The 288,358-nt window shown below is 38.1% G+C and overlaps 6 protein-coding genes across 10 annotated transcripts; all 6 read left to right on the top strand.

The window, feature by feature from the left end:
- Positions 1-143,762: 143,762 nt before the first annotated feature.
- rpl38 (ribosomal protein L38) lies at positions 143,763-147,686 on the top strand. The gene is made up of 5 exons (XM_056245458.1): positions 143,763-143,876; positions 144,057-144,082; positions 144,414-144,474; positions 145,627-145,749; positions 147,616-147,686. Exons 2-5 carry the CDS (start codon positions 144,080-144,082, stop codon positions 147,639-147,641), a joined length of 213 nt encoding a protein of 70 aa, XP_056101433.1. The 5' UTR covers positions 143,763-143,876; positions 144,057-144,079; the 3' UTR covers positions 147,642-147,686.
- A 1,637-nt stretch (positions 147,687-149,323) lies between these two features.
- On the top strand, positions 149,324-203,237 carry ttyh2 (tweety family member 2). 5 transcript variants are annotated; one of them, XM_056245430.1, is made up of 15 exons: positions 149,324-149,784; positions 171,399-171,574; positions 181,681-181,792; positions 187,950-188,170; positions 189,614-189,709; positions 191,124-191,196; positions 193,893-193,962; positions 194,588-194,643; positions 196,547-196,651; positions 197,187-197,279; positions 197,398-197,540; positions 198,102-198,287; positions 198,579-198,657; positions 199,838-199,852; positions 201,205-203,237. In XM_056245430.1, the coding sequence occupies exons 1-15, from the start codon at positions 149,656-149,658 to the stop codon at positions 201,283-201,285; spliced, it is 1,635 nt and encodes a 544-aa protein (XP_056101405.1). In that variant the 5' UTR covers positions 149,324-149,655; the 3' UTR covers positions 201,286-203,237. The 5 variants fall into 5 exon arrangements, with proteins under 5 accessions (XP_056101405.1, XP_056101403.1, XP_056101404.1 ...); XM_056245428.1 differs by having other exon boundaries at positions 199,826-199,852; XM_056245429.1 differs by having other exon boundaries at positions 149,325-149,784; positions 196,559-196,651; positions 199,826-199,852.
- A 1,063-nt stretch (positions 203,238-204,300) lies between these two features.
- Positions 204,301-212,213, top strand: dnai2b (dynein, axonemal, intermediate chain 2b). Its single transcript, XM_056245427.1, has 13 exons — positions 204,301-204,379; positions 205,502-205,689; positions 205,864-206,025; positions 206,157-206,287; positions 206,987-207,129; positions 207,231-207,344; positions 207,728-207,867; positions 207,970-208,092; positions 208,192-208,415; positions 209,296-209,431; positions 209,524-209,670; positions 211,098-211,322; positions 211,921-212,213. Exons 2-13 carry the CDS (start codon positions 205,507-205,509, stop codon positions 212,008-212,010), a joined length of 1,818 nt encoding a protein of 605 aa, XP_056101402.1. The 5' UTR covers positions 204,301-204,379; positions 205,502-205,506; the 3' UTR covers positions 212,011-212,213.
- A 1,074-nt stretch (positions 212,214-213,287) lies between these two features.
- Positions 213,288-254,413, top strand: kif19 (kinesin family member 19). Its single transcript, XM_056245426.1, has 20 exons — positions 213,288-213,610; positions 215,961-216,041; positions 236,623-236,733; positions 236,928-237,015; positions 237,874-238,010; positions 241,094-241,219; positions 242,128-242,322; positions 243,088-243,234; positions 243,326-243,448; positions 244,224-244,380; positions 245,157-245,331; positions 245,563-245,761; positions 246,395-246,665; positions 246,951-247,072; positions 247,324-247,487; positions 247,728-247,821; positions 248,904-249,027; positions 250,298-250,683; positions 251,781-251,946; positions 253,322-254,413. Exons 1-20 carry the CDS (start codon positions 213,572-213,574, stop codon positions 253,453-253,455), a joined length of 3,039 nt encoding a protein of 1,012 aa, XP_056101401.1. The 5' UTR covers positions 213,288-213,571; the 3' UTR covers positions 253,456-254,413.
- A 693-nt stretch (positions 254,414-255,106) lies between these two features.
- abca5 (ATP-binding cassette, sub-family A (ABC1), member 5) lies at positions 255,107-276,005 on the top strand. Its single transcript, XM_056245425.1, has 39 exons — positions 255,107-255,269; positions 256,530-256,678; positions 258,733-258,922; positions 259,118-259,285; positions 259,475-259,572; positions 260,122-260,348; positions 260,455-260,596; positions 261,227-261,415; positions 262,055-262,202; positions 263,464-263,641; positions 264,869-264,927; positions 265,191-265,301; positions 265,438-265,613; positions 266,366-266,485; positions 266,579-266,717; positions 266,801-266,891; positions 266,981-267,120; positions 267,655-267,774; positions 267,928-268,129; positions 268,837-269,003; positions 269,120-269,247; positions 269,407-269,544; positions 269,638-269,751; positions 270,150-270,320; positions 270,440-270,553; positions 270,856-270,993; positions 271,107-271,175; positions 271,257-271,348; positions 272,120-272,243; positions 272,346-272,463; positions 272,549-272,640; positions 272,722-272,897; positions 273,767-273,842; positions 273,930-274,024; positions 274,165-274,284; positions 274,434-274,586; positions 274,743-274,822; positions 274,905-274,960; positions 275,555-276,005. Exons 1-39 carry the CDS (start codon positions 255,257-255,259, stop codon positions 275,693-275,695), a joined length of 5,022 nt encoding a protein of 1,673 aa, XP_056101400.1. The 5' UTR covers positions 255,107-255,256; the 3' UTR covers positions 275,696-276,005.
- Positions 276,006-284,855: 8,850 nt separating this feature from the next.
- Positions 284,856-288,222, top strand: LOC130080167 (pancreatic secretory granule membrane major glycoprotein GP2-like; the record flags this gene model as incomplete). Its single annotated transcript, XM_056245464.1, has 6 exons — positions 284,856-284,981; positions 285,096-285,250; positions 285,341-285,586; positions 287,417-287,534; positions 287,802-287,904; positions 288,119-288,222. Coding segments are annotated over 6 exons (852 nt in total), but the record flags the coding sequence as incomplete, so codon positions are not given.
- Positions 288,223-288,358: the final 136 nt, after the last annotated feature.

The following is a 288,358-nucleotide window of genomic DNA, read 5'->3' as shown; positions in this document are numbered from 1 at the left end:
TCTTCAGCTGTGTCTCTCTCTGTTGCAGACCTTTTTCAATGTGGCATGCAAATGAATTAACACTTTCCAATTTACTCGATTATGACAAATTACATTGAATTATTTCTTGTTGCTTGTGTACAGGCATGCGTGTGCATCTGTGCGGTCAATTGACATCAGTTTGTTGAATTTTTTATGCCACTGATTCTGGGAACTTTCAGTACGTTTCATTATATTTCGGCAGTCCTGATGTTGTTGCCATGGCACTAAGCATCCAATGGCGTCGATTTTGCAGCGCTAACTTGAAAGAGAATTTTTCGAGGGCTGTTTACCAAACAGGGAGGGGTGGATGACTCCCTCTCCTTGAGTCCGGTTCAGATCCAGCACTGTGACTAATTAAGGCTGATGCCCGTTTCTCACCTCAGAACAGACGTGGTTCACAAGATTTATTTCTGCATTTGTTTTGAAGAATTAAAGCCAGTGGAGAAGATGAAGTTTGTTTTGCTCCCAATGCAGATTTAAGGAAAGTCTGGAGTGGTTTTGGTTGTTCCCCGAAGCTATAACATTAACACAGTCTCATCCCAAGACGTCATATGACTGACGCTTTTGACCATACGTCAACATCCGACGTTTTAGGGTACCCTTTAACGTCAGTTAGATGACGATCCTAGGGCGTCTAGGATCGTCATTTGCCAAATAGGTAGAAAAACCCATAATGCACTGGGCATAATGCACTGGGCATGTTGCCATCTAAAGCCACTCCCAGTCTGATTTTATTGGATAGGCTTGACCAGAGTTAAATGCACATTTTGCATCATCCGACGGACTTTTCCTGACAAATCTAAATGTCCAAAAGAGTAAACATTGTTCATTTATATATTACCGACATTGTAACAATCCAAAGTAGGTTGAAAATCTGCAAACTTACACTTTAAGTTGCCACATCAAGAGGGTCTTTCCAACTGGTTAGCTCAGAAGTTTTGAGGGGCACAAGAATCATGGTTTTCTCTAGTGTCACTATTTATGACATATTGTGAGGGAATAGGTTTCCTCCCTTGGCTCCAATATGAAATAAAAAGGAAAGCCTTTTTTTGGTAATGGTGATTTATAACAGTTCAGCACTACTATAGCACTCTGACAAGTGTGTGTGTGTGTGTGTGTGTGTGTGTGCGTAGTGTTGAATGTGTATACCTGTAAAATGATTACCAAGAGGCATTATATATATATATATATACTGTATATAAAAGAAACATCTGGAATATGTCTTAATAATTTCAATTAAAAAAATAATTATGTCTTAATAATTTCCCCATTAAAAAAATAAAAAAATAATATGACATTCACACAATCCAAAGTAGTAAAATTATTTAAAATTCTTCCAAATGGACCCCATGTTTGGTCTTTGCAAAGGAAGTCATTAGAACACTCAAGATAACTGTAAAATTGTGTTTTATGCGTCACTCTGGAATTTTCTTGCAAAAAAGGTTTGGCAAATTACTGAATTCCACCCGATCTAACCTTCTTGTTCATCATTACTGTGGCTGCCTGCTATTTAAAGACATTACATGATGTAGCTCTAACACCTGAAGTGTTTCTCAGCCCAGAAACGCTGACGAACAGCTTATCATTTATTTCATCAAGTGAAAAGATCAAATGTATATCGGAAATTAACAGAACTGCAAAATTATGAATCTTGTGAATGTGAAAAGAGGTATTTTTAAGGATGGCACATAATAATCTATTACAATTCACCCACAGTATGAAGAAAAGCAAGGTATCCCCTTGAAGGTATCAAGGTATAAGCAAGATGGAACCTCATCCGATAGATTGTTTTTTTTATTACTCAGTTGTATCACCATTATTATTATTAATTTTGTTTTGTTTTTATGATATTTGGGCTGATATGTGTGTGTGTATATACTCACTGTAAGCATACAGTATAACTAAACTAGTTTCCTTTGGACAGAGGAAAGGATGTGGCATATGTGGTGTTTGCCTTCATGATTTTATTATTATTATTATTTGTAGCTATGACACAAAGCAAACTAATATTCAAATCTGGACTACTAAAAATGATTACGTTGTTCCAAGTGACTTATAATGTCATTTTTATAGACTAGAATACTTATGTGCCCTAATAAAGGGAAACTCCTTGTAAGACCCTGCCTTCCTTGACTTCACACTCATCTTGTGCTCTCATAGACAAAATACTCATGAGAAGATTTACAATAGTTGTGATTGTAAAACGAGGTCCAGAACCCATATAAAATAAAGGTACAGTGTAGTGTAAAACTTACTTACACAATAAATGTTATCTATCTATCTATGATTGTCGACTCTTATGGTCATCAGATGTTACATGTGTTTTTTACATACAATTAGGTAAATTTTATTGGACATTTGTTTATTAATTATATGTTCTTATATGGTCTTGTAATGTTCTTAAGTTGTATTTATTGTGTACTTTTGTGGATTGTGATGGTTCTTCTAAATTGAATACTAAATTTGTGCAAGTGCAAACTTATTGTTAAATTATGAAAATATGCAATTCACTGACACGCACATATGCAACGTATGCATTCAGTGTCCAGATATAGAAGTACAAACATTATAGTTGGGTTACATCTCTTTGAATTCTAAGCAAGTGGCCTTCTTTTTGAAAACATGGCCTTTGCTTTTAGGTGTGTATCATAAGTGGAGTATAGCCATCACAAATAAAAGCTTTTTTTATTTATTGCCTGAACTTTGAAGTTGCCTTGGATGTTTTCTTTTGTTATAGCCCGTGACTCTCCAAAGAAACTGACCTTCCTTTGTAAGCCTGCTACAAAAAAAAGAAGAAAAACATTAGTGCCTACACACGAGAGTAACTAAAGTTCTGTTTCAAAACCTGAGCTGCCTACCTAGACAGCATTTAAGCATTTCAAGGCATCAGACGACGTGCTCCCGATGTGAAGACTGATCCAAAAGGTAGGCAGTAACCTTATAATGTCGTCTATGATACCTTGTCCAGGCCTAAATCTATAAGGCACAGTAGTATGCAACTTATTTTGTATTCCCTTTTACGTTCACACTGTCAGTTTTTGGGATTGACAGTTGCATTTACTTACAGTCTTGGAATGTTCTGTTCACAGGGAAACTTACAGTAGCGTCCTGAATAACTGTCTGTATCAACTAGTGCCACGTTCACACAACAGCAGAATACGGTTGACAGTCCTGTATTTTAGTCGAGAAGTCACATTTATTTATATAGCGCTTTTTACAATACAGATTGTTTCAGGAAACAGGAAAATAATGCAAAAAAGTTTGTTTCCAGAAGAAAATAGCCTCACAGTTTCATTTTTGTTTTAAAAAAGTTATTAATTTAGTTAATTTATATATATATATATATATATATATATATATATATATATATATATATATATAGCCGCTCTGGAGTAAACCATGATGTCATCGTCTAGCTCAATGTAGGCAGATCAATATTATTGTTGAATATTAAATTAAATGTTAAATTTAATGTCCCCAACTAAGCAAGCCATGCCAATGGCAACAAAAACAATGGTTTGAAATGGTGGAAAAAGGCGAGTCCTTAATACGGTTATGTTCAGACACAGTTTGGTTATTTACAGGAGTGACAACCTCATTATATAACCGAACTTATCTGTACCTGTAAATTATCAGGACTCACAACCGCATTTTCGGGAAAACCTGCGCTGTGTGAACAGAACCGGAATGGAAAACTAGTTGTCCGTCACGTATTACAGTGCGAGAGAGCCGGTCTGCGCTGCACAAACGTGGTGGTCAATCCCAAAAACTGACAGTGTGAATGTTGCATAGTATTCCAGTCCAGTTCCGTTCACACCGCGCAGGTTTTCCGAAAATGTGGTTGTGATATCTGAAAATTTACAGGTGTGAGTTTGTTAATAATGCGGTTGTCACTCATGTACATAACCGTACTGTGTGTGAACGGACTTACTGTAAAAACAGGACTGACAACTGTATTCTGCTGCTGTTTAGACGTGGCCTCATTCACTTATGATGTTCCACTCCGGTTTGGATGTTCCCTCAGAAGACCGCTGTCTATATAGATAGTAGACAGCAAGGTAGATTACTAGGTTTTGGAACAGAACCAGACTATGTATGCACTTTACACTCTTGTAGTTCCATGCCAAATCTCCATTGTCTGTTGTACAAACTTATAGGGAGAAAGTCCTCATTAAATTACCAGAAAAAGCTGCAGGAAAGCTGGCGGTTCTGGTGATCCCATCAGGTTCAACTCTTCACTCTCCCCTTGTGCACGAAGCCTGAGGTTTGTCTTTGATTTGACGCTCCTGTGACGGTAGCGTCATCTGGGAGCCGTCCCCGGGGTGATGCTAGCAGGATGTAATGTGTTTTTTGCCAGGGTGAAAAATGGCATTGTCTCTTTTCAATTTGGGAGCCCAGTCCCTGGCGAGGGGGCTCGTGCCGGCTGTGAGAAATGAGTATCTCCGGGTGGTGTGTTTGGCCTTTGGAGGAACATCAGAGCAGGGAAAGCGGTGAGCTGAAGACATCTGCTTTACCTCTATCATGGATTATTTTGCTGACATTTCAAAATGTTGTGGATCAAATCATGTATTTACTTAATTTACTCTGAATTGTTGAGAAAACGTTTTAAAATCATGGCAGCATGATAAAGTTTACATTCTCTCATTAGAAAGATTTGTAATATTTATTTAAAGACGTCTCTTATGCTCACCAAGGCTGCATTTGTTTGATCAAAATTACTGTAAAACATTAATATTGGAAAATATTGTTACAATTTAAGATTTCTTTTCTATTTTAATATATATTAAAATGTAATTTATCATGTGATTGGCAAAGCTGAATTTTCAGTACACATTACGCCATGGGTACTGAATATGCTGTTTTTGTGCTTATCTTAGTATTATTGTTGAAAACGGTTGTACTGTTTATATATATAATTTATTTCTGTGATGCAGGCGTTACTCCAGTCTTCAGTGTCACATGATCCTTCAGAAATAGTTTGTAACAATATACACAACCATTCAAAAGTATTCAGTAATTCAAAAGTCACAAAAAAGTATATACAAAAGTAGCCCAAGTCCTACTGCAATGTCTTAAATCTACATCATTTTGCAAGGACATCTTTACAAGTGCTTGGTTTTTAAAGCTGTTTTATCACACTGCACACTGTGGGATATTGTGAAGAATGAGGTCTTTTTTTTTTTTTTTTTACCAATATTGTGGCTCTTTGGTTGACTCTGTGGAGAAAAGTTACAGACACAAAAACTTCAGAGTTGAAGCAAGAGCTATTAGTCACGAAGTTTACAGAAATGTCACTCTGACCATCTGTTTGTCCTTAAAGTCATTCATTCTACTCCTGCAGAAGGTAGATAAATTACATTTTACAGCTGCCTCTAGCTTCATGTTTACAGATTTTTAGGAAAGTAAATAAGTAATGAACATTTGTAATTTATTATGCTTAGAGGCACTTGGAGTGAAAACAAGTTTTTTTTTTAAACATAATGTCATCTCTCATTCTCCCACAAAAAAAAAAAACAAGTAAAAAAACCCACCAACTGTTATTTTTTATGCCTCATTACAGTGTGCAAACAAAAACGCTCAATATTGTTCCGTTGTTTCTGTTGAACTAAAGAGCTTTTGTTGCATGAATCAATATTTGTTTTGCAGTGAAGTGGTGCTCTAATTGAATGATTCATTATTTAATTAGTTAATTGACGTGATGCTAGCAAACGTGCATTTACTGTGATTAAAAGTGCATCTGGGTAATAGCGGATGTTATGGGAAGGTGACAGCATTGAAATTGCGATGAGCCCATTACAGCACAGGTGCTTTGGACTCATTTGATGCACTTGATGTCAGTCAGAATAACATGGTGACCGTGCTTCAAAATGTGTGGCCTGAAGGTGCAGACCCTGCAGTGAATATGGGCAACAGTATATGATGTCACAGTGTTGAAAAAGATTTCTATTTAGCTTTGATTTATTATTTATTTGAATTTTGATTTTCACCTACATTTATTTTAGTTCAGTTAGTTCAGTTTTTCGGTTAGTTCAGATAGTTTCAGAATTCTAAGTTTACATCTGATATTTACATTTTGTTTTATTTTAATTCATTTTAATAATAATTAGAGCTAAAAATATAGTATAGTAATATTTTAGCTAAAAAATAATATGTATAACATGTAAATAACAATAAAATGACAACACCTTGAAATGTTTATAATAGTATTACAGCTGCACGATTCGGGATAAATTGAGAATCATGCTTTTGTTTGTATGTTTAAAATAGAAATCATGATTCTCCTATGATTCTGAATAGCCAATTAAACAAATATTGCAATTTACTAAAGGTTCTGACAAAACGTTGTCTGTGTCTTAAAATGTTTAATTAATTTGAATGAATATTTGTAATTTTTCTTAATTCTGTTTGAATGAATGATTCAACGACTCATTCATAAAGACTTCACTTGTATCATTACTGAATAAATCAGCATTTATGAAAGAATCGCTTGAACGAATGATTCAATGAAACATTTTTTAACAGTCACTTGTCCTTTTATTTGAAGTGTCATGTTACTTTCAAAGGGTTACTTTCATGTGTATTAAAATCAACATATATGTGGCAAAGGAATCCATTGACGCCTATTCAAAAGTTTATTAATTTCAAAGTAAATAAAAGTTTTGTTTAGATAACATATATATTGCTGCTATTTCATTATAATGTAAATGTTTGGTTGTTGTTTAGGCTTTTAAAAGCATGACATTGATTTTCAGAATTGATTGGGCCCTATTTTAACGATCTGAAACGCAAGTGTCAAAGCGCAAAGCGCAAGTAACTTTGTGGGCGGATCCCGGCGCTGTTGCTATTTTCCCGGCGGGATAAATGCCTCTTGCACCTGGCGCAAATCTAAAAGGGGTTGGTCTGAAGTAGCTTCATTATTCATAGGTGTGGTTTGGGCGTAACGTCAAATAAACCAATCAGAGCGTCATCCAACATACCCTTTAAGAGCAGGTGTGCATGTTGCATGGCGGATTGCTCTTATAACGGCGGATTTACCAGGCGCGCGCCAGGAGCGGTTCACAGCCGAGGAGACCGACGCTCTTGTCAGGACCGTGAAAGACAGAGAAGTGACGTTGTATGGGGATGGGAGAAACCCACCCAAATCAGCGTCGGTTAAACAGGCGTGGGAGGAAAAAAACTAAAATTTTTACATCTTCATGGACACCACAATGATTTCCCTCATGTGTTAATATTTTCCTTGTTATAATGTATGATTTGCAAAAATAAAAACTGCTGCATCTGTGTTGATGAGAGAATCAAAGTGTATGCGCGTTGTGCACCCGCTACATTATGGCCAAGCATGCGCGCTTAAAATAGCATTATGAACAACGCGCAACGCGCCACTGACTTTAGACTAGGCTTTTTCTGGTCAGTGGCGCAATTGTTTTATAGAACAGCAAAATAGCATGAGGGAAAGTTTGCGCCGAAACACGCCTCTTCTTTGCGCTGAACCGCCCCGGGGAGCGCAAGTGTATTTCTTAGTTAACCGACGTGCGTCTGTGGAGGGAAAAGCCCGCTTTGCGCAGGTGCAAAATAGGAATGATACATGCGTCAGTGTACAAAGTCATTTGCGCCGGGTGCAAGATAGAGCCCATTATGTTAATTCATAGCTCATCATAGTTGCTAGTGAAGAGAATTCACATTGCAATCGCAGCACAGGTGATTGACTCATGGCAGATTTTAACATGTTTAAACCATTTAGCCTGAAGCAGCAGTTGTGGGATATTGTCTGATTGTTGTAGAGTCCTTGAAGTAATCATGCTTGGCAGGTTGAGAGTACAATCTTCAGTCATATGATTCATTCATTCATGTTCTGGTGTGGTCACTCAAGAGTGACCAGATCTTGTTTTGTCATCTGTCTGTCAATCTGCTTCAGCCTCCTCTGCAGCAGCGACAACAGAATATCGCCAAACATGGTCCATATTGTCAAAGTCCATCTGGCAGATATACATGTAGTCCATAATGTCAAATGCATGACATATATCTGTAATTTCTGACTGGTATAGTGACATGAAATGGATTTAAAACTAGTGTTTTTTTTTCTTGATATGACTCGAGCTTCGAATTAAGAATCCAGCCGTTTCTCTGGATTTTCGAATGCTCCCGCAGAGACCCACTGGGGCAAAACTGCAACACATGTTTACAGCAATTAAACTTACTGGCATCATAGCTGATTATTTTGGATCACATTTAGCAAACTTCCAAGTAACTTTTGACCTGTAATACTACCCTGGTTAAAACCAGACCATTCTCAGTTGTAACTGAGTTATGGTCTGGCAAAGCGTCATAGACAAATCATTTCCAGAGGGGCGTCACCAACGGACGTCGCGGATAGACCTAAACCCAATCAGAGCGATGAAGGAGATGACGTATGCAGAGCGGCGGAGAAACATTGTGAAACACTCCGAGTGTTGTTCTTTGCTCGGTTTTTAACAGAAAGGGAACGTTCAAATCGCTTAAAACAGACGCGATAGCTGATTCGAACGAGTGATGTTCGACGGCGGCATCCATCTTTGTAATGTAGGCTACAAAATCTGCTTCAAAATCCCAGCGCTGTCGTCATCGTGTAAAGCCCGCCCCAACGTTTCTGATTGGTGCCGCGATTTCGACGGATTGGAAATGGGCTTGAATGAGCTCTTTGCCAGACTAACTTTCAGAGCAAATCTAAATTTGCCGGAAGTTGTCTGGGTTTTCCCAGGCTACTGTAATACAGTATTTTAAAGAAAATGTACTGTATAGAAAATACTGTTTATTTGAATGTTGCAATAATGCAGCGGTGGGTCTTTGTGGTCAACAGTGTAAATGCACATAAAAGCCCATCCGATAATTCATAGAAAATGATTACAAATATTTCTTGATGTAGCCTGAGGAAATTTTAGACAGCTGGTCTGAGATGAACATGCCGAATGTTCAGCCTTGTTGCTCACAGGAAGCTATTTATAAAGGTCAAAGTAACTGCACATAGTGGAGAACATTTACCAGTACCAATGCTTGGGCCTCTCAGTGTTAAATAGGCTGAGAAGATGAACCCGCACTATTCAGGGCGTTCTTCTTTAAAAGGTGCATACAAATATTCATCATGCTGTGTCACAATTTAAAGTTGTCACTTATCACTCTGTTTGACTGATAACAGATAAGCAGTCGGCTACTACAACACAGCCTACAATATGCTACAGTTGAGCCTCTGGCAGACACGTTCTGAATAAAGTGTTACGTTTATATGCTTGCACAGGTGGAACATGATTTCAATGTACAGCATTGGTTTAAAAAGAAAACCTGTTAAGGCCGGCGTACACTGTGCAAGTTCGGACACTTGGGAGGTTGTGAGATATTGTACACATCAGTTAATCTGATAATCGTGTCAAAGCAGCTGGTACACGGCACGACTGTAGGCTACTGCACGGTGAGCTGGTGGCCATTCACAAGCTCTCGCTCTAAACATGGTGACCGAAGCTTTCAATGTTGCTGCTATAGCTTCGGATAGAAAAAAGAAAGAAAGAAAAAATTAGTTGTGTGCAAATTATTATTGTGTGTGTGTCTAAGTGCATGCTTTGGGTTTGCTGCCACTGGGCTATAGCCTAATATGCATAGATCTAGCCTATGTGACGTGGTTGTGTATGATTTGGCATTATGGGACAGCCTATACGCTGGTCAAAATTGGGCCCACTCACCGAATTTTTTAAACCTGTTTAAGAATTATCGGGAGGTCAGGAGGTGCTCATAACACTCGTCCCATAATTACTCTTACACACTGCGAGCCGCAACCATCAGATTCGCCTGCGAGCTCGTATGGCAGCAAACTTTTCAGTAAAAAAAAACAAAACAAAAAACTAACATATATAAATATGTTTTTTTTTGTGTGTGTTTGCCATCGTCTAAAGTTAAATAACGTAAATCTTTTTGGGAAAAAATGGTTACACTTTATTTTGATGGTTCTCTTTAGACATTCTAACTATAAATACATTTACAACTGTCATTAGAGTAGCTAGTAGACTTTAGTAGACTGTTAGGTTAGGGTTTGGGTTAGCAGAATAAGTTGACATGTAGCTGCAAAGTCAGTACAGTAGAATGTCTGTTGGGGGAGCATCACAATAAAGTGTTAGCAGATATTAAGTAGACAGTGTACTAATACTCTGAGAGTTTGTTGACATGTAATTGCAAAGTAAAAGACCAGAAGGCCTCTATCTGGTCTAGGCTGCTCATTAGCTGGTTAAAACAACACCCAGGTACCAAAAACTAGATTAACCACATTAAACTTGTTTGACAAGCCGGTAGCTGGTTTGTTGCTGCATGGTCCAAGATGGCCTAAGGACCACTGTGGACTAGCTAATGATCAACTTGGATGATCTGAAATCATCCAGCATGTTCCAAAACAAAGCTAGTGGCTTAGACTTTGACAGCATGTGAAATGAGGTTGGAGTTGTTTATGGGACCTGTCCAGTTATTTATTTAGTAATTCTGGGGGCCTTGCAGTTTTGAGAAATAAAGTGTAGACGTATATTTCAAGAACACCTTCTAAGGCTTAAAATCCTACCAGAACCAGATGGAGGGAACGGGTAAAATGAAAATAACAACATTTTAGTGCTACCTCACGCTGATATAAATGTCCCTTTAGGTGATGAAACTTCTGACTAAAACAAGACAAACTGTTCCATTGCCGTCTTAAAGAGTTTAGTGCCTTTTATCTGGAAATGAAACCGACTCAGGTCAGCTTTTATCAAGTTGTAAAATGGCTTTGACACTTTGGACTCAAGAGTCTGACCTTTTCTTAGAGGAAGCGTTCTTCACCGGTCTGGCTATTGGGCGGTCCGTGGGTGAGGGTCATCAGTCATTAGTCCGTGAGAGGTGGTCGACATGGCTTTCTGACTTCCTGTATGAAAGGTGGCGAGGCTGTGCGTATTGGATGAAATGTTGGCATAGTGATTCCAGACGTGATCCTTCAAAACATTATGAAAGTTCTATCCATCACTGCACCCTTTCGGCATTACCTAAGATTCAGTGCAGCCTGGGAAACCGAAATAAGGTTTCGTGAAGGATAAAACGGTATTATCTATATGCACTAACCACCTGACCCTTGCGTAGGAGCCATTACTCATTCCCTCCCTCTCCTTCCTGTTCTCCGAGCACAAACGAAGGCTCTTTGTGGAGCAGAACACTTTACTAAAGCACTGCAGCGCAATTATTGGAAGAGACTCTTTTATTCCCACCCTTTCAGTCTCATTATTCCTCAAACTAACAGAACACCCACCACTTCCACTCTCGTCTCGTCTACCTTCCTGTTCTTTGCACCAGCCGTTCTCCAGGGACACGAGGGACTTTGAAGGTGTCTCCTGGGATAAGCTTGATTTGAGGGAACGGGACTCATGGATTATCACACTTTGATCAGTGTTTCTTCTTTCTCATGTTCCTGCAAATACAAACGCACACTCATTCACACTAGTTTAGACACTTTACTGTGAATGTCCTCAGAAGGAGCAAAGAATTGTTGAACGGATGTTTTTTTTTCATGGTTATTGAGACTCTTCAGAATAGTTGGAAAATGGCTAAGTTCCTCAAGAATTTTTTTTTTTTTTTTTTTGCCATGCATTTGAGAATAACAACACAGTATATAATTGTACACTACCGTTTAAAAGTTTGGGGTCAGTAAGATGTTGCTTTTAGTATTTTATACAAACAATAATGTATTTATTCATGTGATAGCAAAGCTGAATTTCATTACTCCAGTCTTCAGTGTCACATGATCCTTCAGAAATCACTCTAATATGCTAATTTGGAGACTTTAAGAAGCATTTCTTATTATTCTCAGTGTTGAATAAAGCTTTGTGGAAAGAATTATTCTAGGATTATTTGATTAGAAAGATCAAAAGAACAGCATTTATTTGAAATAGAAATCTTTTGTAAGATTGTCTTTGTCACTTAATTAGTAATTCATTTGTAATCTTACTGACCCCAAACTTTTGAACTGTGTGTGTGTGTATTTTGGGTATATTTTTACTATAATATAACATAAAATTATATTTTGTATATTTACATTTTATTTGGTACAATATATTTTATATTTGTATTAACTAGCACAATTTTGGCAGAAAAGGGGTAAAGTAGACACGTGTGGTGGGACTGCTAGGGTCTTTCAGAAGGTTTGATCAAAATCTCATTTCTCTCTCCAATAATTTGGAGATTTTTGAGGAGATCTAAATCTTCCCTTCATGTGGACAATCCATAGAGAAGACACACCTCTTACCGTGTGGTAATTTCCTCACATTAGTGAGCTAATATTTAGTCCAAACACCCTGTGAAACAGGAATCAAGAGCTTCCTCTTTCTCTTTTTCTCTTTACTCTTTCTCTCTCAGTTCTTCGAGAATTGCTCTGAATGTCAGTGAAGTGATTATATGTAAATGCATGCTAACAGCTCGTTTTTTTTACTCCTTCTCCTTCGTGCTCCTACCCTTTACTTAGTGTCTCCTTTCTCTGCCACAGTGTCATAGTCGGCATGGGCAATACAGAGGTGACATTTCAGGCAGACAGATTATGCCCCACTCCAATTAATTTCTCCTCCCTTCCCACCGTTAAATACACAATCAGGCAAAGGCAAAATGTCAGCAAAACAAACGAGCAACTGCCACATGACTGACAATTACCGCAAAGCGGCTCAGAAATGCCAATATGTTGAAAGCGCCACCGCCTCCTGAGATGAATGAAGGGGCAAACATCCTTGTTTGGGGCTGTGAAGCGTGTGTGTGTGTGTGTGTGTGGTTTTGTCAAGTTCAAGCAATTACACAACACTGATCTTTTTGTACTCTGTCTTTATAGGATGTGTTGTAGAGCATATTTGCTAGAGGGAGAAAAGCTAAAAGCATCTCTTTTTTGTTTCATCAAACATCACATGCACTTGAACGTCTCTATTCCCTCCTCAATATGATGGCATATTTGCACAGGGATCTATTCTCTTTAATAATGTCATTCTTACTTCACAACTAACTCAACTGATGTTCCAATAGGGTCATTATTCATGCATGCTGGAGAACATGATCATCAGGTTTTGCACAAACTTGTGGAGTTCATGCAGTTCATTCGCTGTTGTCATTAAAGCAAAAGCGGGCCATATTAAATGCTAAAAATAGCATTTAGTGGGGCCAATACAATAACACAAACATCTTAAGAAATGATCCTGAACACATGGAGAGCAGGGTGTTGTGTCATAGACAACAAAAACCGCAACAAAAACTCTGTCACCGTGATTTCCCCAAGTAAGAAATGGTCATGGATCAATCTTTTGTTGATCCTGGAACAACATTTCTGCCCAAAAATGTAGTCCCTAATACCTATATCTAAACCTAACCCTAACTAATACCTGAAATCAGAGGGAAATGACAGGTGAATAACACTGAAACCTGTAGCTAAACCTGGTTGTATGCCTAAACTTTACATAAACTGTAAACAGGATCAACAAAGATGTTTATGAAATCACCTTCATCCAAAACTCACTGCAGATAACTTTAAAATGCTACATTTTTACATTTATATTTGAATGTTTGTTGATTTCTTGGACAAACATGGATAATGCAACATATTTTTAGTTGCTGTCACAATCTGCACTGCATAGTAACCTGGCAACAAGTCATCACAAAATGTATTAAATCAATCCGGACATCGCTGTGCAAATACTTTACCAGGTTTGAAATGAGAATTTGAATTTGAAATGAGAATTATAATTAATATCTAAAGGCCAGTTCTGCCCTAAAACACTGTAAAAAAATTAGTGTTACAATTAGCTTTCACAAGTTCCCTGGATTGAACTTTAGATAACTCAAATATCCAAATGTCATTCATTACAACTTCACATTACAAGTTGAGAAAACTATAAATATCGGTGCAGAACACTTTATTAAATTTGAAAAAAAAAAAATTAACAGTGACAGCCAAACACTGTTTTCACAGTAGTACTATTTATATAGGCCTAAAGATTTGTAATAATGTCCTAATATTTTACAGTGTAATTAAAAGTTTTTGGCACGGAAGTTTATATATAACTATATAACCAAAAATACCAGTTTTCCTACTTGTTTGACGGCTTCACATCTGACAGATGCCTGTTCTGCTTGGAGGTGTTTGAAAGGTGACGGTATCGCCAGAGATTGAGAGATGAACATCTGCAGTGGAGCTCCCTCCCTGTGTGGAGGTAAAACAGAACAAACCTACCATCAACACAACCACAGTTTCAAGCTGTTTCTCTTGGAAAACAATCCGAGCGGAACAACAGAACAGCATCTCTCCCTGCCAGGCCATCTGTTGCACCCTTAAAGCCTACAGCATGCCCTTAAATGAGAAACACACAGAGGCAGAGATGGAGAACTATCCCCCAGAATGAGTTTAAACATAGGGGACTGTACTACAAAATGACTTGAGGGAAGAGTAGTGGAAACAGAACCAGAGAGCGGATTTAGGAACAGGGAGAGCAAGACAGCAAGTTGTTTTTCAGTTACCAACCTTTGTTTTTTCACTTCTCATTTTCTTTATTTTGGCATGATATATTACATATTTATTTAGCCTATAAGGAAAATAAGAATGGTGCATAGCTCATGCCAAATGCTGTCTGTTCATGCTGCTTGCATATAGGGTCATTAACATAATTTTTCATTTAGCATTTATTCAAAAAGAGGTTTTAGACGATATCAGCATAAATCTTCATTACTTCTTGTTTTAAATGCATTAAAGTGGCGAGCAGTTATCATTATGATCAGCAATAGTTATTTATTTTTTATTATGGTTACATAATAATGTCAATCTATATTTATCATCACAGTCAGATGTTATATCTGAGTACTGATTTTTGAGTTAACAGCACAACTTTAAAGCTTTTACTTGATTTATTAATGACAACAACAGACCCATCAAACCAAACACAGTTTAGACATGCTTTATGAATGTTTATTAATAATAGTACAAATATAAAAATATATTATAAAATAAACTAGATATTTTGTTTTATAATAAAATACTAAATTAGATATAATTATGTATGCTGATATTGTCCAACACTCCACTTTACCTACGGCATTTCCAAACTTCTGAGGGCACTGTGTCTGGGTATGAGATGCACATATACTGTGAGATACTGTGTATATGTCGAAATAATAGTTCACACACATATTCAGTCTTTCATCATTTTGACACTTATTACTCTGGCGTTTTCTTCGCCAGGGTTTCACCTTTCAGAGCCGGCCTGCATTAACATCTGTTTTCAGCTCTGATAACAATGTCGGCCTTTTCAAAGCCCAGAAATATCAAGTCACTCAAAACACATTGTTTATGACTGACGAGGCTCAAGGCTGTGGCATGAAAGGTTATAAATAATTATTTCCCAAGTCAGATAATAAATCAAAGACTGAGGCATCTTGGAAACACAATGGGCTTCCCTCACTCTTATTTGTATACCAGTCTGTGTTGTAGAGAAGCATCTTTCTCTCTGTCTGCTTGGCTTTTTCCATTCTCTAACTAAAGGCCTTTACCTTTGCCTACAGGTGACAAAGACCAGGGGCCTCATGTATCAACACTGCGTACGCACAAAAACACGGCGTACGTCAGCTTTCACGTTCACGGCCAGATGTACTAACAGTAAAATTAACTTAAGAATGTGCGTTCCTCCAAGTAAACTTCATGTCTGGCGTACGTATATTTGTCGTGATTTTTGTCCGTTGGCGACTTAAAGAGGCAATAAAGTGAAGTGGCAAACATTATGAATTGTTCTATCGCACCACCAGCTGTCAGATATTGCTTATAATTTGTAATTGATTAATTATTTGACATATTGTCACACGAGTCTTATTAAAATATTCTATTATGCAATTAAGTAAGAACATATATAAAGCATGTGCAAATTGATACAACCCGTCTAGCAATGGCAGTGTTGGCTTAACTAGGAATAAAAAATAAACTTCATTAATTCGGTCAGTAAAGATAAAAAAGAAAGTAATATTTTTTTTTCAGCAAGGACACATTGAATTTGTTTAAAAGTGAGAGTAAATGCATTTATAATGTTACAAAAGATTATAAGATTTCTATATCTGTTTGATTTAAGTTTTTATTCATTAAAGAATCCTGAAAATACTATATCACGGTTTCCACGAAAATATGAAGCAGAAGCACACCTGTTTTCAACACTGATAATACTCAAAAATGTTTCTTGATCATCAAATCATCATATTAGAATGATTTCTGAAGGATCATGTGACACTGAAGACTGGAGAAATGATGCTGAAAATTCAGCTTTGATCACAGGAATACATTACACTTTCACACAGAATACATTTTCAGTGAAATTTCGTTTCTTGCTTGCTTTAGCCATGTTCTTGCAGGTTTCTTTTGCCAAATTGGACTAATTACCATATTTAAATTAATTTAATTGGGGGAGGAGACTGGGTGGGGCGTTGTGCTCGTGCATGTGCGCTCAATTTTACGTTAATTGGGATGTACAAAGAGAATATGCGTGGGATCCTTCGTACACAGAGATTCATCTGCTTTTTTTTGGTGCATACGCATATTTACAGCTTTGTCCGTACGCAATGTTTTAGTATGAATTCAACGCAAGTCTTTGTACATGAGGCCCCTGGTGTGTGGGGAAATCTCTTTGACTCTCTCAAGAGATACTGAAGGGAAAAGAAGAGAGACAGATACTGTATGTACTGAGAGATGAACCCTCATGCAAAGAGCAACTGGAAAGAAAAGATTAAAGAGTAAGTGTAAAGAAAAGCCTCCATCCAGATCACTGTCTTCAAGGCCAGTGGTTCACAACTGGTGGGTCATGACCCAAACGTGGCTTCCAGGTCTGCTAACACTGATGCTAAATGCAAATAATAATGATATTTTAAACAAATTAGAATATTTATATATATCATAATTATATAAATTGGTTCTAATTATTATTTTAATTATCATTTACTGTTTGTGTGTTATACATGTGTGTGTGTGTGTGATATAAATTGGTAATAATATATATATATATATATATATATATATATATATATATATATATATATATATATATATATATATATATATATAAAAATAGTATGGTATGATTATGGTAATTGTAGAATTATACAATATTATTAGACAATATAATTACTGCACTAAAGGTTTAGATTTGATTCTTGAAGCAAGACCAGTTGAGATCCACTGCTCTATCCCTCCGTTATTTCCTCTGTGATGTCTGAATTAGAGATGGACAGCTGGGAAGAGTCATAAACAGTCTGACACAGCTGTCTGCTTAAATGAGAGACAGAATTCTCTCTCTGTCTTCAGGCATCAGGGCTTATTAGACCTGTGGAGCTCAGAAAAGCATGTGAAATATGCAGCTCACTCCATCACCTCCAGGACCATAAACACACACAACATCACTGACACAGTCTAACTTCACAGTCAAAAAGAAATCGGCTCTATCCTGTATGCAGGATAGAGCTGATTTCTTTTTGACTGAACTGGGGTGAGGTGAGATATGAAACATCCATCTGAATATGAACCAGCTATAATCAATATCCTCGTCGTTCATGGTTATTGATAAGGAGAGGAATGTGTTATACCAATTTATGAAATACTGTCAGGGCTACTTTGATTTTGGAAAGACTGCTGTCCAAACTGAAGGTCTGGTATTCACCTTGAAAAATTGAAAACTGCAATAATCACAAAATATGTATTTTTGGTCTTCCTCAACCATTACATGGCCAATGAGCTAGTATGATCACAAACTGCTCCACTCAAAGCCTGATCACTGCCGGACATACTCATGTTTATATAAGTTTAGTACAGTTTATGTATTATTTTCTTAAGATTGCATTGTTCAGTCCCAATAGGCTTTTAAAGGGATAGTTCACCCAAAAATTTAAATTTACTCACCCTCATGTCGTTCCAAACCCGCAATACTTTCGTTCATCTTCGAAACTGAAGATATTTTAATGAAATCTGAGAGCTTTCTGTCCTTCCTTTGAGAGTCCACATGCAAATACCACTCAAAAAGTTCATAAAGAGATCGTAAATCTAATCTATATAAATTGAGCGGTTTAGTCCAATTTTTCTGAAGAGACACGATTGCTTTGAACAGATTTAAACATTCATCAACTCACACATCAGTTGTGGTAAACGGACACTCAAGCATGCTTGCTTGATGTGTGAGAACTAATGAGTTTCATTCTTGTGTTACGCAGCAATGAAGTTTGTTATCACTTGTTAAGAGTCTTTGTTTATATGTGAATAAATGCCTAAATTCAATCTGTTCATCATATAAAGTGATCGTTTCTCTTCAGAAAATTTGGACTAAACCCCTCAATTCATATGGACTAGTTTTATGATCTCTTTTCAAAGTTAAAATCAACTTTTTGAAGCGAAAAGTGGTAGTTGCGTTGCTGTATGGAGGGTCAGAAATCTCTCAGATTTCATCAAAAATATCTTAATTTGTGTTCCAAAGATGAATGAAATTCTTACGGGTTTGGAGCGACCTGAGGGTGAGTAATTGCTGACAGAATTTTCATTTTTGAGTGATTTAACCCTTTAACCTGCTGTTTGATATTTACACACATTACAGAGCCTCAAATGAGGTTCCGATGAGAAATGATCCGAATGGTTTCCTTGTTCACCCAAAAGTTCACCCCAAATTTAAAATATCATCCTCATGTCGTTCCAAATATGTATGCTGTGATTTTCTGAATTTTTGAATCGATGTTTTCCATAAGAATGTTTTAATCACTTGTCATTATCTAAAAAGAACAAAGACCTCATTAAAACGTAATACATGACTCCGTATATAAACACTGAACTAAATTATAAACGCAAAACTTTTGTTTTTGCACCCATTTTTCATGAGCTGGGCTCAAAGATCGAAGACTTTTTCTATGTACACAAAAGGCCTATTTCTCTCAAATATTGTTCACAAATCTGTCTAAATCTGTTAGTGAGCACTTCTCCTTTGCCGAGATAATCAGAAAAACAGTCAGTATCTGGTGTGACCACCATTTGCCTCACGCAGTGCAACACATCTCCTTCGCATAGAGTTGATCAGGTTGTTGATTGTGGCCTGTGAAATGTTGGTCCACTCCTCTTCAATGGCTGTGCGAAGTTGCTGGATATTGGCAGGACCTGGAACACACTGTCGTATACGCCGATCCAGAGAATCCCAAACATGCTCAATGGGTGACATGTCCGGTGAGTATGCTGGCCATGCAAGAACTGGGATGTTTTCAGCTTCCAGGAATTGTGTACAGATCCTTGCAACATGGGGCCGTGCATTATCATGCTGCAACATGAGCTGATGGTCGTGGATGAATGGCACAACAGTGGGCCTCAGTATCTCGTCACGGTATCTCTGTGCATTCAAAATGCCATCAATAAAATGCACCTGTGTCCGTTGTCCATAACATACGCCTGCCCATACCATAAACCCACCACCACCATGGGCCACTCGATCCACAACGTTGACATCAGCAAACCGCTCACCCACACGACGCCATACACGCTGTCTGCCATCTGCCCTCTACAGTGAAAACCGGGATTCATCCGTGAAGAGAACATCTCTCCAAAGTGCCAGACGCCATCGAATGTGAGCATTTGCCCATTCAAGTCGGTTACGACGACGAACTGCAGTCAGGTCGAGACCCCGATGAGGATGAAGAGCATGCAGATGAGCTTCCCTCAAAACTTGCGACATCTGTGGCATTGTGCTGTGTGATAAATCTGCACATTTTAGAGTGGCCTTTTATTGTGGCCAGCCTAAGGCACACCTGTGCAATAATCATGCTATCTAATCAGTATCTTGATATGCCACACCTGTGAGAGGAATGGATTATCTCGGCAAAGGAGAAGTGCTCACTAACACAGGTTTGGACAGATTTGTGAACAAGATTTGAGAGAAATAGGCATTTTGTGTACATTGAAAAAGTCTTAGATCTTTGAGTTCAGCTCATGAAATATGGGGGCAAAAACAAAAGTTTTCCATTTATAATTTTGTTCAGTGTATATATATATATATATATATATATATATATATAATCCAGAATAATCTCCCTTTAAGAGATCGTAATTCTGTCGGCAAACACAGATAATGCTTACGCTCCATTCTTCCACCTCATGTTCCCAGATACCTTAAACTTGACTGTCTTGTCACGGCTTATTTGATGAAGATTACCCTGTCAGTGTAATTCAGTGCCATTACAGCCAGGGCACACCTATAAGGGCACTTAAAAAGCCAGACAACTCATCATAGACTAATTCTGTCAGACAGAAGGGCTTTCTGACTGTCTCCTTCACAAACCCGAGATCAAACAGAGAAGCCAGGGGCTGCAGCTGCCGTTGCTCACGATTTCTCTTTTCTTCTCCCTCTTCTACCACCAAAGTGCTTTGTTCTCCAGAGAAAATGATTGTCACCGATGGGAGTAGTTCTCAGATTTTCTAAAGCATCTGGAGAGTGTCAAAAGAGGAGGTGCTGTCAAAGTGAATTATGGGATAAGGCTGCTGTTTTTTCTGACTTTTCGAGACAATGATGTGACACTTGGAGTTTCATATGTAGCAAATATTCAAAAACGTCTCACAAATTGATCCTTAACTTTATTTGGTGTGCTATGTGACGCAAAATCTGCCTTTTAGAAGCCATTAAAGGCAAAGTATTTGGGTCATATATCTTTCCTAATGTAATCTGTCACTTTTACTCTCTGGGTGGTATGAATGGCAATAGCAATAGCAAAGATCAGTTGGGTTTTGACTAGGGATGCACTGATATGAAAAATGTTGGCTGATACCGATAACCGATAATTCTTTATGTTTGAAAGCCGATAACTGATATATTGGCCGATAAATCTAAATCAACATTTTTCGATAATTTTTGAGAGCCTGATTACAAAAACAAAAGTCTCACCATTACAAGCCATGTCCCAAGTAATTCCAATTCAAAACCATCATGGCGACCAGTGCGTATCTAAAGTGTCTCAGCTGAAGGAAATAATCCATTATTTATCTTTAATATATCGGCCAAATTTTCTTTTTGGGGCTATAATTATAACATTAAAAATGAACATATATTGGCCAATACCGATAAGGTGGCCTATATATCGTGCATGCCTAGTTTTGACTATAAGGAGAATGTGTTTTGAGGGCAATGCCAATTATGCCGAAGACAGTTAGTTTATTCAAAGTCTAAGCGAAAACATCAGATTAGCCATAATAAATCTCTATAAACTTTTAATTGGGAAAGCGCTCTCTTTATAACTTTATCTCCCTGTCAAGCCTTTCTACAGTGCAAAATGTTGCTAAATAGCAGCATGGGTAATGAAATTCCACTGATTAAACACAGGGTAAAATTATGATGAACTCACCGTGTGAAAATGGGATGGGGGAAAGATGAGACTCATTCTGAACTCCCGTCTGCCATTTGTTTAGTCGCCTGAGTTAAAGCTGCATTTATGGCCACTCATTCCATTTGTTTGGAGAAGATAACGATGTGCCTGTGGTTCATTTAGGAGATGCACTGAGATTTAATTTACCTTATGGGAAAGTGAAAGCAATTAAACTGGGAAACATTTTATGTTGCAATTACTATAATTTCACGTTATTGCTCACACAAATTGGCAGATATTATAGCAGCGTTCATTTGTAATTGGAATTGGGAGTCTTTGCTTATTTAGACTCACCTTTTGTTTAAAGCAAGTGGAAGAGCTGGAGAGCTTAAAATTACCTGTGGGGGCAATGGTTTTTATTTCTGTTTTTTAACATTCAAATTTATTACAGAAAGCTAATAGTGTTTAGTTTACTTCACAACAATGAACTACAGTTCTCATTCTGGTTCTGGAGAGTATTTGATTGGGCAATCTCAATCACTTTTAGAGGCAGAAAAATTAAACTAATATCTTCTAAAATTGTACTTTTAGTCAGTATCTTTCAAGTGTCCTCTCTCTCTCTCTCTCTCTCTCTCTCTCTCTCTCTCTCTCTCTCTCTCTCTCTCTCTCTCTCTCTCTCTCTCTCTCTCTCTCTCTCTCTCTCTCTCTCTCTCTCTCTCTCTCTCTCTCTCTCTCTCTCTCTCTCTCTCTCTCTCTCTCTCTCTCTCCCTTACATACTGTACCAAGAAATAACAAACTTAGTTCAATATATATTCTCTGGAAACTGTTCTTATCTTGCAGAATTTGGTTTCTCAAGAATGTTTATGTTTTAAGGATATTTTTATTATTTATATTTTTTAATTGGAAGTCAAGACCCTTTTAATGATAGTAATGAAATGTTGTCTTCATAGCATTTTAAAGGACCAAGACTATCTAATAATTTAGTTTCAATTTAAGAAAATCATAACATCTCAATGCAGTAATCAGATCTCAGACAACAGCATGCATATGAAAGGAGATTGATGTTTCTTGTCTTGTTAATGGCGGTGCTCTCAGACTGATATGAGTTTACCAGAACAGCATAGATTCTCTTAAATAGTCAATAAAACACATGCTTTCTTCACAGTCTTCTTCTGACTGCTTTCCTCTGCGGATTGTGTGCTCTGAGAGACATCTGGAGTTGCTATTGATAGACAAATAGCGAGACAGATGTACTTTATTGATCCCCTTGAGGAAGTTATAGGCATAAGCATGGAGGCTTTTAGCCACTTAAAATTGTCATCGCAAGTTTGTCAACAAATAAATCTATGAGCAAATAAATGGTCGAGAGTCTGGGTTTTGTGGAATGGATTACAGACATCAAACTGTCTATCTGTTATGAAGACTTTGCCAATGTTAAGTGTTAACTGGAAGTAAATGCAGATATTGTTCATTGCTCGGATGAATAGATCCTCCTGGGTTAACAATCCACTGTCATTGAACCTTACAGTCACAGACACTGATGTGATGTAACAACGATGGCGTCTAATTAGAATAGCATTGGAGAGATATTGAGCGTTAAATGTGTCCTTACCGGATGAAGTGTTGTTTACCCACAGCTGGTCATGCATTTAAAATCATTATCATAATAATGTGCAGTGAACACTGTGTGGTCTGGGAAATGGCTTTGTACTCTGTTTATAATATTGCATACATTGGAAACAAATGTAACTGTTTTGGATTGTCACTCAATTCCAGCAATTGAATACAGTCTGTAAACAATATGAGCATCAGACAAATGTTCTATGGTGTATCTATGGTGGGCTTGATTAAATGTAGATTGTAAGCTTAGATGATCAGTACCTTGGTCAGCAGAACATTCAGCACCATGGACAAGGCCATATCTGCTAGGTACAGTAACAAGACCAGTTTTCTATCATTATTTTTATTATATATATATTTAAGTGAAGGGTGGATGAGTTGGACCATGCTATCTGAACTGGTGTATCCAAACTTTTGACTTGTAATGTATAAATACACAGATTTATGACAATAGGCATTCACCATCTTGAGTCAAACAAATCTTTCTGTATTATGAGCAGAGTGCTAACAGAAGTAAAGCCATACTAGAGACTTAATGCAGCAATGTGGATAACAATGAATCTCCCTGCAAGAGGCTTTTTAATAGGTGATGGGGAGAAGTCTGCCCTTTGAAGTTTAAGTTTTGGATGGCTAAGGATGTCAGGCTGAAGTTAACGAGCAGGATTTAGCTGCATGCTAAAACCGCTGAAGTAAAACTGCGTAGTTGAGAAGTACAATCAAAGCAGGCCCAATATATCCATGAGGGAGAAGATGAATGTTTTGTATTGGACAGTTGAAACGCATAAATATTGCATGCATAAATAGCCCATTAGTCTGGGCTTTAAAGAAATCAGATTATTTGCCTTTTGCAAATCCATTTAAAAGTGAGGTCAAAAGGAACTCATGTATGTAATGAACTGATAATTGTTCTCAGCAGGTACATTTAGGAGTCTCGTCAGGACACGGTTACTCTACATTGCAAATGTACCATAAATCCCAGCGGGGCAAGAGAGAAAATGGTAATAAAATCAGTGATCATTTGAAATAGGTGTTGAATAACCGCCCTCGTGATTGGAGGTTGAACCCAGTCAGTCAGTGGAAACTGGAAAGCAAAGGGCAATTTTCATGAGACTGAGAAATTACTTTTGTTCAATTAAATCTCTATGGAAATGATCTTCTGAGCTGTTACCCATGGCTTTTTGTTGTTCATCGGATGAATGGCGTTGTTTAACCCATGAAATTTCAGCAAACACTATAGAAATGAAGCAGCACGGATTGAAAGCAGTCTAAAAATGTACATATATGCGAGAGGATGTGCCATTAACATTAGACACCCATATTGATGTTGTTAAAGGGATAGTTTACCCAAAAATGAAAATTAAGTCATTAATTACTCACCCTCATGCTGTTCCAACCCCGTAAGACCTTCGTTCATTTCCACGACGCATGCGCGAGAACTGAGAAGAGGACGTTCTTCTTCTACTACTTCTTGTTCAGTTCTCGCGCATGTGTCGTGGAAATCTCTTGAACTCTCGTCTCAGGCCCCCAAGGAAGAAAAGGAATAGTCGAATAAAGTCGTTATTTTTGTTTTGTTTTCCGCACAAAAAGTATTCTCGTCACTTGATAAACTTATAGTTGAGCCACTGTAGTCTCATGGAATATTTAAACATTTTCTTCAATGACTTTCTGGGCCGTCAAGTTTCACTCCCTTAGGAAGCCTATGTAGCAGTGATCCAGCTCTCAAATTGAATCAAAAATATCTTCATTTGTGTTCCGAAGATGAACGAAGGTCTTACGGGGTTGGAACAGCATGAGGGTGAGTAATTAATGACTTAATTTTCATTTTTGGGTGAACTAACCCTTTAAGTGTGTTAAGAGCTACATCCTGTTTCTCAACCAATCGCAGTGTCCCTAAACACATCCAGAGTAAATTCTGGGCCTTGTGCCCATCATCGCAGAGAGGACAGAAGACTGGCTTCCACTTTTTTTTTTTTATCACTGGAGGAGGGAGAAAGGAATATGTCTAAAGCTGAATTTTTGGCATCACTGGCCCTTCTCTCAGACCATTTGCATCTATTACAAGTCTGGCATGGTTTTGCTCTTCCAGATCGCTTTTAATTGCTGGCCCAAGTGTTGCAGTTATTTGGAAACTCTTGTTCTCTTTGAGGAAAAACAAGTGTCATGTTGTCTCTTGGACTGTCTCACTGCTCAAGGTCTTTCAGAGGAAACCATTGCAGTGCAGTTATATTTCAAACGCCAGCTTTACTTGTATTGAATAACTTGAGAATCGAATGTCTCATCTCATTTATGATTTAAAAATATTCAAATATATAGCATCGTGATCACATTACATCAAACCTGCAACACCTTTTGAGTCACCATCTTTTATGGCATGAATGAGATTTGAGTGATAGAGTTATAATTTTTCATTGCGAGTGATCTGTTCCTTTAATTAACTCTTTCCTGCCCAGGTTTTTTTTTTTAAGTTACCAGCCACCGCCAGCATTTTTGATAATTTTCATGGCCCACAGAATATTTTGTTGTTGTCACATGTCTGTCCGGTCTTGTATTGCACATGGGTGTTTGTTATGTTGAGCCATGTGCTCTCGTCATTGTTTGACCCCTCCCTCTTGTTATCTGATTATTGGTTTATTTGCTCCACCTGTCTGTCTCGTTATCCTCCTTGTTTGCCTCCCTATTTAGTCTTCCTGTGTTTGCTGTCCTGTGCTCGTTCGTTGTTACGTTGTGTTTGTGCCGTGCTTGCCTTGCCTTACCTGCCTTGTTGGATGTAGTTTTTGGTTTGTTTGTTTTTATGTTTTGTCTTTATTAAACACTTTCTCGCTCTGCACCTGAATCCACGGAATTATTTCCACACGCACCGTGACAGAACGAACGAGCCACATGTGGATTCAGCGGAGCAAACTTTGTCCGGCTGAGAGGGAGGGGTCAAACAATGACGAGAGCACATGGCTCAACATAACAAACACCCATGTGCAATACAAGACCGGACAGACATGTGACAGTTGTATTAATATCTAAACATGCTATACATTAAAAGAACAGAGCCTCTTCTTTAAAAACAATTTTATCAACACTTGAATGTGGGTAAGTTGCATAAAAAAGCAACATTTTGAACAAACAGCTGAGAAAATCACTTTTTTTTTTTTTTCAAAGACTACAACTTGCATTAGCTAAATGCTTTTTTCGCTGGTTTCTGCTTCTTTTATGCATGTGTTTTGATCCGTAGATTCTGTACTCTTTCAGAAGTTGCGTAATATCGCTCCGTATAACAGTGAAAACACGGAAAGCTGGAAAATTCCATAAATGGCAGGGAAGTGTTGTCTCATAAATTATGGAAAATTCCGTCAATAGCGGTGAGAGTTAAACAAACCTGTTCTCTGTGAAGTATATATATGAGTTTATTTTTATGTATTTATCTATGTATTTTTGTTAGTCATATTCATGCTGTAGTTTAAAGATGTAAAGAAAAGTAAAGAGTCAAAGTTAATTTGTATGTGCGGTTTAGAGGTGTGTTCATATGATATAGATTATGCAGAAAAAAAAATACTGCGATGATATCTGATAAAATTTAAGCAACTGCCAACCAGATACTGGCGCTGGATTAATTATGTGTCATATTGTCATACGTGTACTGCTCATTTTAAATACACGGTTATTGCCAAAAACCGCTATATTGCGACACCCCTAATTAACACAATAACGATATTTCATTTTTTAAATATCACGATTATCGCCAATACCGACAGGGGTGCCTTAAGATAACCAGAGCCCCGGGGCCACAACATTACGGTAGCAACCCCCTCAAAAAAAAAAAAAATTATAATGTCAATAATTTTTTTTGTCAATATGGGTCAAGTATAGATGAATATGTAAATTCACTCTCCGCCAGTAAGTGGCTCTATGGAACAGCAGAATTATTGCTCAAAAGCCCATATCAACCCAGTAACTTTGTAAACACTGCATTTGTTTCCAAGTAGACGGAAAACACTATGTGCCTTTTAGCTGCATAAAGCCATCCAATTAGCTATTTCAGCCAATTTTAAACATTTTTGTATGCATCAGACAGCAGTGAACGAAATCAGTCTTCCCTGAAGAACAGGCTCGTGAAAAGCAGAGTTACTTTGTGAACACTCTCTATTGATCTTTACCTGTAATTGCATAACTCTATAATCAATCAGAGAAATACCCAAACTTTTAATTCACTGTGGTCCCCAAAGTGTTCTTCACTCCTCCCCTCATATTGACTTTCTCCTCCTCTGTGCTCTCTCATATAACTGGTAGTCCTTGAGTCTAAAAATAGTCTCAAATTATAGGTCTTTGGCTGGTTTGAGTTCTGAATTAATAGCTCCAGTCAATCACTGTCCCTGCCACCACATGCTGCCTTAGAGCTGGAAAAGGTAAAGTTATTTGAGGACAGCAGCACAGTAAAGAGTCAAACTTACACACCCCTGTCGGCGGAGATCATCCAGACTGGCACTGATTTTGAATGTTTTCCAGGGTTAGTTTGTGGAGATGTTTGACCCAGCTGAGAGCAGACGTCATTGGCTGCAGCGAGGTGTAATTATGGCGCCCAGCCGCCCACCTCCCGTAGAGCCACACAGATGCTCCTTCCTGCTAAACGCCATTAAGAACACGGATGACATACTGAGGGCTATTTTAGGTAAAAAATGAAGACCACAGCAAGCAGTGGAAAAGTAAGACATCCCTGCGTGGGACAGACGGCAGACAGTAAGGAATTGAGCTTAGCTGATCAGAGAACCAGCGAGACTTGCTCTGGCAGACAGGAAGATTCATTCGAATGTATCAGCATTAGAGTCGTTCGCAGTTTGGAGGCTTTCCAAAGTTAAATATCGCCGCTCTGGAGCCGAACGCTGTGTAGAGGTCATTTGAAATCAATTAAAATTGACTTAATGGAGGGAAAGGCAACGATCAAGTGAGATTAGAATTATTACGTTGGCTATGTTTGTTTTTGAGCACAGCACATGCTTAATTATCAATAAGGCCAGGCACAGCACGTGGTCTTTGGATGAAAAACAGAATTGCTCATCAAAACTGGTCATTCATCAAACAGTAAGTGGATTTTTAGGGGTAAAATGGTTGCAGCGGTGAGGAGCAATCAGGGGAACATTTGAATATTCAACCCCTGGGCCCCGACATCTAATTCCTTCTCTGGTTGGCGCCTCTCATGAGAGGGAATGTGACAAAATAGCAGTGAGCTGGGAAGCGGGAATTTGCATTTTAATGTGCCTGTCGGAATCACTTTGGTGGGAAACATTGGTAGGCAGGGATTCGGCAACCCCAAGGGTCAACAGCAAACAAGCAGGATAAGCAGCCCACTGGAAACGGAAACGGAAACTGGGAGAGGTGGAGTTAGGCTTAGAGATAGGTATGAATTATAAAGGAACGAGGAGATTTCCAAATGACACCTGTGATCATTAAGAAGACAATGGTTGGGAGATGAATACATTTGGCTGTTATTGGGGGCGACAAATAAATAGCTAAACGAAATTAGCTATAATTGAAAAATAAAAAAGTCCAATATTCATCATCTGTCACCAAGTAAATAGCCCCTTGTGCTATAGTCTTTATGTCATATTCATAATATTATGTGATGGGCATCTTATGGAGTCTGGAAGCTGAAATGCACATCCTGATTGAATCAGTTCAGGTTTCATATGCCTTATATTGCTCATGTGAATAACAATATCTCTGTTCCATAACCTAGTGAGCTGCTCCCCTAGACAGCATTTTAAGGCATCATATGCACACTTAAAGCAAAGGCTGTTCCAGAAAAATGCAATCTAATTCTGCCTCTTAAGATATCTTCATGTGGCCTGATTCGAGTGGTAATCTATCATTTACTGGAAAGCAATCCCAGAATGCATTGTAATCAGCTAAGTGGGAAAATGAGTCCAATGAATGAGGGAGAAACGTTGATTGTAAGTATACTCAAATTAAGTATTGATAAATATTGTCAAAATAGTAAAAAATGCACTGCTTTATTCAATTTTTTATGTTAGAATATATATTATATTATAACAATTAAAAAAAGCAAAAATTTCAGCAAAAATTACTCCAGTATTCATTGTCACATGATCCTTCAGAAATCATTCTAATATGCTGATTTGCTGGTCAAGTGACACTTTCATTTATTATTATCAATGTTGTGATGCTTAATATGTTTGTGGAAACAGTTATAATAAAAATCTTGATTATTTGATTAATAGAAAGTTCTTGTAACAATGTAAAATACTTTTATTAAAATATTATAAAATATTATAAAATATTATGAAAATACAAATGTCTTTCAGAGCAAAGAATATTACGGACCACAAACGTTTGAATGGTTGTGTATTTGCATCAGCCATTATTGAGTAATTAATTATGCATGCTCATATTCCTCTATTTTTACATTACTTTAGGTCACCTAACACTCAACTAAAGAAAAAACTATATATACACTCACCTAAAGGATTAGGTGACCTGTTCAATTTCTCATTAATGCAATTATCTAATCAACCAATCACATGGCAGTTGCTTCAATGCATCTAGGGGTGTGGTCCTGGTTAAGACAATCTCCTGAACTCCAAACTGAATGTCAGAATGGGAACGAAAGGTGATTTAAGCAATTTTGAGGGTGGCATGGTTGTTGGTGCCAGATGGGCCGGTCTGAGTATTTCACAATCTGCTCAGTTACTGGGATTTTCACGCACAACCATTTCTAGGGTTTACAAAGAATGGTGTGAAAAGGGAAAAACATCCAGTATGCGGCAGTCCTGTGGGCGAAAATGCCTTGTTGATGCTAGAGGTCAGAGGAGAATGGGCCGACTGATTCAAGCTGATAGAAGAGCAACTTTGTCTGAAATAACAACGCATTCTCATCCTTTGGCGTCTTATAGGTGACGCCATATGACATTTCGTCGAAATCTTATGCACATGGCATCCTTTAGCATCAATATAACACGCACTGTTATGGGTAGGTTTAGGTCTGGGGTAGGGTACGGTTATGACGCCTTGGGATCTGCATCTCATATTGACACTAAACGATGCCATGTGCCTAAGATTTCAATGAAATGTCCAAAGTGTCACATGTATGACGCCTTGGGATGAGAACGGGCTGGAAATAACCACTCGTTACAACCGAGGTATGCAGCAAAGCATTTGTGAAGCCACAACACGCACAACCTTGAGGCGGATGGGCTACAACAGCAGAAGACCCCACCGGGTACCACTCATCTCCACTACAAATAGGAAAAAGAGGCTACAATTGGCAAGAGCTCACCAAAATTGGACAGTTGAAGACTGGAAAAATGTTGCCTGGTCTGATGAGTCTCGATTTCTGTTGAGACATTCAGATGGTAGAGTCAGAATTTGGCGTAAACAGAATGAGAACATGGATCCATCATGCCTTGTTACCACTGTGCAGGCTGGTGATGGTGGTGTAATGGTGTGGGGGATGTTTTCTTGGCACACTTTAGGCCCCTTAGTGCCAATTGGGCATCGTTTAAATGCCACGGCCTACCTGAGCATTGTTTCTGACCACTGATGTGCAGTAACGCGTTAGAAGTAACGCGTTACTGTAATCCAATTACTTTTTTCAAGTAACGAGTAAAGTAAGGGATTACAATTGCAAAGACAGTAATTAGATTACTGTTACTTCCCCGTAAGCAGGCTGCGTTACTGCGTTAGTTAACCGTCATTTTGTTTTGTGAGACTGTCTCGTGCCATGAGTCGTGCGTGAGTGACAATGATGTATGAGCGCCGCGACGTCAGTGGTTAACACCGAAATGTGTAGTGTTGAACAAGAGACAACATGGAGCGCGGGAGAGAGACATGCATTTGATTGGTCTCACACGCCACACCCCCGATTTCTCACGCTGAAGTGTCAACCCGGTCGGTAAAATGCCTGAAAGATGAGTTTATCTATAGATCTACCTGTTGAGCCACTCGTGATCGACTAGTTATACCGAAAATTAGTTAAAATCTCCCGGAATCTAGAGCGAGCGTGCATGCGAGACAGAGACCGCGTAGCGCGCGCACCCGCAGAGAGGGAGAGCGAGCGAGAGACCTTGCGTGTGCAGAGAGCATCCTGATCTAGAAACAGGACCCCCCGTAGGAGAATGTCAAAATTCTACCTCAAATCTGAACAAGCACCTGCAAGCCGGCACAGGGATGTGAAACTTACTGAAAGAAACCCTGAACCCCCAACTGACATGACATGGCTGTTTTGGTAAACTAATTTTGACTCCTCTCTGCACTTTACTGTTAAAAGACGTAAGTGTTAATAATTTGGAATACAGTCAGGAGAGACTTTCATTTTAATTATTTTATTGCTGTATTTTATTTATATCTATTCGAATGAAGGATTTTACAAAAAATATATTTATTTTATATGCTGGTATATGCAGAAATATAAGTTAACAGAAGAAGGACTTTCTTTATTTCATTAAAATATGGTGGAATGTGCAGAACATAGGTTTAAATGTACATCAAAGTCTGAGACTGTCGCATTTAATTAAAATTTTGCTTGATGCAATGTGCATAAAGTTTAAATATTGAAACTAATAAAACAAGTTTAAAAAAAGAGAGTGTTTCATTTGATTAAATTTTAGATGTTGGAATATGCAGAAAGAATAGAATTAGGCTGAAAGGTCTATTGCTTTATAGCGTATTCCAACGCATTCTCATCCTTTGGCGTCATATAGGTGACGCCATATGACATTTAGTCGAAATCTTACGCACATGGCATCCTTTAGCGTCAATATAACACGCACTGTTATGGGTAGGTTTAGGTCTGGGGTAGGGTACGGTTATGACGCCTTGGGTTCTGCGTCTCATATTGACGCTAAAGGATGCCATGTGCGTTGGATTTAGACGAGCGTCACCTGTATGACGCCTTGGGTTCTGCGTCTCATATTGATGCTAAAGGATGCCATGTGCGTAAGATTTCAACGAAATGTACAAAGCGTAACATGTATGACGCCAAAGGATGAGAACGGGCTGCGTATTCAGGTCGTGCATCATGTTTTTGAAAAGTAACTTAGTAAAGTAAAGTAACTAATTACTTTTTAAAATAAGTAATCAGTAAAGTAACTGGATTACTTTCTTGGAGAAGTAATCAGTAATCAGTAACTAATTACTATTTCCAAGTAACTTGACCAACACTGTTTCTGACCATGTCCATCCCTTTATGGCCACCATGTACCCATCCTCTGAATTAAGGCAGTTCTGAAGGCGAAAGGGGGTCCAACACAGTATTAGTATGGTGTTCCTAATAATCCTTTAGGTGAGTGTATATATATATACAAGGTGCTGAAAGCATTCTTTAGAAATGTTGACCCATATTAATAGGATAGCATCTTGCAGTTGATGGAGATTTGTGGGATGCACATCCAGGGCACGAAGCTCCCGTTCCACCACATCCCAAAGATGCTCTATTGGGTTGAGATCTGGAGACTGTGGGGGCCATTTTAGTACAGTGAACTCATTGTCATGTTCAAGAAACCAATTTGAAATCATTCGAGCTTTGTGACATGGTGCATTATCCTGCTGGAAGTAGCCATCAGAGGATGGGTATATGGTGGCCATAAAGGGATGGACATGGTCAGAAACAATGCTCAGGTAGGCCGTGGCATTTAAACGATGCCCAATTGGCACTAAAGGGCCTAAAGTGTGCCAAGAAAACATCCCCCACACCATTACACCACCACCACCAGCCTGCACAGTGGTAACAAGGCATGATGGATCCATGTTCTCATTCTGTTTACGCCAAATTCTGACTCTACCATCTGAATGTCTCAACAGAAATCGAGACTCATCAGACCAGGCAACATTTTTTCAGTCTTCAACTGTCCAATTTTGATGAGCTCTTGCAAATTGTAGCCTCTTTTTCCTATTTGTAGTGGAGATGAGTGGTACCCGGTGGGGTCTTCTGCTGTTGTAGCCCATCCGCCTCAAGGTTGTGCGTGTTGTGGCTTCACAAATGCTTTGCTGCATACCTCGGTTGTAACGAGTGGTTATTTCAGTCAAAGTTGCTCTTCTATCAGCTTGAATCAGTCGGCCCATTCTCTAGGCTTGCTACGGTAGTCGGTGTTACCGGTGTTACCTGTGTTCAGGCGCAACACCGGTTTCATCACTTGTCCACCGCGACACCGAAAAAAAAATATATATATAGGCATATATTTATATATTTAACGCAATTACGCAGTATCCGTTTTTTTCTGTCACCCGTTGACTACCGTTGTATGATCACGCTCTTATTAATGTGAATGATATGAAGCGCAACAAGACTAAAGAGACCGCGCTGTCCTGCCTACACACACACGCGCGCGACCCACCCACAGAAAAGACGCGCGTCAGTATCGAGTTCTCTTTCGGGCTTGAACAAACCATAACACACAAAAATTATGCCAAAATGTCAGTTTTGTCGAGTGTCCTCATAAGAGCAGTTTTTAATGATTTAAATAAAGTCTTAAATTAACTTAGAGATTTGTGAGAAAATGGGACGCGTGTCGATCGCGTCTCTGTCAGCAGCTGGTCTTAAAGTGTCATTAAAGTTAATCAAAGAACAAAGGTAAGAGAGATAAATGACTCACTCAGACCCGGAGCCAGGAGGATTATTACACCGGCAGCCTAATAATCATGAATGCACACTGCTATCTTTAACACATCTCCGGCGAACGGCTTCTTCACGCAAAAGAAAAACTCTTCATGAAGCGCAGTGAAATTCAGCGACCTGGCGTTTCCTGATGGATCGAGGTTGTTCGTTAACTTAATTTTATACGTGCAACTCACGTAGCCATTTGACACTGACAACGTGCTGACAGACAGGACTGAGCAGGTAATATTTAATATGAAACAAAGTCTCAACTTTCAAATTTGGTCAGTCAAAGAAAATTAAACAATAGGCCTACCGTTTTGTGGCTCTAATGTGTCGTGAGAGATTGCCTCAGTTAAAGACAAGTTCAAATCCACCGACGCTAATGTATATAAGTGAAAGTGAAGTGCACACTGCTGCACCAGCTTTTTATAAGCGATGTAAAAAAAAATTTGTTTCGTTTTCAAATGAGCGGCAATTCAGCGCACAGTAACAAAACAGTGTTGCTCCGCACGACCACCATTATGCATGCATGCCCGTGCAAACGCGCGCATTTTACATGTGCCTTTAAATGAGCGATTTAAAAGCCCCCGCCGGTGATACCGGTATTACCGGTGTTGTAACACGTCGATTAACCGGTGTGAAAAAATCCTCACCGTCACATCCCTACCATTCTCCTCTGACCTCTAGCATCAACAAGGCATTTTCGCCCACAGGACTGTCGCATATTGGATGTTTTTCCCTTTTCACACCATTCTTTGTAAACACTAGAAATGGTTGTGCGTGAAAATCCCAGTAACTCAGCAGATTGTGAAATTCTCAGACCGGCCCGTCTGCCACCAACAACCATGCCACCCTCAAAATTGCTTAAATCACCTTCCTTTCCCATTCTGACATTCAGTTTGGAGTTCAGGAGATTGTCTTAACCAGGACCACACCCCTAAATGCATTGAAGCAACTGCCATGTGATTGGTTGATTAGATAATTGCATTAATGAGAAATTGAACAGGTGTTACTAATAATCCTTTAGGTGAGTGTGTATATATATATATATATATATATATATATATATAATAAAATAAAATTTTTAAATATAATCTCAAAGTGAAGAATCATTTTTCATAATGTACATTATAATGTTGTGATGCCTAAATACAGATGTATTATTTATTTAGACAAAATTATATACAATTTTTATAATTACAATTTGTTGTTTATTGGCCATAACATGACAATTTGTTGCAAACATGCATCCCTATGTTGAGCTGACTAGGTTTTGAAACGGAGCTAATGTTGGAGGTCAAACAGACAGTAAAACACACCAGCACACACACACACACACACACACACACCCTCTTAGAGCTGCGGGACACAGGGGCGCAGACACACTGGAGGCAAAGGAGGAACTGAAGATGCCCCTAAAGACAGCTGAAATGATAAACGTCCAATCGCTGCCCCTCTTCACTTTCAGAGTCTTTTCTAGTTCACTTTGTTTTCTTCTCTCCGGACCTCCCCGCCGTTTAACCTTGTTAGCGTCCTCGATACGTCTGACCTTAGCTTCCGTCTGTTATTACAGTTACATGGCTAAATCCATGTTTAATTCGATTGGGCCATCATCGGTGTGCTCACAAATCCCATTCCCAGTTAATAAAACCCGTCTCATTGTGTTGGACCCCAAACAGATTTTGCCATAAATCCAATTTCAACCCACTATTCTCCACTCAGACTCACACTCAACCTCGATTTGCTTTCTTTCTCCATCCTTTCTCTGAAGTCATGTGTCATAATTCCATTACGCTTGACATGGAACCAAAGACGGAAGACTGAAAGATAACCGATAACGTTAGCCATGCAAAAAATATTGGGATTCCGTTGCCTTGTTATTTACACATTATTTCCCCTGATCTCTTGCAGGCTTTATCCTGTGTATGGAGATATGGAGAGAGAGACTGGGAAAGAGGATAGACAGATCAGCTGTCTCCCGGTAGCAGGATGGATGGATGTTCTGCTCTCTGGGCTCTGGGTATACAGAATTAAATTGGGCGGAGATGAGGCCTTGTTTTCCTTTGCATTGAGGGAAACTCATTTCCTCTGGGGAACGTTGGACTGTTTGAGTGCTACGCATGAGGTAGGCGAGGGATTTACGGATTCTTTCGGTCTTCACAGTCGTATAGCTTCCCTATTCCAAATCGAAACTCTACGCCTCCCCACCGGCGGAACACAACTACATCTCTTGTTTATGTCTCGCCGTAATCTGTTGTGGAAGTGTGACCCTGTGTCCTTCTGATGAAGTGAGGCCGTCTGCAATAACAGGATGAATAGTGGAGCAATTGTCTTAAAATTGCCTCCGCTTGCCCAGATGCATCTCTCTCACTCTTGCTTTCAATCCAGAACCTCTTCCTTTTTTATGTGTACGTTTATGTGTGTTCTTGAAAAGTCATTCCATCAGTAATCCAGGGCTGATGGCTACTGTGAGTGGATGCTGTGACAACATGCTGTTCTTGATTGCAATGAAAGCTAAAAAGTGTCATTAATTTTCTGTTCATTTGATTTTTTTCTCCATAAACATTTCAGAAGATTCTTCAATAAAGTAGCCATGAACCAATACATACACAAACAATACTATATATATATATATATATATATATATATATATATATATATATATATATATATATATTGTGCTTGTATGTATGCATTAAATTAATCAAAAGTCGCAGTGAATATTTTAATAATGTTACAAAAGATGTAAATTTCAAATAAATGCTCTTCTATTCAGCAAAAAATAGTGAAAAAATGAAAAAAAAACGCAAAAAAAAGTTTTTTTTTTTTTGTAGTTTCCACGCAAAAAAAGTATCACAACTGTTTTCAACTATATTAATAAGAAATGCATCAAATCAGCATATCATAATGATTTCAGCATATTAGAACGGAAGACTGGAGTAATGATGCTGAATTTTTTTTTTTTTTACCTTTTTTTTACTCAGTTTTACCATCACTGGAACAAATTCCATTGTAAAATGCATTAAAAAGAAAACAGTTATTTTACATTGTAATAATATTTCACAATATTACCATTTTACTGTATTTTCGGTCAAATAAATGAGCATAAAAGACTTTGAATCGTAGTGTGTATGTACACTGAAGACAATTCTCTTCACAAACTTGTCTCCTTTTCAGGCCATAAAACTTCAGCATGTGTCATATAAAAGGAAAAAAAAAAATATCCTGGGATGTAATTTAATACTTTTGACTTCTGATACAATTAAGAATTGCAGGAATATTCCCTCTGTGTCTCTTTGAGTGAGGTAATACGATTTACGGAACATTGGAGGGGGGGAAACTAATTTTGAAGATCACTTTGTAATTGGGGTGGAGGAAATGAAGATTCCAAGTGCAGGAAAACAAATTACCTTGTTGCACGATGATTCACTGAGCAAGAATTTCAAATTGGTGTCCGTCCAGCCACCTGCCAGACAGGCTGTAATTTATATGACAATGTGAGTACCTGAGCTGTCTTTTCCATATCTAAAGGTTGGCGGAACTAAAACTAATCACACGGAAGCATCTGTGCTGAAAATCGACGTGAGACCTCTCATTGAAGTCAGCACAGCAATCCAAATTTACCTGCCTGCTCGCAAAACTTCAAATTGCTTCCTTTACTTCTCTTCCTCTCTATCTTGGCCACTCTTTCTAGCTGTCTGTCTTCCTTTTTTCCCCCCACTCACTCTAACACATTTCACCACTAATGCTGTATCTCCTTACGCTTACTTCTTCCTTCCTGTTGATGAGTTGCTCATGGTTACTCAAGTGCTGCCAAACTGCCTTCAAAGTCCGACAACATCAAGAAATCAATGCATTTTGTTTTCCTAACTGCAAATAAACATTGATCTACGATAAGGAACAACGTTAAAAACAGTCATTAAATACCGTGCCACCACCTGGCACGCAGCATTGGCAAGCGCTACTCTCATTATGCGTTCACTTCATTCCAAGTGATTACAGGAGTATCATTTATTTGATTTCTGAGGCAGCTTAACATAGGAATAGGGCGAAATTAAAACGGACATTTTGGTGAATGATGCTACCCACGTTCTCTACTTTCTGAAAACTCTCCTGTAATTAGTTCAGCCTGGCATTCTTGAGGATGCTCTGACATCCAAGCTGTGCAAATGTGACATAAGAGTGTGGCAGTTCATTTAAAGCCCTCTCAGTGTAGACAAGCGCTCTCAAGACTGTAGCTCACGTCGTCTTTTGCAAAGGTCACTGCAACACAACTAACCAAGGACTGTAGACATACAGTAACTGGAAAAGTTGTCATTGATTGGTGTATTCATAGTAGGGGTTGAACGACTTCCGATTTTTTAAAGTTGACATGTCTGTCATGAAAGTCGAGTTGACCTCGACTAGTCGCTGATGACATCATTAATGAACAAATAAGCCTGAACCTCGAGCTGAGAGTCAAACGGTTGCCTTGTGCACAGCTATGGCATATGACTCAGCGCTCCATCATAACAGCTTATTTACTTTGGGTCGTTATATTTCTCACAGATTTCTGCTCGTTCTAAATCAGATATAGAGAAAGTAGCACAGTTAACGTTACATCTTTATGAATGCGTTTTAGTGTGAGAGAGAGCGATTGCGTGTTAATTGTACCTGACAGCGTCTCTCTATTAATAGTGGAGCTGTGTGTTTTAGGCCTTGTCCACACGGACACGGATATTTTTATAACCGGAGTTTTTCCTACAGCGTTTTAAAAAAAAATCCCGTCCACACATGCTCGGTCTCCGTCTACATGAAAACGCAAAAACACGCTATCAAGCGCGGTCAAGAGCATGCCACGCCAGCAGGCGGCGATATAACCCTTAACCGTAAAGCCACGTTGGCCAATCAGAAGCGCAAATCTGACGTCAAACACAGCGGATACCGGCGCACACTCTGACGTCGCAAGGCAAAAACCCCGGTTTCACTGTCTACACGACAACACTGTAACCGGCGTTTCTAAAAAATCCTCACCCTGGCAGGGGTTTTCAAAAATGTTCGGTTTCAGTGCGTTTTCGTGTGGACGAACGGCCGAACCGCGTAAAAAAAGTCACGGTTATAAAAATACCTGTGTCCGTGTGGACAGGGCCTTAGTTACTAAGAAATATATGCTAGAACTTTTCAGTTTCTAATTTTATTGAAAAATCACAGAACAGAGTTTCCAATATATTTCTGCGCAACTGAATGATTCTGTGCGTGCGATCTTCACGTGATATGCGCACTACTGTCTGTGTGTGTGTGTGCGTAATGCAGCAGCAGTTTAGAACGACGATTAACTTACGTGTACAATAAACTGTGTAAAACGAGCATTCACACGATCAATTTTGAGCATCCATATGGTCTACTCAAAGATATCTTGTGGAGTGCTCTCCGAGTATGAATTTATTTGTCATTTTAACTGAAACAGAGTGTAAAAGTGGACTTCAAAGATTTCTTATCCTGTTGCGCCCTCTATAGGCCATGAGTCGACATCAAGCTTAAAGCGTCATGGCAGAGCATTGGAGTCGACTAGGCTGTTCAAGCCCTAATTCATAGTAATGCTTTGCCTGACTTAAAAGTACTGTGTTAAGAAGGCCAAATGCGCCTCAACTTTTGGAATTTTTTCATTATTGGCATTGATCGATAAGTTTTTCTGTTTGGTGTTTTCGTAAGGAGAGTGTCTGAGCTTGTATGTTCTGTCGTAGGGTCAGAACTTCCCCTCTCTCTTACAGCAAAATCTCTTCTCTTATGATGTTTACTGGTGCAAAGGCGGGACAACCTGTTACTCACATGACCAATAGCAAAACCACAACTATTCAACCATCTAATCGATTCCCAATGGACAAAATCAAGTCCCGTCCTGTTTTTCTTGATATACGGATACACGTGCCAATAGGGAAGCAAAGACTATTGCAATTTCTGTTTCATGCCGACCTTAACCACAAACACTTCAATTGAATCGAACATTGGCCATCACCCATTCTGCTCTTTAAGATATCAGCATCAGCTATCAAAAAATCAATATCAGTCGACCACTACTCAACTTATTCAGCTATTCACCACAGCTCACATACACTGCCAAGACTAATCATTTCACTGTCAAGACTAGTGTATGTCACTGTCAGCAATTACATGCATAATAGCCATAACAGTTTCCCGCTCGACTTTTTAATGGGATTTAGCCCGTCGAAAAAGTGTTTGCTTTATCAGTTTATTGCGTTTTTTTTCCACCTGCAAGAAAATGGCCTTGTTAAACAAAATGTAATAGCTTTTTGCTCCAGATTGCGTATATATGCACTCATTTGCACTCACAGTAAGCGATCGTCTGCTATGATCAATCCAGACATGTCTGCTCCATCAGTGCTGACCACATAAGTTAATAATGTCCGACTGGCCTGAGTGATGGAGGGTATTAGACGTGTTTGGGAGAGCCTGGCCGGCAACACAAACACTGGAGGGACTCGCCGCGGAGCTTCTATATGCAGCACCATCTGCTGAACGCCAGAACAGGTGCAGCGTTGCGTCCTGTAGTGAGTTAATGACTGTAATCGCAGGCAGGATCCAGACTGAGATTCTAATCTACGCCACATGGCGGATCTGTCTCCGCTCAGACAACAGGGTCACTTTGTGATGTCATTACGGGGTCTACTGTGGACTACCTCACACTGAGAGCTGCGATTCTGCTTCCCTCAACTTTAACGTCACAGATGCTCCGAGAACAAATCATCCTGAGAGACTTTTTTAAATGCTTAAGCAGGACAAATATTTTGGTTATTAGGAGAAATGCCAAGCGTAGAAGTCCATTAACTTCAAGATGAAGTAAGAGGATGTGGGAGAGTGTGAAACGGCAGCTTGGGAATTATTTGCATGAAGATAAAGGATTTTAGCATTTTGTTTTCTCAAGTTTCCAAACAAACTTGTGTATGCTAATTACCAGGCCTGTTTATAGAATATGTTTTTATGGAGGGTTTGTGTACCCTCCATGCTAACAAGAAAAATCAATGGCGAGCAAGCGCAGCCAGGAAAACAGCTTTTTCAGAGGAACCCTTAAAAGGCCCTCAGAAAGAACTTGAGATTCGAAGCATTTATGTGGCACTTGAAATAAGTATGCATGGACTCTTGTAGGGATTGATTAGAGCACAAAGAAAATCACAAGTGCAACAACATATGATACAGTGCTCAATATGTAAAGGAGGTTGTGATGCAACAAACAATTAACAGGTGTGTTCCATTAATTACATTTAATTCTATAATATTTTTTAATTGCCTTCCAGTAAATTTGCATGAAGAAGCTTATGCCCAATCTGTTCAGTTTTGGCATCTAATCAGATGTTTGTGCCTTAAGAGTCCTTGAGAGAAGTGTTTGGGTGCCGGGATTCTGTGTAAAAATGCTTTTTATTTTTTATCAAAAACATATAAGAATGTCCGGAATTATAAAAAAGAAGAAATCTGTTAAAAATCGTTTTTTTTTTTTTTATGACTTTACGACTCTAAAATTTTTAGTGCTGTAGCCATCAAGTAAATCACATTCCTTGCACGTATACTTTTTCAAAACTCAACTTTTTCAAAAAGTTTTCTAATTATATTTTCTATTATTATTATTTTTTTCAATATCATATTATTTGGTTTGTGAATTTCAAGATGTTTTCTTCAGGTTACATCCATTCAACCTTAACAAAATTTACCTTTTCACAAAATGGTCAAAATATGTAATAAATAAATTATCAAATTAAAGCTGCAAGCAGCATTTATCGGGGTTCAAGCATTTAAGGCCTTTAAGCACAAAAGCATCAAAAGACATTAAGTTTTATTTAGTAAGACAATACAGGCAATTTACCATAGGAAATATATGGTTTACAAAGATTTTTAACAGTTATAGCGCCACCTATGGATATACATTTTGTCCATCTTGAGTCAAGGATCACAGTGGTATAAAAACCTTGATTCTAAGTCAAACGGTCTAGGAGTTATGAGAAATTTAGTACTTGTGGTTGCTGTAGCGCCACCTATGGGCCAATCGGGGTCATACTCTGATAGGTTCTCCCCAAATTGAGGAAAAATTATTATTTTTCTTCTTCTTCTTCTTCTTGAGACATCTCTTGTTTCATACTGTCCCCTTCACACAAATCCCCCCCCCCCCCCCCCCCCCCTCTCTCTCTCATCTCATTTATTCTCCTCTCATTTATTCTCTATCTGCTCCCTTTTCTATTTTCTGTAATCTTGAGAAAGGTGTCAGCATCTGTCGTCAGGCAGTGTTGCCAGCCGACATCTGACACGGCCCCAGGAACATAGTCAATAAAGCTATCTAATTGAGTGCCACTGGCTGCTGTTTATTGACAAAATAAGACCTGGGAATTACGTGCGTCTCCGCCGCGTGCCCCATGCAGCCACCTTCCCATCTTCCCGACAGCTGTCCACTTTCAATCCATCAAAAGCCCATCCCGATTCTCCAGGTCTCAAAGGACAGTCATCTGGCTACAACTGAAATTAACACACACTAATTTTTTTCATTTTACTTACAGCATGCTAAAGCCAAACTTTTACAGTCCAATGTGGGTCAAGACTTCTACACGATTCATTATTTGTTTGACACAAAAGTTGCGCATTCCAAATCTGTCACCAGCCGCGTTTCCATTATTGAAATTGCGAATTGAAAATACGCCCAATGGAAACACGTCAATTTCGCAAAAGTTCCCATATATCGCAAAAAAAAAATTACGCTCACATGAGGTAGTTTTTCAGACAATTCGAAAAAGGAATATTTGGAACTGCAATGGAAACAGTTTTTGCGCAATTACAGGTCACCTGACGTAGATGGCGCGGTATGTTTGGACAGAAGATGAGACAGAGTTCTTCATTAAACTCATAAAAGGCTAAGGGATTACGGGAATACTGGATTCTGAACCACAAAGAAATGCCACAATTTATCAAGACCTTGAAGCAGATGTGAGGGAGAAACACCCAACATTTGGTTAACACGCCTACTTCTCCTTCCATTAAAAGTTATAGCTAGTACAGTGGCTGCGATATACTGTACATAAACCTACCAACATCCATAACCATGATTTTTGGAATGACTTATCGCGAGAGGGAAAAAAATCATTTTTTATCGACATTTAGAAATTATATCACAAAAGTTTTGCACAAATCTGTAATGGAAATCCGACTGCTTATAAGGTTCCATTTCAGTTCGTATGCTGCCTTAGTAGGTGACTCCCTAGGTTTTGGAAGAGAGCCATTGAGTGAGAGTGAGCAAGTGAATGTCTGTTTCTGTTTTCATGTATGTGGACTGGCCCTCGTTTCCTGCTGACTTGACAGCTAAGCAGCTCTTCAGAACCAGAGGCAACATTGCATCCTCTCCCAGAGTTGTGGCAGCTAATTGATTAACGCTGCCACTTATAAACACAATCTCGGCATGCCGAAAGTGATAAGATTCCCTTGGCTCCATCCCACAGCACCTGCCTAATGAGGGGACAAGAAAAACCACGGCCCAAACGAGGACGAGACGAGACGGCACCATCCCCTATCTGTCACCCTGGAAGGCTCTTATCAGCTCTCTTTTATTATCCCAAATTAACTTTAATGCTGAGATAAGCAGAGGAGCTTCACATCTGCATTGGCACTGTTAATTGACTGTTATCACCTCACTGGAGTTGAGGAACAAAGCAGCAGAGGCGCGAAAATCTCCTCTTTTTCCCCCCTTTAACTCTGCACTGCTCTGCCATTTCATCACTCTTTTCACTTCTCCAGCCCTGTCTTCTTCCTGGCTCTTCATGCAGAGGGCAGTCAGAGATGGCAGGAATGATTGGGAATGGTCTTGGCGACAGGGAGACGACGTGGTAGCCATGTGAGCGTTGTGACAGTGATGTACGAGCAAGTCTAGCTTCTGATAATTCGTCACTCACAGACACAGAGAGCTCCATTAATCAAACGCAGCACAGTCAAGCTGCCGTCTACACTAAAAAGCCTCAGAGCAGAGGTTTAGAAGTGTTTGCAGATACCTATAGATTAGTGTCTTTGTGGTGAGTTTCTACTGGATGTTGAGCAGTGGAAACAAATGTAGTTCTGCTAGCTGAGCACAGAGCCCTCGGTTAAAAGTTAGTGGTAAGTGATTACAGGAGAATAATAGCTATACATATTACCCCATACCTAAACTCACTACTTCAGACCTATGTGCCCTCCAGAAGCTTGCGTTCTGCAAGTGAACCGTGCCTTGTGGTGTCATCCCAAAGAGGCACAAAATCTCTTTCATGGACCTTTACCTTGACTGTTCTAAACTGGTAAAATGATCTGCCCATCTCAACCCAAGCTGCAAGAAACGGCTGAAGACGCATCTTTTTCGTCAACAGTTGATCCATTAATAGTAACAATATTCTATATCTATTACAGTTTTTCTCAGTTGCTTTGGTACATTTCTCGAATCGTCCTCGACATTTGCAAAACAGTAAGTGCATTTCTCAAAACAATTTGTACAAATAGCAAAACACCATGGATTTCCTGCAAAAGCCAGTCTCTTGCTCGAAATCTTCAGTTCATCTCTCAAAAGTAAATATCTGTGTCAACGAACATGTCAGTGCCATCAGAATGACAAGTCCTTGTGTCATTGTGTACGGATAAGACAGTCAAATTGCTTAGTCATGTTGTCAATATAACAGTGTACTCTGGAGGGATGTTCTGATGTAAACTATGGCTAACGTTTTGATGACAATTACTGTATTGTAAATTGTAGGTTACACACCTTAGTGTATGTGGGAGTTTGATTGCAAGAGACTGGACAAGATTCACATACGCTTTTACTGTTTGTACTGTAATTTGTTGACAGACCATGTCATTGCAATACAGAAATGTGGACAGGACAAATTTAGAAAAAAAAAAGTCTAATGGAAATGTATATAAATATGCTTGACATATTACGACAACTTGTTCAACCATTTTGCATGTAAAGACTTATGCTATGAACTAATGCCTAAATGTTGTGGGGGGTGAGACCATTCAACAGAGACCCATTGTAATACAGTAAATTTTGATCAACATGACATAAGCAATTGATGATGTAGGAAACAGCAGAGAATTGTACATATTCATTTGCATGGATGTACCAAAGCATTTGAACCTTGTTCAAAGAAATGAGAAACTGCTTTTTTGATGTGCACAAATGACACAATGATGTGACGATTGAGCAGGTAGTTTTGAGAATTTGAATTCTGATCTGAGAAATGTACCAAAGCGACTGAGTCTACTGTAAATAAAATAAAATAAAACTGTAATAAAAAATAAAAATAAAAACTTGCTATGTGTACTGTGCTAGACTAACTGGGACTAGTCACAGCACTTGCATATTGTTCCCGTATTGCTGGCGTGATTGCTTCTATTGCTCTCCTCATTCGTAAGTCGCTTACAAGTCAGGCCATCCAATCAAGTGTGTTTACAGGCTTGCTACAAATAAAGTTTAGAGAAGTTTTCACGCATAAAAAAAAGCTCTTCGAAGAAAAAGTTATATATAGAACTTTAAAGGGTTCTGTCAGGTGCTTCATGAACCTTTTAGGGGTTTCTATCATGGAATCATTTTAAAGATTTGGTTTTAATTCATTAATTTTGTTTGAATTCACTTTATTAATTTATAAATACATTTTATTAATTAAACAGCCCGTAAACATGCTTTATCAATAGAAAAAAAATTATTGGCATAAAGGGTTACTTAAAATTGAGTCATAAACCCTCTATATTGAACCCCATCTAAACTTTTTTTCTAAGAGTGTAGACTAAAATGTTGTATTTGGAATTTACAAATCAATATTGGATCTTCAAAATTAATTAAACTATATCAATATTTTCCCTACTAGCCTTTTGCAGCATTCATTCACACAATCATTCTCAAGTTTTTCTGCTGTTTTCTCTTTCTCCAATCCAAAAAAAATGGATTGAATTTCCTTAAGGAAGGTTTTGTTTTCTTTGTCTGTGGCATCTGCACTGTTTCACAGATCAGCCCCTCGTTGAACTCACTGAAGAGTTTGTGTTGCAAATACTGTTGTGTGTAATCTGTTTAGTGAAGACTAATAAAGAGAAATATAAGCAGTAAGACAATACGCCAAAGGATGCTGAGTGCCTCATCTTTGGCAGGAAGAAACTCACTTCACATCAGATCTCTCTCTTTATTTGAATAGAGAAGATCTGATCCAATATAGTCCATATAATTATGTTAATATCATTGCACTGGTAATTCCAGGTCATATTTCATGCAACCAGCTCTAGGGTCGTTTTCTGTAATTAAATGTGATAAATGATCAGTGGAATGTGTTAAGAGACAAACAAGCATATTTTGCACTTACAGTTCTAAATGCTGAATGGCAGATTCCGCTGCCATATGTTCACACAACTGTCTGGTACCACAGAGAAAAATATGTTTCCAGAGTCATTATTACTGAAGTAGTGATGATATACTGTAAGCAGACATGCATTTGAACATATTGGGTGTTTCAAACTATAGGATTGTGCACAATTCAGAACTGTGCTGAGAATGCATTTTAAATTCATTTCCGCAACTGAAGGTAGCGAACTGGCTGAGGGATTAGTAAAATTAGTGAAATTCTTACGACTGCAGTTTTAAACTAGAAAAGTCAAGGTTGTTGGCTTGCTTGAAAGTTTTGAGAAAAGTTGGATGGAGGGATAGATGGATGGATGACAGGAAGTAAAGAATTTAAAAGCTTAAAATTAGAAGGTTTATAGGCCGGATGGATGGATGGATGGATAGATGTTAAGCTCAAGATTTTGAAAACTAGCTAAGCGAAGTTCCAAACTGAACTTTCTGCTGTACAACAACAACTCATTATCAGAACTCCCCTAAGAACCACCCCAACTCTTTTCCCCTACACAAGATGCTGTGCTCTTTACCGTAGAGGATGATTTAGCCTTAAAGAGCACTGGAAATTTCTTCAGAGGCCTTGGGAGTGACTCGATCAGTCTGCTTCCGTCTCATTGAGAATGCCAGCTCATTTCTCAGCCTCGGCTCCGCGGTTGGAGCCTGCGTGTCGCTCCTGGTTCATTCTTATGCATTTCCGCTGCCAAAGTGCTCGTCAGCTGTGATGAGGTAGAGCCTGAAGTATTCCTGGCCTCCATTTTTGCTCAGAAATTTCTCATGGTAGTTGGCAAATGGTGGCAGGGAGAGAAGGAGGCAGGCATGATTTGACGGGCTCCAGTCTCTGAAGAACTAAATTATACAGCGCAAATGAACAGTGACGGCCACTTGGTTTCTCTGGGGCATCTGAGTGCTCTTTATTGCACGAGGGGCTAGCTGAGCGAAATGCAAGGATGACTGCAGATGTTTGGAGACAAATGAAAATCACTGTTTTCAGGGCAAGTTGCCCAACCCTTCAGCTTATACTACTCTCCACTGTGTTAAAACTTCAGTTTCTTCATAAAGTATGGTTAACATTCTGGTCTCTTCCCTTCAATCATCAGCTGCCCGCCCATGCCATCTGCATGGAAAATGACTGCTGGCAACTTCTAACTGTCCAACTAGCCACAGCCTGACTAATCTGCCCATTCCCACTGTCATGATCCGGTCTTCTTGTCCTTGATTTCCTCTGGTCTTGAGGCTGGATCATGACAGACCCGTGTTTTGTGTACAAGCGCATGGCCAATTGCTTGGGCCATGTGCTTGTGTTGTCTCCGTTACGTGACCCTGCCCCCTTGTTGTCCTCATCTCGTCATTATTGTCTAGTCAGTTTCACCTGTCCTTGTCTAGTCAGCTTCACCTGTCTTTGTCATTAGTGTCTCCCTATTTAATCCCGTTGTGTTTGCTGTCCTGTGTCGGTACATTGTCAACCTGTGCGTGTTACTCTTTGTGAGAGTCCTGTGAGTACTTAGTCTGAATATTGTATTAAGAATTGTGAGTTTATGTAGCTGTTTGTTTTCTTCATCTTGTCTTTATCAGTCAGTATCTAGTCCTAGTTTATTTCCTGTTTTAGTCTAGTTGTACTGCCCCATCTGTCCTGTTTTGCCCCCTCGTGGGTTTTTGTTTTCTGTTTTGTGCCTCAATAAATCCCTGTTAGTCTGCATATCGTCTGTGTTTGGGTTCGCTCTTCAACCACATAACACCCACATCCACGGTTAGACTGACCCTCCCAAGGAAAAGGAAATCAAAGGTATGCTTTAACCATCATTGTCCTTCCCAGGTTGCAAGAAATCGTCCTTGTCCTTGTTCTTTAAAGTCAGTTCATGATTCATTTATTGTTACCACCTTGTTTGTGTGGTATTGTTTTGATAGGCTTTATGAAATACAGAAAACTCTGAGCATGTACTATTTGTCCTTGGTTTGATGGGAAAATCATGGCTGGCAATGAAGGACAGTTACTGTTGGAACTTATCGCCATTTGCCGTTGTTGTTTTGGATCAGATCTCAAACTGCTGGATGTGGATTAAAGCCGTCTGCACAGGAGACAGATTCTTAACACATGCAATCTCCTGATTCACTCTTAAAGCTGCCATTTTGTTCTGATTAGCAGATAAAAGCATTTCTGGAAGGAGATGGAGCTTTAGATGGAACAAGAAATACCGAGCACAGGCTAGTTGAAGTGACAGAAATAGCTTTTCGCTTTCCTTTTCAGTTATCAGGGCTGGAAGACAGTCATATATATAAAATACATTATTTTTAATGTTTAAAGCTGCAGTCCGTAGTTTTTCCTCGTTGTCACCATCTCTGTTCGAAATCTGCAATTGCAGTTATTCGCGGAATTATCAACTTCACGTGGGTTGTGCCTCGGCACGGCACAGCGCGGATTAATCCAATGTTTTGAGGAGAATGTGCGGCTGTCAGTCACCGCGCCGGTGTGGATACTGTCATTTGGAATCACAGATTCGACTTTTTGGAAGTATGACCAACATAAGAATTTTCACTGGAAAATGTCATCTGAACAAGTAAGTAACATCCACACACAGTTGTCACTGGTGATTGTCGTTTGAACCTTCTGGATCCGCCATCAAATTAATAAGTTGAATTATATCAAGTGCTGTGAGAAAGGCTATAAATCTCCACCTCCAACATATTGCTCATACGCAATATAGCCTACTAGCCGAGACTCTTCTTTATGTGTACAGATGTGACGTAATGACATCCACCAGTACCACTGGAATTAAAAACTTTATTACGAGCTTACCATTTTTAATCGACCAAATGCAAGCAGATAGTTTTGAAAACTGGCTGGTTATGTACTTGCTCAAATTTATTTTGGATAATTTTTAACCCAAAAATGTTACGGACTGCAGCTGTAAATAATTATTAATTATTTTATTGTTTGTTTTTTTCTTTTTCCCTCACATTCATTCTCCGTCCGATCACCGGAATTATTAAACTGAGTGTTTTGATCTTGATCCATCTGTCTTCGTCTTCCTGCTTGAACACGAGTGTGACACTTTATGCATTCTAGGGAATTCCAAGTGAATTACAAAGAACATCTTTTCAATTATAGGTATGACTATGAAGTCATTTCCCATCAAATTTTGCCTTATCTTGTCAACTTGTGGTGGAGGACTTTCATTTTCCATGAATCAAATGATCGCAAACTCTCTGGTGCTTTGCGAAAACAACCCCATTAACTTAAAATGCTCAGCAGATGTACTTTTCCACTGTACGTAGGATTCAGAGCGAAGGTCTTTTAAACACTACGCAGCTGAGACTACAGCGCTGGCATTTTAAAAGTAGGGCTGGAGCTGCGCTGGTATTTGTACATGAGTTAACATACTGAGTAGGCACTGCGGTAGCTGAGCTGTGAATATTCATGGCTGGCTCTTTGCCATGGTGATGGCTCTAAAATCCCATTTTCTGAAGCATCATTTCATTAAGAGAGCAAATAGCTGCTCTAAAAAACCAAAATTATTTGTAATTTCCTCGCTCTTTTTAAACTAATTCTCATTGACAGTGAAGAGACAGACTGGTGCATCTGCCACGGGCAATCACAGACGGAGAGGAGTGTACAATGGGAAATGTGCACACTTCTGTGTAAGTATGTGTGATTCTACATGTTTTAGCAGCCAATCTCATCATCACAGCACAGTCTCGCCTGATTGGGCAAGGAGATGGTGACTTGAATAAGTAATCAGGCTTTAAGTGCATGTGGTGGCATGTCTGTTTTTTATTTTGTAGAACTTGACTATTCTTTGTATAATATTCTTCTCATTTTGCATTTGGTTAGCTTATATGACAGTCACTTTTCTGACGAATAATGATCATATTGTTAAAGTTTTGTTTGGCTGCAGTTTGAAAAATAAAATTAGTCTGCTGGTCAAAACTACGATTTTAAGACCAAGCCGAAGACCAACAAGAACATGAGCGTTAATTCAACTAATGGCGAGCGCTTTGCCTTCCAGTAAATTTGTTGGTCAACATTACTGAATTAATATTCATGAGCCAGGCTGATAAGGTTAATAAAGGAGGTCTATAAAACCTGGAGAAAGGTATCTATTCGCATTTCCATTCATTTAATTAAATATGCATGTAACCCTATGCATGCTGTGCTTCATGTTGCTCATCAGGTTTATTAAACTTTAGAATTTTAAATGTAGTTGTACAGTAAAACTGCACATTTTAGTTTGACCTGTGCAATAATCATGCTGTCTAATCAGCATCTTGATATTCCACACCTGTGAGGTGGGTTGATTATCTCGGCAAAAGAGAAGTGCTCACTAACACAGATTTGTGAACAATATTTGAGAGAAATAGGCCTTTTGTGTACATAGAAAAAGTCTGAGATCTTTGAGTTCAGCTCATGAAAAATGGGGGCAAAAACAAAAGTGTTGTGTATATATATATATATATATATATATATATATATATATATATATATATATATATATATATACAGTATGTCATGACAATGAATGACCATGGTTACCCAACAATGATCAGCCTTAATTTTCAAGATCCAGTGAAATCTCCATGCAAATATACCAAAAAGGGCTTTGTTTTTAATTTTGGCATTGGTTGTGACATTTACAGCAGTACCTTGTGTTCTGACAGACAATTTGTGTCAACACTGTTCACTGTGACTTTCAGTTTGGTGCATCAGTCGCTTTGACACTTGGGAGAGATTAGAGGGTGTTCACACAGGACGTGTTCTCCCTTTCAAACAGCTAGACGGAGCGCAACTGAACAGAACAGAGCTCTGGGGTCTTGAGACGCGTTTTTAAAAGTTGAATATGTTTAACTTGACACTTGCCAAAACATGGGCCTCAGGCCGAACATATCCGTCTGAAACAAATATAAAAATAGCACTGATTAAATTAAGGGGAAAAAAATGTCACTACACGTTCATATAACTCTGACCTTAAATTGTGATGTTAAAATAAAGCTAATGTCCAGTGTAGTGAGTTTCATGAGAATGTGTGAATGTTTTCGACCATAACCAGCTGTGTCATTTTGCTGTCTTTAAAAACAAACCTCTTCTTCTCAGCACTAGACCCGCTAGATGAAACCAATCTCTTTTTTCTCACCTTCCATGACTCAAGATGGATGTACCGGTGCAAAACAGCAGCTCACTTGTCAACTTATGGACTCAAGGTATACCTCAAGATCCAGTTCCCTGTTTCTATCATTAAATCTGTCCTGTTTTACACTCCATCTCTGCAACTTCCTCCCACAAACCTATAGTAATTGACACAGCCAAATCTCTTGTCTTCCACTTTCCTGGAGGTTCCCTGTTTTTCCATTTCCTCCCTCTGTGCTGTAGTAACCATTGATATTTCCCATAGTTTGACAAGTGGGGCTGTTTTAAAATTCAGACTGGATTCATTGGTGAGCCGGGCGATGACACCTTTTAATATCTGACTGGAGGTTGTGCGGGAAATGTGAAGCAGACGGCCGGGGTGAGAATTCATTACCAAACCCCTTCTCCCACCAGTGCCAGCTGCTGCTTCACACATTCCATCTTAAACCCGAAATTGACCGCCCATCCTCTGCATATATTCCAGCCCCATTACAATGTCAGCTATCCAGTCCTGAGATGGTGCCGGCTGCTTATGCGATGTCAGTCAGTAGACAACTTGCTTCAACAACTTGACCCCCATCTGCTCCCTCTTACCTTTTTATTCCCTTCCCAGGATTCATTGCTCATGCAGAGCAAGCTCTCGGCTACATATTTATTTGCAGATAGGCTGGTGTGTAAAGCTGCCGGGTCTCGACGGAGGTGTGCACCTCCTCGACTTAAATGTCTCAGAGGCCCAAGGAGATGACACGGAAATGTAGATATGTGATTGTCTGGTGCCCCACTGAGTGATCAGCACTGTGGGAAAGTTGTTAGACACACTGTCATTCATGTATTGTCCCAGTATCCCCCTCTTATCATGGTTCTTCCCTCTCCAATTGCCACAGAGTCTTTCTTCAAAATACATTCAATCTTTATTCAATCAGTGGCACATAGATGAATGAGCCATATAGATTATAATATGGATAATTTACTAGTAGGAAGAATAACACTAGAAGGCATAAAGGGGGCCAATGGACAAACATTCAATTGTTTAAATTGCTCAGTATTTCTTTGTAATATGTCTTTGATTTTTTTTGCTGCTTAATATTTGTGTGGAAACTGATTTTTTGTATGATTCTTTGATAAATAGAAAGTTTAAAAGAACCTCATATATTTGAAATAGAAATATTTTATAACATTATAAAAGCCTTTACTGTCAATTTTGATCAAGTTAATGCTTTCTTTGCTGAATAAAAGTATTAATTTCTTTCCAAAAAAAAATCTCACAGACAACAAACTTTTGAACTGTAGTGTATATTATATAAAGATAAAAATGTGATTACTTTTCTTTGAAGAAAGGAATTAAATCTTTGCTACCCTTTTTATGTATTTGTTGTTATAATGCATTGTAGGGTTAAGTGTTAATTTGTTTCTTTTATCACAATGCGGTTATCACCATTTTATAAGGCCATGTGTTTAAGTGATCTTTTAAGGAGGTTTGTGATCTACGGCCCATTGTGTCTTATTGCTTTAATATACATAGAACAAACACAAAATCCTTTGCTGTGATGATGACAGAGCGAAACAGTAGCATGTGGCCTTTGATAATGAGCAATAATATAGACACCAGGGTCATTAAAAAAAGTGTGAAACAGAGTCTTTTCAGTTCCATAAAGCTCAGTACATACATGTTCTCCTAGTCTCATTACTGTTTTACATTGCTTCCTCAATTATTATTATTTTTTTCTTTTACCAATTTTGACTTTTATAGGGATAAGACCTCTTTTGACCAGTTTTGCTTTTATTCAGGGCTTAGACCAAAAATTTAATGAGTTTCCATAGTTGTTTTGAAAAGTAATCTTAGTGTAATTATGAAAGAAGAAAAAATGACTCAGATCCTATTGCAAAACATTCTGTTCCTTATAATATGTAAAAGCTATAGCAAAAGTTTTTTTTTTTTTTTTTTACTTTACTTGTACTGCAAAGACATTTTGTTCTGTTAAAAGATCTTGTTCCAAAAAAAATATGTGGATGAAGAGTTTAAAAGTTCTGGTAAGTATTCTGGAGTTCTAATTGAAAAATAGTGAAGGGCAGAAAGGCTATATAGAATTTAGAAGGTCTGTTGCTCACAAAAAATATAATGGCCTATATCATATTGGGCAAGGGGGAAAACTTTATAATAGTTCAACAATACCACTGTGCTGTTGTTCTGAAAGTAATATTTCTAAATGTCAAAGTCAACGCAAAATCAAAATGCCTTCATTTCTTCAAGCAACATGCAGTACACCTGTTTCTTTACTAAATGAATCCATGTTTTTGAACAAATCGATTGAGTGAATGACTGTAAATGACCAACACATTCTCATCCTTTGGCGTCATATAGGTGACGCCATATGACATTTCGTCGAAATCTTACGCACATGGCATCCTTTAGCGTCAATATAACACGCACTGTTATGGGTAGGTTTAGGTCTGGGGTAGGGTACGGTTATTACGCCTTGGGATCTTTTTTTTTTTTTAAATCCTTTTCCAGTGCTCTTGGACAACTGAAAAAGCCATGGAAATTCACTGGTCAAAAGCAGTGAGAACCCTAACTATAGTTTTGGTAAGTTTGTTTAAAATATCTTTGGTGTTTTTGTTGCTGACTCTTTGGTTATGTTTGTGTTTCTCCATTATTGTGTAATAAAGAGCTGCAAATTGGGTTCATCCTCGCTCTGAGCCTTTTGTTGCACCTGCATTATGATGCATTGCTATATTTACCGTGCAACACAAGAGCAATAATCACCCCGGCCCACACACCCCAACGAGAGGTGTTGCTCCTTATGGGTTCTCCTCCATCAATTCTTTCAGTCCTCTAATTTTGGCTCTTTTCTATTAAGTAAGATTGCACAAAACAATTACGGCTGCCAGTGTTTTAATCCACTCCATGCTCAGGCCGTGTTAATTTGGTTCTCAGCACGAATTCCTCGTATTTGAAGAACTCCTTCCATTATCAGTTTCCGACACCTTTTTGTCTAAGGAATGTGGCTTAAACCCTTTAAGTGTCACCCCCCTTTTTTTGAATATACATGAAAATGCACATTTCGAACTTAAATGGTTGTAATTCAAGAATGCTTTGGAATATAGACGTAAGATTGGTCTTGTTTTAAAGAAGACATTTGGCAGATTTTTGTAGAAGTGAAATAAATTAAGAAAGTGAAACAGAAAAAAAGTTATAGAAGTTTGAGTTTATGAAAATGTACAATGTAAAAAATTTAATTATTCATATTTTATATAAAATACATATTTTTAAAACCTGGGCGACTGTAAAACGGCAAAAAAATCAAAGCCAAAAATCTGAACAAGTTGTGTTTCAAATTTTAGGTTGATATCTCAAAAAATGAGCTTTCAGTAAGATTTTGTTTGGGCGCAGTACCAAACTTTTTCACTAGGTCACAACCAGACTCCATTACTGCCCATATAAGGGCGCCTCCATTTCCATATGTGTTTTGAGTGAAAGGAACCATTATTTCCACAATTTTCATACAATTTATGAAGTAGACATCCTATTCAGAAGTAATATGAGAAATTTGGCAGATTTTGATATGATTTCAACCTCTAAGAAACATAAAAAGAACACGCATGTGCATTTTAGCTTCCTGCCACATCATATAATTTTTTTCTTTATATAAAAAAAAAAATTCAGACCTTTTTTTTTTAAATAATTGAATTGATGCTATCTTTTGAACTCTTGGCATGAAAACAAACTGAGGTTTCTACCCTTCTTTCATGATTTTTCATGTTCATCACTATTTCAAAATAAAGGTCTAAGAGTATGAAAATATTATTGTTGCAAATTGATAAATTACGGCTCCTCTGTAATTTATTTTAAAAATATATCACCAAATATGGAAACTAGAGATTGTAAGCTTTCAAATGATATATAGTTTGTCAAGATTAGTTTAGGTTTAGTATGGGATATTACTGTTTTAAAAATGTAAAGGATTTGGGCCCACCGGTGGGCCCGTGACACTTAAGGGGTTAATGGTATGTTGTGATAGAGCAGTTTCTCTTGACTCTTAAACAGTGCCGGTATGTCTTCTTCAGCCCCCTTAAGCTGTGGTTTTACCACTTGTTAAAACACTGTGTACTTTTTGTCTCTATTTTTGTAAGCCGAGGACGGTCTTTTCCTCTTGACCTGTCACGTACGGGCCTCTAAACCCTAATTAATGTGAGAAGCCCAGCTGCTTTGTCACTTATCAGGTCTTTACTTATAAACTGAGACTGTGTGCCACCCGCTCATGTTCTGATTCACACGCAAAGGACCCACACACACAATTACTTTCCATGTAGGCCTGATCTGCACTGTTTAGTTAGGGAATGTGCAGTAGAGATGGGAATAATTTTGGTTCTGATTCCTCTTAATAAATAATTATATAACCTTTAAAATTTTATTAAGAATTCTTTTTTTGTAGGAAATATTTGTAAATAAGCCATTCTTTTTGACATTTTAGGTCTGTTTTCACTTCCGATTGCACCAAACAAACTTTACATTTCTTTTTTCAATGCGTGTTTATACAGACTTTTTAAGGTGGCACATAAAATCAAGTAATTGGTCATGACTCCATATTGAATGAAAATTCAGACCCATGACCAGCTTCAAGCAAAAGAAACTGGATGAAATATTTGAATGATATGGATCCACAATCTGATTTCTGAAGATTTCTGAAGCCTGAATCTTAGGCCCTATTTACACCTGATTTTATGAAGCGTTTTGGTCAAATGGATGACACATACTTGTTTGCACCTGGTGTTTTAATCTGTCTCTTTTGTCCACTTTCAATCACTTCTGTCCCAGGGGCGGATCTACCGGGGTGGCATAGGGTGGCAAATGCCACCCTAAAAGAAAGCCTTGCCACCCCTGCTGCCACCCCAGTTGGCAGCAACGAATTAAAAGTTATCGCCAATTTGACAATTTACGAACGCGAATCTCCAATGTCCGACTGCAGTGAATTTGCTCCGTGCATAATATGACGACCGTTGACGTTCGTACTCTATTGTGTGGGCAAATATTTCCGGCGAAAACTTCCGGTGATCTGACCGCGAGAGTGGGAGACAGCGAGAGCAAGAGACAACAGCGACCGAGTTCCATTACCAGAGAGATAAGTTTTCAACCCGACCAAATTTTTAAATGCATATCATTTTCAGTGTATTTCACCTGTGTGTTTCTATGCTTTATATTACTGCATTTATTTTGTGCAAGTGAGATGAGTAAAGAACATCTGTTTCATATATCATTATCTGTCTGGTGTTTATAAGTAGTAGCCTACAGTATTTTACTACGTGTAAAATATACACAAACTTAGCTATATTAAGTTGTTTGTGTACAGTTAAAAATATAAATGTAAAATATGTGATAATAATATTGATCGAGCAATTGATGTAAGTAAGTAAAAATACATGCGCAGAATTAAGAAAATATTTAATATTTATGGAGATACATTTTAGCCTATCATAAAGCAAACGTGTGAATGTTCACAGGGTATTTTATTTAAAAACTCTAATCGTAGTTGTAACTCTATATTTACAGTAGGCATAATTGTCATTGCGTATGTATGCAGCATGAGTCCAATACAATCTTCAGTTCGTGAACAGTTGTATTTCATTCATTAATCTGACTAACGTTATGCATCCGTGCATTTAATTGCCATTGGCTCGTGTGATAGTAATATGGATCTTAGCAGTATTTAAATGATATAATTGATTCTATAAATTGATTCTTGTTGGGTGCTCAACAAAATAATATATATAAAAAAGGGAAAAAAGGTCGGCACACCTTGACTCCAAAAGTTGGCTCCCTGCCTTTATACTCACACAGGGCTGGACTGGCCATAATATTATAATTATTATTATATAGTAGTGTAATGTAGACAGACACTCTATCACAACTAAAAAGAGTTTTGAGTTTTTCTTTGTTCAATTTGCACACTGAATATGGGTTGGAGCTCTTTATTTTGAACTCTCAAAGTGCACCAGAATGATGAATTTAACATTAAAAAGCACAACATTTTCTTACGGGGGAGCATGCCCCCGAACCCCCCTAGACGGACAGAGGTGCACTCTGCACTCACCACAGATTTCCCAAAATCCTATGGGAAAAACCGGTATTGCTATCCCAATGCAGCTTATAGCTTGTTTTAGGATTCATCACTGTGGAGTATAGTTCAACTTAGTAGTTATTTCATCTGTTAACTCTTACTCAGTGGTTTTTATAGGAGTTGGTATACATATTCAAGGGAGCGCAAAGTTCGGTTGTGTTTATGAGTATATGTTGTGGGCCAGTCTGGGCCAAAATGCCCGGGCCGATTTTTTGTCCCAGTCCAGCCCTGTACTCACAGGTGACCACAACCCCCCCCCCACAAAACAGATACAAATAATGCCCTTTTGTAGTGTGTATACATACGATTTCTCATCAAACTGTGTTAACTGTGATTAAATTCAGTATATATACGTCTGCCATGTTGCCACCCCTCAAAAATTCCTGCCCCCCTCTTGCCACCCCATAAATATTTTTCTAGATCCGCCCCTGTTCTGTCCTGATTTCTTCAAGGGGAGGGTCTATGGGCGGGTAAATGTATGGGGTTTTTTTTTTCAGAGCTTTCTATCTAATGGACAAAATAAGCTTGAGTAATTTACATATGAACGTGCCCGGAGAAGACCGAAAATGTTTAGGCTTTATGCCTGTAGACGGTGAGTAGGCGGTCTTTTGTGGCTGTTCGAACGCAAGTGTTAACACTACGAAAGCAATCCGGTGGAATCTAGAAGTAGTCGAAAGTGGATAAGCTCAAAATGTTTTAGACCCCGTTTCCGCCTTTATTTAGCATTGTCCACTTGTGATCCGATCGACCAAAACGCATCTCAATACCAGGTGCAATCAGGGCCATAATCACACTGTGTTCGTTCGTCGCCTAGAAGATGACTGGTCCCTCCCACTGAGCCTGGTTTCTCCCAAGGTTTTTTTCTCCATTCTGTCACAGATGGAGTTTGGGTTCCTTGCCACTGTCGCTTCTGGCTTGCTTAGTTGGGGACACTTAATATTCAACAATATTACTGATTTGATATTACTGATACTATTGAATGAGAACTGAACTGAGCTGGCCGATGACATCACTGTTCTGCAGAACTGCTTTATAGATTAAATTGATGATCTCAAAAATTGATGATCTTTACAACAGAACTGAATCAACACTGAACCGACTTGAACAGCTGAACAATGACACTATTTCATTTTAGAGCTGCTTTACAGCCAACATAAACTCTGTTTTCAACATTGAATAATCTTCCTGTTACCACTGCAAAGCTGCTTTGAAACAATCTGTATTGTATAAAGCGCTATATATATATATAAAGGTGACTTGACTTGACTTGACTTTGTGGAAGAGTGCATGTACAAGAACCGTTATTGGAACTGAAAGTCATGACAATAATTAGATTCTAGTATTTTTCATAAAGGGAACTCATTCGGGAAAGAAACCAATCCTCAGTAACATGTATCATAACACTGGGGTTCTGGTTGGTCGCCAGTCCAAATTCACTTATACAAGGCTCCCATCCACACAATCAAACACACATACATAGATAGACATACACATTTTGTGCACATTCAACACACAGACACCCTCAATATGATGCAGTGCAAGAGTCTTGCTCTGCTGGTCACAGTTTAATGAACACCGACACTACATTGAGATGGATACAGGCCAGGCCTACTGGTGTTTTATGCATGAAACACACTGCAGAAGGCCACAAGGAAACCCAGAAGCTCCTTACCGTCCTGAAGAAACTGTTAATATGACTGCTGAAATATACAACTGCTTTATTGCTTAAGCACATTGAAAACTGTAAGTACTGTGACATGAGTGATGTTTGTATCAATATTTATGTTACTGTCAATAGTTTCTACAGTTTAAACAGATTGCAGATTGAATTTACAATAAATAGAAGCCATTAATTTCCACTTGGCAAATGGGTAATTCTGCCACTACAACTGGTGGTATATCTACCTGATAGACAGACTGTCAACGATTGTGTTAATAGAAAGGAACAACAATGCAACTTTAACATTTCACAAGCTGAAACTTTTAAATAGCCATGAATGTCACTATAATTCAAACTTGACTGGAAATGTATTCCTCGTGGGAACTTATAAAAACTCAAAAATGATGACTTAAAGCAAACACATTAGGGTGCAAAAAGACGACCCAGTTGGTCTATTGTCAGTACGTGCTCATAAAAGCCTCTGACAGCAGCTCTAATGTTAATTCCCAAATCAGAAATCTGCCGAATTGGAAGCGTTTGGGGAGCCTTGCTGTAATTTGGCCAGAATGTTTGGATGAAATAAACAGTGTGCCATTGCATCAAGGGCAACCGGAATTACTACACGGTTGTCCAGGTGGGAAATAACCTCAGGCACACAATTCAAATTTAAAACTCAGCGTGTTCGCAGAGATGAAGCTGGAAATCTGACAGTAAATCTGCCCTGCTTTGGGCCGCAGCCAGAGATCAATATGTGCAGTGGGAAGGGGGATGCTCGGGGGGGAGGTGGGATTATTCAGTATAGTTGATGGCTTTTCAGCTTGGCGATGGCAAGTAATTTGTGGTGCTTCATTGTGTAACCTGCTGCCCATTAGAAATGACCGGATAACGGCTTAGATGCAGTTTAGTCCACTATGAGTGTGGTATGGTTTAATACGCAATAGACAATGTCTTTGATTGATCAAATCATTTTCAGAAATCCAATATGCACAAATTTAGTGCTCAGGGACAGGGATTGGTTGGGGGCATGACTGCATTGATCTAAAAGAACATATCATTTGTATCAATTGGTGCAAGAGTCGATGGTTTCCACTACTGTCCATGTAAGTCATTTGTATCCATACTTATTTTGCCCGTTTAACTATACAGCTATTTTCTCCTGTACCTCGGCTTGCATTTATTTATAAAAAATACTGCAACGAATGATGTTCAGATTCATCTGATTCCAGAAATGAATACTCTTATTTTTTGTGAAGCAAAATCATACACATGGCCGGTCTAATATTATTCCAGAAAGACACTGAGTTGGTTAATTTTCTGGAATTGACTGACTGGTTTATCATATGATGTGGAATTAAGGATGCATATTAACTGTAGAAAATTCTGCTTTGCCTTCACAGGAATAAATTACAATTTAAAATATATTAAAATAGAAAACAGTTATTATTTGTAACATATTGTAATATTTCTCAGTAATGGTGTTTTTACTGTATTTTTGATCAAATAAATGCAGCTTTGGTGAGCACGATATATTTAAAAAACATAAAACCAAACTTTTGAATGGTAATTTAAAAAGAATAGTCAAATATGTTTCCAATTGTATTCCTTTTTTTCCCAAATATTATAAAAGAACCATTAGAGAACTGTAAACTTTAAGAGAGCTATTAAATTCTTTAAGATTCCCATCCTTTTTCAAGATACATCTTTGTTGTATTTGTCTTACCTTGTTTGTCTAATATGTCCATTACAGGTAAAACTTCCCAGGACAACTTCTGTTGTTGACAGACTTGCAATCAAGAGAGTTCGATTTTACTCACGTTCAATGTCCTATTCTGGAAGCCATTACAACAGTTGTCTGTCACGTTGAAATTGCGATATCTGACGGCATCTCACCGTTTTGTTCCTCCGTTATATTCTGCAACGTCAGAGTTATGGAACATCTACAGACAAACCTAACAAGATTTCTCACTACCACAACTTCTTGTGTTTAGGTTCACAGCCACAGGAGAAATAGGAGCCAAAGCTCAGCCCGGTGTGAGAAGGTCGCCCTTAGGCAAGCGTGAGACTGGCCTTGATAATTGGCACCAGTGAATTCGAAGGTCCTGGCATGAAATCCAAAACCAGAGGTGAGACTAACCCCTGTGGATCTCAAGAGTGCCCTTGAGAGGTTTTTCCTACAGTCATTATTAACCACCTCCATGAGACTGCAAAGGCTTGGAATACTGTTAAAAATGCACTGTGTAGCATGGCATGTTTCAGCTCTTGTGTGATTTTAGTAACTGGTGAAAGTGTACTAAGAAGCTAATTCAACCTGATTTAAGGTATGTGGTAGACTGCATGCTGGAGCGACACTTGATTATGTCAATTACATGGTTTATATTTCTGCATTGCATGCTGGGTAACTCCATCCACACCACAGACCCACCAAAGTCCTGCACAAAAATGAGTTTAAGGTGGCCACGATTTACTAAAACGAGGTAATGAATTAATAAATCATGGAAACAAATTCTTGTGGGGACTCCCCAAAATATATTTTTGTTCCACATGTCTTGTGCGTTTCTCCGTATATTTTTCACATTCACCATGGTCAAACATTTACATTACTGTAACACAGTTCGTTGTTATGGGAAGGAGGAGGCGGGAACCGGCAAACATTTAACAACTTTAATAAATAAACCAATACAACATGAAAGTAAAGACAGCAGCCCCTCACGGACGACTGCTGTCACATATAATAAAACAAGACACACCATAAGTTCAGGCCTGGTCCTCTCTCGATCTTCACTGTCGTCGCTCCTCCTTTTATGCTTCTGCTCCTCCATGAGAGATACGAGACCGGTGCGTCAATTATCAATCACGCCTCCGGCCTCGCGCCGTTCACTCACGGCCCTCAGCCTCGTCCTGCTCGCCACAATTACATTTATGCATTTAGCATATGCTTTGATCCAAAGCAACTTACAAATGAGGAACAAAATCAATTTGTCAAGGAGCCAACAATATTCGTAATATGCAAGCTGGAACAAACAAACAAATTGGTTGTTGCTGGAATCTTGGTCAGGAGATGGTGTGCATTTACCCAACACTTTTATCCAAAATATTCAAGACATGTTCAGTTTGTTTGCTCCTTGGGAATCAAGCGCATTGTCTGGACGCTGCTAGCGCCATGCTCTACTAGTTGAGCTACAGGAACAGAAATTGAAATGTCATGCCTGCAACCAGCTCATTCCATTAAGACTTGCTAGTAAACAGATCTATAACCAAGTCCCCAGTCGCACTTGTGTATACAGTAGTTTTCATTTGCACGATATCACTCAGGGTTTTAAAAAAGACTCTGACACGTCTCTAGAGCTTGTATGAGGTATTGTATTCATGCAAATCCATCTGTATTTGCTTTTAAGAAAATATGTGATGTGTCACAGATGTGTCTCTACAGGGAACGTGCCACAATCTGATTTTTTTTTTATCTCTCCCCTGGGGTCTGGAAAAGTCTTGCTGTATTCACTCTGCTATAGCTTCAGGCAGAGGTGTTATTAGAACCTCTTGTGAATCTCAAGTCTACTCTATCATTAGCCCTGGGGTGGAGGGAAAGCGAGGGACCGAGGCGCATCTCTTCTCGTTAAGCTTGCTTTTTTTGTTTGTTTTTTTCCTATGCCGCATCCACTCACTCTTCACGAGTCATTATTCCCCATCTGCAGACACATAGCTGTTGTACTGTAGGGTATGCAAGGAAAGTGATCAATACAATATTGTCACCCAACACATCATTCTTCAATTGTTCGCTCAAGCCAACCTCTCTCTCTCTCTCTCTCTCTCCCTCTCTCTCTCTATCACACACACACACACACACTTCTCGGTTTCCCGTTTTCTCTACTTCCTCCATTTGCATTTGTTCACCTCTCTCTTTCTTTATATTAAAGATGCCTTTGGTAGATTTACTGTATTTTTCCTTTTCACTGCCATGTTTAGTCAGGGGCAATATGTGAAGGAGACTGACAACTCGTAGAAAAAATGAATGGGAGAATACTGCGCTTGTAAAAATGAAGCTCCTGACTTTCAGGTAAAATTGCCTTTTGCAAGAAGGAGAGATGGGTGGTATGACCAAAATCTTAAACCATGTTATGAGTAGCTATATATATATATATTGTATGCATATACATTCATACAGAGACACACACATTTATATATATTACCATTAAACAATTTGGTGTTGGTTTTTTAATGTTTGAAAAGTATCTTATACTCACCAAAGCTGTATTTAATTGAACAAAAATACAGTAAAAATATATATTTTTTGAAAAAGAAAATTACAATTTGATATAATTGTTTTATAATTCGTTTTTTTGTTTGTTTTTTACTGAAATTGATGGATTCAAGCCATCTGTATATACAACACAAAAATGTATTTTTTTTTAAATCCACACTTTGATGATGTAATGATAGAAACTCCGAAGCAAGATGCAAGTAAAAACTCAGTATTTAATATAAAGCAATGATGAAGCAAGAAAGAGTCCAGTGGTAACAGGCTAGCGGCGCAGGGACTCCAATGGTCAGATGAATCCAGTGAGTGAGGTGACGGAGAGTGCTGAACAAACAAGACGAATCCAGATAACGACCACAGGAACACGAACAGGAACAACGAAGGCACGGGACTGGAACGCAGAGGGATCAACACAACCGGACATCACAAAACAACGATCTGACAATGGAGATGAGAAGTTGATGAGATATATACACAGGAATGGATAGACTGCAGCTGGTGATGAGGTAATGAGTGATTGCTGAACGAGCGCTGATGAGCGGCCACGCCCCTCTGATCAGCGCACACACATACAACAACAGAGACACGAGACAAGAAGAAGACATAGGATTTACCAACCGTGACAGTACCCCCTTCCCTAGGAACGCCTCCTGGCGTTCCCAGACTCCCTTACCTGCCGATTGTAATCCTCGATAAGGGAGTGATCCAGGATGTCTCTAGCCGGTACCCAACTTTTCTCCTCCGGACCGTAACCTTCCCAGTCCACCAAGTACTGGAATCCGCACCCCCTCCGCCTCGAGTCCAGAACACGATTGACCGAATAAGTGGGTTCCCCGTCTACGAGACGCGGCGGGGGGGGGAACCGGGACTGGCGGATTAATGCGAGCAAAAAAAACGGGCTTAATTTTAGATACATGAAAGACGGGATGAATCCTCCTGTACACTGGAGGAAGATTCAGGCGGACTGTCACCGGACTAATGATTTTGGTGACAGAAAACGGGCCAATGAATTTAGGTGCGAGCTTATTTGAAACGGAGCGGAGAGGAATGTCCTTGGTAGAAAGCCACACTTTAGAACCGACGACGTACACGGGAGGCCTCCGCCGGTGGCGATCGGCTTTGGCCTTGGTGCGCGCCCCCACTTGGAGTAGAGTCTCACGGGCTCTAGTCCAAGTGCGGTGACACCTCTGGACGAAGGCGTGGGCGGAGGGGACCGCGACTTCGGATTCCAGACTAGGAAAAATAGGTGGCTGGTAACCTACGCTACACTCAAATGGTGATAGGCCCGTGGATGACACTGGCAATGTGTTGTGGGCGTACTCCACCATAGACAGTTGCTGACTCCAAGAGGAAGGATTCTTGGACACTAAACATGATAAAATCTAGTGCGATATGGGACCAGGGTCTCGAAGGTACCGGCAGCGGTTGGAGTAACCCATCTGGAGGTCGATTGGAAGTTTTACCCGTGGCACAAACTGAGCAGGCCAATACAAAATTGTGAACATCACGAGCCATGAGAGGCCACCAGAATCGTTGCTTGACTAAAAACATAGTACGATTAACTCCCGGATGACAAGCCACATTGGAACAGTGTCCCCACTGAATAACGCTGGACCGTAAACTCTCCGGCACAAACAACCGGTTCGGTGGGCAACGAGTCGGAGGCGTTACCCCTTCTAAGGCCTTCTTGACCTTCGATTCGACCTCCCATGTGATTGTAGAGATAAATAGGGTCTCTGGTAAAATGCACTCGGGAGTAGACGGGCGATCGGAACGGTCAAAAATGCGCGATGAAGAATCGGGTTTGATGTTTTTAGAACCCGGGCGGTACGAGAGAGTAAAGTCAAAACGTCCGAAAAAAAGAGCCCACCGAGCCTGCCTGGAATTAAGTCTTTTAGCCGTACGAATGTATTCCAAATTTTTGTGATCGGTCCAGACGATAAAAGGTACCCCCGACCCTTCTAACCAGTGGCGCCACTCCTCCAATGCTAGCTTGACCGCCAACAACTCTCTGTTGCCAATGTCATAATTGCTTTCGGCAGGGGATAAACGATGAGACAAAAACGCGCAAGGGTGCATCTTGTCGTCTGAAGGAGAGCGCTGGGATAACACTGCACCTACCCCCACCTCTGACGCATCGACCTCCACCACGAACTGACGTGATGGATCAGGGGTTATCAGGATGGGGGCTGAAACAAAGCAACCCTTCAGTTTGGCAAACGCAGCTTCTGCTGCGTTTGACCACCTGAACGTCGTTCTGGGGGAGGTCAAGGCGGTCAGAGGCGCGGCTAGTCGGCTGAAATTGCGAATAAAACGCCGGTAAAAATTGGCAAACCCCAGAAACCTCAGTAGGGCCTTACGGGAATCTGGACTTGGCCAATTTACCACAGCCTTAACTTTGTCAGGATCCATGCGCATTCCCTCAACCGAGATGTGACCTAGAAAAGGAACAGACTGTGCATGAAACACGCATTTCTCCGCCTTGACAAAAAGCCCATTCTCTAGCAACCTCTGAAGCACTTGTCAGACGTGTTGCACGTGTTCCTGGAGAGACGATGAAAAAATCAATATATCATCCAGGTAGACATATATTAATTGATCGACCATGTCTCGCAAAACGTCATTGACAAGTGCTTGGAAGACCGCTGGGGAGTTGGAAAGGCCGAACGGCATAACCAAATATTCAAAGTGCCCCCTAGGGGTGTTAAAAGCGGTTTTCCACTCATCCCCCTCCCTGATGCGGACCAAATGATATGCATTTCTTAAATCCAATTTCGTGAAGATAGATGCTCCTTGCAACCTCTCGAAGGCTGAAGACATCAACGGCAAAGGATAAGTATTCTTTACCGTGATGTTGTTCAACCCCCGGTAATCAATACAAGGTCGCAACGATCCATCTTTCTTCCCCACAAAAAAGAACCCCGCCCCCGCTGGAGAAGAGGAAGGGCGGATGAATCCCGTTGCTAGAGAATCAGAAATGTATTTCTCCATGACCTCTCTCTCTGGGACAGAGAGTGAATATAATTTGCCCTTAGGCGGAGATGTACCTGGCAATAACTCTATAGCACAGTCATAGGGACGGTGTGGAGGAAGAGAATCAGCCCGAGACTTACTGAACACCTCCTTCAGGTCCCGATACTCCGTGGGCACGTTAGATAAATCCACTGTCTCCTCCTGCAACACATGAACAGAAACAGACGGACAGGCAGACACAAGACAGGACTTATGACAAAAACTGCTCCACGCCACTACTGATTTGAGCTGCCAGTCTATTTTGGGGTTGTGATGAGTGAGCCATGGGTGGCCAAGAACAATGGGTGCAAGCGGAGTGTCCAGGATATAAAAGGAGATGGTTTCTGAGTGGTTGCCTGACGTGATGAGGGTGATGTCTTCAGTGACCAGAGATATAGTGGGGAGTTCTTGGCCATTGAGGGCGTGTACTGCAATCTGATGGGTGAGGGGTTTGAGGGGAACTTGGTGGTTGAGTGCAAAGGTGTGGTCCATGAAGTTACCTTCGGCGCCCGAGTCCAGAAGTGCGTGACAGTCGTGACGGTGGTTGGACCATCGGAGTCTAACCGGAAGGAGAGTCGATGTTGATGAGGTCTTCTCGGCGGACCTCATCAACATCGGACCTCTCGGATGTCGGGCTGGGCCTTTTAAAGGACAGTTGTAGGCGAAGTGTCCAGCTCCTCCACAGTACATGCAGAGGCCCTGGGATCTCCGCCTTTCCTTCTCCTCCCGGGAAAGCCGGGCTCGACCCACCTGCATGGGCTCGGGATCGTAGACGGGGCTGAACGCGTCCCCGCCTCCAGAACGTTGGCCTTAAAATCCTCCCGAAGGGCGGTTGAGCTGTGCTCGCTGTTCCACTCTGGACAGCCGTGCGTCCACTCTAAGCGCCAAAGCGATTAGGTCGTTGAGCTTGGTGGGAAGGTCCATGGCGTATATCTCCTTCTGGACGCGGTCAGCCAGCCCATGCAGGAACATGTCCCACTGCGCCTCCTCGTTCCATTGGCTCTCCGCCGCCAGGGTCCGGAACTCGATAGAAAAATCCGCTACGGATCTCCTTCCTTGACGCAGGTCGGCTAACACTCTGGCTGCTTCTCTACCGGCCACAGAGCGGTCAAAGACTCGTTTCATTTCGGCGGAGAGCGCTTGGAACGAGGCGCAGCATTCGTCCTGGTTCTCCCACACCGCCGTTCCCCATAGTGCCGCTCTCCCAGTCAGTAACGTCAAGACAAAAGCGACCTTGGTTCGTTCCTCACGGAAGGTTCGGGGCTGGAGAGAAAAATGCATTGAGCATCGTATCAAGAAGGCTCGACAAAAGTTAGGTTCACCTGAATACGGCTCCGGAGCCGGTAGACGGGGCTCCGACTGGGAGGGGTCCGCTGGTGGTGGTTGGGGAATCGGCGGTGCAGGCGGCGCAGTGGGAGATCGCAGAAGTTGGATTTGCTGGGTGAGCCCGGACACCTGCGCCACTAAAGCCTGAACAGCGCGAGCTGTGTCATTGAGGTTCTTTTCTTGGTTATCCATCCGAAGTCTGCTGTTGTTCAGAAAGTCTTCCAGACTTTCTGACGGGTTACTCGCTGCTTCCATTTGGGTCAGATCGTTCTGTAATGATAGAAACTCGGAAGCAAGATGCAAGTAAAAACTCAGTATTTAATATAAAGCAATGATGAAGCAAGAAAGAGTCCAGTGGTAACAGGCCAGCGGCGCAGGGACTCCAATGGTCAGATGAATCCAGTGAGTGAGGTGACGGAGAGTGCTGAACAAACAAGACGAATCCAGATAACGACCACAGGAACACGAACAGGAACAACGAAGGCACGGGACTGGAACGCAGAGGGATCAACACAACCGGACATCACAAAACAACGATCTGACAATGGAGAAGAGAAGTTGATGAGATATATACACAGGAATGGATAGACTGCAGCTGGTGATGAGGTAATGAGTGATTGCTGAACGAGCGCTGATGAGCGGCCACGCCCCTCTGATCAGCGCACACACATACAACAACAGAGACACGAGACAAGAAGAAGACATAGGATTTACCAACCGTGACAGATGAAGGTACAATATTGTACCAACAAGTTTTAAAAAACAAAAGGTACATGGTTGCCCATGGTACAAATCATGTCCTTTAAGGTACAAACTGGAATGGTACAAATTTGTTTCTTTATATTAAAGTACAATTCTGTACCAGTAAAAGGTACTGCCCCAGTGACAAAGGTTTGTACCCTCTTTGGTACAAAATTGTACCCTTTTTTTCTGAGAGTGTAGGATGCATTAAGTTGGTCAAAAAGTACAGTAAAGTCATTTACAAATGACTTTATATTTCAAATATAAAGTCTATGTCATTGGATCTCAATACTCAAAACTAAAGTCAGCTTAAGATATTCAGCTGAAGTTTCATCTCTGAAATGTCTTTACAAGTTTTTAGCATAATCAGAGATAAATTAGCTTTGTTGATTTGAAGTATGTTATTGAGACATTTGACAAGCAGTTGTGAGATTTCAATCTTTCTCCATTCAAGATCTGTGCTCATAATGGCTGTTTTGTTAACTGCAACTTGCCTTGAATGAACATTGATTTAATTCACGTTTCTTTCATTCACCAGGTATGCGAGTGTGGACTTTGATATCGTTATTCAGCAGCTGTCATTCATCAAAAAAGTAATTCAAGGAAAATGATTACTGCAGACACACAAATAGTTGGGTTTAAGCAGAATCTGCCGATCTGCAGAGCCCAGATATTAACTAGTGCAAGAATAATCGTGCAAGAATTAACTCGGTGAGTGAATTAATTCAGACCGATTGACTTTGCAAAGTGTCACAATTCCAGAATTGATGAAACCTCCATCATTGGATTGAATACTCACTTCTGAGTCACAGCCGGCCCAGAAGCCAATCACCTGAGTGCTTTTTTGCCCCAGAAGGCAATTCCACAAGAGTATTCAGATCAATTTACCAGAATGGCTTTGTCTGGGTTTTGTATGCATGCTTAATTTTTCACCCTAAAGCAGCAGCACTTACAGTTTTCTGTATCCAAAGTTGGACGGAATCAGTACTGACCCTGATTCTCTCTCTCTCTGTCTATTTCTTTCTCTCAACATTTATCAGTTTTAATAAAAAATTATGTCTTAGTTTGTCTGTGGAAGAGATGCTAAGAGGACGCTGGCAGGATCACAGACAGAATGAAGGGACTTTATGAAAGATTACATATAATACAAAACTGTTTCTTGCAGATATGCAAAGTCCAACAAAATAGATTTTTTTTGTCATTGAGAAAACTACAGTATTTAAATTTTTTAACTACAATAATGCAAAAGACATTTTCATAGTTGCTGAATTTTCTCAATTCACTCATGGGGAGGTGTACAGTATATCGTTTTGGTCCCTGGATATCGTTTGTGTTTGCTCTTTGCATGTGCACGTGGCAATCCACTTCAAGAAAAACATTTACATTATATTTACATTTATACATTTAACAGACGCTTTTATCCAAACTAAGTGATTTAGAAGAGAGGAACAAAGTAATTTGTCAAGGAGCCAACAGCGTAATATACAATGCTTGACAACTAGATTCCTAAGCAAGCTAGAGGGGAGAAGAAATGCAGAGAATATTTTTGTGTGTGTCTGTGTAAGTGCATTGGTTTAAGGGAGTGAGTTGGATTGGTTGCTTGTGAAAGAGGTGTGTCTTCGGCCGCTTTTTGAACGATGTGATGGTCGCAGCGGTTTGGGTGGAGGTTGGTTTCTCATTCCACCAGAGAGGAACAGAGAGGGTGAACATTTAGGAGAGTGACTTTTTGCCTTTTCTGTGGGGGGTGTAAACTTTAAGGAGTGAATTGATGTAAGGAGACGCAGTTCCAGTGGTAGTTCTTAAATCTGATTCTGGCTGCAACTGGGAGCTATTGGAGTGTGGTCAGGAGGGGTGTGACATGGGTTCTCTTAGGCTGGTTGAAGACCAGGGGGCAGATTTACTAAACAGGGCAAATTAGTGTGAGAACGCAATTCCAAAACAGTGCCGATGGGAGTGGAAAGTTCTGCACGTTATCTTCTGACGGCGCGCAAATTAAAGAACTCATGCAGTCAGATCATTTCCATAATGACCAACGCAATCTAATTGTGTGGTAAATAATGGTGCAAACACCAGTACAATGACGAGCGCAAACCTTAGATAATCACCTTGCGTGATTCATTTAAATACTCTCCTCCCATAAATGTTGCGCCTGAAAGGGAAACTCCTACAAATGCATATGCAGTAAGGTCAGCCGCAAAAATAACTGTGCCCACGCCTTTTCAATGCTAATTTTTCACTGCGTGTCTTTATAGTAAATCCTGACAGTAGTTTTTTAACGACAAAAGAGGGTTTGTGCTGGCTGTTAGTTAATCTGGCCCCAGGTGTGCTGCTGCGATCTGGAGCATCTGCAGGGACTTAGTTGTTCTCACTGGACGGCCTGCCAGTAGGGTGTTGCAGTAGTCCAGTCTTGAAATTACAAGAGCTTGGACAAAGAGTTGTGTCACATACTCTGACAGGAGTGGTCTGATTTTCCTAATGTCCTGCATGACTGTGGATATTGGTGGAAAACTTAGTTGCTCATCGAACACAATCCCCAGGTTCCTTGCTGTCCTTGTTGATATTAATGTTGTGGACCCCAGTTGCACAGTGATGTTGTGGTCAACTGACGGGTCTGCAGGAATTACAAGCAGCTCCATCTTTGACGGTTGAGTTGAAGATGATGCTCCCGCATCCAGGCGGAAATGTCTAACGGGCGAGCAGATATACGAGCCGAAAGAGTGGAATCGTCAGGTTGAAATGCCAAACAGATCTCCGTGTCATCAGCATAGCAGTGGTATGAGAAGCCATTATCATAAATCATGAGAGAATTTTCATTTTAGGGTGAATTTACCCCAACAGCTTCAAAAGAACGGAATGTTCCCAAGTTCATTCGTTTTTTTAAAGAGACAGACCATGGAAATATTCTGTATCTTGTCTCTTTTTTTTTTTGCAATTCGTCTCATGCACAAAGTAAAAACTACAAGAGCAGAGAGCAAACAGCACATGCGACCATTCAGTTTGACTATAATATTCAGTCATTTACAAGAAAGATGACTTTGAGACATGCCGCTCGATCCGCCCGAGCATTAAACAGCAGACCACTTTGAGAACAGCGTGAATGTGTGCGTGTGCGCAGACGGCCGTTATAAACAAACTCAGACTGGACGCAAGCGGGCACCGCTAGACCTCTGAATCATGTCTGACTCCAGGCTGAATTGATTACAGCAGATGTCTGATTGCTGACCGTCCATCTGCTGCGGACAATCTAAATTGCAACTCCTCCGAGGGTCCCGCGGCCCCTCCCTATTCCAGTCCAGCTCTGATAAATCAAATCTCACCCCGTGATTCAGCCCTCACTCTCCTCTGCCACGCCAACACAGGAAACGACTCACAATTTCCCCAGAGATTGAATTGAAGTGATTTATGAGTGCCAGGCATGGCATGCAGGACTCGTGACTATGTGGCGATGAATGTTTGTGAACTCACAGAAAAATAGAAAATGTTCTTTGTGGGCACGGAAATGAAAGTCAGACTGATTTGAATGAGAAAGATGTATGATGTCAATTTTTGCACACATTGTGTATATATTCATGTGTGTGCTTTATTGTAGGTTGCCTTTGAAACTTTTCAACTTCTGGAGAGTTGTGATGTTATGAAGCTGAACAGAAATCGGAGGGAAGAAAACTTGGGATGAACTTGGGATTTTCCATTCGTTTGCAATTCTGTCATTTTCTCACCCTCATAAAATGAGGAACTTGTAGGACTTTTTTAACTATGATGCAGTTACAATGAAGGACACTGGAACTTTCAAACATATAGTGATTTATACGACTTGTGCATTATATCCCAAGTCTTATGAAAAATGTTTTTATTTGTCTTTCTTTGCTGATAATCTTCTTTCCAGTGAGCTATTAAATGCTGTGACCAAATCTTTAAGTGAATTGAACTTGAGAACTTTTATTAGTCTGATTTGTGAATGAATCATTCTTGTAATCTGAATCAATGAGTTCATTAAAAAGACTTCTCTCTTGAACTCACCAGGGAGAGTTACAGCATATTTTGGCCTGTTTGTCACAAAAAAATCAAAACTTTAAAGGACTTGGAATATATTCACCCCAGCTAACAAAAATATGTTCTAAGAATGTTTTGCTAATGTTTATATTAAGTTATGAAAACATTGTTCTCTGGATGTTCAAAATGGCCTTTTTTTTAAAATGTTTACTTTTTCTTTTCTTTTCTTTTCTTTTCTTTTCTTTTCTTTTTTGGTCATGCGAATGTTAAGGAAACGTTCCACTATGATTTTCTAAACATTATGGGAATATTACTGTTAAATGTTCTTTGAATATTCTGAAACATTTGAAAAAATTTAGATGAACTTCCAACTACAACGTTTAAAAAAAAAAATCTTGAATGATGCAAAGGTTTTTGTGCTAACGCTAGTAAAGACTAGATAACTTTGAATGAACATTATATTATTGTTACTGGAAGGATGTTTGTTAATAACTTTAAGAGAACCTTGTTAGAACGTTAGCCAAAGTTCTGAGAATATCCCCTGTTAGCTAGGACAAGTCATATGGACCACATTTATGGGTTTTTTCCCCGTCTTTTTGGAGCAGCACATGGATTTTACATTTAAAAAGAGTGTCTAGGATATTCTTCAAAAAACCTTTTGTATTCCTCAGAAGAAATTCAATCAAACATGTTTGAAACAACAAGAGGGTGAGTAAATAATGAAAGTTGATCCAGCTATTTTTTTCACATCAACATACACCACAAACCTGCTATTCATGTCAATATTCCTTTTGAGGTGAAAAATTACAAATGAGTTTCATACCTGCTCAAGCATGTACATGTTCATACTTTCACACACACTTTCTCTCTCACAAAGATGTCATGCTGCTTTGAGTTGTGACAGGTGAGAAGAAGAAGTGTGACATGTCTTCCTCAGACGATCACCTCAGTTCCACTCATTAAGCATTGCAGAGAGGAGCATCTAAGGGTGCTGTTGGGTATAAAGTGAGAAGACGACTCACACATATCTGAACCTATGTGATTTCATCTGCTCGTTCAACCGGGTGTGAGGCAATATGCATCGTGGCATAACATACTGTATAAGACTATCAACATGGGACATATTCAAGGCATGCATCAATACATTCGATCGCTCCAAAGTGTGACTTAGGGGTCTGGTGAAATAAAACGCTATAATTTAAGAAGGAAAGATTGCTTGCGCAACTGATAAGCCAGAAATACTGCATTTGAAAGAAAACCTTTGTGCAGTGTTAAAGGACAACCACGCAGTCATATTCAGTGGTTGAAAGAGTGTAACTTTGATATTGGATATTTTCTGGAAATGGTAGAGGTCCTTAAACTTGACTTTAGAGTCGAGTTATTGGTTCACAATGTGAGACTGCCGACTGCAAACACATTTACCGCATGACTGTGAGCTTAAACATTTTGTAGTTTTGTCCGAATTCCATTTTATTTCCCTATAGTGCACTCTTTTATAGTAGTAAAGCACGCTGATTTATAGTGTTCAGCCGATGTACACTTTTAATTTATTTTTAAATTCACTTAAATCTTGCCTTCTACAGTTGCTTTCAAAAATGATTTGCAGTCGTTTGTTTATTTCTTTGCTTGTTTGTTGTCACCCTTGACTTCAATAATGATAAGATAGTAGTAGATTCCAAGGATGTTATGAGGCAAAATAAGAATGGATGTTTCACAGTGTTGGTGTATTTAACAACAGTGTCATCTATCTATCTATCTATCTATCTATCTATCTATCTATCTATCTATCTATCTATCTATCTATCTATCTATCTATCTATCTATCTATCTATCTATCTATCTATCTATCTGTCTTTCGTTTTGTCTGTCTGTCTGTCGTTCTGTCGTTCCGTCTGTCTGTCTGTCGCTCTGTCTGTCTGTTATTCTGTCGTTCCGTCTGTCTGTCGTTCTGGCGGTCTGTCTGTCTGTCTGTCTGTCGCTCTGTCTGTCGGTCTGTCTGTCTGTCTGTCGCTCTGTCTGCCTGTCTGTCGTTCCGTCTGTCTGTCTTCGTTCTGTCTGTCTGTCTGTCATTCTGTCTGTCTCTCCGTCTGTCTGTCGTTCTGTCTGTCTGTCTATCTGTCTGTTGTTCTGACGGTCTGTTGTTGTATAAATTGTTCATTAATTTAGTTTTGTTGGTTTGTTTTTGTTTATTTGTTTCATTTATTTGGGTTTTTTATTCATTTGTTTTTATTATTTATTTATTTATTTGTATTTATTTTTCATTTACATTATTGTCTTCATTAATTATATTTCTTATTTTTTAGGCCTACCACTGGCAAAAATGCACCACCCTTGCATATTTCATTTATTTATTTATTTGTTTTCATGTGATATGTGTAGAACTATTCAGACTTTTTTTTTTTAATCTTCTTTACTAGATTTTTAATTTCTTAACTAAAATTCTTAGCTTAGGAGGAAATCTGGATGTTACCTATACAGTATAACCATACTAGTGCACGAGTGAATGAGTCAGACAGGAATCGGCACTATAGCACCCTTCCTCCGATGTTGTCTGTACACTTTAATCTAACATCCTTTGATCTAAGTGTTAAAAAATCATTATATTATCTGCAGCACTACAGAAACCATTCCTCGTTAAGAGATTGTTGGGCGAGAGGTCAGTCCCTGGTATTTACCTTCTTCAAACACCTCTAGTGAACGCAAAGAGCCCTGGAAAGATCACTGAGGGAGTCAAAAGAGCAGAAATCCCATCATACCATGCAACAAAATCTATTTGATACCACCATTTCTCCATGTTAAATTAAACCATCGGCACCTGCCAGGCTTATCTGTCAAACGCTCCTGAGTCGCTCATCCATTGTAAACACATTGCAGAGCGATCGATCGATCTGAACAGCTGCTACTGTAATAGTCTTCCTCCACAATTGTAAGGATGTTGGGGCTGTTTTGTTGTTCGTTTAATATGGCGAGGGTTTTGGGAATATCACTTTCAGATGTCTCAAATATTGATTGCGCTCTGTCATGGCCAGAGCAGCTGTGATGGGCTCATAAGCTTCATTCTGTCATTTTTTTTTTCTGCAGGTGAGATGAATTTGTGATGCTCGAGGCAGCTTGTTTTAATTACACCCTCTCTATATGCTCCAGTGAATTACAATGGCAGTTCCTTAATTACGCAATTCATCAAATCTAAATACATGAAAAGTTCAAATTAAAGGGTTAGTTCACCCAAAAATGAAAATTATGTCATTAATGACTCACCCTCATGTCGTCCCAAGCTTCGGAACACAGTTTAAGATATTTTAGATTTAGTCCGAGAGCTTTCTGTCCCTCCATTGAAAATGTATGTACGGTATACTGCCCTTGTCCAGAAAGGAAATAAAGACATCATCAAAGTAGTCCATGTGACATCAGTGGGTTAGTTAGAATGTTTTGAAGCATCGAAAATACATTTTGGTCCAAAAATAACAAAAACTACGACTTTATTCAGCATTGTATTGTCTTCCGGTTCTGTTGTCAATCTGCATTCAGTGACGCTGCTGACGTAAGACGCTACTGACGTGTAATCTGGTGCGCCCGAGCTTCGTTTACAGTCTCTGAGGGAGACGCACGCTGTAAACAAAACAATCTTCGCAAACATGTCTAAGGATTTCGACACAGAGGAAGACTTGCATTTTTTTGCCCAGCCATATTTATTTGAACCCGAATACACGGACGCACCAGATACACGTCAGCAGCGTCTTGCGCCATCGGCATCACTGAACGCGGATTGACAACAGAACCGGAAGACAATACAATGCTGAATAAAGTCATAGTTTTTGTTATTTTTGGACCAAAATGTATTTTCGATGCTTCAAAAAATTCTAACTAACCCACTGATGTCACATGGACTACTTTGATGATGTCTTTATTTCCTTTCTGGACAAGGACAGTATACCGTACATACATTTTCAATGGAGGGACAGAAATCTCTCGGACTAAATCTATAATATCTTAAAGCTGCAGTAGGGAGTTTTGAGAAAACGTTGACTTAGCCTGAAAATTTGAACAAGCACAACTTACAGGTCCCACCCCCTTGCTCTCTGTTGCGCTACAGCCCTCCCTCCACAGCTCGTCCTCCACAGCGGAGCCTGTCGTGAACGCGCAGGCTAGTAAACAGGCCCACCGATGACGGTGGATAAAAAGTTATATGGCACATTCACTAATAGGGACTAAACGTCAACAATATGCTTTACATTGACTATGGCCTGCCCATACTTTGACTACAAACTTGGTCCTCAAATCATTATGTATTTTGCAATAGCCTACATGTAACTTTATAACGTTGCACTCTTTCTATAAGTTATAAATAGCTAGTAAGATAACGTTAATATAACGGTAACTAACGTTACAGTATGTAAGTAATTATTCTAGCGATATGTAATGCTAGATAAGGTGTGCTAGTACATTATTTCAGCAACATGACAAGCCAGTGAATTAGCAGGTTTCAATTGTTGCTTAGCAGAGTGCGTGACATTTTATCTACATGTTATGCGGCTAGAGTTTTGACACCGAGTCAATGGGCTCTGTGTAATTCTTTCTTTTTCGCTTGTTTATCGTCATCAGTCTTTTTCCTTTTACCTCTTTGTTTTATGAGCAGGTGTCACTCGAGAATTGGCCGTTTAGGTTGTTTCTCCGTCATAAGCACAGCTGCAGCACGCCGGCAATCTTGAGTTTGAACGACGGCTCGCGCTCCGGCGCTCGCGCTGTGCAAGAGAGGGGTGTGATCAGCGCGTACACAAGCGTGACTGACACTGCTAAGACACTCCTCCTGGCTCTGATTGGTTGTTTCTGACCGGGAGCGTGTATTTCTTGCAAATGGCAATAGGACCACTGGGAGGAGCCAGAGGAGCTTGATTTTTACACAGATTATCTGTCTCATATTCTACTGTCAGGACATAATGACAGTTTTAGCAAATACATTTTTTCAAAAGTTACCTACAGCAGCTTTAAACTGTGTCCCTAAAATGAACGGCGACAGAAATCTTGCTGCAAACCCATTTAACAGGTCAAACTGCAAAAACTCATTGGCAAAAGCCTTACATTATGGAAAAGGCATCATTTTATGAACTAGAGAGCTACATGAAAGGACATTTGCAATCTTATTTGTGACAGTTGTGGTTTGATTTTCATCTCCTCTTTTTTTTTTTTAGATGACTTGTTTTCAAGCTACATCATAAGCCTTAATTCACAGCTCTCAGACAGATCTGATTTGATCTTTGTGTACCAATGCAGTCAGAATATCATTTATACATAACCTCTTTTCTCTCTTTATTTTCAACTTTTCATCTTTTCCCATCTTGAAAGAAATTCTTGAAGGAAGTTTGTGACCCTTTTTAACTTGCTGAGCAGTTTTTGGTGGCACTCAAGTTCTCCTTTTTTTCAGTTCTAATTTTTTTGTCAGGATAAACTAAATCCAAATGCGTTTTACTCCAAACAAGAACAAAATAAACAATTTGTCCTCACACAATTGTAATTTTTCTCAATCAGAGAAAACTGTTGTCAACAAGATCTCCCTACAGTTTTCTGGTAAAATAATCATTTGAAATCTACTCTAATTCAGTGGCTTAGTAAATATCACAGTAATAATTAACTTTATTAACTTAATAAAATCTCTGAATATCATTTACTTGATTGTTTGAGCTAAACATACCAAAATAACCGACAAAAAATCCAAAAGTTAATTTTGACAAAAAATTACAGTTATATTTAGCCTAATTATTACAGCCATAAATAATTGTGTTTTAATTTTACATTATTATTATTGTGACGAAGAGGTTGAGGCGGTCGGATCCATGTGCAGTAATTTATTGATACAGGTAAGCCAACAAAGGAAAGCAGTCATAAAACTTAGAAGTCCGTGGCAAGGGCAGCAGCAAACTCAAACACAGCACACTGGTAAGGGCAATCCAAGAAACGTACGTCAAAACAGGCAAAGGTCAGGGGCTGGCAGCATAGGTTCAAAAACGAGTTCAGAGTCCAAGTCCAAATATCAGAGAAAACGAGCTAGAGACAGCGTGTAGGTAAAACAAGACTTCACAAAAGAACAATGAATAGAGCAGACCAGATAAAGGGGACCTAAGGGTACACAGGTGATACTGATGCAATGATGGGGTGGTTAATCAGGAGATAATGAGCAGGGAAGGATGAAGGGAAATGAAGTCCTAATACGCAGGAGAGAGGGATCTGGTGAAACCAGGAGGAGGCGTCGTTGAGCGTTCTTTGACATGCATCCACTTCAATGATGAACTCCCTCTCAGGATCCGGGTGACGGAGAATAGGCGCGGAAGTGAATCTTTCCTTGAGCTGAGCAAAGACCGCAGTACAATCCGCTGTCCACTTAAAATATTTACCCCCCCCCCCCCTCGAAGCAGAGATGTGAGAGGGGCTGCAATCACACTGAAATTGCGGATGAATCTGCGGTAAAAGTTAGCAAAGCCCAAAAATCGCTGCAGCTCCTTAACTGAAGAAGGTTGGGACCAATTCACCACGGCTCTGACCTTGCTGTCATCCATCAGGACTCCGTCTGCACTGATGATATAGCCCAGAAAGGAGATACGTGTCAGGTGAAACTCGCACTTGGAGAGCTTGGCATAGAGCTGGTTATCGATCAGGCGCTTGAGGACCGCACGGACATCCTGGACATGCTCTTCAAGGGAATCAGAATAAATCAAAATATCATCAATGTAGACGATAACTCTCTGATGTAACATATCCCGGAAAATGTCATTTACAAAAGCTTGAAAAACGGAAGGACTGTTTGAAAGGCCGAACGGCATTACCCGATATTCATAGTGCCCTGATGTAGTAGAAAACGCCGTCTTCCACTCGTCACCACTCCGTATGCGAATCAAGTTGTATGCGTTCCTTAAGTCCAGCTTGGTAAAGTAGCAGGCCGTACGGAGCATCTCCAGGGCCGCTGGGACCAACGGGAGAGGATAGCGGTATTTGACTGTCACTTCATTAAGACCACGATAGTCAATGCATGGCCGAAGACCCCCATCTTTGTTCTTAACGAAAAAGAATCCGGCGGAGGCCGGAGATGTAGAGGTAGTGATAAAACCTTTAGCCAGCTGTTCGTCAATGTACGCCCTCATGGCCTCTGTTTCAGGTTGTGAAAGCGGGTAAACTCTTCCGCGTGGAGGTACGGCCCCAGGCAAAAGCTCAATGGCACAGTCCCCAGCACGGTGAGCGGGAAGATGAGAAGCTTCAGTTTCGCTGAAGGCCAGGGCTAGATCGTGGTATTCGGAGGGAATTTCCAGAAAATCCACTCCCTTGAGTGCAGCGCTGTGGAGCTCAGTACCTTGGACAGCAGTCGTGCAGTTGAACTGACAGAATTCGGACCACCTGGATATTCTCCCGTCAGACCAGGAAATTTGGGGGTTATGTTTATCTAGCCAAGGAAGCCCCAAGATTATAGGATGCATGGGTGAGTGAATCGTGAAGAATTGGATAGTTTCTGAATGCTGTGTCCCGAAGCTGAGCGTGAGGGGTTGTGTGGTGTATTGCACCTCTCCAGACCCCAGGGGGCGTCCATCCAGCGCCTCCACGGTCACACCAGACTCACATGTGAGGAGAGAAACACGATGAGTTTTGGCAAATGCAAGATCGATAAAATTTCCAGCAGCTCCAGAATCGATCAAGGCTCTTATGTTTAAAGTTTGACCGTTAAATTTCAAAGAACTGTCCACAGAGAATAATTTAGAAGAGTGATTGAAACTCACCGTTGCAGAATTCTTGAGCGCCGGATTAACCGGACAGGTGGCCCTCAGATGTCCCGCCTCTCCGCAATACATGCAGAGATGATTACGACGTCTCCTCTCCCGTTCCGCTGTAGTGAGGCGTGTGTAACCAATCTGCATGGGCTCCGACTCCGCGCTGGGGAAGGTACACTCGAGGAAACTGGATCTGATAGGTGTGCGTCGGGCACGAATAAGGTTGTCGAGGCGGATGGCGAGCTCCATAATTTGGTTCAAAGATTTACCGTCGTCGCGGCACGCCAGCTCTCCCTGGAGGTCCGGGTTGAGTCCCTTGCGATACAGGAGCTTTAAAGGTTCCTCCTCCCATCCAGCTTGGGCTGCAAGTGTCCGAAACGAGAGTGTGTAGTCCGCTGCGGTTGAATTCCCCTGGCGTAACGTGAGCAGTAATTCTCCCGGATCCTTTCCTCCCGCAGAATGTTCAAACACCTCTCTAAATTGGGTTAGAAACTCATTATAAGAGGGGAAAGAGAGCTGACCTCCATACCAGAGTGCAGTAGCCCACTCCAAAGCTCGGTCGGTGAGTAGAGAGCACATAAAGGAAACGCGGCTCTCATCAGTGGGGAATGACTGTGTCTGCTGGACAAAATACAAGCTGCACTGCAACAAAAATCCCTTACAGGTAGAGGGTGAGCCATCAAATTTCTCGGGAAGGGATAATTTGGGGTGGTTGGAATTGTTACTCACGGCAGGTGGAACGGGAGCAGATGCAGCTGGACTCGGAGCTTGATTATCAGCCGCGCTCAGCGGGGATAGCGCTCGGACTGATCTCACGAGCTCCTCGGTGAGATTTGTCAATTTTACCAACTGTTGCCAGTACACTCGCTTGAGTGGACACCTCGGAGGCCAATCGAAGGAAATCTGCTGGATCCTGTGGTGGTGAAGTCTTCTGTGACGAAGAGGCTGAGGCGGTCGGATCCATGTGCAGTAATTTATTGATACAGGTAAGCCAACAAAGGAAAGCAGTCATAAAACTTAGAAGTCCGTGGCAAGGGCAGCAGCAAACTCAAACACAGCACACTGGTAAGGGCAATCCAAGAAACGTACGTCAAAACAGGCAAAGGTCAGGGGCTGGCAGCATAGGTTCAAAAACGAGTTCAGAGCCCAAGTCCAAATATCAGAGAAATACGAGAAAACGAGCTAGAGACAGCGTGTAGGTAAAACAAGACTTCACAAAAGAACAATGAATAGAGCAGACCAGATAAAGGGGACCTAAGGGTACACAGGTGATACTGATGCAATGATGGGGTGGTTAATCAGGAGATAATGAGCAAGGAAGGATGAAGGGAAATGAAGTCCTAATACGCAGGAGAGAGGGATCTGGTGAAACCAGGAGGAGGCGTCGTTGAGCGTTCTGTGACAATTATTATTGTATTACAGTACAATAGTATTATTGTAAAATGAATATATGTAATATAGTAATATATTTATATTATTATAATATCAATACTATATTTACAGTACAATAGTATTGCAACAGTAATATAATTATATCCCCCCCCCCCCCCCACCCCCCCCCCCCACCCCCCACCCCCCACCCCTCTTTTGGCCCAGTCAGAACAGTTAAAATTTGTACTTGCCCTGTCAAAATACACAAAACATTATTGTTTTCATGTTTTTGACCCATAACCTTGAAAACAGATCTTTAAGATTTTCAGAAAGGTCTAACGGGTAGGATATTTACAAAAAGTTATTAAATACAACTGTATATAGATAGTATATATTTAATAAAGAATATATAGGCTATTATTTGTAATTACTCTTGTTTTTTGTTGTTGTTGTATATTCATATTTAATTGGGAATTTGGAATGGTTTTTCCTTTTTTGATAATATTTTTTTTGTCTTGTCCTTAGCTGATCATATGCCTGATGAGATGCATTTATTTCCATGGAGACCTACCTAATAACTTTGCTGCATGGCTGAAGTTATCTCAAAAGAGGTAGGGCCTACATGTTAACGGTCTCTCCTTAATTCACTGGATTAGAGTGAAATCGAGGTGTGAGACCTTTTTTCTCACTTATTTTGGCTCAAATGGCCACCAGTTGAAAGGAAAATATCACCTCAGAGTAAAGTAAAACCATCCCTCTCTCTCTCTCTCTCTCTCTCTCTCTCTCTTTCTCTCTTTCTCTTTCTCTTTCTCTCATATTGTTATTCTCATGTCCAAAGGCAAGTCATCAGCATTTTTCCATTAATATGAGTAATTACTGAAAAAAGATTTTGTGGCAGGCGAGCGAGGCCTTTCAAATGCCACCTCTTTTAAATTAGTCTGACAACAAAGCTCTAAAATGGCAGCGCTGTAATGATCCGATTTTAATTGCTCAGAATCAAACAGTGAGGCGCCAATTACCATTGGGTCTCATTGTTGAGGTTCTCCTGGCCTCAGCTGTGGCTGTTAAATAAAGGTGAACCCAGGATTGCCGACTCTACATCAGGAGGCCATTTTGAATACGAGCTTGCTATGTGACACAAAAGCCCTGAAAATGAGCATGTGGAGAGAACACGTGGTGTTGTGTTGCGAACTTCGGCGAAACGCACAAAAGGAAGTCATTTCTAAAGACCTCAGTGTGATCTGGCTCGAAGGGAGAAAGCCAAAATCAGTTCCTCCCTTCCTGACCCATTCGTGTCTGGGGATCTGAGATAGGAATGACCTCTAACTCAACAATAATACGGCACGGGGTGTCATTCACTGGAAAAGTGGATTAATTTTCTCACAAATTGACTGTTAATTCCTCTCTTATCTCTGCCGCTGATTGGCTTAGAATGACTGCTGTGCCTCTCTGGTTCCCAGTGGCATCTAGCATGTCTCAGATGTCCTGGTGATCAGGACGTTCTGATTTTTTTTTTTGTGTGATTATTTTTTTATTTTTTTTGCTGTCAGGACTGGTGCTCTTGTGGTCTCATTGGCTCTATGAGATACATTACTTCCTCCATAGTCCTGTATTTAACCTTCAGAGGGTTCTAAACACCCCATTCCCCCCCAAGCCTATGTAATTATCCCATAGCAGTACAGAAATTACACCAACCTAATTAATTAGTCACTGTTTATGAGTTTTAGTCACAGTACTGCACGTGGATGCTATAAAAGCACCGCTGCGGTTGCCATTGCCAGCACAGGGTTTGAACTCAGTCCACTGATGGTCATTAATGGAATAGTTTATTTGAAAATATAAAGAAAATTCTGTCATTTACTCATCCTCACATTGTTCCCCTTTGTCTATTTTTATTCTTCAGTAAAAAAAACATGTTTCACGGATTTTCCTTGGTGCTCTTTCCTGTACAATGAGGGAAATCTCTTCAGATACAACAATGATGACAAAAGCATCATAAAAGTGATTCATGCAATAGCTTTATGTTGAGAACAGACCTCAATTTAACTTAGACATGTGACAGTCTTGGCAGAGGGAGATTTTTTTCACTGAATAATGATTATGTATAAAACCATTGACCATTGTGTCATGACTCACCGTTTTTTTTTTTTTTTTTTTTTTTTTTACTTCTCTTGCTATGTAATTTTTTTTTATAAAAAAATGTTGTTGTCATTTACTTTGCATGGATCCATCAAAAAAGGTAAGTCATACAGTTTTGAAACAATTTGAGTAAATGATGGTATAGAATTTTGTCTTTTTTTTTAAACTAACTTTTTAATCATTTTTACTGTCTACGTAAGGGAGATATATACCTAATCTTTTAATCTCATCATATTTATTCTTTACAGGCTGATTAGCCCAGCTTTGTGTCTTCATTGTTTTCCCTAATTTCACAGTCTGTTAGCACATGTTGATAGACTGGTAAACATCTTTCCTCTGATTCACAAGATGAGTCTTGCGAGTGGAGAATGGAAGGAAGATGATGTGAAAGAGAGAGAGAGGCTGGCTTATTTGAAAGCCTCATCATTTATGCATGGAAAGGGTGCCTGCGAATTTTGAAGCTGAAAACATCTTGCTCTGTTACTTCCACCCCGAGACCAAATAAATGAGATTTATGCCCTGTCCATTTTATCTCACACACATTATACATCCTTTAATTTTAGTTTTTTTTTACTCTTGAGCATTCAGATATATGCGTATAGCAGACGTATACTCACAGCTATGCATATTTATGACACTTATTTCATTTTTGAACACATTTACAGTGTTCAGTGTCACCATATGGAAATAAACATTTTTTCCTTCACTTTCTTGTTATTCAGTTAAAAAACTTGCAGCATAGTGGCATCAATTATATTATTAGTTATAATTTTTCATGAAATAATAGGCCTAATAATAATGTGTTTGTGTGTGCATGGGTTTGACGATTATTATTATTGTACCCATTTAATTCTCATTTTGTGCACCTGTTTTTTTTTTTATTCTTTAAAAAAATATATATTTAATGCAAAATTCTAATGAAAAGACAGATTTCCCATGCTATTTTCCCTCAAAAAAGCTTATTTTCGTTATCAATGGGGGAAACAAATCTTTCATCAGAACATTTATTTCCCAGATTAATTGGTGATAAGTTAAAAACAGATTTTTCCTCTCTTGGTTTGTTTTGGAGCATTAAAAAAAGTAGCAAGTTATTAATTTAGCATCTGGTAAAAGAAGCCATGTTGTGTTGTCACTTTTAAATAAGATTATGTGCAAAGTGTGCGCTTGCTTTGATAAGTTGTCAAGAATCTCACTAAACAGAAATTTATTTATGGCGAGCAAATTATATTTAATGCTTGGCAGGAGTTGCTCAATCTTCTTTGGCAACAAGCTTTCATTACACACTCTTAATCTCCCTCAAACTGAACTTCCAGAAGGCAGAGCAGGCAGCGCAACGATAAAATTCAGTAACGGAAAGCTCTCACACTTGTACAGGAGGGAGTTCCTTTTCATTATTGTTTCTGCTGAGTAAAACCCTTTGGCACCTAAGCAGAATCATGCAGCGTTCACCATGCCAATCTTTTTTAAAGAAGTTCTATAAAGATTGACTAATTCATAATATACAGTGTATATGCATTGAATTAAATGTGCCCTTTTGAAGTCGAAAGACTGAAATAGTGTAATCTCGGATAGGGCAAATACTATGCAAATTGGGAAGCAGGAATAGAGTGTCCCAAATCATTAAATGTTAAAAAATGTGTTTATGATCACAGCTTTAGTTGCAGACTGAATATCAAAAGACATGCTGAGTTTAAATGCAACCCATTCAATTTACATCTGATTCCAGAAATCTACCATTTTGTACACGCATTTTTGACTCTGACTGTTTTTTTTTTCATGGGAGCAACATCAGAAGCTTGCTACTTAGAGGGAACATTGGTTCTCACCTTTACCCCATCCCTTATCCTCAAAAATCCATCACTGACTCTGAAACCATGGCTGGAGTCAAACCTCTGACAGCCGCCCATGAAATGAGTCTTGTAGTTAGCACAGAAAACCTGTGGGAGGAGTACAAAGGTTGCAGTCTTTATTGCATGTGTATAAAGTTTAAGTGAAGGGTTAGGAATGGATATAAAACTCAATGGTTTTAGATGAGATTCTTGCCTGCAACGGCAGCGGTCAAGGTACACAAGTTCATATCTCGACTGGATCTGACACTCACAGCAGTGATTTCCTTTCTTATTTTTGACATACTCTTTTTTTATTAAAACAAAAAGTAGAGAGCGCTGGATCTATATATATATATATAACCCTTTTTATAAGGTTCCATAAAGAACCATGCTTTGAAAGTGCAATATAGAACCTTAATGGTGTTATAAATAACCTTTTCAACAATATTTATTTTCATTACTATTAGCATATTATCTTCATATTATTAATAATATTTTTTATAAATTATTTATTAATATTGTTGGCATTTTTAGCCCTTGACATTGCAGATTGTAGCAAAAATGACAGTGCTCAGTTGTTAGCTGAATACATTAATAAATAACAATTGATATTGAACACGATATAGATGTAATGAAGACCAAGTTGCAGTGAAATATCTTCACAATCCTCTATGATGTCTTTACGTCCTTCATTATGTGTGTATATATGAGTTCTCTCTGCAGATGATGAGGTTATGGTACGGGACAGCATCTGAAATAATCAATTGAGTTTAGAGTTACATTGTGTCTCTTCCATTTGATTATGTAAAAACATGTTCATGAAGGCCAAAATGTGCAAAATGGACAGAATAAGCCCTTTTACATTGTTAAAAGGAAAAAGTAATATAAAGTCATGGTATAGCTTTAATGTTTTTTTTTTTTTGTGACTGGGAATATTTAGGCATAAAGTCATAATTTAAAAAAATCAAGATCATAAATTCCATTTCTCTGTTACTTTGTGGAGAAGAGAAGATGAGTATCCTTAACTGAACAGAGCTGCTCACACTACATGTTCTGTTAAACTAAAAGAGAAAAAGACATGATTGTTAGGAAATGATTGTTAAAATTTTTAAAGTTATAATTTATATAGACATTTTAAGAAAGAAATCTTTTACCTGTTGAGAGTAGGCGTATGTTGACAGTCTGTGTAGTAACTGTAGTTGTATAGCTGAGCTCCAGAAAATCAGTAATAAGGAGACTTTGACAGTTACAGATTTGAAAATCAAAAAGGCGGGAATAAAGAACCCTAAACTCTTACACAAAGAACCATTTCAGCATGTAAAGGCTTATTCAGGACGATATGGTACTAAATACTGTTACTATGTGTCAAGAACCTTTAAAGAACCATATTTTTTAGAGTGTACATCTGTTCAACTGCACGTTAACGCAAATATATATAATCAGCCAATTACATGGCAGGAACTCATTGTATTTAGGCATGTAGACATGGTCAAGATGATCTGCTGAAGTTCAAACTGAGCATCAGAATTTTGGGATTTTTGCGACGTTGAACGTGGCATGGTTGTTGGTGCCAGACGGGCTGGTCTGAGTATTTCAGAAACTGCTTATCTACCGGGGTTTTCACACATAACCATCACTACAGTTACAGAGAATGGCCCAAAGAAGAGAAAATATCCACTGAGCGGCAGTTCTGTGGGCGAAAATGCCTTGTTGATGCCAGGGGTCAGAGGAGAATGGTAGAAAGGCTGATAGAAAGGCAACAGTATCTCAAATGGTTACAACCGATCTCTGCAGAAGAGCATCTCTGAACGCTCAACACGTTGAATCTTGAAGCAGAAGAGCAACAGGAGCAGAAGATCACAGCGGTGTCACTGCTGTCAGATAAGAACTGGAAACTGAGGCAACAATTCACACGGGCTCAGCAAAATTGGACAATAGAAGATTGGAAAAACAGTGCCTGGTCTGATGAGTCTCGATGTCTGCTGCGACATTCAGATGGTAGTGTCAGATTGACATAACCAACATGAAAGCATGGATCCATCCTACCTTGTATCATTGGTTCAGGCTGGTGGTGTAATGGTGTGGGGATGTTTTCTTAGCACACTTTGGGCCTCTTAGTTCCATTTGAGCATCGTTTAAATGTCACAGCCCACCTGAATATTGTTGCTGAACATGTCCATCCCTTTATGACCACAGTATACCATCATCTGATAATGCTCCATGTCACAAAGCTCAAATCATCTCATACTGGTTTCTTGAACTTGACAATGACTCACAGTCACCAGATCTCAATCCAATAGAGCACCTTTGGGATGTGGTGGAACAGGAGATTTGCAGCATGGATGTTCAGCTTACATTTAGTATCATCTGTTTTTATGTTCTGCAATTACAAAAAGGATTATATAATTATGTATCAGATATGTAAACTCAAGTCCTTTATATCAAATATTGTATAAGTATTTAAATTGATAGCATTCATAATCCAGAAATGTAAATTCCTGCAAGAAAAAAATATATATATATTTGAATTATTTACACTTGTAGGTTGCTTTGCATTAGCATAATGGTCTAAATTCATATGTAATTTAAGTCTAACAACATCCCTGAGCATAATACTATCTGTAACATTTTACCGAGTGACGCACTGAGTAATTGTCCATTCTGCACAGGTTTGGTTGAGATATTAACTTCTGCACAGATGTTACCCTCCAGGGTGAGCAGCTGGGTCCCTGCGTCTCTATAAATATGTCCGCCTGATGTTCTCCATCCCTCGAGTGGAGGCCAAAGCTCCTGCAGTGACATTTTATGGTACTTGGCAGGTTTTTACCTCTTAATGTTTTCATTAATACACCTCAAATCTAAAATTACTATTCACTGCTGTAATGCTGAGATAATAGTGCACCATTAACACTCTCTCTTCCTGTTACTCTCTCGCTCTCGCTCTCTCTCTCTCTCTCTCTCTCTAGGACTAATGTATTTTTTTATAATTGTTTAGATAAACTTTAAGGAGAAAGAGGAAGAGTTCATCTCTCCAGTGTGACACCATATGAATGACTTCACTAATGCTGACTGACATTTCGGTTTTAATGGTGGTCAGGGGGAAAAAGATTTTGATTTGTGAAAAACATGAAATTATCTGTTCTCGGTAGATACAGAGAGAGAAAGTGCAGCCACAGAGTGTTCCAGACTTCAGAGTTTGAACATGAAATAACCAGCGTGCTGAATAATACATATGTTGTTGGAAGCACGGCAGCATTTAGCGCCACTCAATGCGTCACCTGAAATGCCAACAGATTACCCCTTTTTTAAGTACATTTAGTATTAATATGCTTTGCTTTTAAAAAATTTGAATGTTAAAACATTATGCATGTTTATTTACATTTTACATGATTTTTTATCTACTTGTTTATTATATATATGTTTATGTACTGGCAACAGCCGTTACATTTACACTACAACGATGTACATAAATATGGAAACGTTTTTTTCTTTGCACAGACGACAACATTGTCAAAACAATCCCCATTCACACGGATCTGCAAAAAGGACTTAAAACGCAGTATTATGCATGCCAAGCCAGTAGTTAGCGGTATCATTTTGTAAAGAAAGAATACTCACCTGCGCACATATGCATTTATTTTAACCAAACACGCATTCTATAGACTAAACATGTAAAATGCATGTGCACGTCACCGTTTTCACAGATTTGCATGTTTGTAGTCTACTCCGAGACGATAATGGTTTTCAGAAACGTGCACTTTGAAACACGTTTTCAAAAGTTTGAATTTTCTGGCCCCCAAAACGCCATAACTAAAAACTAAAACTTAATAAAAACCTTATTTTATATAATTAAAGTTGGCTGCCGTACAATCTAAATAGTGCAATCAGCATCATTAGCGAGCTATAGAGTGCTACGGTTAAAGCCTACTCTCCTTATACTTGGCAGTCTGCGGCTGTACTTGTTGTGTAAACACCCTTCACTTTCAATTATCCATCTGACTCATGGACCCCATTTACCAATTAGACTGTGACAGTGTGGCAATAAGGAGAAAATGAACAATTAGAAGAGGCCCGCTGACCTGCGTCCCGAATGAATACCATAGTCACGGGAAAGGCTATATATAGAGATAAGAAATACAATCATTAACCTTTATTTTTGAAGAATATGGAAGTACAGCTTAACTGTGATGCAGACATTATTATGTTGACGACATTATTACTAGCGAAGGCATTTATTGAGACTTGCTTTGGCTTCATGGTAAATGTGTGGAAGATGCTTTATGTTCTGATAATTTACCTCTACTCATACATCTGCATTTGTCATTGCGTTACTCCACTTTCCATAATACCTGCTTTATGCAAGTATAAGAAAGAAGGCAAGTGCACTGCAACACAATCTGGTTGAACTCACTTACACATACTCAAGGAGCGACAGTGTTATGTACATTCAGTTGTGTTGTTATTATTCAAGTGAATTGCTAAAAACATTGACTAACGTGTTTCGAAATATTACCATTAAACTCGTGCTCTGCCATGTTTCTAGTCAACTTGAAAGACTAAACTAACAATAATGGCCCTTGTTGCAAGTTCTTGTGTTGCATTATAAATTGAGCAGTTTGAGGGGTGTTTTTTGTACGATATTTTAATATTTTTGAAAGAAGTCTCATATGCTGCTCATCAAGGCTGCATTTATTTGATAAAAAATACAGTAAAAAAAAGGTTGACAATTGCAAGATAAAACCACTACTTTAATGAAAGAATGGTAAACGTTTCGCACACATGAGACCTTTCACATGTGACCTTAATTAGGCATTAATTGAGATTAATGACAAATGCAATAAGTCTTTTGAATAAGAGGTAGGAAATGTGAATATTTTAATCTTGATGTGTATTGTGTATTGTTAATTGTTTTGTGAATGTATGGCGAGACGAAAGACCACTTTTCAGCTAAAGCTGAACAATAAAGTACTACTAGCTAAATTAATGTGGCCGAATCATAGTATGTAAAAAAATACTTTGGAAGTCAATGTGTGGGCACTGTGTGGGCAAGATAACTGGCACTGAGAGGGCAAGAGAACTGGCACTGAGTGGGCAAGAGAAAGCCACACATATAAATGAACATAAGAGAAGATATTTTAAAGAATGTTGATAGATAGTTGATGGTACATTTACATTTAGCTGACACTTTTATCCAAAGCGACTTACAATTGCTATATATGTCAGAGGTCGCACGCCTCTGGAGCAACTAGGGGTTAAGTGTCTTGCTCAGGGACACATTGGAGTCTCTCAGTGGATTCGAACCCAGGTCTCTCACACCAAAGGCATGTGTCTTATCCACTGGGCCATCACCACCCCTGGTAGTGGTAGTAACTGGTAGTAACTAACATTCTTTAAAATATCTTATCTTATGTTAATTTATATGTGTGGCTTTCTCTTGCCCACACAGTGCCAGTATTGTATCAAAAGATGAGGTGACAGAACAGTGAAAAGATGGGAAAATGATTCTAGCCAGGACAGTGATTTGCAATTTAATACCTAATATATAGGATGTAATGGGTTGGGTGCCGACTGTACAATGTCTCTTTCTTCTAAACAGAATATTGCAAATATGTTTGATTTCCTTAAAGAGGCTGCCCTTGGAATTTGAATGAGGCAGAACATGTTTGATCAGCTTTCTCTAGATCTGAACATTCAGCATTCAGATGAGTCAAAGTGATGAAGTGTGCATTCAATCTATATTCAAAACTGGAAGATTTCATGGCAATTAAATCAGTAATCTTTTCATTTGTCCAATTAGCAAACCAGTAGAGCCATTTGGGTGCCAAAGGAAAAAATATATTTTCACCAGACAAATAGATTTTTAGCAAGGATGTATAAACCTTTCAAGACAAGTGACCGTGAGCTCAGATGATTTCTCAGAATGATGATTTATGCTTTTGTAGAGGCAACAGGTAATGCAATGTTTAACTTAATTAAGTGTCACTGCCAAATTCTCAAAATGAAAAATATGCTACCCACAATCCTGAAGAGAGTGCCACCATTTAGAGAAGCCAATATTACCACTGAAATGGGAAATATGTTGTCTGTGTTTACATGTTTCAAACAGACCGCTGACCTGTGCATTAGTGGAATGGACTGTTCAACACAATCTCATGGCAATAATCGCAAATATTTTATATTTATGCTTACCCTTTTTCCTAATAATACATTTTTGTTCATACAAAATCTCCACCTCTTAATAGTTACGTTTTCCCAAGATCTGGGGTGCATTTCCCGTTCAGTGACGTATCTCACTGCTTAAAGGGATAGTTCACTTTGAAATAAATTTTTGATATGTTTTAGCTTACCTCAAGGGCATCCAAGATGTAGGTCTCTTTGTTTCCGCAGTAGTTTCAATTTTGATATTTTTAGGTCAAACCGTTCTTGTCTGTCAGTCATATAATGCAGGCCTATAGTCACTTCCTCAAAGAGCATGCACAGAGAAGTCCAAATTAAACATTATTTAATGACTCGTAACCACAGCCACATAGTGATCTGAGGGCGCGGGCGCTTCGGTCTGTGCGTTACAAGAGGTAAAAACGATATAAATACTGTTCGTTTTCTCGCACAAACCGCTCGTTTCGTGTCTTAGGCAGAGCCGGACAGTAACGGAGTACATTTACTCGAGTACAGTACTTAAGTACAATTTTGAGGGATCTGTACTTTACTCGAGTATCATTTTTGGGGAGTACTCATGACTTTACTCAAGTACATTTGAGAGGCAAATATTGTACTCTTTACTCCAATACATTTCTATACATAACCGTGAGTACCCGAGTAAAAAAAAAAAAAGTAAAAAAAAGAGAAAAATCTCGGAAACCCTCAATTTGTTGTTTCCCTCTCAAACGTGATTGGATTGTGCAGGCGCCACTGATTGGGACAGCCTATCAGCAATCACTTTCAGCTTTCCGCCAAAGTCAACTCCATGGTCAGATTTTATATTACACATTAATGTAAGCCAAGCATTTGGTTTGATGTTCTTGAGTATGTGGTGTGTTTAACACAGTCAGGTTCAAATGTGGCAGTGGTGTAGCCACGAGGGATTTCTGATTTCTTAAAAAAAAATACTTTAGGAGGCAAAATATATTTTTACTGATTATGTGAATTACACTGCGCAAACCAAAGTAGGCTACTACCCAGCGAATGAAGAAGGGTTGGCGCTCAGTCTTCACAGTACATAAAATATTAATTTTGTTTTATTTTATTTTTCGGGTTTGCATTTATGAGGAAAAAACAATGTTATGGACGTGTTCTCCATTACGGACGTGAGCGCTCTGAAAGCGGCATAAAAAATGCTTTAAAACTTTCACAGAGACATCAAACAGAAAACACAAAACCTTTCTTTAACCTGAATTTCGTTTTGCATTAATTGTATCTTAATTTTAATCAATGTTTCATCAACCAATTGTTTGGGTTTAATAAATAAGAAGTAAATAGCAGACGATAGATAAGAAACAGAGGCGCCGGCACGTGAACTGGATCTCGTCTCATAAATGAACCGAAACTCAGTGTATAAGGTAGCCTACTTGCCTCTCACAGACATGTCTACTTTTAAACAGAAAAATTCAAAACGAAAGAAAACAGACTACAGACTGTTCTCTGCTGATGTAATCCGTATGAAATGTGCATTTCTCTCTGGCGCGTTCACTACTGAAGATCGCGAGTCAGCATCGTCAACTTCATCTAGCCGACACTGACAAAGAAAACACTTGTTTATTAACGAGTGTTTATTAATAAACAATTAAAATATCTCCTTGCTATATTTTACATATTCATAATCATTCCTTTTGCCGGTTCTTTGTGACAGCTTTTAGGTGCTTTATTGGCAGCGCCACCCTTACATGTGGTGTGTGTGTGTGTGTGTGTGTGTGTGTGTTGTCCCCGCATTTAAAGATGGGACCCCCCAAAAATTAAATTAAATTAAATAAAGCAACATGGTAAAAAGATGAAAATGACTTGATTTTACTTTCAATTCCTTTTACATTCTCCAAGGTATTAACATTAACATTTTTCATAACTCCATGTAGGACGTTTCTGTGCATAAATGTAAGCACTGTGGCAGTAGACTAGTAATGCAATATTTAGAAAATCTACTCTTGTACTCTTGATACTCAAGTACTTTTAAAAACAAGTACTTTAGTACTTTTACTTAAGTAGACATCTGACTGTAGTACTTTTACTTGTACTTGAGTAAAATTTAGCAAGGGGTATCTGTACTTTTACTCAAGTAACAAAGCTCTGTACTCTGTCCGCCTCTGGTCTTAGGCCATCAATGTGTACTTACATTTACGAGTCATTAAATCAGGTTTAATTTGGACTTCTCTGTGCATGCTCTTTGAGGTGGTGACCATAGACCTGCATTATATGACTGACAGACAAGAACGGTTTGACCTAAAAATATCAAAATTGAAACTACTGCAGAAACAAAGATACCTACATCTTGGATGCCCTTGAGGTAAGCTAAAACATATCAAAAATTTATTTCAAAATAAACTATCCCTTTAACCTCCATAGTACGATGCATCGTTGTAGAAACTAACAAGCTATGACTGTTTCCCGAAAACGGTCACACTTCTGTCGTTTGAACTACGCTATGCAACGATATAGGACTGTGGAATTTATTTATATCAGCGAATTATCTACTGTGACTGTGGAGAAAATTAATGAGGAAAAATGCTTTCGGAAACCCAGGCTACTGAAAAAAAAAAGTGGATGGCTGTCACTTAATATTGCAGTTAGATGTGTGAACAGCGAAAGAACATAATTTCCCATGTGTAGATTTAAAATTTCAAGCTAAATGATTTATTTAGTGCTTTAAGTTGAAAATAGGAAGCAGATTTATTTAAACAAACTGTCCAGTTGCAGACCAATAAATTCCAGAATTAAACATTTATATGAACAATGTTAATGTGTAGAACATGCTGAATCAAATTCCCTACCTGACTGAATTCACAGTCAGTGTACACTGGCTTCATTTGTTACTTTTAGCCATGTATCCATGCAGTGTCAGTGCTTAGTGATGTGATGGAGTTTGCTAATCTTCCTCTGCCAAGTTACTTTTCTGTTTAGTCTTTGTCAAGCCATTATAGGGACACATTAGGGACAACAGACTGCATGTGGTCCGTTTTTCCTTTCCTGTCATTGATTAAAAAGGGCCCTGTATTTTATTTCACCTCCACAGTAGCCAATTCGTCTGCTTGACAGATAGTTCTGCATATTCCCTGTCAGGGGGGCCATTTATTTAGGTGTCGAAGAATTAGATTAAGCCCAACAGGACTGATTTCATAGTCACGACTGGGCTAAAGAAAAAATTAAATAAAAGTCAGGATGCAAACATGAGGGCATATGGGCACACTGTCATATTACAAGAGGAAAGTCAACATGGTGTAATAAAGTAGTATCAAATGACTGATTGTATGTGGTGCTGTAGATGCATAACATAAATAGTTTTAATTATGTGGCTTTTAGTGGCTTTTTTTACTTAGATGAGTTTTTTATTTATTTTTTCTTAATGGGCTGTTTCGAGTGAAAATGAAGATAAATGAATTGCAGGGTGAGAATACAGAAGTATAATTAGCAAGTGTGTATGTTTACTTAATGATAAATGGTTTAAATGATAAATTGTTTCTGTCTGTCTCTGTTGTTTCACTGGTGCTGGAGGCATTTCGACACTTTGATTCACAGATTAGCGCTTAATTTCAGTAGTGTGTTCTCTCACCATTCTTTCTAATAAGTAGAGACTTCACATCTGCGGTCTTCATTAGTGTACATTTATAGTATTTAAAGTCTGTGCATTTAAGTATGTAACATAATCATACTTTAATCAGTTGCATTGATCTAAGTTAACCACTTTAACAAACTCACCAAAGTAATGGAACACGTATTGTAATAGTACAAACAGAATACAGAGCGGCAGAGGGTATAATGACAGTGCTGCTAATCAAAGGCAGTGGTTGGCTAAACCAATTACACATGGCTGGTCACCCAGAGGGCATTATTGAGCACCACACAGGTTTTATACTTCATTAGAGCAGACAGTTGCAGCTACTCTCAGAGTGCTATTCTGCGGTTTAAACTGTGCGGTTGTTAGAGTAGTTAAGCAGTGATCTCTCTCCCACTGATGTTGAGTGTGTAGGAAAGAAGTTATGTATGTGTTTGCATGTAATAATACAAAATATGTACTATTTGGGAAGCTTTCCCAGTATGAAGCTTTACTTCTTGATAGTCTAATTCAGAACACTGAAGAGAACAATCATAAGACACCATTTCCAGCCTCCCACTCAGAGCGAACTGACAGTGTATGCCAGGAGAACACTTTGTGGCTCAGTTAAATTGCTTTGGTTATTGCCATAACCAATCTTTGTTTTTTTTTCTTCTTTTTTTTTCCCAGGGGGAACTTTAAGAGGACGGTTACTAGTGGAATTGTCTTGAGCTCCAAAACGTTATGCAGAATAAAGATTAAATCACTCTATCCACCTTTTTCTTTCAACGCGGAAGTAAGGTGTTTTCTGTTAATGTGCTTTTTTGCTATTTTTTTTGCCGCTATAGGGAAATAGCAAGAAGAATAAAAGTGCAGTAAACTGTAAAGCTGTTTGCGCTATAAACCAGCATGTTTAAAATGAAGACAATGCATTAAAATATTATGGCAAGAACTTCCAGTTTGCAATATCAAGCATAACGAGTTGTTTTGTACAGCTAAAAATACAACAAGCCGCGCCCGCTCTTACCTGACAAATAAGGTGGATAAATGTGTAAATAAACGAAATGATCCATGGTGATAAGTTCAGTTTAGTGCTGGACTATCTGGGGTAATTTAGACATACTATGAGCAAGAAATTGGTAAATATAGTTTACAAAGGAAATCTTGGTGGCTAAGCTAATTAAGAAGCATGTTGTGGCACACAATATATGCTGGAAGCCAGGAATGCTTGTCTTTTCATCAGGGACGTCCGAACTAAGGTAAAGGACAGTTAATACAGAAGCTCCACAATAGGAGATGAAAGGAACAGTTCACCATTTAATTTATTAATTTTACAAAATTGCATTTTCTTTTTTTCACAGAAAAAATAAAGTAAAACAGGTTTGGAAAGACATTAAGGGTGAGTAAATGATGACAGAATTTAAAGAAAAATTTAACTTGGTGTTCCCAAGTTAATCTTCATGCATTTATGATTGTTCATATACTGTACTTGATTGTTTATATGATCTCTGTGTGTTGAACAGTCACAATTATTACACACCTGGATTTATTTTTAGGTGACATAGTAGTTGCTGCATGATTAGATTCAAGTCCTGCTGTCACTGAAAATGTCAGGCTCATTACTGCCTTGATCTTAAGCTAATCAAGTCAATAAAGTCACTAACTAAAATGGAACCAAATGAGATTCTGATCCTGTTATAACTGCATGGGTGTTGAATCCTGTCCGTTCTGCATAAATACTACTACTACTTCTTTGATTAGACACTGTATATGAATGGTGCATAAGAACATGCTGATATTTAAGTAAATTTGTGTTCTGAAAGTTTTTGATATATTATATTGGTTGAGTTTTAATGAAGCTTTAATTTCAATGTATGTTTCAGCAACTGGTCCACAGAGCTCTGTTGTAACCGGTGGCTCACGACGCCAAGAGTGATATGCAATCAGCGACACCAGTTATAAAACACTTTGGCTCTGCGTTGTGTAGCCTGTGGAGTAGACACTGGACATGCGACAGTAGGTGGCGGTTCTCTTGGATCTTTTATTCATCCCCCCTGATATAAAACACAAATAAGCAGCCTCTAGTGAATTGCCCTTAAAGTTCTCTCTCCCACAACAAAACAAAAGGGGAAAAGCAAGAAACATAAATTGAGAAAAAGAAAATAGTTTAACATAGAAGACATACCTGACATAAAACACAAATAAGCAGCCTCTTAGCGTCAGTCGCTAGCATGCCTCTTGAGGCCAGGGGAGTGAGGTTTACACGCACAGCTCTTACTGGCCTACGTCCTTTACACTAACCCCCTAAACCTCACTCCTGTCCGGGTCACGGCACAAAATGTAACCAGTCCTACTCGTCCCGCTCTAAGGTTCGTTTCCGAAAAGCATCGTTAGCCAACTGGTCGCAAATTCCGTCGTTATCCGCATAGTTCAACGAGTCTGTGGTTCCTGAAAACATAGTTCCAGCGAACATTCGCAAATAGCATCGCAAAGTTGTTGTGGTTGGAACGACAGCTCTCGACCTGTGGTTAGAAGCATGTTTCTTGTTTGCATGACATGTGGACTCAATAAATCATTATCTTGAGCAAAAAATAAGCAAGCTGACATTCAGAATACTTACAAGTGTAATTTATGTCTTTTAGTTTGCCAAGAGATTTAAAGCACCTTTTTTAAAGAGTGCGCATGTGTGAACGTGTTCTAGTACGGAAGCACGAGCCTATGATTGAATCTGGAAATAAATCAAAATGAGAAATAGTCAGACGCCATGTCCGTAATTTATAGCAAAACATCTAGCATTAATTCGATCTCAAACAGATTCGTAAAAAGAAGTTATTCCTCCACCACCTGCGTGACATCATTAACCAACATGGTTGAACGACCAATTTGCGATAATACGGTTTCGGGAAACAGTCGTGACTAGCTAGTTGCTCTATTCAACGATCGTACTATGGTAGTGAAGCAGCGAGTTATGTCATTGTATGGGAAACGCACCCCTGAGCGGGATTTGAACTGGAGTCTCCGGCATGGGAAGCGGACGCACAAACAAGGACGCTAGTGCGTCAGTCACTAGCGTGCCTCTTGATGACAGGGGAGTAAGATTCACACACATAGCTCTTACTGGCTTACGTCCGTTGCACTGGCATAATTTGAACACTGGAGACAACTAGCAGGTATGCCTAACAGCTCAGCAACCTCCTGTGATTTAATCGGTGTCAGTGTGAATGCCTCTTAAAGGACTGAAAGAGAGGAGAACATTCCCATCTCAAACTCTTGTAATGCTGCCTCTGAGCTCTGCTCCTGTCCTCCAGGCATTGCGGTGTCTCTATTGTGATGCTCTCTATGCCCTCTGAGACTGTTTTAATAATGTTAGACGCTTCGGTATTGTGTTGAAAACTGTTCTCTAAAGGCTATGTACCAAAGTATGCCTTGTGGATCTTGTTCCCTAGGGCTCCACAGGAGTGTATGGAATACAATGTTCTATACAGTTATTGTGTTCAGCCTCAGTGAGCTGGTTTGCTGAACGCAAAAGGTCAAAGGATGAATCATGGCTGCCAGAGTTATGCCGTTGTGGTTTTATGCCTCAATTTTACCTCAATTTGTCTGGAATGAATGTTCTAGCGCACTAAAAACATTGAAATTGCCGGCCACCCATATGGCATGGCAGTGATGCTGTGACTCGAAAAGTGAAGAGCCATACATATGTCACATTCGCCAGGAAAAGTGCTACACCTGGTCTCTGTCATGGTTTAAATTGCCAATTCCTCAGTTTTAGAAAAATATGTTGCTGTCTCCACACAATGCCATGACCACCTGTGATTGGCGGTTTGTCTGGACCCCTGTCGGTGAACTCTGCCCCGGCTCTCCCTGCTGCTTTCGTCAGAAATGGAGAGCCGGGGCTGAGAATGAGAGGACATACCTGTCCGGACCTTTCTAGCTTTAATGAAGGAAAGGTGATGGGGCTTCTTGGTATTCTCCTGCAGAAGTCATTAGGGACAGTGGGGCTGCGAGCTTCAGGTGAGCACAATTAAACGGCTGTCTCGTCAGCTTAGCATTAAGGTTGCCAGTGTGAAACTAATAGGTCTCTACTGCTTTTGTGCAACTCCAAACTGTTCATTTTTCCTCACTTGGAGGGTCAGAGGCTGAGTGTCCGGGGGAAAGAGATAGAAAGAGAGGAGAGGGTCAGTTGAGAGGAGAAGCCAGAGGATATGGAGAGGAAAATAAGACTAAAGCATAGAGAAAAGAAATGTGCATGGAACGAATATCTTGTTCTTTTTCCTCTTTTGAAGTCCGTAATGATGTCAAAACTTAAAGTTGGCATGAAGTTGCTATAGTGTTTTCTTTCGTATATCCGAGTGAAACGTTTTCTCGAACAAAAAAAAAAAATGTGGGGTGGGACTTGATTTATTCCATCTGGAATTGATTAGATGGTTGGATGGTTGTGGTTTGCTATTGGTTGATCTCATGTGAGTGACAGCTTGTCCCGCCCTCAAGCCAGTAAACAAGTCATCAGAGAAGAGAATACTGCCCTACAAAGCAAAAAGGCAGTAACTACGCAGAGTGCAGAACAGAGAAAAATGACTTAAAAGTTATCCTGTCATCCAGCCTAAGTAGTTGTAGGTAGATTATTGGACATGTGGCTGTTTTGTTAATTTATATAAGCTTATTCTTTGTACATATCAATCCTCATATTTAATTTGATATTTTACCCCTATTTTGCAGTTACTGTATTCTTGCTTTGTATTACTTACAAAAAACGTGGCACCATACCAAGGGAAAAGGCAGTAACTACAGATTCTCCAAAAACTATTTTGCCACAACCTGGCCTCTGAGTCAATACACTGTGTTTGAAATAATTGGAACCATTTGGACAACATTTTCAAAAATTTTGTGTTGCGAAACTAGTGTTGGGGAGCGGGCGTGTTACGGATATGTGGTGTAAATTTTTAGTAATCAAAAATCATGTCTAATTAATTGAAATCATGAAACTTTTATTATAAACTATTATTAAACTTATGCAATATTTTAAAAACAAACATTTTTGGTCAAACAACATGCTGCACAATGAGCTTTACTGTTAAAATTAAAACATTAAAGAAAAATTGTGATTATTCCTTTAAAAATTAAGTTTTAATCTTAATTTATTTGTAGTGTTAGTATTATTATTACATTGAGACGTTTCTAAATTCTACTGTACAGCAGTAATATATTTCTTGTCAAGTTAAACCGAACTTTTATTTTGACGGGTTGCCGCGAAGACCGTGTCCTCGTATAGGCAAAAAAGCAGCTCGATCGTCACACACGTGCTTCAGCGCGCGCGCGTGTGTGTGTGTGTGTGTGTGTGTTAGTTTGGTAGGAGAACAATTAGGGGAAACACTGCATCTCAAACTAAATTTGTGTGAATAAGTTAGAAGCGTGAAATTGCAAATGTTAAAACCGTCCCGTGAGGATGCTGCGAAATCAGCTGTGTGTTCACCATGGCAACAGTAACTACACTGCGCAGCAACACAGTTATTTTTTGTTAGGTAAAACATAGCAAGAATACAGTAATGGATGTTACTGTACTCTTGCTTTGTTTCACTAGGGCTTTTTGCAGTTACTGTACAAACGACTACCATTTTTCTCCAAAACGACACACATTTGAGATAAGATGTTTTGTCACATAAGAAAGGATGCCTTGAATGTCATGAAAATGATAATAACTCATTTTTGACCAAAAATGCAGTTACTGCCTTTTTGCTTTGTAGGGCAGAATAGATGTCGCTGCAAGAGGAAGTAATTTGGATAAAAGATTAGGAGAGCACATTAATTAAAATAATAAATAAATAAAATAATGATGTGCACGGATAAACCGCCCTTACAGAAGAAAAAAAACACTTGAATTTCCCATGTTTTCCTCATGATCACATGGATTTCACACGAGAACTGTTCCAAAACCACATGTTAAAGTATGTTTCACACATGTGTTACACATGTGACCACATGCAATATTTTTCTTTTGTAATATTTATCTTTTGCAGTCATTACTTCAGTCCAGCACTGAAGGGAACCTCCACTGAGCCTTTACTAATGGTCCCATCACTGACTGACCATGCTAACAATGAGGGTCATGATTGGACCCCTTGCAGAGCAATAAAAGCCTTTAGACTGGGGAATGGGATGCAATGGGCCGCCGCTTTGTCTTCCAGCTACACGCAGATGGACAAGGCTAATGGGCTTGTGATGGCAGCCTATCAAATAAAACCTGTCACCACTCTTACTAGTGTGCTATGGCCTAACAGCGGAGAGGTCATCTCACTCGGGTGATGGGGTGGGAAGGGGGTCATATAACACAAGATAGAGGGCACTTATTTGATGCTATTTGGATTTGACAGAGAAAATGTTTTGTTCTGTTGCCAAGGCATTCGATAGGCACAGCAGTTGCCAAGACAACCAGTCGTTCAGTTTAGTCACATGAAATAAATTGTATGTTACAAAAAGCTTTGCGTTTGTTTTTTTGAGGCAAATGTTGATTCTGGAGATTTTTTTTTTTACTTTTGTTTTGTCCAAAGTAGTTATTTAACTCAATTTATTAAATAAGGCAAAAAAAGTTAGACTTCAATTTTAGAACTGAGATTTGGTTGAGATTACTTTTCTCTAAAAAATAAATAAAAATAAAAACGTTTTGGGGGATCTCTCTCCTCACAATTTTTTTTATGTCAGACTCTTTCATAACAGAAAATATATTTAGATTTTTTTTAACTCTAAAGCCATGTGGTTTCGTGAAGAATTATTATATTTTTTTATAGAGGAATTTTTAAGGCACTCCTAATATTTTATAAAAGGTGCTCTAAGTGATGTCACACGTTTTTTAGGCCAAACATTTTTTGTCACATACAGCAAACATCTCACTATCCTCTAGCTGCCTGTCCCCTGAACACACTGTAAAAAAAAACCGCGGTCTCTGTAGACAGCCAGGCTCCACAAACGGCAACAAAAACAAACTGGGCCAACCCGCACCACGAAACATAACAAACAGTGTTCCAGCCAATAACCGTCAAGAAGGATTTGGGGGGTTAGTGCGCGGATGAGGAGGAGGGAGGCTCTAGCTAGCCTCCGTTTTGTTTAACAATACTTCGAACGTCAACAAGAAGTGGCGTCACCCAACATCACTTAGAGCACCTTTAAATGAAATAAAATATAAATGTATTAATTAAAAAATAAAAAATGTAAATAAATCAATTTGCCAATTGACAAATAAATATTTTGTTACAAATAAAAACTGAAACGTTTTATTAATATTTAATAGTTAAATTTAAAATTAAAATAGTTAAATATAACAATACATTAATAAATCACTTTCCAAGCTGACAAATAAATAGATATTTAAAACCACATTTTAAAATCATGTTTAAAATGTTAAGGTAAATGTATATTTTTAAGCATGAATTAAACTTTAAAAAATCTCTGTCAGTTTAAAAAGTTATTACTTACATTATTTATTTATTTATTTATTGCAATGATTATTTTGTATTAATACATTGACAATCAATTTCTTCATTTTATGTTTAATTGGCACCCCTAGTTTTCCGTACCGTACTGCATGTTTGAGTATAATAATGGTAAAATAAAAATGTAGCTAATAAACCCAATTCCCAAACCGATTCAAGTCAAGTACGAATATATATTTCTCAGCCCATGGTCTGCCCATGTTTTGGTCAGTTTAGTGTGAGTTTATCTTTATGGCAATAGTCTAAAAAGTAAAAGTCTGGCTAAAGGATGCAGCAAAATAAAAAGGAAAGTGTCACACTAACAAGATAAGTAATTTGTTTATCTTCTTGGTTTTATCCTATATCGTATTGCATCAGTTCACCCAATTCATTTTGGTGTTAAGTATTCGCACACTCACTACTGCTTCCTGATTTTATTTTTAAAACACATACTATAGTTAAACTGAACAAGATCACACCATCAAGATGCAACACCTTCCCACAGAGGATTCATCAAGTGTGTTGCTATAAGCCAAGGTGACACGCAGGTGAAACAATTTGGGCTTTCACACATCACGTCTTTACTCCACGGCATACATCATGTGCAGATAATGATTTTACTTATCTAAAAGTTTTCTGCAGCAATCGGTTTAAACTTTTTTTTCTTGTTCTTTTGTTGTAATGCACTGAGATCATATTTCTTCCTAATCAAAATTTAGAAATATGACACATTTTTGAGTAACGACTTAAAGTGAATATTCTCCATTGCATCTCGTTTCGAGTTCCAATGAAGAAATAAAATCAGATGGGTTTATAACAACATGAGGGTGAGTAAATGATGACTATTGATGACTAAAATGATTCATTATTGTTTTTATGCTGAACTATTCCTTTAAAGGTGCAGTATGTAATATTGGCAGCATAGCGTTTGAAATGGATACTGCAGTCCAAATTCAAAATACTGGAGAGAGTCGACGCTCACACGGGTTGCCAGATTGAGGACAAGCAACGGGAACGAGCGTAATATACAAGGCGACGAGCCTTACAATGTTGATGAGTGGATTTATCCAACCCGATCTCATGACCAATTCGTACGAATTTGTACGAGTGGCTAATTCGTAACAATTCATACGACCTGACTCGTACGAATTTGTAGGATTTTTGCTAAATCGTACATATTTTACGAATTCCAAATTCGTATGAATTCATACGAATGACCTACCCCTGACCCCGCCCCTAAACCTACCCATCACGTGGTTTTAGACAAATCGTACGAATCCGTACGAGTGAGTTCGTATGAATTCGTACGAATTAGCCACCTTTTAATCATTCGTACAAATTCGTACGAATTGGTCGTGAGATAGCGTTGGATTTATCTGTGTTTTACAGTTTCTCTCAGTCGCTTTGGTACATTTCTTAGATCAGAATTGAAATTCTCAAAACTACCTGTTCAATCTTCACATCATTGTGTCACTTGTGCACATCAAAAAAGCAGTTTCTCATTTCTTTGATCAAGTTGCAAATGCTTTGGTACATCCATGCAAATTATTATGTACAATTCTCTGCTGTTTCCTACATTATCAATTGCTTATGTCATGTTGATCAAAATGTATTATAATGGGTCTCTGTTGAATTGTCTCACCCCCCACAACATTTAGGCATTAGTTCATAGCATAAAGCCCCGTACACACCGGGACGAATATCGGCACGCGTCATTCGTCAGCGTTTTTCAATGCGTTTTTTGTGTTCACACCCAAGCGATTTTCGCTGACGTTGAGCCGAGTGAACATGCAAATTCATTCCCTGACATTAGATGGCGCTTAATGTAAAACAGAAATAGTAGTTTCTAGTCGCTGTCGCGTTTGTCATATAGTTCTTTATGTTCCGACACCAACGAGATCAGCAGCTCTACATTCATCTTGCCTTGCATCTTCCTCGTCTTATTTCTTCCCGGCAGTGTAGACCATAGATATCCATAATAAAGGCCATTGGCCAGCAGCACGGAAAAGACATCTAGCCTTTATTATGGATATCTATGGTGTGTAGATGCTACTTGGCGCATCTTCTTCACCGTTACGTATGTGTGCTCGGCAAGACCGTTTTGTGTTTGAGCGCCCCCAAGTTGTGTTTTACTGTAACTTCAGAAGCTGTAGACACGTGAGCAAAAGCGGCAATCTCAATGGTCGGATAGTTTTTGACGAAGCGTCAAACCAAAAAAACGAACCCGAGGCGTTTTTTTAAAAATTACGCTTTTACGCGTGGCGTTTTTCGCGTCGGTGTGCACACTCACATTGGCGCCCTTTGTTTAGTCACGAGGCGTTAAACGTCGGCGAATATCGCACGCGAAATTCGTCCCGGTGTGAACAGGCCTTAAGTCTTTACATGCAAAATGGTTGAACAAGTTGTCATAATATGTCAAGCATATTTATATACATTTCCATTAGATTTTTTTTCTAAATCTGTCCTGTTCACATTTCTACTTTTCTTTTTTTTTCTTTTTGTTTTCTTTGTGCTATGCAGTGCTTTCTTTCCTTTCTGTATCGCAATGACATGGTCTGTCAACAAATTACAGTACAAACAGTAAAAGCGTATGTGAATATTGTCTCTTGCTTTCAAACTCCCACATACACTAATGTGTGTAACCTACAATTTACAATAATTGTGATCAAAACGTTAGCCATAGTTTACATCAGAACATCCCTCCAGAGTACACTGTTATATTGACAACATGACTAAGCAATTTGACTGTCTTATCCATACACAATGACACAAGGACTTGTCATTCTGATGGCACTGACATGTTCATTGACACAGATATTTACTTTTGAGAGATGAACTGAGGATTTTGAGCAAGAGACTGGCTTTTGCAGGTAATTCATGGTGTTTTGCTATTTGTTTTGAGAAATGCACTTACTGTTTTGCAAATGTCGAGGATGATTCGAGAAATGCACTTCAATTTCAAGTGCACAGGTTAGTTTTGCATCTAATATATCGTGAAAAGAGTAGCAAAAGTCAAGGCGTGACATTTGAAATTGCAGTGACAGGTTTGAGAAGTTGCAAGTGCCTAATTGAGGTTGTACTGTAGCCTACTGCAAATGGGAATGTTAGAAGAAGTGCAAATATATTTTACATGTTTGTGTCTGTCATTGTATTTTTGTGAATGGCATTTTACACATTTGTGACTACTTGTCTGCAGCTTCAAATTCAGAAAACAAGTTTGTGACTATCGTCTGCGAGTGCAAATTTCAACATTCAACTTCCGATTTCTATTTTTACAGGTTTTCGCATTGGAGCTGTGAGTGTAAATTTTAACGTACAATAAGTCTTCGTACTTGTACGCTAAAATTTACTAAGTTGTCAAATTCACATCCACGTGCTCTTGAGTTTTGCTACTCTTTTACCTTCATACAGACCAAAACAAAAACAGATATTCCAACACGTAACGCACATTTCAAAGTAGAATAACTGGCTGCGTCATTGTTTTTCAGAGAAGCAAGTATGTGAACTTAGCATGTTTCCTAAATATCTGCAAACATATTGTGGTATTTTTATGCTGTATTTGGTACAGTCAAAAATAATAATACATACAGCATTTAACATATACTTTGTGCTGGAGTATGACTTTTTTATCCTTGAGTGCAAGTGAAGCAAGATTTTATTCTGTCAATCCAGATTACTGAAGGTTAAATTCTGTGTATATTAGACTTGCATTGAGAGTGTCTCTCTCTCTGTTCTATCATCCTAATTGCATGTAACTACACTGATTATATCGGGTCAGAAGTGGCAGCCGCTTTTACCATGTTTACACACTCGTAGCTCAACTGAGAGTCCTTGAACTATCCAAGGGCTCTATCGGAGGACCACAGGGTCCCCCAACCTGACACTCTTACGGTCTGAGTGAGACATGGACAAGTGCTCACCTCCCTCTCTTTGTTTACTAGAAGAGTTAAAAGCCTTACAGGCTGTGAAATTATATTTTCCCTCTATCACACCCGCTTGCTGCATACTATGAATAAATGCAAACCCAATCACTACAGGCCCGTTTTAAGCACTAGGATTGTTCCCTCAATTTTTTCCACTTTCTCATGGCTTAAAATTGGAAAAGAGACTTTTCAGATGAGTTTGCACTTGAGTAAATGAGAAGTCAAAAAGTGGCCCGTTCCTATGGAGACACGAGCATGTCAAACCATAGTGCTTTGAATCTCTGACGCGCCATTCCTCGGAATAAACAATGTGCATTTCCAGCATCATTACCGGAGTGTACACTAAAGGAACAGCTCAAGGACATGTTTTGACGCTCATTGTTGTATAGTTTTCCTTTTTTTTTCTTTTATGAGGAATGTTAGAGTTACGTTTATTTCTCTCGGGCAGAAATAATGGGAGCATCCTCTATTATTCAAAAGCTGCCACAACTGGCATGTAGATAAATCTGATCTCAGTCATCCATCCCACTTAATGCTGTGATGTACAGCTGTGTTTATACATGCACTTGAGAGATGCTCAAAGCTACACTGGAAAATGTACTGTTCACAGCAGTATTGACTAGCATAGCCATACTGTAAATATAACAGCTATCAAAATGTGTATTGTTGTTGTTGTACTTACTATTTTTTTAAGTTTTTGAATATCTATCTATCTATCTATCTATCTATCTATCTATCTATCTATCTATCTATCTATCTATCTATCTATCTATCTATCTATCTATCTCTATCCATCTATCTATCTATCTTGTTCTATCAATCAATCAATCTATCTATCTATCTATCTATCTATCTATCTATCTATCTCGTTATATCTGTCTGTTTGTCTGTCTGTCTCTATCTGTCTGTCTGTCTGTCTGTCTCGTTCTATCTATTTGTCTCGTTCCATCGGTCTGTCTATGTCTGTCTGTCTGTCTGTCTGTCTAGTATTACTGAAACCTTAATGTTGTTATTGATTAAAAAATTAGTTGGTACTACTTAAATTAATTGATACGTCAAGTTTTGTAATCATAATTATAATATACACTCTTTAAACTTATGTGGCTTAAAAATTTATAAAATTAAGATTTGAAGTATTTATAGTTCGAAATTATCAAGTACAAAATTGAGGCTGGGGTGAGTAACCATAAGCCTTTGTCCTTGAATAAGTTATTGGTCAAAGCATGGGAACATAGGAGATATTTTGACTGTTATTTTTGCTTTGTTGTAGTTGTGAGTATTGGAGAGAAGCTGATCTATGATCTAAAGATTTTTAATCATTTTTAACTAATTCAATGTAGATAATGAGTAAAAACAATGACATTCCAGTTAAAGGAATGTTTCCCCCAAAAATGCAAAAGAAGATATTTTCTAAAAATGTCTCAGGGTTTTGTTGTCCATAAAATGTTGATAAGTTAATAGGGTCTGAGTTATAATAGGCTCAAAATATATTTTCTTTGTGTTTCGATCCATTGAATAAAGAAACTCATATGGAACAACGTGAGGTTAAATAAATTATTTTTGGGCGAGCCAGTATATTTGCAACAAGTTAACTTTACTTAAATGGTAGTTTGAGAAGACAAGGTTGAACTTGAAGACAAGTACTTCAGCAAAGAAAGATGTCCAATTCCTAGTCCACTTTGTGTGAGCCAAATAATTAAAGCAATCTGTTTGCATGCTTTTTTTTTTTTAAGGTCAAGATTTTGCCTTGCATAATTTCACTCAACTTTTTCCATGTGTTGTTCTTTTCAGACACTTCTTGCTGTGCTGAATGATATCTCCTTCATTGTGTCTGTAGAGTTAATGAAACACTTCCTGCAATATTCAGCACCTGTACTGTCAGTGCCTTTGGGACCTGCATAATCTTTGCGTTTCTCCATATTCAAATTTGCCACAAATGAAGCATCTCTCCTCTGAAGATAAACAGAGGTCGTGTCTGACAGATGGCAATAGTTTAAAGTGGAATAAAGGTGGCAGAGGCTCTTAAAAATTCATGCCATGTTTATTCCTGATGTGATTTTCCCCCACTCATAATGGAGGACAGAAACGAAGTATGGCGATAAGATTTACAGGTTTTGTTCTTATTGATTCTGAGTCAGCACGCTTTATGCAAATGCCATCTGCCCTCTGTCATGACCTTCTCCATCTCCAGTCCGAGTTTATCTTCTTGGATCCTTCTTAATTAATTCTACAGGTGCAGAGAGATTTGCAACTATGCTGTGAGTTATGTTCTGGTACGCTTTTGTTTCTTTGTGGTAAAAGTGGTTATAAATGAATATGCAGCAGTGCTCTATGGAAGCTTGTTTTCGCCACAGAATAAAAAATAAAAAAGGTAATTGCGACTTTTTAACTAACAATTCTGACTTTTTTCTCACAATTGCGATTTTACATCTCGCAATTCTGACTTTATAACACGCAATTGCGACTGTAAATCTCGCAATTCTGACTTTATAACACGCAATAGTGACTTTATATTACTTTATAATATCCCTCTGGTGTTCTTCGGTCGTTTCCGACCGGAATTTTTTAAATAAAAAAATGTTAAAAATCGTAGCTTCATCGGAATGGTACGAAACTTGGTGACTTTTATGGTACTTAGTATATGAACACACAAAAAAATTGGGGACATGATTTGAAAAGTCTAAGTGGTCGTAAAAAAAATAGTCACACTCATGCCCTTCGGTCAAAAATGACCGGCCATAGGATATGAATGGGAAAATGGCAAAAATATGAAAATACAGAGGTTTTTTGTGCGTACAATCTACAAATCAGCCACGATGCAGAAAAAAAGCATAACACAGTGAAGGGGTGAATCTCTAAAACATCAAGAGTGCAAAACAGACAAATACACTCTCACACACACACACACTTATACACACAAAAACACACGCACACACAAATGAACGTGTGTCATTGCAAAAGCTAATTTTGGGAAATGTGTGAAATAAAAGCAATTATTCATCAATGTAAGGAATAAAAAGCACACAGATATGAAAGCATGAGACTGTAAGCCATCAAGGTTGCAAAATAGACATGCTCACACACACACACACACAGACACAGACACACACACATAGGGAAATATGAGACTGGTGAAACTGTAACAGAGAAATGTGAGAATATGTGAAATCAAATCAATGAATCAAATAAAGGGGAGACATTGGGTCCAAAATGCAAAGGTCACACACTATGTCTCTCTCTCTTGAACACACGCACACACACACACACACACACACACACACACAGTGTAAGATCAAACGATGGAATTCTTCCCTAGTAACCTCCAGGCCTATTGCAGCACATATGTGCTCTTTTGATGTGTTTATTAGAGGTTGAATTCAAATCAAATACTGTCAAACTACCCATACTACTTCTGAATAGGATGTCTACTTCATAAATTGTATGAAAATTATGGAAATACATGGTTCAGATCACTCAAAACATATATGAAAATGGAGGCGCCCTTATATGGTCAGTAAGGAAGCTTGGCGTTCCATGCATCTAGTGAAAAAGTTTGGTATGCGCCAAAATAAAATCTTGACTGAAAGCTTATTTTTTGAGATATCAACCTAAAATTTGGAACACAACTTCTTAAGATTTTTGGCTTTCATTTTCTTGCAGTTTTAGAGTAAAATATATTTTATAATATATATATTTTATATAAAATATAAATAATAAAAATTTTACATTGTTCATTTTTATTAACTCAAACTTTCATAACTTTTTGTCTGTTTCACTTTCATAATTTCTTTCACTTCTACAATAATCTGGCAAATGTCTTCTTTAAAACAAGACCAACCATAGGTCTATATTCCAAAGCATTCTTGAATTACAACCATTTAAGTTTGGATAGTGATTTTCATGTCTATGCGAAAATAATATAATTTTTATTTTATTTTTTAAAAATAAAATAAAACAAACAAACAAACAAAAAACTTGACAAAAATAGTCTTTGAGAATCACTTATTATAAATTAAAATCCACAACCTGAAAAAAATAGGCAAATATGTGCAAAAACAACTAGAATTCACAAGCCTTTCTACACAGGCTGTAAATCCATCTAGTGGTTAAAATATGATATTGCATGATAATTATGCTCACTACATCCACCAGATGGCTCCAATGTGATTTAAAAAAATGTTTTCTATAGGCCAAGGATCCACTTTAACCTGAAATACAGCATTAATTAAAAAATAATAAAAATAATATATATATATATACATTTTCTATTATATTCAATGGGAAAAAATTGATCATAATTATTGCATAAATATTAATTATTTTCATAAAATTCTCTCAAAACACAAAAAAGAAAAAGAAAAAATATTATTGAACAAAAATAAATTTCATTGATTTTACTGAAAAAAAAATAAAAATTGATTTCAGGGGTCCGGTCACTTTTGACCGCGAAGGTCTTGAGTGTGACTGGAAAACGAAGAACTCCAGAGGGATATAGATGTAAAATCGCAATTGTGAGAAAAAAAGTCAGAATTGTGAGTTAAAAAGTTGCAATTACCTTTTTAATTTTTAATTCTGTGGCGGAAACAAACTTCCATAGTAAAGAGCACTGCTGCATAAACAAATTACATGTTTTATTTAGTTTTTTCGAACTAAAAAAAAAATACGTTAACAAATTTGGACTTTTTTTTCTCCGAATTGCATGTTCGAATTGCAATTGTGACTATATCTCACAATTCTGAGAGAATATGTCAGAATTACGAGATATAAATTCGCAGCGAGTTTATTTCTTGCAATTGTGAGATTTTATCTCACAATTCTGACTTTATAAAACGCAATTGCGACTTTATATCACGCAATTATCTTTTAAAAAGTTTTATTCTGTGGCGGAAACCAACTTATACTTTACTCATCTGACTTGCATAATTACATTCCTCAAACTGCTTTAAAACATTGAATGCATGTAAATCAGTGATAATTCAATAATATAACCACTTTCACCATTATTATTGTCTTATCTTATGCATAAGATTGGTGTTTTCAATGGTTTCCTTCGCTGATGTTTGCATTTCAGTGAATGACAGTGTTTCACTTCTGGGTGGTATTCACTTTTTGTACTTCATCAGTGATAATTAAATGTCACCATAAAGGCTGTAAATGACTTGACTTTAGGTAAATGCCCCATCTGGGTTTGATCTATAAATAAATTATCCGTAAAGAATGTCTTTCTCCATCATGTAGGCCTATGCTTCTCTAGGGACTGTGTGTGCGGTTGTATGACAGTTTCATTGATCAGTTCCAATTATCTCTGAATTTTCTGATCATTTTTTTTAGAAACAGCATGACAGTATATAATTGTCAAATTAGAAACATCTGATGAGGCCAACCAAAGCTACAGTCATTACCTCACAGAAAGGAGGAAGGGAATATCTGATCATCTTTCTTGCACTGAGTAAAGGCAACTCGCAAGGCTCCACTTTTTCATTTTTTAAGAGATAATATAATTAACTTTCAAAGTGTCATTGCCACTTTTCCTCTGATACAGTTCCCCCAAAGTCATCTCAGTCTCAAAATCTAATTCTATGTTACACCGGCAAACAGCTTTTTCACTTTAATGTGAATGCAATGCCCTGTGTGGGTATATGTGTGCTCACTCTTCACCATCATTAATGAGATGGTGGAAGAAAAATAAACATGCAAAGGGTATTTATCATGCCAACATTCTACTATCTCCAACACAGCAGGAGAGAGATGCAATACGATTATCCTTTTGCCAGGTGAAATATTCATGCACTTATACAAGCATATACACAAACATACACCATCATCTTCCTGAATAACTATTTCTTCATACAAATAATGACGCGAACACATCAGGGTCAGAGATCCCTGCTTACCTGGAACGAGATGGACAGCATTTCACAAATACATGGACAATGGCAAACTGTATTTCTTATTTCTTATTTCTTCTTCTGCAAAGGTGCTATTATTTTCTAATGGCTTAGAATGGTCCCTGGTCTCTGTCTCGTTGAAATGACTTTTTCCAAGGACAAAATGAAAAGTTCAAGGTTAATCATGGCAAAGAAGAATGAAAAGAAGCAATTTTCCTGAGCCATGTTTACGGATTCCAGATGGCGAATGCACAGTAATTATTTTTTAATTCAATTAAAATCCTCTCAAAGGACACTGAAATCTAGTGAAATGCATTAAGAACGGTAAAATTGGTGCTGATATACTGTACATTTCTAAACTTTTGCTGGCAATTGAATCATAAAGCCATGTTCACTTATAGAAATGTAAAGGATTTTATTATTTAACTCATATCTTTCTGATTCTGTATGGCTCTTTTCTTTTAAGGAGCGTAAGGGGTTCATCTTTGAAGAATATACACTTTTTCAATATTATGGAAGTGAATTGGGCTGTCAAGCTTAAAAATAACAGGAAAGCACTATGTAAGTATCTTTAAAGTCATTCATGTTGTCATGTTGTTGAAATAACTTAAATATCCAAGTTGATTCTACTTAAAAATGTGAGGCAGCAACTTGTTTTTTTAGTGTGTTTTTTTACAGTGACTATAAGGATAGCTTGACTATAAAGTGTGTAACATGTTGTATAGCATTGTATACCAAACTTACACCATGGTTGAGCCAATGTTTTTGTATTGAGCAGGGGTGCGTTTCCAAAAGCCAACTATGGTTGCAAGTTCCGTCGTTACCAATAGAGTTCAATGGAAATTGCGAGTTGGCCAGAGATGCGTTTGGGAAATGCACCCCTGGTCAGGACGCTCGAACAGGTCACTGTTTCGAAAGCCCCATACATTTTCAGGGGAATCAACGGCAGAATTGCTAGTATGGGAGAAAGTATTTTACCAGAAAAATTCTACATCTCCTTTAAATAGCTTGTTTCAAAGTAGCCTCCACAACAGCCCAGTCTCATCCCAAGACGTCATATGACTGACGCTTTTGACCATACGTCAACATCCGACGTTTTAGGGTACCCTTTAACGTCAGCTAGATGACGCTATCTAATCCTAACCCTACCCCAGACCTAAACCTACCCGCGTCATCTAACTGACGCTAAAGGTAAAGCGTCAGTTGGATGACGCCCTAGGATCGTCATTTAACTGACGTTAAAGGGTACCCTAAAACGTCGGATGTTGACGTATGGTCAAAAGCGTCAGTCATATGACGTCTTGGGATGAGACTGTGTTATCCTCAACACTGGGCCTGTTAATCTCTCAGTATGAGTAAGCATTATGTTATCGCTGGGTTTTGGCTGGCAAAAACCAAACAAACTCCCAGCTCACGAGTACTACTTGGCATCCTTACTGAAAAAAAGCAAGAAAACCAGAATAAAAAGGCTTTATCTCACCTCTGCAAATGTGCTGCCTGCGTTTCATCGGCCCCGAGCACGACCCTCCCTTGTGAAATCCATTCCTTTCTCCCATGCTAGTTCCCACAGGGCCGTGTGGGAGCTGAGCGCCTTATTGAAACTGCCATCTTACCCCGTGAAAAAAAAAAAGAGAAATCACACAGACAGACCACTTCTCAAATAGACAAGTAATAATTCTCGGTCAAGAGACGAACACTTTTTTGAGTATAAATTGGCCCCAGGCTTTAAATTTAAAGCAATTTTTGTATTACTCTGACGCTCTGAATATGAAATAAGTACAGAGTGAGAGAGCTTTGAAATTGTGCAGACAACCGCAGTTACAAACAGCAATGCCATGAGTCTGGCAACCAGGCAGGCAGCTAAAAAATGGCAAGCACATTTTAAAGAGGAAAAAATGCTGAACTTTAAGGTCAGCAGATAGTGAGACATATAGATTTCCCTGGAGGTCTTTGATTTAGACAATGCCACTGTAATATTATTTATGATTCTGCTTACATTTCTTCCATAATCTGACCTTACATTTGGAGCAGTAAAGGGCACATCTTGCTGTAATATCTCAAGTTGTGACCAAGCACTGCGTCAGTTTGGGGTAGAAATGCTTGAAGGTGATTTCAATACACCGCAGTGTCAACAAAACATTCCTGAAAATCACTTTTACTCAATTTTGTTTATTTGATTTATTATACTCTTTTTATCTTCCTTTCCAAAATATGTTTTAAAAAAAAATCTCAACTGATGCTGTAAATTGTACATACTGTGTGGAAATGTAATACTATTATTACTGTAACATAATGTATGGTAAATAATTGCTGATGGATTCAGTGATTCATTAGACCCTTAACTTTGTGAGACTTTTTGAACGGTTCATTAAAAGGATTATCTCAAAAGAGTCATTTGTACATTGGGTATACATCAGTTGTGATGTATATGTTTTTGATTTACATTAATTTTTTTTTTTTAAATAAACGGTTCATATGAGTCATGGACTATACAGCTTGTGCTTTATGTATTTGATTCACTAAAAAGAGACAGTGTATAAGAGTCTTTTGTGTGTGTGTGTGTGTGTGTGTGTGTGTATGTGCGTGTGTGTGTGTGTGTGTGTGTGCGTGCGTGCGTGCGTGCGTGCGTGCGTGCGTGCGTCCTGAGGTAAACATTTTTATCATTACTATGTCTGTACATTGACTTTTTATTTAATCACATTCAGTTTATCCTGCAAATTACACTCCTGGGCAAAAACATGGGCCAAGCCAAAAATGACAAAATATTTAATGGTCTCTTAACCATTTTAATCACAAATCACTGGTCAGGAAATTAGCCCGAATTGCACAAATACTGTGGATAAAGTAGCTAAGCACTGAATAGCCTTCCCAAACTTGCAGACAGCTTTTTACAGGAAGATGAGTCAGTGTTGTTCCACTTAATGTTAATGGTTTCAAACAGTTCATGAGTAGTTGAAAAATGTCTCCCGGTTCGTTGGAGTTTAATCTGAGACCAAATTTTCACTATAGGGTTCAAATCTGGACACTGACCAGGCCAAACCATGAGCCTGATGGACTTCGTTGTATTTGCAATTTGGGCAGGAGAATTGCCTTCACCAATAACATCTGATCATTCCTCTTTAGATAATAACTTTTCATTTGTGGGAAGCAAGCCATTCTGCTGAACTCCAAAGCATTAAATGACTTTTCACAGTGAAGCATCTCACCAATAGCAGCAGCTAAAAAGCCTCCCCACACAATGGTATACTCTGTGGTAGAGATGCATGTATTATTATATTTCTCAGCATTTTTACGAAGACACTGCTCTGGAGCATCACCATGCAACTCCTGTTTCATTGTGATTCATCACTCCACACACAACTTCCCATATTCTGCCAAAAACTTCATTCTGTAATGGCTTTTTAAGTAGTGCATTTGCTTAAATTTTCCTGACCAATCATTTGTAATTAAGACAATTAAAAGCTTAGTGTTTAGCCATTTTAGGGCTTGGCCCATTTTCTTTTTTTCCCTTAGGAGTGGGACTTATTTTGCTGTGAAGATGTTTCAGCAACTGCTACTGAAATGCAATCCAATAAGACTGGAATCTTGGGATTTTAAGAATCAATATCAAGACCATTCAAATGAAGGTCGTGAGTAATGAACTCTGAAATATTGAAATACTGAACGTTAATATTTTTACCCAGCACTAATATTTTGATACTGCTATTTTCTCTCCCCTATTTTAACTAGCCTCTATTTTTTTGTAGGATCCTGGGCCAGCCAGTCCTCTAACATTATCTACACAGGGCCATCTGTTGGATCACTAGCTCAAGTAACAGTTCATTCCAGAGGCTCGTCCTCCTGGCCTGTATGGGAATTGCTTTCCATGATCTCTTCAACTCTTTCTGGATTGACTGAAGCGCTGAAGATGAAGAGCCACTCTTCTCATCCTCTCAGTTTCTACTTCTTTTGAAAGTGTCTCAAGGTAAGACTGGCTAGACTAGTTCAGAAAAACAGTCCCTCGTGGCCATTAAAATCATATCAGACATAGCCATAGGTTAAATTAATTATTATTATTATTGAAATATATATAGGGTAGGGTTAGGGCTATGCGCAAAAGTTTGGAATACATAAGATTTCTTAATGTTTTTTGTTTTTTTTATCTCTTATGCGCATCAACATATACAAATATAAAACTGTAATATTGTGAAATATTACAATTTAAAATAATTGTTTTTTTATTTTTAATATAATTCAAAATGTAATCTATTCATGTGATGGAGTATATAGCATATATATATATATATATATATATATATATATATATATATATATATATATATATATATATATATATATATATATATACACTCACCGGCCACTTTATTAGGTACCCCATGCTAGTAACGGGTTGGACCCCCTTTTGCCTTCAGAACTGCCTCAATTCTTCGTGGCATAGATTCAACAAGGTGCTGGAAGCATTCCTCAGGGAGTTTGGTCCATATTGACATGATGGCATCACACAGTTGCCGCAGATTTGTCGGCTGCACATCCATGATGCGAATCTCCCGTTCCACCACATCCCAAAGATGCTCTATTGGGTTGAGATCTGGTGACTGTGGAGGCCATTTTAGTACAGTGAACTCATTGTCATGTTCAAGAAACCAATTTGAAATGATCAGAGCTTTGTGACATGGTGGAAGTAGCCATCAGAGGATGGGTACATGGTGGCCATAAAGGGATGGACATGGTCAGAAACAATGCTCAGGTAGGCCGTGGCATTTAAACGATGCCCAATTGGCACTAAGGGGCCTAAAGTGTGCCAGGAAAACATCCCCCACACCATTACACCACCACCACCAGCCTGCACAGTGGTAACAAGGCATGATGGTTCCATGTTCTCATTCTGTTTACGCCAAATTCTGACTCTAACATCTGAATGTCTCAACAGAAATCGAGACTCATCAGACCAGGCAACATTTTTCCAGTCTTCAACTGTTCAATTTTGGTGAGCTCTTGCAAATTGTAGCCTCTTTTTCCTATTTGTAGTGGAGATGAGTGGTACCCGGTGGAGTCTTCTGCTGTTGTAGCCCATCCGCCTCAAGGTTGTGCGTGTTGTGGCTTCACAAATGCTTTGCTGCATACCTCGGTTGTAACGAGTGGTTATTTCAGTCACTGTTGCCCTTCTATCAGCTCGAACCAGTCTGGCCATTCTCCTCTGACCTCTGGCATCAACAAGGCATTTCCGCCCACAGAACTGCCGCTCACTGGATGTTTTTTCTTTTTCGGACCATTCTCTGTAAACCCTAGAGATGGTTGTGCGTGAAAATCCCAGTAGATTAGCAGTTTCTGAAATACTCAGACCAGCCCTTCTGGCACCAACAATCATGCCACGTTCAAAGTCACTCAAATCACCTTTCTTCCCCATACTGCTGCTCGGTTTGAACTGCAGGAGATTGTCTTGACCATGTCTACATGCCTAAATGCACTGAGTTGCCGCCATGTGATTGGCTGCTTAGAAATTAAGTGTTAACGAGCAGTTGGACAGGTGTACCTAATAAAGTGGCCGGTGAGTGTATATATATATATATGCAGATTTGAATATTTCTGAAGCTATGTATACATGAATGCATTAACGTTTAGATGCTGTCAATACATACATAACTACCGTATTTATGTTCTTTTTATGAGTACATTTTCTCAATTCATCTGCCTCTATAGTCCAGACACATTGAGCTGTTGCTCATTTTGGCAAAAGTTCAAATCTAACCAGTTATGGCCCGAATACCATTCCCCCATTTCAGTTAGTTATTTAGAGTGTTGAAATATTAGTTACTGTAGAAAACTTTCACAATATAGCCAACCTATAATTCATCAAATCAGCAGAAAATGTCTGGCAGAGACGAACATTTCAGTGGATTGGGAAAAGGCAAAACGTGAAGTACAAATTGAGTATAAATGGAAACAGATGTTGCAATTAAGAGTGAAATTTTCTACTTGGCAGCAGATATCGGACTATTGATCTACATTTAGAGGACAGTAACTTTATTCAAGTATGTGTGTGAGATAGAGAGAGACTCAGCCAAACCACATAGGTAAAGCAGGCGGCAGTTCCACACGGTCACACAATTAACAGTTTCACAAACACAATTGCTCCACAACTACTAAACTGAAATTATCTCCAGCGTGTGCATTCCCCAATCAAAAACAAGTCAATTTTCCTTCATGACTAATGCAGTTAGTGATTAATTAGTGAGAAGACAAAGCGGGAAAAGGGTGGATGAAACTATAGAACTGTTCCAAAATTATCATAATGCCTTTTCCTCATTTTGATCAAATTCCAAAGCAGATTTGCATGCATCCTTTTAAGAACAGGCAATCCGATTCATTAAAACAAGCATGGTGAAAAACTGCATTACAGATGGCAGATGAAGAGAAGTACCATTTGCGCATGAGGGCGAGTAAATGATGACAAAATTTTCCTTTTTCCTTTTTGTGTGTACATTTCTTTTTAGGCAGCACAAGCACACTATTTTTGAATGCAGCTAATTCAACTTTGTTTCATAATTGACGAATTTTGAATTGAATCAACACTGAACTGACTCGAAGTGAATAACAACACTATTGCTGTCTGTATTGCTGCTTATCTGAATGGAACTCATTTTATATTTGATGAACTTTACACAGTTATTGAACTTAACTTAATCAACACTGAACTGACTTCAACTGAATAATCTTTACTGCAGAATTTGAATTTGTCTCAATATTTGATGACGTTTGCATCGTTGATCATTACTTTCCTGTTTATCACTGTGAAGCTGCTTTGAAACCATCTGTATTGAATAAAGTTCTGTGGAAAATAAAGGTGACTTGACTTGACAGCCACAAACTGACGTCTAGGGATGCACAGCTTTAGTTCCAGAACTTATGACGTGACAATGAATCAGTAGTTTAAAATCCTTGAAACATTTATATTTGATAAGGCCTTTTGATTCTTCAGATAGGCATGTCTCATTGCTCGCTCTTGTGATGGGTAATATCAGACACGAATGCCAATCTTGATGACAAGTTTTTTTATATATATATATATTTCTTTTATATGTGGCTCGTTGTAGGTCAATGACAGGCTTTTGTGTTCTTACATCAAACATTGTGTCATGAGCACTGAATGGCATGACTTCTGTACTGAGAAATTATTAGCCTTCACAGAGAGAGAGCTATTGAGCCCATTCACCTCAGCCATGACACGACCATGGCTTGAGAGTCCTTCTCCATAATCGTTTCCTTTTTCTCCTGTACAAAGCGCAGACATCACGGCAATCAGGACACTCATTTTCTGCAGATTGGATATGACATTTGACACGGGTATGACAAATCTAATAAATACGCTCTTTATGCATGTGACAATTTCACTTGTTCATTCAGAGAGCATCGGCGAGGTCAGTCAGGAGAGGGCGGAGAAGAAATTGATTTTTCTAGACTGTAAGAACAGTGGCTATTGCCACATTAATTATTGAAGTAGGCTTATTGTGAGTCAATTAATGTTTCTTATATACATTATATTTTTTGTTGCAAAAGTTTTGCCAGACTGTTCTTTTTTTTTTGCATTTCTAAATCAACATCCTGTGGTTCATAGCCAATTCGATTCTGTTATGGTTGATGCAGGGAACTGGAGTGGCAAGGATCTATTTGCAGTAGTTTATTAGACAAACACATGAACAAACATAATCCAAACAAAAATGACGATGATAATAATAATCCAAACAGGGAAGGAAGGAGACAATAATCCACCTAGGACAACGAAAGACAACGACCAACAAAAGACAACTGAAACAGGAAGGTCAACGTGATTATGCCAAGACATGATCCTTGATCAACATATTTTGTTGATCGTAGAACAACATTCCTTTTTCAAAAATTCAGTCCTAATCATATCCCTACCCAAAATGTATCCCTAAAATCAAAGGGAAAGGATATGAATAACACCTAACCCTGATGTAGAAGCACCTAACCCTGGTTGTAAGACTAAACTTGACATGAACTGTAAACTTGTCTCTCAAATCTGATAGGTTGAATTGAATGTTGTTCCAGGATCAACAAAGATGTTAATCCATGAACATGTTGTACTTGGTGGAATCACGTTCACCGGGGTGATATACACTGGATAACAAGAGGCTAACAAGGAACAGGTGTGAGTAATCAAAAACAATGAAAACAAACAAGGGTAACTAGAAGCAAAGGCAAACAGGAACAAACCACAGCAAGTGAATAAAAGGAACAATGAAAACAGAAACTCACTTCAGAATAAAAGTCCTAGAACAAAGAACACACAAAACACAGAACAAATTGTGACCGATTCAAATTTCAACTCATGAATTAAAGGAATACAATTATTTAATTTAATTATCTATTATTGAAACATTCAAATCAACCTATTAATTCAATATATTCTATGAACTCAAAGTATTCCTAAACATTTTTGACATGGACTGAATGACAATTTTTAGTTTTGTGCACTGAATGAAATAGTATATAATCATCATTAAATGGTGGTTGTCTCAAAAAAATAAACAATGGTAATAAACAATTAAACACTTTAGATCAGGGATCACATATTCACTATTAACTATGAGTTCCCTTTCGAGGGAACTCTACACTGCGTCGAGAATCGACACTTTGGGGACGCTCCCTAAGCGTGCGCCTCTGAAGTATGAATGAAACTAATCCAATCCTGATTGGTGTTGCGTCGTGACGTAACATGTGACGGCATACCCGGAAGTATAAAAGTGACACTGTCACAACACACACTAGCTTTCGCTCTTCAGCAAGCGCTCTGTGTTGAAACTGTCTGTCTTATTTGGTGTTGTTTGTCAATCAGTTGATCAGTATGGCCAGCGAACAATTTAAAAGATGTGTGCATCCTTGCCCTCGTTTTATTACGGGTGGGGACACACATGCTTTGTGTGTGAATTGTTTGGGAGCACAGCATGCACAGGCAGCTCTTGAGGGAGCTGTTTGTGCAGACTGTGAAGCACTTCCTATTAGAGTGCTGCGCTCCCGGCTGGCGTGCTTTGATGAGCACGGTCAGGCTCGAGTTCCCCACGGTTCTGGTCCCGCGTCCGTTGAGGCGGCGCGACGATTGAGATCGCGGGGTTCGCAGCGGGATCTTCCAGATGAGAATGAGACTGCTGCGGCACTTTCTCATTCTTCGTCTGAGGATCCCGTAGCCCCTGAGAATGGTACAGGAGCCCGCATCGCGGCTTCTCCTGCCCACGATCAGGTCCCAATGCTTGAGCTCTCTGCTTCCGAGGAAGTGGATGTGCTCAGTATTGATGCGGATGACCGTGATTTGGGCGCGCCAGTTCACGGCCAAAGCTATGAGGAGCTGGTAGAGGTTGTGACTCGTGCTGTGGCCAGACTTACATTAGCTGGCCGCATGATGAGCAAGGAACGCAAGTGAAAGCAAGCTTGATGAGCGTTTCCTGCAGCACAGGTCACAACCTCAGCGCCTCTGTTTTTCCCCAATCTTACAAATAAAGTGATAAGAACTCTCCTGGGAAAAAAACCCCACTCTTTTTCACCTGTACTCTAAGACGATTTTACAGGTGTATAATGGCACTAAACGTACCATAGCTATTGTAGCAGTTATGATGGTTGAGAGACATCAGTGGCTTAATTTGTCTGGTATAAAAAAGGGAAGACAAATATTTTCTGCTGAACGCTCCGCTATCACCTTCTGGCCTGTTCTCCGACGCTGTAACTTCTATCGTCGACAGGTTTATGAATAAATAAATAAAATAAATATATATATATATATATAAAAATAAATATATATATAAAACTATATATGTTGTCCCGCCGTTTTTGAACGTTTCGGGCTACATCGATTTCCAGCGAACGCACACCGTGGCGTTCACCCCAAGAGCTTGCAACCGGGCACCGACTATGATCACAAAATTTTTCTAGACACTTTCCTGCCGGTCATCTGCTTCAGGAAGTCGAGAATAGTGCTCGAGAAACACCCGAGGCCGGTCCCAAGGGGCTGGTTCCCTTAGTAGATTTTGTAGAATGGCAACGCCTTCCAATTATCTCTATGGGTCCTGAATATTTTTAAATATGGGTACGGACTGCAGTTCGGTTACCGACCTCCCAGCTTTGTTGGGGTCGTACCGACCGCAGGGGTTCCAGAACAGGCTCGGGTTATGGAACAAGAGGTACAGACTCTACTGGAGTTAAGGGGCCATAGAGAGTGTTCCCCTACCAGATAGAAAGTCCAGGTGTTACAGCCGGTACTTTTTAGTTCCAAAGGAGGATGTTGGACTGAGGCCAATTTTAGATCTAAGGCTATTGACTTGTTCTTTGAGGAGATCCAGGTTCAAAAGGCTTACAATTTCCATTATCGGAAACCAAATCAGATCCGAGGACTGGTTTGGCATGGTAGATCTAAATGTTGGGGCTGTCCACTCAGTTGCAGGGCAACCGATGTTGTTCTTGCAGCGGGGCCCGGAAACGATGTGTATTGCCCGCCGTCTATGACGCTTTGGGCCGCATCATTTTCCAGCGAACGCACTATGCGTCGTTTTTCCTCGAAAAATAAAAAAACGAGCATCAGTTATGGTTACGAAAACCGTATCGACTACAGCCTACCGGTCTTCCGCTTCAGGCAGTCGAGAAGGGTGCTCGGAAACCACCAGAGGCCAGTCTCTAGAGGCTGGTTCTCTTAGATCGGGTTCTTCCGTTCGGCCCAGCACTCTCTCCCCGCATGTTCATGTGTAGGTTTATGGATGCGACTCTGGCTCCACTGAGGCTTCAGGGCATCCGTACACTGAATTACTTCGACGACTGGCTCTTATTGGCCCAGTCTCGAGGAATGGCAGTTCGGCATTGAGATGTTGTCCTTGGTCAAGATTAGAATCGGGGGTTGAGACTCAACACTATGTGTTGGAACCAGCTCAGAAGACTGCTCTTCTGGGCATGAAATGGAATTCGGTTACAATGCAGGCACGTATGTCTCCCGCTCGTATCGAATCCATCCTGGCCATGGTGTCCGGGATAAAGCTAGGCCAGGCCATCACTGTAAAGCAGTTTCAAAACTGCTGGGCCTCATGATAGCGGCATCCAACATTATACATTTGGGCCTTCTACACATGAGGCCCCCTTCAGTGGTGGCTGAGAGCCAAGGGTTTTTTCCCTCAAGGGGAATCTGTTCCGCATAGTCAGAGTTACGCGCAGATGCCTTCGTTCTCTGGTAATTTGGAAGAAACCTAGGTTCCTATCCCACAGGCCAGTGCTGGGAGCGTCATGTCGCCGGAAAACCGTTTCGACAGTCGCCTCCCTCACTGGTTGGGGCGCGGTCATGGACGGCCGCTTTGCCAGTGGTCTGTGGCAGGACCATCATCATTCTTGGCACATAAACTGTCTAGAGATGATGGCTGTGTTCAGGGCTTTGAGGAGCTTCCTCCCAGACATTAATGGTTACCATGTCTTAGTACGATCAGACAATACGTCTGTGGTAGCTTATCTGAACCAACAAGGGGGACTCAGATCGCGCCCTCTGTGCAGACTGGCGCATCAGATCATTCTTTGGTCCCAGGGGAAAATACTCTCTATCAGAGCAATGTATATTCCGGGGGTTCAGAATCAGGGAGCAGACATCCTGTCGAGGCAGGGGCTGAGGCCCAGGGAATTTAGACTTCATCCAGATGTGGTGAAGTCAGTATGGGAGAGGTTTGGACCATTGGAAGTGGATCTATTTGCGTCTCGAGAGACGTCCCACTGTCCACTTTGGTTCTCCCTCACACATCCAACCCCAGGGGTTGGATGCCATGGTACAGGCCTGGCCGAGGCTTCGCCTGTACGCTTTTCCCCCGATTGCTCTGCTCCCGGGAGTCCTGGAGAGGGTCCGTCAAGAGGGCATCAGTCTACATTCTGGTTGCCCCGAGGTGGCCGACCCGAGTATGGTTTTCAGACATAATATCACTCCTGATAGCTCCGCCATGGCAGATTCCTCTGAGGAGGGATCTCTTGTCTCAGGCAGAGGGCACAGTCTTCCACCCTCACCCAGAGCTGTGGAAGCTGTGGGTCTGGCCTCTGAGGGGGTTCAGTACCTAAATGCTGGTCTATCAGCTGGAGTAGTTGAAACCATACTTAGCTCTAGGGCTCCATCTACTAGGAGATTATATGGCCTCAAGTGGAATGTGTTTTCACTTGGTGTAGAGAACATGAGTTGGACCCAGTTAACTGCCCGGTAGCTTCAGTTCTGGAGTTTCTTCAAGATCGTTTCTCTGCGGGTCTCTCCCCTTCCACGCTTAAGGTGTACGTGGCTGCCATTGCGGCTTTCCACTCACCTTTAAGTGATGGGCCTCTGGGGAGGCACCAGTTGGTCATTTGTTTTCTCCGTGGTACTTGGAGGATGAGACTGGCAACCAGGTCCAGGGTTCCTGCCTGGGACCTGGCAATAGTTCTGGAAGGCTTGTCCCTGGCCCCCTTCGAACCTCTACAGTCGGCTTCGCCTAAGGACTTAACGCTGAAAATGGTTTTTCTCTTAGCTTTTACCTCACTTAAGAGGGTGGGAGATCTCCAAGCCCTGGTACACCAGCTTGCTTGGAGTTTGCCCCAGGCAGAGTAAAGCTTTTTTGCACCCGAGTCCGGGCTACGTGCCTAAAGTATCGAATACGGCTCGGTCTACAGTTCTTCAGGCATTCCATCCTCCACCTCATGTGTCGGCAGAAGAAGAGAAGCTTAATTTGCTCTGCCCCGTCAGAGCTTTGAGCGTGTACCTTGAGAGGTCCTCTTCTTGGAGAAGGTCGGACCAATTATTAGTATGTTTTGGGTCACCTAAGAAGGGGCTCCCGGCATCCAAGCAAACTATTAGTTTTTGGATTGTTCAGGCTATTACTGAGGCTTACAAGGTGCGCGATTTGCCTTCACCTTTAGCCGTGAGGGCTCACTCAACTATAAGCATGGCTTCTTCTAGGGCCCTTCTTTCGGGAGTTCCTCTACAGGAGATCTGTGAGGCAGCCGGTTGGGCTACTCCACATACTTTTATTAGGTTCCACAGTCTCCACCTTCCTAGTACGCCTGGCACACACGTGCTCAGTCCTTGCTGAGTGCCTAAACAGTTTCACTCCGGGACAGGCCTATTCGGTGCGTGGCCTAGTGGGCACTCGTTCCCCAAAGTGTCGATTCTCGACGCAGTGTAGAGTTCCCTCGAAAGGGAACATCTCGGGTTATGACTATAACCCTTGTTCCCTGAGAAGGGAACGAGACACTGCGTCGTTCTGCCACGCCCCTTGAGGCCTTGGAGCGTCTTGCTTCATCGTGAGGCTAGTGTGTGTTGTGACAGTGTCACTTTTATACTTCCGGGTATGCCGTCACATGTTACGTCACGACGCAACACCAATCAGGATTGGATTAGTTTCATTCATACTTCAGAGGCGCACGCTTAGGGAGCGTCCCCAAAGTGTCGATTCTCGACGCAGTGTCTCGTTCCCTTCTCAGGGAACAAGGGTTATAGTCATAACCCGAGACGTTTTCCCATCAATAAACTCCTAATTACTGTTTACTGATAGTTAGTAAGGTAGTTGTTGTAGTGGTTATGATTAGGTATTGGAAAGGATTAAGGGATCAAGAATATGGTCATGCAGAATAAGGCATTAATATGTGCTTTATAAGTACTAATAAAGAGCCAATATGCTGAAAAATGCATGCTAATGAGCAACTAGTAATAGTGAATAGTGTTCCCTAATCTAAAGTGTTACAATTCTCAGACGTTAAAATTGATTATTATTATTAGTATTAGGCTTATTAGCTACTCATGTAGCTGATGTACATGATGCTGCTGTGACTCAATATAACATAATCATAATTATTAACTTAATGCCTTTCAGAAATAGCTTATATTTCTATTGTCACTCTTTCTCTGATTGCCAGATAAGTAGATGTTTATATTTAAAAATAATTACAAACCAGCACTTTGCCCATTAGTCTGTTATTGCCCATTACTCTGCCCATTAGCCCTTTTACTGTCACAAATGCTATATTGCATGGAACTGCACCCAAGACTATTACTCACTGCATGTTGAAGTTATGTACATGGATGCATCACATAAAAGTTTTGGAGTCTTGTGTGACTGCGTTGGCATTTTTAAACTGCGGTTTAAAAACTGCATGGTCAATCCGGTCAATTCAATTCAAATTTCAACATATGCAATGAAGGAAGACAGTTCCTAAATGCTAAATTTGACCAAATTATGATTAGAAACACTGTTTCTTGTGAGTGAGCGTGTTGGCCGTGATTGTTCTACAGTTGGTATTCAAGAGGTTAATCTTATGAAAGACTTCAGACAAACAAGCTCATCTCTGCCGCTTAACTTTGCCTCAGGCCGAAATCTCTGTTCTTTTCATTTCTCTTTTTTGGGTTGCTTTCATTTTATTTTCACAGTTTGTTGCCATCAAGTCAGTCAGACTTCAAACTGCAGGGTGTGGATGAGCTCATGGGTTAAGCGGGTGTGATATAAAAAAATTATTTACATTTGCTATCATAGGATTACAGTGCATGAACAAATATAGACTGCGATGCTAAAGCAAGTCCATTAAGTCTGTGGTTATATCACACTGAGCATGTTCACTGTAGGTATATTACTAGAAGTCTTCAGAGAGGCCTCACTGTTATCAAGCTTTTTTTCTCATTAAGAAAGAGATGAAAGCATAATGGCTGCTCCGTGCATACACTCCTATGTGTGAAAAGAGGTAAGGCATATCAGATTTTGGAGCCGATGGGAATGTGGTCTGTTCTCTGTGCTGCATTGTAGCCTTCCTCTGGCTCATTCATGTCCATAGCTCCCATTCCTCCTGTTATATCTCTGTTTTCGTTTTTCCTGAACAGGGCAGAAGCCATTATGTTGACACTCTAAATAGAGTTTTAATGATCTTGTGATTCCACACTGCTATGTTTTAAAATGAGCAGCCATACGGAGAGACGCTCTTTAGGATCGTCTCATTGCACCATGGTGCCTTTGAGCTTATGAAAAGACAGACACGTTTAAAGACCCAGGAGGGCTTTTTAAATGGGAGAGTATATATATGCAATGGTCTACTTTAGACATTCCACATTTGCACTCAACGTCTTGATGCCCAATTCCATCTTCTATTAAAAGTGACCCATATCCGATATGTGTATTTACTAGGGCTGTCAGTTAAACGCGTTATTAACGACGCTAACGCAAACCCATTTTAACGGCGTTAATTTTTTTATCGCGCGATTAACAGTCTTTTTGGCCAAGCAATCTTTGTAGTTTTTTTCACATGCTTTTGCAACAGGACGCGGCATGCGCGGTGCTGCGCTATGAAACCCATTCATTTCAATGGCTTGCGCCGCGCGAGGACGTTTTGAAAGCGCAAGCGGATTTAGCTAGACCGGAAACAAAACAACAGGCACGCCGCACACACTTGTTTGAGTTTGCGAGCCGGCCAAATAGTAGGTTAACGTTACGTTTTGAGTGGATGATGAGTGTGAGACGCCGAAATGGATGCCATGCCAATAAGATTCTGAATGGAAAGTTTAGTTTTAAAAAGGTGCCAAATGGTTCCATTGACAAGACCAAAGTGATCTGTGTGTTTTGTCGTTGTGAACTAAGCTATCATCATCGCAGCACGTCCAGTCTGAAATACCACTTGATGATGGTGTGGTGGCAATTTTAATGATATTCATTGATCTTTAGTTAAATATAGATGATTCAAAGAATGTCACATGTGTGTCTCTCACTTGTAGTGAGAGAGGATTCTGTTTATGTACCTGGGGAGGCAGAAGAGGGAGACACTCCAGAGAACAGACGAACAAGGACCTCTGACCTAGATGTCAGAAGGCCACTTAGTGCAGGGGAGCTTAGTGGGCCAACTAGTGACGTCTATGGAAAACTACTGGGAGGAAGGCTCTGGGGGGAAGAAGGCCTTGAAACTAAGATAAAAGCTAGTTCAGTCTGTCTGGGGGTGTGTCACTCTTCTGCACAGGGTAACAACTGTGTATTAGACTGCTCCTATTCTTGCAAGAATAAATACTTCTATTTTATATAATTTGACTCTGAGTGTCTCTTACGCAGTGATGTTTGTTTGAGATGAATTTTTGCCACAACAATGGCCAAGCACACACACACACACACACAGCTGATGCGAATTCTCCGCCCCCTCGTCAATATCAGGACATCGTCAGTATTTCTTTCACCCTTTTATTGATGGACAGTGTTACATTGCGTGAGAGATTATTTGCTCCAAGTGAGAATGTTTTAGTGTGAAATTGAACACAGTATTTTCAATGTTGTTTTCAATAAAAAAAAGACATTTGCACAAAGCAAGCCGATCCACTTTTCCATGTTGATTAGAGCATTAAAATGAGAAAAAAGAATGGGACAAAAAGAAATCAAGAGACATTTAGAATAGATAAAAATGTGCGATTAATTGCGATTAATCGCGAGTTAACTATGACATTAATGCGATTAATCGCGATTAAATATTGTAATCGTTTGACAGCACTAGTATTTACACTATACACCTGGCGGAACAATCCAAAGTAGATGTCTGGAAAAATATATGAAGTGTTACCATATATTAACCAGACTGTCTCATAATACTCTGAGAATTAGTTGACTTGTAGTTGCAAAGTTACTTATAGGTAGTTTAATGTCTAAAGTGCACCATCGAAATAAAGTGTTTCCAATTATTTTCTATCAATTTCTAAATGTAAAAAAAAAAAAAACTAAAAGAATGAGATCACATTGTTTAACACTGTGCAAAAGTCAACCAGGAAATAAAGCATATATGATCTAAAGCGGGGAGAAAAGTCAATATGATATCAGTGATTTATGAGACTCTCTAAGGTCAGTGGCGGGGGCATGCCTAGAATTTGAGTCAGTTCTTACTCTTGAAACATGCACGAATCATCTGCTCTCACATGAAAACAGTGAGGTCCACAATATTGAGTTAAACATCAATGAGTCACAGTTACCATAATTCTCCAAGACGTGTTGTGAATCTCCACCAAAACCCTGCGGATGATTTGAGAAATCGCTCCCTCTTGCTTCTCTCTCTGAATCCACGAATGAGTTAATCACATATTAGTCAGCCTCGCTGTCACGAAGCCACTGATATTTGCCTCGAAAAAGCCATGCTGTGGTAATCCCTCTCTGTGTATGTAGCTGGGTAATGATCATGCCGAGCCTGCTAATCTGGATTTAGAGTTTGAAACACTGCCACTTGCGGCGAGTCCAATCCACGGCTCTTATTTTTCACCTAAAGCTCCTCAGAAGATATTCACCTGGCAAAGAGGGAGACAAGACAACTAAACGGATGCCAACTGTGAAACGTCTGGCAGATCAGACTTTCCTGGATTGAGACGGATGTTGGGATTTAGTGAAACCTGCTCGAGGAATTAGACTATTTATCCCACCAGGTAGACCGATGGTTTTGTGGGATACAACCGAGTTGCATTTTTATAACAATGCAATTTGAACCTTTTAAATGTGAAATTTGCAGCTTTTGAATTGGTTTTCTTTCCATCACAGTGGGAAGACGGCACAATTATAACAGTAAATTTCTTCACAAAAACAATCACAAGCAACCTCTATTGATACTTACTCAGCATATGCTCAATAAATTGTAATAATTGTACTTATGAGGAGCTTTCAACAACAAAGAAATGACGTTCTGAAAAAAACAGGCACAGTACTTCTTCCAGTGAAACTTTAATATATTGCATAGTGTCGAACAAACCTTTGAAGAGCTTGTTAGGTCAAAACGTTGCAATATATTAAAGATTATTCTTATTCTTCTTTTAATGCACGCACACTTCGAATTGAACTTTCATCAACAAAAATAATTTCAGTTATAAAATAAATTTATGCACCAATGATTTTTTTCTTTTCACATTTCTACTGCATATTGCCAGTGATGAATTACTCCTTTAACATCTTACATTTAACAACTGCATTGGTCTGTATGTATGTATGTATGGATGGATGGATGGATAGATGGAGTTATATACAAATCAAGCTAGAAAAAGAAAGATGGCATCTGAAAGTTGCTGTTGCTGGTCAGTTTGTGTCTAAATGGACGTTTTTAATCAACGTTTTCCACTTCTGATGTCATTTCTAGCGTGGAGTTTCTATAGTGGAGTTTTGACATTTGAGATTTAACTGCATAATACTATTAACAGCTGTTACATGTATGGTCTGTCTCCCATGGTTCATCGTGTTTTTGGTTTAGTCCTGTGACCCAGTTTTCCCCAGTCTGTCTAATTAGTCATCTCCTTCACCTGTGTCCTGTTAATGATCTAATTAACTTCCTTTTGTTTGCTCTGTGTATTTAGACCCTGCGTTCTCCCTCGGTCTTCTCCGTTCTCGTTAATGTAAAGTGAGTCTCTCCTGTTCTGATGACCCTGATTCCAAGTTGTGTAAAAAAAAAGTTCATAGGGGGGAAAAAAAAAACTGTAAATAATTCATCAGCTCCTTTGCGGATTCCAAGTGACCAAAAAGCGTTCCATTTAAACACGTCAAGGGTTCCGCCAGTAGTGGGCACTCGTGCAACGTAAGCAATGATGTACATCCGAGTGAACGAGACGGAGAGAAGTTAGCGAAGGAAGGGCATAAAAAAATTGGACAGCTATAACGTCAAAGATTTTCCATGTTTTATAATGTTTTTTTGATTTATGTGCAAAATAAAGCCTGTGGTAAACATAACTTATTGATGTTTTGTTCTACAATGTAAACTGCACAAACACACCCCAAGCTGTCTTAGTTGCTTATTAAAAACATGCATTTTCAAAAATGAACATAACTGCTGCAAGTATACTGTTACTTGTGGCACATATAAATGTTTCTAATACAAAAAAGATAGTTAGATTTGTAGTAGTCTGCGAGTTATCAAGCACTGTGTAAAAGAAGTGTTACAACTGCTTCGCCAGTCACCCCTAGTTTTTCAGATCAGTGATGTGCCTGAAAAGTTTATTATCTTCCAGATAGTCTATATGTCTCAAATAAATATCATCCTCAAACTAAATCACTTTTGAGTAGCTTATTTTTAATGTCCATATAGTTCTGAAATCCTGTGACAAAATTGATAGCTTGCAATAACTTACACAAGTTTAAATTGGAAGTGCGAACGTCCCTATGAACTCTCCCAGACGTATCCATTTTATTTTGTTTAGTTCAGGAAACCTGGCAGTTTGACTCACACAGGTGAGCTGGTTTTATTGCAATCACTGTAACCGTGAGGAGGTTTGAAGCCTGTAGGATACAGAAGCAGGGGTCTCTGGGAATTCAATCAAAGTGAGAGATGAGGAAGGAAATTGAATTAGATACTTCAATTAATTTTCCATTTCTGAATTCTGTATCTTAATACATTTAAAGATGGCTAATGGAGTGATGGACAGATGGAGGACTTTCATTTGTTTCTCCTCTCCTCTTCATCCTCAATTAATGATTGAGCTGATAAAGATGTATTTAAAAATCTTTAATTAAACTAATGTAGAATGAGATGTAGCTCCATGCGTATGTAATGAGGCCTGGAATCGAACGGCAGAAATATGAAATTAACAGTAAAAACCTCATCTAATTTTACTGTAATTAGAAATGACAAAAATCTCATTATGTTACAACCGACGCTTGCAGTGGCAACTGAAGTTCTGCAAGTGTTATTTAATCAAACTATTAGATGTGCATACATTTGGAATTACATTTCCCATCTACCAATAGGATGAGTAAACGGAAAATGTCATCTTCAGATCCTAACTTTGCAAGGTTGTCTCTTTTCAAAGATAAGTTTTAACATATGAATATGTAACCATCTGATGCAATGAATGTCGAACAAAATGTCAAGGATCAAATATGCTTAGTTAAAGGCAGGGTTGGAGATGTATTGCCAGATTTATTATAGAAACCAGTGAAAAAAACCTGAAATACTCATTAATATTTTCTAAGAGGGCTTTTATTCACTTGCCTTACCTCTTCGAGCAAAATTTTCTCAGTCGTCTTTATAGAATTGCGCTCAAGGGTATAAAGTCAAAGTTTTTTTTACTTCCACCAAATAAATCATCACTTTCTATTAGATTATTTGCATATGTGTTCTTAAAAGAACAGGCAGAAAGTTGCATATTGGAAAACTCTTTCAGAGAAACTTCCAATTTCAAATTGACACACACCACACACAGTCAACCGTAACTGTACAGAACTGTTCAAACTGATAGGGTGCTCTTGATAAAGGAAAGGCTTACATTTTTCATTATTTTCCTGAGATGTTTCAATACTCTGAGAGAAACAGCGATAAAAATAAAATCAGACACAAGGATAATCAATTGCGGAGGATTTGCCTGTTTTAAGAAAGACAGAATATTTCTGCTCGGCGCATTCTCAGAAGGACAATCCAGCATAATATCTTCATCTAATAACTGACATTTCTTTAATGTGTGCTCTTCCCTACCAGGCTTCTCAAAAAGGGTTTGAATAACTACCTTTCGAATTACCTGAGAGAGTCGTTTCTGTAATGGCTTTTTAATCACCTTGAAAATCACTATTCCATCACAAAACTTTCTCACATGGTGCTGAAAAAAAGTTTCCTTTGGATTTAATGGTCTTGGTAAAGTGTCTGCCTCGTCTCTTTCTCTCAATCCCTCACTAACAGTCGTTCCCTCCCCGTACCTCCATCAATCTTCATCAATTTTACTCGCAAACCAATCTTTTCCATTTTTGACAAATTATACTGCAACCCAATTAAAGACAAAAGTAATGAAGAGCAGTCTGTTTGGAGTGTGTGTCTTTGTTTGTGGCCGTCTAACACACAATGCAAATTGAGGTAAATCCATAAATAGATGTTATTAGTCTCAAGGATCACAACTTGTTGATTTGAATCCTCAGCTAAGGGAAACTAATAGCCAGTGCGCCACGCTTCACGGATCTCTCTTCTCAATTTCTTTTGTTGATGTACACTCACTAAGCTCAAATACTTAATCAGCCCACGGATAAAGAAATATAGAGAAGAATACCACCACTTTAGCTTTTTGACATTCAGTCAGGGATTTTCTTTAAGATTAGCCTTTCAAGGCATATTTTTAATGCGGAGCTCCTGAAATTTGTTCAGATCTTCATTGCTCATTTTGCAGTCTTTCGACTCATCAGCAGTTTTAACATGTTATGTGAAGTTCTGATCAAATATGCCCTCAACATCTTGCAACTATACATATTTAACCAAGCAAACTCTACTAGATTTAAAAAAACGGGCAACTGTGGAATGCAAATGGCTTGTTTACTCTGCGTATCTGCATAGCTATGCAGCATTAACCCCGTTCCTGCTTTGCTTAACATCTTAAAGATGATCGTGTTTTCTCCATATATATAGTGTTGGTATATATATATACACTCACCGGCCACTTTATTAGGTACACCTGTCCAACTGCTCGTTAACACTTAATTTCTAAGCAGCCAATCACATGGCGGCAACTCAGTGCATTTAGGCATGTAGACATGGTCAAGACAATCTCCTGCAGTTCAAACCGAGCATCAGTATGGGGAAGAAAGTTGATTTGAGTGACTTTGAACGTGGCATGATTGTTGGTGCCAGAAGGGCTGGTCTGAGTATTTCAGAAACTGCTAATCTACTGGGATTTTCACGCACAACCATCTCTAGGGTTTACAGAGAATGGTCCGAAAAAGAAAAAACATCCAGTGAGCGGCAGTTCTGTGGGCGGAAATGCCTTGTTGATGCCAGAGGTCAGAGGAGAATGGCCAGACTGGTTCGAGCTGACAGAAGGGCAACAGTGACTGAAATAACCACTCGTTACAACCGAGGTATGCAGCAAAGCATTTGTGAAGCCACAACACGCACAACCTTGAGGCGGATGGGCTACAACAGCAGAAGACTCCACCGGGTACCACTCATCTCCACTACAAATAGGAAAAAGAGGCTACAATTTGCAAGAGCTCACCAAAATTGAACAGTTGAAGACTGGAAAAATGTTGCCTGGTCTGATGAGTCTCGATTTCTGTTGAGACATTCAGATGTTAGAGTCAGAATTTGGCGTAAACAGAATGAGAACATGGAACCATCATGCCTTGTTACCACTGTGCAGGCTGGTGGTGGTGGTGTAATGGTGTGGGGGATGTTTTCCTGGCACACTTTAGGCCCCTTAGTGCCAATTGGGCATCGTTTAAATGCCACGGCCTACCTGAGCATTGTTTCTGACCATGTCCATCCCTTTATGGCCACCATGTACCCATCCTCTGATGGCTACTTCCACCATGTCACAAAGCTCTAATCATTTCAAATTGGTTTCTTGAACATGACAATGAGTTCACTGTACTAAAATGGCCTCCACAGTCACCAGATCTCAACCCAATAGAGCATCTTTGGGATGTGGTGGAACGGGAGATTCGCATCATGGATGTGCAGCCGACAAATCTGCGGCAACTGTGTGATGCCATCATGTCAATATGGACCAAACTCCCTGAGGAATGCTTCCAGCACCTTGTTGAATCTATGCCACGAAGAATTGAGGCAGTTCTGAAGGCAAAAGGGGGTCCAACCCGTTACTAGCATGGGGTACCTAATAAAGTGGCCGGTGAGTGTATATATATATATATATATATATATATATTTATTTTTTATTCTGAAATGGAATAATTTCACAACATTTGTTTCCATTAACGGTTGTTAAACATCTGTTCTCTTTTACTGACACTGATGGAACACTGTACAAAAATACTCTGACAAAGTAATTTGCTTTAAAAATGTGTTAGTGTGAATTAAATTCGATGAGAAAGAAAACTATATAAATAGGCAGCATTGATTCAGTCATACTTAAAGAGTTAGTTCATCCAAAAAGGAAAATTCATTCATTAATTACTCAACCTCGTCGTTCCAGACCCGTAAGAATTTAGTTAATCTTCGGAACACAAATTAAGATATTTTAGATGAAATCTGAGAAAATCCTCCATTGACAGCAACACAACTGATACTTTGACGGTTCAAAAAGTTCATAGAGATCTTAAAACGTATCCATATGAATTGAGCGGTTTAGTCCAAATTTTCTGAAGACTCGAACTCTTTATCTGATGATCAACTCACACATCAGTTGTGGTAAACGGAAGCTCAAGCATGTTCGCTTGGTTCGACATGCGAGAACCAATGAGGATCATTCTCGTGTTACGCATCATGTTTGAGCTTCTGCAAGAACCAATGAGGTTCATTCTCGTGTTACGCATCATGTTTGAGCTTCTACAAGAACCAATGAGGTTCATTCTCGTGTTACGCATCATGTTTGAGCTTCTGCAAGAACCAATGAGGTTCATTCTTGTGTTACGCATCATGTTTGAGCTTCTGCAAGAACCAATGAGGTTCATTCTCGTGTAACGCATCATGTTTGAGCTTCTGCAAGAACCAATGAGGTTCTTTCTTGTGTTACGCAGCATGTGTGAGCTTCAGCAACAGGTTTGTTCTCGTGCGTCAAGCGGATTTGGTTGACCTTCTGTTTATGTTCTCTGATCAATGTTTGTATGTGAATAAAAGCCTGAATTAAATCTGTTCATCATATAAAGCAATCAGGACTACAATTTGGACTAAGCCGCTCAATTCATATGGATTTTGTTTTATGATCTCTTTATGAACTTTTTAAAGTGGCAAAGGGTCAGTTGCATAGCTGTCAATGAAGGGAGACAGAAAGATCTCAGATTTCATCAAAAAGATCTTCATTTGTGTTCCGAAGATGAACGAAAGTCTTACAGATTTAGAACGACACGAGGGTGAGTAATTAATGACAGAATTTTCATTTTTGGGTGAACTATCCCTTTAAAGGCCTCTTAAAGAATCAATCATTGTTAAGGGAGAGCTTTCCTCACCAGTTTTAAAAGCTAACGTTACTAAGATTGCTCTCATTATTGACGATATTTCAGCTGATGCTGAGCTCAATAGCTTATTTGAAGTTTACACAGGTAAAATCAAAGAATGCAAGAGTCAAAAATGCAAGACATATACTTTGCATGCACCTTTAGTTCACAGACTTGATGATAATAAGAAAAGAACACTGTCTCTCACTTTCTCTGAATCCACCAAGTCACTGTTGACAGGACAACCTTTGAAAAATGTTTGGAGAAAATGATTCTGCCCCGGGCTTCAACTCTGTGAAGTTTGTGCAGGTGAGCTAAGGTTTGGAAATGAGTGTGTCTTCCCCCATCTCCTATTTTCTAGGGGGTCAAAGTTTAGAAAACTTCAGAAAGTTAACCCCTGGTAGTTGATGCCTTAACTACTACCATTTTGTGGACAAAAATAAATCAATATAGGTTTTAATTGTCTCTCTCTGATCACAGTGTGCAAATGATTTATTCAGCAAGGATGCATTAAACTGATCAAAAGTGAAAGTAAAGACATTTACATTGCTGCAAAAAAAAAAAATGTTTTCTTTAAAATAAAGGCTGTTCTTTTGTACCATTCATAAAATAATTCTGAAAAAAAATGCACTGAAGTGACACTGAAGACTAGAGTAATGGCTACTGAACATGCTTTACCATCACAGGAATAAATTACATTTTAAAATATATTAAAATAGACAGTTATTTTAAATTGTGATAATATTTAACATATCAGTATTACTGCTTTTACTGTATTTCTAATCAAATAAATGCAGCCTCATGAGAATTAGAGCCTTTTTTAAAATCTTACCGACCCCAAACTTTTGAACGGCCATGTAAATGGTCAAATCAATTATAGTCATTAATTCTTATCATTCTAACTGATTAGTCAGTTATCCTATCATAATGCCAACATACAATATTACCCTATGAGACCAGCCCAAACAGATTGCAATTGCATTTTGCCACTAATGGCGCCAAAATGACACTCAATTCTATTTGAAACCGTTCAAAAATAACTCAATTGTAATAATTCTAATTGAAAAACTTATAGAGTTGACATTTTCAAACAACTTTTTAAAACCCAAGGTCATTGCTCCAGGTTGTCTTATGGAGTGCAATTCACCAAGCACTGGAAATCAGAGACTGTGGGTCTCAAGCTGGTAAATAACATTCTTAAAGACCATAAATATTTAATATGTTAGTTCCTGTGCAGCAGAGTAAAACAGGGTAAAGGTTCAGCTGGGTTTGGAGATGATGTGAAGACGGAGCTTTGACTGGCTCAAAGGAGCAGCAGGCAACAGCAGAATGCAGAATTACCCCATGTTTGATCTGGAACACTATATCAGAATGTCAGCGTCCACCACATCACAAAGCTGTTTTCATTTCTGCAGCCCAGTCCTTCTGAACTAAATGATATGCTTTCCAGTCTCCAGTCAAATGTAATAAATTGTAGATATGGTGTTTTATTTTGAGTATGAGGAGACTTTAAAAGCAAATGTGAATCTTGACTTTTTAGGGGGGTTGCATGCCACATTTTATTGACAGAGATTAGGGGGAACACTATTCAGGGAGACAGAGGGATCATGAAAACGGGTCACGACACAGAATGCATTCAAGTTTAGCACTTACCACTAAGCCACAGCTCAGCTCAGATGAAATTTGGCTTTTTATCGACTTAGAAAAAGAAAGTAAATAAGGCATATTTGGTCAAGATCAAGTTCATTTTGCACTTACCAATAATCATCAGCACAACAATGTAAGAATTGCGTAATGGCTTCAAATACAGTTAGGCTTCAGATTATAGTGTTACATTTTGATAATTATTCATTTTAATTTGTGTCTGCCTCAAATATCCCGGTCCTCAAAAGAAAGCCAACCCCTGTTATAGAGCAATACATTGTCCAATTAGAGCACAAGAATGCCCAGGACATATTACGAGGACTAATGGTCCACTAAATGCTATAATGTAAATGATGGCAGATATGGATATATGTAAATATAAAAGTCTGATTAGCTAAATGGAAACCTGCTGGCTCAGCTCCCCCAGTTCAGGTAATAGGAAAAACACTTAGATGGGAGACAGTGATTCAGGGAGGCAGTCAGAGAAAATTCAGGTGCCTGATTCCATTAGAGCTGCAGTTTCTCATCAGAGAACAATAACAACAACACTTTTCATCTTTTTAAGCTCTGATTCAGCCAAATGGATGATAAAGATGGTAAATATGCCAAACGTCTATCATCAAATGTCTCCGGCATATGTCAGTCCAGTGTCTCAGATGTACTAATGCAGTATAAATTCTGGAGCATAGATATTCAGCAACTCAGGCAGTCTTTTTTACATTAAGTGGTGCAGGCAACAGAACGCTGCATTTCAGCCAAGAGCAGAACAGACAACTGAAATAGTCCTGCTGTCAACCAGAACTGACAAAGTGGGTAGAAATGCTGGAAGCCTGGTTCTGGAAGACTGACAGGCACATGGACGGCGAGAAAAGTCGGCAGGCACCAGCATAGATGGGCGGCATCATGGCAGACAGCTCGGGACAGGAAGTCAGGAGACTGTCAATTTGAGAAAAGGATGCTGACAGAATGCTGACTTTCAGAAAATACTAATGTAGGAAGAAGTTGTGTAAAATGAAAGTACGAACTAAAATGTGAAGATTTTTTTCAAAGATTTTTTTTTTTCTTGAGTGAACTGCTGCAATATTCTTTAACATCATGTCTTCACGGTTAACATTAATACCGCAGAACACCAATGGAAGACTCCAAATGTTCATGTAACAATTATTTCGGTATTGTCCTCCACAAGAATGCAAACTCCTTCACCTGTGAATATCGTGAGATGTGATTACAAAACCATCAGGAAAAAAATAAAACACAGTCCATTTCATGCTTTTAAGGGCCTTCTAAAAACAGTCACTGAAAATATAATGAAATATGTTTCTTAGAAAAAATATATTTAGATAGAATACACAAATATAAGGGGAATAGGGATGGAAAAAAATATTGGGGGAACGCAAAAGTTTTGCGAGCGAACACAACATTTTCTGGGGGAACACAAAAGTATGAGAGGAAACGCAAAGTATCTTGGGAAAACACCAAAGTTTTGCGAGCGAAAGCGAAGTTTCTTGGGGGAACGCAAAAGTTTTGAGAGGAAACGCAAAGTATCTTGGGAAAACAGAAAAGTTTTGTGAGCGAACGCAAAGTTTCTTGGGGGAATTCAAAAGTTTTGCGAGAGAACGCAAAAGCGTTGAAATATGTGTATGAAATATTTGCCCTCATAATGGTGTAGTTACAACATCAACTACTTTCTGAGCCATACCTCTTGGAATAAGCATGCCATGCTTTTAGTTCACTACTTGGATGATTACCAAATGCATTTGTGCAATTTATTAACAACAATAAATTGGTAGTTGATTAATCATTAACATCCTAAATTTGAATCATACAAATGTCTCTAAAATGCTCACAGAGGCTCCATTTATTTGAAAAAAAAAAAACCAGTTAAATACAAATTAAAATCACTTTTCTGTTTTAATATATTTATTCCTGTGATGCAAAGCTATTTTCAGCGTCATTACTCCAGTATTCAGTGTCACATGATTCTTAAAAAATTATTCTATCTGTAATATGCTGATGTGGTGCTCAAGAAACATTTCTTCTTATTATTAATTATTATTAATTAATTTATGAATTAATAAATAAAAAACGTGCTGCTTGATATTTTTATGCGGAAATATATTTTTCCAGGATTCTTTAATGAATAGAAAGTTGAAAACAATAGCATTTTTTTTTGTAACAATGCAAACATCTGTAATTTAATGCATCCTTGCAGAATAAAAGTATTTTTAAGAAATCTTACTGACCTCAAACTTTTGAAGGTTAACTTGGATCCAGCTGTGAATGGCCTGTGATGTTTTCTATCACATGGTGAAATAGCCTTTTCTGTTCCCCTTGAAAAAATGTAGTCCTTTATCCTCTGAAGTCAGTATGATTGCTTTCAGATAACATCTTATAATCCAGGATGTGAGAATCAATACTAGCCGATCAATGCACATAATGCATATACAGATGAGGGAGAATCCCTTGTCAAAAGTAGTGTATAAATTCAACCCCGTTGTGGGACTGTTTAAAGATATTCCTGTGGAAGAAAATGTGTAGGCCGAGGACTCAAGAGAACGCTTACATTTGGCTCAATTCCGTATTCATGTGTAAAAAATCCTCAACCGATCCTATGCAAACCTAATTGAAAACTCCATTTTACGTTATTCCACCAGTGCTATTTCCATTCCAGGGTTTCTTGTCTTATCCCAGTTCCCGATATATACATTACTGTATAGCCCTACAGCGCTACAGGTTTGAAATTAAGGATGAAATTAAGTTGAGCAAAACTAATGATGGTTGGATGAACCCTGCTTCTTATTCCCATTTATGGTTCCAGCAGAATCCAAACCATGATTGATGCTGGGCCAGCACCACACATTACTTCTGGCTATACACACAGTGAAGCTTGTGTTTGTCTCACCTGAATGGCTGAGTGATGAACTGCGTGTCATTACCGACGATGTACGTTAGTCGAAATGGAGCCTGAAGACTTGGCACACATCTATTCTAATGTCTTAGAGACGGTATGTAAGGAAAGCCCTGTGCTGCTGTGGCAGTCAATTGTGAAAAATGCCTAAGGAGATTCTTTTTGTTGCAATGATTAATTTTTGTAAAGTGAAAAATAAATGGCAAAAAACATTGGAATTGAGCACCATGCTAGCAAGATACAAAAACGACTTATTTGGCCTGCAATGAAAGTTGTGGTAGTCTTTTCTTCCCTGTTGTGAAGTATATATTTGTCCATGGGGATTTGATCGGATGGTTGTGGTTTGCTATTGGTGGATCTCATGTGAGTGACAGGATGTCCCGCCCTCACACTGGTAAACACATCATCAGAGAAGAGATGAGGTCACTGCAAGAGGGATGGGGAGTTATTTGGATTAGAAATTATAAGGGCACATGAATTTTGTACATGGATAAATCATTTATAATAAATACTGCAATATTCTATAAAAAAAGAATGGTCAATTTTGATTTTATGGTGACTTTTGAAGCCATGTTCACTAGCTACACAAAGCTATAAATATTTCCATTCATTTTCAATGGAGAGCCGACTTCTGGCGACACTGGCTGAGTCCAAAATCCCCCAATACCCTGGGAACTATTTGAGGGACAGCCATTTGTAGTGGCGTCTGAAACCATATGGATGTTATCGAGTGCACTCATTCAATCCCATACCTCACCACTATAAAAATTTACAATGGGCTACATCTGAAATCGCATATTTCCCTATACTAGTATGAGAAAAACAGTGTGTGACAAAATAAGTATTTCTGACGCAGCCATGTATTCCCAACATCTAGAGAATACCCATAATGCACTGTGAGGGTCGTGTCGAATGAATTCCCACGTTTCGCCAGAAGATGGTGTCTGTAGCAGAATCATCCATCCATCCATTTTCCAAATCGCTGGTCCAATGTGGCTATAATACAGGTATAAATTCATTTTTAATTGATTTTGAAATTGTTTAGTTAAGGTTCAGAGACTTGCGACATACAGCAACAAAGTCACTGGCAGTGTGAACGGGGCTTACATTTTCATGACTATACGCTTATGGCAGCTTCATTTAAATTATTGGCTGTTTTAAGAAAACATATTCAGAAGTCTGACCCTGAAGTCTGTTGCCCACTTGTGCGAGTTAAAGTTTCACCAGGTGAGAAATGAGAATTTTGAACAGGTTGCTCAATGAAAAAAAAAAATAATAATCATATAAAATTAAAGAAAATGTATGCCTGCCCATGCAAACCTTGCTGCCAAGATGATCATTTCTAGTTTCTATATATTGTTCTGATCCCTCAGGTCCCTCCTTCAAAGTGAGTCTAAGCAAGTGGAAATCAAGTCTGATCCAAAGGGTCAAGGTTGGATGATACAACCAACTGCAATTGAAATTAATGAGAATGCTAACAAATATTTTGCAAAATAGCACATCAATCAGTAAGGATCAGCTTTACAGTTTCATATCTTTAGAATTGAGGAATGGAGTCAGAGGACTGAAGTTAATCGTATGGAAAATACAGGCTCAGTAAATGGTCAGAGAGTGCCCTCTTTCCTCTCCTTCTCTCGGGCTTCATTTCTTTGTTTCATGAGCTTAATCTGCCATCTAGTGCCATTGCATCAAAGTGACTGCAAAAAAATATGAAAACATCATATAGAATGGTAAAATATGATAAATGCCTATGAGCACAGATGGGGGAAATTTGCTCCTCATCAACCATCTGAAATATGCTTTTCAGATTTTAAGTTTTAATGCCCAACCTGCACCAAATACCTTCGTTAACATCTGACTGAGGTCGGACAGGCTTGAATAAATTCCCTGAATGGAAGCAGCAACTACACTGAGCCAAATGAACCCAATCAGCATTCTGCTCAGTGGAGGGGAGCGAGCTGTGGGATCTGCCCTATGCTTTCTACGTGGGCCGAAACACATATGAGCCATTGGGAGCGTAATTAGTGAGGAGGGCAGTGCTGGTGTCTACCTTTATTAATTAAGTGCAGAGAAGCTGCAGATGTCACTCAAGAATCCAGCAGATGAGGTTAAATAAACTCAAAAGCCAGATGTGTGAATTATTGATGTGCATGCATGGCAGATGTGCATAACTTGTTTGAACTGATGGCTGTTTAGAATCAGATCTAGCAAATCAATGATTCACTTTTAAAGTTGGCACACACACACACACAAATTATCATCACAACTTTTTTTTTTTTGTCAAATCGACTTAGATAATTAATGTGCATGGTTTAGATAACATCATATTTTGATTTTCTGTGGCTTAAACCAATCTCCTTCATTGTATTAACTCAAATTTTTAATTTCAATGAACTCAAAATGTCAGGGTAACCAGGTTACAGTTTTTTAAGTTAAACCAACAATATATTTTTACAGTGTAATAATATATTATAATGATAGTAGCATAAATAATAATGCCAGTCCCAATATTTATCTTTAACTACACCTCATTATATACATACACAGTGAGACCATAAATGTAATGACAAAAAAAGTGGTTGATCTTTATAAGCTAATGAACTGATATTTGTTGGACCATGACTTTTTAATTCTATGCACAAATTTATTCCAGCATCATGTTTAAAACAACACATTCCTTAATAATGATTATGATAAAGATTGTTAATATAACATTTTTGTAGCCAGTGCTTCACATTTTATAAAAACATAATAAACATAAAACGTTTTCTTTATTCAATATCAAGATTTAAGGTTAGAATATAAGAATTTGTTCATTTTCTCTTTATCTCATTTTCTCATTTTTTCTTTTTGTGTCTATTTTATGTCAAACTATGAAGAAAATGAAGTGTAGACATAGCAATACAATAACAACGATGATAAAATATATTTTTTATTTAAATGGCGCAAATTGCTAATATTAAATGGTGTGACAATTTTAAGTATTTTAAGGACAAATATGTTCAATATAGTCTATGTCAATAAATGACATGAAGACATATCCATGCTTAAACAGTAGATGTCACTGTGAGTTTTGACTTGCTAGACTAGAAAGCCCCTCTCGAGCCACCGTAGCCCTTTATATGACGGAATCACGCGGAAGTCCCGCCCCTTTTCCCCTCTCGCTCGCAGGACGTGTAAGTGTTAGCAGTTTAGCTCTGTCCAAATAATCCATTTAAATCTGCATCCATCCATTAATATACACATTTATAGAATGTTTGGTGTGAAAGCATATATATAAATGTGTCATTAAACGGAATATTTACTGGAAGTTGTTTAGAAAAGTGTTACAATAAAGTTGTTTTGTTGCATTGCAGGGTCAAGCCACACCTGAAACAAAATGGTGAGAATGTGTTTGTATTTCGCATTAGTGTTGTTTTACTAATTGATGGATTGTTCTGTTTTATCTGTTTGTGCCATTTGTTTTAAAATAATCTTCTAAAATTAACTTAAAAGTAGTCTTTAGGAATAGGATCATGGGAACGCAGAATGTGGCTAATGCTAAAAACCTGTTTTTCGCGCTTGTGGATAATCTAGAAATGTCAGAAACAAGTGGAAAGCTGCGGCTGTTGAGAAACCATGATTCTGATTTGAACATTGATATGAGTGCTATTATATGTGTATAGCAAGTCATGTGTATGGGAGCTCTCAAATGTGCGTTTTTTTCTTAACAGCCACGCAAAATTGAAGAAATCAAAGATTTCCTGCTTACAGCAAGAAGGAAGGATGCCAAGTGTAAGTTTAGTTTCAAATAAACAAGTCATAATCCATTTATGATCTCTGAGGCGGCTTTTCATTTCATGTATTGCTGGTTTAGTACTGTATATTGTGTCAGGTGGTTTGTATACTGTTTTGATGCTTTTCAAGTTTTCACAGAACTGATGGCAGTGCATCTCAATCCACGAGGACTGCACATTTTGAACGTCTGACACTCAATTCAGGTTTAGATGCTCTGTCTACATTAAACCGGATACATTTGAAAACTTTAAGCACGCTCCCCGTCTGCTAGTTTTCCAAAAGATGCTCATCCACACTGAAACGTCTGAAAATGCTTAAATCAACTTACTGTGCATGTGTAAATCATTATAAAAGCTTATTTGATTATACAGAGAGAGCAGACACAAAGTTAACACAATGTTCTTCAGGCACGATCGTTTTATTACTAAAATATCCCAACGCTCACTTTTGCGTCCATGTCTCCCTCTAAACCATATGGTCTAAAACGCAATTGTCGGTTTTTTTCAGTAATTGTGAGTCATCTTTGCAGAAAATGTTTTCAGATTTATCCACTTAGGAGCGTTTTCAAAGCTCTGTTTTCGTTGATAAAAATGGCATCCCCGTGTGGATAGAAGGCCAAAACAGAAAGATGCATTTTCTAATGAAAACGTATTAGTGTGGTCAAGGCAAGAGACTATAGTATGCAAGTTGTCCAAACACTTTGGGCTTGTTCTGTGCCCACTGTGCATTTACACGCTTGCTAGAGCAATGATGGACCTAGTGCTGAATTTCGCATCTCTCCGAGATTTCAGTTCCACCGGTTCACTAACACATATAGCTGACACACACCTTGAAGTAAGCTGATGTAAATCACGTGTTAAATGAGACGGACATCCAAAGTGTGCAGTACTTGGGTCTTCCGGGACCGGGATTGACATGCACTGGCTTAAGATTGAACAGATTTTGTACTGTTGGCCTAAAAGGACATAATGTACAAAAAGGAATGAATTTCAGATGCCTGAGTTTGTGACAAGTATTGTGCAAATAATACCATTGCTATTTTAACACATTAAATGTGTATACGCATATTTAGCTTCTGCATTGGCTATTGGAAAAATGTGTACTTGTATTGATGACTTCTCTAAACTCTAAATTCATGTTTTCCAACAGCTGTTAAGATCAAGAAGAACAAAGACAATGTGAAGTTCAAGGTCCGCTGCAGCAGATACCTGTACACATTGGTCATCACAGACAAAGAGAAGGCTGAGAAGCTCAAGCAGTCCCTGCCACCAGGTCAGTCTTCAACAACACCCAATCAAACCGCAGGGATGAAATGCAAATAAGATTATAACAGAACACGTCAGTACGTTTACATGGACATTGGACAACAATATTCTGACATTAAGCCGATTAGGACAATACTCTGATTAAGAAACTAACATGTAAACTGATTTCGGATTACCTTCAACTGGCTAAAGTCATACTCGAAGTAAACGCAAATTGAATTAAGACGTGGAGTATTCCTATTTGTCACATTATTGAAGTGCGTTATAGACATGTACACACCTTAATCACACTATTATAAGGCCCTATGATTTCCGCGATCACGGAATCGTGGACGGAATTGGCAAATTAACGCGGAATCTAGTGTCAACGCGGAATTTCGTGGAATTTTACATATTTGGATTGAAATTCTGTTTTTGTGTGGGAGAAGAACGTTTGTCTGGTGAAAATGCAGACCGGGGGAAGCAAATCTGGGCGACACAACCCCTCCCGTCATTTCAGCTCCAATGACGGCATCAAAACAATGAAAGCATGGCGAAACGGCTCTGCTTTCCTCGGCGAAAAAGTTGAGAAACTCGACGCTATAAGCCCTCAGTGCCGAGCAGTTCGCACGTGACTTTTATGCAGTGTTTCCCACACATAGACTAATTCGCGGCCACAAAATCAACTCCGGCCGCCACATATTGCGTTTCGTCTCACATGCGCACACGCACACACACAAACACACCGCGTCTGTCTATGAGGCGCCAGACTGGACAAAAGCGAAGCGAACTCCGCGAGCGACACTGGGCGAGAGAGAGACAGAGTGTGACTTTTATTTAAACTAATATAATTTATTTTACTGGACAGTTTAAAGCTCATAACCATATTTTGTTGTTACTTGAAGAGTGCAGTGTCATGTGGCATCATGCAGTATTTGTCCTGAAAAGGCTACTGAGTAAATGTCTGTAATTTAAGGTCATTCCTATTTTATTTGTATACATTTTAATCATTAACTTTAAAAGCACTCTTTTTATGACTAAAATAACAGTAAACAGTAAAAAAAATGAATTCCCAAAAATTAAAACGGAATTTGGGGAAAAATCAAATGGAATTTGGGAAAAAATAACACGGATTTCATAGGGCCCTACTATTAGTCGTGTGGGAGTTTTCACAGCATTTTGCGACAGGACACACACACACACACGGCAGTGGTCACCTGTTTGACGGCAAACAAGAGAGCATGGCTTCAGGATTTGTATCTGCCCTCATCTATTCGCACATAAAGCATGACAAATATGGCATGGTGGTTTTTATTCGTTTTCACGGATCCGTGTGAATGGAGATCGTTTTGACTATGGTGTCGTCTGTATGCGGAAAACTCAAAGGACAAACTTCTCCGTTTTAAGCAAATCGTTGTTGTGTAAACGTACCCTTAAGACTATATGTTTGGCTGTAGAAATGCCATTTGTGTTGGATATAAAAGAACGTAATGAATCTTGAAATGTTAATTTATCATTGAGTCAGTGATGGTCACTATAGTCACCTATTTTCAGGCTTGAAGTAAAGCTGTTTATGTATTATAGTTTAGCTCTTAATTGGTTTATATAGAATTTTTGTGAGATCCTTTACTTGATTTTAATCTTCAAATGCCAACCGACTGGAAACAACAGGTGTTTGTGAGGTGTGCAAGTTGTCCAAACACTTTGGGCTTGTTCTGTGCCCACTGTGCATTTACACGCTTGCTAGAATAATGATGGACCTAGTGCTGAGTTTCGCATCACTCTGAGATTTCAGTTCCACCGGTTCACTAACACTTATAGCTGATACACACCTTGACTTGGTCCCTTCACAAGCATTACTGTAAATGTGACCCCTCTCTCTTTCTGGTTTCAGGTCTGGCTGTGAAGGAGCTGAAATAGATGTCTCTTGTACAAAATGTTGGAATAAAATTGGGAAAAAATTAAGTGGTTTGTGTTTCTATACTGTTCACAGTTTTTGATCTGTTTGATAAAAAAAAAAATCATGCTTGTTTAGATTGTGCAAAGTATACACGCCTGTTTTTTTGGGGGTCAGTAAGATTTTTTTTTTTTTAAGAATTGTCATTTTAAGGACATTAAATTGCTCAGCCAATCCTTGCATTTTTTCCAAAACATTCAAATAAATGCTGATATTTAGGGCATCTTTTCTGTTTTTAACATTGATTATAAATGTTACAGCACCAAATCAGATGCTGAAAATTCAGCTTTGCCAGGGACAATTGTTATTTTAAAATAGATATTACAATATTTAAAATAGAAAAGTTTCTCACAACATCAGTTTTTACTGTATTTTTGAAAAACATGAAAAAATCTTGCTGATGTTAACTTTCTGTACTATGTGAAATTTTCATTGAGCTCAAATTTATTAGCATTAAGGGTTTTAAGCCAAAAAGTTTATATTGTAAATGTTAGTTGAGTGTCCAAACTTTTGACTTGCTGCATTTCTTACAAGCTTCATACCCTTATAAACTCCTTGCACAATTATAATTTAAATTGCTTGTTTAGAAAACAATAATAATTATGGTATTTTAACACTCAATGGTATTTGGTATGAAGTCAGTCTCTACACATTTACAAAACTTCTGTAGATGTAATAAAACTGACACATTCCCTTGTGTCCATGATCATGGAATCTTTAGTACGTTTACCTTTATTTGAATTACACGGGTTACTTTTTATGGGTGGGTCATTGCATGGAATGGATGTCATTTCCATTTTGTGTTGCTATAAAAAAATTTTTTTGCATTGTCATCTAAAACTAGATGGAAAAATAAGATTTATTAGCAATTACTCATGGCCTTCTCTTCGAGTTCCCGAAACTACAAGGTGTTTGTTTAGAGAATTTATTGCTGATATTTCAAGAAATGTACTGTTTACTGTGCAAAACCCTGACAACAGGATTGACGTTTTAAGATTACTTACAAAACCAACACAAAGAGCCCATGTTCTTAAATAATTAGCATAAGGCAAGTATTTATATAACACATTTCATACATTATGGCAATTCAAAGTGCTTCACAGAAAGGAATTAAAATAATGTCAAAATTAAGGCAAGGACAATTAAAAGAAATGAAGAGATATATGATAGTTATAAAATGACTTTTCCCCATGGTGATTAAACTCTGTGGAGTTCTTTCGGCGAACACTAATAAAATACTATTTAAACGGCAAACATTAATGAAACGATCTCACTATATAAGTTAATGGAGTAGTATGCTAGCCTTAATTTATATGTTACTCTTTGAAACGAAACCACGAGAAGAAAACAAATTGATCTTCTGTACCGGTGTCTGCATTTACTTGAATTGCCCAATAGATGGCAGCATTGCGTCGGATATTTTTGTATATGAATTACCGGTACTTCATTTAGCATTTATCTTTTTAAGTATATTTTATTCTAACAAGTAATTTAAAGCTAAACTCTAAAATAAATAATATACCCAATCTCTACTAAATCTCGTTTTCAACGCAATTAAACCACCATAAAAAAAAAAAAAGTTCCGAAAGAAAGAAACTGCCTCTTTTCTTATTCAGGCGCGACCCCGAGTCCCATTCGTGCGCTCATTCAAGGCAAGCTCGCTCCCGAGTTATGAGCAGAGAATGAGCGCACGACACGCGCAGGAATGGCTGCGGCACGAGACCAGGATTTAATGAAATAATTCCTCGTTTCCCGTGAATTCTCATGGTCTGCGATTTGGGGGAAGTATTCAGAGATCTTCTTGTGTCCCTTTCGGCACTTTTGTTTCAGTACTCAGTCTCTCTAATATCCACATTCATGGCTTTTGTTTGAGAAGACAAGCCACCGGAGAGTAAACGGGGAAGAAACACCCTAATTGTCTAACGTTACCGTCTCTATCTGGGAAAGTGATTTATTCGTCTCCTCGACTGCTGAAGGATGTCGTCTGCACGGGTTGATTATATCGCTCCTTGGTGGACTTACTGGCTTCATCAGTTTCCTCATGTGAATCTGAGGTTTCAGCCGCTGGATCACACATTTAAACCGCAAGAGGAGAACTACCAGCAGGTCAGACCGTCTGTTCATACTGTCATACAGAGGTTCATGGTTCAAACAGTCAAGATAAACTTCGTGTACCGCACTGTCACACTTAGTTTATCTTTGGGACTCCATGTCATACTTCAAAAATATACCAACTTGATAACATGTTTCGGAAGCCATGTACACTGTCTTCCTATTCCCGTTTAAGATCTTGTCAGTTTGAATTTGTTTACTAAGATTTTTTCCCACAATGTGTTTTAATTGGAGTCAAATTTGAGCCCAGACACAAATGCTATAGTCTACTTTTTAACTATTTTAGATTAGTTTTTTATTTTTATATTTTCAGCTTTAATTTTAAAGTTGAAGTAATTTTGTTGCATGTTTGTGTCATTTTCATTAGTTATTTAATTAATATTTTAATTTCATGTTTAGTTTCATCTTAGTACATCAAGTTAAACATGTTAAAAATGATCTAGGCCCTATGTTTTAGTTAACTTGAAATCATGGTGTAAAAACAGTTCAGACTGATTTCATGCTCTGCATTTTCACTGTTTGGCCTTTGAGAGACTTCAAGTCCATTTGTTTAATGGCTTAAAGCTGAGGTTCATACTTTTATGAGAAAGATTATGAACAAGATTGCAACATTTTTCAGACGACTGATTAGAGAGCCCTTATGCAATATGAATGAAATACAATGCATTTTCACATGCATTAGTTCTCTGATTTGTCTACACTGTTCCTCGACTCTAACAGAAGTAATGTTTCTGCCCTGGATAACAGGCTCTTTCTGAAAAGTGCATGCTTTCTGGTGCGACATGGTTAAAACCGCAGAAATGTGTATCTGCTGTTTTGATAGGTTCAAATTGGGACATATTAAGTAAACTATATCTGACTGACAATCACTGTCATAACCAAAACCTCATTTCACAGGCAGCATAACTGGATCTTATTTTGAACCAGATTCTTCTAATCAAGTCACTAAATCACCAATTTCTCACCCAGACTATAAGTTGCTTGAATCTGTCCTGAACCTGTCTTTGTTATCGTGATGTGGTTCTTCCACTGACCTGTATCAACATTCAGTTGATTAGAGATGGAGTGAGAGGAATGTGACAGAGCATGGAGGGGCAGAGTGCTCATTTCTGTAGCTGTCTGTTTCTATTAAGGCACTAAAGGCAGATGGTGTTAAATGGAGGCAGAACGAGACCAGATGCTGCAGTGTGAAATCAGGCGCTCACGCTGGGTCTCGGAATCAACACCGGGGCGTTTTCAGATGGCCCGAGGGATCCTCCTTCATAACCCATTTTCCCCTAGTTTGTCAATCTAAATGCTCTGTTCCCGCTGACGCTGCTCTTTGAATCCTAATGTGGATTTTCAGCAGAACAGGAAACTGGTGGGATCTCTTTCCTCTATGGGGTTTTAGGATTGGCCTGGGAAACCATGCATATGAGCTCTCTGCCAAGCTAAGAGACTGTTGTTGTGCTTTATATCTAATTGCTAATGTTTATTATGAGCACCATGATGCGCTCTCTATAGAGACTCGCTGTGTTTAATTGTTTCAGCAATTTAGCCAACACTAAATGGTCCAAATGATTAGGAGAGAAATATTGAATTGGTAAATAAAAATAAGTTTGGATTCATTTCTTGTTCTGAATTTGTTCCATTGCATCCTTTAGATTCAGATGCCAAAAGGTTCCCATTGGTCACAATTAATTTAATAAATCACATTGCAACTAATATCTATAATTTAAAAATATATATATATTAAAGCATTCTATAGAGTATAAAATCAGAATCTGTTTATTTATTTTAGTACTAAGTTTAAAAAATATAAAAACATTCCAGAGTGTGTAAAATCAGTTATTTTATGCGTTTATTTATCTAATTATCGTTTATTTATTTCATACATTTACATTTCAAAAATATAAAACCATTCCAGAGAGTGTAAAATCAGTTATTTTATGTGTTTATTTATCTAATTATTGTTTATTTATTTCATACATTTACATTTCAAAAATATATAAAACATTCTAGACTATAAAATCAGTTATTTTATTTTTTTGTTTATTTTTGTTTATCAAATATTATCTATTTTATACATTTATTTTATTATTTATTTGTTTGCTTTGCATGCTTTCACTCCTTATTTGTCGCTGACCCAAGTGAAAATATTTCCTCTCCATGTTTAGACCTAGATTCCCCAATGAGCAGGCCCAGATGGAATCTGCAGACGGTTTTTTTGTGTATCTTCTGTGCTGATTTTTTTGGGGGAAAATCTGTGGAATAAATGTAAATATGGTCCAATATAATAATAAACAGAGCTTTTTTTTGTGGGGGTTTGTTGATACAGATCCCTTTTGGGTCTGTTAGTGAGGACAACGACTAAGTAGACGTCAATTCTAGAAAGGACCAATCGTCAAGTTATGCCTGAGTGGATATGTGTTTGTGCGTTAGATGGGTCAAAAGTCATCTGTCCATTCATTTATTTCCTGCGGGGATGAATTGCTAACAGCTGTTTTTTTCTCCCCATCCCACACAGAGGATGCATCTGTTTGATTCACACCATAAAAGGGCTGTTTGTGCCCATACATTTATTTAAAGGCACCTGTAGGCATATATATTGCTGTTTTTGTGGTTAGGATGACTGCAATCTACAAGAAATTTGACTTTTGAATAAGAACCTAAAGGTTCCATTTTTACTCTGTGTGGTTGCTAGGGTGTTCTGGATTGTTGTTAAGTGGTTGTTTACTGGCCTATGTCAAAAGAGTTCATGTGATAGGCTATTCCTTAGACTTCTGATGACCTCTCCTCATCAAGCTGCATGATTTGAGGTATACCATTCATGTCTGTAGCACAAACTGGAGTTAATTGCTTGTTTAATACTTAGGGTCAAGTTCAAATCAATGAGCATTAGGAACATTGATGCTTGCCTTAGCACACACTAAAAATGAGGAGAGAGAAGGGTTATTATTTTCAGATGCAGATGGATGAAATCTGTGCTTTAGTGACCTCTATGAACCATACTGAAATTCCCAGTCATCTGACTCATCTGACCCTCAGGTGATGTAGCTGATTTCCTGATTTTTTGTTGTTGTTGCCGTTTCTCTTTCATTAATGTGTTATTTAAAGACAAAGTTTGGTACGGAAATAAATAATTAAAATATCTAGCTATCTCGCATGCTGCTTTCCATTCAACTTGGAATGTCAAACTTCCTGCTTGGAACAGTTTGATAGACCGGAAATCACTTGAAATCAGGCTACAAACTTGGACCAAAATTTTAAAAGCTGACTTCAAGATGTGTTCGTATGATGAACATGGTGAAGACTAAAATTTCATCTTTTAATCTAATTTCATTACTTAATATTATGTATCTGTATTATTAGTATAATCAGTTGTATTATCTTATGAAGTTTAAAATGCACGAGTTGGACTATAGATTGCATGGACACGTGTTTAAGGATCGTATTTTAGACACAAGGAGGGGAGCTGGCAGAGTTATATATTTTGCTTGGAGGTATGTGTGCAATGCAACGTTCACTGAGCAATGATGATACATTAAATGTGTACAATTGGCATGTTCTTTAATGGAAAGGAATGTTTCAACTGATGCAAATGTACCACTAATGTATACACAGAGGGAAAGTGGATTGTACCATGTGGAAGCATGAGGTATACATTCCATTTTAAACATAAGCAACATGTTTTGCTACCTTACAAGGAAGTTGAAAGTCACTCAGTGGTGTATATGAGCTCAATCCTTACTGTACCACCTCAGAGAAACATAAAGGCATGACGAGGTGAGAGGAAGGAGAAATGGAGATGAGGGGGTGAGGGAGGAGAAACACAGAGTTACCGCATTTACAGCTGACATGATGGGGTGAGAGGATAGAGAAATGGGGAACAGAGAAATCTGGAATGAAGACCACCTCGCCTGTAGCCTTATTCTTCTATGCCTGTTTCTCTCTGTCTGATACATGTAGAAAAATAATAGATCTCTTGGCAAAGTAACTGGTGTAGCTTCCGTGATTCAACAATAATGGGGGAAAAGCATGATTTTTAAATCACGGCCAGGGAGTTAATGCTAAAAACATTCGTATGACTTAATAAAAAAAGAGACATTTTGAAGAGTTGTGCTTGTAATCCATGCAGTTGCAGAAAGTAGAAAGGGAGCTTTTTGGAATAAAAAAAATGCAATTTGTGCACTTCGGCCAGCAGTAAACACATCTGTAAACACATTTTCCATCCTTCCTGAATACCTCTTTACATCCCCCGTAAATGAACATTAAGTGGAAAGAGCAGTTTAATGTCTGTAAGCTGTTGTTTTTTTAATCGTGATCATCAAGAGGAGAAGCGCATTAGCCATCCAATCTCACACCGACAATACCATTGTCTGACTTGATTAAAATGGAAAACAGACACTTGAAGAGTCTGGTCTTTCACATTGTCTGATCAGTTTGATTTACAAATCAATTGTGGTTTGCAACTCTGCATATCTATCTGATCAGTCAAAAAAACAACCACAAGGGTCCTTTCTGCACAAGGGTAACCAAACAGAATTGTAAAGAACGGTTTCCTGAACACTGTCGCTATTTTCCATTGTTTGGAGAGATAGTAAGTCCTCCTGTCCCAAACAGTGTCCAGTGATATGTCAGGCTGCATGGTTTAATGTTCAAATGAACAGAAGAGTGTTTTAATAGCACCACAGAACCACAGTGTTTACACTTTTGAACCTACAAATGACATATTTGTCATTGCACATGTATAAAAACATACACTCTTCAGCTTTAAGATGAAGAAATGTTTGCTCAAAGGCCAACATTGACTGAGTCATAAGTCTTATGGGAATAAAAAATGCCTTGTGATTTATTTTTCTTAGAGTAAATGTATTTGGAATTTCCCCTGTGCTCATGTTGATCATTACTTTCAGAAGGGCAGTCAATATTTCAGTTCAGAAATATTTTATAGACCATTTGATTGGACAAAAACATGTCATGCCAGATGTCACATCAATATTTTTGTTCTGTTTTTCAATTTCAAATCCTTCAGTTTAAAAAAAAAAAGGGTTATGGGGCAATGTGAGGTACATAATTTAGAGGCCATAATTTTTCTAAACGGTCAGTTCTATTCAGGCTTAACACTCACATTTGCCCTTTTTCCAACAATTCTGATGTTTGGGCAATATTTCTTGCTCAAGCCTTGACTTTGGTGTATTTTGTTTACTGATAGTCCTTATTTATGGTCTCCTCTTAGGCTCTGTTTTATCACTTCAGACCTGAACCACGGCACTTCACTTCAATTTTAGATGCAAGATGAGAGAAAAGCCGTGCTCTTGATTTATCAGCTGTCTTTTTTTATTATTTTTCTTCCAGGTCTGGTTATGTCAGCAACACCCTTTTAAGTATTTTCTGCAGTCGATTCTGGGTGGGCCAGGTTTCTTAAAACCACAAAGATTTTCTCAGGAAAAAGCTAAAAAAAAAATCCCAAAAAGGATGTGAAAGCTGTGACCACATTAACCAAATCAGGCCGATCAGGGATCCACAGTTTGCTTAGCTTGTGGAGAACAGAAACATTTAGTTTGTTTGACATGTGGTGGAAAGGTAAGAGCTCAGTGGTCTTTTGCAATGCAAATAAGCAGTAAAACTAATGCCATGGCATCTTGTTCGTAATTGTACTGATGCACATAGTAGCCAGCAAGAGAATATTTCCAGCAAATATTGTTAGATTGATGATTGTGGTGTGGCCAAGTTGAGATAAAAGATGATTGTCAGCTTTTGGAATTTAGGTCAGAAATGTTAAGGACCGGGAGGTTTCGGTGAATAGTGTTATTGTACACGTAATGGAGTGTATTTTCTCTAAGCCCACTCATAGTCAACATACTGTTACATCAGTCTCTTATTGAGATGTATGGCTGGTTGTGAAATACTTAATTTTCAAGTTAGGTATTAATTTGTATTACTACAATGAGCATTTTAATGTCAGTGCATTGAAGCGTGCATGCATTGCATGGCATTTTCAGCTCAGCTCAGAGGCAGCCTGTTTCATCAGTTTTGTAATCCTTACATCAGTTTCATCAGTTTTGTAATCCATCACCTATAGTTTGTTATCTCCTGTCAGGTCTTTATGGCATTTCGGATGGAGCATTGTCTTAAGATTTGAAAGAAAGTTACTATACATTTTAGCAAATTAAATGAATTCATTGCCAACCTTTAAATATTTCTCAATTAATTTAAAGCTGCAGTCCGGCATTTTTCCTCTTTGTCGCCATCTCTGTTCGAAATCTGCAATTGCAGTCATTCGCGGAATTATCAACTTTACGTGGGTTGTAGTTCAACACCCTCGACACGGCACAGCGCGGATGAACACAGTGTTTGAGGAGAGTGTGCAGCTGTCAGTCACGCGCCGATGTGGATATTGTCATTCAGAATCACAGATTATTCTTTTTGGAAGTATGACCAACATAAGAATTTTCACCGGGAAATGTCATCTGAACTAGTAAGAAACATTCACTTTTGTTCTGGTTCTGACATTGCAGTAAATCGCGCTGATTAAATCTAACAATTGCTTATAAGTTATCATTTCACGCAAAACCGTGCAAAGTAGCTATACTATGTTCTCTAATTGTTAATGTTAACAACGTCAGCAAGCATTGCGTGACTACATCATGTAATGTCCTTCCGATATTATCCTTGTTTTCACATGGGTCCGGTTGCAGTCTCTTTTTTTCTGTAGCCACTCCGAAGTCCGAACGAAGTCTTTTGCATTTTACAGCGGGTGAGTCTCTAGTTGTCACTGATGATGATCGTCGTTTGAACCTTTCTGGATCCGCCATCAAATTGATAAGTTTAATTATATCAAGTGCTGTGAGAAAAGGCTATAAATCTCTACCTCCAACATCCTCACACGCAATATAGCTTATACTAGCCGAGACTCCTTCTTTATGTGTACAGATGTGACGTAATGACGCAAAGACATGCTCGAATCTCCCGCGGAAATCCACCAGTACCACTAAAATTAAAAACATTATTACAAGCTTACCGTTTTGCATCGAGCTAAGGCAAGCAGATAGTTTTGAACACTGGCTGGTTATGTATTTTATCAAATATGTATTTTGGATAATTTTTAACCCAAAAAAAGCTACGGACAGCAGCTTTAATGGAATATTAATAATATTCACTGCATGATCATTAAATATAATAAATAAATAGTGTCTTTTTTTTATTTCAGTAGGTAATTTTGTTCATAATAAATTGAAGAGGGTTTACTACAGCTGCTATTCTACAAAAAGCATTGAGTTTTTTTTTTTGGTCAATATTTTTTTATTGATTTTTATTAATCGCATACGAGACTGGAAGGTCTGTTTACATTTAGACTGCACTTTTACATTCCTCCAAGTTAAGTATCATTGAAATTTGCAATAAAGTACTTTACTGTTCAAAAGTTTGGGATCGCTTATTTTCAAATATTACTACAAATAGGGGTGGACGATATACCGGTAGACACGATTAACTGGTAGAAATTTGCTAACCGGTAGAGACTTTGGACTATCTCTATCATGGTTACGCGCTCACTAGGGGTGCACGATTCAGAAAATGACACGATTCGATACCGATTTTTTGTCTCAAGATTCGATTCAAAATCGATTTTCGATTCAAAAACGATTCTCGATTCAAAAAACGATTCGCAGTATATAAATGTAGTTTACTTTTTCCTATGTGATTGATTGCAGTAGACACAATAAAAAAAAAACAAAAAAAAAAAATTAAATGTAGTTTGATATTACTTTGTCTTCATACAAAAATAAAAACTTTTGCAACTAAAAAGTGCAAAGTGCCAAGCTTTGGCCAGCTTTCAAATACATTTAATTCAAGTTTAAAATAAAACTTAAATAAAAAGCTTTTACATTTAGCTTTAAAGTGCTGTAGTCAGATCAAACAAACAATTATGCTAAATGTGGTTTAAGGACTACTTCAGCCCCCAGGCTGACTGTTGAAATGTGAACTCGACTGGGCACATTGAACTTCCTAAAAATATACTAATGTCATAGAACCCTTGCGAAATAATTTTAAATAGATTTTAAAAAGCCAGCGCTACTGGTAACATCTATGGTTAGATTGATTTGTTTAGATCCAGTGAAGTCGTTCATAGGCGTAATTTGCGGGTATCTCCAGTTAACTAGCAGAGCATTCATTTAGTTCGCTATTAAATAAGAGATCTGTTGTTTTTGAAATCAAGCTGCGCGCTCGTGTCCGCTGCTATCAGTGTCATGGATACAGTGTTCTCTGTGGCTCGCACAGTCTTCACTCGGGCGCGCTTCATATCGCCGTTGTGATTCCGGTGAAATCTCAAAATAAAATGCACACAAACGTGATGAACATATTCGGTTTTGATGAGAGAGAGAAAAAACTATACGAGTGCGGTTTAGAACCCGTAACCTCTGACACGCTTGGCAAAAGATCTACAGAACTCAAACATAATCTGCGGATCGATGCATTTATTTACGGGTTGAGCAGAGAGGCTGCACAGTTTGACCAGCGGGCGGCAAGAACTTGCAATGTAACTATTTATCAGACCGGCCCTCGCAGCCTCGAAACACTACCGAACCACCGGTAAAAGTCCCGACTCACCCGATTGCCACTCCGCCCGTGCACGCCATAAAAAAAAAAAAAATGAATCGATTTTTGGAATTCTATGAATCGATTCTGAATCGGTAAAGATTGAATCGCGATTCAAATGTGAATCGATTTTTTTGCACACCCCTAGCGCTCACGTGACATTGCCATGCTGTGGCATTGCGAAAGCTTATCATTTGCATGCGTTTTTAAGCATTGCTGTTCAAAAACAAGTGATTATAAACTATTGTATAAACCATATTTCTGTATGCAAGCGACGTCTGAGAGAGTACTGAGTAAATTTTGCCGCCGTATTGGCTTGAACGGTCAAATACACATACTTTTGCGTCAAAATACCCATCTTTTCAAGTATCCTCATAAACAGTAATTTGTTGTTTGTTTACTTGTCTTCAGTAAGCTTAAGTTTTTTTCTTTACTTCGGCTATTCGTTTTTTTCTGATATTGAAACTGCAACGCGTTGGAGTGTAGTGGCTAGCTACAGGTGCGTGCTATCGTACAATAGCTAACTTGTTTATCTTCTCATTCCCGCCTACTTCAACGCAGAATTATGACGTTTGTCGCATATCAATGGCGTGCGGGTCGGATACATGTGACCTGGCCGTTCAGACTGAGGTCGCATTTCAAAAGATCGGATACATATCGGATTTGGACCACATACCCAAGTGGCCTGGGTCGCATTTGAAAAGATCGCATCTGTGTCGTTCAGACTGTCATGAAAAGATCAGATACAGGTCGCATAGGGGCAAAAAAATCGGAATTGGGTCGTTTCAGCCTGCAGTGTGAACGTAGCCTTGGTGACAGGAATTATGACATGTAAATGGTGTCAAAAATGCTGATATAATAAAACCTTATTTAAAGCAAAAATGACTATATTGTGATATTGTTATCGTGATACAAAGTTACTCATATCGTTATATAAGATTTTGGTTATATCGCCCAGCCCTAAATACAATTTAAAAACCGTTTCCATTTTAATATATTTTAAAATATAAGTTGTTCTTGTAATGCCTAACGCTGAATTTTCATCATCGTTACTCTAGTCTTCAGTGTCACATGATCCTTCAGAAATCACTTTAATATGCTAATTTGGTGCTCAAGAAATACTTCTTATCATTACAGTTAAGAATGGTTGTGCTGCTTAATATTTTTGTGGAAACTATGATATTTTCTTTAAAAAAAAAAAAAAATCAATCTTTCTAACCTCAATTTTGAACATTGGTGTATGTAACAGTATTCTGCAGTGCCCTTATCATCTTTCTTTCTTCCTCTCTGTGTCTCCTTGCTGTTTCTTTATTCGCCCAAAGCCCATGACCTGCTCCGCTCAGTTAATGATGTCCCAGCTGTGAGGCTGGGGAGGTTCATCCGAGCGCACTGTGTTGGAAAAGCCCCCCGAGGTTGCCCCCCAAACCCCCTACTCCCTTTCAAAAGCAGTGTAGGAGAGATGAGGACAGAATCGAGAGAGGTTGACTGCTCCGTTGTGGACCTTCCTAAAAGCTTGCCTCTGCTTTACTCAGTTTACTGTAAAACCCCAGTCATCCAGGCCCCTCATGGCCTTGCCTTGACACTGGAATCTTCTCAAATATCCTGGTATATTGGTTACTGAAACTATTTGCTGTTTTTCTTTCACTGAGATCTTGGAAATCACCTGGAGATTACATTAGCATACATTTTTTTTTTCATTGATGTTTAAAGGGATAGTTCACCTAAAAATGAAAATTCTGTCAGTAATTACTCACCATCATATTGTTCCAACCCCGTAAGACTTTCGTTCATCTTCGGAACACAAATTAAGATATTTTTTATTAAATCTGAGAGCTGGATCACTCCTCCATAGGCTTCTTAAGGGATCGAAACTTGCCGGCCCAGAAAAGTTATTAAAGACATCGTTAAAATAGTCCAAGTGACTACAGTGGCTCAATCTTAAGTTTATCAAGCGACGAGAATACTTTTTGTGCGCAAAAAAACAAACACAAATAACGACTTTATTCAACTATTAATTTCCTTCTCTGTGGGCCTCGAGTGAGTTCACGTAGTGTAAATATCTTAATTTGTGTTCCGAAGATGAACGAAAGTCTTACGGGGTTTGAACAACATGATGGTCAGTAATTATTGACAAAAATTTCTTTTTTGGGTGAACTATCCCTTTAATGGCTTATTTAATGGTTTTAATACATAATACGCTGACTTTCCCTGAGGCATATTACTCAATTTGATCATGTAAAATGTAATTCTGTACCTCAAAGAGCATAAAACTGTACAATTTCTGAATAGGTTGATGTCGCTCTTCAACGAGTCTAGTTCTTTCCCAGCTCCCAGCAGTGTGCTCCACACAGCTGTCCTCCACCTGCTGTGACCATAGCTGAAGTTTGGCTCAGGACTTCCACAGAAAGCACATCCCACTGCTTAGCTCTACAAAATATGGATGAATCCCAATTTGAATACTTTTACCAAGTACATTTTTTGCACTGGAAATGACAAATACTACACCAGTATTAAGACATTTCTTTAATATACCTTAATTTAATATTTAATATAATTAATTAACATCTCGATACTTCATCAAATAACTGTCTCAATTCTTTGGCAGTGTTTTATTGTGATACTGTAAAGCTTCTATAGAACCTTAATGGGTAAGGAGCGCTTTATATATATATATATAACTTATCGGTTCCCAACATGGGATCATTTAATTAATTTAGTTTAAATTCATTTTTGAAATAACCCATTAAAGATGAAAGTATTATGCAATCATTTAAGACATTTCTCCTTATTTAGAACTTTTTTTTGGCATAATTCTAATTAATTCTACACCACTGAATCTTTTAAGTGTGTAAATCTGAAGGGCTGTTCACACTGATAACGTTTTGGAGAGACATGTTTTTTTCATGACGGTTGGAGATTTTCAGCAATATGAGTGAAGTTGACCATTTGAAGGTCCAATTTGAACAGTTTGGATGCTTGGCAACCTCTAGCACTGTCAGTGTGAATGCGGCTTGAGTGTTTTTTCCTAACTTGTCACAACAAGTTACAGGTGATGAGATATCTTGTTTCTCTTTCTGGAGAGTTGGGTAGCCACACCCACTGTGGAATCAAAACAATTTGCACCACATGACTGCATGTTTAGTAAAAAAAAATCTGATTTGTAGATTAGCTTTGAGAGTAGACATACAGTTTACATGTTTTTGAAAGGTCTCTTGTGCTCATCAAGGCTGAATTTATTTGATCAAAAATACCGCAAAACAGTAATATTGTGAAATATTATTACAATTTAAAACAACTGTTTTCTATTTCAATGTATTTAAAAATGTCATTTATTCCAGTGATGGTAAAACTGAATTTTTTAGCATCATTACTTACTCCAGTCTTCAGTGGCGCATCTTTCCGAAATTATTCTAATATGCTGATTTGTTGCTCAAGAAAGTTTTAAAAGTTTTTATTTATTGATCTCTTGCACGGATGCACACTTCCATGACAAATTCACTGGAAATAGGTCACGATCTGGCCATCCTTCACATACTATTCTTAACGTGCTAATATGAGTTGAGACACACTAATGCTAATCTTTCATTCTATAATAGGACACATCGTATGGGAATTGGGATTCAGCCTGTGTTTCTTATAGTTAGTGTGCATGGTCACTGATGCTAGTATAGATACAAGATACTGGTTTATAACAAGTCTCAAGTGTCCTAAACCTGTTGGGCTCATCTCTCTTTCTCAGAGAAGCAACACATATTTGAACACATATCATGTTGGAGCAGCTTCGTTTACATTCTTACGTATACCCGTCTTTCTGGAAATTGTTGGCCACCTTCAAACCTGACCCTGGGATCAGTCATCCATTTCCTCCATGTGAAAAAAATATTCTGTCTATTCTGTTTAAAAGTCTCAATCTCCAGTATTATTTGACTCTTGTTTGCCTCAATATATATCTCCCCTCAGGCAGCAAACTACTTGAATCTGTCCTGTTTGTTCCTCAAAGCTTAAAGGCTTTGTCTGTGGAAGCTCATTTACGTCCAGTTTTACAGCCTGCCTGTTCATGGAGACTGTGTGATTGGCATTTGAAAAGGGTGTTTTATCCAGGCCTGTAGCCAGCTATGCTCAGGTTGAGCTGTATGTCAGTGACCCCGAGGGAAAATCGGTCTATGAATGTAGTGGACACTCTATGCAAACAAGCTAAAGAACATGACGGAGCACTTTACCGAATCACTGAACTGAAATAACCCAGGTCTGTTTGTGTTGAAAGCTATGAAAAGTATTTGTACATGAAAACAACTTCTTGTGCCTGAGAACTGGTGTGGTTGATGTTAATGTGCCTAAATAATTTTGAAATTGGATCCATCTATCCGTTTCCAAGCAGGCAAAAAAGCCAAATTGCATTTCAGATTTTGACCGTATAGCATTTGAGATAGAGAAAACTGCTATTTGTTGTATTATGTTTCAGGTTTGATAACTTCTTTTATAAGCAAATACAAGCATTATGTAATTAGTTAAGTTTGGGGTCAGTAAGATTTTGTTGATAGAAATACTTTTATTTAGCAAGGATTCGTTAAATTGATTAAAAAAAGGACAGTAGACTTAAGACAGCATATGCACACATTAAGGGTCAACTGCTATACAGTCTTGTGAGAAAGGATGCTGAATGTACATACTGTATTGTCATCACATTCTGAATAAGCTCTGTTTCAGCAGTCATTTCCTTAAGGCTTCAATTAAACTTTATTATATCGAACAACAAGAGATGCTGAGCACTTCATTCCTGGAGAAAGACAGCAGTGTTTTTGACCGAGGGTCGGTGGGTGGTTGTGAGTGAGGATGTGAAATTGCATTCACATGGGCTGCGTTGTGTCCTTTGTTCTCTTTCGTGGAGATTCCATGCCACTTTATTCCCATAATCCTCTGTTTGAACCCCTTTTATCCCTCCCTTGTGTCCTTCCCATTTTTTTCTTTCACACTATCTTCTCCACCCTCCTTCCCAGCTCCCTACTTGTGCGTTTACCCATCTCTTTACTGTCCTTTCTTCTTCCCCCATCGTTTTCCCCCTTTTCTCCCCACCCGTCCTTCTCTCGCCTGTCCTCTTTCTTTCTCCCAGACGTCTTTCTGTGTCTTATGGATGCTATAAGATGGATGGACTACAGAAATGAAATGATAAAAGTAAAGCAAAAACAAAACGTGGGTGAGGCAGGGTGGTTGCTTTTTAACCACAGCAAAGCAGAAACGTATAACAATGTTATGGAAGACCTGTCAGCAACATTTCCCTTATTTACAGTCAAAGTCTTAACAAGCACAGAAAAGCATGCCGCTTTCTGAGGGGGCTCAACATGAAACGCCATTCGAAACCCATTTTTCCATATGTAATCTGATGTATTTCTGAGTGACACAGGATGTTCAGTAAAAAAATAAAATGTGGGCGGGACTTGATTTCATCATGTAAAGTCGAGCTGGTTGGAAAGTAAAAGGTTATTCGGTTTTTACAATTTGATAACACTTTTGGACATGCACCCATTATGAATCTTTTACAATAAGGATTTTTGAGAAAGTAAATGAGTGAAATTTTGTTTTCCAAATCATGTTGTCTTTAAAATGCCCATATTATGCTTTTTCAGATGTTACCTTTCATGTAATATTGCTGTTTGTGAATGTAAACGATCAGCAAAATTTCGAAGATCAAAGTGCACGATAAAGTTATTGTCCCCCAAAAGAAAGATCCAATTCTGAACTGTCTGAAACGGTCAGTAACCGCCGTAGGTTTGTAACAAATTTGCATAATGACCATAGACCAGCCACAACAGACTTGCCTTCTGATTAATCAGAGCAGAGTAGGCTCTGAGAAAGGAAGGGCTTAGAGAGACCGAATCCTTTATCGAACTGGTTCAGGCACTGATGCTGCCATGTAGCCTGGATGCCAGCCGAACTTAGCCCCGCCCACAACATTTGAGGTCGGGAAGTTCGGTCTGGACTTGATCCGTTGTGGAGCAACTATGTTCGAACCAGAGCTGTTCGGACCAATCAAATTGTCAGGACGGGCTTAATACGATGATGGACAGATGATCAACAGTAACGTAATCATCCACGTCACCAAAGAGCGCTTGGGTTGAATTCGTTTACAACAAATATGGCTGCCGCTGGAGAATTGAGATGTGTAGACTCCGCCATCGTGTCTGTTATAGAAGATATCAACAGCGCATTCATTTTAAAAGAGGAACAGAGAACCACAATCAAGGCATTTGTTGATCGGAAAGATGAATGAAGAACATGCGTCACTTACTCCTTTGCTCTGATTAGTTGTAGGCACTGATGGGCAGTAACGCGTTAGAAGTAAGGTGTAATCAAGTAATCCTGATCTAGATACAGGACCCCCCTTTGGAGAATGTCAAAATTCTACCTCAAATCTGAGCAAGCACCCGCAAGCCGGCACAGGAATGTGAAACTTACTGAAAAAAACCCTGAACCCCCAACTGACATGACATGGCTGTTTTGGTAAACTAATTTTGACTCCTCTCTGCACTTTACTGTTAAAAGACGTAAGTGTTAATAATTTGGAAAACAGTCAGGAGAGACTTTCATTTTAATTATTTTATTGCTGTATTTTATTTATATCTATTCGAATGAAGGATTTTACAAAAAATAAATTTATTTTATATGCTGGAATATGCAGAAATATAAGCTAACAGAAGAAGGACTTTCTTTATTTCATTAAAATATGGTGGAATGTGCAGAAAATAGGTTTAAATGTTCATCAAAAATCTGAGACTGTTGCATTTATAAAATTTTTGCTTGATGCAATGTGCATAAAGTTAAAATATTGAAACTAATAAAACAAGTTTAAAAAAAAGAGTGTTTCATTTGATTAAATTAGATGATGGAATATGCAGAAAGAATAGAATTAGGCTGAAAGGTCTATTGCTTTATAGCGTATTCAGGTCGTGCATCATGTTTTTGAAAAGTAACTTAGTAAAGTAACTAGTAAAGTAACTAATTACTTTTTAAAATAAGTAATCAGTAAAGTAACTGGATTACTTTCTTGGAGAAGTAATCAGTAACTAATTACTATTTCCAAGTAACTTGACCAACACTAGGTCTATCCAATTGAGTGCAGGCATTTTCTTTCCTGGTTGGGTTGAAACACACCCCTTAATCACAGCCCAATGGAACGGTATCAGACTCATATTTTGACTAGAATCTGAGTATGATGACGTCAGGCTAGCTGCAATGTATATTATGATCAAATTAAAGTGTGTTTGACCTTGGATGCACGTGAGCATATTGTAGGAGACCTCCAAAACAAAATTAGGAACATAGCATAATGGGGGAAGTTTCCACAGTCAGGGAATTTTAAAATCATGAAAATTCACAGACATATTTTTACTTGGCCCTAAAATATTGGCTAGAGAGTGAGTGCAATCACTTTCTGGTGTGGAGGTGTGGGAACCCTGTGCTGTGATCCTGTGGACATTTGCAAGTATCAGGGGCGGCTAATTGAAAACCAGCTCTGTCTTGTTGTGTCCCGTCTGTTTGTGTGTTTGAATGACAAGGGAGGGTGGAAATGACTTGGTGAAGAAGTGTGGGAGTGTGTAAATAATTCCTCTTTGCCTCTATTTCCATAGAGGATAATGCAGGTGTTCCATTATTCATGTCTGCCTGGTATTAATGCACACTCTTTGTGTGTGCGTGCACATTGTATTTGTTTGACTATTATAATTACACACTCACTTTTGCTGTGCTAGTGTGTATGTTTGTGACCGAGAAAACATTGGTAAGGCCAGATAAGGCTGCAACACGGCACGGGTGTTGTTTATGCGTTTTCCAAATGTATTCTGAAGCGATTCATTGTATTCATAATAATGGCTCTGAATCTTTATTGCATGATTTATCTTCCTTCTCTGTCCGTCTCTCTTGTGCAAAAACATGCAATATTTTTCTCTCCACTTCTTATCCTTCTTGTTTACACTCTCTGCATCATTTTGTGGGCTTCAGTTCTCCATTTCTTTACCTGTATATCTTGTGTAGGGCATATATGTGTAGTATATCAAAGGTATGTCACGGATATATGCAACAGGGGAGGGAGACGTGTCTAACAGTATCTTACTGCACTATGCTAGATATATTGTCTTGGCAATAGTGGCCGTTTAAACAGGCATTAATGTGAAAATATAGAGCAGGACGTGTATCAGTTAAGCCAAGATGAGGAAGACCCCTCCATTTTTATAATATTTGTTTTATTGTATTGATTCTTACCTAATGTGAAGCTGTTTTTGCACTCATGCCAGACATAATCATTTGTTATGACTAATTGTATCTTTTGGTCTGCAATCCATTGAGCTTCAAATAACAGTATTTAATTCACTGTTATATACAAATACACATGTATCTCTTATGCTCACGAGGCTGTATTTATTTGATGTAAAATAAAAAATAAAATATATATATATATATATATATATATATATATATATATATATATATATATATATATATAAGCAGTAATATTGTGAAATATTATTAGAGTTTTAACGGATTTGTAATGTACTAGCCTAATTTATTCATAAAATGGCAAAGCTGAATTTTCAGCTGTCATTACTCCAGTCTTCGGACTATATCTAAAAGATAATATACTTTATCTGAGCTATTTAAACACATTGTTTTTGAATTTTCTGCCAAAATACCTATTATGGTGTATGTATACTGTTAATGTTGCCATGATATAAGATTTTGCTTATACCACCCATAATTAATCTCTTAGGCTTTTCCCTGTCAGACAAAACAAGTTTCTCGTAGTTCACGAAGATCACAGGATTTAGTCTGGGTAATTCCAGTCATGTAGTCGCACGCTTTTTCATTAAAATAGTCTATGATAATTCCTCTTTTCACTTTGTCCCAGGACTTAACTACAAGGGCAGAGAGGACCTGGAGGTTGCCATGGTGATGTTTATTTATGTGGGTTTTTTTCCTGTCTCTGCCCAAAAGCAGTAAACATAATGCCTGTCTTTCTCCCCTTGTTTCCACACCAACTGCTTCCTTTGCTGATACACATGCACACACACACAAACACACACACACACACGCAAATCCCCACTCTTCAGTGAGAATGAAAACACACACTCATTCCCTAAAATGTGCCCCATCCCCTCCCATAAGACCCCCCTGTGGCAGTCTGTGTACATCCTCCCCCCATTTCCTCATCAGAGTACCTTCATCAACCCCTATTTACCCTTCACAAAGGCCTGATGGGGAATTCACCATCCTCAAAGGTGGAGGAGGGGTTTACACAGACTCATCTTTTTCAGACAATGTGGCTGAAATGAGACACTGTGGGGTTCATCATGCATTTTGCTTAAATATCTGACATTTAATAGATACATATTGATGCTTGTTGTGATTGGTGGTCTACTACAGTACTAGTCAAAATGTGTTTTACTCTCTTATGCTCACCAAGGCTGCATTTATTTGATCAAAAATAATTTGTTTGATATTGTTACAATGTAAAATAACTTTTTTTAATGTAATAATTCCTATGATGGCAAAGCTGAATTTTCATCATCCTTTCCTTCAGTCTTCAGTGTCACATGATCCTTCAGAAATAAAAAACAAAAACGCTTTTGTTTGAAATATATGATTTTTTCTGTAACAATGTACAAGTCTTTACTGTCATAATTATATAATGTTATATATATAAAACGTACTGACCCTAAACTTTTGAACGGTAGTGTATATTGGCCAACTGATCAATTATGAAATTGTGAATATAGAACAAAATAATTTTAGTTTAATTTCTGAAAATCTCATTTGCTCATTCATAATTGGTAATTGTTAATTTAGCGGTATGCGTGTTTTGATGGCAACACTATTAATTACACTCTTAACGTCTCAAGTAATTGGTGTAGTTTGAGTAATCAATAGACATTGTATGTCTTGTTTATTTTCAGATTATTCTTGTATTATTAAAACATTATAAATAGTCAATGTTGTTATTATTAAACAGAAAGAATATGAAATAACTGCTTAACTACGTTTCACTGTTGAAGCCGCTGCAGTTTTGATTTTTTTTCCGGGTGACGCTGCAGCGGTCAGGTGGTACAAGTCGGAGCTCTCAGACAAATCAAAGTTTACAAGTTGTTATTAAAAGTTCTATGAGGACGTAAACTCTTTTTACAAGTCGCAATGTTGTAGTTATGAGAATTTCGACATGTGGTGAATGCACCTTTATGATCATTATGAGTTTTTCAATGGCCAATGCTAATAGAGTACTGGGTGGGACGGGTCAAGATGGATAAAGTTGCCCATTGATAGACTGTTGATTGAACCATTAGTTATAATATTTACAGTCCTTATATAATCTCAAATGAAATTATATTGTTTAACCTAATTTTCTTATTTCTGACTAGTTTCTCTCACACAGTGGAGGAATGCAGTTGGAGTTGTGGGTATATTGGTTGACCTGTTAGTCTTAGCGTTAATAAATGGGAGTGAAGCAGATGGCTTAGGATGTCCCACCACCCAGAGGATGAAAGAGACAGTGTTGAATGTAACCGAAAGAGACAGACAATGCAAGAAACAGGGATGGTGATGCAGCAAATATAGACTCTGGGGCTGCTTGCTATAGCTGTCCTACTTTCTCCATCCCCTTCAGAGCCAAGAAGAGGATGGGATATGACATGGTGTGTGTATACGAGTGTGCCTTTTGTTGAATAATTGTACTGCCCCATCAGTTGTCATATTTATCCCCAGTCACTGCTTAAAATCTATAGATTCCTTTCTGGGTGAATGTTTTCAACCAAGTTAAGATCGTTTTCACTGCCAGAAATGAGATCATGCTCCTTTAACGGTGGTGTGTACTAAACATTGGCGGAGCAACACGCTACCTTGTGCCCCCATTAAAGGCTGTGGGACTAAAATAGCCCTGGATTTATCAACTGGAACTTTAAGTTATATGACAGTGTGTTGCAACCAGTAAAGACCTCTGCGTTATCAGTGCAATGCATTGTCTGTGTTCGGAAAACATCTCAGGAGGTCGTGACTTCATTCGACATTAATGAGAAACTTGCATTAGCAGACAAGGTCACAGGTAGTACACGTGGGAGCTTTAAATATAGTAAAATGTACTGGCTGCATCTGAGATTTTCATGTTTGTACTGTGTATGTAAAGATTGCATTAGGATTCTATTTATTATTAATGTTTTTAAAGGTCCATTTTCTGCAACTCTCTTTGTATTGTTACAGAGCATATGTAAAGGAACATTGTTTACTCATTCTCCCAGTTACCTAAACTGAGAAATGCAAAATGTATTGGCAGTTTCTTTCATTTTTTTTTTACCCTCGGTTTTGCCTAAAACACTGTGTTCGTGGTCATCCAGTTTGAACTGTAGATTACAAGCTCCGAGGTTTTTCAGTGTATCCATCGAGGCGTTCTACATTTACGATACTTTGCAGCCTTGAGCCACTGCCTACAATGCGCTGGATCCTTCCCTGGAAACCGAAAGTAACTCACTCCCGTTAAACATTTGTGCTGCGTCCCAATTCGCTTACTTATACTATGCCCTAAAAGTATGTACTCTTTTTGTGAAGAAAAAGTACATACTTTTGAGTGTATATCAAAAGAGTAGGCAAGCTTTGGGACATACTACTTTGTCATCTTTAACGGACAGCTCTGTCGCGTGCATCCTATCACGTAAACTGCCCTGTCAATCATCTCGTCACAGTTAAAGTCCTCCATTCAATCTAATATAACTTCTTAACATTTCGGAGATAAATGTTGTAGCACGTTTATCTGCCAGTCATGGGTCTTTCATGCTGAGACTCTCCTCATGTGTTTGGAATTTGAATATAATAATGCATTTAAAAGTTAATGGCTAAACGTATCTTTGCAAAAGTTCACAATGCTGCTGCAGATGGAATATAATGTGGACAACATTGAATAAATACATTTTCGTCAGGTTAGATACTGATAATTAATCACTCAAACCCCTTTATCTAAACCTCTCTACACAACCGCCGGACTCGCGCGTCCTCCATGTCTGTAGTTTTTGAACACTTTTCACTCGTGTTTGTAGTTCTAACCGAATCCTCGTCCAACGCGCGATGGGTTGTGGGCAATATCAGCCGTAAGAGTGTGCAATGATCTGCACTTCGGATTCTGACCGGATATAGTAGACCATCCGGGTCTCTTTGGGACACTCATTTCAACATACTACGATTTGGGACGCACTAATTCTATTTTCGAATACAATTTAGGACGGATAGTATGCGAATTGGGACGCAGCATTACTCTTTGAATTCTTGCACCCAAGAATGCAAGTCAACACCATTATGACTAAAAGTTTGCTAAGTGCTTCAAAGTGTTTTACAGAAAATAATTAAAATAATCAAAGCAAGGAAAATTAAAACTGTTATAAAATAAATTAAAAGAGATATATGATACAGTTATAAAATGAATTAAAATAGTAAAAAGCTGATACATAGTTAAACTTCTCATCTGGCAAAACACCGGTGTATCATATTTTTCACAACTCCCAGTCCCAACAGCATTCATAACCCATATTACTTGCGTAATCTGATTTATTTCACAGAGAAATAATTAGGAATAAGGAAACATTTTGGACAGGGTTTGATTTTTGTCCATTAGGCGTTGATTGGATCGTGAAACAAAAAAATGCATAGATAAATTGTACACAGTAAGACAAAAAAACATGCATCAGGACATCAATTTGGATTTCATGTTGACTTTAAGAGGTGTAAACTGAATATGCATTTGTATTTATGTAAATACGGTTGGTCAATTGTTAAAGTACTGATGATTCAGATATCATAGCAGTGACGCTTTCTGAACAACTCAGAGAATTTTAGTTTCCATATTATGTGGACTGATGATAAGGGAGCTTTGTGTTATGAATGGCATATGAGATCAAACTCTTTCATTTCAAAAGAACAAGAAAAAAAATCAGTTTTGCCTCATATGTCTCTTTTAACAAAGACTCATGTTTGTTTGTTTGTTTGTTTGTTTTCTGTTTCAGTCGCTCCTCTTCCTGGGCTGTGTAGCAGCAGCTGGGCTTGGTGTGAATCTGCTGTGTCTGGCCATCTACCTGAGCTGCCTGTGCTGCTGTCGGAAGGATGAGGAGGAAGAGGAAAGTAAGAAATCCAACTCTTGCTGTGTCACTTGGGCTGCTGTTGCTGCCGGACTCATCTGCTGGTACGTACCACCCACTGTTCTCACACGAGATAAACCCGCTCAAGATGCAGGCAGCATAGTTAAGCACTCAAGTGTATGTGTAAGAAATATATGGGAGAATGATTTGCTTATATGTTCATTGTGGAATGGATGAGCAGAATATAAAATTGAAGATTTTATTAAAAAGGGTTTTGGTGTTGTCATCTGTCACATGATTTGAAATGAGTGATGAATCAACATGGCAGCTACTAGCAAAATCCCCTTTGGCAAATTAGCTCATAACTTCCTGGTGACATATCTTCCTCATTATGTCCCCACCTTCTTTTTATTTTTTTATTTAGCTTTTTGTCTCTTCCATCTCTCTCTCACTCACTCACTCACTCACTCACTCACTCACTCACTCACTCACTCACTCACTCACTCACTCACTCACTCACTCACTCACTCACTCACTCACTCACTCACTCACCTCATTTCAGTGATAAATGCCAAAAACACACTAATTTTTAAAACGCCAAACTTTTTCCACATTTGAAAAATGTTCTCCCGCTGTTCTGATTGGCTGTGCTTTTTGATTGGTTTCGTCTCTTCGCGTGTCTGGTGTTGTGTCGCTGGAATCTTATCGCATCGTGACTGGTTAAGACACTGTGTTAAGGTGCTAAACTATTTTGGCCCAAAAATATGTATGGTATGGCTCCTATAATATTGAAGTGAGAAAGACAGGAGAGGCTCAAATAACTGCTCTATTTTGTTGGCTATAGAGACTTAACAGACAGACAATCTAGTAAAGAGACAGCCTCTGTTTCTCTCTCTCACACTCATTTGCTCTCAATTTCATTCTCAGAGAGGTTCAGTTTATTCTCTTGCTCTATAAAAACGATTGTTCACTGGGTCACTTCAGGTAGTGCTGCTCTGCTCAGATGCAGAGCGATCTACATTCCTGTCTAAACCCCATACCGCTGACCGGCGATAGAAACACTCCAGTTTTGTTTCGGACCACATTGTCTGTCAGGTCTGAGTTGGAGGAGGGGTTGTGGGAACACTCGGAGTTTGACTAGTATTTAGGATTTTAACAGGGGGTTGAATAGCCTGGGACATACCGAGACGGCCCTTTGCCTTCTGCTCAGACACTGCAGATTTCTGCCTCCGTCATCCATTAAGAACGAGTGGCATTCACTTCTTCACAGCTTCAGTTCTTAGTGACCATGGCTGTCAAGCTCAAAGAAGGACCAAAAAAAAAACAGCATAAAAGAACTAAGAAAAGAGTCCATATGACTTAAGCTATATAATAACAATGTTAAAATGAAAAACTGAAATATAGGTTGGTAAAAATCTCACCCTGTTTCAGCTTTTAAATATCTTTCTCCCTCCTGCATTTTTTTAATGCGTAAATGCGATTTGGTTATGGAAAGATTATCAGTGACACAAAGCTATGACTTCAGAAGACTTGAAATGCATGGATCAATTATATTGCTTTATGCGAGGGGTTTTCAAGTCTTTTGATGGCGTGGACCCCAAAGTGTTATAACCTTTTTGCGAGGGACTATCTTTGTAAAATAAATGTATGTGTATGCATGTATATATTTCACCGGAAGATTGAGTTATAACAGTTTGATTTAAAAATTACACAATAAGATTGTTGCGTATAGTCTCCCCTTTATTTTAATTTCATGGAATGACACAAATTTTTTTAAGTTTGAACGAGCTATGCCTTTAAGAAAGTAACTAGAGTCCGTTTTGGTTTCATGCTGTGAATTGGTCAGCAGAAATTAGTATCTTAATATCCACATTCACAGGCTTTCAAGGTTTTAACTCTTGGGAGCTTCACTACACAGAGCTTTCTTAAAGTAAATAGTTGTTACTTTGACATGCCAATAGCAGACGGAGAGTTACCTAATCTATCTCAACGCTCCAGTCTCACAGTAGGCACTATCCCAGCTGTTACATCATCCCACCGCTGCTGGAGAAATGCTGAGCTTTAAAGTGCTCGATTGAATTAGTTAGTGTGTGTATGAGTGTGTGTATGTTTATGAGGGCACCATCCTCTCAGTCCCATGACACTCATCTGTGTTGATATTATTAAGTTAGCATTACGACTCTCTGTATTCTGAAACCTCCTGTGGTGAAACAGAGCCTACTCTTGGGTTAAATGCAAAAGCATGGTCTGAGTTTAACATCAGGAATTGCATACTTTTGTATATGGGTTGGATAACCAAAAATATATTAGATAACTTATTAAATATTTTTTTCTTTACTCTTTCTATGATATTTCATCTATAAATCTATAGGCTAAATATCTATAAATATCACAAGCTCTCTCTATATATACACCTGTGCAATAATCATGCTGTCTAATCAGCATCTTGATATGCCACACCTGTGAGGTGGGTGGATTATCTCGGCAAAGGAGAAGTGCTCACTAACACAGGTTTAGACAGATTTGTGAACAATATTTGAGAGAAATATGCCTTTTGTGTACATAGAAAAAGTCTCAGATCTTTGAGTTCAGCTCATGAAATGGGGGCAAATTTGTTGCGTTTATAAGTTTGTTCAGTGTGTGTGTGTATATATATATATATATATATATATATATATATATATATATATATATATATATATATATATATATATATATATATATATGCGCGTTTCATTTCATTGTATAATTGCTTAATTTTATTTTCCCAACAAACTCCTTGTAAATATATAAATATGAATATTTAATATTCAGCTTCATATGAAATTTGCTTAAATTTGAGATTGGTGATTCTCTAAACTTTCACCATTGTCACCTTGGAGACATTGTTGGTATCCTATACATTTATTGTTCACTGAAGGTTGTCTGTTGTTTTTTTGTTTTCTGTATACAGTCATTTAACTTTGTAAACTTTGCATTTAACACTTCTAACCTCTCCTTCTATTATTTAAGTATTTTTGCTAAAACTGGCATGTTTCAGCAAGACTGACTTAATCTTCGTTAAACGTTAATGTGGTTCGTAGCAGAAGTGTTGCTGCAGTGTCCTGAAGTAGATTATAGGGTTGTTTGTTTAGTTGGAATGATGGGTGAACAAGTAGATAGAAGTGTGCATTTAATACAAAACCTTCAAGTCAACTATCTGGCTCCAAATCAATATTCTGTCTCAGTGAGAGTCTCAGATCATGCAGTATGAAATGATGGAGCCCTTTAGGGTCCTAGATTGTTCTCAGGTGATCTTCAGAATTTTGTAAATGATAAATCATCCGTTTTTAAATGTCATTAAAGGGTTTTATACAGTTTCATTGTTTCATATCATGAGTAATTAAGTTGTCCTTGATCTTTTGAGATACATTTTCATTTCAGTATAAAAACATATTGTATAACTTTCAGAAATCAAAACTTTATTTAAACAAAGTTGAAGATGATGATGATGAAGAAGAGAAAACAATCAATTGCAAATTAGCAATAACACCACAATGTCTAGTATTTTGTGCAAGCGGAACTGGTCCTAATCGCAGACGGTGCTTTCCGAGATGCCACTCTAGATATACAGTGCCATTGTGACTACACAATATTCTTTTATTTTCTCCATTATATTGCTGAATGACAGGAGTTGGGCAATAGCATTGGTGTTTTGATGTTTTGGTAATCTACAGCTTGTGTTGCCATGGTTCCCCTGCGTTCGGATGTACTGCTCATTTTCAAGAGTTGCTTAGATCACGACATGAAGAGCATTTTTAACTGCTTTAATTAAAGGAAAATGAAATAAAGCACTAAATAGTAATGACTAGCCTTCAGTATTTATTTTGTTTTTAATAATAAATAATAAATAATTTAATAATACATCGTTATATTTTTATAATAATTTACTCACCCTCTTGATGCCACAAACCCTTATTATTATTATTATTATTATTATTATTCATGTGTGTATATATATATATATATATATATATATATATATATATATATTTATTGGGTAAACTAAATTAGTACATAATATGCATATATATTTAAAATGAAATTACATATTTAATATACCATTTATAACTTGATATTAAACAAAGATATATGGGTTCTTTATACATATATACATATATATATATATATTAGGGCTGTCAAACGATTAATCGCATCCAAAATAAAAGTTTGTGTTTACATACTATGTGTGTGTACTGTGTATAATTATTTTTAAAACATAAATACCCACACATGCATGTGTATTTAAGACATATTTGCATGTATATACTGTATATAGACTGAATGTAGCCTATATATAATGTATATTTTATATAAATATAAACATTTTATATATAAATAACATATTTTTCTTAAATATATACGTGTGTGCATTTATATACAAAATAATTATACACAGTACACACACATATATTATGTAAACACAAACTTTTATTTTGGATGCGATTAATCGTGATTAATCGTTTGACAGCCCTAATATATATATGTGTATAATATATATATATATATATATATATATATATATATATATATATATATATGTGTGTATATGTACTATAATATAAATAATATGGGATTGCAATGTCAAGAGGGTGAGTAATTTACTCTATTATTTCGCTATAAAAACTATTATTAAAAACATAAACATTTGTATTAATAGAATGAAGTTGAGTTGAATTCCAGTTGCTATTTTTCTGGAAAAAAAAAACAGCCTTTGCACATGCCACAGCTGCTATTGTTTCTCCACCTGATGACATGACCTCCACAAATGTCATAGAAGCCTTCGCTGATTCACAGGATCTCTTATCCTGCTGTGCTTCACCAGTTGTTTTCTGCCACACTCTCACCTGCTCTCTAACATCTGTAACCTATTGTCATCTTCCTGTTTGGCGTGTGTGAGGGGTAATAGTTCAGTTCTGACACCCGCTGTTCAGCATATGGCTGATGGCGATAAAACTAGATCAGCACACTTTAGCCTAGTCATTAAATTATTCTTTATTGACCGTTGCTTAGCCAGGAGCAGTCAATGAGTTTGAGTCATTTTCAAATCAGTGTCTTTATCATGACTTTTGATGACTTATCAAATTGAAGTGGATCATACTATCCTAAATTATGATTTGACTAAATCCATCTCACATTAAAACAGATTTGTTCTATTGCTATTGTGATATTCATCATTAATAAAAAATGGTTTAATCTCCTAATTGTACATTTTTATTCCTGTAACATTATAACTTTATTCTCAAAACATGATTAAATTGTAATAACATTGTCACTTTCTCAAAACATTTTGACTTTTTTTTTTTTGTAAAATGTATTGTTTTTGTTATTTTACTTTGACACTGTGTTCACACTGTATTCGATCTGATTTAAATATCACCAATACTGTAGTTTTCATGTAAATGTGTTGTCGTTTTTCATGTTAAAGAACTTGATGAAGCAGGAAGTTGTAGCCTACAGTTTGAGGGTGAATGACCAATATTGTGTTCATCAGTCATGTTCTAATGAATCATGCAGGACCGAGATGGCTTGACAGATGGTTATGGCTTCAGCAAACAAGCCTGCCCACCCCCTACTTAGTAATGTGGGGCTCTTGACGTTTTAAAGCCCTGTGGTGGAATGAACAAAGAACCCAGCGATTGAATAAAGGAACGCAAATCTATCGTAACAAAGCACTGCCCCCTTCAGGAGAGGAGACATCTGAGGATACCCTGAAATCATATTCTGTGAAAGATGCTCCTCCTCTATTTGACTTCATACTTTACCCAGTAATGCCTCCCTCTGTTTTTCTCCATTCAGTTGATAAAAGCACAAGCTTTATTTAGCCATTATTTATGTGCCTGCTTTCAGACCTGGTTTTTGAGGCCAGAGCAGAGCTTTTTTGGCACTATTTTGACCATATAAAGGTGAAACATCTTAAGGCTCTGTGGTTCTTGTAAAAAAAAAAAAAAAAAAAAAAAAAAAAAACGGAATTAGTGCTTTGGTTTTGAAAAGCATGGATGAGACAGTGATGAACCATGGGGAGCAATTGCCTATAATATTGCATTTTTGTCATAGGCAAAATTCAAAACTCCTCATTGGCTGTCTGAAGACCTAATCCATTTTACATCTTGGCAAGAACGAACGGGATACTTTGATAGTCTTGATAGTCATGATTGACATGGAAAGTGACCGACCACACACAGCTAGTTTTGCTTTTATCATTCATTCAATTAATTTCTACATTCAAATAACTATTGATTATTTCACAGAATTTACAGTTATATCTAGTTATCTTGCTTCTAAGCACTTTCAACTTTTGAGTATCTTCTAACAGTTTGATGCATTAATTCGTCCTCTGAACTGTTCATTGCAGCGGGCCGATACTTTGTAAAATGTAATTTGCTGCTTCCGAATATGCCTACTTTTCTACTATATAGTATGTGAAAAACAGTATGTGAGACGAGTAGTATGTCATAAAACAGAAGGCGAAAAGTACCCTTATCCCTACTACTTCCTCTGAGCTTCTGAAGGTTGCATTCGATGGACACTTTACTATCCCAGAATTTGTGAATGGAAGTGAAGCAACTGACAACGCATTCAAACTACATACCATTAACCATTACCATTTAACGGTCACCAAGTACCTGAGATTTTGGATGCAGCGTTTGTTTCCAAAATCAAATTGGAGCTATAGGGTTGATGGATTTGATTTTTTTTATTTTAGTTTTTAGTTCAGTTAATTCATTTCACTCTACCACTGTACAATTTTATCAGTGTTTTAGTTTATTTTAGTTTTAGAATTTTGTGCTGCCAACGCTAGTGATTTAAATGATATAGTTTAAAGGATATTCACCCAAATATGACAATTGTCATCATTAACTCTGCCTAATGTTATTCCAAATCAGTTTATTTCTAATGCAGAACACAAAGAAAGATATTTTGAAAAACTTTGGGAACCCACCAAACATCGGAGCCTATTGACTTTCACTGAATGGACAAAAAATAAAAAACTCAAACAGATAATATTTGGTTACACTTTTTGACATTCTACTAACAATAAGTAACTTTGGAACTACATGTCAACTATATATATTTGGGTCATCTAATATGTTTACTTTCAGTTAAAGTTTTATTCTTCATTTTGGTTTCTGTTAACAGTAATAACACTGATTGAAACTGGCGCTTTTAGTCAGCTCTCACTATTTTTATGAGAAAGCTGCCATTTCTTTCTGTCCCTCTCTCTCCTTCCTCTCCCCAACGCAGCTCAATTTTCTCATGCACGTTTTAAATCAAAGCTGGATCAAGAGAATGATGCAGTTTGGCTTGAGGCATCCAGCTAATGAGAATTCACTCTACCCATAATTTTAATGAAGTCCCCTGTTCCAGGCCGCACACATTCTCTCCCGTGCGTAGTTTCGGTGCAAGACGGCACACGGCCTCAGGGCACTGTGCAGTCTTTATGTGTTTGTGTTTGTGAGTGTCTTTATGACTCCTCACCCACTCCAAAGGCAAGAAGCTTTGGAGGAATCATTCAACTTTTACATCTCCCCAGGAGTCCCACGCTGTCAGTCTGATCTAAAATACTCTTCTGCTGACACTGGACCGAGAACAGATTTTGCATTTCGTTACTCTGCTCATTATGGTCCCAAACGTGAAATATAAGTTTAACACAAAGGAGGGTGGACCAGGGATGAACTTTAAAGGGCACCCTATATTAACAATACAATGCGGGATATGACTTCACTTCCTGTGCGGTGTTATTGACCTCATAGGATCTCTGGGGACCAATGAGCCAAATACCGAGAACAGAGATGAGCCTGGCCATTTTGATGACATCATTCTTTCTATGTGAGATGCTTCCTGTTCCCAGTGTTGAGAAGATTGTGGCTTGGTGTGGAGGGAATGGACTCTCACGCTTATGTTCTCTGTTTCATGCCAAAGACTCATTAACTTGTTTCTCTGATATTGGAGATGGCTTGCTCGCTCGTGCTTTATCTCAAATGGGTTGTATTTGGACCATTGTCTGATTTTGAGAAATTGGATTGGAGAAAGGACTATGTTGTTTGCAGTGAAACATCATGAGTATATCTTCCTAGGTGCAATTTGACTGGATATATCAAGTCAGGTACTTTTAATATAAAGCCCAAATAGTGGTAGAAGCTCTCTAGAACTTGCCGTTATGATACTAGGGTGTTTTGGGTAGTTGGTTGGTGGTTGTTTCCCAGCTCAATTTCTCTGTCATTCTAGTATCCAGATATGGCCCCTCCTTCAGTGTAAGTTTTATGAGACTGCTGTCCCCAATTTTTCTTTTTCCGAAGAAGTCAAACGAGAAAGAAATACAAGTTTGAAACAACATGAGCGTGAATAAAAGATGATAGAATTAAAACAAGATGCACAAATCATCTTGATTCTCTAGGAATCATTTCAGGTTACTAAAATGTTAAGGAACGAGTTAAATGCTAAAGTTAAAGGGATACTCATTTTACAACTCCCCCAGAGTTAAACTGTTGAGTTTTACCGTTTTTGAATCCATTCAGCCGATCTGCGGTTCTGGCGGTACCACTTTTAGCATAGCTTAGCATACATCATTGAAGTGGACAAGACCATTAGCATTTCTCAAAAAAAAAATGACCAAAGTGTTTCGATATTTTTTTCTATTTAAAACTTGACTCTTCTGTAGTTACATCGTGCACTATGACCGACGGAAAATGTAAAGTTGCGATTTTCTAGGCTGATATGGCTAGGAACTATACTCTCATTCCTGCGTAATAATCAAGAAACTTTACTGCCGTACCATGAGTGCAGCAGGCGCAGGCACTTAGTCCCGGTCACGTTGGAAGTTACCGAGCTGGGGACTATTTTCAGGTGCTGCGTCATATCATTACGCCTGCTGCACTCATGGTACGGCAGTAAAGTTTCTTGATTATTACGCAGGAATGAAATTCACATTAAACCTCCTCATCATATAAAGAGATCATGTCTCTTCAGAAGACATGGATTTATGTGCTCAATTCCTGTGGATTTAGGGTGAATTCAGGTTGATTGGGACACTTTTCCCAAGTCATTTCAATAGTAAAAAGTGTTCCAATCACCCTGAATTCACCCCAATGCTACCGTCTATTTATGAACTTTTTGAACCGGCAGAGTTTTTTTGTTTTTTTTTTGGCGGGTGAACTAACCCCTCAATAATAATGGTTGTGATTGTATTATTGTTCTGAACTCGTGGTTATCTTTCTCTCGCTAAAAAAAACATCTTTTTGTAATTTCCTCAAACCCTTATGTTTGTGTCTGGGGAACATTAGCCTCTGGCTCAGTACGGCTCCTGTAAAGACCTGCATGTGGCACGCGTGCACCACCCATCCTACCACAGTGCCTTCAATTCCCCTGTCATTTAACTTTAGATCCATATAGAGCTTCTTCGGTCCAAAATGATGTTAATCTAAGCACAGGAAACATTTTCTGACATGACTTACTCAGTGACTGGCTCGTCCCATTTGATGACTTGAACTTAGCAGTGTTGTTATTGTTAACTAAAACTATTAAAAATCGTTTTCTGTAATTGAAATAAAGCTAAAATAAAATAAAAATATATGCAAAAATAAAACTTAAACATATTTCAAAGAAACATTGTTAACTTTCATTTAAGTTGAAGTACTAAGATTACTATAACTGAAAAAAAAAAAAAATTAAATATATAAATAAAAATAAAAATAAAATAGTCAAAACAAAAGCCCATAGAAAATTGCTGAACCCTAAATTAAAATTACAATGAATATATAAAATGAAAACTGAAATATAAAAAAAGCTAGTTCCAGTTATTAATAATAAACGCTGTAATGATACATACATGTTACAAAAATAATATCATCATTGTGTACATTTGCAATCCTGTATCTTTTACTTAAAGTGTAGACCAACCAAGTGCATGAAGCACATTTTAGGAGCATTTTTTTTCCGGTATTTTCAGCTGTTATTTTGGGGTTTAAACATGGTAAAATGTGCACGCCAAGCTAAAAGCATGGTAAAACCAGCCAAAACATTTAATAAAAATCATACAAGAGTGTAAACCTTTGTGAATGACCGGTGTTCCAGATCTGTGGAAATCCCTCTGTGGATTTCTGCATGTGCATACTCTGTGAGGGCCTGATGATTACAATTAATTTTAACTTTTCACCTTTTGACTTTTCAGTGTTGCTGTGGGAGTTGGTTTCTATGGAAACAGTGAAACCAATGATGGGGTGTATCAGCTGACCTATTCCCTCTATAATGCCAATCACACACTGGCGGGAGTGGACAGTTTGGTAAGTACAAATATAGCAGCACTGACTATAGATGACACATTCAGACTGTTTTTTGACTTACTGATCAATTTTAGTCTTGACAAGTTTCAGCCGAAATGTCCCTATAGTCTCGCTGACTTCTCCCAACCAAATTCTCTCCTTCCAAAAGCTCTAACATTATCTCTTTTCCCTCCCTGAAAATAGTTCTGCACTTTCTATCAAAGCGTTCCTTCCAACCAAACCTCAGCCAGATGGTCCCTATATTCTCAGAGTTCAGTTGTCTGCTTCTGTAAAATCTTTTTTTTTTCCTGCCAATCAGCGCTGCTAAAATTTCATGGGTTCCCCCACTGAGCGCATGATTGATTTTCTGACATCCCTTTTGCAATAGCAAGGACACCATTGAAGATATATGGAGTTACATGATGCCACCGCATGTCTCTTTGGAAAAATGTTGCTCCCGTGAACGACGAGGAGTGCATCTATGCGTGTTAGAAAACTGAGACTCACTCTAGTGTGTTCCTGTGATATGGAGTAGTTGAAGAAAATACCTCAAATTGGTTTTTACAGCCTTTTATGTTTGTGCCATTATTAAGGCCTCTTTTTCCTTCCGTCATTGTCCCTTTCAAGGCCCTGAAGGCTGTGGCATGAATAAAACCTAATTCATGCATCTGCAGCCAGACCTATTTATATCCGTCTCCGTTTTTCTGATTCAAATGCGTAGAGCTGACAGTGACACTAAGACGCTTTAATCCTGCTTCACGCACCAATTTCATGCACTCGTTCGGGCCTTTCATGCCTCTGGTTGTGAGTTTTAGCTATTTCATTGCCTGGTGGACTGAAAGACTGCAAAAGCAATTAGTTCACCTATTTCCCCCTTTAAAGGTGAAGTGAGTAATTTTACAGGAAAAAACAATTACTGTTTTTCAAACGGTTTTCCTGAAAATATCCCATCACCCATTGATCAGGTGTGATCTGTCTATCTCTCTATCCATCTATCTGTCTGTCTGTCATTCCATCTATCACTTTCCACACAGACATACAGCAACTGTTGTTTAAACAGGACATTTCGAGAGTCACACCTGTTAGTATAACAGTCGTCAATCCTGAATACTGTGAGTTTGAGGTCCATTGGACATTAGTCCAGCTCTAGTGATGACATCATCAATCATAACCATATATTTATTTCCAAGTGTGTAGCTGATGCATACGTTTCCATATGGAACTTAAAAAAGGTATAGATTTGAGTGCAAACATCTCACAAGCTATAGATCAATAATCCACACCTGTTCAGCTCACTTACACCTCTTGTATGAGCCTTCAGGGAAGTGTTTATGCTGTGGTTCTGAACCGAACAGGGACTGAAGGCGCTCCGAGCATCTGCCCGCTCACACCATTGAGGAGTTGAGGATTAGCTCCCCATCTGCACTAATGGAGATTAATGCATCTGTTTCTGTCTCACTCTGAATTATTATGAGGCACACACTTGTCTGAGGTCAACTTGATCCTCTCACCACACGGTCTGAGTCATCACGAGCCAAAAGGCAAAACTGACCTAGGAACTGCACTTTCGGGGGAAGAATCAGCCATAATTTTCATTAGCATTCGGCCTCAAGGAGATCACAGTACTGAGCTGTGAAAAAATGATGTAATGGTGCTCAGAAGGGCTAGAGATGTTTTAGATATCCAGGTCATGACCTCAGATTAATGTCAGCTTTGATAGCTTCAAGAATCATCAGTACATTTATCTAAGCCTGCCATCAAGCTAAAGAGACCCTCCATTCTTGGATTGCTCCTTCGAGACCAATGGCACAAAGTGTCCACTGTCTGAAAACCCTGCATGCATTGCACATAATTGGCCTTGAACCTTGCGACAAAGGCTTTGATGAAGTCACTTGTGAAACCTTCGACTTCCTGATTGAGGCTCTTCAATGGTTCTGCCTGCCTGAAAACAATGATTTAATTTGGCATCCATTGCACGCAGATGCTCGGTCTCACACTCATGTACACACTCAATCACACACACACACCCACACTCGTTTTGTTTGGGATCACTGTGCAGGCCTTTCAAATGAGTTAAGAGGAGTAACAGACTTTTTTTCTGGAGTGTTGAGTGGTGACGGCTTGGTTTTAGGGTTTATTGGTTCTGGGCCATAAGGTCTCCTGTTCACCTCCTCTCAACACCCCCTCTGTGCTTGCAAATGAACTGTGGTTTCCTGTGAGGATCTGTTTTGTGTGCACAGAGGCACCTAAGGATTATCAAGGACATAAATTATTTGGTTTGAATTATTTGGTTACAGAAGAGGAGAACCATAAGGAATTAGATTTGTTTTATGTTGTATACACTTTATAAAATGTAATTACAATTAAAATATTTCTTTTTTTTATGAATTCTTAGTTAATCATTTATCGTTTTACTGTACTATATTCAAATTAATATACAATATGAACAATTTAAAACGGATATGTTAAAAATACCTTTTTATTTATTTAATAACTTTTATTATTTGGATTATAATATTTTACATTTATAATTTTTATTATTATTCATTCATGCGGAGCCCCTAAAGAGGCATGGTGATGGAAAAAATATGAGATCGGAGGAACAATTATGTCAATGCAACTTCAATCCTCTCGCAAATGTTTTGCGTTTCCCCTGAAAAACTTTGTATTCTCTCGCAACTTTTTTTTCTCAAACGCAAACTTTCTCGGGAGATTGCAAAAGTTTTTGCAAGGGAATGCAAATGTTTTGCGATCAAACACAAATTTTTACGCAAAAGCATTAAAAAAAATTCCACCACCATGTACCATTTACGGGCACCGTAAATTCTCAATATTATTGTTTTAGATCATATTTTCATGTTTTGTACAAAATTATTCTTCTTAAATCAGTGTCAATAAACAACATGGTCATTGTGACAACATGCCACCTAAAAGGTCAACGTGTTAATGAACAGTATTTTTGTAATAATTCTAGAAATGTTCAATAATTTTGTAGTCAATACAGGAAAAGAAAATAATATTTTCGCATTTTTTTTAAGAGGGTGGCTATGATATAACAGAATGTCAACCCAGAGCTCTGTTGTTCCATAAATACCTTTTTTTTTCTCTGCATGGTGTGACATGATGCAGAGCGCTGGGTCGTTTTATACTGTCCTCTCAGCTTGTGAAGGACACTTTTTTTTTTTATTGCTTTTAATAGAAAGCAGACATGTTTTGGACTTATGCCAGCTCCTTAACCATAAATATGTTTTCCTCATGTAACTTTATCCAGAGTTTGATTTTTGAGTGAGAAGTAGTTAGTGAAATGTTTGACGGCAAAGATTAAAGTGTCACATTTGTGGACATTTCAGTCTCCAGGCTAAAGGCTTCAGAATGACTTGCTCAAGAAAACCTGGAGGAAAATAGTTTGGAGGCAGAGTCTGTTTGACAGGGTTGTGATTTATAAACTACCTTTTTTTGTTTTCAATCTGTGGAATGGAGGTTGACTGGTCTCTGTCGGCTGGGCTCCAGGTGCAGGAGTATGAGCCACTTTAGTGCTCTACGTGTATATATTAACCTTCTGTCGGCCCCCGGCCCTTCACTGTCCCCTCCTGACCGTTCATGGCAGACACAAATCCTGAGTCAGAACTTACTAAACAGTTAATAAAATTGTAGGACTTTTTTTTTTCTCTCTCTTTCCTTTTTTTTCTGTTTTTCTTTTTATATTGTATTTTTCCTTGTCTATTCTTTTTGATTTTTCTTCAGGGAAAGAGTTCATCAAAACTGTAAATCATGGGATTATTAGCAGTTCAAGTGACTGGCAATATATTGTAATATTTAGACTATTTAGGCTGGAACTTTTGAAATGTGTTAGATTCAAGGAAGGTGTTTTTCTGAAGAGTTTTGCAAGTTTTTGCTAGTGGTTGGTGGAAAAGTTGTGGCATGCTTACCATTTCAAACATCCCAAACACTCACTGAAAGTCTCACCCACGGAAAATAACCACAATTCTCTTGATATTCTTCACACACATATCAGTTAACTGCGAGAGAAAATTGATAGCTCTTAGCTCCACAAAAGTCTTTATTACTTTGTTTATCCATCACCCATGAGGCAGACAATCAAACGTTTGCTGAAGGTGAATTTGAAGACAAAGTGAATTTGATTGTTGTGATTGAGTTCCTGACATTGTTTTTCCCCCCTTCGATGTCAGACAGGCTTTGAACCCTAAAAAGCTCAAGTTTCAACCCCTTGCTGCTCTTAAGAGTCACGTCTGATTTGTATCGTGAAACTTTGCAGTCTTTGTTCCATTGTTGGTTTTTATATGTTCAGTAACTATCTTGAGAACCTCTGAACTAGTTCCACCAGCAAATCCCCAGACATTTCCACAGCCATTATTAGAAGAAGACCTGTAAGCAGTTAGGCCATCACCCCCCTCCCCCAACCAATTTAATAGAGAAATAGAAAATCATATCTGGATATAGAGCAAGCAGCACCACTTAGTGCTTGTGTTCCATTTCACGCTTCAACTTTCCCATTCAAATTTAATTGCAGAAGCCCAGCGCCTGCAGAAACCAGAGACAATCAATTAGAGCTGCAGCGCTGGGAGAAAAATCTCGGTTTCGTATCTTAACCACTTCCTCATATGCATTACAGCTGTGGTTTAAGAAACACAGATGTCTAGCATTTCTTCATTAGCTGGATTATTGGATTACGTTCAGCTTTGATATTAAGGAGGGTTTTGCAGTCGTGGCCACACAATAAACTTTGCTATGTCCAAGAAAAGTACAAAATATTTAGTGCCGGTTCATCTGAAACTCACAATCACTCTCAGACCTTAAATAAAACATCCGAACTTATGCATTTCAAGAAGATAAAATGATTCAGGAGAATGCAGCACTGTTGAGAGATCAAAGATCTCATAGAAATGAATCTGGTCAAACTAGATAATCAATGTGGAATTGAGTTTCTCACAGCTTTGGGTATGAGATCACTACACTCTCATGATGTCATAACCCAAAGAAAGGCTGCTGGGAATTGAGTCTGGGCCATGAGTATTTGATTTCAGGATGTAGAGCATTTGTCTGGGAATCCCCTGATCCTGTGCTGTTTTTAGCTTTTATTGAACTTTAAAAATGCACATGCACCCATCCGTTTTCTTTTTTCTATTATAACCCACTCTATTTAATGTAGCTTTTGGGTGGGTCTGTGAGAAAGCATGAGGGAACACAAATTTGGTTTCATGCAGGCTGAGTTTCTTTGTGGCTGTTTGAACAGAAAAGAGTTATTATTATTTGTTTTAGAGCAGGCCCTTTACTCATGCAGTACTTTCTCATTTGCCTACTTTGGCTTTTTCCATTGCAAAAATAGGAAAGCAGGGATATTTGATAAGAGTTAATGTAGAGAAGGACATCATGTATTTTTATGATCTTATTTTTTCTGCATTTAATGTGCATGTCATCTAGATAAACAAGTTAAATTAGCAGTGTGAACTTTAAAAGCTTTTCAATTGAATTGCTTACATTTTAAATTGATTATTTAAATGTGATCTAAAGGTTTTCAGTAATGAAATGTAAACAACATGATACGATTCTGCAAAAAAGCTTTTTTTTTCTTCTTGTCAATATTTTTGATTGATTTTTATGAATCACGTAAGAGACAGTGGCGTGTCTGTTTAGTCTGCAGTTTTACATGTTTCCAAGTTAAGTCTACAACTTATAAATGCAACTAATGAAGTACACTACTGTTCAAAAGTTTGGGGTCGGTAAGATGTTAGTCCCTTATGCTCAACATGGCTGCATTTATTTCATCAAAATACAGTAAAAACTGCAATATTGTGAAATATTACTATTACAAAATCATTTATTTTTAAATATAATTTATTCCTGTTTTGGTAAAGCTGAATTTTCAGCATCATTTCTGCATGATCCATCAGAAATCATTCTAATATGTTGATTTGCTCAAGAAACTTTTCTTATTATCAGTGTTGAAAACAGTTTTGCTGCTTAATGTTTTTGTGGAAACCATGTTACCTTTTTTAATTATTTTTTGATAAATAGCAATTAATACAAGTTAATGCATCCTTGCTGAATAAAGGTATTCATTTCTTTAAAAATAAAACACCCTTTATGAATTTTTGAATATGTCATTATAAAACCAAAGTATTTCTGATTGCACTCACAATGATATTCACTCTCGTAGGTGACGGGTACTATGGGAGGCATGCAGAGCGGCCTAAATGAGCACTTGTCTCGACTGGGCGAGATCTTTGCCGCACGGGGAGACTTTGTGCAGACGCTACAGTTCATGCAACAGATGTCAGATAACATCATTAAGCAACTACTGGGGCTTCCTGACTGGGAAAAGGCAAAAGTAGACCTGACCGCCATAGCCGATCAGACTGCATACGTGGAGTATTACAGGTAATGATGAGAGCTGTCACCTTGAATTTGACCATAATGTACCTCTCCTGTATTTTCTCCATTTTCTGCAGAATGCAGGTCTATTTTCCACTCTTGTTTTGTAGCAGGAAAAATCATTATGAAGTATTTCATCCTTGATATTCTGCTAAGTGTGGTTGAGTGAAGCGCCATAGTAGTCCATCAACTGCTAATGCATGACTACATGTGTGTACAGTCTGTTTTATAGTTGCATTTAAAGTCATTTCCTTGCGTTAGACACTATAGATCACATGTTATTTACTGCTGCAGCTTCACTGCTGGCCATTCATCCGCCAGTACTGGATTCATATTCCTGTCATCATTCCACATTGCAGATGGCAGGTTGAAAAGTGATGATGTCACAATTCTTTAGTGTAGGTTGCCAGAAAAGTTCATCTTTTATAGGAGGCATATTAATATAGCTGACATGTGATAATGATAATGTGCATGTGTGTCTAAGAGTATAGTTTATATGAAGAGACACGGTCATCTATTCTGCTCTGACAACGTTTCAGCGTATGAAATATTTATACCTAGAAGTTGTTCATCTATTATGAATTATTTTCAGAGACGAAGAGCTCTCTGGAGTGGCATCGCCAGCACACACACCAACAAGAAGATTTTATCACTTGGAGATTGCTTTCGTAGCTCAGGAGAGTCTCAGTCATGTTTCACTGAAGTATATAACTTAAAATGCAACCTAAAATTTCTTTGGAGAAGTAATAGTGACACAAATTAAACTATTGTTGACATAAAAGATGAGAATAATATGAATGTGGATAGCTCAGATGTCTTGGTCTTGAATCTGACGAAAAATGTTTGAGGTCATAATTCATATTAAGCATTATTGTAGACTTTGGGATCGATTTGAGAACAGTTTGAGATCCTGTTGAAAAATCTGAGAAGCAGGAGACTTAATCAAATGTCTCTATTTTGTCTATGTGAAACAACTGAGAAAAAAGAGATTTCATTTGTCTTTTTGCATGACAATGAAATTAAACACATTTCCATTCAAAACTACCCGGGGTTATGAATTCTTGGTCCGGAACAGGGTTAGCATCGCTTTTGTGCTGTTAACCCCTCATTGCAGTACCAATGTGCAGTGTGTGAAACCATGCAGTGTTCGAATGTTATGCCTAGCAAGTTAGCAACCGATAACCAATCCTGTGCCTTTTTCCAAGAGGAAAATCTGAGAAGCAGGAGCATAATCTCTATTTGCTCTCCATTTGGTCTGTGTGAGACCCCTGAGATCATTTTTCTTTCCTGTAGATACACAAACACTCTTGCTTCTTACTCTATTTTTCACACACATCTTGATTAGTAGTTTCTAAACTTGCCAATATATTCTGTGAATTCTTTCCAGCATCTCTCAGTTCATGGATGTAATGTTTTTTTTTTTCATTCGTTGCTTTCTTTCTTCTGAAGGTGGTTGACATACCTCCTGATACTAATATTGGATCTGGTCATCTGTCTTGCTGCTTGTCTGGGTCTGGCCAAACAATCCCGCTGGCTGCTCACTACGTGAGTACAAACCTACATTGCATTACACTGATAAATACTGGAATTAAAGACATCTTTGTTTGAGTGATATTTTGTGGCCAAAGGGGTCATATTTCCTTGATCTTTTGAAGTTCATTGTAATATCACAATATCTTTTAACATTCAGAAAACATCCTCTCCATGACCATTTATTTAATTTTAAGGTTCAGATCGGGGATGAAAAATGACTGTTTTGGCATGAAAAACTTTATCTCAGGGAAGAAAAACAATAAAAAATGTATGATATGACCCCCTTTAAACAAGTTAATTAAAAGAAAGATCAAAGAGAAAAGAACCACGAATAAAATGTTCTTCTCTTTCTCAAAGGATTGTCTGATGTAATGCTGTTCACCTGAAAAGGACAGTATTTTGAGTTTCACCACAGTTCTAATTAAAATTACAAATTTAAAAGGAAACTAATAAGTTAGACATAAGTAATTGATTCATTTATCAGCTGGATTTTACTGCATAATAGTATTTCCTAAAGTGGAAAGCATTTCATTTAGACGCACAGTGCATTTCTGAACAGATAATGCCTGCTGCTATGCTCAATATAAAGTCAAGCATTGGAAGTGTTCTGCAGTCTTATAGAAACATAAGGATTATGTTATGAGAAAGATTTTAAATTGAGCTCAGTGATGGTGTATATGGTACAAAACCATTGTTTAGAAAGTTCCAAAATCTGTGGAATAAGCTCAGTCGGCCAAGATTGGTGCTGTCCACTCAAATGAACACAAACACAAAGCACAAACTGTGCTATACCTATGCTTGGTTGAATCTCACCAAAACATGGCCATCTCTCCACAAAAATAGCTTCTTATTTTTGAAAAAATTGCATTGCACTATTATAGGCACAATATGTAAGATTTATGCAATCAAATATTCAATAACCACTAGCGCAGTGTTATACATGTTGTTCACTTGTGTACATACATTATCCCAAATGTTTCCAACAATGTTCAAATCAAGAGAAATTCTCAATTTCAACCAGTGTAACATCCCTCCTCATTGTGTCGCCTGTCAATGGCGTCATGTCAGCGTTATCCTCGGTTTACGCTTTTACTGTTTTAATGATTTGTGTCTCGTCGGATTGATTTCCATTGGCAGTGAAGGTAAAGACGAAGACTTTTCATGATCCTTCACAGCGTCATCAAGCTACGCCTTTGTTATTGATTTGAATATGCGGCGAAAATGACATACTGTGCCTTTAACATTTTGTTTCTATTATGCATTATTTTCCAGTTGTTTTATGACAATCAAGTGCTTTAACACCCATATTGTCATACTTTATTTCTGAACTGGTTTCTCAGCTGGATTTTATATTGGGCGTCAAGTGGCGACCCAGCACAGTACCTAATTTGTTTATCGTACTGTATTATTTATGGTGTGTGTGCAGGATGATGGTGTTCGGGGTTCTGACTCTCATACTGAGCTGGGCGTCTCTCGGAGCTGATGTGGCCACTGCAGTGGTGAGTATCAGCCGACGAGCCTGTTGTACAATCAGTGATTCGGTTCACGTCATTATCTGAGATATGGAGAATTCAAGACAAACACATTATCAGCATTTCCATCCTGAACACTGCATGTCATATCATTGTGTGTATGTGACGTTATTTGGTTTTGATATGCACTTGAGGCGGGTCACTGAGAGTCCATAGCTATCAAAAGCTTGTTTATGTGGCAAAGCATGACAAATACTAGTCAACTGCTTTCTGCTTGCCTGAAGGAGGTGATAAACCTCCATTTTATTGCGTTTGATGTGGGTGTGTGTGCTATCAAAATCACTGTGGTTTATGTGTTTATTGGGAAAAGAGTAAAATGAGGCAGATTTCGTTAAACCACATAAATGAAGGAGTGGGAAATAAAAGAAAGTGCAAGGAATGTAAAACCACTGTTGGATTTCTCTTATTTTACGATTCCCACATGGTCTCTGAAATTTTCCAGTTTAGTTAAACCAAACCATATAACCATTTCTTCGTGTTGTACACTAATAGTGGGAGAGGAATCTGCTGTTTTGTCCATGAAAAGAAATAAAATTATTTATACAATTTGTCAAACTTTGAACTTCTGAGCTCCTCAAATACATTGTCCAAATCTCTTTTTTTGCAACGCTTAATATAACGGCATGCATTTTAAGTACAAATAGAGGAATGTAGGCCCACCTTCAGTTAAAAAGACCTGGTGACTGTTTTGATTCAGACTTGACTTCCAAAACAACATTTTGTTGACAGCCTAGAAGAGTTTACTACATTGCAAATCAAAATGATTGCATAAAATCTGTGGATTAACTGATTATTTCTTTTTTTTTTTTACCTTATTTTAGGCTCAGAACTCTGCCAAAAGTTCTCAGCACACTACAGGGAAGATGTCGTAGCTCAATAAAAACAAAGTTTTATCTTATATCATTATCCCCTCTGTTTTCTATTTTGAACAATTTCTCTATCACTCATATTCACTCACTACTCTAACTCTAACTGGCAGGTTATGAGTGCATTTAAACGGCTACCCACAAGCCAATTATATCCATCAAGAAAGCAAACCATATGGAAGAATCAATAGTATCAGTATGGAAGAGTGCTAGCAGAGAGAGAATGGGACTCACTCTGGGTGCTATTTTTACTGTTATGTTAAAAAACAAACTAATATTACAAGCAAATTCTGCTTTAAACTAAAATTTGATTCATGGTTGAATTATGTGCATATTTTAAAATGCAATATGTTAATACAGAAATATTATTTCATTGATAATTTCATATGTAAACACTGAAATACACACTCATTGGCACACCGCATGTTCTGGTTACAGATATACCGATTTATGTTTGTCGGTGTGACTAATTTAGTTTATACATCCAGCTTGCAAATATTTCCCCTATCAACTCATTAAGAGAGAAATGTTGATGTACCACCTCTTCAGCATCAGTGGACACGCTCCGTTCACTGTAATGAACTCATCGTTCCTGCAGGCGTCAGACAGACACACAGAGCTTTGATCCTGTCTTCACGGCTAATGAATTAATGCATAACACAAGGCATTGAGCCTTAGGAGTTCACCAAGATGTGGACTTGACTTTAAACTTCCTTGCTCTGAGACAGGATGAGGGGAATGTTACTGAAGAAAAATAAAGGCTCCTAATGAGTCACCATGCATAGATTTCTTTGCACCTGAGGAATTTCAAATAGGAAGGCAGTAGCATCATTGACGTAGACTTCTGAATATAATTTCTTTCCTTTTTTTTTATTCTGTACTGTCATTGTTTCTTCATCATCTTCAGTCTTTTTGTTGCCTTGTCAGAGAAATCTCTCCTTGGTTGAATGGAACAATTATGTCATCGCTGAATGCAAATTTATTGTTGACAGAAATATATCTTCTTTCACTGCCGGAGGATGTGCAGATAGAGAGTGTGCGTGATTTTTTTTTTCCTTAGACAGACATTTTAGCATTGTATCTGCACTGCAACTCCACTTCCTGTTGCCTATACAGTTTGTGTGAAGTCTGTGATATGACTTGTGTCGTACATTCACTCCTGTCTGACAGATAGCTGGGTTTTTTTGGACCTCTGAGTTTATTCTACAAGTCTACAGTAAATGAGTGTGTGTTTGTACCTGTGTGTACAATCGTCTGTGTCGATTTATGTCCCTTCACCCATTGCACCAAACATCCTGCAGTAACTATACAAGCATTTTTAACTATATATTTATTGAATATATATATACACTAGTGTTGAAAGGTTGACATTCTTTAAAGAAATTAATACTTTTATTCAGCATTGGTGTATTAAATTGATCAAAAGTGACACTAAAGACTTTTACATTGTACATTTCAGTTCTTTTGAACTTTCTACAAAAATATCAAGCAGCTCATTTGTGTTCAATTGTGACAATAAGAAATGTTTCTTGATTTTAGATTGATTTCTGAAGGATCATGTGAGACTGAAGACAGTAGTAATGACGCTGAAAAATCAGCTTAACCATCAAAGGAATTAATTTAAATTGTAATATTTAAAAATATTACTTTTTACTGTATTTTTGATCAATTAAATGCAGCCTTGGTGAGCATACAGTAAGTAACTTCTTTAAAAAAAAAAAAAAAAAAAATCGCCCCCAAACGTTTTTAATGGTGTAGTGTCTTTCAATTCATTGCAGCTTGTGTTTTGCGTTCTAGGGCACAAGTGATTTCTGTGTTGCACCAGACAAATTTCTAATGAACCAAACAAAAGACATAATCAGCTCAGGTGAGTGTATCTCTTATTCTAAATGTATTTTTTTGTTGTTTTTGTTGAAAAATACAGACATGAACACATACACGCAAACACACACACACACACACACAGTCATGGCCGGTTCATTTAATCTCTTTTTATGAATGGGGATTATGGTTCTTCAGTGAACACATTTGCATGAAATGGCATTTTTACACTATCAAGTGCTTGAATAGTTTAAAGGGTTAATCTGAGCGACCTTTAATCCTGCTCCATAATCACTGTGACTGAATACATCTGTAAAATGGCCATCCCTGAGATTAAGTAACTTTAAATCCTGTTCTCAGCCATAATATGTTTCTGCACTACCAGACAGACAGAAGCTCCCTCAGGTGCTCGAGGACGGAGCATCCCAGAGGAAAAATTCATTCCTCAGAGGCTGCTTTTTCATAACTCGCAAGGCTTAAAGGAGTAGATCAACTCAAAATGAATATAACGCCACAGCCTGAATGGTTACAAATGGCTTCTAGACATCTATCTATTATAGTGGATGTCATGCATCAGAAGGTGCATTTAATCTTAATGATAACCAGAAGAAATTCTGTATTTCATGCTGTTCGTAATGCACTCTTTCTTCTTATCTCCTCTTCTTGTCTAGATATTGTGCATTATTACCTGTACTGCAGCCAGACTCTCCCCAACCCGTTTCAGCAGGTACTATGGTTAACTGCACTTTTTATGTTTTTTATCCCCTGTAGCGATGCGAATCAAAAGGAATCTGTTGATGCTATTTTGATTCTCATTTTACTGAACAATACTGATTTCCTTGCAAATCTTTCACTACTTTAGAGAAATCAAGATTTTTTAAAACAAAGAACCATATATTAGTGAGTGAGTGCGTCATTACACCACTTAAAACGGATAACTAATATTTTCGAAAACTTAATTGTCTCTTAATGTCTGATTCATTAAAAAACGGTTCATACGAGTCATTTGTTCACAAACAGAGTGTTTACACTGTATGCAATGCAATAGAAAGACTTGCATGTATTATCATTTGTATTCTTTGTCATCACGTTCATTTCAGACTGCAACGTTACAAATCATAATTAATATTTTTCATGGCAATAGGAACTTAAATGAAACCTCATGAGTGACCAATTTTGGAAAAGGCATAAAAATACATGGCACACACAAGTGTTTGGTAAAATAATATTTTTGAAATTAGATTCAAACTATTTTGAACAATACCTTTCTATATTGAATGAATTATAATTACATTTATAATAAACATTTCTCTCGCTTTATCCACCATCTTAGATGGTTTCTTTTACTCTGCCCATCACAATGCATTATGGGATTGTCTTCTCTGCAAAGGATAATTGTCATGTTTCCTTAAAATTTGCCCTTGTTTGCCCACTGTTACATTTTGTAACGGTGTTCTCATTGAAAGTGTGCCTGTGACGCCTAAAATGCTCTCTACAGGATTTAGGTTTTGAAACGTCCAATAGGAATCAGTTCTCGATTCCAAACTGCAACTGAGTTATCGATCTCCCTCTTCTCGTACTTTCCCCTTTCCCCGACTCCGTGTCTTTCTCCCTCACTTCTCCTGTCTCTCAGCATATCTCAGGGTTTTAAGTCAGGCGGTAAAAGGCCAGTGTCCTACATCTGAGCTGACTGCAGTTCAGCTTGACTTGCTTTAACAGAGTTACTGTAGATATCTCTCTCAGATCAATAGAGTTGTCACAGAGAAGAGGAAAGCAAAGATGTTCATAACAAGCTCAGTTGCATGACGTGTATTGACACACAGAGAGAAATATCATGACTGTGTTCCTGTAATGAGAAGAATATCTGGTATTTTTAATCTTATTTAATCAATCTCTTTGTGTTCTGTTCTTGGTCTCATCTTTGTTTAATATATAATTGGTCTTTATTCAGACTCGCACAGTCTCTCGTTCTGTCACCTTTTTTTTTAGTTGAATGGTTATTCTCTGTTTCATTATCTGTTCCTTGCCTCTCCTGTCTTCTCTTTTCATGTGTGTTCTGGAATTGAGAAGTTTTCACAGTGAATTTAATCACTTTCTCATCAAGACAAGAGGGTGAAAATAGTACAAATAAAGTGGATTTATTTAATCAGGTTTTAGATGTGTTTATCTGATGTCCCACCTGCTGGTGAATCTTGTGAACAAAAGCCTGGGTCATATTTCATCACAAAATCATTTGTCCATGCATTATTTTCATCACAGAAAAATCTCATTATTATAATACAACAATTATCATCCCTAGAATATACTAATGAAAACATCTTCAGACACAATGCTTAATTTAATTTGATTATTGTTATAATTGTATATTATATTATATTATATTATATATATGTAAGTTTTATTTTATTTAGTTTGACCTAATCATATTCTTTATATAATATAAATATTCATGTATATAGATTTGAGAGCTGACAGTAGTGATACCAGCTCTGTTTATATGTGGATGGTGCAGTTTCTCACTGCTGGTAGGGAGTGGAACTGCACATCTGAACCGAACCTGTGATGTGTGAACTGTTGTTGTTAATTTTGTTAACTTAGCCCTTAAACAAAACAAACTGATCCTGAATTAGTTTGTTTTGCAGTCGCTGACTGTCTTCCAGAGATCACTGACCACCATGCAGATCCAAATACAGGGTCTCCTGCAGTTTGCTGTGCCTCTGTTCCCCACAGCTGAGGTGAGTGTGCCTGAGGACATACAGACATTTACATTTATGCATTTGGCAGTTTTACCCAAAATAGCTTGCATTGTATACATTACATCGTCTACAATTAATTCAAACTAAATAATATATATGAGTAAATAAAAAAAAAAAAAAAAAAAAATATATATATATATAAAAAAAATTATATATATATATATATATATATATATATATACATGCACATATATATATATATATATATATGTATATGTGTATATATATGTATATGTGTCCAGGTCACCTTTTGCTCGCTCACTCGCTCGCTCACTCACTCACTCACTCACTCACTCATACTAACTTTTCAAACTAACTAAAATTCTTAATTTTAATATTTCTTAATTTTAATATATATATATTAAATATATCTCCAAGATATATATATTATATATATCTCCAAGATTATGCTATTTCGTTTCTTGGTGAATGAAAGAAGCTTTATAAAAGTATTTAATTTTTTTGGTAAATTCTAGTGAGTTTTTTCATAGCTATTGTGTGTGGTTCTTTTCAGAGGGATTTATTGAGCATTCAGCATCTATTGAATAATTCAGAGGCCAGTTTACATCAGCTCACTGCTCTTCTAGACTGCCGAGGACTCAATAAGGTAGCGAGCACTCATACACATCCCACCTGCTTCTGTCTAATATGATGCTGCCCGATTAATAAGATTTCCACAATTAGTAAAATGGATCTAATCTCTTGTGGCATGTGTGTGTTTGCAGGACTACCTGGACGCGCTGATAGGTGTGTGTTATGATGGAGTGGAGGGGTTACTGTATCTCTGTCTGTTCTCTCTGCTGGCGGCCTGTGCCTTCTCAGTCATGCTGTGCGCCATACCGAGAGCGTGGCGACAGATCGCCAACAGGTACAGCACACACACACACACACACACAGAATGCATTATGACGCATTCACACACATTGACTACAGCGCACTTTAAGGGATTGTTCACCCAAAAATGAACATTTGGTCATTTACTCACTCTCAAGTTGTTCCAAACCTGTATGAGTTTCTTTCTTCTGCTTCTTCAAACACAAAAGAAGATATTTTGAAGAATGTCGGTAACCAAACAGTTGATGGGCCCCATTGACTTCCATAGTATTTTTTCCCCCCATACTATGAGATTCAATGTGGCCTTGGGCCTGTTTGGTTGCCCATATTCTTCAGAATATCTTCTTTTGTGTTCACCAGAAGAAAGAAATTCATTCAAGTTTGGAACAACATTCAAATTTTTGGGTGAACTATCCCTTTAACTCTAATAAAACATCCATAAACTTTGGGAGTCAGTTGAAAGTTACAGGCAGGTCTGTTAGAGCCTTTGCATGACGAAATGTCTCCAGAAGCAGGATTAAATGTATCAAATATTAAAATAAAATGTTTGAATGTTAGTGAATGGCATACAATGCTTCTCTTTCTCTCTCCACAGAGATAGAGATTACGATGACATCGATGACGGGGACCCATTTAACCCTCAGAGTCGACGAATAACGTCCCACCATTCACACCAGGGCAACATGCACAGCTTCTGCAGCTACAGTAGCAGCATGGGCAGCCAGACCAGCCTGCACCCTCCGACACAGGCCGTGTCCAACGCACCCCTGTCAGAATACATGTAAGAGTCGCCCTTTAAACATGATTGATTCTTTTTCATATTCTCTCATTTCCTGGTTTCAGATGGATGCGTCTGAATTTTGTGTGATAGCTTAATTCAATAACTTTGGCATGTAATAAAGGGGAGATGTTTGATTGATTTTCCTTCATTATATTAGATAATGAAGGAATATTAGATGAAGTTCACTGTATTACTTTTAAAATACTTATTTCCTTTCTTCCTCCTCCTCAGTCTGACTTGAACTCTCCACATCGCTTTCTCTTTTCATTCATCGCTGTCTTGTTTTGTCAGGAACCAGTCTGCGCTGTTTGGTGGAAACCCACGCTATGAGAACGTGCCTCTGATCGGGAGGGGATCTCCTCCTCCTTCGGTGCGTTGGGCTCCAGAGGTCCAGTCCTTCTCATGACCACACATACACTCATGTTTACACAATAGCAATAATTTACACTAAAGATTTTAACTTTTTTATTTTTCAAAACAAGGACACAATATTTTAAAGTGTACATGAAATCCAAATTGACCATCTACCACTACTGTTCAAAAGTTTTGGGTGGGTCAGTTTTTTTTTTTAATAATCCTTTTATATAGTAGGTACACATTAAGTTAATCAAAAGCGACAGTAAAGACATTTATAATGTTACAAAAAATATATACATTTCAAATAAATGCTGTTCTTTTTGTGACATTGAAGACTGGAGTAATGATGCTAAAAATTCAGCTTTGCCATCACTGGAATACATTTCATTTTGAAATAAACTGACAACTTTTTGGATTCAAATAGGCAAAAATGTCAATGATTGGATCATTATTGCAGTGATTTTTATGTTTCTAGCATGTTATATGTTTGGCAATAGTTCTTCTAACCCTAATTGATGAAGTGTGTAGCTTTTCATTTCTTAAACAACCATGTGGGAAGACACATCATGGTCATATTCCAGGATGACAATGTCAAGATTCATCAGGGTCAAATTGTGAAAGAATGGTTATGAGGGAAAATGAATAATCATTTTCACACATGAATTGGCTCCTCTGAGTCCAGAGCTTAAATTCTTTGAAAGTCTTTGGGATTTGCTGGAGGAGACTTTGCAGAGTGCTGGACTCTTGCATTGTCAATACAAGATCTTTACCATAAATGTATGCACGACTTGATGGAAATAACATCACAACATTTATTTCCATCAAGAGGTGCATCAACTTAAAAACACAAACAATTGGTTGAACAGAAGTGTACTTACTTAGTACCTATTCCTGATGTTATTGTTCACAATTCATCTGTGCTCATCATAACAAAAATTAGACCACACACATGTATTAAGATTGGGCTGAAGTTTGATTTCATGTTGACTTTAAACTCTTACTATGATTGTTTCTATTCTTAATATTCTATTTGCTCTTTAGTGGTTTTGTACTGTCTTCTGCTAATAGATTATTTTACGTTTTTTCTTTGTTTGTATGTTTCTCTGTTTGTATGTTTCTGTTCCTATTTTTCTTATTTTAACCAAAAAAAAACAACAACAAAAAAACTATTCTTTTTGGAGCTTTACTCTCAGCCATATATAAACCGCGTAAGTTGCTGTATGAATGCAGTATTATTGTCCCAGTCCCCCTGTTCTCTGATCCTCCCCCCAATTTTTCTGTTATTTCATCCCTTGTTTTTATACAAAATTTTGTTTGGGTGATTTTTCCCTTTTTCACTCCTGGCATGGATCCTCAATTCCTCATAGACACACCCACACATGTTGTATGTTAGACACAGATTAGTTATATAGAGCACGCCCCCCTATCGGTAGGAGGTCAGAATGTTTTTGCAAGAGCATTTTTTCTGTAATTCTATGTCTAATTGTAGTGTTGTCTGGTCACTAGCATGCCTTTAGGACCCTTTTGTCGCCTAAAAACTTAATACAGGTTTAGAGCGACATGAGGATGAGTAAACTATGACAGAATTACAGTCTTTTGGATATTAACTAGCTAAAAAAACTGCCTTGGCATCATTGGTAATCTTATGGAAGCTTGTTTCGTCCATTTAATAAAGGTAATTGTGACTTTTTAGCTCACAATTCAGACTTTTTCTTATATTACGAGATATAAACTCACAATTCTCTTTATCAGTATTGTGACATGTCAGTATGTCAGTAGGCTTTTGTGGCTGTTCGAACGCATTCGACCACATGAACGTTTACAGTATGAAAGCAATCAGTTTTCGACTACCTCTGGAAGTGGTCGAAAGTGGATAAGCTCAAAGTTTTAGACCCCATCTACACCTGTATTTAGCGTCGTCCTCTTGTGATCCGATCGACCAAACGTTAATACCAGATGTAAACGGGGCCATAAACTTGCAATTGTGAGAGGAAAAAGTCAGAATTTCTGGATAAACTCGCAATTGAAGTTATAAAATCTGAATTGCCACTCGCAATTCTCAGAACAAAAATTCTCAGTTTTTTTTTTTTAGCTGTGAGTTTATATCCCAATTCTGACTTTATAACTTGCAAGTTTCTCTCTCTATTCTTAGTAAAAAGCCAGAATTGGAGATATAAAGTCGAATTGCGGGATATAAACTCAATTGTGAGTTAAGTCTAAATTGTGGACTCTTAATTTGAAGAGACAAACAATCTGACATCTTTATTGCAATTATGAGTTTTTATCTTGCAATTCTGACTTTATAAGTTTTATTTGCAAGTTTATATATCAGAATTTTGCGAGAACAAAAGTTAGAGTTGTGAGAAGGCATAATTACCTTTTTTGTTATTATTTTTTATATTCTTTGGCGGAAACAAGCTTCCATAGTAAACACTTTTAGTCACAACAAACAAAAAGTGTAGTTCATTTTCATTTCACTCTTGAAAAATAGTCATTGTTTGCTTTAAATATCCATCTAGATAGTGTGAGTTTGTGACTCCTGTGTTGCTGTTCTCCGCAGTACTCTCCAACCATGAGAGCCACCTACCTCTCCATGACCGAAGACCAGATCAGACACTTTGGGGAGGATTTCCGAGCGTAGAACTGATCCGTTTTCTTCTGCCATGCACACGTTTTACCTGGTGTGATTCTTTACACGCCGGAAATCTGGACACATGGAAAACTCACGCCAGCATGTGTGCGCATCTTTATTTGTGTTACAGGACCACAGTCTGAGAGGAGAACATGATGTTAGAAGTACTCTGTGTGTGTGTCCATATGGGTGCGTGCATGTATGTGTGTGTTTGTCGATTATTCTGATGGTGCAGTGCATCTTTTCCCTCACTACTGACACATTTGTGAGGTTTCTGAAATATCCTCTAATAATCTTTTATTTGTATGTTTACATCATATTTTTCATCAAATAGACGGTTGGTCTTCCCTATTGCCTTTCAAGTGCAGAAACTGTTCAGTGTGGGTTACAAAAACTATTTTGGACCCACTTTATATTAAGTGTCTTTAACTACTATGTACTAAGATTTAAATGATTCATTTGATGCAATGCATTTATTGTGTACATACATTTTTGCATTGTATTTATTTAAATACCTGCATGAAATTGCATCTGTTGTTCATTTCTGTAATTACATCTTTTACACTGTTGACACTTTGCTTACCCCTTAACCTACCTTTAAACTAACTATACCACAAAACCTGTCCCTATACTTATCCGTATCCCACCTCAGTAGCAGCAAAAGTGTTTTGCAAAACAACATGAGCACAATAAGTACATGGTACCTAACAATCATTGTTTTTGTTTTTTAGTATTATTTACCATTTAGGTTACACTTTATTTTAAGGTGTCCTTGTTACAGTGTAATTATACAATTTAGTACTGGGTAATATTAATTAGCTACATGTACTTAATATATAATTAGGTTTAGGGTTAGTTGCTTATAACTATGCTTAAATTACTGTTTGTAACTATGTGTAAAATGTGTAACAGGGACACTGTAAAATAAACTGTTACCATTATTTATATACTATTAATTTATATATTAGTATACCGGTATTTATATACTATTATTATTTTACTTGTAATTTTAGCTAACTAACAAGACAGCTAAAAAAAGTATTATTATAATATATATAGTACATAGAAGTTAAAGACACCTAATTTTAAGTAGTTTTTTTTTTTTTTTTGTACCAGAGTACATAACCTTCTAAAGGTTACCCATTTGTCATATTAAAGGTTGTACATATAAGTGTGGACAATGGTTGAAGTATCAATATTCTGTGCATTGGACATATAGTCCTTCATAGTGTACAGCATTGCTAGTGTCAACATAGTAGGTTTGCTAGGTACTTTTCTAAGCAATTGTTGCTCATGAAAAGGTGTCTTACGTTTTTTAGCTACTGTGCAGTGTGAACTTCATGAACATGTCATCACTTTTTATGATGGCTAACTGTACAGATACTAATGCTTTTATCTTATTTTGAAGTGAATATTTTGTTTTCTAAATGTCTTATGTGCCAAGAATGGAAGCATGTTTTGTGCCTCTAAAGCATTCCCTTTCATTGCTTTAGTGAGTTCAGTGAGTTCCCACTGTGTATTAGGATGGGACAAAGAGGGGGAATAAAAGCTTTTCTGTTTGTTTTATGCATGTAGAGGCATTTTAAAGCACAACATGATCACTTTGGGTTTATAGTGACCATACACAGTCACTTTGTACCACAAATGATGTTTCTAACATCCAGAGAGACTTTCACCTCATTTCCAGCAAGCACAAATGAGAGGTCATTTTACCTGGAACTTAAAATCTCAGACCTTCTTTTCATACCAAGTGTAGAAAGCACACTGAGCCAACTTTCTCCCATGCTGCAATGCATATGCTTTGAATTAACCTGTTGACCAGCTGTAAATAACCTGTATGGTAACAGATGTTGTGTGATTATTTGCTCCATTCTTGTGTGCCATTCTCAGTATACTGTTTGATAAAATCAGCTACTTGGACAGATGCTTGTACAGCGTGTCCTTGTTTGAGATTGATGGTGGCTTCCGTCTGGTTTATTGCATATAGTGTTTTTAATACAACTGATTTTAATACTTGGGGTGCGTGGATGACACTGTTACAGACAGTGAGGTGGTGCTGGATTTCTGTCTAACTTAGAGGGCAGAAACGTGGATATAATAAAAAAAAACATTTTGAACTGAATTGAGACATTTGAGTGAAAACTTTTATTTTGGAATGTATATAACATTTATATACAAGCACATGGCTTGGCAAATAGCAGGGCAGGTTTTCAAACTATGGGGAAAATGTTACTTTCCATAAAACAGACACATTAAACATATTTGTGGCTTTGCAAATGTAGGCCGAAACCTCAAAACAATTTTACAAGTGTTAATACATTGTATGACACTTGACCCGACATGACGTTTGTAATAATAGGCTATCTTGTCCTGTGAAGTTTAACTTTATGGTAAGATCTACTGTTTTATATAGCTAATAGGTTATATTATATTTGTTTCATGTCTGAATATCTGCCAGTGTGCTTTTACGATTTCAGCTATGATGTATAAATATGATGATTTATGATGGTTAACGTTTGGAGGCCAAAATTCACACACATGATTCTAATTTAATAAGATTTTTAACTGGACGTTTGAAACCTAGAGAAAACAAAACAACCATTGTTATTGGATTAAAGGCAGCTGAGATTTAGCCACAAGTATGCCTTGCATAAAATTAAATGTATATTGAAATTGACTGAAAGTGAAACTGTTTATTTAACCACTCTTATGTTCCGTATTATTCCTGAAAAAAAGAGTTTTATTGGTACTTTTCTCATTGAACCCTATGAGTGTTGTTGTTACATGGCGCTCTCTACTGGCCTTGTTGTCGAACTTCAGTAGAAGAGCAGAAAGCCTGAGGTAAAACAGTCAACAATGTTCATCTCAAATGCGAGTGAAACATTATAAAATAGCGCATTTATATGTACGTGTACAATTCTAAGTAGCATTAGTTGCTTGCTATTAGTATTTAGTACCATTTATATTAGCACTATTAAAGAGAGTACACTACAAGTATGCATGCAAACGTGACGTCACTTGCGCCACCGCTGCTAGGATACGGTAAACTACAGACCAGTGAACCACTAAAACCATCGAAACACAGAAAGCGACTCAAAATCAGGTAATATTAAATATATGCCTTATTTTGAAAGAGTTTAACTTTAAAAGGGTGCCTGTCATAGATTGATACGTGTAATGTTCTGGAAGTATTTCCAAAACTTCTGACACAGCTTTAGACCTTATGATGGCTGTGCCTGTGCTGGTGTTTGGTTGGACTTTCCCTAACAGTAACAGTAACCCAGCTGACAGGAGACGTTCTCAGAACTTTGGCTAACATTCTCTGGCAAGGTTCTCTCAAAGTTATGAACTAAAGTTCTTCTAGCAACGTTAATAGAACGTTCGTTTAAAGTTGTCTGTAACGTCATCAAAACATTAGCACAAAAATGTTATTTAATATAATTCATGCAACGTTTTTTTTCTGAAGCATTTTAGTTGGACGTTCGATTAATGTTCTTTTAAACATCACATCAGATACATTTAAAGGTAACGTTCACATAATACTTGCAAAATGATAAAATAGAGAAAACCTTCCCAAGAAAAACTGTTTTTAAAAAAAATCAGAAATTGTGTTTTTGTAAAACGAAACATTGCTACAACTACAACAAATGAAAGAAAGGGGGGTGAAGTGCTCCTATCATAAATGATGCTGATGAGATTTCATTATTTATTTTGAGATTTTAAGTTTTTTTGTCTAGTTTAGTAAGCAGATAATCTTTGGTGACCAGTTTAGTATTATAATCTAAAATACTTCACTGTAAAACATTTAAGTGTTTTTATCATAAAGTTTCAGAGTTTCTCATCAGTAAGTGGGTGTGACATAATTCCTCCAAAACTATTTTAATCCAAAAATCTTTATGTATAATAATTATAGAAACATTCATGGCTACATTAATTGGGGAAATATATGGCACATTTGTATTTTAAAAAATTAATCACCAGCTTGGTTTTGTCATTATTAAGTGTGTGTGACATACTATAATTCCTCTAAAACTATTCAAATTAATTGAGGAAATGTAAGGCATATTAGTATTTTTTTTTTAATTAATTTGTCACCCCACAGAACGATTGCAAATTAACTAGTGAAAACAAAACATTTACCCTATAATTTTTAACCCACGACTTGTTAAAATGTATAAAAATACGCATTTGATCATGAAAATCTTGTAACTTTACTTACCTTTAGCTAAGATGGAGATTGTGTACGTGTACACAAAAAAGCGCAGTGAGTTTGGCCGCCAGTGTAACTTTTCAGACCGTCCGGCTGAGCTGCATGTGGACATTCTGCCTGACCCTTCCCTCGCTGCAAACTTCACTGTGAGAGATCCATGTAATGTCACCATGCAGTGCGCAGAGGAAATGTCAGAGCATGAGGTTAGACCAGCGTTTAACAGCAACAAATCCCATGAACACAAAAAGTTCATGATCCTGTTTTCTTTTGCAAACAACTGTACATTCATAAAATGTAATATTAGAGTTACAATATTTTTATATAGAAATTAGTTTCAATCATAGTCTGAATTAACATGAAATTCTTGTCCTGTTCAGGTGAACACAGAGCGCTTTGAATCAGAGTCACGAGGAATAAACCATGTGGAAGGAGGGTGGCCGAAAGATCTCAATCCAGAGGACGTGGAGGCGACCATCCGCTACAGGAAGAAAGTGGAGAAGGATGAACACTATCAGAACACGATTATGCAGATTGCTGGTGTGAGTGCCTTAAATTAACCATGAAGTATTATATTTGAGACGAGAAATGATGTGCTGGGCTTATATTTAAACCTGTATTGTGAGCTTCCTCTCAGAAGAAGACATGTTTTTGACTTCTTTGCCCATTGCAGCTCATGGAACACTGTAGCAAGCAGAACAACGCCACTGACATCTACCAGGACTTTTTTGCTGATGAGGTTGAGGAAGAGGTGGTGGAGGAATCAGAGGAAGAGCCATCAGCCAAGACGATCAATGTCTTCAGGTGAGCACACTCGCCTGTAGTGATAAGAGCAATATCAGCCAGGTAACTTGCACAAGTTTTGTGAATGAATAAAACATTCAACAGATTTTTAGGCCTTTTTGGGTAAATATTGTGCTCATTTAAACATTTATATATAAATAGAAATATTTCTTAAAGGGATAGTTCACCCAAAAAATGAAAATTCTGTCATTAATTACTCACCCTCATGCCGTTCCACTTTCGTTCATCTTTGGAACACAAATGAATATCTTTTTGATTAAATCTGAGAGCTTTCTGTCCTTCCATTGACAGCTACGCAACTACGACTTTGATGCTTCAAAAAGTTCATAAAGAGATCATAGAAATAATCCATATGAATTGAGCGGTTTAGTCCAAATTGTCTGAAGAAACACGATCGCTTTATATGATGAACACATTGAATTTAGGCTTTTATTCACATTTAAAAATTCACCAACTCACACATTATTTGTGGTAAACAGAAGCTCAGGCATGCTTGCTTAACGTGCGAGAACCAATGAGGTTCATTCTTGGGTTAAGCAGCACGTTTGACCTTACACACACACACACACACACACACACACACACACACACACACACACACACACACACACACACACAGTACTGTTAAACTGTACAAAACTTAAAAGACTTTTGAGACATATAGTACTTAATAATTTGGGTATCTGTGCATTTTTCTAGAGACCCAAATGAAGTGAAGCGCACAGCCACAAGTTTATCCTGGCATCCCGATGGTAACCATAAACTTGCTGTCGCCTACTCTTCCCTGGAGTTTCAGAAAGCACCCAATGACATGAGCTTCGACTCCTACATATGGGACATTGGTATGCCATAAAAAAAACAGCATTTTCCTGTGATATAAATGAGTCGCCACACTTAGAGAGGACAAACTATATTGAAAAAATAATACTCTTTTTACCTTCAGAAAATCACAATAAACCTGAGATGACCCTGAAACCTGTATGTCCACTTGTTTGTCTGGAGTACAACCCAAAAGATTCACACATTCTCGTTGGGGGAGGCTACAATGGACAAATTGGTTGGTTTTATCGCCTGAGCATCTCTTTGAATTCACAATTAATCATTTTCTATTCTAGCTACCAAAACCCTTATGACCATATGCACTCTTTCAGTGGCTTAATTAGATTGGCCTCAGTCGCTCTGGGCATTTTTAGTTCTCAATAAATTATGGTTAATGGAAAAAAAGTACCTTTGACCTTGTCTGAATAGTGTTTGATAGACGTGTATCTTTTGTAAAGTCTAATGGCTGAACTAATTGCCTTTGGCATTGAATGCATAGTTGAAATGAGTATGCACTTTGGAATGGCATCTGTAGATGTCACTGTGCAAATTTTACACAAATGTGCTTGTATGTTTTTGTAAAATTATGCATGACCACCGTGTTGTTTACCCCGTTACCAGCGTACTGGGACACACGCAAAGGCAGCCAGCCAGTAGAGATGTCCACCATCGAACACAGCCATAGAGATCCTGTCTACAAAGTCATCTGGCTGCAGTCGAAGACAGGCATGGACATCTTCTCAGCTTCTACAGATGGTCAGGTCTGTGTGCAATGACACATAAGTCCAAAAATAAAGAAATAAACCACACAATATTTCATTGAGACTTGCATTGCAGTCCTCAAAATATGCATCTGACACCAGGTGCTGTGGTGGGACATTCGTAAGCTGAGTGAGCCCACTGAGAGACTCGTGCTGGACCCCAGTAAGAAGTGGAACCTTGATAATGCCCTTGGTGCAATCTCACTGGAGTTTGAGACCACTATGGTAAGACCAGTTCTTATTTTTTTTTGGCCCAGTGCAAGAAGAAACCTTGTGGAAACAGATGTTGAGAACTTAAACATCCTTTGTTTTTGATTACACAAGCCTACTAAGTTCATGGTGGGCACAGAGCAGGGTCTTGTGGTTTCGTGCAATCGCAAAGCAAAAACCCCAGCTGAGAAGATTGTATGCACATACAGCGGACACCATGGTCCCATTTACGCCCTGCAGAGGAACCCGTTTTTTCCTAAGAACTTCCTGACCGTGGCTGACTGGACCGCACGCATCTGGTCAGAGGACATCAAGGAGTCCTCCATTATGTGGACCAAGTAACTTATGTTTCGTTGTTAAAATACAGCATTTTAAAAGTAATTCTCTGTTCAATTTTGGGGGAAATATAAGTTTTATCTACACTATCAGTCTGGGGTCAGTAAGACTTTTTTTTTTTTAAGAAGTTAATATTTCTCTTTAGCAACAACACATTCAATTTGATAAAAAGCAACAGTAAAGACTTTTACATTGTTCCAGAAGAGTTCCATTTGAAATTAATACTGTTTTAACCTTCTATTTGGGCAAATAATTCTGAAAAAACTAATAATTATAATATCACAATTTCCACAAAAATATTAGGCAGCAGCACAACTGTTTTCAACATTGAGAATAATAAGAAATGTTTATTGAGCATCAAATCAGCATTTTAGAGTAATTTCTGAAGGATCATGTGACTGAAGCTTTGACATCAAAGGAATTAAATTTTTTTAAATTAGAAAACAGTTATTTTAAATTGTAATACTATTTCACAATATGATTGTTTTTCTGTGTTATTTTAGTGTCATTGAGATACTGGTATAGTTTTTATTATTTTGAATTAGATTTTATGTTTATATTTTCCATTTTCATTTTAATTTCAGTGCAAGTTTTAGTATTTTTTTTGTCTTTGTCATGTTTATGTTTTTTTATTATATATATATATTGTTATTATTATTATTTTTTTTTTTTTAAGTTAACATCTTATGGTTTTAGTTTTAGTTATAGTAATAACCCTGTTGTTTTACTGTATTTTTATCAAATAAATGCAGCCTTGTTGAGCTTTCTTTTTAAAAAAACATAAAAAAAAATAATAATAATCTTGCCGACCCCAAATTATTAGTGTAGATGTTTGGTAAAACTTGCACAGGTGCCAGTATTTCTAATCTATTCTTTCTCCAGGTATCACATGGCCCATCTGTTAGATGGCTGTTGGAGTCCAGTCAGACCCTCAGTCTTCTTTACAGTAAAGATGGACGGCACCCTGGACGTGTGGGACATCTTGTTTAAACAGAACGACCCCACTCTCAGCCTCAAAGTTGGTGCTTAATGTCTCCTTGTACTGAAACCATCTCACAGTTCAACATTTCAGCGTTATCTGTTTGAGGAAATATTTTTTCTCTCTCACAGGTTTGTGATGAAGCCCTGTACAGCATCCGGGTGCAAGATAACGGCCGTTACCTGGGCTGTGGCTCTCAGCTGGGAACCACCACACTGCTGGAGATTTCATCAGGCCTGTTCACACTGCAGAAGAACGAGAAACCCCTGGTCTCAGAGGTGAGACACAAACACAAAGGCTGCATTCATTTGATCAAAAATACTGTAAAGTAATGTTGTATTGTCTATGTTAAAAGGTAATTTATTCAAGTGATGGCAAAGCATCATTACTCCAGTCTTCAGTCACATGAATCTTCAGAAATCATTCTAATATGAAGAAACGTTTCTTATTATTATCAAAACAGTTGTGCTGCTTGATAAACCCATGACACATTAATTTAGATTCTTTGATGAGGAGAAAGTTCAAAAGAACAACATTTATTTGAAATAGAAGTCTTGGTAACACTTTACAATAAGGTTTCATTTGTTAACATTAGCTAATGCATTAACCAACATGAACTAACCATGAGCAATATATTCTTACAGCATTTATTAAACTTTGTTAATGTTAGTTAATCAAAATGTTCATGTTCATGTTAGTTCACAGTGCATTAACTAATATTAACAGATACAGCGTTTAATCCTAAAATGCATTAGCAAATGTTGACATTAATCAATATATATAATATATATACATATATATATTATAGATTTTTTTTATTTCTATATGTATTAAATTATATATATATATATATATATATATATATATATATATATATATATATATATATATATATATATATATATTGTAGAGAGTTTAAATTTTAAAGCTATTAAAATCTGGGTAACACTTTATTTTGCAGTGTCCTTGTTACATATGTTACATGTACTTAACATAGTAATACTAATAATAGTAAATTATGCATAATTACATGCAACTAACCCTCAACCAAATCCTAATCCTACCCTAACCCTATAGTAAGTACATGTTGTTAATTAATATTACTCAGTACTTGAAGTCCCCATGAATTCAAAATTGACCATACTTACTTTGTTTGCCTAAATTGATCGTTTTGTGGTAAACAATTCATCCATGCAAGTCAATCCACACAAAAAAAATTGTTGGCTTCGTAATCTTTAATCAAAATCTTGGAGGACCTTCCCTGATGACGTAGGTTTGACGGTTTGGGTGTCTGCTTAACATCCGTAATCACGCCCCTCCAACTGACAGTAGACAGGCTGAATGAAAACACCTACTTTTCTAGATCCAATCAGGTGCTAGTTGGGGAAAAAGCCACGCCCACTATTTTGCCTCATTTAGTATTCCGTTTCTCTCGGAAATACGTCACAACACTGGAGAAAAGTCGTTTGCAACTTCCGGTTCACGGCGACTTTAAATGTATAATTACATTGTAACAATGACACCTTAAAATAAAGTGTAACCAAAATCTGTAATATAAAAAAAAAGAATGATTGCTCTTTTTTTTAAAGCATTTTCAATAATCATTCTAGGGGGAAAGAAAAAATGGGTGTCAAAATAATTTTGTATTTACTGTACATCCATCTGTCATAGACTGGACTTGTGTATTTTACCTTGATTTTTGCAGATGTTTGAACGCGAGACCAAGCGGGAGAAGATTCTGGAGGCTCGGCACAGAGAGATGCGTCTGAAGGAACGCAGCCGCTCCGAGCAGAGCCGAGAGGACGAGGGCAAAGAGGCAGATGGGGAGGAATGCACTGAGGAGCTGGTGGCCCGTGCAGAGACGGAGTTCTTCCACATGTTGGAAGCCGAGAAGACGAAAGAGAGGAATGAGGAGAAAGAAAGAGATATGGTCAAGGATGTTCTGCTTCTAACGTGTTAATGATTTTGTTTATGTTTCTGACGTCTGAAAGCTTTAATCCAGGTTTTTAACCACACATCTGTGTGTTTTTGATGGGTGTTGTCATATGTGTGTGTTTCAGAACGGCCTGTCAAATGAAATTGCCCCCCTTTGTGGAGCTTAAACAAATTGTACCCCATGTTGGGACTGTTGCTCCAATAAGATAAGGGTCCTGAACGCTATATATAACCCTGTTAGCTGGGGTGAAAACGCTCTATTGTGAACGACAAAGAAAGAAAAATCAATAAAGTCTACTTTGTCTGTTCCCAGAATGCTTTATGCTCCTCCGTGATTGGTGAGGAGGCATTTGAGCTTGTGCGACCATCAGAAGTGTATTGCTATAGGCCCATCTACTCAAAGGCTCATGTGATTAATGGTTTTGGCCTTTTCAAGGACCTAAGTTATTTGAAAATAAAGAGGGGTTTATAATTAGGTTTGTTTTTAGTGTCTCATGTGATTTCTATAGGAAATTAATTGGACAAAAAAGAAGTTTGGTCTCATAGTTTCTGATCTGTCTTTTCTAAGAGTATTTGTTTTTCATTCCCTGCAGGAGAAAGGCGTGTGTGAAGAGAAAGATTTCCAGGAGGAGCATGAAACTAATGGTGTCGCTTCCTTTACAAGAAGAGAAGTCTCTCTGTAGACTGTGAACACAGAGCTGAGGCTGCTTGCATCAACTGCTTAGACTAGTCTTATAAGTTAGTCATCTATTTCTTTATACATTTTTCAAGCCAGTCATATAAAGAGGTAGATTGGTCTGATTTGAATCTGAAAAGTAAGACTGATTAGCCCAAACTAATTACTTGTTGCAGACTAGTTCTTAAGTCTTAACTGCACTAGGTTTATGCAACTCATTGTACTTTCATAATGTGATGTATTTCAATGGATATTCAATGAGAAAAAAATATAATATCATAGAATTTATTTATCATGAATTGACTGGATTGTGTAAAGTGGGTGTTACATACCAGAATGGAGTCAGGTGGTCGGAATGGAGGTTTGAAAAGTTTGCATTTTGAAAAAATTTGCACTTATGAATTGTTCAGGGACTATGCTTTGAAATGAGATGTATTGTGAAAAGTGCTATACAAACATGATGACTTGCAGGAATGTGCATTAAGAAAGTAAAATAATAAAATGTTATTTAAATATGCATGATTGTTGCAATTAGTCCAACTCTTGTCAGTGTTGTTTCCGATTTTCCACTCTTGTTTTATATTCTCAAAACAGCACCAGATTATGTTGTCTGAAATGGAAAAGCTGTAAAACTGTTATTATAACGACATCATTTTTGTAATAAAATATATACACATTTCCATAATTTCTGTCTCTACCTTGATTGTATCTCTTCTATTATGAATAATATTTCCAGTTCTGAAATAATAATGATAACAATATTTATTAGTAGTAGTATTAGTATTATTAGTTTTATTTTTAAAATTTGTAATTTGTGGAGAATTAAGAAAAATAAATGGATGTCAGGGTCATACAAACGTTCTGGGTTAACCAAGAAGTTCAACTTAGTTAAACTAAGTCTTAATAAAAGGCTGACATTGTAGAATTATAAATATAACGCAAAACACAAACCTTAAAAATAGTTAACTGTGTTATAATTATTTATTTAAAAATGTAACCTTAAATAACCTCACAATCAAATTATATAACTCCCAAAACAATAATGTTTATTTATATTAATATATAATATTATTATTTATATATTATTATTAATTTTATAATATTTTATTAATTAATACTTCTTTAATTTATCGAATTCAAATGTAAAAAAAATTGACATAAAACGACAGTTACAGGAATGAAGCTGCAGTTCAAGGCCTGACCAGCAGGTTTCGCTGCTGCCTCAGAGTCTGAGAATGCCCACCTGAGTGAAGCATCAGCCGCGGTGGATGACGAGCGAGTGCGCACTGCTCTACTGCTCATCTCATCTCTAGGGACATCACAAACACAACACACACACACGCTCTATCACGGGTTTACTGTGGGTGGAGAGACACACATCCTGCTCAGACATGGACCTGACGGACTCCACGGCCCGTGTTTAATCGTTCGGAGTGTTTTCTGTCCTCGTCGAGAGAGAGAAGCGCAGGTGAATTGTTAGATGAACCATGACCTCGCGGCGTCTGTTGTGCTCTCTTCACGCGACGCGCATGTTTTAGTTTACACTTAACGTCCCGCAAAACATTACGATGAAGGACACTGCGGAATCAAAGGATCAGCAGCTGACAGTAAGTCCACTGACTTATTATTTTCCTCCACTTCTGTCTAGTAACTTAGAGTTTGTAAACAGTGTTCAGCCAAAAATGTGTGTATTCATGTAGATTATTATATGGAGTCTGTACTGTACATATTTGTGGTCGTATGTGCTTATATGTTGTTTTATACTTTTTTCAACCAATAATAATAATATACATATATAATAATATGTGTATATTATACTGTAGGGCATCTGCATTCTGATACACTTGCGTAGTTTGCGTGTGTGTGTATTATGAAATAGGCTATAGCTTATATTTTGTGTAACTTTGTTTTATCATTACAGTTTTTAGACTGCAGCAAGTTATTGTGTATATATACAGTACAGGTCAACATTTTGGAAATAAGTCTCTTATGCTCATCAAGCCTGCATTTATTTGATCAAAAATACAGAAACAACTGTAATATGGTTAAATATTATTACAATTTAAAATAATGGTTTTTTGTTTTAATATACTCTAAAATATAATTTATTTCTGTGATATAAAGCTGAATTTTCATCTCTCATCCAGTCTTGGAAACAGTTGTGCTGCTTAATATGTTTTTGGAACCTGTGATGCTTTTTTCAGGATTCATTGACGAATAAAAAGTTAAAAAGAACAGCATTTATTAAAACTATAAATAACAATATAAATCTTTACTATGACTTAACACAATTTAACACATCCTTGCTGAATAAAAGTATTAATTTATTTCAAAAAAAAGAAAGAAAAAAATATATGACCCCAAACTTTTGAACGGTAGTGTATATTGTTACGACATATTTCTATTTTAAACAAATGCTGTTATTTTTTTAACTTTCTATTCATTATAGAATCCTGAAAAAAAGTATCACAGGTTATAGAAAAAATATTAAGCAGCACAACTGTTTCCAACATTGGATTATATAGTTTTGTTTAGCTTATATTGAGAGACTAGAAAGTATTTCTATTTTTATTTTTTTATTTTTTTATTACACCACATGACCATTTACAATGATATACTGGGGCAAAAAGGTGATTTTAAAATTGTGACAGACTTAATAGATAATAGCCTAGTGGCCAGTTATAGAAACTATTAAATATATTATTTTCATTTAATACAATCTTAACCTAATGTCTTGTTGTTAAAAAAGAGTTCATGCATACATTATGCATTAACTATGCATATGTGCATACTTTCATACCTTATGCAAATGTGTGACATACATTATATATACACAAATGTATATATAGAAACAAACAAGTGACTATAGAATTGAATAAGATCTACATTTCATTCCCTGACAGCCTGTCCACTTAAAACCCCAGGACAGATTTCAGTCTGACAGTCTACACGTGTTATATTTAGATTCTCTGAGAGCTTAATACCTGTTTTCTAGTGATCTTTTGCCCCCCCTCTCAATAATTCACAGTGCAGTTTAAATTCCCTTTCTCTTATTCCACTGTAAGACATCATTTCAGTGCTTTAAGAAATGTAAATGTTGCACAGTTATGTACATTTAGCCCAGATTCTCTATTATTATTAAATCAATAATAATGGAAACCAACTACTGCTGCTCTTAGGTGGAGAAATTTGCTGTGACTTCATGCAAGTATTCGCTGAGAGCAACATAACAGAACAGGTTTAGCCGCATCCCGTTAAGCATATTAAATCAGACAGCATTTGTTGCTCTACCAGCAAGAATAGCCTCCAGCTATAATATTCATACTGCATAATTAACTACCTAGATTGCGCTGCATCATTGCCCTTCAGTGTTTATTTCAGTTGTGGACGGATGCATTCTCCTGCTGGCCAGCTGACTCAAACAGAGATGTTTAAAGAGAAATGTCCTTGAAATACAAATTAATGTGAAAATTGTACTCTCATTAGATAATTGTATCCTGCTGCTACTATCTATTATTTCCCAAGGATATTCATAAAAATGATATTATATAGAGTGACCATTAAGCCACATGCTGTTAAACTTGTATGAATTTCACTGCATTAGAGACAAAACATTACTCGACATTTAGAAAATGTTCTCATTGTTGTAAGTCTTTTTATGAACAGCATATCAATTATTTTATCATTTAAAACAACGATAATATAAAAAAATATATATGAAAAAAACAACACATTTTTTGTGAAATATTTACATGGAAAGTGTGCTTGTGCTGTCTTTAGATTTATTTATTTTTCCTCAATCTCGTCTTGTTGTTGTATTTTGGCGTGTGTGTTTCAAATAAATGGCATTTGGTGTAATATTTTATTTAATGCAATTACATTCATACATTTTAAGTGAAGCATAGGGTTCAAATACTTTCTGAGGCCAGAGCATTACCTTTATTTCTTATTTTCCAGGTGGCCCTCCGGATTCGGCCATTAAGTGATGCTGAACTGGAGGAAGGAGCCACTATTATAGCCCACAAAGTGGATGACCAGGTCAGAGGAGAACGATCAATCAGTTATTATATATGTATATTATATATGTATGTGTGCGTGTGTGGCACAAGGACAGCACTGCATGTTACTATGCATTCTTCTTAAAGGTGAACTAAGTAACTTTTTTACCTTAACCGAACAGCTTTGAAGTCATTGTAATGTTTATATAACTGATTTCGTGTTGAATGGTGGTCGTCTCGCACCCCCCTGGTGCCTGTGAGCCGCAAAACCACCCTTGCAACTTTGGGCCGGCGAGCTGCCGGCCTGAGTGTTAGGAAGTATCGTGTGATATCAGGTCTCGCGAGGTAACGAATTGCTTTACAGCAAAAAACAGATCAAATGAGCATCAAACAGAAATAACCCGGCGCCGTATACATGTGGTGTTGGGCGCGCGCAGCTCTTAAAGGGGCCATACCTTATTTCCACTCGTTACAGCGTCCATCCTACTGAACAGGTACCGGTGTACAGGGGGAGGGGATCCGGCCGTGAGTTCGAGCCATTTCTGCGTGAGTGCTATTCACGACAGTACAAGTACTCCACAGCGACTCTAGGGGTCGCTGTTTGACAAAAACGGAATTCCTACTTAGTGCTGCTTTAATGAAGAATATGCATAACTGCCTCAACATTTTTGGAAAGACGATTGCCTATATGTGTATTTGTGTTCCCAATCTGCAATTTTAAAAATGTATTGCTGTTTATGCTATGCAAGACTAGTGCACGATACCATACTTCTAATTAATGCTTTGTGGATTTAAAAATATAATGTTTACATTTTATGTAGACCAACGCTACTTTTGCGTCATCGAAGGGTAACGCCCCTTTTTAGGGGAAAACAAATGGATTCCCCTGAGAACAGAACTCGCTCTAGATCTGCTAACTAAGTTTCTTGATAGCAAAAATGGCACAAACATACACACTCTCTTTGCTGACCGAGGACCGTGAGCGGTATTTAAAGAAGCTACTGGGTACAGGGTTACAGAGGTGTCCCTTTGAAATGGTCGAAAACTGGATTAATGACCCCACACAGTGGCCAAATATGGACTATTCAGACATCTAACGTTACCACTATCTCGTGGAATCACCAAGTAGCCTTTTTTTTTTTTTTTTTTCATTAACACTCACAGTATGACAAACTAGACGATGAGGCCATGTCACTTGGATCATATTTAACTTGATTTAAGCTATTGACATAGTTTTGTTGTCGACTAGCTATACTATACTGTTGAAATAGTGGCAGGCTAGGACTAAAGTGGACTTGAGTGGTTTCTGCTTGTGTCTAGAAAGTGCTAGGACTTTGAAAGTTGTAAAAAGGTTTACAGTGTACGGCAAAATATGTATAGGACCTATGTATGTATGGGGCTATCAAATTGGATGTTGTGACATTACGCTATCCTATCTAGCCTAGAAGGCTTGATCTACTGCCGTTCGTGTTGTTACATGTAGCCCAGAGCAGTGGTCGTCGAAAAGTCATATAACAGTTAGGCCTAAAGCACTTTCTAGACACAAGCAGAAACCAGCCAAGTCCACTTTAGTCCTAGCCTGCCACTATTTCAACAGTAAAATCAGTTAACAGCCAAGGTAGCGTGCCTAGTGATAGCTAAACACGTAACTTTAGCTGCTAGCAGCTTCGTCTTTCTAACTAGTATAGCTAGTCGACAACAAAACTATGTCAATAGCTTAAATCAAGTTAAATATGATCCAAGTGACATGGCCTCATCGTCTAGTTTGTCATACTGTGAGTGTGTTAATGACAACAAAAAAAAATAGGCTAACGTTACTTACTTGGTGATTCCACAAGATAGTGGTAGATGTCCGAATAGTCCATATTTGGCCACTGCGTGGGGTCATTAATCCAGTTTTCGACCATTTCAAAGGGACACGTCTGTAACCCCGTATCCAGTATCTTCTTTAAGTTTGTGCCATTTTTGCTATCAAGAAACTTAGCAGATCTAGAGCGAGTTCTGTTCTCAGGGGAATCCGTTTGTTTTCCCCCAAAAGGGGGCGTTAGCAAAAGTAGCGTTGGTCTATATACATATAAGAAGGGCTAAGATGGTGATGACAATGTCCAACTTGTTCTAAAATTAGACAATGAGTATGTCGATGTTATCCACAGGCTAGTTTAAGTGTCTCTAGAGCTGTAATGCACAGATGCTAACCTGCTGTTATGGGTAAATAGGCCCAGTGTTAGTGAATGAGGGCGAGTACAGTCACATATTCAATCTCAAGGGTCTGAGTCACAAAGACAATTAGCCAGTGCTGTGAGACCTCAGCAACGCATGACATTTCATTTACGGTACCCACGTCTGCAACAGCAGGAAATCGTTATAATTATTTGAACCCATTTAAATCTGAGCTTGGATTGATTAATTGGTATAATTATTGCTGTATTTACTGGCAGATGTCAGACAGGGTGACATTACTTTGAGTTATACTTAGAAGAACAATATAAAAGTGCTGCTGAAATTGATAGAGCGTGATACTAGCAATACCAAGGATTGATCCATTTGAAATGTATGACTGGATCGAATATATGTTGCTTTGGTTAAAATTATCTGAAAAAAGAATATATGTAAATACTTTTAGCAGAACTTGATGCTAATTATATGAGAGATTTCATTAGAATTCGGCTATACCAAAACCACTTTTTGTACCAGGCTGTAAACATATTTGATTTACTCTAGCGGCCAGTCGATGAATTGCAGTTTAAGTCACTTCTGTGTTGGATTCAAGAGAGAGAATAGAAGGTTGCCGCTTGATGATGATATTGTCTTTAAAACACATTATGTTGTTGTATTTACCTGCAGTGTAGCATATTAGCAAGTTGTTGGTGGTTGCTAGATGCTAACTTGAAATGGTCTCCGTTTGTGGCCATTGGTTGTCAGTTTGATGTTGTTGAATCATGTCTAACGTTGAATGGCTAAAGTTGACTTTAGGTCCATCATGGACGGTCATCTGAGGTGGTCATGTTTACATTCAAGCACTTGGACTTGGACAATGCAAACTGGTTATACAGGGGCTGATGGGATTAGTAGCATAGAGAGAAAGGTTTTGATGCTGTGTATTATGTTTGTGCAGTCATCCCCCTAAATAGGAAAGAGAGAACAAGAGAGAAAAATTGTAAACACACGCTCAAATTCACACACGCATGTTTGCTGGTGACCAGCAAGACCAGTTCATGCTGGTCTAAGCTAGTAAGTAATTATCCAAATTCGCTGACAAATCAAACTAAGCACCCTTCTTATCTGTTTGTGCCCAACACGCCATATGGCAGCACCATCTAGGAGTAGGCGTAGGCGTGTTTTTACTAGTGGTGTCAATGTCGTTTTCTTCCCCCGATGGCAGACACTCATGGAAGAGTAAACCTTAAGAGGATGAGCTCACCGACAGGGGCTTTGAGTGGCTTAAACAGCAGCCACCTGCTCTTCTGTACTTCCAACCACCTGACGGCTGTAGGATCATGCCAGCGTTGGGGCAGCATTGGTGCCAACGTGTCATTCAAAGCTAAATCTGTTGGGTGCATAATGTCTTCATATGATTGCATAGCTAATACATACGCATTGGCTTCTTTCATTAGTCAAATACAAGCGCTTGATTTAATGTCGTCTGGATTACTTGTGCAAATCCTGTGCTAATTCTCTATTTTGACATAGCAATAGATTTGGACAAATCGGTATTCATTAACCTCTCCACATTGGTGTGCGGGTCAGCATTAGTGTGTGGTTTAAATAATTTACCAAGACACCAACACACTCCGTTCTCCTTAAGGTAAGGTGCTTGCAGTGACGTCTGTGTGTTACCAGACATACACATACCGATTGGTTCGTGCGAGACTCTCATTCATACATAAACACACGATCAGGAGGCAGAACCGTGCCGTAACCTCTCCTTACCGGTGCGTCATTATACATTGATGATACATATCAATTAGGCAACTCGGCACCTTGCCGGTCTACAGCGACTTCTTTTCAGTAGCACTAGGGTTGTCACGATACCAAAATTTGAGTAGTCAGTAGGACCAGTACCAGTAAAATTGTGTGGTTCTTCTCGGTACCAGAGCAAAAACTGTTGAATGAAGAATTTTTTTCCCCCGTTTTGTCTTGTCCATTGGTTTTCACTGTCAATCATAGCAGTTTCAGATTCAATCACGCATTTAAATACAGTTGTCAATTCAGAAACTTTGGAGTGTAGTTAGCAGAATGAAAAACTAAACTTGTATCCAGATTGTGCATTTGTAATAAACAGAAAGCAAGAGAAGAGCATCCCTTTATAATCACTAAGGCTGTACCGGTACCGGCATGTTTGACAACCCTACATTACACTTTTTTATTAAAGGTTGGATATATGTTAATGTTAATCAAAGCATCCCTCTAGTAAACCTCAGAATGCAGATAAACATTCACGACCGCCTGTGACAAGAGCCATAAGTCTCTTATAATCGCATAAGCTCATTATGAAGCAGAAGCGATTTAAGCTTCATCTTCTGCTTTATTGTTCTGCTACTTGTTATTGGTGAGACTGTTTTGTTTTTCTGTGTTTAGCCTGATGTGTCACACGAGCTGTGTATTTTTTTTTGTTCTTTTTGACAGAATAGAAATTTTAAAGGTAAACTTTATCTCAACAGTTATGTATTGATTGTAAATGAATTGTTTGATTCCATCTGAAGTGAAGTGCTGAAGTGCTATTAATATTCACTGAATTAAAAAAATGTCATATATGAAGTTTTAGTAAAAGTATAAAAAAAGTTAAATAACAAAAGTGTTTATTTTATTACTTTTATTCAGTAATGATTACAAGTTTAAAAGTGACAGTAAATGTTTCTATTTCAAATACATACTGTTCTGTTGAACTTTCTATTCATCAATGAATTGTGAAAAAAGGATCACAGTTTACACTTTCCACAAAAATATTAAGCAGCACAACATTTCTAATAAGAAATGTTTCTTAAGCACCAAATCATGATTTCTGAAGGATCATGTGACACTGAAGAATGGAGTAATGATGCTGAAAATTCAGCTTTGCATCACACAAATAAATTGTAAAAATATTTAGCAATATTACTGTGTTTAATGTATGTTTGATCAAGCAAATTCGCTGTTGGTGATGAGCATAAGATACTTCTTTCAAAAACATACAAATTACTGACCCCAAACTTTTGAACAGCACTGCTGTTATGCACAATAACAGCAGTGTTGCATATAAATGATTCAATATGATTCTTCCTTGTGCCCATATTTAAAAAAAACAAAAACTATTTTTTTAGCTATATTATCGCACAGCCCTACTTGTCATCACTTTGAGTGTCTTAAACCTCTCAGCATTTGTCATAAATTCTGCTGTTTTGATGCCATGTGTACAGTATTGTGCATAACTGACAGAAACTGGCAGCAGGAAGTGTTGCAGGAAGTCCAAAAATCACTGTGACCGTAATTACACACTCAGACAACAAACATACTGGCAGTGAATGAGACTTGGATGTGTTGTTGGATGTGTCACCCGTTGCTTTTAAAGGCCGTTAACTGTTCTGCTCACTAGCATGTCTGATTTCCCCCTCAATCCCACCAACAGTGGGCTGTGCCCTGTCACCATGACAACCCACAGACAAGGTCAGGCCCATTGTTCCTTTTCCTTTACTCGTCCCCCCTTCACGAGAGAACGTAAGTGCTGATGGACTTGAAGGATGTAGGGTCTTCTTAGGATGCGCTCCAACAAAAACAGCTAGTTATTCTGATCAAATGCACTTGTTACACAGGTTCATTTGTAGATGAACCATTGGCTCTTGATGATGATCTCCCATGATGCATCTCTTTTAGATTAGCACAGGTGGCTTGGACACCGCTCCCTCTACAAAGAAAGGAAAGAAGTGAGAGGAAGAATAGACCTCAGAGTTTCCCTTTAAAGACCTTGGCGGGTAAACAAAGCCATGCATTCATCCGAGCTCAGGTCGTACCTGATAACGTGGCAAATTCCCTCCATTGTGCACAACAAAGCCGCCGCTTTGGCCCTTCTGTATTCAGTTTCTGGCATCTTTCTTCTCCTTGTGTGTCCGTAAGGACATTCGAATTGCTCTCACCTTGATTCCTTTAACGGAAAAAAGCAAATTAGCAGAAATAACCTCCCTCATGGCGTCGCTCTTGCCACCCCACCGCTCCACACGGATCAAAGATATTCATCCCCGGTATAATTATTGTTACGGGCTTTCAAAGCGTTTACCGCTCCCTGGGTCCTTTCTCCTAGTGTCCTCAAGGTTTGCACTCGACGGCCGGGCTGTTGTTTTCTAGGCTTATTTTTGGAGGGAGGATAATAATTTTAGGGCCAGTGAGGGCTGAGGGAAGAGTCTCACAAAATAGTGTCTTTTACAGGCCTTCTGTTTGAATAGGCTCAGAGCTGGGCCGAGAAATAGTTCTCCAAACAAAACCAGCCTTCAACAGACAAGATTTAGGCGCAGCGCTCCTGGGGAAAATGCCAACTGTTAGATTCAGCTCTTTTACAGGTTGACTCTCTGCATTTGTGTTTTATGGTGTACGTACCCTGGCCTGCTCTGTAAATGTCCATCACTGGAATACAGTGCCATTGGCCACATATAAGGGGGTATTACAGCCCATATAGTAGTTTTCCACTCGAAGGTTTTATTAAGACTCCTATCTTTATCTATGACAAAGTCTTTTTTTTTTATTAAGGCTCTTTTTTTTTTTTTTTCAGTCCAAGCTACTTCTTAAAGACTCCATGAAATTGTTTGACAAGCACAGTTTTCTTGTATTCATGTATTTTGTGTAGGACATATTGGAGGTCCTGTCCCTTATTTTATTGTACGGATGTAGCGACAGATTATTATTTCCATATTGCGATTTGTGACATACATCTTAGTGTAACGGATTATCGAAGAAGACTAAATGTAGGACGGGGTCTTGGATGGATGCAGATCTGAATGCGAGCTTGCAGTCGATTGTAAAAAAGGAGCGGGGTTTAAGTGTAAGTGTAAGTGATTGGAGACGTCTGGCATAGAGTGGTGCAGGTTTGATGTCAGAACCCGGAAGTCTAATTCGCTGATGGTTCCTTCGAGTTTTATAATGGGGGTTTTTCTATTTATGAGTAAAATAAAGCCTGTGGTAAACATAACTTGATGATACATTGACATTTTGGTTCTACAACGTATACTGCACACACTCACACCCCAAGCTGTCGTATCTAATTACTTATGAAATGTTTTAAAAAATGTACATAACTGCTTCAAAATTAGCGTTTTCACTATGGGTGTGTGGAATTTAGGTTGTAGAACAAAACTGCGACAAGTAGTATATGTAAGTTTTGGTTCATTTTTGTTACACGCACCACAAACCAGCCCAGGCCCCCTCGTGGCTATGCTACTGATGCAGGGTATTGATTGAAATCGCTTTTAAATGTGCGCTCTCTTTTCACTTTCGCTTTCAAATTCACAATTACGCGTAATCTGTGTAATAGTGTGCTGTGACTTTTACAGCTCATGCTGTAAGGAGCAGAGCAGACGCTTTCAGTTAATAATTGTAGCTTACTAGCGTCCGTTGTTGTCCAACTGAACTAAATGGGTTGTATTTCAATAAAAAAAGCAAAACGACAGTGGGGGGCGGTGCCGTGGTGGGCAAGTAATGTAATCGGCGTACTGCCGAACGCTGTGTAACACCAACTACCGCAGCAAGCCTAAAAGCCACAAACTTCCAATTTTTAATTCAGTGGGTTATTAAGAACAAGTTAAAAATCTACTCTGTAAAAAAAGATATGATCAGTATCATGGCAACATATGTTTTTACATTACTTTAACTCATCAAAATGATTTTAATAATTTGACCAAACTTCAAGTTATAGGCCAATGAGATTTACCGTAACTCAATTTCTTTAAGTCAGTTAAGTTTTAGTTTTTATAGTGCTGTTTCTTGCTTCCAAGTGAATTATAGAAAACCAAGAACCAAATTAGCCAAGTTGTTGGCCTATTTGAAATGTTGACACTCCAAAGTGTGTTTAAAAAGATGCGATTGTTTACATTGTGAATTTAGAAGTTGACTGGGTGTGTAATGTCGCACTAATAGACTGTCTGACCTTAAATAAACTCTTCCTGAGGATGTGGTGTTTCTTTAAGTGGTTTAACAAATGCTTGTCAACTTGTGTATACAGACCCAGCTTATTATGGACACATCGTCTGATCATTCTCTCGCTTTCTCTTTTCCTCCCCTCTTAATCAGGTAAGGTGGGGTCTTCTTTGGGTTGAAGGGGATTGCAGTGTGTGTGTGTGCTGAAGAGTTCTCTAGCAGCATGTGAGACCTTCTCACCATACTCTTGATTATTTCTATGCCTGATCACAACTTTGGCCTGAGATTAATGTAGAGCTCACGTATTCAAGCTGTTGCATGAAGACAGTGTGGCTTTAGGCTAATATACAGTGAACACAAATCAGAATTGACTATTTGAATGTGAATTAAATTTTAAATGAGGTTACAGTGAATGTAAGGAAGATATTCATATAACAATAATTTTACTATTGCCTTGATAAAGTCTTGTTTGGAAGTTTTGAGACTCTTAAGTTTGAAGGGTTGCTATAGCCCTAAAAGACAGTTTGAACGATACAACAATAGATGATTGTACTTGAAAATGATTTATTTCATGAATTAATAAATTAACTTTTGTAGACAAGGGTGGAAGAACCCTTTCCCAGAATGTATGGCCAATTCAGTTCAAAATATAATTTCAAACGCTTACTTGGTTATTTAATTGGTCGTATATGCTGTGTACAGCTGTGTTAGATGTTATGTATTTTTATATGGAATCAGTGAATGATAAAAATGTGTTTTGTGAGTGTAAATGTTCTCTTTGTAAATCTTCTATTCTGATGGACTGTGTCCAGTTCTCTTGCTTTGGGGCAGCCAGTGAAATGTAGCTGTATCCGTCTTATCCCATGTGGCACTCAATACCTGTTACACAAGCTATGGTTTGGCATAGCTTCAACTTCAACCCTGAGCTCTTATTCTCTGCACTGCCAGTACTAAAGCGAAAGAGAGAGTATGAGTAGACCACACACAGGCGAGGAAGTTTATTTAGTTAGACGGTGGATGATAGGCAGGAGGGTTAAGAGGAACAAATGGGAAATCAAGACAAATGTAATAAAAAAGGAAGGCACAGAGGGGGCACAAGCTGTTGGTCCTGGCAAAGATCCTATTGTCAGGCCCAGGACAGCGGAACCACATAAACACTGCCTCCTCTGTGAGTCTTACACAACTTTATCATCAACAACACTTCAAAACACATGGATGGTTGGATGGATGGATGGATAGATAGATAGATAGACAGACAGACAGACAGACAGACAGACAGACAGACAGACAGACAGACAGACACACACACACACACACACACACACACACACATAGACATACATTCCATTTAAGATAACAGGGAGAGGACCCTAGTTAAAGAGGGACTTGAGGAGCTCTCAGGTTGCATTGAGCTTCTCCGCTCTCAGAAGAGCACTCAGCGGTGTTAGTCACTTCTATCTGAGGTAATAAAGCTGTTTTGAAGCTCTCTGTGGTCTTAGAGGGCTTATTGTAAGCTTTTATTTGGTATTATCTTGCACTGGTCTCAATCCCACTCCACCTTGTTGTCCTGCATGCTCTTTCATAATGAGGCTCATGTTTGTCTCGCACTTTTGCACTTGTTAGACAAAATGAGCGTGAGGCAGATTGCTTGTTTTTTTCTTAGCATTTGCGTCCCATAGGGAGGAAGCATGTTGTTTCTTCTGCTGATGAATGGTGTGTGTGTGTGAGCCTGTGCGTGATATGTTCAAGGTCGGATATATCCTGGTTTGGGGGAGAGTTTATACTGTACTTTGGTGTCCTTTCACATGTGAAAGATGATACTCAACAATAAGGGTTCTGAAGATTTGCTTCCAACGTCATTTTATATGATTCTGGACAAGTTGCTCACAAGAAGTGTTGTGTAAGGTCATACTGACCCAAGCAGACAGGACAAAACAGTGGTGATGGAGCCATTTTGTACCTGCTCAGCCAAGTACAATAACTCAACACGTTCCAGATTATACTCGATCTGAGCCCAGAGAAACTGCAGCTGGACCCTTTCAGATCAGCTCTGAAGTTTTCTTTTTGTTTTTTTCCTTTCTCTCTCTCTCTATTGAAATATTTTATCACCAAGTAATTTTCTTAGATTGCTAATGGATTCTTTTCTGGTCAGTATTTGGTGATAGTAATATCACTATTTAATAGGCTATATCTTGAAATTGAATTATTTATCAAAAATAACTATAGCAGCAACAGCAATTTGATAAAGCACCATTGTTCTTTAATATTATAATTATATATTCTATATATGTATATTTAAATTATATTATACAATATTTTGTACTCATTTCAGACATCTACACTTAACCAATTAATGTCAAAGATAAGAGAAAAATACTCTATAAATCAATATTATAAATGTTGTTTTACTTTTTCTTTTTTTTAATAACGTTGGTTTCTAACCTTTATACCTAACTTTCTCCATCTGAAATATTTCCAAATTTCTCAGTAACATATTTACACACCTTGTCATTTAAGTTGTGGTCACATAATTGACAGGTATGTAATGCATATCTTATATAATTTTTTGGAGCATTTATATAATCCAATATATGATAGGCTCCAAAGGCTCAAAAATTCCTTAACTGCCAGCAGTCGTACAGTGTTATGTGGAAATGTTGAATCCTTTTGTGTTGGTACAGCCTGCGCTGATGTTTTTGTCTTTTACTGCACTCTGTACAAAAGTTTGTTGACAATACACTTAAACTGTCCAGGCGTCAGGGTGCAAATCTCTGTGATGTGGTCTCAGCTATCGGTCATGTCCCACTTTGTTGTGCAATGCTGACCTGCATGTCTTAACCTGAAAGTGACCTCTGACCTTGTTCTGCGCTGGGTGAATGCCGATCATCTTAGCTGTGAAGTTGTATAAATGCCAAGGTAATCTCAGGAAATAAGGTACAGTAGTATGGGGCATCACAGTGTGTGCTTGTCCAGTTGGGTTTAACCTACTTTCATTTTATCATCTTTAAAGTTCATCGGTGAGCATGGAGATCAGCTTGAGACTTATCCTTCTTATTCCAAAAAGGATTTATTGTTTTTCAAAGATCATTAAGTTTATGAATTTTCCACGATTTCATTTTATCTCTGCTCGCATTGTATCATTGATTCCCCTGGCCATTCCCAGGCATGTCAGGACCTGCTTATTTGGTGATGTTTTTCCGCCTCGATGTGACCTGATGCATTGGTGTGTAACTCGAATGTTGACGCACAAGTAGAGCAGGAACTTCTTCAGTGCATGATCTTGATTTTTGAGTCAGTGCCAATAATATTGAGATGGTATTGAGATTAGAAGAATGTTATAGACTCCATCTCTAGTGTTTTGACCAAGTTGCCAGGAAACAGTGTTCAGGCTAAGGACAATGCAAATGCAACCACACAGGCCAAGCCAAGACTAACATAAAACCAAGACTCCATTTCAGTCCCTTTGCATTTTGACAAATGGTCAAATATTACACAGTTGGCTTGTTTTTTACTGGAACAGCCAGTGTTATTGCCTTTGTGTTAACATTTGCTAGCTTTAGACACCATTATGATTGTCAAATTCCTGTACGTTCATAGAATACTGAATTTAATTTAATATCCAGTGAGTGGCACTAAAAAACGTATTCAGTTATGCAGCAGATGCATGTGAATCTGGCAACATTTTATTATGATAGTTGTTGTTCGAATTGCAGAAGTTGGGAAATCAAATGTCTGGTGAGTGTCGCTAAAAGGTTAATGCTTTATCGTGTTTGAAAATAGTGTACACTTACACTAAACCCTCCCCAAACCTAGTGTTAACAAAAGCAAACGTGAGATAAAAATGTTACTTTTACTGAAGCAACTATGCCATTTTAGCTTGCTTCTACAAGTCTTTGAGCTTTTTTATCGTGGCTTACCAAGTGAGCCAAAGAGCATATTTACTACATCAGAAAAGCCATATATGGAGCTGGTTATATGATGCGATTCATGCAAATGTCAAAATGTATTAGATTGCAAATCATGCACTTTGGTACAAGTGTTTTGAGGTCATATTAACATAGTATTGTGCAAGGAACCATGCAAAAATACGTCTTTATTAATCGATTATTTGCCCTGTAATAACATTTTGTGTGAAAAAAGAAAAAGAGTTGTTGGTTTTACTGTCACTAGTGTGAACGACAGTGAATTGTATGTAAACGGTAGGTGCATTTCTGGAGTAAAAAAAAAAAAAAAAATGTAGAGGCACATTTTTCCAATGAGCCCATGTTGAATTTATATAACTGTTGTTAAACCACACACACACACACAAACTTTCCCTGTACGTGTAGGTTGTAGCACTAAAACTTGAGCTGTCCAGCTCAGAGTTTTCTACCAATTTTATAACCGTTTGAATCCTCTTCAGCTCCTCTTGCAGGATGCAAGTACAACATTCAGGTATTGTTCACTCCTGTGTCTTGATAACTAAGTGTAACACAGTTTGTTGTTATGGGAAGAATGAAGCTGGAACCGGCGAACTTTAACATACATTTTAATAAAAATACAAAACGAAAGTAAAAGACAGCAGTCGTCCGTGAGGTCACATATAATAAAACTAGGGCTGTCAAATGATTAATCACGATTAATCACATCCAAAATAAAAGTTTTTTTTTACATAATATATGTGGGTGCACTGTGTATAATTATTTTGTATATATATAAATACACACATGTATATTTAAGAAAAAAATATTATTTATATATAAAATATTTATATTTATATATAATATAAATTATATATAAATCTATATACAGTATATACATGAAAATAATTCTTAAATATATACAAGCATGTGTGTGTATTTATATATATAAAATAATTATACACAGTGCACCCACATATATTATGTAAAAAAAACTTTTATTTTGGATGTGATTAATCACGATTAATCATTTGACAGCCCTAAATAAAACATGAAACACAACATAAATCCAGGCCTGGCCTCTCTCGTTCTTCACTGTCGTCGCTCCCCCTTTTATGTTTCCACTCCTCCGTGAGAGATTACGAGACCGGTGCGTCGCGCAGGCGTCACTCATTAGTAATCACGCCACTGCCACACTAAGTATTTGGACACCCAACTTATTTGACCTACTGCTTTTTTTCTCATACTGTGTTGCAGGGACGCAAGTATGTTTACAGTTGGCTAGCTTAGCCTTGCGTAGCCTAGCACAGTGTGGACTGCAGACGGGTGATGTTAAAAAAGTAAAGGAACAAGCACCGCCAAGTAGCATGTATCAGGTTGGCAGCACTAGAACAGAGGAGGCACTCAAGGCCCTTGTAAGAGGAGACACCATTGTTGGGGTACCGTGTCGGAGAAGGGAAGAAGGGATGATGAAATGAAAGAGTGGAATGAAGGGGGTGGCTGGCCCATCAGATAGCTTTCACCTTCTCAAAGCACAGCTCTTGGCTTTGAAAGGGCCGCTCAAAGGTCACAGCCTTTTCAAGACTCGGAGCTGCACGGTTTGTGTTTGGATCTATTGTTTGACGCTGCCTCGTACGTCAGGCCTGCAGACGTCACGTATGTGTCACGTATATCTCCAGAGTACAGCATGGAGCGGAAACCTCGTGTTCAGAAAGGTGTCTGCGTCGTTTCACAGAGGTTCTTGATGACGGTTAAAGAGATAACTATTTATTGTGTTCCTTAGGAACAACAAAAAGGTTAATGTTTTTCACGAAAGGTCAACCATACATGTACTCATCACACTGATAACCCATGTTGTTTTATTTGGTTTTTAGAATTGTTCATTTGCCTTGTGATTATAGTTTCTTGTTGTATCTTTAGACAGAAAAGTTCCCTCAGTCTTAGTGAGGAGAGTGATGTGTCATGTTGAAGTGTGAAACTGATCTTCCTAATATAATGAGCCATCACACCTGCAGCTGCTGTGATCAAACTCATTAAGGATCATTAAAGGTGTGAATGACATATGAAACGTGTGTGTGGTGTGCGTGTGTGTTATTAAAAACCATGTGTGAAGATCCTACCAGGGTGTCTTCCTATTAAAGGAATGCTTCTCATTTTAGTCACATTAAGTTATTTACTCACCCTTATGTTGTTACAAACTCAAATGACTTTGTTCTATGCAGCACAAAAGGAAAAATATTTAATAATGTCACGCCAATGTATTCTGTAAAACAAAGCATACAGTTACCACAGGATTTCAAAAAAAAGAAAAAAAACTGTGAATTTATGTTTTCGTGATTCAACATAAATAAATAAAAGGATACATGTTTTGTCAGTAAATAATGTAAATGTTTTCATCTAAAAGGTTTTAATAGAGAGTGAATGAGACATGACAGAAGATAGGGATGTTTAGTAAAGGACACCTCTCTTCTGCTCTCCTCCTCTTTCCTTTCTCCTCTTCTTGCTATAATTAGAGGTCTATTCTCCCATAACCCTAACCATTGGAGCAGGATAGCCATCTGTCGATGATATATAGCCTGCAATGTATGTGTGAGAGTGTGTGACTGTGTTACAGTGAGTTACAACCCTGCCTGTGTGTGTGTGTGTTCTCCCAGAGAGGCCCCTGTTCTACAGATACCCCCTCTCGCTGCCATTCTCCATCAGGCTAATAGCAACAGGTGTCTGAGTCGTTCCGCACCCGCCCCGCCGTAGCCACGACAACTAGCATGTCACGGGTTGCCACACAATAAAGGGAGGGGACATAGTATCTGGAGGAGACATACACATAATGTCAGTGCAAACACGCCTGCATTCATGCATGCTTTATCATCAGCATGCACACACATGCATCTCTATGGGTACATGAGCAAACAATAAGCTGTGTATGATGGAGAGACACATAAAGACAAACATCTGTCCAGTGATCTTCAGCATGTCAGATGGCAGAGATCTCACGTCTAATTCACCATATGTGACTCGGCTGTCTCCGAATTAGCTCATTTTTGCTCACTCTGTGACCATAGTGTCCTACGCCACATTCAAAAATATTAACTTATTTGTATGCATTAACCACAACAGCAAGATTTTTTATTTTTATTTATTTTTATTTAATTATTTATTCAAATATTTAAATTATTTATGTTTTGTTAAGTGTTTTTGGTAGTTTTAATGTATTTTGTATTACATGTAATAATAAAAAAATGTGCTTATAAAATGGACATGGCCAAAAAGTTTTATTTTTCATTCATAAGCAAAATAAAATGCCATATTTCTTTCATTTATTTTTGTTTATGAGATTCGCTTTAAAAGGCTGACGTTTTCATCTCCCTGAGCTGTGAGAGTCAGGCTGACTTCAGTGGATTTGCCGCTACGGGTTTTATTTCCCCGAGGTAACATTGTATGGCCTGCATTACATCACCGCTTTATCAGTGAGGGGACCCATAGGTGATGCCATGGGGAACCAAACTCTCTTATGAGAAAGCATGGCTGACTTTACACAATCACAATGCCTGGATCAGTAATATGAACAGATCGTATCGCTCTGTCTGCCTCTGTCAAGTTGTTGCATAATTGTGGGTCAATCTGACAGGTCATATCTGTGTCTTCATCATTGGCTTCATGTAACCGCGCAATCAGTAGCTCATCTTTCTCTTTCATTTTCTCTGTCTTGTTTTTCTCTCTCTTCCCTTTGTTTACCTGTCAGAGAGAGAACCAGGTTTAATTCATTAAGAGGCCCACCCTGTTCTCCCCTAGGGTTTATCCTGCTCAGTCTAAACACAAAAACAGTTTGAGCCGTGTGTTTCAGAAGTAAAGATCAGCATCAAAACATTGATCCTTTTGTTTGAGCAAAATTGCAATATTGCTTCAAACAATGATTGAGTTTGTGGCAAAACTGTTTGTGTGAAGAATGGAAGACAGGAGTCATTGGGACATTGTAGTGAAGATGATGCTTTAAAATGACAAAGTCACGAAATTTTATAGTATTTTGAACATAGTTTCTCAAATGTGTTAACCACCTTATGCTAAAGCAAATTAGCTTCTTTTCTATGACTTTACCAGTTATAGAAAAATGGCAGCATATGCATGACACAGCAGTTTTTAACTGTATGAATATACAAATTTAAGTAATGGTGAATTTCAAGGTAATGCATTTAGGTGGCACTGGTAGGGCTTGCATGTAAATGCTTACTTTTATTTATTTATTTTTATTTAGGCCTATATATTATTTATTTTTCATTTCCATATTAGCCTATAAGCAAGCTATATTTATTTTTATTAATTTCTATACTATTTATTTATGTATTTTTATTCATTACTGAATAATTGACACATTTTATGTCACTTGACAGGATCATTTTGATTTGACTTTAAACCTATTTAAACATTCTTTCTGTGGCCGTTCTGTGTTTGTTTGTAAATCTGACAAATTTCTAGAAATGTACAAAAAAAATCATCTAACCCATCAGTGAAGTATGTACTTTTAGTACATAGTAGAATTATGCAAATTGGTATTCTGCTCTCTTTTCCTTTTTTGTATTTTTATAGCTTTTTCCCGCTGACTATTTTGTAAGTTTTATGAGTTAAAGCTTTTTTTTTTCAGCTTTCTTTAGGAGTTAAAAATATTCAGTCACATTTCTGACTGAATATTTTTAACTCCTAAAGAGTTAAATGAAGAGTTAGTGATAAATGACCATCTCATGAAGAGATGCTGATAATTATAATCATGTCGTTTGTCAAACATTTGAATAATAGACCTTATTCAGAGCAGCACCATGACAGGTAAGTGAGGCTGTGAGAAATTACCTTGTTTTCAATGGTGTCCGCTGTAAAAATCTGTATAAAGCTCCTAGATCACTTATAATTGATTTTCCACAAATTCCTTTTCTTGGAAAGATATTTTTGTAGTGTTTTGTCAGCAGAACAATCCAAAAACACAGTAAATAACAGCACAACCCACTTAAGAGATGTGTGTCTATCCCTTACAGCCTCGCTTTTATTCCTGTTAAAAATCAAAGAATATGCTGTGAATAAGGTCTATAGGAAGCATTTATTTTCTGAACGTCCACAGAAAAAAAGAATCCTATTGACAAAAGCCTCACATTTAGTATAAAACATTCTCACATAAATCTCTCCTTTCATGGAGTACGCTGAATCTGACCTCAGATTTTTGGGTTAGGGAGCCACGAAAAGGATTTTTTAGTATCCGTCCTGCAGGATCCCACACAAGCATCCCACCTCCTTTGTGATACATCACGGCCACTGCTGTGTTTTAATCACTTGGATAGATCCCAGTATTCACCTCCTTTTGCTGCTAATCTTCACCCCGTGGTTAATTGGTTACTCAATCCACCTGGATGACTTGGATTGTCGCCCCCAAACTACCGTGCCTTTCTTTGTGCTCATTTAAATAACACCATATTGCTAATTGATTTCATGTCGGTGCATTAGCAGGCTGTTACGCAGACCTGGCTGATCTTTGACGCCGTTTAATATTTTACGACCACACTCCGCTTTTAATTTTAGCACCCTTCATTCACGCATGGCTCGTTTTGTTTTTGTGCACCGACTCGGTGAAACCTTTCATATGAGCAGATGTGCTTGTTTTAGATAAGTGCGCTTCAGCATCATCTACAATGGCTAGCGCTGCCTTCTCAAACAAAAGGGGGATCATTTAATTGCCATTTCATAAAGTATTGTGCACTGTAATGATGCCTGAAGGTTCTTTCAGTTCTCATGTCACCTTTATGAACGTATAAATTAGTCAGTGGACTAGTCGAGCAGTTAATGTCGGGCCAGGTGAATGCCCTCTGTCCTTTATGCAGGTGGAAACCAAAGATGGATTTTCCGAATAACCTGCAGTCCTTAATGGGGCCTCTTTTGCTCGCTGCTTTATTGCAGTGTCCTGAGAGGACAGACCTCCAGATGGTTTCAGGTGGTTGACCAGTGATTCTCATCAGTCACTGACAGGCTTGTGTGTCGCCAGCATTGTGACACGATTCCACAAGATTTGAGCTTTTTCAGACAAGCTGTTTTTTTTTAAATGGATGATTTATGATTTACAAACTTAAATCTCCCAAATTTTGTTGGTCAGACTTTTTAACTCTTTCCCCACCCAGCATTTTTGAAAAAAGTTGCCAGCCACCGCCAGCATTTTTTATCATGTTCACAAAAGTTTCATGGCCCCCAGAATATTTTTTTTTGTATATCTGAATATGCATTATATCAAAAGAAAGAACAGACCCTCCGCATTAAAAAAAAGTTGTTTTATTCTAACTTGAATGTGGGTAAGTTTCATAAAAAAGCATAATTTTGAGCAAAAAGCTAAGAAAATCCTGTTTTTGTCAAATACTACATCCTGATCGAATTCAGAACAATGATCAAAACATAAATGGGGTAGATCGAGTCATTGAACAGTAAATCAGAAGTAAAATCAAAACAAATTAGACAATTGTTGGCACACAGACAGACTGTAAAGCTATCATGTGGATAGCTCATTTTGAAATGTCTTGATTAGTTTTTTAGATTTATTTATTAATATTTATTTATTTATTTATTTCTATATAATATATTTGTTTATTTTTTATTAGTAGTTTCTAAATAATTGACTTTTCTTATGGTCTGAAGCATCAGGCTTTAGAAAAAAAGTCTCCATTTGCTCTCCATTTACTTTAATTTCCATCCAGGAGGACAAAAAAGACATTAAAGATCTCAACAATTATGTGTCCCTGCAAGCTAGTGTTTTGTTTACTTTTGATTTGTTCATTTGCGCGTATAAAAAAAAAAACACGTTCTCAAAGCAGATATCAGCTACCTGATAATTCATATACTTCATACCCTAGATAGAGTTAGCCTGGGGTCTCATCTGGACGTGTACTTTCCTGTTTTCCTGTCAACTCTGTCTTTTATCTCTTAATTAAATGGTTGCTTAGCAGCAATCAAACGTCTTTTGGAAAAAACTCTGTGACAGTGGCTTGTCTTTTCCATTGGTCCTCATGGTACATAGATTGCCATAGGGTTTATTTGCACAGGTATGATTAAACCAACGCACTCGGGGACTCGCGAGAAAAGTAATTAAAAGACCAGTGGAAGATGAATGCGTTTCTACCCTACAATGCATCTGATGTGCCTGTTAAGTTTCAGGGTATCTGTTAAAGATTATTGACCATTTTCACATGAACTTAATTGGACCCTTTATCCAGTGGTGACATTACATGAGAACATACAGTAGGTGTACAGTACTGGGCTTTATCAAGAGCAGGGACCAGTTCAGGTGAGTGGAACTTGATCATTGATCCAGTACTGATTACAGTGCATTATTCTCTCGTGCCACGTAAACTAAACTGGTACTGGTATCTTAAGAACATTAGGACTAGCCAAACAGCCACTCTACAGCTGTCACTGTGTGAATGATGAGATAACATAAACTCATGTACATCATATGGCTTAGAGCACGATCACTGCATCCTTCGTAAGTAAAACCCTCAGGAAAAACTGCATAGGTGCATCAACACACACATTCATATGACTCATGTGCATTCATATTCTTGGAAGTTGTTTCCTTAAGTAACATGGCAATAAGCTAAGCAGGTCACTAAAGAAATGCATAGATATATGCACAGTGCACACTACCATCCAAAAGTGTGGGGTCGGGAAGATTTGTTAATGTTTTTGAAAAGTCTCTTATGCTCACCAAGATTGCATTTGTTTAAACAAAAATACAGTAAAAACAGTACAATTGTGAAATATTATAAGTTCAACACCTTTGAGTGGTAGTGTATCTCTCTCTTCCTGCGTTTCTCTTTGCAAAAAACTTTGTAAGATATAAATATAAAACAGTACATTAACAGTTGTCCATGTTCAATCCCATGGACAAATGCAATGAGGCATGGCCTGTTTGTCCTTTTCACCTTTTCTCCACATTTTTATCGTTCGTTTCCTCACCCAGTCTTTTCTGCTTCCTCTGTTTGTAGAGAACGTCTGTTTGCATTGTGCGCCACTATAATTGCCTCTTTTAAAAGTCAGATCTCCTCTGCTGCATTTCAATTGCAAGGCTTCAAAGAGGACGCTGTGTTTGTGTGTTTGAACGGGTCATCAAATGATATTGGTGTGTTTTCACGAGCCCCGACTGATTAGAACATTGGCTTCCAGATCCCGTAGGGCTCTTGAAACAACAAGATTTAGCGTTTTGGTTACATCTGACACCAAACATGGGCTCCATTGGACATCCATCAGGACCATTTTGTCCAAAATGTAGATGTAAAAATGGAAACTAAATTAGGTTTGGTGTTGCACTTATACCTCCTGCTTTTAAGCCACACTAGTCGTATCTTTCATGTGGACCCATTATGAAACTTCTATTACGAGGTGTTTTAGGACACTCTGTGTCACTATAACCGAAGTAAATGGCCTTAGTAGTTAATGTGAGGTGATAGAGGTTATTACCAGTAACCCGTGTTGTCAGGCGGCGAATAAAAGGCTAAAATGGTTTTGATATACACTCAGTATATGCAGGGCATATAAAAGCTTAAAACATGTAACCAGATGTAATACTCTTATTCATGTTTTTCTTTTCCTCCTTTTCAGGTGGTGGTGTTAATGGACCCCATGGAAGATCCAGATGATATTCTTCGAGCTCATCGGTCCAGAGAGAAGACTTATATGTTTGATGTGGCCTTCGATTATACAGCCACGCAGGCAAGCTAGTTCTGTGTTTTTTTGTTTTTTTTGTTTTTTGTTTGTAAGGGTGGATCAGTTTAAAGCATGTGTATATACAAAATGTAATATGCTTTCAAAAAAGATCAAGTTTATGTGCCTATTTGTGTATGCCTTTAAGTGCATTTATGGCCTCAGTTAAACATGTTTTAATATTATAAATGTATTTTCCTTAGGACGAGGTGTACAGATCTACCACTAAAGGCTTGATTGAAGGCCTCATATCAGGCTACAATGCCACTGTTTTTGCCTACGGACCCACAGGTCAGTACCAGGCCATACCTAGGGCTAAGCAGTATTTTTTTTTTTTCTTACACTGAAATGACATCCACAGGGGCCATATGGCCAAAGTAGTAAACATCACAGACACCCGGGCACGACTAGGACACACAGATTATCACCCTGATCTTCTTAAGGAGCAACTTCAATCAACAAAGTCACATGCACTGATTCCACAAAAAGACCACAATGGCAGTGCCAACTATAGCACATAATAATTAATTGATGTTTCCAAATATGATTTATATGTATTATGCTCACCTAGCTCACTGAATTCCATGACAGCTGTCACGAAAAACATTATTAGATAATATTTCACCCCAAAATACCTTAATTAAAGACTTTTTATGCTCCTTTGAATTTAATAAAAGTTCATTCCTGGAGAGCAGGTCTGGTTCTCGTACTCGTGTGCTCTAATCTGTCCTCAGAGTGACTCTTACTGACTGTTCCTGTCTGTGGCAGTGGTTATATAAAGCTGTGCTCAGCCTGACGGGGATAAAAGCCACCTGTAAACATCGTTTCACTCACTATGACTCATCTCACACCTGTGCCTTGTTTATGTCATGCTGATGAACATAAGATAATTATCTACAATTATTTCACATTTATGAAAAGAGAGGTAGGCCTGTACTGTGTCACAAGGACACTAAATGCAAGTAATAAAATGCAACTAATTAATAATAGTCTATGTTGGATGTTTAAGCACATTTTATTTATTTATTTCTTTTTGTTAAACAATTTTAGTATTGTATTGGGTCACTCTTTTATTTTATGATATTTATTCTATTTTATTTATTAAATGATTGTAAATTGTGGTCCTATTAAGCATATGTATGTGTACAGGTTGTGGGAAGACTTACACTATGCTGGGAACAGACAGAGAACCTGGTATCTACGTCCGCACATTAAACGACCTGTTCAAAGTCATCGAAGAAACCAGCGATGACATGCAGTACAGCGTCTCGATGTCCTACTTGGAGGTGAGATCTTTATTTGGTTGCTAAATTGGGTTTTAGCAGCCACTTGTTTTTTTTATTTTTTTGCTCCGATATCACCTGGAGGTTCTATACAGACCATGTAAAGATACCGTCACCCTACTGCCATGCTAAATAAATGCAGATAGTAAAGTAAATTGCCCTCATTCATTTTTAAACATTATAAAAAGGGTAATGGCTTAAGTGTTATGTGATAAGATAATCACCAGGCCCGTGAGGAGAGTCTGAAAGCACGTCTGTTTATCAGATCTGTTCGCGTGAGGGAGGGGTAATCTTGTCGGCATAGCGACTATCTCAGTATCTTTGATTACGGTGATGTTGTATTGATACGAGAAAGCTTATTCCCTCAGAGAGAACAAATCACTGTGCTTTTATGTGACTGTCCAAATAATGAATAGATCTATTATTGATGACTCTGTCACACTTACAAGCTTCTAACTGTCCTTTTTACATGTATTTATTTATCCTAGATCCATGTTTCTTGTACCAAGTGTTTTACAACCATCTCAAGCGCTGTGGCCTAGCCAGGTGGCACACATCGTTACATTAGTGCAGGGCTTGACATTAACACCCTTGTAACGCAGTCACTCCTACTAGCCACTTTGGTGGGTTGAATTGTGAAATATCTGAAGTAATAAACTAAGAGCAATGTGGTGTTGTCAAAAAATATAGATTTTTCAAAAGTCAAGTCACATTTATTTATCTATGAAAAAATACATATCGATACTGAAATATCTGAAACAATTTTCCGAGTTTCTCACACCCTAAGAGCGTGCACATAAAGCCACCTCTCAGTACTAAATTGTGCTCTTTTTTGCTGCTTATTGCACTTAAGCAGTCAAATACACACAAAATAATTGTCAAAATGCCGGTCTTGGCGAGTATTCACGTAAACACAGTGGTGTTTTAAGTGAACGTAAACAGTTGAGAATAAAAAAGCAAAAAAATTTAAATTAGAAAAAGACAATTTGTGTAACAGTATAATGGATATGGGCGTCAGGTCTTAAAGTGACAGCAGCCTAATATACCTGCTGCCAAATTATGAGATGATAATAAACATATCTATATGGCAGTTTTTCCCCATTTTTTCCCCATTGTATCGATTTGAAAATTGTGGCCAGTGAAAATGCTGAGTGGCTAGTAACTTGGGAAATCCACTAGCCACAGTGGCTGGTGAGCAAAAAAGTTAATGTTAAGCCCTGATTATGTGGACAGACTAATTTTTTTAGCTATGAAACTTGTCACATTGTGCCTGGTTAGGACACACTGTAAGGCCCAAGTACGTTCAAAAAGAAAAGGACAGTCAACTGGGTTTCTACAAAAGACCAGAATTGAGCACTGTGTGCATGGATATTGTTGCACTTTTACCATTGTAAAGGAGAAATAGCACATTTCAAGCATCAGTGGCAGCCACTGTAGAAATGCTGCTGGACAGACTTTCATTGACAAAATGGGCACTGAGGCTGTCGAGAAAGTATGTGTGAGAGTGAGAGAAGAAAAAAAGACACTGAGAATTGAAGTGATGCTCCTTTTAGCTCGAACATGTGATCTCAAATGTACATGCATCAGCTGTCAAAAACAGGACAATGCTATTGAGTTTGAAGGCTAAACTGCTGCACTGGGAGATAAAACTGCACAAAAAGATGTACATTGAAGGAGCTACCCAAGTCATATCTAGAGACCAGAATATCATATAGACTTGAGAGTGAGCTCTTTTGACTTAACCACCTTGCAACACCCTAGAAAACACCCATACACCCTAGCAACCACACATTTGGCTATATGGCAATCACTCAGAATTCCTAGTAACCTCACAACAATGCCTTGGGAGCAATTTTGCACGAGTTCAACTCGCATTGTCTTCAAAACAAATATACATACACAAACATATACCCTGTATCTGACTTTTTTTATTGGCATACTTGTATAATCCTCACTGCTATGCAAGTAAAATGTATGTACAAAAAAAGTGCAGTATGCTTCACTAAATATTTCAGTAGTATGATTGTACATTATATACACTCATGCACGCACACAAACACACACACACACACACACACACACACAAACTTGCTCAAGCATCTTAACATACACACATAAGCACAGAGAACTGTTTTCTTTAGGTTAAAGGGGTGTTTGGGATGTGCAGACCTATGAGTAAACCACTCCGTCCACACAGGCAAAGAGCAACCTTCAGTAAATAGCACAATGCTCTCCTGTCCTCCGCTTTTCTTACACCTTCACTTTAAAACTGCTGTTTACTTTGGGCCGTCCAAATGCTCAAGGGGATGCTTCCCTGGAGAGAACGCGTTTTTATTCTCGGCTTCTGAGGTTTAGGTTCCGACCTCCCGGTTTATCCTTTCACTTTTTTCTCTTTCCATCCATCTACATCTATAGCAGGTCTTCTACTCTTCCTCTGTCAATTGCTTCTTTTCATTCCATCAGCGTCACCCTAAAATTATCACATGCGTACGGCACATCACAGTGACCTCACTGACAGTGATGAAATATTACGTTCGGGACGACTTAATTTGAGAGCTTTTTGAGGCGACCGCAGATGGCGCTCAGGATGTGGCCTTGTTCTAAACTGGGTTGAATGAAGCTTATTGAAATATTCTGAAACATTAAATCCCACATTCATCTCTCCTTTAGCATCCTGAAAGTAATGTAAATGACAGTTTATGCAGCATATTCTGGATTTTGATTGAATGAAACATTCCAAAGTCTGGATTACTTTTGAAATTAATACGCATCAGCGTTTTGGCGATGAAAATCTGAAAAGTGTTGTGAGATGAATTCATGTTCATGTGGTAACTAGTTGACTTCAGACCATTCACTTAAGGAAAATGACTCATGACCGCTCTTGTGTACTAAATGTTCAATAATTCAATGGTCTTTTGACAGATGGCACATTCTGACATTTATGTGCTTGCCGCAAGTCTGTCTTGCAGCTCAGATAAAAGCATCTGTCAGATGCATGAATGTAAATGTCAAACGCATTACTGTTCATGCATAAACAATGGTGGTAATCTTGAAATCTAAGCATGGTCTTTACCCTTGTGTTCCAGATCTACAATGAGATGATAAGAGACTTACTGAATCCATCAACTGGGTTCCTGGACCTGAGAGAGGACTCAAAGGGAGAGATACAGGTCGCAGGAATCACAGAGGTTTCCACTATTAATGCAAGAGAGGTTAGTTAGACACCATTTTTAGACTTAACAAGCATTTTGAGAAAAATTTAACTTTTTAAGTAAATACTGATACAGTAGACAGTGCTGAGGAATGTTAATTTTAAAAACTATGTATTTGTTGCATATATAACAAAAAGGTAACATAAGATATTAATTTCAGTTTTTTTTTTTTTAAGTAACTTTTTCTCACCTTAAGATGACTGACACTTTCTTCAAAATATATGTGCATCAGTATTTAAACAAGTCAGTTAATACTATGCCACTTCATTGAAAATAAATATATCACCTGTTTTACCCTTAAAACTATCACCCCTTATTTCATATTAAATTCATGTTAATTTTGACGTGTTACCCTCAACTTTGGTCCTAATAAAGTAATATTTATGTTTTAAAGTTACAGTACCTTTCAATAGTCTGGGGTCAGTAAGATTTATTTTCATCAAGTTCACATTAAATTGATCAAAAGTAACAGAAAAGCCATTTATAATGTTACAAAAAAAAACTTTCCATTCATCCAAAAATCCTGAAAAAATGCTTGACGGTTTGGGCAAAAATATTAAGCAGCGCAACTGCTTTCAAAATGTATAATAATAAGAATTTTTTCTTGAGCACTAAATCAGCATATTACAATTATTTCTGAAGGATCATGTGACTCTGAAGACTGCAGTAATATTGCTGAAAATTCAGCTTTGACATCACAGGAATAAATTATATTTTAAAATATATAAAAATACTAGAAAACAGCTATTTTACATTAATGACATTTCACAATATTGCTGTTTTTACTATATTTTTCATCAAATAAATGGAGTTTTGGTTAAAAAAAATTTTTGAACGGTACTGTGTATAAATGTCATTGTATACAGCTGGATGGTGAGTTTTCTCTCTCTCTTTTTTCTCTCGCTCAGATCATGGAGTTGTTAGTGAAGGGAAACAAGCAGAGAACTCAAGAGCCGACAGCAGCCAATCAGACGTCTTCTCGCTCTCACGCTGTGCTGCAGGTGGTCGTGCGACAACAGAGCCGATGTCGAGACATCCTGCAGGAAGTGCGATTTGCGCGACTCTTCATGATCGATTTAGCAGGGTCTGAACGGGCTTCACAGGTATGATGTGTTCGTGTGTGAGGAGGCGGGATATTTGTAGGTGCGAGACATAAAGGTCTATTCATCCTTCAGAAGTTACGTAAAAGTGCAGTTGGTGAGCCCAGACGCATGTCCATAAATTTGATAATCATTAATATCAAAGCTATCAATCTTTCTTCTTGCATAAAAGCTGGCACAGTTGGCTTCAAATATATTCAGAATCATAAATCAGCCAGTGACGAGGGAACAATTCCAAGAGTGATTTAACTATCGGTGATAAACGTGGTGGGAAAATGAAGCCGTCTAAAATGAAAATAATTGTTCAGTATTAAAATACATTATTATGCATGAGAGTGAGACACCTCCACAAGTCAAGTCAGGTCTTTTTGATGATGAGAGACATGTGAATCATGTTTTATATTAAAGTGTCATTTCCACTCACAGCATGAGACTGGACGATATTACACGAGAGAACGCATTTAGAGAGCATGCCATGTATTTGCCATGGAAACAGTTAAAAATCACTCAGGCACCCTCTGGGTTTAAACATGCATGTGACAGGCACAAAAGCAGATCACGTTGTTTCTGCTGATGGGGTATTGTTGCTCAGAAACATGAGTGGCTGTTTGTTCTCTATTGATGAGGATGGCAAGCCTGTTGCACAACTATTCAGAGAATGAGACATACGAGAGCGCCCCCTGCTGGAAGCTTTAACAGACTCCCTAACCCACATGTAGACGATTAGTTTAACATCTTTGTGCAATAACTACCGTTTTATACTTACAGACACAGAACAGAGGTCAGAGGTTAAAAGAGGGCGCTCATATCAACCGTTCTCTGCTCGCGCTGGGGAACTGCATCAATGCTTTGAGTGAAAAGAATGGCAACAAATACGTCAACTATAGAGACAGCAAGCTCACACGATTGCTCAAGGTACAGCTATATGATTCTTCATGAACAGAGACGCTCATGGGAGATTGTTCTTGATTTCCATAGTCTTACTGGGGTTTTGTCATGTCTGCAGGATTCTCTAGGAGGAAACAGTCGAACGGTGATGATTGCTCACATAAGCCCTGCATCTCTAGCCTTCGAGGATTCACGGAATACCCTGACTTATGCCGACCGTGCCAAAAGCATCCGCACACGGGTTAGTTTGACACATGATAAAACAATGGACAACCTAGTTAACCTACTTACACTACTGTTCTAAAGTTTGAGGTCAATACGATTGGTTTTTTTAAAGAACTTAAAAATATAACAAAATGTTAAGCAGCACATATGGTTTCAACATTGAGAATAATAAGAAATGTTTCTTGAGCACCAAATCAGCATATTAGGAGGATCATGTGACTCTGAAGACTGAAGTAATGATGCTAAAAATTCAGCTTTGCCATCACAGGAATAAATTACATTTCATATATTGAGATTAAAATTGTTCTTTTAAATTGTAATAATATTTCACACACACATACACACACACACACACACACACTCTTTCCCAGTCTTAGGACAAACAAAGTCACAATGACCAAAATGTATCAACAGTAAACAAGTGGTTAATGTACAATAACAAGAAGCAGGAAGAGAAACGGAACAGTTGACAGACAATAAAGAGCAAACATAATGGGGTTTTATATTACAGCAATAAACTGTGCTGTGCTTTGCTTCTGGTGTCATATTTAACATCACTGATGCAGTTGATTCAGTGTTTGAGTGATGTGGTCATGTCACTGACATTGACAGGAGTAACTAAAGACACAAGGGCATACAGTACATACACAAATACACACATCTATGCTACTCATGCAGACTGTTATGTTAAAGCTTAGTCTGCCTTAGTTTGTTGGGTGTTTATGACACATTTTGTGATGCCAACTGTTTGGTGAGGAGTTTGATGACTATGTTATACTCTTCTTTTGCAGGTAAAGAGAAACCTGTTGAATGTGTCTTATCACATCGCCCAGTACACCAGTATCATCTCTGACCTGCGCAGCGAGATCCAGCGGCTGAAGAAGAAGATAGCAGACCAGGCCAGTAGACAGATCAATCCAGACAGAACAGACATCCGCCATGTTCAAGGTGACACCGGAAGTCACATTTACCATTGATGCCACCTCCAATTTACTTACAACTCCAAACTTTTCTTTTCTTTTCTTTTCGAAACATTCTTTTCTAATTGCTACTTTATTTATTTTTTGACTGATTCTGGTCTTCTCAGTTCTAATAGATTATTTTCTGTTCAATTAGATTAGTTTCTGTGATTAAATTATTTCCTGTTTAATTAGATTATTTTGATTAATTATTTTCTATTCTATTCTCAAAGATTATTTTCTGTTCAATAAGATTATTTTCTCTTTGATTACATTTGTTATTATTTATTCTGATATATTCTAGTCTAATAGATTATTTTCTAAATGATTCTATTATTATAGATTATTTTCTGTTTGATTTTGATTCTTTTCCAATTGATTCTGTTCTGATAGATTGTTTTCTATTTAATTCGATTCTTTTCTAACTGATTCTGGTCTATTTTATTCGAATAGATTATTTTCTGTGATTAGATTCTTTTTCTGTCTGATTAGATTTTGAATTGATTATTTTCTTTTCTGTTTGATTAGATGCTTTTCTAATTGATTCAGTTCTATTTTATTCTAATAGATTATTTTCAGTTTGATTGGATTCCTTTCTAATTGATTACATTAAATTCTATTCTAATAGATTGTTATTTTGGTTTAGATTAGATACTAATCTATTCAGTTCTGTTCTGTTCAATTTATTCTCTGTTCTTTTGTGAGTAGATGAGCAATCTCACTCAAATGTGCATCATAGCATTATTGTTGTGTGTTTGCCTCTAGCGGAGGTGCAGGCTCACTCTTCTCAGCAGAGCCGGGCTGAGATGGACCAACTGCGGGAACAGCTGATCGATGCGTTTAGAAAGCAGATGGACATCAGGAAGCGTCTTATGGAGCTGGACAACAGCAGCATGGAGATCCAGATAGACACATCCAAACACCTGCTGACAATCGCAGAGTGAGTCTCTATTCTGCACACAAACACAAACCACCTAAATATTACAAATAAATGCACTGTGGCCCTAAAAGTTTATGATATTGAACATTATCAATTGTTTGATCATTTCAGACCTAATGAACTTCCTTTTGTGAATTGTTTTGTTTGAAAAGTGTGCTTATTTTTTTCTCAAATAAATGCTTGGTTTGTGTTTGATATTTTGCTATTGAGATATTGTCTATCTCCATCTAGCTGGGAGCAAGAGCGCTTTAGGAGAAGAAAGAAGTGGCAGGGGGAGAGGAGGAAGGAGACTTTTAATAAGGATGAAAGTGAAAAAGACTCCGACTCACCAGAATCTTTGCCTGACAGCACAGAGACACAAGAGGTGGCCATTGCCAGAGAGAACCTCGTCACGCTCATGGCTGAGCAGAAGAAAATACAAAAACAGAAGGTAATGTCGTTAGTAACCACTAGAGGGCAGATCAACACCTCAGATAACTCTGCCAGCCCTGGAACATACCAATTAGTTCAAACATTTCCTTTCAATTAACTTTCTTTCTTTCTTTCTTTCTTTTAATTCAAGTCATCACACACAATTTGGGTATCGTATGTTCCATTTTCTAGTGATGTAAATGAAAGACTATTTAAAATGTTTATGATTCCAATATGTCATATAGTTTTACATCAAAACAAAGTTCCTACAGTCCAGTAATTTTCATTTACTTGGTGGATCTTTTCAACTGAATCATGATTCATTGATGTAATGATGCCTGTCATCTCACAGCCATGATGAAGCTACAGTGTGAAATACAAAATGTTGAAATGGATGAAAATATTCACAAGACATTAGCTCTGTACCAAAACATATTAAACTACCTACATAGGCAGCTGTCTTTTAAGGTAGCATCCTAAACGAACTGACTAATTTGAAACACTCTGCATAGGTAGTGCATTCTGGGATTACCTTCTCCACAAAATACATTTCCTCTCTCCTCTTATAAGCGGAGATAAATTGTACATGACTAGCAGTGTTAATAAAGCCACTCATCACAGTAATTGACCATAGTCCCCCTGTTGTCTATAGACCGGATTGGAGCAGTGCCTGGCAGAGCTGAGAGAGAAATCTCGACGTCTTGAAGAGCTTCTCCCCCGCCGCGTGAGCTCAGAGGAGCAGAGGGAAGTGCTTTGCCTCCTCTGTAAGGTCCACGAGCTGGAGATCGAGAACGCAGAGATGCAGTCAAGCGCTCTGCTCAAGGACAACGTGATCCGACAGAAAAACGTGGTAGTGCAGCGTTTTGAACAGCACAGACACCTCTGCCATGAGATCATCCAGCAGCAGCGGCAGTTTATCGATGGTGAGTCATTCGTAGGAATAAGAAATGGCACAGAAATCTCAGGTAGAGATGAATCAGGCCAAACTTTGCAAAATTATGCAATATGAAACAAAAATAGCTCTATTTGTAATGCAATTGAATGAATGAATGAAAACATTTATGGATTCATTATTTAATATAAAAAATTTAAGTAATAAATGATAAATTATTACTTTAATAATAAATGAAAAATATTTCAGAGAAAAATTATATATATATATATATACATTTGGTTATGAAATATTGAGGTGAATGATGGTTTTGCAGATCACAGTCTCCTAGTCCCTCGTCATCTTCAAGAGCTGTATGAGATGTACATGAAGGAAATGGATGAGAAGAACTTGGACAGAGTTGTGGCCCTGGATAAGTTCACCATTCGTACTCTTAAGGTACATCAAGCAGGCATTTTTCTAAGATGCAAAGTCAATATGAAATCAGAACATTGAACGTATTTTGCACAATGTAGCAGTGCACATTATTCCCCAAAAAACGAAATCCTACCTAATATTTTCATTGACGTGGATATGCATAATAATGTGACCGTAAAATGAGTTTCATGTTGACTTTAAAAGCTCTTCAAGAAAAGGACATGATAAAATAAATAAAGAAACAGACTAATCATGAACATATATCTCTTTAGGAGGGTTCCCTGCCCAAGATCACCCTCCCCAGTAGAGGTCGTGACCCCTTGCAGGAGATGGATTCAGACCAAGAGAGTGTTCGCACATTGGGCTCAGACAACAGACAAGGGCAGACAAAACTGAGGAGACACACGCTGCCTCCGATTCTCCCAGAGACCGATGGGTAAAAAGAGATCTAAGCTATTTCATTTTATACATTTGACATTTCCCTCCCTATACAAAATTGATATATTTCCTTGTTTGGAAACCTTTAATGGCCAAAAATATTTTGTGAATGTGAAAATTAAAAAGATTCTGAAAAACTACATTGCAGACATCAAATGTGGTGTGAAAGGGGTCTAAATTTGTTCACATTCTGTAAACTTTCTGAAGCTAAGCTAAACTTCTTCTCCCGTCCACACAGAGACCGAGTGTTTAAGAGCAGTCACAAACAGATGAAGAACTCTGTAGTAATGACTCCTCCACCCATTCACATCAATGGCCAGGGCAACAGAGAGGTGAGCGTCTGTCTGGGAGCTTACAGTAGTTTTTCTAGCTACAGATTATTCACTAACGTTCAAAAGTTTGGGGTCAGTGTGATAAAAAAAAAAAAATTCATACTTTTATTTAGCAAGAATACATTATATTGATCAAAAGCATAGACTGTAAAAAGATGTAGAAAAACGAAGCCACAATATTACGACGATTACATCATTTGGAGCCCGAGTCTGCGCAGGAGTGATTATGAGGTGGAGCCCATATTTCTCACTCGCTAGCACAGCTGTCAATCATGATGTTACACCCCGTTTTTTTAATATGATCAAATATATGACTAAAACTAAACTTATTGGAAAAATTAACACTTGAACATTTGTCAGCATAAGAACTACCTAAAATGACAGAAAACGTCTCCGGAATGTGTCATTGGATTTTCAGTTAGGCTCGCATCCCAATCGATTACTTGGAGAGGGCGGGGTTTAAGACCTGTACTGATCATGTTTTGGCTTCACTTTTCAGGACGTGTGCGGCACACTTGGTCAAAATTGACAGTAAAGACATTTTATAATGTTACAAAAGATTTCGTTTTCAAAAAAAAATTTTGTTCTTTTAAACGTATTATTCATCAAAAAAAAGAAAAATTGGTTTCCACAAAAATATCAAGCAGCATACCTGTTTTCAATATATTATTCATAATAAGAAATGTTTCATGAACACCAAATCAGCATATTGGAATGATTTCTGATGGACCATGTGAAAATTCAGCTTTGCCATCACAGGAATAAATTACATTTTAACATATATTCAAATACTAAACAGTTATTTTAAACTGTAATAATATTTCACAATATTACTTTTTTTTACTGTATTTTTCATCAAATAAGTGCAGCTTTAGTGAGTACAAGATAGGTGAGGAAAACATTGAAAAATCTTACTGACCCCACACTTTTTGAACGCTAGTATTCATGCAAATTGTAATTAAAATATTCAGGGAAAGTGTGAATGTTCTTTTTATTTATTTTAATTGGTTTCTCAGTTTTTTTTAACTCCGTGTACTGAATAAACCAGTGTTTCTGACACTATGCTGACTATACCTCTGCAGCTGTTGCCATCTGTCCTGGATGACGCTCTGAGATTCAGCCATCTCAGTCACAGTATGAGCAGCCATCTGGACTCTTCACCTGAGAGCAGCGAGAACGGCACAGATGCCCCTCTGACTCCTAAAGGTAACAGTTCCTCTGCTCTTTCATCTTTGTGCTTGTTACACAGCTCTCTGGAATACTTCATTCTGATTGGTCAATTGAGGCATTCTGTGCGATGTTATTTTTATATAGTGACCCCTAAACTATGGCAGCCGATTTCCTACACAGCTTCTTCTCACATAATACAGCAATGCCAACTTATACACATTTATCCACTCATAGTATTAAAGGGGTCATATAATGCCATTTTTGTACAAGCTAATATGATTCTTTAGGGTCTAAATTAAAAGTTTGTAATATACTTTAATTAAAAATTCTCATTAGTATTGTAAGAAAACACTTATTTTACTTGGTCAAAAACAGCTCTGTTTTCAGCACGCCGTTTCAGTGCATATGACTTTAAATGATAATGAGCTTTGCTGACTCCGCCCCTCTGTTCTGTGCGTACACCATTTGTAACACAATAACACAATAACCATAACGCGTTGTTCAGTATAAACGTGGGATTATGAATTATATTGAGAACATCATACATAGAAAACATGCCGTAATGTACCCTGAGTGTAAACCTTAGACGCATTCATTGTGAAGCGTGCAGCTAGCGATTTGCAGATTCATATAAATATTAATATAAAGTTTAATAAAACGTTACACTCACTTCAGTTGTTCTAGAGGTTCAGCAGGAACACGAATAGCTGGTACCGATCCTTTATTCAGGTGCAGCTTCTTAGCAAAACCAGCTTTATACTGACCCTCGTTTATAAAGCAGTCTGGTGAGAAATGATTCGCGCAAACATGAAAGCATTGACGTTGCTCGTGGGGAATATTCCCTTCGAAAACAAACTCAGCCACTGCGTCTTCAGCGGTTCGGATTTAGGAACATTAAAATGACTGCTGTGTTCGTTATTACACCCAAGAACAGAACACCACAATCGCTTAGACGCCATTCTGCTCATAGACAGTGCTCCAGCATATCAACAATGACCGCGCCGGTCCGCGCGGACTATGATTGACAGCTCGCTCACGAGCGGGGGCGGGTCTGTGTTGAAACGCTGCTGTCAATCAACAATCGTGGGAGGGGCTTCCGAGCGTGTGACGTCACAAAATCGGACGGCTCAATTTGAGGCAGGGGAAAACATATAAGGAGATTAAAACAAAAACACTGGGTGGATTTTTATCATTTTATGATGGTTGTGTACAGGCACTGCCAACACACATTTCAGTACAATCAACTTGTAAAAGTGCATGTACCATTATATGACCCCTTTAAAACCCCTGCACCATTTTCCTCTAGAGAGACAGCAGATTCTAAGAGGCGTGCAGAACATTGCGGTCAAGGCTGCTCGGCGCCGCTCTAAGGTCCTAGAAATAGATGCCCTGCGATTGCCCCCGCCACCCTCACCCCTCGACCCCAAGAAGCACAAGAGTAACCTGTCTCTGTCCGAGGCGCCCCCTAAAGGCCTGGTGCTACGGCGCGGGAGACAGCCCAGCCCAGAACTACGCCACGCCACCTCTGACGACAACCTGTCCAGCAGCACGGGAGACGGCCCCGCACCCAACGCCACGTGGACACGGCCACGGAACCGCCAGGCTGTCAAGAACCCCGCCCCACGGGAACAGGACTTTGAGGGTCGCAGACGCAAGAGAAGATCTCGATCATTTGAAGTCACAGGACAAGCAGTGAGTTTTCGGATAAAGGAGCTTTTTTCATGAGCATCTGTGTTAAAGGATGAATCTCACAAAAACCTGTTCGAGTCACATTTCACCCCAAAATATTAAAATCTGAGAAGTTGTATTTTGCATAAAGAAGATTAAGTGCATTTATGGACCATTAAGGTTGTTTGCATTGACCTTATTTTTTTGAGAGTTAAGCACATTTTGTCTCAAAATTCTCATTTGTATAATGTGTCTGGATGTTTGTTTGTTTGTTTTAGTTCAAAATAATAGTTTGAACTATTTCAAAACTTGTTATTATTATTTTCAAAGATGATTCTCATTAGAAGAATTATTCTTAGTTTAAATCATTTTAAATAAAATCAGAAACGCATACTATTATGTACATTACCATTCAAAAGTTTGGGCTCAGTAAGAATTTTTTTTTTTTTAATGTTTTTGAAAGAAGTCTCTTTCAAAGGCTGCATTTATTTAAAAAATACAGTAAAAACAGTATTATTGTGAAAATTTATTACAATTTAAAATATTTGTTTTCTATTTACATATACACATGATCCTTCAGAAATCATTCTAATATGGTGATTTGATGCTCAGGCAACATTTCTTATTATCAATGTTGAAAACAGTTGTGCTGCTGCTTAATATTTTTGTGGAAAGATTTCTTCAGGATTTTTTGATGAATGTCAAGTTTAATAGAAAAGCATATATTTGAAATAGAAATCTTTTGTAACAATGCAAGTTGTTTGCTAAAGTCTTTACTGTCACTTTTGATCAATTTAATGTGACCTTACTGAATAGAAGTATCTTTCTTTAAGTGAAAAATCTTACTGACCCCAAACATTTTTCAACTGTTGTATATATTTAAAAATGTAAATAATATGCCTTTTTTGCATTATAGTAATTAAAAAATGTGCTTTACTGTCATGAAAATAATAATATAATGCAAAAAAATTTTATTGGTGCTAAAAATAGGCTTCAACACATCATTTCTCTATAATCTTTATAATTGTTCTTGACACAGTCGTTGCATTTATTTATTTATGTATTTGTTTAGTTTAATTCAGACTAATTTCAACAAACTCAGATTTTTCTCCACCCTGCAGTTGTCTCAGGCGAAGAACACCAGCCAGCGATTTCGTCCCCTTGACAGCACTTCTGATCCCCACCTGCACATTAACGGTCACCCCCCGGCCCCCATCCTGCGTCCCCAACACAGAGCCCAACCTCAGCTTGCTAAAGCTCGACCCTCTCACAACAGCCACCAAACAGGTCTGACATCACAATTTTAGTCTTCTTTTAGTGATAGAAAATTAAAAGACAAAAAATATATTTACAACCCTGACCATTTTATACATGACTGCAAGTTGCATTTATCACAAGTTAAACCTATTTTGCATTGATCCAATTTGCATTCACTGTAGACCAGTGAGATTCAATATGATTTCTTTCTTTGAAATGCACAGATGAATTGTGTGCAATGTGATCAGGAACGTGTATTAAAGGGGACCTATTATGATTTTTTACATTTTTAACTTTCTTTAGTGTGTAATGTTGCTGTTTGAGCATGGAAAATGTCTGCAAAGTTACAAAGCACAGAGTCACTCCAAAGGGAGTTATTCTCTATCAGTGCGCACTGTTTCTGAATCCCTGAAACACCTCGATTGTAGTCTTTAATTTTCTTCCAGGAACGTACACATCACAATATCTCCCATTTAAATAATTCCCACCCAAGGCATACTAAAAAAAAGGGGGGCCAGGCCTGGTTGAGTTGTGTTAGCAGTGTGTTGAAACTCTGGGTTATGGTAAGGGGTGTGACATTTTTTTAAACACACTCGAAGTGGTTGACCAATCACAACACGCCAGCCGACCATTCAGAGCACATTGCACTTTTCAGGAGGAGGGGTTTCAAAGAGCCCCGAACTAAACAGTGTTAATCCCCTTTCACACAGAGATTCCGGAAAATACACGGATAAAGCGACCCGGGATTTGACCCGGGTTCGTTTGATTTTGCTTCATTCACACTGCCAGTGATTTGCCGGAATCAGAGAGCGCGTTCACACACAACCCGTGTATGTTCCGGAAAGACACGTGACATCGATGTGACATGTAATGTCTCAGCAACGTGTATAGTTTGCTTATGAGCTGCGATTTCACTCTGGAGAAACCACGCTTGTGCATTTTTTTCTCTGATTCGATCATAAACTAGCGCATTACGTACCGTTTCACTAGCCTGCTTTCACTTCACTTCAGCGTCATCGTTACGACACGGCATTGGTTACGGCTTTTGTTCACACAGCGCGCGTTCCGGGTCTGAACACGGCAATGTTACTAGGTCCCCAACCCGGCATCAATCCCGGCATCAGTCCCGGGTCGTGTTTGCGTTCACACAGAAGGCACTCTGGCAATTTGCCGGCAATTTGCCGGGTTCAAAGCGCTGTGTGAAAGGGGCTTTACTGACAGACTGGGAAGAAAGGTGCTGCAACAATGTAAAATCTGTGAAAAATAATGTTTTTTAAACATTCAAGCATGAAAACCTATTTTAGTAGACCCCCAAAACAAAAATAAAGACTTTATAAAAGGGCATAATAGGTCTTCTTTTAATAAATTTTGATTTCCTGTTGATTTATCCATTCATTCTCCACAGGATCAACAGCAGATGTCACTTCCTCCAACCTGCCCTCATACCTCATTAAGCGTGGCCCCCAAACCAGGCAACTTCAGCCCCTCCTGTACGTCACAACCACTGGAGCAGGGGGCCAGCGCACCCGCAAACACTGAAGATATAGACTGTCTCCTCTCGACCCCAGCATCAGCACTATGGAAAACTTGTAGAGACCAAGTGGAAGGTTTCTTCTATCCAAATGGAAGAGCTGTACCATGGATGAAAGAACTTGAATGAAAGAGCTACAAAACCTATTTTGCTACCTGGGTTTTTGCTAAAAATCCTCCTAGCTTTTCTGTGAAGACAGGTGACTTGCCATGTCTGCTTTTAATTGTTTAGTCCATTCTGTACGTGGCAAATCTGATTGTCATGAATTCAATGGCATTGACTTATGTCAAAACTTCTCACAATGACATGCAAACATATTCCTTTAAAGCCCAGCCAATGCGACAGGGGATAAAAACCTGCCACGGATGCCTTCTGGTTGAATATTTATATCAGGCCTTATAGTGACAACTGAAATTATTTAAACAGTTCCCAAAAAACATATTCAAATCTGCAGACCTGAAATGGTGATGCTTGTTGTTTATGTGACTGAGGAGTCAAATATACCCCTCTCATTCCCCAGGGAGCAATATATATTTCACAGCTTCTGTGGTTGTGAAAGTATTAATCCCTCAGGCCTTGCACAAATTAATGTACTGTCACATTGCTTATGATTCATATGTCTGGCTTCTGTGACCGTTTCATTTACTGATGTCATTTTGTGTTTACTGTTAATAATCATTGTAAATTTGCCTTCACTGTCATGCAGATTTCTGCATAGCTGTTTTCTCTAAAATCCTTTTGGGTTTGTGTTAGTTTAGTACCAGATAAGGTGGCATATTTAATGTAGTTCATTATCCTCATTGGAATGTTTTTAATCAAAAAAGTAAAAAAAAAAAAAATGGTTGCCTTTTCTTTGAAAAGACTGTATTTTTTTTTGTTTTTCATAATTATACATGCATAGACACTTTTTCTACTCTTAATTTTATACCCTTTTTTGTAACCAAATAAATTTGATTGACAAAGTGATTGCAATAGTGTATGCATTGTACATCTCATCGTCAATATATACAGTGGTAACATTTTGTCAAGGTAAGTTTTAAAGACAGTATCTATAAGTTAATTGGACTTCATAGTACACAAATGTTTCACTTTCAGGAACATACAGTAGTAGTCCAAAAGCAAATGATCACTCAAAGTTCTGTATCCTTTACACATTAAAACAATGTTCCTGACTGCATTCCTGTACTGTCAGCACACTGACACGTGTATCATGTTTTCTTTTTTTGTCTGGGCATCCACTTAGTGGATATCAGGACTACATGTCAATATTTCAGTGTAAACTGTTTTCTCCTGTTTCCTTCCACCGAGCAAAACAATGCAAGCATAGCAAAATATCTAGCACAGTAGGCATTGCATCTTCAGGTGCAAGGGATTTGCATCTAAATTGAGCATACAGCTATTTAGAAAATCTGTGAAATAAATCAATTATTAACTATTGAGCACAGATAATATAATGTTATTAATATATTAATAAATTCCTCAACAACTCAGACCTGTAGGTCAAAGGCAGGCGGGGTCGGAGGTATTGTGATGATGTCAATCATAAACCCCAAAACCAATCAGCGCAGTCCAACAAGTTCTGAGGTTCGTGATTGGTTTGCTTGACTCCGACAAATCATGAGTCTCGAACTTGTAGGGCTGCGCTGATTGGCTGACAAACTGGTCGGTCCAGCTGATGGCAGCAGAGCAGAAGCGCAAGTAGTGTTGACAACGCCGCCTTGGATCTCTTCTATTTTTTTATTTATTTCCTAAAGGTTATTTATTTGGAAAGAACAAAGCGAATCCGGAGAAAAGGAAAGACATGACTTAATGTATTTCATACGTAAGTGTACTTCCTTGTTTAAGCTGGAGGGAAAGCTGTTAGCCGGTTAGCGTTAGCTGTCAGTGTTTACACACCGATAGCAGCGAGCAAAACTCATTATTGTAGCGACATCTTGCACAGTTGGCTCTAATATGTCATGTTCACTAGAGTAAAACCTATGTTAACTGTATTAAAGAAAAGGTGAAGGGGCGAAAGCCCAGCCCAGACGTTATTGACCTGCACCGCGCGAGCACGCGCAACATGTCAGATGCACGCGCAGTAGCATATATATATATATTTTTTAAGTATAGAAATTACTGACTTTTTTTTTGTTGCAAACTTTTCCTGGTAGTTAACAACACACTGGCGCACTTTGCACGCTCTTATTCGTTATTATCTGCACTTACACTTTGTACTCACATTTCCCAAGGTGTCATCAGTCTTAACATGGGGAAACTGCAAACAATCTATGTTTGATATTGAATAACACAATGCCATAATTATTTTTGTCTTCTGGGGAACAGCTATCAAAAAATAAATAAGTATTCAGCTATTCTGAAATATGAAACAGTTTATTTTGATACCAGTTGTGGAATTTTAAATTAAGCCCACAACATTCCTTGCGTCTACTGTACAATTTTTGAGTTACAGATTTACTTGATTAAATATTAATAAAGTCATCAAATAAAGTATGATATGCAATGCAATTCATGCTATTCATTATTAGTCTTTTTATTTTCTTTCTATTGTTTATTATTAATGAAAGATCAATTATTATGCTGTTGTAATCTTTTTTTTATCTGAAAAACTTTTGAGCTACTGTACTGTTAAGACTTGAAATGCTAGTTCTCACATTAGAATGAATGGCTGTTAAGTAAAAAGCATTCAACATATAAGTGTTCATCTATGCAAATCATACTCAATGAAGTTACAGTAAAGGTGAAACTGTTGTTTCATGTTGAATAGACAGTGCAGCGGTTTAATGTTGTTGGATGTTTTTCTTTAGAGACCCACAAATGGTAGCACTGTGATTCATTAGAATTTTTTTTATATCTTGGTTAATACACTGCATCTCAAATAGTATAGAGTAAAATATGGGATGATGGGATCATTTAAAAAAGGTCAGAGCAGAGGTTTAGAGCATCATTCTCACATGCTGTCATATCTCTGAGAATACTGAAGTTGAAAAGAAACACCCTGAATTTTGGGCCGACAAGTTTAAAGCAAAACTTCAAACCCATTTGTTGGTTTGGAATGAGAAGGTTCTGTTTTGTTTTGCAGCTGTGTCTGATCCATGTGCCAGTCAACTGAAGCATGCTGGAAGAATGCAGCCCATAACCAGAAGAGATGCCGGAGTCTGGCATCAGACGAGGAGCCTGCTCTACAAAAACCTGCTGATCAAATGGAGGACCAAACAACAGAGTCTCCAGGTGCCTTTCATCTGTCACTCAAACGCTTTCTTTTCCCTTCCTGTAGGTGCAAATCTGTTTAAGCATTTGCACGTCGTCTATTCTGTGCGCTGGTATTGAACTCCTTCAGTAAATGCTTCTCAAGGAGTGCTTGAAGTGTCCACTTGAATCTGTTAAAGTCACCATGAAATCAACTGACAATTTTTATTTTGTATCGAATATTACAGTATTTATTATAAATTATTTATCAGTGCATAGCCTTGTTTTATTTATTTATTTTTTTAATTTGTGTGCCTTTGTGATCTTTAATCAAAATAACTTGCTCTCCTTCACTCAAATGACATCACAGCAGTAGCAAACCACAACCATCCAATCAATTCCCTATGGACAAAATCAAGTCCTTCCCTACATTTGTTCTTGTTCGGGCAGCCATTTCATTCGGATATGTCACAAAACGGGAGAAAAGACTATAATGTATCATTTTACTTCAGGAGGATTTGTCCTTTACTAAGTGTATGTACATTTGATAAGTATCTGCTAAATGAGCAATCTAAAATTCCAATTACCCAGGCTGCTTTATAAAATCCGCTCCATCTGGATGAAATCCTCTTCTATCCACTCTGACTCTTTACAACCCAGCAGGATTTGTATTCTCTGTTTTGATCCGGAAAGTGAAAAGGAACAATCCTACATCCATCATAAATCCAACTTCTTTCCCCATTTTCTTCTATTTGTGTGGTCATGTATTTTTTTTATTTTTTTTTATGTAAGGTAACTGTCTTAAATGTATTTTTAATGCATCTCTGCTTCCTGTTGTTTCATGAAGGACCACATAAGAGTCTTTCGGAATTAAAAGGCTGTTAATGGATTGGTGTTCTGCCATAGTTCATGCCGTCAATAATACTTTTATTAAACCGACTTCGTAAAGAGAAGCTTGTCATGATCCATTATGGAAAGCGGTTAGAAATGGAACAAAATGAATTGTTATGCAGCAGTCATGGTTGGGCTTTTTTCCAGTAAGTGTCATCTCTGTATTGATTTTCCTGGAGGTGGAGATGCTGAAGCTAGTTGTATTGTGCTGAGTTATTGGGTGTAGTGGGCTTCATGACATGCGTGTAGGTCAAACTTATTCAGTCAGTATTAGGTGTTAGTGATTTACCACAATGTGACACAACATGTATCAGACTCAGATACACTACTATTCAAATTCATTTTTGTTTTTTGAAGGAAATCTCCTCACCAAGTCTGCTTGTTTTTTACAGTAAAGTAGAGGGTATACATTGACGTCATCATGTGCATACCCTTTGACGTCAAAGCTGAATTTTCATTACCATTTCTCTAGTCCTTAGTGTCACATGATCCTTCAAAAATCATTCTAATATTCTGATTTGTTGCTCAAGTAACATTTATTCTTATTATTAATGTTGAAAACAGTTGCACTACTTTATAGTTTAGTGGGAGCTGATACATTTTGTCAGGATTTTTTAATGAATCGAAAGATCAAAAGAAAGATTTTTTTTTAATTAGACATTTTTGTTGTATCCATTTAAAAAACAACAACTTTACTATTGAATGGTAGTGTAAATTTGCAAAAACAGATTTATAATAGTCTAATCTGTTTCAAGGGATGTTTTTTTCAGTGTGGTCTTAAAATGAAATTGCCATGACCTTTTGCAACAAACATTGTATAGAGCGCCCTCCAGGCACATTAAAAGCTAAACTCATGTCATGGTCTAGCAAATGAACCCAGAGGGATGATCCCTCTCTGGCGCTTATGTATTTATGGCCTATATAAGGCAGTAAATCAAGAGCTGTAGCTTAGAGAACATGAGAGTATGGATTTTTTTTCTGAATTACATGTTTACATCAGGTATATACTGTATACTTTAAAAATATTTTGTAGGATATTTATTTCATTAAGTAATTTTATTAATATTATTAGTATTTACAGTATTAAATGGTTAATTATATATAATTTATTAATTTTTATAATTGATTGTTGTTCTTTTTAGAACAGTATTTTTCCTGCCACAATTCCCTGTCAACTTTGAAGTGTTCCTCTTCTCTCTTTGCAGGAGCTGATCTTGCCGTTGCTCCTCCTGGGCCTCCTGGTCCTCATCAGCACCCTCAACCCTCATGTCTCATACGGCAGTATCAGCACTAAGGAGCTGGAGTATGAACGGGACCTGGCACTCAAAGGTCTTGGCTACACCCCCATCAACAATGTCACCAATCACATCATGGAAGAGGTTGCACGGGAACTGCGTAAGGCACATTTATTGGTCTTCCTTTAAAAATGATTTTTAAAAGCCTCATTTTAAGCAAACCTCTAACTAGCATTGCATGGTATATTTGGTATGTTATTGAATGCTTTGCTAATTTATGATGAAGCAGCATTGACTCTGATAGTAAAGTAGAACACTTACTGTGAATATTTGTTTCTTGGTGTTGATTCCTCAGCTATGAATGAGCGATTAGATATGTTCTCCACTGAGGAAGACTTGGAGAATGCCAGTCTCTATGAACCTGATGGCTACGTGGGAGTGGTCTTCTTGGATTCAATGTCATACCGCCTGCGATTCCCATACAACCAGCTTCCTCTGCCTAGTGACTTCACTGAATCCATAAGTGAGAATCACCTAACACTGATGACATAAATCCACAGCATCAATGGCACCATATTTAGCTTCTTTGGTTAAATGGCGACTTGCTTTTTAATGCAAATGGCATTCAGTTTATTACCATTTAGTCTGTAATGAAGAAACTGTTGAAGAAATAACACTTATGACTGGTATTTTTTTTTTCTCTGGTCCACAGCAAGCTGTTACACAGACTATGTCAACTGCCGTGCTGCCAACTACTGGTATTCTGGATTCGTACGGCTGCAGTCTCTCATTGATGCTGCCATTATACAGGTTTGAAATGACATGGATGAATAATGTATTGGTATTTAAGCAGTGTAGCTGTAATAAGCAGTGTGTGCATCTCCCTGATGAAGTCTGGGATAACCGTATGCCACTGTTCAAAAGTTTAGGGTTTTGAGCGGTAGTGTTGGATTTTTATTTGTATTTTTTTAAAGCCACACATTCTCACACAGGCTGCATTTATTTGATCAAAAATACAGTAAAACTGTAATATTGTGAAATATTTTTACAATCTATAAGAACTGTTTTCTATTTTTTAAAATATAATTTATTCCTGTGATGGCAAAGCTGAACTTGTAGCAGCCATTCCTCCAGTCACACGAAACTTCAGAAATTATTCCAATATGCTGATTTGGTGATCAAGAAATATTTCTTTTTTATTAGTATCAATGTTGAAACCCTTTGTGGAAACTTTTTTTTTTTTTTTTTTTTTTCAGGATTCTTTAATGAATAGAAAGTTATAGGAGGAAATATAAGGTTCCTGGGGAGCTCTTTTGAGACCACTTTTGTTTCAATAAAAATTGCTTCATCCTTCTGCAGTTGAAGACCAAACGCCCGGTGTGGAACGAATTAAAAGTGCGTGCAGTGATGATGGGACATCCAGGTTCAGTGGAGGTCCAGAAGTTCCCTCACGCCCTGATCTCCATCTATCTAGTGCTGGCATTTACACCCTTTGTGTCCTTCCTCATTGTCAATGTGGCTGCTGAAAAAGAGCAGCGGCTGAAAGACACCATGAGCATGATGGGACTGTATGACTCTGCCTTTTGGTAAGTGTGTCTACTGCAGAACCAGAAATGAAGTAATTGTAATTCATAGCTAGTTTAAATATTGTAAAAATGATCAGTTTGTAAAGTTCTCTTTTGCTTTCTTTAGGCTTTCATGGGGCCTTCTCTATGCCGCACTAGTGACGACCATGTCCATTCTCATGGCTGTTATAGCAACCTGCACGCCCCTGTTCTCCAACAGCAACTTCTTTGTCATCTTCCTCCTCATTTTCCTCTATGGAATATCCTCCGTGAGTCCTAGCAACCCTTCTGTCACATCCAGTGACGGTCTGAACAATAGCGACTTTAGAGAGTGCAAATCTATTTAAATGGTTGTGCACTCATTTGGCCTCATGTCTCCATTTCCTCCCACAGTGAGAGTAGCCAAGTTAATGATGGGCTAATCTTCAGCTTCATACTGAATGTTATTCATTTTCGTTTTCCAAGACTAAATTGTTTTCAGCTGCGTTGGTTTTCTGGTTTGCTGCGAGGGGTGTTACTGTACTGGAAAAATATCGGACAAAATGCTAAATATATTTAAAGCTTGAATATATTTATGAAAATATGCCGTTTTATTAGCCACAAAGCTGTTTCAGCATTAATTTTTTTTTTTTTTTTTTTTTTTTTAAGTCAACGTGAAACTGCATTTGCAAGTGATTTTCCATAATGTGTCATTTCTGAATGGAGCAGATATACAACGATTGCAAAATGCATGGCCGGTCTTGGTTTTATCCGTTGGGGTGATTGTATCGTGAAAAGTGGGGTCTATGTGACTGATTAGGGGTTAAATTAAATGAGGACATGCACTGAACACAATAAGACCAGGAATGTTAAGTTTTAGTTTGTTGACTTTTTTTTTTTTTTTTTTCTACTTCCCACAGATTTTCTTCTCCTTCATGTTGACCCCCTTGTTTAAGAAGCCAAAGTTTGCGAGTACAGTGGGCTCCATGCTCACCGTGGTGTTTGGATGTCTGTCTCTTTTCACTGTGCTGATGAGAGATTTCCCCCAGTCAGCTGTGTGGCTCCTCTGCCTTCTGTCCCCCAGCGCCTTCTCTATCGGCATTGCCCAGGTAACACACTTTTACACAAACATGCTCCATTGTATAACAGCGATCTCCTAGGTTATAGGACCGTTTGCCAAGAAACGCATATGAGAACTATTTATATATATATATATATATTTACATTTATGCATTTGGCAGACGCTTTTATCCAAAGCGACTTACAGTGCATTTCAAGGTACACATTTTTACATTCTTTTCAGTTCTCGGTTCATATATATATATATATATATAATATGTTTATTCTGTAAGGATGCATTAAATTGATCAAAAGTGACAGACATTTATAATGTTAAATTTCAAATATATGCTGTTATTTTGACATTTCAATTAATAAAATCCTGAGAAATTTTTTTTTAACACCGTTTTCTACTGTTTCTTGGCAGCCAAATCAGCACATTAGAATGATTTCTAAAGTATCATTTGACATTGAAGACTGGGGTATGGCTGCCGAAAATGTAGCTTATATTTAAAAAATAAATTAAAATGGAAAACGGTTGTTTTAAATTTTAATGTGTCACAATTATACTGTATTTACTTTATTTTGATCAATTAAATGCAGCCTTAATGAACATTTAAAAAATTTAGTGTTACAGTATACATAAAATAAAAGGTATATTATGGCACTATTTTTGTCTGTATGTGTAGGTGGTGTATCTGGAAGCTCAAGGGGACGGCGCTGTGTTCTCCACTCTGGGCATTGGTCCTCACGCCCTCTATGTTCCCATGGTCATGCTGTTCTTGGACTGCATTCTCTACCTACTTATAGCCATTTACCTGGACCAAGTGCTACCAGGTGACAACTAGTCAAAGCATTTTGCATAAACTGGGGGTCTTCACGGGTCCACTTGATTCCAAAAATCCGAGGTCCGACCCGACGGCGCGCTCCACATAAATTGCGCTCTGCAAAATCCGACCCATTAGAGAGGATGAGAGTGTGGATTTCGTCTTAATATTAACATATATATACATTTTCTTGTCATTTGAGATGAAACATAATGCTTATGAGCGGTTTATCTTCTCCGAGGTGCTTGCCCAAGCAGAAAAACGATGTACCGGTACTCTTGCCAGATCGATTACAGAAAACTATCTAAATGCAGGCCAAACTAATCAACTAAATAAAATGAACAAAAATTAAACCATGTCTATATATTTTCATGTTTTTCCTCAAACAAAACAATTTGTGAAAATCCACAGAAAACATTCTCCTACATTTTTGGCATTCACAAATCCGACTATATGCTACGTTATCTGGTCACTTGGGTTAAAAAAAGTAGCTAATATAAATGTTATGAAGATTACAAATAAGGTGGGAAGATGGGCATTCTTTTAAATCTACACCTGCCGTATTGTTTCTTATTTGTTGTCTCTGATTTTGCTCTGTGTCATTCCTGATTGAAAAAGTCGTCTCTCACAATCGTGCAGACATCACTGCTTTTTACACTCGGGTCCAGTAAGGTTCGAAAAGAAATTGACGTCGGACTTGGATCTAATTTTATCGGATTTGTCTTGGGTCGGGTTTTTCTTTTTTTCTTTTATTTATTAATACACGTCGGGTTCGGGTAAGAAGTGATTCAGGTCAATTCGGGTTAAGTACAGATTTCAGGATCCAAGAAGACCTCTACGAAAAAACCAAAGATAAGTTTGGTTAGAGTTCCAGTCCTTAACATTGTTTATATTCAGACAACGTATGCAAATTTATACCATTGCAAATTCATTTGCTCAGCATAAAAAAGAAGAAGCTTGTTCGTTTACTGGACAGTCACTGGACAGTTAGTGCAGCTCCATAAAGTAATTTGTTTTGTTTTTTTGCATTAGACAAAAATAATTCCTAAAACAAAGATGCCACAAGCACACTCTTGAAGCTGAACGCTTAAGTAAACACAACAGTTAGTTCTGAGAAAAGGTTTAACAGCATTTGCAAATCCCACAACATAAAATTCATACATTGTGTGGCTACACTAAAGAATGCACACACAAATATTTGTTAGTCATCATTTTACTGAGATGGAGGCGTTTTGTGAGCTTCTCACTTACATGACCATTTCTTCCTTCAGGCGAGTTTGGCACAAGGCGCTCAGTGCTGTACTTCCTACAGCCATCCTATTGGTCAAAGCGGAGGAAGCGCTATGTGGAGGTGAGCTCTGTGTACGAGGGCGAGGTGAACGGAACCCCTGTGAATGATGAATCAGTGGAGGCGGTTTCTCCTGAGTTTAGAGGCAAAGAGGTTATCAGGTACTTTACTCCTAAAATGGCCAATGTCTATTTTAATTCATTAATCAATAGGGGCTCTCCGATCAATCGACTGCATATCAGTATCGGCCGATAATCACATTCTCTGACTAGTCTTAGTCACTTAATTTGACCAATCTCACGAACCGATCGCAATTTAATGACGTAAAAAAAAAAAGGCTGAGGCTTTTGCACCACGTTCTGCATTGTAACCATGGATTGCGGAAGTGTTGGGGCCACCGCTTTTTATTCAGTCAAACACTCTGATCACTTGTTTGGAGAGGTTTTGGACTTTTGATAAAAAGGCTACCATGATTCCAAATGCCATAACTTTTGATTTCTTTAAGATATCAACACAATATTTGGCCCAGATGCAGTTGACCTGATTGTGAACGAGTCCAAACTTGACTATACGACCTTATGTCAAGCATGAATAATAACAAAATAAATCAATACATTGCATCACTTTTTTGTGGGGTTTTCTCAGCAGTGTTAAGCATAGAACCTCCAAATATGATCAAAATCTATTTTCTTCAAAATGTCAAAGGTTTTCTATCAAATGAGACCATGTACTTTAATATATATATATATATATATATATATATATATATAATATATTCTAGTTATAAGCCATTTGAAATGTGAAATCATTAAAAATGTCTTCAGTGTTAACAGTGCTTATACATCACTTATATAAAGCTTAAAGGATCAGGATCGGTATCGGCCGATCATGATGACTAGAAATCGGTAACTGGTATCGGCTGCAAAAATCCTGATCAGACCATTGCTATTAATTGACCTCAATTTAAATATTTTACAAAAATAAATTATTAAAAATCCATGCCCGCCTGATTCTTTCATGAATTTTTTTTTATTTTTTTTTTTTTATTATTTATTTATTTTATCTAGAAACTACAACGGCCAGTCAGTGTTGGTGGAAAATATACACTATATGAAAAAATTCATATATATATGAATGTTGTTTAGTTCTAGGTTGTTGGTTTTTTTTTGTAAATATGTTGTACCTTGGTTTTCTGAAATCAGACCAGCGAAGTGATTTAGGGAGCAGTTTGGGAAAGGGAGCAATGTTTTTAGAGCTGATGTTAAAATCCTTCAAAGCCTTCAAAATCCTTAGAAAAGATTTGGACATGAAGAGAGCTGGCTTGCAGCCAGAATGACCATTTAATATCCATCACATGCTTTCTGTGTTTATATTTTTACTCTTGTTAGGATCTGTAATATCCGTAAAATCTACAAGGAGAAAGACACCAAAGTGGAGGCTTTGAGAGGTGAGACTTCCCACCTGTGTCCAAAGCGTGACACTTCTGTATTTATACTTAGTCATTATTTGTGGATTTTAGGACTAAATTGCTTCTTGTTTGCTGCAGGTAAAATGCTAAGTCAAGACAAATTTGCAATCCATTTGCAATCCATTATACTTGTATTGTCCTAAATCTCAAAGTGCACTTTATTGGTACTAGTTGTATTATGACAAGAGACTTCTGGTTCTGACGTATAGGTGTATGTTTTGTGTTCTACTTTTGATCTAAAGGTTTGACTTTTGACATCTATGAGGGTCAGATCACAGCCCTGCTGGGTCACAGTGGAGCAGGAAAATCCACCCTCATGAACATCCTCTGTGGCATCTGCCCCCCTACAGAAGGTCAGACATGCGATGCATAGATGCTAGTTTTGAAAATTACTTTTTTATAAACATATTTACCTCTACCTGAGTGCCTGGAAAAGATTAAATGTTGTACTGCTGCCACACACTCTGTTATTGTGTGTTTTACGCATAGGCACAGCAACCATCTATGGCTCTCCAGTGGCCGAGATCGCAGAGGGGGCCGAGATGAAACAGCTGGTTGGTATATGCCCCCAGTTCAACATCATCTTTGATGTCCTCACTGTAGAGGAACACCTGAGGATCTTTGCTGCCATCAAAGGGATCCTGCCCTCTGATATTGACGGTGAGGTAGGAACTCCCAGTGGATCTAGAGACATCAGCTGACTTCATGTTGTATGGGAAATTCAAAAGCAAACCATGCACCAAGAGAGCTGATTTGACATCAACTCCACCCTGCATATTTAATTGCGTTTATTATAGAGTGAAACAGTGACCATACACTTTTCAGTGTTCTTGGTTCTAGAAGTATTTTTTTCCATAGTTTTTCTCCATAGGTACCGTTACCGTTCAATAGTTTGGGGTCAGTACGATTTTTTTTTAAATTGTTTTTGAAAGAAGTCTCTTGTGCTAACCGAGGCTGCATTTATTTATTTATTTTTATCAAAAATACAGTAAAACAGAAATATGTATGTGTATATGTGTAATATTATTATTAAAATAACTGTTTTCTATTTTAATATAATTTATTTTAATATATTTATAATTCTTGTGATGGCAAACAAAATTTTCAGCATCATTACTCCAGTCTTCAGTGTCACGTGATTCTTCAGAATTCTTTCTAATATGCTGACTTGCTGTTCAAGAACCATTTCTTCTTAGCAATGTTGAAAACTCTTTACTCTCACTTTTGATCAATTTAATACAGCCTTACTGAATAAAAGTATTTTTTCAGCAACAAAAAAAAATCTCACTGACCACAAACCTTTGAATGGTAGTGCATTAAAAAACCCCCGCAATAAATCCAGCTCCATCCAGTTAATAGATTGTGTAATCTTTGTGTTTTGATGTCCTTTCTGGTTTAAGTTATCTCTCTTTTTAAGGTGAGGAAGGTTCTAAAGGATCTGGATTTGGAAAAGATTATGGATGCCCAGGCGAAGAACCTGAGTGGAGGCCAGAAGAGGAAGCTCTCTGTGGGCATAGCAGTTCTCGGAGACCCAAAGGTAAATGTCTGACCACTTATACCGGTGACTTTCTTGATCCATTTGCTTATTTATCCCCCTCCATCGATGTCTGTCTTTTTGCTTATGAATCAGGTCCTCCTTCTTGATGAGCCTACGGCTGGTATGGACCCAGTGTCTCGGCACCAGGTTTGGTCCTTACTGAAGAGCCGTAAAGCAGGCAGAGTTACTGTACTCAGCACTCATTACATGGATGAGGCGGATATACTTGCAGGTACTTTTCTCATTTTTCTCTTCTCTTCCATCAGTCATCTCTGTCTCAATCTCACACACCTCTGTGCGTTTTCTGTCACTCAGATCGTAAAGCTGTCATCTCTCAAGGACAGCTGAAATGTGTTGGTTCCTCTTTGTACTTGAAGACCAAATGTGGGGTTGGCTACCATCTCAGGTCAGTTCTATGTTAAGAGAACTTGTTTTTATTTTCTTTGTCACCCAGGACATTACTACATTAACGTTGTCGTTCTAAACCTCCTGTAGAATGTCTGTGACTGAAGGCTGTGAGGTGGACAACATCACACCACTGGTCAAGAATCATGTTCCCAAGGCTCAGTTGTCAAGGCAGCAAGAGGCTGAGCTTACATTCACGTTGCCTTTCGAGAGCATGGACACTTTCCCAGGTCTTGTTTCTATTTGCCCTCATGTCACCATCTGCTATGTGTCATGCTGCCATATGCCCTGCGGAGCAACAGATTGTGTCATGCTGTCACCAGGACTGTGGTGGCGTTTTATTGGGGCAGTTTTATTTAATTTTATATAGATTTATTGTCTGTAGTGTTGTTATACTAAGTCTGTGATGTTAGTTGAGTGTTTACTTCAAGCTTAGTTTGATGTACTCCTCTTCATGTCATTCCAAACCTGTATTACTTTCTTTTGTCTAGCACAAGGTGTGTGATGTTTTTCACTCATTATATAAACCTGAATGTTTTTCGAAAATTATTTGTTCCATTTGAAGAAACAATATAATGTGGGTTTGGAATGACATGAGGGTTAGTAAATTATGACAATTTTCTTTGTCTGAACTTGGATTCTTTTAGGAATGCTTTTGGTGTTTGTGATTTAGTTATCTTGTTCATTAAGCATTTGTACTCCAAAAATATTAACACATTTTATGGTTCCTACTCCTCATGACTTTCACTCACGTTGCATTTCAGGGCTATTTGCGGAGCTAGACTGTCGACCTGACCTGGGTATCATTAACTATGGCGTCTCCATGACAACGTTAGAGGATGTATTCCTGCGCCTAGAGGCAGAAGCAGAGGTGGATCAGGCTGGTAAGATAACCACCTACCTAAACCGCTTCCAACCATCACACTTCAAAATGAAATGGGGGGGGGGGGGGACGGATCAGTGTTACAATGAACCTGCATAGTGAAGTGCTCAAGAAGTATAACACCCACTCTATCTGTGTGTTCCTTCACTGGTAGACTACAGTGTGTTTAACCAGGATAAGGTGGAAGAAGAGGGAGACTCATGCTCTCTGGATGACACGGACCAGAGGCTGCTGACGTTTTCAGACAGCAGGCAGGATGCAGTAACCGGTCATGCCCTCTGGAGGCAGCAGTTTAGCACTGTGGCCTGGCTGCACATGCTCAACCTGCAGAGAGAGAGAAAACCTATTATATACAAGTGAGAAAATGCTAACAAGTACTAGTTGATCATGTTTGCATTTCAGTAACACGCATGCATTTACCGCACACTCTTGTATTTTAGAGTGTATAAATAAAGCCTGTACTGTTTAATTCTTGCAGCAGAGCTGATATGCATGCACCGGTGACCGTGAATATATAATAATGATAATATACACTACTGTTCAGAAGTTTGTAAATAAGTTATTTTGCTGTGATCATATGACGCTGGAGAGTGGAGTAATGGCTGCTGAAATTCAGGAAATTCATTGCCAACACAGGAATATATTAATTTTAAAATATCTTAAAATGGACAACACTTAATTGTAATAATATTTTACAATATTTTCAATTCAGTATTATTGTATTATGGATCAAATAAATTCACCCGTGTTGAGCATAAGAGATTTGTTTTAGAAACATTAAAATATCTTACTGTGCCCAAAATTTGCATTATATTTATATGGAACGTGACCCTAGACCATACTCAAAGCCATACTATTACAATTGATGGGGACTGGGGGAAATAAAGGTTGCTAATGAACCATAAAAGTATCTTAATTATCCATATGACTCAGGAGTTATACATAGACATAAGTCACTCTATTTCCATTATTTTCCTGTTGATCACTGTGAAGCTGCTTTGAAACAATCTGTATTGCAAGTATAAGGGTGACTTGACACTTCTGTCTTTTCTCTTTTGCTCAGTTTGACGCTGTTCCTGGTTTTCTTGTGTGCAATGCTGATTCTATCTGTGGCCACAGGAAACATTCAGATTCATTCTCCTGAAAGACTGTTTTCACCTATATACCTGCTGCGCCGCAACGAGGCTCCTCATAAATACACCAGCAGCTTGCTTGTGCAAAACTCCACCTGTCAGTAACACTTCATACACATAAAGCTTTTTTGAGGATATTTCAAGGCATTGTTTTTGTTCAAATTGATTTGATGTAGATTTGACTTGTTTAATGTGAAATATGTGTTGTGGTAGATTCTGACCTGACAGGGTTCATCCACAATCTGGAGTCTCAGAACATTAAAGTGGAAATGATGAAAAAACCAGACTACATGTCTGCTGCACCTGTCAGCGCCGCCATCAACGTGACTGGATCCGGTAAGGTGAGTGAGAGAATTCTTTATCAGTACAATTGGTTAATCTCTCTACACTTTTACACTCCATAGTAATGGATGGATTTTTTTCTAAAATGATTTTTCTATTGAAAAATAATTTAAACAGTTCCTGTCTTCTCTCGCTGTTTCTCTTTGTGTGAATTCCAGGATTTTACCTACATTTTAGCATTTAACAGTACCACCGTGCACTCCTTGCCCATGGCTGTCAATGTGCTCAGTAACGCCCTCCTCAGGGGCTTTAACGGCACTGGACGCATTAGAACATGGACTAAACCTTTTGACTATGTAAGTTCAGTGCATTAATACGCTGAAGTTACTGTACAGACACTACTATGGTTTCTTGCGAGTGTCTATAGTTGTATTCTGTCTGCATTTTAGCAAATCCCAGATAAGACGTCCTACGCCCTGGTTTACATTGAGGCTGTAATTCTTGGGATGCTGGCTGCTGGGATGCCAGCCTACTTTGCAATGGACCACACAAGAGACAGAGAGGTACATATGTAGGTTGTAACTTCATATAGTAATGGTTTGGCTTTTTATTTAAAAGTTTGGAGTCAGTGTTTTACTTTTATTCAGCAATGATGTATTAACTTGATCAAGAATGACAGACTTATACATTGTTTCAAATAAATTCAGCGTTTCCATCACAGGAATACATTTTCTGTTTTCTAAAAATGCTATTTTAAAATGCAGTTATTTTAAAATATAATACTGTTTCACAATATTACAGTTTTTTTTTTTTTACTGACTTACTGACCCCTTACCCATAATCACTTGAATAATTTGAGGGTGCTGTAAAAGCCTAATTTTATCAGAATGTCCCTAAAATAATATTTCAGAGTTGTTCTACATTGAATGCAACCACTCTGTTCTTACTGTATTTGTATCAGTTGAAGTGTCGCTCGACCCTGAGGATCTCTGGTCTTGTTCCTTCGGCGTACTGGTGTGGTCAGGCAGCGATTGATGTCCCTTTCTATTATCTCATCTTAACCTGTATGACCAGCACCCTGTTTGCCTTTCATTCTACAAACCTGCTTACCTCCCATAACATCATGTCTGTGGTAAGAAAACGCTTCACCTTACAGCGATTTGCTGCCGCTAGACTTTTTGTAACATAGAAGTTGTTGAAGCTTAAAAAACAGAGCAGACAACTCAATAACTGTCTTTTCTCCATTTTCAGGCTCTGTGTCTGATTGGCTTTTCTCCAGCCATGGTTCTCTTCACATACTGCGTGTCCTTCATGTTTGTCAGAGTCCAGAGCAATAGGGACTTCTTCTCAGTGCTGTCCATGATGGTAAGTAATACTAATTTCATATTTGTATGGAAAAACTGAACATTTTAAATATCAGGCCATTTTGAAATTGTAATTCGTAATTAACTGGTAATTAATTGACAAAAAAAATCATGGGAATGCCTATAGTAAATTATAGTTTTAAATGTATCATTTTATTTTAATTATTGTATTTGAAGTATTTAGCTCCAAAAGTCACAGGAAGTCATTGTTCTAGGGGTGTGTTAACCCTGAAAATTGTCTTTCAAATTCTGTATGTCTGTATGAGGGTATTAAAGCTCTTCTTTTTTTTTTTTGGTCCATAGTTGTGTGTGGTTTCTGCATCCATTGTCCAGCTGGCTCTTGTGAATGAAAATTCTGGTGTCGCTCGTCTCCTGCATAATGCACTGTGTTTCTTTAGTCCACTTTACCCTCTTATGGGCTGCCTTAACTGCATTACCATGGTAACACTCACAGGACTTTATCTATTCAGTGTTTGAGAGCATGGATCAAATGCAGTCAATCAACTGAAGTGGAATTGAGCCTTATACATGTTGAAATGTCTTGTGCATTCTAGGCCACCTTCCTTCAGTCCCCTCATGATGATGATTTCCTGTGGAAGAACCTCTTCATCTCGGTTGTGGCCGTAAGTTAAATATGATTTTACATTCTCAAAGTCTGTTATATGCCTGTCTTTTACACTGAATCTTTGTTGTGGTTTCCATAGCCGTACATCCAGTGTATCCTGCTGCTCTTCACCCTGAGATGTCTGGAGATCAGATATGGAGGGAAGACCATGAAAAATGACCAGCTCTGCAGGTCTGACTTCATAAACTAAATGTCTAAATACATTTTTACCAAAGCCTCCAATCAGGAGTAACGTTTTGAATAACATCTATGAGCTCATATTTTGCCTGATTCATTAGAATTTTTTTTTATACAAATATTGATGTAATTATTTACATCCCATGATACTGTTCCAGAATATTAACATTTAAGCAGGGATGTACTATGAAATCATTTTGCTGGTTTGTTGTACAGTTATACTACCATTCACTGGAATAAATTACATTTTAAAATATAATCAAATATAAAACGGCTATTTTAAATTGTTTCTCAATATTATTGCTTTTACAAATAAATGCAGTCGGCTTTAACTGGTTTAGAAAAATAAAAACGTAAAATCTTACTGACCCCAAACTTTTTAACTGTAGTGTACTTAAGTAGAAAACATTTGCATGTTAATAATTGCACATATGTAATTTAAATATTAATCATAAGTGCAAACCAATGCACAACTTTTCAATGTTGCTTCCTATACACATTTGAAGGCTGTTTATTAGATCAATAAAGGTAGATGTCATATTAAGTGAATAAGTGATTTTATGCGGAGCTTATGACCTATTAATTAAGTTGAATTGCATATAAGAACATGTGGTTCAAACATTTTCAGCACCAAGTCTAAGCAGTAGTTACTAAGCACATAGTGTGAACTGTTCTAGTTTAAGTGCAACCTTATGAATGGCTGGTGCAACCCTATCCAAGATCATTAAGAAATGGAGCTTGATCTCTGAACTCTGTGTTCTAAAGGATTTCCTCCCAAGCAAAGGGCAAAGCTCAGCGGAACCCAGAGGAGAGTGTGAGTGAGGATGAGGACGTTCAGATGGAGAAAGCTCGAGTGAAGGAGGCGTTGACCTGTCAGTGCTGTGAGGAGGTACACCTCACTTTTCTATAAATCTTTTGTCACAAATTACATTGTTGTCTAAAAACATTTGAATATGAAGAAATATAGCTTTTTTTTTTCTTTTTTTTTCAGAAGCCAGTGGTGGTGGTGAGTAACCTCAGGAAACAGTACAAAGGCAAGAGGGAGGCCTTTTCGCTCCACAAGAGAAGGAAAGTGGCCACTAAGAACATCTCCTTCTGTGTTCGCAAAGGTAGAATTTTTCTTGATTTGTTGTACTGTAATAATGATGTTAGAGAGAGCAAGCAGATGTTAATGAAAAATTAACCTCTTCTCAGGTGAGGTTTTGGGTCTGCTGGGACCAAATGGAGCAGGAAAGAGCACTATAATGCATATGCTGTCTGGAGACACTGAACCCAATGCTGGACAGGTTTGTGCTCAAAGTTTAGCTGGTTATGAGTTATTTTGAACATGTGGCTTGTTCTGACTATAGTTTGAAACTGATTTTTAGATTCTGATGGGAGATTATGGCACAGACTTCCAGCCAATGGAGAACCCTTTGGAGCATGTAGGGTACTGTCCTCAGGTGAACCCTCTGTGGCCTAGAATCACTCTACAGGAGCACCTGGAGATCTATGCTGCCATCAAGGGGCTGCATCAACGTGATATCCCAAACATCATTAAGCGGTACAAAATCGTCTTAAAAAAAAAAAAAAATTTTAAGGCACAACTTTTGCATTTTCATTTTACATTTATGCTACCATTCAAAGGTTTGAGGTTGGTTAGCTTTTTTAAAATGTTTTTGAAAGAAGTCTCTTATGCTCACCAAGGCTGATTTTATTTGATTAAAAAAAAAAAGTAAAAAAAAAATGTTTTAAAGAAATATGCAATTTAAAGTAACCTGTTAATTATACTATTTTAATATATTTAAAATATAATGAATTCCTGTAATGACAAAGCTGAATTTTGCAAAGCTGAATCATTACTCATTTAATGAATAGAAATTCAAATGAACATGAAATAAAAATATTTTGTAACATTTTAAATGTCTTCACTGATCATCACCTTTGATCATTTTGCTAAAAAGGAAAAAATCTTACAGGCCTCAAACATTTTACTCCAGAGATTTTAAAACGCACAAAGCAGGGTTTAAATGTTGTATATATTTTCTGATTATTAATCACCACTGCTCCAACTTTGCTCCAATATTATTATATTAATTTCGTTTTAATTTTATTTTAGAGTGACTCAAATTAAAGCATTTTATTGACTGTGTAATGCTGCAAGTGACTGTGATTTGACCATTGCTGCAAATATTCAAGGGAATAAAATGTAAAAGAATTACATTGTCATGGAACAAATTAAAAAAAAAAAATTATAAAGGCAATTTTGTTGCCCATTAAGAGCGATTTATGGCTGGAAGATGCTCTCAATTCACCAGCCTTTGGCAGGTCTATTTTGTCACTGCTTATCAATATGACCATTTGTCGATCACACAAACTATACAGTATGACCACCATGGCAATTTTTAAATATTGTGTGGGCTGTCTTTGCAGTGTTGTGAGTGCTCTAGAGCTAAAGGATCATCTTTACAAACAGGCAAAAAACTTGTCTGCTGGTTTAAAGAGGAAGGTAAGTCAAAAATATATATAATTCAGTATAGAAAATTGGAAACCATACTTTGTCATGTACTGTAGGCTTATTTTTTTTTTATGCTAGTTGTGCTTTGCACTGAGCATGCTGGGAAATCCTCAGATAGTTCTGTTGGACGAACCATCTACAGGGATGGATCCCAAATCAAAACAGCGCATGTGGTAATTTACTACATTACATTTCTGTTCACTGTTTTAGTTTTTGTATTGTGCATACTATGATACATATAGTCATTTTAATAAACGTGTAGTTATAAAACCGAGGGCTGCAAAAATAAACATTCAGTGGTTCATTCCAATAGGAGGGCAATCCGTGCTGCCTTTAAGAACAAACAGCGAGGGGCTCTTTTGACCACCCACTACATGGAAGAGGCGGAGGCTGTGTGTGACCGTGTGGCCATCATGGTTTCGGGTCAGCTGAGGTGAGAGGCTGGGACAGATAAATGCGTCAGTTAATGATGACAAGCATTGTCAAGCTAGTTCTTTGCTTTAGCATAGACATTTTGGGAATTTGGAGGAAGCAAGTAAAGCAGAAAAGAAAGCATGTAACGTTTTATGTTGCCCCCTGCAGGTGTATTGGCTCAATTCAGCACTTGAAGGGGAAGTTTGGGAGAGGCTACAGCCTAGAGATTAATCTCAGGGAGGAGCTCACGGGTCTCCAGCAGGTAGCGCTGTTGCACAAAGAGATACTGAAGATATTTCCCCATGCTGCTCGTCAGGACAGGTGAGACGTGTCTGCATTGGACTCTTGGGAGAAAAAAAGTCAAACCAAATCATAGTGAAGCACTAAACTGAAAATGCATGACATAAAAGTAGAATGTAAAAACATCTGGGAGTTAGTTTTTTTTTTTTTTTTTAAACATGTCTTGGATCTTTGCAGTTTTGCCACTCTGATGGTGTATAAAATCCCAATGGAAGATGTGAAGTCACTAGCCAAGTCCTTTGCTCAGTTGGAAAGTGGTAAGAAATGGACCCCATAATAACCAGAGGTTTTGTGAAGAGTTAAAAATACTATTTTGATCATTCACCTTTGTCTTCACAGCTAAACAGAACTTTCACTTTGAAGAGTACAACTTCTCCCAGTCAACCCTTGAACAAGTATGTCACTATTGGATCTCCTTTAAAAATACTGCAAAAAATGATTTATTTGGAAATCAAACTAACATTTTATTAGGATTTGTGCATCAAAAACATGCCAGTGTAGTAATTTTCACACCGGTAAATGAAGTGTGGGTGGAGATCTAGTTTACGGGCATCACTTGATTCGTCCTGGTTAACTACTTACTAAAACGCTCCCACATGGTACTGGTACTTTTCTTTACTTCATACCTGTTAACACTCCCGTTTTTCCTGGGTTTCTCCCGTTTTTTAGCCCTATCTCCCGGACCCCTCCTGGTTTGTTATTTCTCCCGGGAGACTCCCGTAATTTGCATGGCCCAAACTCCTTTATGAATAATCGGACCAATATGTTTGTCTAATGTTGACCAGTTGCCAGATCTTGTATTAAATGCATTATATTCACACAATCCACACACCATATACAATTTCAATCCGTTTGTCATCTCAACCTGGCAACCTATAACCCAGTTGCGCAGTCGCGGAAAGCTTAACCCGAAAGCGAGCTGTCTGTCTGTATACATGGCCATACCATAGTTAATTGTATTTCTTTGAAAGCATGTACCTGTTTTTCAGGTTTTCATGGAGTTCGCTAAAGAGCAGGAGAAGGAAGAGGAGGAAGTCGGATCGCTTAGCACGACATTTCAATGGCAGAGACTGAGACAGGATGGCCCTATATCCATCAATCACGCTGACAGCATAGTACACCAGCTATGAGCCGATCCTGTCCTGCCTTCCCTGAAGCGTTGTGTCCTTTTCTCTCTGTCTCTCTCTTTCTATCACTCCGCATGTGCCGTCCTTTGCCTTAAGAGCCATAAACTGATGGGACACTCAGGACAATAGAGTGTGGAGACTCCAGTGGCCACTAGCACACACACGTGTGGGCTGTGATACTCGCTTTGGTTCTGGTACTGGCACTTGCTCAGATATGATCTGACACACAACTCGCGTGTCAGCTGTAGATGTCGAGCTAGACTTGGCAGTTCTTTTTTTTTTTTTATGAAGATATTTTATTTTTTAAATCGAACTTCTTATACCTTCTTTTCACCCATTGTTGTGCATCGTGCTCACATTCGGTTGTCAAAATACACTACTTCAGTCACTGGGAAATTAGTTGCATGGAGCGGGTTCCACGTTATTGAAGCGGTACCAAAGTCTCACTCACATCGACACCAATACAGTGCTTTTTGGTGTCTGTAGCATGGTATATAAACTTGTGTATGTACAGCTATATAACTCAATTATCTATGTGTACTGTTGTAAGGTAAATTTTCAGACAGGAGAATCTCATTATGGCTGTGTGCAATTTTTCAGGCAGCATTAACACTGAGATTTACCAGCATGTAGTGGGCTGCTCTCGATTCTTGTTACCCTTTTTAGGGCGGAGTGGCCCTGCCGGTGCATGAAGCCTCTTCTGTCTCTGCTGCACCCGGGAGATCTCCAAGACTCCTTTCTAAAACACCAGCACGTGTTTCAGGCCTTCACACAGAGCTCTCCAAAGAAAAACAGGGCTAAGCGCTCACAGCAAGCAAGCGAGTGGGTTGAAATCAAGACGATGAAGAGCTTCCCTCTGTCATCCCTTTTCCATCCCGTCGTCAGGTGGCCTTCCTATAGGAGCAGTTTAAACGTTTAAAATCAGTAGCTTGCTCACAAGACGTACCATACCATGTAGCACTCCAGATTAGTTGCAAACTGCTGAGTGGTCTTTTATTTTATTTTATTGTTTGTTTGTTTGTTTTTAAATGAAAGCAACACTGCTTTATGAACTGTGAGCACTGAATGTACAGTGGTACTTTTTGCTGACTTTTCATGGTGAGCCATGGGATGTGGATTAAGTATCCAGTTTAAGTCGTCACTTTTAAAAGATTTGGAAGACTTTTGGGCTCATTTTAAGTTGGTTGGTTCTTGCTTAAGAGGGATAATCTTTTTTTATGGTTTGGAAAATTTTTGATTAAACAAATGATTAAACGATCACCTCTCTATTTTGTGTAAGTGAAATCCCTAAATTGATTTCTCTAGTGCAAAGGACCGCATTGGTGAAAACTGTACCTTTCACAAATTAATCATATACAAAAATGTCTAAACTACAGAATTTTTTATTATTATAATGGGTAATACTTTTAATTAAATAAGGTTCTATGCATTAGTTAATGCAGTAGCTGGTTTGGAATAACAACAGATACTTTCACAGCATTATCATATATGTTCATTTTATATATATTTGGGCTATATATGGTACTATATATATATATATATATATATATATTCCTAACAATGTGTTTTTTGTAACATTTTAGGTTTAATTAATGTTTTATCACCAAACATGCATTAACTAATGTTAACGAATAGAAGATTATTGTAAAGTATTACCAATTAAAGTTATTCTTTATTAGCGAGAGTGGGCTGCCATTCTCATTTCTCTTTCTTCATGTTGGTGGAAGCATTTAAGCTGATACACCAATCTGTTCCACTCTCAACTGAAAGTGTTCTAGTTTCAGAACTCGTTAACACTCGGTGCATCTTTCTGGTGAGTTTCTGATATTCCTTTGTCCTGTAGATGTTTCCTTATCCAGCTTCTTAGCGATGGTGATCCAGATCTGTATGTTGTTGGCATAAAGAACTCTGTCCCAAGTGCTGGTTCTCTTGTTGGAAGAACTTCTGAAAGATGTTTCATGGTTACCCTTGAACAAATCTCTTGTAGATAGTTAAGTTTTCGGATTATACTCAGTTGGAAATATATAGGTACTTTTAAAATTTCTGGACATTTAACCCTAGTTGAATGTGAATCGGTGTATAAAGTGTTGTGTGGAGCGGTCCGCAAAAATTGTAATCAATGCCAAGTTGGCAAGTTATGTGGACTATATGCATTTTATTTTTTGGCTTCATCTTCCTAAGTTTGATTTACAGCAAATCAAACTCTTGTTGTCTATTTTTCGAGATTCTCAATGCAACTTACGTAGCATTTAAGGTATCACAAAGTTTTTAAATGAACAACAATGTCTTTGAACCAGATTTTTGGGAAATAATGATGGTTGACACAGTGAATTTTTAGGGGGAGATAATTGTAATTTTTGCACAAATATAGCCTGTCATGTCAGTAATGTATACAATTTTCTGTAATGTTTAACACTGACCAGTTTAGTCTGCTGGACTGGGTTGGAATGGGATGACTATATTGAACACTCTCTAACATCTATTTAACCAATACCTTTTTATTTCCTCCAAAGTGCAATATATGAATACTTGTGCGTGTGAGTAATTAATGCATTATGTAGACCGTGTCATTGCAAACTGCAATATTAATGTCGTCTCTCTTGTGATCTCAGATGTCTTGCAGTACAATGTAGCCACAAATCTATAATCTTTTAGAACGCTTTGCACTCTTCTCCTAGTGCCCATTTCCTGCCATTTGTATGCAAAAATTCTGTTTGAAAATAAATTGTATTCATGACGTACATTTTTGGAATGTGAATAAGTTGCACATATTTCAGTAGAGTGTATACGGTTTTATTTGATTTATTTAAGCCTGTTTTTCACCACTGAGATGGTTAATACTCCAATTGTTATTGTTCCACAAAAAGTACCACAAGGGTTGAAATAAATAGGGTGAAACTTCACGGCTGCTGATGCTGTTTTGCCTTATTTTAAACTTGTGATCTCAGTGGAAAAAATAAATGTTTGAATTTTTGCTGTATACGCTTCATTCACCACCCAAAATGCAGTGAGTGAGCTGACCGTCAGCAGTTCAAACGCCTGTAAATCCAACCATGAAGAGTTGCAAGAGTTTCCCTTTCCTAAAGTTGTTTCCCTTTCCTTAGTTTTTGCAGATCAAGCTGTCGATTTGTTAGAATTATTTGGTGTCTGGTTTAGAGTTTTAACTGGCAGTGATGATGGGGTGGCCAGAATGGGTCTTGATCTTAGTGAATATCCATATTCACAAAGAATTCTTGCTTTTAGCGGCCCTCCTAAGAGTTTTTGATTAAAACCTGTTCACAAAACTCTTAAGAGCAAGTTTTACTAAGGAACTCTTAATATAAGACTACAGGGCTGAACTTGTGTATGATGTCACATTTTATGAACGCATTCTCTAAAATCACAAACAGACAATGGAAGAGAAGTGTAGCTGTCAGAGGAGAAATGTATAAAGATGGAAATATATAACTATATGCAATGGCAAGTGTGTGTGTGTGGCTAATTCTGTTCAGATTCTATTCATTTTCCCCCAATCAATTAAACTAATTAGTGGGTATATTTAAATTACATTTAAAAAAATGCATGCATATGCGATTGGATAATTCAGAACCACCAAAGATAAGACAAAAAAAAGGCAAACTTGGCTATACATTTAAAACTAAGAAAACACCTTTGCGCTACAGGTGATATCTTTTAAAAGGTTGATGTCATTGCAATACTCCAATATATTTAAACAGTTGCTATGCAGATTGACAACAGCAAGCATGCTTCGGATAATTTCTTAGTTTCTCATTACCTGAACTGACTTCATCTGAACCTCAACCGAAATGCATAATTTTCCTGTTCAACTTTTTTGTGTAATATTCTTTGATAAATTCCTAAAGAGTCCTAAAACGAGGAGTGGCACGACCCTAACTTATGAGTTGCTCTTAAAGTTCCTCATTAGGAGAAACTGCCTCAAGATTTTGTGAAAGCATCTCATCGTCAGACAGGCGGTACTGGTGTGTCCTGATTGTATCTTACAGCTCAAAGGTCCCAGTTGAACAGGGAGATAGCTTAATTTCAACACATACTGCAAGTTGCATGTTATTTTCGGTCTGTTACATGCTAATAGTTCTCCGATACTTGCACTGTTTGATGAATTATGTGAAACAGGCCTTCATTTTTGATGTCTCTTGGTTTGAAGTTTGAAAATCTGCCAATGACTTACAATGACAATGTTCCAGATCCAAAATGTAACAAACAGTGATGGTGGCACTGCAATGTTTGCACTCTGTATAGTTCTTGGGCTTGTTTTTGTACATTCTTGAACTCAGTGGCATGAATTATGACAAAGCTGCCTCGCACTTATTTCCACCAATCGAAAACAAAACCTAAGATGACCTACATACGAATCATTTGTCTTATGCTGCATTGCAAGCTCTAGTTTTTACTGGCGTATATCCCCTCAAACCCAAAACCTTCCATGAAAATTTTTTGAAATTCCTCCAAATTCCAACACAAATGTATACTTCTGGTGTAAATTGGGATATGATAAAACTGTTATTTACATTTGACAAATTCATCAGTCTCCTTATTCATTTGCATATGAACCATCCTGCTTGGTCAAGGCACATGTCAGGATCAGGATGATTCCCTAACAGGATGCTGAAGTCTCCAACCTAGTGTGAATGAAGCTGAAGAAGTGTTTTTGTGGAAGTTCGTGTGGTAACACTTTACTTGAAGGGGTGTGCATAAGACTGACATGACACCTTCATAATCATGAAACCTCCTTCATATTCATGACATGTTTACGACAACTGTCATTAAGTGTCATTCGCTCAATTATGAAATTTTTTAATGCAAATATGACATTGTTTGAGATGTCTTGGTAATGACACCTTGACATAAACCAATACATCATAACCTGCATGTCTTTGTCATAACAACTTGGCATTACCAAGACAACATAAATTGTCATAAATGTCATAAACATGACATAGCAGATTAATTATTAAACTTAAGAAACCACTTAGCTTTATGGGTTAATGTTACATTAAACTGTCAGGTGGTTGGTTTTGACATTAGCTGTCATGAGGCCATTATAACATTTTAATGACAGTCAATCTGTAGTTGAGGTCAAGAAAAATATTCATGACACAGTTATAATGGCCTCATGACAGCCAATGTCAAAACCAACCAATGTCATAATTGAGAGAATGACACTTAATGGCAGTTGTCATGAACATGCATGATATGACATGTTTCATAAAACCTCCTTCATATTAATGACTTGTGTCATGTCATGATTATGAAGGTGTCATGTCAGTCTTATGCACACCCCTTCAAGTAAAGTGTTACCGTTCGTGTTGATGGAGTTGACAGCCGTCAGTTTGCCTCAGTGATTGACACATGTTGGGCTACACCTGTGAATGATCCTCATTACTCTGTCCGCTTAGACCTCATCGTTGGAATGTAAGAGTTGTTTTATCTCCCTTTGTTTCGCTCTGTAAAGAAAATGCAGTTTTCCTAATAAATATATAAAGTGATTTTCTTAGAAAAACTTTAGGAATATTTTACCCAAAAATAAAAACATTTATTTACTGATTTGGAACCATATCATGGTGTGTGTAAATTATGACTTTCTTTCTCTTTTGTGTTCTTAGAAATTGGAATAAAAAATCTTGCTCAACCAGACACAATCAATTATGATTTATAGCTACACTTCTGTCGTTATGCTGAATGTTGCTTTGCAGCATTTTTGACCAACGCTTAATTTGTGATAAGAGACATCATCTTGTTTCATCTTGTTTCTTTTTCCATTTTGCAAATACAGTAGGAGACGTGTCAGGTCTCTTTATCCATTTCTTAATGTGAAGATGTAAGTTCATCAATAACTCCCAGGACCCAACACTCATTTATCAACATCATGTTCATTTGCATCCATAATACATTCATAAATTTGTTTTTTGTACCTCTGAGATTGTGTTTTGTTACATAGTACAAATACATTTGATCATTAATGTATAGAATTATATATTGTATACCTTTCTGTATTTTGGGAAAAGTATTTCTAATGCTGTTCTTTCTGTGATACGGGGTGCCAGTTTTTTCAAGTCAGAAGTAAAAAATTACTTTCTTTTAATTTACCTTAAACCAGCAATAGATAAGCAGAAACTGATATCAACTATACAGTATCTCACAAAAGTGAGTACACCGCTCACATTTCAGCAAACATTTTAGAGTATATATTTACTGTCCTCTGAAAATAACTCAACATGCAGCCATTATTGTCAAAATAGCTGGCAACAAAAGTGAGTACACCCTAAGTGAACATGAAAACTGTGTCCAAAGTGTCAATATTTTGTGTGAGCACCACTGTTATCTAGCACTGCCTTAATCCTTCTAGGCATGGAGTTCACCAGAGCTGCACAGGCTGTTGCTGGGATCCTCTTCCACTCCTCCATAATGACATCACGGAGCTGCTGGATGTTGGACACATGGCGCTTCTCCACCTTCCGCCTGAGGACGCCCCACACAGGTGCTCAATAGGGTTCAGGTCTGGAGACATACTTGGCCACTCCTTCACCTTCAGCTTCCTCAGCAAGGCAGTTGTCATCTTGGCGGTGTGTTTGGGGTTGTTATCATGCCGTTCGGCCCAGTTTCTGAAGGGAGGGCATCATGTTCTGCTTCAGAATGTCACAGTACATGTTGGAATCCATGCTCGACTGTAGGCACGATTTTACCAATTTTCTTGGTACTCCTCACCAGTGCGTCGAGTTTATCTTAGTCTCATCAGGCCACAGGACATGGTTCCAGTAATCCATGCTCTTGGACAGGTTTCTTTCAGCAAACTGTTTGCGGGCTTTCTTGTGAGCCAGCTTCAGAAGAGGCTTCCTTCTGGGATGACGGCAATGCAAACCGACTTGTTGCAGTGTGCGGCGTATGGCCTGAGCACTGACAAGCTGACCTTCCACTTCTGCAACCTCTAAAGCAATGCTGGCAGGACTCATGCGTCTGTTTTTTGAAGCCAGCTTCTGCACCTGACGCACAGCACAAGGACTCAGCTTCTTTGATTGACACTCGCGAGGCCTGTTCCGAGTGGAACCCGTCTTGGAAAACCTCTGTATGACCCTGGCCACTGTACTGTAACTCCGTTTCAGGGTGTTACCAATCTTCTTATAGCCTAGGTCAACTTTGTGGAAAGCAACAATTCTAATTCTCAAATCCTTAGAGAGTTCTTTGCCATGAGGTGCCATGTTGAATATCCAGTGGTCAGTATGAGAGAATTGTACTCATGGTACAAATTTTGACTGCTCTAATACAAGATACAACAATTCGTATGGTCCCGTCAAGCAGACAAAAACATGAACATGATGAATAGGACATGTGGCTTTGCATGGTTAAACAATTATTATCACTAAGGGTGTACTCACTTTTGTTGCCAGCTATTTTAACAATAATGGCTGCATGTTGAGTTATTTTCACAGGACAGTAAATATATACTATACAAGCAGCACATTGACTACTTTAAAATATATCCAAGTTTCATTTATATAGTGTTGTCCCTTGAGTAGATATACTAAAATGTTTGCTGAGATACTGTATATATTAGTAAAATACTGATTAAACAATCAATAGGTAATATGACCCATAGCTACGCTTGTAATAGATGATGATGTATCCTTGCACCGTAAAGACAAAGATTTGTTCATTACAGAGTAGCTTTTTGTGTTTGTGCTTGAATGAAATTCTTAGGATTCATTTGAACATTCATCAAAATATGCACTGTAATAAACAGTCTGTCTAAATTAAATCTATATTACATCTATACAAGGAAGTAAAGCCATGACAGGTCAATGACAGATTAAATACCATACATTAATTGGAAAAACTGGTTTATGGTTATTGAGAAATCTTTTGGTTGCAGTCACTGTCCGCCTACATTGATTGAAAATATTTAAAACTGAGATGTGCAGCATCAATGTGTTCTGGTTTGAATTGTTGCACTGAGAACCACCGTAGTTCAACAGCATTTCATCTCAGGTAAAAATTACTTATTTTATCCTATCTCGCTCTTTCTACTGCTTTTGTTTGACATATCACAAAACAATTGATATTAGCTCATGATATATGCAAATTTTCATTTGGGGTTAGGGTTTCTCTGGGATTGTGGAACTGTAAAGTCAAATTTACTAAAATGAGTTCATTTTACTCAGATATTATTTATACTCAATAGCTGATTGTATTAAACTGTACTCAAAATTAATGAGTTACATCAGATTTCAGTTCAGCATGCTTTGCTTCCGACATTTAAAGGAGAGTAAATGTTACAATTGAATAGTTATTTTATGTTTTTGCTCAAGATTAATAGGGGGAGATCTGTTATTGTCTTTTTATATTGCAGGTTTTTTGCAGCCATGTGTTGAGCACAAGCAACCGTGAAAACCTGTTTGTTCCTCTTGCTGGGAGTGGTCCACTGATGAATGTCTGAACTTTCAGTCTTTTAAGTGTTTCAAAAAGTTCATTGAAATCCTTCTTAAGGAGTTCTGACTGCTCTTTATATCATTTTTCCCCACATGAATGATGAGTCGATTTGCAGTCTTATGTTTCATCAGAATGTTCTGAAGTTCCCTATTTACATCAGAAGTCGTTGTCAGAAGTCGTAAACTAAAGTGTTACCTAAAAATAAAAAATATTGCAAAGATGTTGGAAAGTGAACTGACATCAGTGATGGTATAGCTAATAAATTGTCACACGTCTGTTTTATCCATTTTATCCACTAACATATCTTTATAGTTGGACCAGTGAAAACTAAAAAGTCTTAATGTTAAATATTTTATAGCAATGATTACTATATTTAATAAAGGAATATGTTATCTTCAAATATGTGTTTTATTAGTTATTGTCATAAATCCTGTGGTTCTCCTCTGTTTGTCAGACCGCTGTTCTGAGCTCAGCTGCACTGAGGATGAACGCTGTGAAGAGAAACATGGTGTTTATGGCTGTTTCTGCAAGGACAACCATCACAGTTCTCAGCGTGGATCCTTTGGTTGGACTCATTCAGCATTTCAAACATTTTTTCAAAAATTACATTTTTGTTTTTTATCATTGTTGACATTCTCTTGAATATTTTTCTCTCTCAGATTTCTCTGAAACCTGTGAACGCAGCTCTGGCTCCATGTCTCTGTCTCGCTGCCAGCTTTTTGAGGCTGGTTTTCCTTCTGACATCTTACACCTCAATGACCCCAAGTGCAGAGGAACAGTCCGGAATGGCAGAGTGGAGTTCTATTTTGACAACAATGACCACATCTGTGGGACAAGTCTTGTGGTATTGCATACATGCTCAAATGATCAAAAGAACAACAAATCCTTTTTGCAATTCTTTTATAATTCTTTAAAAAGTCCTTTAATGTACAAATGTTCAAATAATATGTGCCTACAGGCCAATGGCACCCACTTCATCTATGAGAACTTTATTGTGGGAGAGCCAGACACAGTTGGACATCTCATCAGCAGGAAGAGAATTCTGAAGCTTTTTTTCAGCTGTGTGTACTTACAAACCCAAACACTCTCCATGGACATCAACCCTCTGGAGAGGTATGCACTTAATTCAGCCAACTTACTGACTAACTATTTAAAATATTCTTATTTGTAGTTGAGACATCTCTTGTAAAATTATTTCAACAGCGTTCTGCACAGGATCCTTCCTGCTGGTCAAGGGACATATCAGGTCAGGATGATTCCCTATCAGGATGCTGAATTCACCCATCCCTTCACTGGTAGTGTGAACGCGGAGCTGGACAGCCGTATTTTTGTGGAAGTTCGTGTTGATGGAGTTGACAGCCGTCAGTTTGCCTCAGTGATTGACAAATGTTGGGCTACACCTGTGAATGATCCTCATTACTCTGTCCGCTGGGACCTCATCGTTGACAAGCAAGTTCTTTTTCTTTTTTCTTTTCTTTTTTATTATTTGTCTTCCTTAGCACTTATGATTTGTATTTAAAAACAAACAATGCTATTCATTACTTTTAAGGACTTTTTTCAGACTTGTAGATCGTTGCTTTGTCCAAAAACAGAGACTTGTGAAAGCAAGCCGAACCAAGAAGAAACTGCAACATTGTAACAAGGCAACATTTCAAAGCATACCAAAAAGTCACATGCGAGTGAAACTGTCCTCTTATTGTTCAAAGTACACAAATGTATCCCGAGTGGGAATCAAGGCATTTTTGCATTGCACCTTGTTACGATAGCAGTAGCGGACATGTCACTAGTGGAGGCCCCAAGTGACAGAGGAAGCCGTTGGTCAGGTTCAAGAGTGCTTTTTATTGGCCACACGATGACAGTCACCCAATAATTGTGGGAAAAAAACACAAAAACAAAACTTAAATGCAACAAAACACAAACTGCACCAAAGACATGGTCAAATAAACTACATCAACAAGACAGAATCTGACGCAACCAGCACTTCCCTTCAGTACTAGATTACCTGGAGCTGTTTTATAAGCCTGACTCCCCCCCCCCCACCCCCACCCCCCCCCCCCCCCCCCCCCCCCCAAAAAAAAAAAAAAAAAACCCACAGACACTTGTTCAATGGTTCTCAAAGAATCCTCATGATTCATGGGTTGACACAGAGATCATCGCCCCCAGCGGTGAACCATTGAAATTCCGAAGTGTTCTGAAACGTTTTGAAACAGTTATGACATAATGGAGCCTCATTTACTGAAATCACGTGACTCTGGCAGTTTGATACACGCTCCGAACGATTGATTCGGAACATACGATTTGTAAAGACTTCAAAGCTTCATGAAGCAGTGTTTTGAAATTGCCATCACTAATTTTTAACTGAACAGGTTTGGCAAACGACTCGTCAAATGTAGTAAGTATATTTGTATTATTTTTACCTCTGTACTTAATAAACCATATAAACTAAATAATAGTTGTGGGATGATTTATTTCTATACATAAGACAACAATCCTATTATGTTGTCATATGTGCTGATGTTACAGCCACTGATTCCCCATATAACTCACGTAAACCAGGTAATACCAATATACAGGACATGATACACCACAACACACCAGGCTTAAAACACACAATACCATCAAATGCTACACAAGTCCATGTATACATGATTGTCAGTGCCGACAAACAGACTGTGTTAATATGACGCTGGTGTGCGTGTGTGTTTGAGTGTTCAGTCCATGCCTAGTCACAGGCTTACCCTGTCACACACCTGTTTCAGTAAGGAGCAATTTGACAGCATTTTAAGATGAAGAGGCACTCTTTGCTTTTCAGATGTGATGTGCTGAATCACAGAATCAGACACTGCTGCTTTTTACATAATGCATTTCCCATGATGAATTATGACACAACTTAGTTTGTTGGTTGGTTAGGTCGGATTGCTTTCTCACCACAAGTGTACCACTCCAGAGTTCAGTTACAAGTGGGCTGAGAGCACCTCTTTCAGGCAATCTCAGACCATGTTTTTTTTTTTTTGGTACAGATCCGAGCAAAGTTGCTGTGTTCATATATGCCTAAATGAATCAAACTAAAGGAGAAAACGCACCCAGTTCTGAAACAAACGCTCTAAACGACCCTCATGTCATCCCAAATCTACATATATTTAAACTGTACAACACTTGAACCTAACAAACCTATTGTAGTAAATCATTTTTTGCTTGTTTACTATTTTTGTACAGTCAGTAATATCTTTATTTTACTGTATAAAATGCTCAGGTGTCCCAATCCAGATGACAATACAGTGGACCCACATCCAGTCGTTTCTCCTTTGAGATGTTTATCTTCACTGCAAACTCCACAAAGGTTTACCTGCACTGCGCTATTCACCTTTGCCTTCAGACAGACAATCACTGCTCAGTGGTGAGTTTATAAATTCATAAGTATTTTCAGATTTTTCTTATGGACATGGATATAGTTGTTGGTATTTGTACATCTATCAAGTTTCTTTAAGTAAAAGGTCAATACACAGAAAACCATACATTTGAGCTCCAGTCAATGGAGAAAAATGCCAATTGTATATACTAGTTACAACATCTACCAGTAGAGGGCCTTATGGGGCCATGCTAACCAGCAAAACCTTGACCCCTTGGTTGACACAACTTGGTTGTTTTTTCATCTGTATTTTAGCACTGTGACTCTGAACACCACCATAGAGAGGGCAGATCTGTGGACTTCCATGACAGTGCTTCCATATCTATGGGTCCATTGATGTGGTCTGACAGTAACAAAGGTGACTTATAAAACAAAAAATATATATATATTGTTCATATTTGAATATCTAATGAGCAAGTGTGTTGTAGTTCTGCACTGGTCTGGAACACAGTGGATGCAGAGGAATGATACAAACAGTAAAACATCTCTCAGTGCTGTTAACTGAAACATCAGCACTATTGAACCACTGCTTGCCCAATCAACTGACTGCTGTGTATATTCTCTGTTCACAGATACACAGGTGCCACGCCAAGTGCAAGTATCCAAGGCTCCATGGCTGTGTGGTTCTCTGACTATATCACTTATTTCTCTAAAGAGTGTCCTGATATTCTTCTAGAATATTTCCACTAAGAATCACCATTTTTTTACACATCTAGTCTAAATCTCTTTCTTCAACCAAAATCAACATTAAAATAGTTTATAGTTATATAGTACACTGATAGACTTATAGAATGGTAATTTTATAAATTAAA

This window comes from Rhinichthys klamathensis, unplaced genomic scaffold, assembly GCF_029890125.1.
Source record: "Rhinichthys klamathensis goyatoka isolate OS25496 unplaced genomic scaffold, OSU_Roscu_1.1 h1tg000030l_1, whole genome shotgun sequence".
Classification (NCBI taxonomy): Eukaryota; Metazoa; Chordata; class Actinopteri; order Cypriniformes; family Leuciscidae; genus Rhinichthys; species Rhinichthys klamathensis.
Note: the sequence above shows the minus strand (reverse complement) of the source record. Positions and strands in the feature narration are given on the sequence as shown.

What these genes read in the sequence shown, in the direction of transcription:
- rpl38 (XM_056245458.1), top strand. An exon ending in AAGAAGGAAGGATGCCAAGT is followed by an intron (nt 144,475 to 145,626) that starts GTAAGTTTAGTT and finishes GTTTTCCAACAG; the next exon opens with CTGTTAAGATCAAGAAGAAC. An exon ending in CAAGCAGTCCCTGCCACCAG is followed by an intron (nt 145,750 to 147,615) that starts GTCAGTCTTCAA and finishes TTCTGGTTTCAG; the next exon opens with GTCTGGCTGTGAAGGAGCTG.
- ttyh2 (XM_056245428.1), top strand. Translation starts at nt 149,656, where the DNA reads ATGTCGTCTGCACGGGTTGATTATATCGCTCCTTGGTGGACTTACTGG. An exon ending in CTCTGTTCCCCACAGCTGAG is followed by an intron (nt 196,652 to 197,186) that starts GTGAGTGTGCCT and finishes GGTTCTTTTCAG; the next exon opens with AGGGATTTATTGAGCATTCA. An exon ending in GCACCCCTGTCAGAATACAT is followed by an intron (nt 198,288 to 198,578) that starts GTAAGAGTCGCC and finishes TTGTTTTGTCAG; the next exon opens with GAACCAGTCTGCGCTGTTTG.
- dnai2b (XM_056245427.1), top strand. Translation starts at nt 205,507, where the DNA reads ATGGAGATTGTGTACGTGTACACAAAAAAGCGCAGTGAGTTTGGCCGC. An exon ending in AGGAAATGTCAGAGCATGAG is followed by an intron (nt 205,690 to 205,863) that starts GTTAGACCAGCG and finishes TGTCCTGTTCAG; the next exon opens with GTGAACACAGAGCGCTTTGA. An exon ending in CGATTATGCAGATTGCTGGT is followed by an intron (nt 206,026 to 206,156) that starts GTGAGTGCCTTA and finishes TGCCCATTGCAG; the next exon opens with CTCATGGAACACTGTAGCAA.
- kif19 (XM_056245426.1), top strand. Translation starts at nt 213,572, where the DNA reads ATGAAGGACACTGCGGAATCAAAGGATCAGCAGCTGACA. An exon ending in CCCACAAAGTGGATGACCAG is followed by an intron (nt 216,042 to 236,622) that starts GTCAGAGGAGAA and finishes CCTCCTTTTCAG; the next exon opens with GTGGTGGTGTTAATGGACCC. An exon ending in AGACATCCGCCATGTTCAAG is followed by an intron (nt 244,381 to 245,156) that starts GTGACACCGGAA and finishes GTTTGCCTCTAG; the next exon opens with CGGAGGTGCAGGCTCACTCT.
- abca5 (XM_056245425.1), top strand. An exon ending in GAGCATGGACACTTTCCCAG is followed by an intron (nt 267,121 to 267,654) that starts GTCTTGTTTCTA and finishes GTTGCATTTCAG; the next exon opens with GGCTATTTGCGGAGCTAGAC. An exon ending in ATCCCAAACATCATTAAGCG is followed by an intron (nt 272,898 to 273,766) that starts GTACAAAATCGT and finishes CTGTCTTTGCAG; the next exon opens with TGTTGTGAGTGCTCTAGAGC.